The 288,358-nt window shown below is 47.7% G+C and overlaps 1 protein-coding gene across 3 annotated transcripts; it reads left to right on the top strand.

Moving 5' to 3' along the window:
- The first annotated feature begins 151,768 nt into the window (after positions 1–151,768).
- elavl3 (ELAV like neuron-specific RNA binding protein 3) lies at positions 151,769–276,319 on the top strand. 3 transcript variants are annotated; one of them, XM_085971677.1, is made up of 7 exons: positions 151,769–152,095; positions 205,201–205,444; positions 229,646–229,749; positions 243,405–243,558; positions 247,015–247,240; positions 249,973–250,011; positions 274,449–276,319. In XM_085971677.1, exons 1-7 carry the CDS (start codon positions 152,087–152,089, stop codon positions 274,795–274,797), a joined length of 1,125 nt encoding a protein of 374 aa, XP_085827803.1. In that variant the 5' UTR covers positions 151,769–152,086; the 3' UTR covers positions 274,798–276,319. The 3 variants fall into 3 exon arrangements, with proteins under 3 accessions (XP_085827803.1, XP_085827804.1, XP_085827801.1); XM_085971678.1 differs by lacking the exon at positions 151,769–152,095 and adding an exon at positions 201,297–201,873 and having other exon boundaries at positions 274,470–276,319; XM_085971675.1 differs by lacking the exon at positions 151,769–152,095 and adding an exon at positions 201,298–201,873.
- Positions 276,320–288,358: the final 12,039 nt, after the last annotated feature.

The raw sequence follows: 288,358 nt of genomic DNA, 5'->3' as shown, positions 1-288,358 counted from the left end.
CTACTGGCCTCTCCGAGCCATCCGGGAATTTGTGCGACAGCACCGCTCCAATGCCATAGGGTGATGCATCACACGCCAACCAAATTGGTAGTGCTCGGTTGAAATGAGCCAACACCTCTTTCGATGTGATCAATGCTTTGCTCTTCTGGAAAGCTCGTTTACATTCGTCACTCCACTTCCATGGTACCCCCGTTTGCAGTAGGGTGTTCAGTGGGTGTAGTACGGTAGACAAATTCGGCAAGAACTTATGGTAGTAGTTCACCAGCCCGAGGAACGACCTCAGTTGTGACACATTTTCCGGTGCTGGAGCCTTGACTACTGCCTCAATCTTTTCAGGGGACTTATGTAACCCCTCTTCATCAATAACGTGGCCACAATACAAGATCTGCTCCTGGAAAAACTCGCATTTGTGGCGATTAGCTCGGAGCCCATATTCCTTCAATCTAGTGAGCACCTGCTCCAGGTTGGCGAGGTGATCACTGTCATTTTCGCCCGTGACCAGGATGTCGTCCAAATAACACTGGGTCCCTGGAATCCCTTGCAGGACTTGTTCCATTGCCCTTTGCCAAATAACCGGAGCTGATGCTACCCCGAACACCAGCCGGTTGTATTGGTAGAGACCTTTATGAGTGTTGATCGTGAGGTACTGTTTCGAGGCTTCTTCTACCTCCATTTGCAGGTACGCCTGGGCCAGATCAATCTTAGTGAAGCATTTCCCTCCAGATAGCGAGGCGAAAATATCTTCAATCCGCGGAAGCGGATATTGTAGAGTGTGAAGGACTGGGTTCACTGTCACCTTAAAGTCCCCACAGATGCGAACCTTCTTTGGTTCCCCAGGCGTATTACTCAACGACCTCTTCATTACAGGAACGATGGGTGTAGCCCACTCGCTCCAGTCCACTTTGGACAGTACTCCTGAACGTTCCAAACCTTCCAGCTCTGCTTCGACGGCTGGGCGGATCGCATAAGGTACCGGTCTGGCCTTAAAAAACTTTGGGCTTGCATTTTCCTCTATTTTGATTGTCGCTGTTATGCCTTTTAGTGTTCCGAGTCCCTGCTGGAACACTTCTTGTGCGTCAGTTAGCATTTTTGACAGTCGTCCAGGTGTGACGTCGTCACCCTTTTTGGCATCTACAGTCAGTGCTTGTATGGAATGCCAATCTAGCTGTATCTTCCGGATCCATTCACGTCCTAGTAGTGGTGGTCCTCCATCTGGCAATACATATAGGTCCATTTTTGGTGTTTCCTTGCCGTTATATATAACGTTCACCCTTATTTTTCCTTTGGGGTAGACTTTTTGCCCCGTGTACGTCTTCAAGACAATCTTTGTATCTCTCAAGGGTATATGTGAGAATAGCCGCTTGTAGTCCCTTCGGTTTATGACTGTTAGGGCTGATCTTGTGTCCAATTCCATTTTCACTTGGACTCCTGCTATCTTGAGCGTGACCCAGATAGTTTGGTGATCCTCCATTTTGATCACATTATGTAGTTTCAGACAACCCAGCTCCTTGCTTCCGGAGTCTGTATCACTCTTCTGTTCGTCTGAATTACTCTCCGTCACCTTATGTACCTTCTTGTACTTCTCCTGTGGAGATTTCTTGCTGCTGCTTTTCTTTCCCGACCTGCAGACTCTTGCTATGTGTCCTACTTTTCCACACTTTCTGCACACTTTGTCCTTGAACCAGCAATCATTATGGTTGTGTGTTGTTCTGCCGCAGCGATAGCACTTCACTGTTCCATATGACATTTCATTTGTGCCATATTCTTGCGGTCTCCATTGTATCTCTGCAGCGCCCCGTGCGGCTGCTTCGTGTGATACTGCCATGCTGAAAGCCTTGTCCAGCGTAAGATCCTTTTCTGATAGAAGCCGTTTCTGGGTTCCTTCAGTTTGAAGCCCACACACAAACTTGTCCCTTAAAGTATCTGCTAGTCCCGTTCCAAACTGGCAGTGTTTCGATAGCTTGCGCAGTTCCGTTAAATACTCAGCATTACTTTCATCTTTATGCTGGTTCCTTTTGTGAAACTTAAATCTTTCTGCTATCAGCAGCAGTGTGGGGTTTAAGTGGTTCTGTAGGATTGACACTATGTTTTCAAAACCCTTTTCTACTGGCTTCTCTGGGGTTACTAGCTTTCGTAGTAAGCCATACTTTTTGCACCCATTGAATTCAACAATACCAGCGCTTTCTTGTCATCTGGCACTTCATTCGCCTTGCAGTATACTTCTATGTGTTCGAGATATGTCGTCCAATCTTTGACTTCATTGTCGAACGCTGTGATACTGCCACTCTTCTGCATTTTTGGGTGTGGTTAGACTGGCTTAAAATGGTGTCTCCCGCACTTTCCTTTCTTCCCCGCTGCGGCTTAAAATGGCGTCTCCCGCGCTTTCCTTTCTTCCCCGCAGCGGCTTAAAATGGCGTCTCCCGCGCTGCTGCCAACGCCGCTCTCGGCAGTCCTCCTGGCAAATGGCGACGTCCTGTGGGTTTCGTGCGCTGCTCCTGCGCTCCTGCAATGCCGCTCTCTGCGGTCCTCGTGGCAATGGCAGCGCCTCGCGTTTTCCTGCGCACCTCTCTCCCCCGTTGACGCTGCTCGGCCCTTGAACACCGGCTGCGCTCTGCTCTCTCTCGCCTCTCTCCCCCGTTGACGCCGCTCGGTCCTGAACACCGGCTGCGCTCCGCTCTCTCTCGTTGACGCTGCTCGGCCCTTGAACACCGGCTGCGCCCCATGCGCTCTGCCCCCTCTCTCTCCCCCGTTGACGCTGCTTGGCCTTTTTCTGTGCCACTTGGTCGGCTCTAGCCGCCGCTGTCTGGGAAGGGTCTGCGTAGTACCTGTTGCCAGCCCGTTTCGCTGGACCACTGTGGCTGGAAAGCCAAGCCTGGCTCTCGACAGCCTCCCCTGCGATGCCCGTGCTTCTGGACTCGACCTCCTTCCACTGTTCTCCAGGAGCGAATCCCTGGGAGGTGATGCAGAGTTGCAGGTAGGTTCGAATCTTTCTCATCGCCAATGTTAGATCCGGGTATCTTAATGTTGTGTCCTTCAATAATCAGACAAAGACTGCAGGGAACGATCAACAGGTGTTTACTGAATGAGGGTTCAAACTGCAACTGACTGTACAGAGCACTACTCAGTGTTTATATACAGGTGTGGTCACTGCCGGTACTACAGGATACAGGAGCTGTAAAAAGTAGTTCTCCCCCTTAAAGGTACATACATTACAGCTGCGACATTAAATAAATTTAAAATGGAGATAGACAGTTTCCTAGCTGATAAGGGAATTAGGGGTTACGGGGAGCGGGCAGGGAAGTGGACGTGAGTCTAGGTTCGGATCAGCCATGATCCTATTGAATGGCGGAGCAGGCCCGAGGGGCCGTATGGCCTACTCCTGCTCCTACTTCTTATGTTCTTATGTTCTTATGTGGATTCCCCGCTCAGGCCTGAGTTAAAATTACAGTCGGGTCTCAATGGTGTCATCGGACCGCAACGTGCCTATGTAAAGAAGGACCCCTGTTGCCTCCGGGCGCCTGTCCTTGCCGCCTGTTCAGGAGAGCGGGTTCAAACTGCAGATGTTGCCATCATGGCGGCTTTTGGACGGGCAAGAGCCAGGATGATCGTAACTGCCCGCCCGCCAGTCGAGTCGGGTTAAAATTACCCTCAACTTCAACATCTGGTGCAAGACTGTATCCTTCGAAAAATCTGGTGTTTCATTGAGAAAGAAAGAGCTGATCGAAAGGCAGGTGATGCAGGGTGTACCGTGACCGCTATTTGAAATCCTGCAGTTGGAGTTTTTCAGGATCTTTAACAGAAGCAGGTTTACAGGTGCATTTTGCTGCATTCACTACCGCCATTTATTCTTTCTTTTCTTTCTTGTGAAGGTAGAGTTTCACGGTAAACAGAAGCTCCCCCTCAACTAAGTGGCCATTTTGCATGGGTGAGCCGATTCGACCGTGGGGAGCGTCAGTAACAAGCCCAATCCCAACCACACCTCACGCACGGATCCCGGTTGTTAAATAGCGACCGTAAGTCGGAGCCCTGGTTGACTTTTCTCCTCCCTTGGCTAGAGGCACCCAGACAAAAGGTTGTGCCTGAAGTGCAGCAGCAGAGCTGAGTTTGCTGACCCAGGACATGGAGCAACGCGGCGTGAACCCACTTGGCGGAATACACCGCGGCTCTGTCCACTGCTCCACTTTACACCACATCGGTTGGTTTTGGTCGCCTTATCTGAGGAAGGATGTTCTTGCCATGGAGGGAGTGCAGCGAAGATTCACCAGGCTGATACCTGGGATGGCAGGAATGACGTATGAGGAGAGATTGGGTCGATTGGGCTTATATTCACTGGAGTTTAGAAGAATGAGAGGGGATCTCATTGAAACTTATAAAATTCTAACAGGACTGGACAGACTGGATGCAGGAAGGATGTTCCCGATGGCCGGGGAGTCCAGAACCAGGGGTCACAGTCTAAGGATAAGGGGTAGGCCATTTAGGACAGAAATGAGGAGGAATTTCTTCACCCAGAGAGTGGTGAACCTGTGGAATTCTCTACCACAGAGGGCAGTAGAGGCCAATTCATTAAATATATTCAAGAAGGAGTTGGATATATTTCTTAAGGCTAAAGGGATCAAGGGATATGGAGAGAAGGCAGGGACAGGGTACTGAATTTGGAAGATCAGCCATGATCTCATTGAATGGCGGAGCAGGCTCGAGGGGCCGAATGGCCTACTCCTGCTCCTATCTTCAATGTTTCTATGTTTCTATCACACCCACCCTCCCATGAGGTCTCTCAGACAGAGCCTCGATGCTGAAGCACCTTTTTGTACAGCTCTTAAATCTGGCCTGTCCCCTTAAGGCCACTGTTGTAAACAGACAAATCCAGATCACTGTCGCTCCTTATTAACAAATGAGGTCAATCCACAAAATAGTGGCCATGGGATCAGAGAGGGCAGATGGGGGGCCTCGGTTTAGCGTCTCATCCGAAATGCGGCACCTCCGACAGTGCGGCGCTCCCTCGGTACTGCACCGGGGCCGTCAGCCTGGATGATGTGCTCAAGTCTCTGGAGTGGGGCTTGAACCCATGACCTGAACCTTCACCACTTCTCCTGGTGGCCGACCCCACACACATTCATGGTTTTTTTTGTGGGTCTTGCGCACATGGATGAGGGAACCAGGGCTGGCAGCGCTAATGGCGGGACCGGCCTCGTGGACACATCGCCTGGAATCGGGATTACAAGGCTAACATTAAAAGCAATTAAAAGACTGCTTGGATGAGGTACTGGAGAGCTGACCATGGAATGAGTCACCCACTTGTGAGGGAAGAGAAGAAAAGGGAAAAGAAAGTATAAATATTCAGCCTTACTTTGCTGTACAGTTCTCAAGGACTGTTCACGTTAGAGGGAGCTATAAATAATACCTGCATTTATATAATCCCTGATCACATTGAACATCCCAAAGTGCCTGATACAATGAATTACTTTTGGATCATTGCCTTGGCAGCTATTTAGTTTCAGCAAGACGCACAAACAACAATGAGATGAAGGACTAGTTAACCTGCTTCTTTTGGTGGTGTTGGTTAAGGGGCACTAGGAGAACTCCCTACTCTTCTTCAAAGAGCGCCAAGGGATCTACAACGTTCGGAACCACTGGAACAGCCAGACAGGACCTCTCCGCTCAAAGAAGATCGGACGGAGGACACCCTTTGACAGTATTGCGCTCCCTTCATACTGCCCACCAATTCCGGCGTGGGGCTTGAACCGGAGACGAGAGGGCTCCCTAATCACAGGTTCTCAAAGATTTCGTACACTTGATAAAAACCGTTCCATCTCTCACCATTATTCTCTGTGGAATTATTTGCCAGATCAGTGCTCACACAAAGTAGAAAGGTCGGGATACAACACAAGCGCCATATGTCAATTATAGGATCCGTTTACCATAAAGTGGATTAGCACATTATCCTTTCTGGAGCGTAGGTTGAAAAGCAGTGAGACTGGATAAAAATGTCCTTTCTCTCTGTGTAGCGGCTGGAAAATTTTTTTCTAATCGAGCAACTTTGAGTGAGAAGCCTCGGTCCACAGGACACCACTAATGTTGAAAAGAATAGTTCAGAAGACGTTGGGCCGTATTTTCCGATCGGAGGCTTCCCGCGTGCGGAAGCCGCCGATCTGGAAAAAAAATCTACGCCCTTACCTGAGGGCTCCCGGGACACACACGCTTCCGCTCCTGGGCCTCTCCAACTCCAAGTGCGCGGGGCCCACGTATCCCAGGGGCGCAGGCGGTTCGCAAGCGTCCCTGGGATCACATGGGCCATGGGGAGCCAATCAAAGAAGGGAAGACCTGTCAAATATATGAATGGAGATCACCCCAAAAACACTGTAAAACTTTAAATACATTTTTTTAAAAGTCACATTTTTTAAATGACTTGAAATTACAATAAATTATATATTTTAAACAAAAATTAAATGTTTTGAAAAAAATAATTAAAGTTTTTTACGGGGCTAAAAATAAACTTACCTTTTTTTTAAAAAGTATTTTTAAATGATAAATCAGTTTTTAAAAACTTTTTTTCAACTCTTATCCTGGTAAAAGCATGCCTTACCAGGCGTAAGAATTGTAAGGGTTTTCTGCGGGCGGAGGGTCTCCAGAAAGCGGAACTCTCCCCCCGCAGAGGCCCTTCTCCAGGGCAGGTGGAGGATCTGTCAAGAGCTTTCTTGACAGATCGGAAATGCCGGTTTCCAGCGCATGCGCAGTGCGTGCCTGAATCTGGCATTTCCGATGTCCCTACGGGTGGGTACACAGCGCGGACACACCCGTAGGGATCGGAATACCTGGGCCAATATAAATTGTTATTAGGCAATACCAAGGTTGGGTTTAAAAGGCTGTTGTTTGTCGGAACATAGAAACACAGGAACAGGAATAAACCATTCAGCCCCTTGAGTCTGTTCCACCATTAATCTGTACCTGAACTCCATTTACTCGCCTTGGTTCCATATCCTTTAATACCCTTTGCGTTACAAAAATCGATCAGTCTCAGTTTTTGAAATTTTCAATTGACCCCCAACCTCAGCTTTTTGGGGGTTTATTGTTTTCTGAATTTCCACTACCCCTTTGTGTGAAGAAGTGCTTCCTGACCTCACCCCTGAACGGCCTGGCTCTAATTTTAAGGTTCTGCCCCTTATGTCTGGACTCCCCGCCACCCCCGCCCCCCCGCCCAACCCCCCCACCCCCACCACCAGAGGAAATAGTTTCTCTCTCTCTACCCTTTAATCATCTTAAACACCTTAATTAGATCGCCCCTTAATCTTCTGTGCTCAAGGTAATACAAGCTTAGTCTGTGCAACCTGGCCTCATAATTGAACTCTTTTAACCCCGGCATCGCTCTGGTGAATCTGCGCTGCACTCCCTCCGAGGCCAACATATTCCAATGAGGGATGGGAAGACTGAGGATGGTGAAGGGGTTTCACAGTTTTTGAGATGCTGGGAAAGAATGGGTTAGCGGCGGAGGCGGTGTGACGTGTTACGTAATGTCCGTGTAGGACAGGAGTGAAAAAAGACCATCTGACTACCCAGGCCACCCACCTACACCTCTGACTCATCATGAACAGTGGGAGTGGCCAAAGAAATAGGGAAAACCTAGGACCAATTCAGGAAAAACTATGGGAAATTCCTCTCCAACTGCCTGAGGCAACAAGCAAGGCTCCAGGAGCCTGCACTAGGCCTTCACCTTCAGTAATTGCAGCTAACTAGCAACTTACACTCTATAACTGGAAATAATTCATTAAATATATTCAAGAAGGAGTTGGATATATTTCTTAAGGCTAAAGGGATCAAGGGGTATGGGGAGAAGGCAGGGACAGGGTACTGAGTTTGGATGATCAGCCATGATCTCATTGAATGGCGGAGCAGGCTCGAGGGGCCGAATGGCCTACTCCTGCTCCTATCTTCTATGTTTCTATGTCCTCCTCTTTTAGGAACCTGTGTTTGGGGTTTAAGAAGAACGAGAGAGGACAGTTCAGAAGAGCAACGTGGCTTTAAATGCACATCTCTTAAAACAGTTAGGGAATAATTTTCAGGCTGCAATCCTACCACAGGCCTCACATGAGGTCATCTGAAACATTTGTTGTGATTACTCCCGGTATTTATTATTCCGTATTTAATATTCTGACTTACATTGTTAGCTTCTCGACCCTACTTGGTGTATAGTGATTCACCCTCTCATTTTAAAAATATAGTGATTCACGATTTGGAGATCCACAAAGTTACAAGCACATCTTTTTCTCTTTGCATCCTCTCCTGCTATTATTCTCCTCTCTCCTCTCTGTGGCTGTGAAATGTGAAGTAAAGTGGGAAGGAAAATCAAGAGATCTCGGAGAATCCTCTCCAGGGAGCAGAGCGCTCATGGAGGCATGGGGTTGGTGGTGGGCGGGGGAGGGGAGAAGGAGTCATGAATTTAGATTGTTAATACACTGCCTCACAATTTCAACATGCTAAGCTACTGTTGGGTCTGGCGATGGTCAGAAGGAAAAAGAAAAATTGGCCAAATGTAAAACACTTGGTTAGGCCTCAGCTGGCTTATTGTGTTCAATTCTGGGCCCCACACTTTAGGAAGGCCATGGAGAAGGTGCATCTCCCATCCTGACATAGAAACATAGAAGATAGGAGCAGGAGTAGGCCATTCGGCCCCTCGAGTCTGCTCCGCCATTCAATGAGATCATGGCTGATCATCCAAATTCAGTACCCGGTCCCTGCTTTCTCCCCATACCCCTTGATCCCTTTAGCCTTGAGAAATATATCCAACTCCTTCTTGAATATATTTAATGAATTGGCCTCTACTGCCTTCTGTGGTAGAGAATTTCACAGGTTCACCACTCTCTGGGTGAAGAAATTCCCCACTACTGGAATGGTATCAGGGGTGAGGGACCGCAGTTATGTGGAGAGACTGGCGAAACTGGGGTTGTTCTCCTCTGTTTCTCTCTTCACAGATGCTGCCTGACCTGCTGAGTGTCTCCAGCATTTTCTGTTTTTATTTCAGATTTCCAGCATCCGCAGTATTTTCTTTTTGTATAAGTACTTTTTTGGAGTGTAGTCACTGCTGTAATGTTGAAAACACGGCAGCCAATTTGCGCACAGCAAGCTCCCACAAACAGCAATGTGATAGCGACCAGATAATCTGTTTGATTGATGTTTATTGAGGGATAAATATTGCTCAAGACACCGGGGAGAACTCCCCCTGCTCTTCTTCGAATGGTACCTCGGTTCAACGTCTCGTTCAAAAGACAGCACCTCCCTCAGTACTGGCACTGGGAGCGTGTGGTAAACCACTGTTTGTATTCCACTGTGTACATGCCTGGACATGCCTCGGCTGACTCCTCCCACAAGTCCTAGTATAAAGGTGACTGCTCCCCAGCCCTTTGTATTTCTGGACCGGTCGACCACTCGAGGCAGACCTTCATTCTTTTGTTAATAAAAGCCTTTAGTTACTCTCTTAACTCTCAGTCTTTTATGAGTAATTGATAGCGCATCAATTTTATTAACAAAATTTTTATAATGGAGAAGATCCTCACACCAGCATGCCTGGACTTAGATCATCGGGAGGCGGACTCATCCACCAAGTTTACTCACTGGCTTAAGTGTTTCGAAAAATTCCTGACCGCCTCCGCAGCAATCAAATCGGACGAGGACAAACTGGATGTCCTGACCTCCAAAGTGAACCACCGAGTGTACTCGGTCATCCAAGACGCGACCTCGTACGCGGACGCTATCAAGCTCCTCAAGGACCAGTACACGCGCCCAGTGAACGAAGTGTACGCCAGGCACCTTCTGGGGAGTCGTAAACAACAACCTGGGGAATCGACCGTGGAATACCTTCAGGCACTGTCTGTGCTTGGCCGGGCCTGTGGTTGTAAGGATGTAAAGGCCGCCGTGTACACAGAGGAACTTATCCGGGACGCTTTTGTAGCGGGCCACAGATCCAATTACACCCGACAGCGACTGTTGGAGCAGAGTGACCTCGACCTCAACAAGGCCTCTGAACTCGCACTATCATTGGATGCAGCCTACCGGGGCATGGATGCCTACTCCTCTGCACCGTGGACGCCGCGGGGAATGACAGCCTGGGACACGGTAGGACCGCCTCATAGCGCCGTGCCACCCCAGCCACACCCCAGCAACGGCCCAACTACCGCAGCAGTGTCCCAAGGCCAGACAGCAGTGCCCCAAGGCCAGAAATGCTACTTCTGTGGCCAGGCAAAACACCCCAGAGCGCGCTGCCTGGCGAAAAACGCGATCTGCTCGGGCTGCGGGAAGAAGGGACACTACGCTAACGTCTGCAGGGCCAAAGCCACCCCAAACCCCAGCAGCGCCGCGTGTGGGCCATGCGGGCCGCCATCTTGGGCCTCCCCGGCCATGTGCGAACCACCGGTACAGCAGCCATTTTGGACGCCTCCAGCCACATGGGGATCATGGACGCCGCCATCTTGGACGACAGCCGGAACGCAGCAGGCCCCCAACACCGCCTCATCTGATACCCGCAGTGACACACCGACCCCTACGCTGGCATCCGTTACACTGGACCAAGCGAGACTGCACCAGCTGGCCAGTTCCACAATGGACATTAAGGTAAATGGCCACGATACAATCTGCCTTTTTGACTCTGGGAGCACGGAGAGCTTCATCCACCCCGACACGGTGCGGCGTTGCTCTCTCCCAGTCCTGCCTGCGCACCAGCGGATTTCTATGGCCTCCGAGTCCCAGTCGGCGGACATCGGCGGCTACTGCGTAGTGACACTCGTAGTAGACGGGACCGTGTACGATCATTTTAAACTTCTGGTCCTGCCCGACCTCTGCGCTGCCGTCCTGCTGGGGTTAGATTTTCAGTGCCACCTTAAAAGTGTTACGATGGCGTACGGTGGACCCCTACCCCCACTCACAGTCCGCAGCCAGCAGCTCCCAAATTGCCCGCCGCGCACCAGGTGCAACCTCTCCACACTCAGAGTCACCCCCCCCCCCACTGTTTGCTAACCTCACCCCCGACTGTAAGCCCATCGCCACAAAGAGCAGGCGATACAGTGCCGGGGACAGGGTTTTCATTAAAACCGAAGTGGAGCGGCTCCTGAAGGAAGGGATTATTGAGGGCAGCACCAGCCCCTGGCGAGCCCAGGTTGTGGTCGTTAAGACCGGCGAGAAGCAGCGCCTGGTCATCGACTACAGCCAGACAATAAATCGCTACACCCTGCTGGACGCCTACCCACTCCCCCGCATAGCTGATATGGTCAACCAGATCGCGCAGTACCGCGTCTTCTCGACCATTGACCTGAAATCAGCGTACCACCAGCTCCCTATCCGCCCTGAGGACCGCCACTATACTGCCTTTGAGGCAAACGGCCGCCTCTACCACTTCCTTAGGGTTCCCTTTGGCGTCACCAACGGGGTCTCCATCTTCCAAAGGGAGATGGACCGGATGGTAGATCAAAATGCGTTGCAGGCCACTTTCCCATATCTGGACAATGTGACCATCTGCGGCCGTGACTTGCAGGACCATGACACAAACCTCGAAAAATTCCTCCGCACCGCCCAACTCCTGAACCTGACATATAACAAGGAGAAGTGCATATTCCGCACAAACCGCCTCACCATCCTTGGCTGTGTTGTGGAACACGGAGTCATCGGCCCCGACCCCGACCGGATGCGTCCCCTTATGGAACTCCCACTGCCCCACTGCCTCAAGGCCCTGAAGAGGTGCCTAGGGTTTTTCTCCTATTATGCCCAGTGGGTCCCCTACTATGCGGGCAAGGCCCATCCGCTGATCAAGTCCACCTCTTTTCCCTTGACGGCAGAGGCCCGCTTAGCCTTCCACCGTATCAAGGAAGACATTGCCAAAGCCACCATGCACGCAGTGGACGAATCCATCTCCTTCCAGGTGGAAAGCGACGCATCCGACTTTGCCCTGGCCGCTACCCTCAATCAGGCGGGGAGACCCATGGCCTTCTTTTCACGAACCCTCCAAGGCCCGGAGACCAGACACTCCGCTGTTGAGAAGGAGGCCCAGGCGATTGTGGAGGCTGTGCGTCATTGGAGGCACTACCTGGCCGGAAAATGATTTACCCTGCTCACTGACCAACGTTCAGTTGCTTTCATGTTTAACAACAAGCAGAGGGGCAAAATCAAAAATGACAAGATCTTGAGGTGGAGAATCGAACTTTCCACCTACAATTACGAGATCTTGTACCGGCCCGGGAAGCTCAATGAACCCCCGGATGCGCTATCGCGTGGCACCTGCGCCAGCGCGCAGATCGATAGACTGCGGGCCCTCCACAATGACCTCTGCCACCCGGGGGTCACCAGGTTCTTCCACTTCATCAAGGCCCGCAACCTGCCTTACTCTATTGAGGAGGTCAGGACCATGACCAGGAACTGCCAAGTCTGCGCTGAGTGCAAACCGCACTTTTATAGACCAGACAGGGCCCACCTGATAAAAGCCACTCGCCCCTTCGAGCGCCTGAGCGTTGATTTTAAAGGGCCTCTCCCCTCCTCCGACCGCAATGTGTACTTCCTCAATATTATTGATGAGTACTCCCGTTTCCCGTTCGCCATCCCCTGCCCGGACATGACCAGTGCCACAGTCATTAAATGTCTGAACGACCTCTTCACCCTGTTCGGTTTCCCCAGCTATATCCATAGCGACCGGGGCTCATCGTTTATGAGCGACGAACTCCGTCAGTACCTGCTAACTAGGGGTATTGCCACAAGCAGGACCACCAGTTACAACCCCCGGGGGAACGGACAGGTGGAAAGAGAAAATGCGACAGTTTGGAAGGCCGCCCTGCTAGCCTTAAAGTCTAGGGGCCTTCCAACCTCCCGCTGGCAGGATGTGCTCCCCGATGCACTCCACTCTATTCGGTCACTGCTCTGCACTGCCACTAACGCCACCCCTCATGAGAAAATGTTTGTCTTCCCAAGGAAGTCCACATCGGGGACATCGCTACCGCCATGGCTGACGTCCCCAGGGCCGGTCCTACTGAGAAGGCACGTGAGGACCCATAAAACGGACCCCCTGGTCGAGAGGGTCGACCTCCTCCACGCCAACCCCCAGTATGCTTACATTGCATACCCGGACGGGCGGGAGGACACAGTCTCCATAAGAGACCTTGCACCCTCGGGGGCCGCAGTAACCCACTACTCACTACCACCCCCCCCCACGATCCGATATCCAGCCCCAGCAGACAGCAGGCCTGGGCCCCGCGACCCGCTCAACATCTACGAGGACGACACGCCTGTGCCACAGCCCACGCAGGACTCGACGCCGGAAGCGCCACTACCCCTGCCGTTGCCACGCCGATCACAGCGGCAGACAAGACCTCCGGAGAGACTCCAATACACTAACTTTTAATACACTTCACCCCGCCGGACTCAATTTTAAACAAGGGGTGAATGTGGTAAACCACTGTTTGTATTCCACTGTGTACATGCCTGGACATGCCTCGGCTGACTCCTCCCACAAGTCCTAGTATAAAGGTGACTGCTCCCCAGCCCTTTGTATTTCTGGACCGGTCGACCACTCGAGGCAGACCTTCATTCTTTTGTTAATAAAAGCCTTTAGTTACTCTCTTAACTCTCAGTCTTTTATGAGTAATTGATAGCGCATCAGAGTGTCAGCCTACATTTTGTGCTCAAGTCTCTGGAGTGGGACGTGAACCCATGACCTTCTGGCTCAGAGGTGAGAGTGCTACCCACTGAGCCACTAGGGTAACTGTAATATATGTGGGTGGAAGTAATGCAGGACAGGGACACAAGTTGCTAGTTCATGGGCTTGCTTTACTAGGCCAGAGCAAACTGAGCATGCTCATACTAAACCATGTGACAAACCATGTGATCATACATTACACTGCTTTCCCCTTAAAAAAATGCACATATTCCCCTCTCAAATACAACAAAACTAGGGTCCCACCTTTCCCAGCATTACATAACAAAAACTCCTGCTTTTTTTTCATTTAAATCAACTACAAATGAATTACAAATCCAGTTTAATAACAGGTTTGTGGAGTCTTCCTCTTCCTGAACTCCTTACAGAACGTTTTGGTGTTGAACCAATTTTCAGGCTGTTTTGTTCTGGTTCCGAGCTCAGAGATGATCCTGTTTCCATCTCAGATTTGTGTGAACCTGGTACTTCAGTTTCTGAAGTCTGAACGGAGTCAAACTCGTGTATGAGTTCATGATCAAGTGGTTCAAGATCACGTCTTGGTTCATCTCTAGCAGAGATCATTTGCTCTACATGAACACTTCGGATTTTGTCACCAATCTCAACCAAATATCTTTTGGTTCCCCCCAACCTCTACCACGGTTCCTATATCCCACTTGCGTGAACATGACTTGCCAGGGGGACTGAGAACACAAACACACTTGTTTTGTCTGAAACTGCATTCTTTCCGATTGCTGTCATAATAACGTTTCTGACTCAACCGTTTCTGTTCAACTCTTGAAGCCAAATTTGGCTGAACAGGACTCAATCATGTTCTCAATCTCCTCTTCATCAGGAGTTCTGCTGGGGTACCGCCAGTTGTAGTGTGCGGAGTAATTCTGCACTTCAGCAAGAAATTTGCCAAACGTTGCTTCATGCTGAGTCCCAAACAATCCTGCAACACTTGCTTTTTGAGAGAGAGTTTCTTTCACTATTCTGACTGACCTTTTGGCTGCTCCGTTTGAAGCTGGATGATATGGTGGAACGAGAGTGTGTTTGATACCGTTCCATTTCATGAGCTCTTGGAATAGAGCAGAACAGAACAGAGTGCCATTGTCAGAAACAAGCTCTTCAGGTGAGCCATGACATGCAATGGTAGGCCTCAACTCATCTATGGTACGTTCAGTTGTAGTATTTGAACCCATGTGTTTCACTTCAATCCACTTTGAGTGACTATCTACAAGTACCAGGAAATAATCATTTGCTTTCTCACAGAAGTCTACATGTACTCTCTGAAAAGGTCTACTTGGCCATGACCAGGGTTGTAGTGGAGTTTTGGGTGGTTTATTTCTGCAATTTTGGCAACATTTGCTGACAAGTGATTCAAGATCACTGTCCAATTCAGGCCAGTGAACTAAGCTTTGGGGGTAATATACTAGCATGGATTGAAAATTGGTTAACAGACAGAAAACAAAGAGTAGGGATAAACGGGTCTTTTTCAGGATGGTAGGCTGTGACTAGCGGGGTACCACAAGGATCGGTGTTTGGGCCCCAGCTATTCACAATCTATATCAATGATTTGGATGAGGGGACTAAATGTAATATTTCTTGTTGTGTCTGTCAGTAGTAAGACACAAGACTGCAGGAGAACGGTACAACAGGTGTTTACTCAACGTGGCTCACTCTGGAACTGAACTGTACAGATTACTACTCAGTGCTATATACAGGTGTGGTCACTGCCGGTACTACAGTATACATGAGCTGTAAAAAGTAGTTCCCCCCTTAAAGGTATATACATTACAATTCCTCCCCTTTTAGATTAACAGTACCATAACACTCATTTAACAATTAAATATCAAACTAATTACAATTAACACTTTTAACATACAACGTTAGCTGAAAATAGTCCATTTATATATTCAGTCTTTGGGGAGGCTTCCTGATCCTTTCTGGATAGCGCCTTTCCCGAGTGTCTTGCTCTTGGTGCGGAGGCGATTCTGGCACCCTGTTGTCGGTTGGGTCATCAGCTTCCGATGCTACTGTTTCTGGGGTAGATGCGACCTGTACGTCGGGTTCCTCACCAGGTACGTATGGGCGAGGCATGGGGTTGACTTGTTCCTGTGACTCTAGGATCTGGTCAGCATGGCGTCTCACGATGTTCTCCCCAACGTCTACTGTGTACATTAGTGGGCCCTGCCGTGTGCATATCGTTCCTGGCTGCCATTTTTCTGTTCGGTAGTCGCGGGCCAAGACTGGTTGCCTACATTGAAGCTCCTTGTTGGCTTCTCATGGATGTGCTGGAATTGCTTACTCTCAACATCTCTTCGTACGTTTGGTCTGAGCAAATCCAGGCGAGATCTTAACCTTCGGTTAAAGAACATCATGGCCGGGGCCTGGTTGGTGACTGCATGTGTCGCATTCCGGTAGGCAAACAGGAAATTGTCCACCTTATGCTGCAGCGGAATGTTGTCATTGTACATAGCCTTTATTGCCTTCTTAAAGGTTTGTACGAACCTCTCAGCCAATCCATTTGTGGCTGGATGATACGGGCGGATGTGTAATGCCTTACCCCATTCTTCTTCATAAACCTCCGGAACTCTTCGGACACAAACTGTGGTCCGTTATCAGAGCAAATCTGTTCTGGCAAGCCGTTCCTGGCAAAAATGGTCCATAGGACTGCAATAGTTTTCTCCGTGGTGGTGGAGGACATTTTGATCACCTCAGGCCATTTCAAGTGCGCATCCACGGCTATTAAAAACATTGAGTCCATGAATGGACCAGCAAAATCAATATGCACCCGTTGCCATGGAGATGAGGGCCACTCCCATGTGTGTAGAGGGGCATGTGGTGGTGCATTTTGGACTTTCTGGCATCCTGAGCAGCTCTTGGTCAGGTCCTCGATTTGTTTATTGATTCCCGGCCGGCCACCACACATAAGCCCTGGCAAGGCTTTTCATTTTTACCCCTCCCAGATGACCCTCATGAAGCTCATTGAGCACTCTATCCCTTAACTTGGGTGGAATTACCACTCGGGATCCACACATCAAGGTCCCCCGGCATACTGACAGCTGTTCTCTTCTTGTCATCTGACACCTCATTTGCCTTGCAGTATACCTCTATTCGTTCGACATATGTAGTCCAATCTTCGACTTCATTGTCAAATGCGGTGATACTGCCACTCTTCGGCATTTTGGGTGTGGTTTAAAATGGCTTAAAATGGCGTCTCCCGCGCTTTCCTTCCTTCCCCGCTGCTGCCAACGCCGCTCTCGGCGGTCCTCATGGCAATGGCGGCGCCCTGTAGGTTTCGCGCGCTTCTCCTGCGCTGCTGCCAACGCCACTCTCGGCGGCCCTCGTGGCAATGGCGGTGCCTCGCGGGTTTCTGCGCGTCTCTCTCCCTCTCCTCGACGCTGCTCGGCCCCTGAACACCGGCTGCACCCTGTGCGATCTGCCCTCTCTCTCTCTCCCCTGTCGACGCTGCTCGGCCCTTTGCTGTGCCGCTCGGTCGGGCTCTAGCCTGCCGCTGTCTGGGAAGGGTCTGTGCACTACCTGTTGCCAGCCCGTTTCGCTGGACCACCGCGACTGGAAAGCCAAGCCTGGCTCTCAACAGCCTCCCCCGCAATTCTCGAGTCTCTGCTGGATGACTGGGCGGTTGCCCGTGGTCGACGCCCGTGTCTCTGGCCTTGACCTCCAATCTACTGGTCTCCAGGAACGAATCCCTGGGAGGTGATGCAGAGTTGCAGGTAGGATTGAATTTGTCTCGACGCCAATGTTGTGTCCGTCAGTAGTAAGACACAAGACTGCAGGAGAACGGTACAACAGGTGTTTACTCAACGTGGCTCACTCTGGAACTGAACTGTACAGATTACTACTCAGTGCTATATACAGGTGTGGTCACTGCCGGTACTACAGTATACATGAGCTGTAAAAAGTAGTTCCCCCCTTAAAGGTATATACATTACATTTCTAAATTTGCTGATGATACAAAGCTAGGTGGCAGTGTCAGTTGTAAAGAGGATGTGAAAAGGCTTCAAGGGGATCTCGACAGGCTCAGTGAGTAGGCGAGAACATGGTAGATGGAATATAATGTGGATAAATGTGGTAGAAAAAACAGAAAGGCAGAGTATTTCCTAAATGGTGAAAGATTGGGGAATGCAGATGCTCAAAAGTGTCCTTGTACATGAGTCACTGAAAGTGAATGTGCAGGTGCAGCAAGCCATTAGGAAGGCAAATGGTATGCTGGCCTTCATTACAAGAGGATTTGAGTACAGGAGTAAAGAAGCCTTACTCCAATTATATAGGGCCTTCGTGAGACCACACCTGGAGTACTGTGTACAATTTTGGTCTCCTTACCTAAGGAAGGATATACTTGCCATAGAGGGAGTGCAACGAAGGTTCACGAGATTGATTCCTGGGTTTGGCGGGACTGTTGTATGAGAAGAGATTGAGTAACTAGGCCTGTATTCTCTTGAATTCAGAAGAATGAGAGGGGATCTCATGGAAGCATTCAAAATTATTGCAGGGCTTGATAGGGTGGATGCTGGGAGAATGTTTCCCTTGGCTGGGGCGTCTAGAACCAGGGGCCACAGCCTCAGGATAAAGGGTAGGCCATTCAGGACTGAGATGAGAAGAAGTTTCTTCACACAGAGGGTGGTGAATCGTTGGAATTCTCTACCCCAGAGGGCTGTGGAGCCTCAGTCATTGGGTATATTCAAAACAGAAGTCGATAGATTTCTGACTAGTAAGGGCATCAAGGGATATGGTGATAGGGCTGGTGAATGGAGTTGAGGCAAAAGATCAGCCATGATCTCGTTTAATGGCGGAGCAGGCTCAAAGGGCCGAATGGCCTACTCCTGCTCCTAGTTCTTATGATCTTATGTTCTTGTAATTGATTTCATACTGATGATCCCTGGATGGTCAGTATGAAGTTCGGCCAGAATTCTATCTCTCAAAGAAGTAGGTGCCACCACTCCGTTTCCCTGTTTGATACAACCTCGCTCACAAGACAATTCAGTACGACGGTTATGGAATGGTTTCAACTCTGTGCCCAGACACTGATCAGTCCATCCATTCAAGGTGTTTTTATACACTCTTTTTACTACTGAGTCCTTTTGATTCTCATTTGCAATCTCAGTTGCATTCATGGTAAGTCTTTGTCAACTGCACCTAGCGTGAAAATCTCACCTTCACTCCCAACACAAGTCTTCATGTGGCAACCTGGACAAGGCATCTGCGATTGCGTTTTGCTTTGAAGTGCAATATTCAATCATGTAGTCATATTGTGACAACAGCACTGCCCAACGTTGCATTCTTGATGCGGCCATTGCAGGGATGGCAGATTTGGGCCCCAATATTGCTCCTTTTCAATTTGACATTGCAGTATTACAATCTTTGAAGCACTATATCTAACACTTCTAGATTTTCTTCCTCACTGTTTGTTGCAATCAGCTCGAAGGGCCGAATGGCCTACTCCTGCTCCTATTTCTTATGATCTTGTGCAATCAGCACATCATCTTGATTGCATAAGCAATTTGGAATTCCTTGCAAAATCTTATCCATCGTAGCCTGGAAGATTTTGGGGGAGGACTTTACACCATACAGCAGCTTGGTGTATGAGTACAGTCCCTTGTGTGTGTTGACGGCGAGATACTGTTGACTCTCTTTGTCAACATTCAGCTGAGCTTAAGCGTGCGACAGATCAAGCTTGGAGAAAACCTTTGACCCAGAGAGTGCTGCATACAAATCTTGCGATGTAGGTAACGGGTACTGCTCATGATTGATAGTGACTTTGTAGTCACCGCACAAGTGTACAGTTTTGTCTGCTTTGGGCACTACCACGATCGGGGTAGCCCAGTCAGTTTTGTCAGTTTTTACCAGCACTCCATTCTCTCAGTTTCTCTAGCTCTTCCTCCACCTGACTTGCCTTACAATAGACAGGCTTCGCGTTGGACTTGATGCGGATTTGGGCATCATACCCAGTGATGCCCTCATAACTGTCCGAGAACATGTTTTTATACATGTTCAGCATTGTGTCAAGTCGTTTCTTTGAAGCATCTACACTGAAGATGTTTCTCTAGTCTAGTTTTAACTTTCTCAACCAGTCTTTGCCCATGAGGATTGGACTGTTGTAGCTCGCTACAATAATAGGCAGCTTTACTGACTGGCCATTGTGCTGAACTGTACATTCCATTTGTCTACATGTCTCGAGGATTTCTCCGGAGTAGATTTTTAACTCTACGGTACTCTTTGTAAGTGGTATTTGATTAAACTTACTCTCATATGTGTCCTTACTCATGATAGAGCAGTCCGCTGCCGTGTAGATACACATCAATATATTGCTTGTTGATCAAGAGCTTTGTAAGGAAGTCTTTTTCATGACTGCTAGTGTTGCCGCTAGTGGCATAGATACTGTAGATGCCTTGTTCTTCAACATCAGGTGTGTTCACTTCAATATTTTGAATTCCTCCCTTTTGTTGTCGCTGCTTTGCATTGCCACTAGAATGGTTCTTACTTCCTGCTTTCGATCGGGCAGCACGGTGGCATAGTGGTTAGCACTGTTGCCTCACAGCGCCAGAGAACCGGGTTCAAATCCAGCCTCGGGCGACTGTCTGTGTGGAGTTTGCACATTCTCCCCGTGTTTGCGTGGGTTTTCTCCGGGTGCTCCGGTTTCCTCCCACAGTCCAAAGATGTGCGGGTTAGGTTGATTGGCTATGATAAATTGACCCTTAGTGTTAGGGGGATTAAATACGTGGGGTTACAGGGATAGGGTGGGATATGTGTTGGTGTAGGGGTTACGGGGATCGGGTGGGATATGTGTCGGTGCAGGCTCGATGGGCCAAAATGGCCTCTATCTGCACTGTGTGATTTCTGTGATCTAGCTCTGCAAGCTGTTGAAATAGGGCCTTGCGTCTGGCAGTGAAAACACTTCGCATTTCTGTATTGGCAGGACTGTGGTGAGTGATTTCCATTGCAGCGATAACAATTCACTGAACTGCTCTCACCGACATGCTTTTGACTCAGTCTCACAGCTTTCGGTTTGACGGTGGCTTTGTGACTGTAGACCTCAGCTGCACTAGTCACTTGAATTGGACGGAGCTCCCTAGCATTCTTAGACACCATCTCCATAGATGGGGCATGCTATGTCAAACGTTAGGTTCAGAGTGTTCAGTAACTTGGACTGTGTCCGCTCATCCACCAGCCCACACACAAACTTATCTCGCAATGCACGATCCACAAGCGCGCTGAAGTTACAATACAAAGGCAGGTTTTTAAGAGCTACAATGTACTCACTGACGGTTTCACTTTGCTTTTGGTTTCTGGTAGCTTATAGCTATTTCTAATGGCTCTGGGTCGAAATGGTCCTCGAGTTTCTCGGCAATGTCTTCAAATGAGACATCCTTTTGGCGCGAGTAGGTTTGTCACTGCTCCGTAGACATCTGGCCCAATCTCCGTTAGAAAAATTGCTTTTTTTACGTTCAAGAATTACTTTATTTTGAGCTTGAACATTCTCATCTGCACCTTCGGTCTCAATAATGTTATTGGCCTTAAAAAACATCTCCATCCGCTCAATGTAAGAACTGAATGGTTCGCGAGCTCGGTCATACAGGCCGAGGCTTCCGATGAATCCCGTAGGCACGGCCATGATTGTTCCGATCCCCGTTGAACAGTGACTCATCACGCTACCTGTGCACCTGTGAGAATCAATGCTGCTGTACATACACGCGAAGGGGAAGCACAAAAGATTCTGCATCAGCATGAACAGTAAAACATTGCAAAAATTCAGTTTAGGTGTCACAAATACACCTTAAACTTTCCCACTCAAAGGCTGAATGCTGTGTCCATCCATGATCCCTAAAAATAGCTTTGGGATCCCATCCTCGTCACCAAAAATGTAATATATGTGGGTAGAACAAATGAAGGAGAGAGACACGAGTTGCTAGTTCATGGGCTTGCTTTACTAGGCCAGAGCGAACTGAGCATGCTCATATTAAGCCATGCAATAACTCATTACCGTAATGAAGACAAAAACTGGAGACATTTGAGAGGCAGTTAGAGGCTGTGGGGAGTGGAGCGGATTGCAGGTTTCTGTGGAACGATGAGCCCGAGGGGCAAATGGCTTCTCACACATGTACTTCACGTTGTAAGGAAGCTCATCGTCTGGGGAATTTCAGGCACTGAACCCATGTACTACCACTCGGTGATGCAACCTGCTGAGGGAGGCTTTCAGAGAACATGACGATTAGGACTTGGCTTAGAAAAAAATGAAATACTGCCAACTGCCTATAGTGATGTCTGAATTCTCAGAATGCACTGCATGGCGGAGACGGTGAAAAAATGTTAAAACCTGGATTTTTCTGCAACATGCCACTTGAAGTATTTATCAGAAATGTTTCTGTAATTTTTGTAATTGGCAGAAGCACCAGAGGTGACATGAAGAGACTTTTTTTTTAAACGCAGATTCAATAATAACTTTCAAAAGGGAATTGGATGAATACTTGGAGGGAGCAAGTTTGCAGGGCTATGGGGAAAGAGCAGGGGGGAAGTGGGACTAATTGAGTAGTTCTTTCAAAGAGCCGGCACAGGCACGATGGGCCGAATGACCTCCATCTGTGCGGTTTCATTCTATGATTCTATATGAGAAATGGGAATTAATGATCTACATTTTATTTCTCGTTCTGGGTCAATTGACAGGTAATCAGGGAAGTGAGCCTATCAGAAGCTCCTTTTCATCCTCGTGTTCCATGGCCTCGTCCGACAATCCTCCGAGATATCTGCGCTCCTCCAAATCCCTGATTTTAAATCGCTCCACCATTGGTGGCCGTGCCTTCAGCTGCATAGTCCCCAAGCTCTGGAATTCCCTCCCTCCACCTCTCTACCTCTCTCTCCTCCTTTAAGACGCTCCTTAAATCATGCCTCTTTGACCAAGCCTGTCCCGATATCTTCTTCTTTGGCTAGCTGTCAAATTGTGATTGATAACGCTCTTGTGAAGCACCTCGGGAGGTTGTGCTACGTAAAAGACGCTATATAAATGCAGGTTGTTGTTACTTTTCATCTTATAGCAATATGGAGACATCCACAGATGTGCTGAGAAGTCTGATTCAGTGCAAAAAAGCAACTCAGTTAAACCAGATTATAGCAAACTATATAGTGAGGGAAAGAACTGTAGGAACCTCATGAACACCAATGAATTAGAGGCAAGCAAAAGATCTGACAAAAATAATCAGCCACACTTTGCCATTTTGGAGGCCGAGCGTGGGACTGCAAGCTTAAATGACGTATAATAGCAAAATACTGCGGATGCTGAAAATCTGAAATAACAACAGAAAATGTTGGAAATACTCAGCAGGCCAGGCAGCATCCGTGGAGAGAGAAACAGAGTTAACGTTTCAGGTCTGGGACCCTTCATCAGAACTGGAAAAAGCTGGAAATGTAACAGATATTAAGCAGGTGCAGAGACGGGGGTTGGCGGCGGGTGGGGGGGGGGGAGTTAGGAGGGGAGGAAGGAATTGAAAGAACATGCTGTGAAAATGTTGAAAATGGGAATGGCAAAATCATACTGCATGAAAAATGGGGGCAGGGATTATGATCTGAAATTGTTGAACTCGATATTGAGTCCGGAAGGCTGTAAAGTGCCTAATCGAAAGCTGAGGTGCTGTTCCTCGAGCTTACGTTGAGCTTCATTGGAACAATGTAATAGGCCGAGGACAGAGAGATCAGAGTGGGAGTGAAGCGGAGAATTAAAGTGACAGGCGACCGGAAGCTCAGGGTCCCCCTTACGGACTGAACGGAGGTGTTCCGCAAAGCGGTCGCCCGATCTGCGTTTGGTCTCCCCAATGTAGAGGAGACCGCATCGTGAGCAGCGAATACAGCGAAATGACATGCTCAGCTGTACTAAGCTGGACTGATCTGATGGAAGAGTTAGGCCACAGCAGAATTTAATTCCCTCGCTGCCTTAAAAAGGCAGGTAGTCATGGTTTCAGTAAATCTTCGAATGCTGCTTTGGAACCGCTGAGGCTCGGGTCCCAAGTGATAGCAGTTCAGGAAGTTTTAGTGCAGCTCCCAGTGGGGATCAGCTTGCAGTGCAAAAACTCCCATTTAGCTGAACATTGGAGGGCAGTTTCGAACCGTGGGCCTCCGTCCTCTGGGAACGAGATTGAGACATCTCAATCTGATAGAATTAACGGCACTAGCCCTTGCTGTCTCAGCATGGTGTTCAACGTTCTGGGGTGGGGGTTGGCCAAAATTGGCATTTGACTCTTTCCTTGCCATATGAACGGCACCTCATGCCAGCTATCAGTCATCGCAGAATGGAGCTGTAACCTAGACCATCCAGTGAGACGCAAAGGACGGAGGGTGTGGATGGTGCGGGGGGGTGGGGGGAGGCGGATTACAAACTCCCGCTAAAGGCACAAATGTGGATTTAATAGGATTTTATTTTTCTAACCTTTCAAGCAGGCCAACTTGTAAGAGGTGCACCAAAGTCCAGCTGTGCACCCCTGGGCAAGTTTATGATCTGGGTTCGAAGAGTGTACAAAAATCAAGTCAACACTCGTACTTATCAAGATGAAATATGCAACCAAAGTCGGTGAATATGTAGTGGTTAATTAGGAACATGGGAACGGGAGGAGGCCATTCAGCCCCTCGAGCCTGTTCCGCCATTCAATTAGATCATGGCTGATTTGTATCTTAACTCCAGCCACCCGCCTTAAACGGCCAGACAATAACAAGAGATTCCAGCCAGTGATTTTGTACCGAATGTTTAGTAGACAGACTTGGTCGTGGCCGGTCTGGACGTTCAGTAAGTACACTGCATTAAAAAACTGTGCAATAATATGAACAGTGTTCACTACATGACAAGAAAAGCTACACAAGTTAGGGCGTGCGTGTATGTTTCCACTTGTGTACACACCAGGTGAGGAGAAGAAAGAAAGACTTACATTTCTAGAGCGCCTGTTCACGACCACCAGACATCCCAAAGCGATTTACAGCCAATGAAGACATTGAGGCTGTTCAAAAATAAAAAGAATGACTTGCATTTATATAGCGCCTTTCACAACCACCGGACGTCCCAAGAGTGCTTTACACCAATGAAGTACTTTTTGAAGTGGAGTCACTGTTGTAATGTAGGAAACACTGCAGCCAATTTGTGCACAGCAAGCTCCCACAAACAGCAATGTGATAATGACCAGATCATCTGTTTTAGTGATGTTGATTGAGGGATAAATATTGGCCCTGGGGAGAACTCCCCTGCTCTTCTTCGAAATAGTGCCATGGGATCTTTTACATCCAACTGAGAGAGTAGACGGGGCCTCGGTTTAACGTCTCATCCAAAAGACGGCACCTCCGACAGTGCAGCACTCCCTCAGTACTGCACTGGGAGTATCAGTTGGCTATTTCCGAGTCCCTGAGGGAGTGCTTGACCCACAACCTGTCGGACCCAGGAGCGTCTTTGGATGAGCCGTAACCGAGGCCCCGGCTGACACTGCTGTGAGCAGGCGTGATTAGGAGGCTCCTTCACATTAAATAATCTGCCACTACTCTCTCTCTCGCTAGGCGCACACATAAAGGATGGCCAATTAGGGCGAGTGTACCAAAGGGCAGCTGGCACATGTGGAACTGTACCCCAGCATGAGTCAGCCTCTTCAGTGGGGGGGGGGGGGGGGGGGGGGGGGGTGGCGGGGGGCACTAAAGGGAGCAGAGATACATGCACTCACACGTGCAGGATCTGAAGAAGAAACAGAGCGGGGATGTAGAGTGCTAACCAGAGTAGTGCTGCCATTATCAGCTGTTCTGAATTAAAGAGGAGCCCTGGTTAATGTTACCGTAGGGAATCCTCTTCCATTTATTCAAATGGACACACCAGGATTCTAGAAGTTCAAAGCTTCACTTTTTGTTTTCAAACCAAAAATCTTCCACCCTACTGCTGTACTGACAGATATTTATAATAGAAAATGTTATCAATTATTAACAAGATAATTAAATAAAATATTCAGCGCTGGAGCTTATTCAGCAGGACTCCGGCACATTAAGCACCCAAGATGCTGAGCTTACAGCTGAGCCAATCATTAAAAGGAAGTCCCTGGCTCATTTACATTGCATTAGACCCGTCAACACATGCATCAATTGGTCAGCTCATCAACAAAGATTTAATTTATGTCTCAGTGTTTCTTAATTGTAATGTCAGCACTGTTCAGGATCAACGATCACATCAAATATTCGCCAGGGCCTAATCCTCCTGGGGTCCTCAAAAGACCTACGTTGGCCTTTTTTTTTTTGGTTTTGGCTCATTGGCACCACATTCGTCTCTCAGTCAGAAGGTCATGGTCATAGCGGGCGATTTGGCCGGCCCTGGGGAGGCGGGTATGGAGGCGGGACTACCGGGAAAATGGCAGAATTTGGGGGCGGTATATTCAAGAAGGGGTTAGATATATTTCTTAAGGCTAAAGGGATCAAGGGATATGGGGAGAAAGCAGGGACAGGGTACTGAATTTGGATGATCAGCCATGATCTCATTGAATGGCGGAGCAGGCTCGAGGGGCCGAATGGCCAACTCCTGCTCCTATCTTCTATGTTTCTATGTTAACCCGCCTCCAACCCACCTCCATGCCATCTTCCCAGGAGGCGGGTAGCCGACCCATGCCGTGTCCCATCTCCTTAGAGGCAGGAAGGGATTAAAGCCTATTAACTGCCTGTTAACAGGTAGTTAACAGGCAGAAAATAGGATTATCCCCTTTTTGCCCTCACAAGTGCGGGCTTCCTGAAGGCTCCGAAACCTGCCAGCTCAGCAAGGCGAGTACTGGGTCTGCGGGGGTCGGGGGGGGGTGCAAAAGTGTGCTGTGAAGGTAAGTGATGGGTGCAAGAGTGGAGAGGTGAGTATCTGAGGTAAGTGCAAAGTGTTAGTAAAAGTGTACTTACCTTCGTTTCTTCCTGCAGGCTTCAGTCAGTTTGTATGCGGAGAGTCTCGGACCTCCGTGTTGCAGATGATAGACGGCCGTTGCATTCTCAGATGCAACAACCATCTCATTTCTGTAAAAGATAGAAGTTTGATGAGGTCTTGAATGCAAGACCTCATCAAACTACAGAGGATGTCAGTGTTTGACACTTCACAGAGCTGTCAAATGATGACAATTCAGCTGTCAAAAATTTTTGACAGATGAAACGTCGTACATTGATGTTCTCTGCAACTGGCTTTCCCTTAATTGGCCTGCTAAGGTCAATCAAGGGAAAATAGCGTGGGTTGGCCACAAATCGATGGAGGCGGGACTAAAACCGGACAAGTGGGAGACCCGCCTCCAAAAGCTCCCCATTGAAAAAATCACCCCCATAGAGTCATAACAGCACAGAAGGAGACCATTCGGCTCATCGAGTCTGTGGCGGCTCTCTGTAGAGCAATCCAGTCAGTCCCACTCCCCCGCTCTATCCCCGTAGCCTTGCAAGTTTATTTCTTCCCTCAAGTGCCTATCCAGTCTCCCCTTGAAAACACTGAGAGGGAGAAATTCGGTGGGCTGCGCCACCAGTTAGCACCTAAAGAGAGCACTCAGTGGCTTTAGCGCCACTGGCCACACCTCCCGCGATATTTAGCGGGGCGCTAATGGCGGCGTTAGCCTGTAGCGCTGCGCCGCCACTGATGACGTCATCAGTGTGCGCAGCACCCCGCTACCGCCCTGATCGCGATATTTGGCAGCGACCGCCTCTGTAACGTCAGTTGCAAATCGCGCCCAGCTCACGGGGCCTTCCTGTGGCGGCAGTGGCGCAAATTAAGGTGGAGGTGCGGGGCGGCCGTTTTTTTCGGCGGCCGCCTGCCAGCACCTCCGTCCCCGGCTTCCTGTTCTCCCCCCGCGGCATTGCCGGCTGCTTTCCGAGAGCCCGGCACTTCTCCTCGGTGCCGGGCTCTTTTGCCGGCACTCGCGATCGCTCATCGCGCTGGTGCAGGCCCCTCCCCTTAAGAATGGGAGGAAGGCCTGCAGTACCGCAGCGCGCTGTGCCGCAGCGTGTGGCGCTGCAGCACGTTGCGCTGCGATATTCAGTTTCAGCGCCCTAAGAGGGACGCGGAGCGCTTCGAGCCTCGCCCCGTGTCCCTCTTGGGGCGCTCAAGCTGAATTTCCGGCGATCGCTGCTGCTCCGATCGCAGCGTTTGCGGCTCCACCCAATTTCTCCCCCTGAGTGTCTCCGCTTCCACCACTTCCGTCGGCAGTGAATTCCAGGTCATCACCACTTGCTGTGTAAATAAGTTTTCCCTCACATCCCCCCTGTATCTCTTGCCTAAAACCTTAAATCTGTGTCCCCTAGTCCTTGTACCATCAACTAGTGGGAACAGCCTTTCCCCGTCTAGCCTATCCAAACCCGTCATAATCTTGTACACCTCTATCAAATCACCCCTCATCCTCCTTTGCTCTAATGAAAACAAATCCAGCTTCTCCAACCCGTCCTTGCAGATAAGATCCCCCATCCCCGGAACCATTCTGGTAAATCTCCTCTGCACCCTCTCAAGGGCCTTCACATCCTTCCTAAAGTGTGGTGACCAGAACTGGACGCAATACTCCAGTTGTGGCCTAACCAGTGCTTTATAAAGGTTCAGCATAACTTCTCTACTTTTGTACTCAATACCTCTATTTATGAAACCCAAGATCCCATATGCTTTGTTAACCACTCTCTCAATATGTCCTGCCACCTTCAAGGACCTATGCACATTAACTCCCAGGTCCCTCTATCCCTGCACACTCTTTAAAACTGTGCCATTAAGTGTATATTGCCTCTCCCTGTTCCTTCTGCCAAAATGCTTTACCTCACACTTCTCTGTACTAAATTCCATCTGCCACTTGTCTGCCCATTCTGCTAGCCTTTTTATGTCCTGTTGCAGTCGATTAATATCATCATCATTGTTTGCCACACCCCTAAGTTTGGTGTCATCAGCAAATTTAGAGAAATTCTACACTGTATTCCAATATCCAGGTTATTTATATATATCAAAAAAAGCGGTGGCCCCAGCACTGACCCTTGGGGAACACCACTGTCTACCATCCTCCAGTCTGAAAAGCAGCCATTTACCACAACTCTATGTTATCTGTCCTTAAGCCAATTCCTTATCCAAGCTGCCACTGACCCACCTATTCCATGAGCCTCAATTTTGTTAACCAGCCTTCTATGTGGTACTTTGTCAAACGCCTTCCGAAAATCCATGTAGACAACATCCATTGCATTCCCTTCATCAATCCTCTGTTACTTCATCAAAAAATTTAATTAGATTAGTCAAACACGATCTTCCTTTTACAAACCCGTGTTGGCTCTCCTTAATTAGCTTAAACCTCTCCAAATGCCCCTTAATTTTTTTCCTTGATTATTGTTTCTAAAACTTTACCCGCCAGTGATGTTAAACTGACCGGCCTGTAGTTACTAGGATTGTCTTTATACCCTTTCTTGAACAATGGTGACACATTTGCCACTTTCCAATCCCCAGGCACTGCCCCCGCATCTAGGGAAGATTGGAAAATTATGGCAAGCCCTTCCGCTATCTCTTCCCCCAATTCCCTTCGCAACCTGGGATGATAGCCATCTGAACCAGGTGACTTGTCCACTCCAAGCATACCTAGCCTTTCTAGTACATCCTGTCTATCAATTTTTACCCCTTCCATTGCTTCTACCTTTTCCACTTCTACCAATATTTTGTCAGCATCCACCTCCTCCTTAGTAAACACCGATACAACGTACTCATTGAGTATTCTAGCCTTGCCCCGTGCCTCTAAGCATATGTCACCTTCTTTGTCTCTAATAGGCCCCATCCTGCCTTTTACTACCCGCTTACTGTTTATATGCCGGTAGAAGATTTTGGGGTTCCCTTTTATGTTAACCGCCATTCTACTCTCATATTCTCTCGTTGCCAGTCTTATTTAGCTCTTCACTTCCCCTCTCAACTTATTGTATTTGGTCTGGTTCTCCCTTGAAGAATTCACCTGACATTCATCATACACCCTCTTTTTTGTTTCATTATATCTCTATCTCCCTCGTCATCCAAGGAGCCCTTGCTTTGGTTCCCTTAGCCTTCCCTCTTGTTGGAATGTACCTAGCCTGTACTTGGAACATCTCCTCCTTAAAGATCACCCATTGTTCCATTACAGATTTTCCTGTCAGTCTTTGGTTCCATTTTACTCTGGCTAGATCCTTTCGCATACCATTGAAGTTAGCCCTATTCCAGTTTAGAAGTTCCACTCTAGATTGTTCCTTTCTCCTCTCCATTGCTAATCTAAATCTTCTGATATGATGATCACTCGTACCCAAGTGTTCTCCCACAGACACTTGGTCGACCTGGCCCACCTCATTCCCCAGCAACCAGATCCAGCAATGCCTCCTTCCTAGTTGGGCCAAGAACATACTGGTCAAGGAAGTTCGCCTGAGGTCCTGGAGTGGGTTCAAGGCCCACTCCAGGACTTCAGCACACAATCTTAGTCAGTGCAGTGCTGAAGGAGTGCTTATTTGTTCAAGGGGCCCAAGACCTCATTTGCCTGTTCGGGTGGATGTAAAAGATCCCATGACCCCATTCAAAGATGATCAGGGAGTACGCCCAATATCCTGGTTAATAGTTATCCCACAACCAACACCATTAAAATAATTTGACTAGGCAATTATCTCACTGCTGATGTCAGCCAATTTGTGCGCAATGTTCCCCCACAAAACAACAGTGACTCCGCTTCAGAAGTAATTCATTGGCTGTGAAGTGCGGAGGTCAGGGAAGGCGCTATATAAATGTTGAGTCTTTCTTTCTTCTACTTGCTTCAAGTAGATGCAGAAACAGTGACTCACTTCAATGGTTGCCACCTAGTGCCCATCTAAAATTGATTGATAATCGGGGGGCAGCACTGTGTGGTGGGGGCAGGTTGGTAGAGGACCTTTGTCTTATGGATGTTTAGTGTAAGGCCCATGCTCTCGTACGCTTCGGTGAAGGTGTTAACCCCAGCATCGAAGATTTGACCACGCTCGGTCAGCTCCGGTGGACGGGTCACATTGTCCGCATGCCCGATACGAGACTCCCAAAACAAGCGCTCTACTCGGAGCTCCGACACAGCAAGAGAGCCCCAGGTGGGCAGAGGAAACGCTTCAAGGACACCCTCAAAACCTCCTTGAAAAAGTGCAACATCCCCACCGACACCTGGGAATAGCTGGCCCAGGACCGCACAAAGTGGAGGAGAAGCATCCGGGGAGGCGCCGAACACCTCGAGTCTCTTCGCCGGGAGCAAGTGGAAGCCAAGCGCAAGGAGCGCACGTCAACCCAAGCACCTCACCCACCCGCCCCTTCAACCACCGTCTGCCCCACCTGTGACAGAGACTGTAGGTCCCGCATCGGACTCATCTGCCAGCTGAGAACTTATTTCTAATGTGGAAGCAAGTCATCCTCGGTTCCGAGGGACTGCTGAAGAAGAAGAAGAAGATTACTTGCAAGTTCAATAAATTGTAAAATTCTTTTAATGCACTTTCGCACAAGAAATTTAAACGGTTAAATTTCTCCTGACAAGTAGAAATGATTAAATTTCCGTGAATAGTGGAAGCGGTGCTGAACCCCAAATATTGTGGGACAAGCATACTTCTATTGTGTTGTACACACAACAGCTCTTTGAACAGGGCACATTTTGATCAAACTTTGACTGAAGAAAGACAAGCTGAAGGAAAAATATAAAAGCTCAGCATCTATTGATGTGCTCTGAAGTGTCCCATTGGGTTTCTGTCATAGAACCTGTCACCGTCAATAAAGGTCCAATGTAATATTTAGAAGCAGAAGAATCAAGCACTCTCAGGTCATGGTTAGATGCAGAGTACAGATCTCCTGCCACCCAACATGAAGGGGCAGGTGGGTCGGCGAAGTTCCGACCTTGCAGAATCACACTCCAAACTGGGACACTTTCCATTTCACAGCCAAGTGCTGAACTTGTAGCCGTTTTCGTGCAGGTTTACGAGGAACCGGATTGAAACCATCAGCATACCATGTCTGCAATGTGTACCATCTACTTCCCAAACTTCCACCGCCTAGAAGGACAAGGGCATCAGGCACGTGGGAACAACATCACCTCCAAGTTCCCCTCCCAAGTCACACACCACCCTGATGTGGACATGTATCGCCGTTGGGTCAAAGTCCTGGAGCTCCCTCGCTAACAGCACTGTGGGAGCACCTTCACCACACGGGACTGCAGCGGTTCAAGAAGGCGGCTCACCACCACCTGCTCAGGGCAACTCGGGATGGGCAATAAATGTCACTCTTGCCAGCGACGCCCATATCACAAGAGCGAATTAAACAAAAACACATTTAATCCGCACACTCTTCAGTGGAGACATTCATACCACTAGTCCAGGGTGGGTTTGACCTCATCCCAGTATCTAACCCATCCAGTCTCACACAAGAAGCACAAATGTAATTGGCTTCAAATTCTTTAATATGCTGCAGGGACACTGTTGCAACCCTCGAAAGGTCAATCCTATCAGGTCAGTGGCTAGGTAGAATAATAAGGAGGTAGTTGCAAGCCGCTAACTCTATTCAGAAGATCAGAAGTTGTCTGCGACTTCTCTCCCTCCCTTTCTCAAGAGGAGTTTTTTCCTAAATGGTTTTTTTTCCCCTTCTGGCTTTTTCCCATTCCTAGCAGATTGCGGAGGGGAGGGCGAGTATTGATCGTGCATCATGTCATGCATCATCCTTGTGCACCAGTCGCTGAAGGTAAGCATGCAGGTGCAGCAGGCGGTTAAGAAGGTATGTTGGCCTTCGTAGCGAGAGGGTTTGAGTACAGGAGCAAGGATGTCTTGTTGCAGTTGTACAGTGCCTTGGTGAGACCACACCTTGAATATTGTGTGCAGTTTTGGTCGCCTTATCTGAGGAAGGATGTTCTTGCCATGGAGGGAGTGCAGCGAAGATTCACCAGACTGATACCTGGGATGGCAGGAATGACGTATGAGGAGAGATTGGGTCGATTGGGCTTATACTCACTGGAGTTTAGAAGAATGAGAGGGGATCTCATTGAAACTTATAAAATTCTGACAGGACTGGACAGACTAGGTGCAGGAAGGATGTTCCCGATGGCGGGGGAGTCCAGAACCAGGGGTCACAGTCTAAAGATAAGGGGTAAGCCATTTAGGACTGAGATGAGGAGGAATTTCTTCACCCAGAGAGTGGTGAACCTGTGGAATTCTCTACCACAGAAGGCAGTTGAGGCCAACTTATTAAATATATTCAAGAAGGAGTTAGATATATTTCTTAAGGCTAAAGGGATCAAGGGATATGGCGAGAAGGCAGGGACAGGGTACTGAGTTTGGATGATCAGCCATGATCTCATTGAATGGCGGAACAGGCTCGAGGGGCCGAATGGCCTACTCCTGCTCCTATCTTCTATGTTTCTATGTCAGGATGGGAGATGCTTGATGAACATGTAGCCTTCGCCTGTCCTTTCCAGTGTGTTCTTATATTGTTCAAGCTGACCTCACTCAGGAGCAGTGCAGAAGTGCTGAGCTATTTTGTAAAAATTTGTTCACAGGACGTGGGCGTCGCTGGCAAGGCCCACATTTATTGCCCTTGAACAGCTGCAGTTTTTGTAGGCCTATTCAGAGGGGCAGTTAAGAGTCAACCACATTGCTGCGGGTCTGGAGTCACATATAGGCCAGACCGGGTCAAGGCGGTAGATTTCCTTCCCTAAAGGACATGAGTGAACCAGATCGGAAAAATATTTCGTGGTTACCATTACTGATACTAGCTTTTTAATTCCAGATTTATTTAATGAACTAGCAAATTTATCATACCCACCTGCTGTGGTGGGATTTGAACACATGTTTGCAGATCACTAGTCCAGTAACATAACCACTATGTTACCGTACCTCTGAGGGTAACTGCTCCGCTGCCCTCCCCTCCTCCTTCCCCCGCAAGGAAGGGTGGGGGAGAATAAGCTGAAGGAGGGTCACTCGGAGACGGCACTGTCGGCGAGCAGTTCCAAAAAGAGAGATTGGCACAGGGCCACGTAGGGAGGTTTGCTTCCTGCGGCCCTGGTGGGAGACAGAACGCCATGTGAAGAGACACATTTGGGTAAATGAGAAAAGATAAAATAACCTTAAAAAGAGAAAGCAGCAAAAGTGTCACCCAGGAGCTGAACTCTGCGTGTAATTATGGCATTAGTGACCTGGGAGCAGTGTTGCCAACTCTGGTTGGATGTGTTCCTGGAGATTGCGTCACATGACCCCCCCACGGGGGGCCCCCCCCAACTATCCCGCTCCCGCCATTGGTCGCCCGACATGTCCATCAACGCGGCGCCCCGCCTTCCCACAGCCAATTAGAAAGCGGCCAGAATCTTCACTACCTGATTGACAGTCAAGAATCAGCCAATCAGTCAATCAACCTTTCCTCCTCCCCCACCCCATCTCCAATATTTTTATAACTAATAAATGAAAGTTATGTGTGAAGAAATGAAAGAACTGAAGTTTGGTGTCCATACTTAAGAAAGGACATACTTGCGCTCGAGTCAGTACAAAGAAGGTTCACTCGGTTAATCCCGGGGATGAGGGGATGGACATATGAGGAGAGGTTGAGTAGATTGGAACTCTACTCATTGGAGTTCAGAAGAATGAGAGGCGATCTTATTGAAACATATAAGATTGTGAAGGGGTTGGATCGGGTGGATGCGGGGAAGATGTTCCCGATGATGGGTGAAACTAGAACTAGGGGGCATAGTCTTAGAATAAGGGGCTGCTCTTTCAAAACTGAGATGAGGAGGAACTACTTCACTCAGAGGGTGGTAGGTCCATGGAATATGCTGCCCCAAAAAGCTGTAGAAGCTACATCATTACATAAATTTAAAACAGAAATAGACAGTTTCCTAGAAGTAAGGGGAATTAAGGGTTACGGGGAGCGGGCAGGAATTTGGACATGAGTCTAGGTTCGGATCGGTCATGGCCCTGTGGGTAGCGGAGCGGGCCCAGGGGCCGTGTAGCCTGATCCTGCTCCTATTTCGTGTGTCTAATTCTGTTAGATTCAGGAGATGGTTCTGTGATAATGGATTGGCGGTTAGGATCAGATCAGCCATGATCTTATTGAATGGCGGAGCAGGCTCGAGGGGCCAATTGGCCTACTCCTGCTCCTATTTCTTATGTTCTTATGTTCTTATGAAAGTGTTCAAAAGAAAGTGATATTTTTTTTTAAATTTATTACTGGCCCGGTGATTTTTCTCCTGGGTTTTGCTCACAGCAGTTCACAGGAAATTAATGTTGAATTCCCGGACACTCCAGGACAATAATAGAGGGTTGGCAGCTGTAGCCTGGGAGCACTTGATGCAGACACCGGACCACCTCTGAATTGGAACGTGCCTTCTCCCCCCAGCCCCCCGCCCCTCAGCGCTAACCTCTCTGTCACCTTGACGAGCAAGATTTAACCTTTAACCCACAACGTGACCCTCCCCCCCACCCGAGTTGCCTGTGTAACCTTGTAAAAGTGATGGACGACCCTTCAATATATTGACCTTTTCTTATAAAAAACAAAAGGAAAAAAATCAAAAAAAGAGACACAAATTACAGGGAAACAACAGGGCGGGGGGGGGCAGCAGGTGGTGGCCATGATTACATTCTGGTGGGGTCCAGAAAGGATCTACAAGACAGCCTGTCGGAGATGTGTGATTGCTCCTCATTGTAACTGTGTTAAGTACTGTGGCAACAAGAGCAGGTCAGAGGCTAGGTATTCTGCGGCGAGTGTCTCACCTCCTGACTCCCCGAAGCCTTTCCACCAGCTACAAGGCACAAGTAATGAGTGTGATGGAATACTCTACACTTGCCTGGATGAGTGCAGCTCCAACAACACTCAAGAAGCTCGTCACCACCCAGGGCAAAGCAGCCCCCTTAAATATTCACTCCCTCCACCACTGGTGCACCGTGGCTGCAGTGTGCACCATCTACAAGATGCACTGCAGCAACTCGGCAAGGCTTCTTTGGCAGCACCTCCCAAACCCGCGACCTCTTCCACCTAGAAGGACAAGGGCAGCAGGCGCATGGGAACACCATCACCTCCAAGTTCCCCTCCAAGTCACACACCATCCTGACTTAGAAGTATATCGGCCGTTCCTTTATCGTCGCTGGGTCAAAATCCTGGAACTCCCTCCCTAACAGCACTATGGGAGTACCTTCACCACAGGGACTGCAGCGGTTCAAGAAGGTGGCTCACCGCCACCTTCTCGAGGGCAATTAGGGATGGGCAATAAATGCTGGCTTTGCCAGCGACGCCCACATCCCATAAACGAATTTTTAAAAAACCCTGTTGTAGTGGCGTGGCCTTACTTGAAATGAATACAGAGCTCAGCCTGGGCTGGGAAAGCAGTGTTGGACGCCACGAGCTGATCGACCATGGAGTTTCCCATGGTAACGTGGAGGATAACCTGCTGAATGACAAAGGTTGGGGTGGGGTGGGTTCTGCTGTGTAGCGGATAACAAAGAAAAAAAGACAGACCTTGCATTTATACAGCGCCTTTCACAATCTCAGGATGTCCCAAAGCGCTTTGCAGTCAATAAAGTACTTTTTGAAGTGTAGTCACTGCTGTAAACGTGGCTGCCAATTTGCGCACGGCAAGCTCCCACAAACAGCAATGTGACAATAACGAAATAATCTGCTTTTATTTGAATGAATATTGATCAGGACACCAGAACTCCCCTGCTCTTCTTTGAAATAGTGGCCGTGGGATCTTTTACATCCACCCGAGAGAGCAGACGGGGCCTCGGTTTAACATCTCATCTGAAAGACTGCACCTCCGACAGTGCAGCACTCCCTCAGCACTGCGAGTATCCAGCCTAGATTTATTGTGCTCAAATCTCTGTGAGTGGGACTTGAACCCACAACCTTCTGACTCAGAAGGCAAGTGTGCTACAAACTGAGCCACGGCTGGACATTAGAACTAGTGTTTTTTCAGTGACTGTGAATCAAATTTTGGTTTTATTTAATGGTATTCTGGGTTTTTTTTAACCAGTGCTTTCAATCAAATCCTGTGACTGTCCATTATTCAATACAAAATGTAATAAAGTGGCCTTCATTTTATATAGGCCCCTCCTTTATTTATATTACATTTTTATCCCTTACCCGATTAAAGCTGAGAATATAAATGTACAATAATTGGTATTTAGCACTGGGGATGGGACATGGGCTTTAGCTGCACTGGGTGTGGTCTTAGGCTTTGGAGTTAACAGGGAACGTAGGAGAAACAGGAGTGAGGCCATTCAACCCCTCGAGCCTATTCCGCCACTCAGTCAGATTGTGGCTGATCTAATTGGGGATGGCGCTGGGGTTTTACAGAACTGGGGTGGGGTGCCCTGGCGTTTGGGGTTTGCAGTGGGGTTTCTGGTATTTTTTTAAAATTCACTGGATGTGGGTGTCGCCAGTGTTTATTGCCCATCCCTAATTGTCCTTGAGAAGGTGGCGGTGAGCCACCTTCCTGAATACAACTGAGTGGCTTGCTGGGCCGTTAAAAGTCAACCACATTGCTGTGGGTCCCGGAGTCACAGATCGGCCAGACCGGGTAAGGACGGCAGATTTCCTTCCCTAAAAGGGCATTAGTGAACCAGATGGGCTTTTACGACAATCTGGTAGTTTCATGGTCACCATTATTGATACTAGCTTTTTATTCCAGATTTCTTTTAATTAATTGAATTTAAATTCCCCAGCTGCCGTGGTGGGATTTGAATCATTAATCCAGACCTGTGGACTACTAGTCCAATGACATAACCACTATGCTACTGTACCCTCTATGTGGCAGCAGGGAGGGCATCTCTGAGTTTGATATTACTGTGGAGAGCAAATGTGAGATATGGCAGAACTGGTGGTGGGACTTGAGCACAAAAATCTAGGCTGACACTCCAGTGTAGTACGGAGGGAGTGCTGCACTGTCGGAGGTGCCATTTTTCGGATGAGACGTTAAACCGAGGTCCCGTCTGCTCTCTCATTGTGGACGTAAAAGATCCCATTCGAAGAAGAGCAGGGAAGTTGTCTCCGGTGTCCTGACCAATATTTATCCCTCAATCAACATCATTAAAACAGATTATCTGATCATTATCACATTACTGTTTGTGGGAGCTTTCTATGCACAATTGGCAACATTTCAACAGTGACTACACGTCATTGGCTGTAAAGTGCTTTGAGATGTTCAATGGTTGTGAAAGGCGCTATATAAATGCAAATCTTTCTCACATCTATTACTAACTATCAACAAAATAACTAATAACCAGAACCTATCTGCTTTCAAGATTCAATTCTGTTGTTTATATTTCAGAAAATAAAAATTCAAATTACAATGAGGAAAGACTCTGTCTCTCAGCTTAATATGTCTTCTAAAGTTTATAGAATGTTAATAGTTCAAATGCAAACAAAAAAAACTACAACAGATGAATAATCAGTTCAGTACATTCTATCATTTTTCTCTGTCTCTTTATATCAATACAATGTTCTTTCTTTACTTTATTACAGCAATGTGCACACACACTGCAGTTGAGACTTTGAGAACATTCCACAATATAAACAGGGCTGGAACTACAGAACCAGGAATCAAGATAAACAGAATCTATTATAGAAACATAGAAACACAGAAGATAGGAGCAGGAGTAGGCCATTCGGCCCCTCGAGCCTGCTCCGCCATTCAATGCGATCATGGCTGATCATCCAAATTCAGTACCCTGTCCCTGCTTTCTCACCATATCCCTTGATCCCTTTAGCCTTGAGAAATATATCCAACTCCTTCTTGAATATATTTAATGAATTGGCCTCAACTGCCTTCTGTGGTAGAGAATTCCACAGGTTCACCACTCTCTGGGTGAAGAAATTCCTCCTCAGCTCAGTCCAAAATGGCTTACCCCTTATCCTTAGACTGTGACCCCCTGGTTCTGGACTCCCCGACCATCGGGAACATCCTTCCTGCATCTAGTCTGTCCAGTCCTGTCAGAATTTTATAAGTTTCAATGAGTTATATTACTGCAGTTCTGTCTAACAAATGTTCTCTAAGTCTAAAGGTTTTTATATTATAGCCAAATTATTCTTACCTTGCTGAAGCCTTGAAGGTGTAATCCCTCAACTAGAACTTCTGATTTGGAACCAGATTCACCGTTTACTCATAGGAACAAGAGTAGGCCCTTCAGCCCCTCGAGCCTATTGCAGCATTCTATTATCAAACCTTCATAATGGTGAAAAAAATATTCAACTTTTAGCTCGTGAAATTAAATGCAGTCATTTCAGAAGTGACTGGCTGAAGTGCAGTCATCCGCCCTCTTGCTGTTCCTCTCATAGCCCTTTCCTTGTGGCAAACAGACTCTACTTGAGCTCCGTCATTAGCATTTGATACGAGACCTGTTGTCCACCTCCTGGGCTTGAACGTTGCAGCTGGAGCAGGTGTTCCAAGTTAAGTGGGAGAAAGAAGGGGAGCTGAAATTGCCAAGTTTGCAAATCCCATCTCAAAGCTGAAGGTCCCTCTATGCCTGCCATCGCTGACATTACTAAGGCTCAATTTAACATTAGCTGACCAGTAAAATACTTTCACTTTTCCCTCGACCCCCCCCCCCACACCAGTCCCCTCCTTTCGTTCAGTTCTGATTGTCTACTTTCCAAATGGTTTGAGATTTGTGCTGGAGGTGGTCAGAAACTACCTCTTGGCATTTTCATGGTCCACCATGTTGACTTTGAATAGATAAGTGTACGTCAACACATACAGCATTTGTCTCTTGCGCTCTTACACCAAGGGCTAGATTTTGCCAATGGGGAGTTTTTGGAGGCGGGACTCCCACATGTCAGGTTTTAGTCCCGCCTCCATCGACTTCTGGCCAACCCATGCTATTTTCCCTTGATTGACCTTGTTAAGCCCGCCCAGTGGGCTTAGCAGGCCAATTAAGGGGAAGCCGGTTACAGAGAACGTCAGCGTATGACGTTTCATCTGTCAAACACTGACATTCTCTGTTGTTTGATGAGTTCTTGTATCCATAATGGGAAGAGCTCGAGTCCTAAAGAAAGAAAGACTTATATAGCGCCTTTCAAAATCTCAGGACGTCCCAAAGCGCTTTACAGCCAATCAAATACTTTTTGAAGTGCTGTCACTATTGTAATATAGGAAACGCGACAGCCAATTTATGCACAGCAAACTCCCACAAACAGCAATGAAATAAATAGCCAAACCATCTGGCTGCTTTTAGGTGTTGCTTGTGAGGATAAATGTTGGCTAGGCTACCTGGGAAGAACTCCCACTGCTCTTTTTCAAATAGTGCCGTGGGATATTTTACATCCTCCTGATAGGGCCTCTGTTATAATGTCTCATCCGAAAGATGGCACCTCCAACAGTGCAGTATTCCCTCAGTACTGCACTGGAGTGTCAGCCTAGATTTTGTGCTCAAGTCTCTGAAGCGGGACTTGAACCCACAGCCGTCTGAGGCGAGAGAGAGTGACTGCACACTGAGCCATGACTGAACACCATGGCTGTGATCCCCCACACAGAGACTTCCTGAATGTCTTCATAAATTGAGTAACTTTATAACTTTATGTCAGAAATAACTGCAAATATTCCAGGCCTCCTTTAAGGCAAGGACAGACCTTGGACCCAGCTCTAGTCTCACGGATGGAAATCCTTCACCACATTACTGCTTTCTAATATATAACAAAGCTGGAAATTCATGGTAATCCAATGCAGATTGTTCCTTGATAAACATGCAGTAATGGTATTACAATCATCAATCCTTGTACGTGAATGTCTTCAAGCACTAACATGGAGCTCAGCGACAATTGTTTTCCAAACTACCTCCCACTCCCAACACGAAACATGAGCTAAAACCTCCACTCCATCTGCAACCAGAGGGCACAGATTTAAGGTGATTGGCTAAAGAACCAGAGGCGACAGGAGGAAAAACTATTTTATGCAGCGAGTGGTTAGGATTTGGAACGCGCTGCCTGATAGGGCGGTGGATACAGATTCAATAGCAGCCTTCAAAAGGGAATTGGATAAATACTTGAAGGAGAAAAAAATTGCAAGGGTGTGGGGAAAGAGCGGGGGAGTGGGACTAACTGGATTGCTCTTCGAAAGAGCCGGCGCAGACTCGATGAGCCGAATGGCCTCCTTCTGTGCCGTACTATTCTATGATTCTATGAAGTAAAATTGTCCAAGTGCCTTGGGAAAGAAAGAATTTATGTAGTGCCTTTCACATCCTCAGGAGGTCCCAAAGCACCTCATGAATAATTAAATTACTGTACTTTTGAAGTATTGTTTCTGTTGGTATACAGGAATCCCGCCCCAGCCGCGGTTTTGCCATACGCGGATTTCAAGTATACACGGTTCCTCTCTGCGACAACTTTTGCCAACTGCGGCAGTGAATTTTGCGTATACGCGGTTTCTAATTTAGGATTAAGGTAAATAACGTGATTTTATTGCTTTTATATTCTTTTTTATTGTGTTATTTGAACATTTATACTGTATTTGCCAACCCGCGGTTTTACTAACCACGGGGGTTCTCGGGGACGTGTCCCCCCGCGGTTGGGGAGGGATCCCTGCATAAGCAAATACAGCAGCAAATTCAGATGTAAACAAGGTCCCAGGAGGTTCCTACAGGGTCAAACGTGGCAAGTGACCCAGTTAATCTGTTTGGTGGTGTTGGTTGAGGGATAAATGTTGGCCGGGACACTGGGAAAATTCCCCTACACTTCTTTGATTAGTGCCATGGGATTTTCAACATCCACCGGAACAGACAGGATCTCAGTTTAATGTCTCATCGCTGGCAAGGCCAGCATTTATTGCCCATCCCTAGTTGCCCTTGAGAAGGTGGTGGTGAGCCGCCTTCTTCTTGAACGACTGCAGTCCATGTGGTGAAGGTACTTCCACACTGCTGTTAGGGAGTTCCAGGATTTTGACCCAGCGACGATAATGGAACCACAATATATTTCCAAGTCAGGATGGTGTGTGACTTGGAGGGGAACTTGGAGGTGGTGGTGTTCCCATGCGCCTGCTGCCCTTGTCCTTCTAGGTGGAAGAGGTCGCGGCTTTGGGAGGTGCTGCCGAAGAAGCCTTGGCGAGTTGCTGCAGTGCATCTTGTAGATGGTACACACTGCAGCCACGGTAAGCTGGTGGTGGAGGGAGTGATTGTTTAAGGTGGTGGATGGGGTGCCAATCAAGCGGGCTGCTTTGTCCTGGATGGTGTCGAGCTTCTTGAGTGTTGTTGGAGCTGCACTCATCGAGGCAAAGGAGACTATTCCACCACACTCCTGGCTTGTGCCTTGTAGGTCGTGGAGATGCTTTGGGGAGTCAGGAGGTGAGACACTCATCGCAGAATACCCAGCCTCTCATCTGCTCTAGTATGGTGACTCAATGGTGACCCCCAGAATGTTGATGGTGAGAGAAGTTGATGATGGTAATGCAATTGAATGTCAAAGCGAGATGGTTAGACTCCCTTGTTGGAGATAGTGATTGCCTGGCACTTGTGTGACGTGAATGTTCCTTTCTACTTATCCTGGATGTTGTCCAGGCGGTGCTGCATGCGGGCATGGACTGCTTCATTATCTGGGGAATTGTAAATGGAACTGAACACTGTGCAGTCATCAGCAAACATCCCCACTTCTGACCTTATGATGAAGGGAAGGTCATTGACGAAGCAGCTGAAAACAGTTGGGCCTAGGGCACTGCCCTGAGGAACTCCTGCAGCGATGTCCAGGGGCTGAGATGATTGGCCTCCAACGGCCATAACCATCTTGCTTTATGCCAGGTTTAACTCCAGGTACTGGAGAGCGTCCGCCCTGTTCCTCCCCTTGATGTTGGTGTGACTAGGGCTGCTTGGTGCTTCACTCGGTCAAATGCTGCCTTGACGTCAAGGGCAGTCACTCTCACCTCACCTCTAGAATTCAGCTCTTGTGCTTGGACCAAGGCTATAATGAGGTCCTGTTGCCCCTATTCTTATGCATTTATACACAGGATGGTGCCTCAGCAGTGATTAATTACAGCCACTGAGGACTGTACCTGTGTGAAATTGTAAACTGGGCGGACAGACTCTGCATGCGGAGTGAGCGCAGGGTGCGGCTGGGCCATCATAGGAAACAAAAAATATTAATAAATCAAAGCTGAGGACAAAAAAAAAACGTTATTCGTCCTTTCTAAAGCCTAACAGGGGAGGCCAAGGTGTGGGCCGGCCTCCCCTTGTGAATTCCCATGGTTACACAAGCTTCCAGTAATGTGAAAGACCCATAATTCACAGGCGTGTGCGAGCTGTAAAGGTCCTGCTCATGAGAGAGAGATCGTTTATAATGTACTGTCACTGCTGTGAGATCCTATTCATTTTAAAAGGCACTGCTAATCATTTTTCAAAGTCACTCTGCAGTGCAGTGCGCGGAGCACGGCCTTCAGTTATAACTCACCACTCTGAGTTATCGCTTTCAATACCGCCGCAGTAAGTTACCGAGTCAGTGGTCAGTGAAATCACCAGCCATGCCCAGTGAATAAACATAACGACGCATCAGCATGCCACGGCACTTAATCCCTTTTTAATGTATTCAACACTTGAATCGATATACAGGAACTGAAGGCGTCGTAGGTGGGAGGCTTTGAGTCGCCAAGCTGAGGCGTCTCGCTGCGGCAAGACTGCAAATGTGGCAAAAGCCGTCAGGTTGCGTCTGTCAGATGGGCCAGCGGTGATGGCCCAGAGATATTAGCGTGCTCTTCTCCTTCTCGCTTTCTTTCTCCGTTTTTCTGTCTTTTTCTTCCTTCACGCCCTGCCTGGTTGTGGCCTTAACGAAAGCGCTCTATGCTTCAGTTGCACAGAACCTTGGTCAGACCCCCCCCCCCCCCACCATCTGCAGTGACAGCGCTCAGTATTGGGCACCGCGCCTCAGGAAAGATATACTGGCCTTGGAGGGGGTGCAGCGCAGATTCACCAGAATGATACCCGGGACTTAGAGGGTTAAATTATGAGGACAGGTCATAGAGTCATCGGGCTGGATTTTCCTCCAGTAGTCGGGAAGGAGGCGGGACTACAACTTTCGGGTTTTAGTCCCGCCTCCATCGAGATGCGGCCAATCCACGCGATTTTCACTTGATTGACCTTGTTGAGCCCGCCCAGTGGGCTCAGCAGGCCAATTAAGGGCCACCCGGCAACAGGTGACGTCACAGACTGAAATTTTATCTGTCAAGACCTTTTGACAGATGAAATATCAGCGTTTCACAGCTGTTTGAAGCTGTCAAACACTGACAGTCTTACTTCTAACCTGAGTCCTTCTACGCAGACTCAGTTAGAAATCTCGCCGGCACAGAAAGCTGAAGGCTGTCACTTTTGACAGCTTGCGGCCATTCTGCTTTCTGTGCCGGTTAGATGATGGACTCCTGAAACCTAGAGGAAGGAAGACTTAAAAGGTAAGTACAGGTAATTTAAACTTCTTTACACACTTTATACACACCAAACACACTTACCTTTGCACTCATGCACCCATCACTCACCTGAACACCGACATCTCAACCCCTCCAAGTCCTTCAACCCGACGGCCCGCCTGCTCTAACCTGACGTGGTTTGGAGCCGTCGGGAATCCCACAAGACACCCTTCAAAATAGGGATTAGGCTAAAAACTGCCTGTTAACTACCTGTTAACAGGCAGTTAATTGGCACTAATCCCTTCCCGCCTCGGGTCGGTGGGTCCCAGTGCGGGGCGGGTACCCGCCTCCTTTGAAACGTACGTGGAGGCGGGTTTTGGGTGGGATGGTGTCGGGACCACCGAATTCGGGATTTTTGCCCCCCCCGCACGCCTAAAAGCCCGCCTCATGGCACACTGAAAATCGACCCCATAGTCTCAGGGGGAGAAATTCGGTATCGTCCCATTTGGGGCGCAATTATCGGCCGGGCGCAAAGTTTAGCGCCTGGCGCTAATTATCGCCTCTGACTGAAAACTTGGCTTCTATTGCCCCCCCCAGAGGTATTTGGAGTGCTAAATCAGGCGCTGCACACCTCTCTTAAGGCGCTAACGCCGAGGAGCGAGGCGCTACCTCAGAGTGCTGGCGAAGCTCGTGTGATGTCAGTCAGCAATGGAACACAGACACACTGGCGCCAGCCAGTTCTTAAAGGGGAGGGTTGATCTTGCTCTCCATCCACACCCTGCTCATTGCAGCATTGAATCTCGGCCTGGAGAGACCTGTACATCAAATCTGCTGGAAAGAACAATGGAGAGGCCCAGGGAAAGGCCTTAGGGTGCAGCCCCCACAGTCTCTTCTAAATCGATGCAAGGAAGGTCAAATCAGAATGAACCTGCAAAGTGCTGCTCAGTACCCAAAACTCCTTCACACAGCGTTGAATCTCTCCAGAAGTCTCTCTCTCTCTCTCAGAATGCGTGGTGCAAAGATGTCGCCGACAGAAAAAGTCAGGAAGTGGTCGCCTTGAAATAGCGCTCCCCCAGTCCCTTCCTGACCGCAAAACACTCCCCTCAACCTGTCGTTGCTAGTGGCAGGCGGTAAGGCAGGGGGCGCCACCCAATATCCGGTCTGGGGCTGTACCGGGGCGTTGCGCACTCGACTGACGTCACGATCTGCCGGTGCAGGAGATTGTGGCATTAGTGTTTAGCACGCCACAAAATGTCTGGTCAATTTCGCGAGCGGCGCAAACATCGCCGCCCACGGGCGCTAGTTGCTTTGCGACCCATTAGCGCCCTCTTATGATGGGAGGCGCAAAGCAACCGAGTTTTTTCCCCATAGAGCCATAACGGCACAGAAGGAGGCCATTCGGCCCATCGAGTCCGTGCCGGCTCTCTGCAGAGCAATCCAGTCAGTCCCATTCTCCCGCTCTATCCCCGTAGCCCTGCAAGTTTATTTCCCTCAAGTGCCTATCCAGTCTCCCCTTGAAAACATTGAGTGTCTCCGCTTCCAACACTTCCGTCGGCAGCGAGTTCCAGGTCCTCACCACTCGCTGCGTAAAAAAGTTTTTCCTCACGTCCCCCCCGTATCTCTTGCCCAAAATCTTAAATCTGTGTCCCCTAGTCCTTGTACCATCAACAAGTGGGAACAGCCTTTCCCCGTCTAGCCTATCCAAACCCATCATAATCTTGTACACCTCTATCAAATCACCCCTCAACCTCCTTTGCTCTAATGAAAACAAATCCAGCTTCTCCAACCTGTCCTTGTAGCTAAGATCCCCCATCCCCGGAACCATTCTGGTAAATCTCCTCCGCACCCTCTCAAGGGCCTTCACATCCTTCCTAAAGTGCGATGACCAGGTTGCATAAACTTGACGAATTCCCTTGAATTTAGAGGATTGAGGAGTGAGCTGATGGAGGGGTTTAAAAAGGATTCAATAGGGTAGATATAGAGAAACTATTTCTTCTGGTGGGGAAATCCAAAACAAGAGGGGCATCATCTTCAAATTAGAGCCAGGACGTTCAGGAGGGAAATCAGGAAGCACCTTTTCACACAAAGGGTAGTAGAAAGCTGGAACGCTCTCCGCCCCCACCCCAAAAGGCTGTGGGTTCAATGGAGCTTTCAAGACTGAGGTCGATAGATTTTTGTTAGGTAAGGGTATCGAAACATAGAAACATAGAAGATAGGAGCAGGAGTAGGCCATTCGGCCCCTCGAGCCTGCTCCGCCATTTAATGAGATCATGGCTGATCATCCAAATTCAGTACCCTGTCCCTGCTTTCTCCCCATATCCCTTGATCCCTTTAGCCTCAAGAAATATATCCAACTCCTTCTTGAATATATTTAATGAATTGGCCTCAACTGCCTTCTGTGGTAGAGAATTCCACAGGTTCACCACTCTCTGGGTGAAGAAATTCCTCCTCATCTCAGTCCTAAATGGCTTACCCCTTATCCTTAGACTGTGACCCCTGGTTCTGGACTCCCCCACCTTCGGGAACATCCTTCCTGCATCTAGTCTGTCTAGTCCTGTTAGAATTTTATAAGTTCCAATGAGATCCCCTCTCATTCTTCTAAACTCCAGCGAGTATAAGCCCAATCGACCCAATCTCTCCTCATACGTCATTCCTGCTGTAGTGTATGTACCTTTAAGGGGAGAACTACTTTTTACAGCTCCTGTATACTGTAGTACCGGCAGTGACCACACCTGTATATAACCCTGAGTAGGGATCTGTACTGTTAGTTTTAGAGTAACCCTCATCCAGTAAACACCTGTTGATTGTTCCTCTGCAGTCTCTGTCTATTTATTGAAGGACACCATACATCAAGATTCACGGATTTAACATTGGCGACGAGTCGATTCGAACCTACCTGCAACTCTGCAGAAGAAGGCCGATTCCAGGGGCACGGGTGTCGACCATCCGGCGGAGACTCCAGCGAGACGGGCTGGCAGCAGGTACGGCGCAGACCCTTCCCGGACGGCGGCGGCTGGAGCCGACCGACGGCACAGGGCGCAGCCGGGGTTGAAGACCAAGCGGCGTCGATGGAAAAAAAAAAGAGAGAGAGGGTAGAGCGCACGGGGCGCAGCCGGGGTTCAGGACCGAGCGGCGCCAACGAGAGAGGCGCGCAGGAAAATGCACAGAGCGCGGCCGGTGTTCAAGGGCTGAGCAGCATCCGCGGGGGAAGAAAGGAAAGCGCGGGAGACGCCATTTGAGCCGCAGCGGAGAAGAAGGGAGAGCGCGGTAGACGCCATTTTTGAGCCGCAGCGGAGAAGAAGGGAGAGCGCGGGAGACGCCATTTTTGAGCCGCAGCGGAGAAGAAGGGAGAGCGCAGGAGATGCCATTTTGAGCCAGCGGAGAAGAAGGGAGAGCGCGGGAGACGCCATTTTTAGCCAGTCTAACCACACCCAGGGATGCCGAAGAGTGGCAGTGTCACAGCGTTCGACAATGAAGTCGAAGATTGGGCGACATATGTAGAACGCATAGAAGTGTACTGCAAGGCGAATGAAGTGCCAGATGCCAGGAAAGCACTGGTATTGTTGAATTCCAAGGGTGCAAAAATGCATGGCTTACTGCGAAACTTAGTAACCCCAGAGAAGCCAGTGGAAAAGGATTTTGAAAGCATAGTGGCAATCCTGCAGGACCACTTAAACCCCACACCGCTGCTGATAGCAGAAAGATTTAAGTTTCACAAAAGGAACCAGCATAAAGATGAAAGTAATGCTGAGTATTTAACGGAACTGCGCAAGCTATCGAAACACTGCCAGTTTGGAACGGGACTAGCAGATGCTTTAAGGGACAAGTTTGTGTGTGGGCTTCAAAGTGAAGGAACCCAGAAACGGCTTCTATCAGAAAAGGATCTTACGCTGGACAAGGCTTTCAGCATGGCAGTATCACACGAAGCAGCCACATGGGGCGCTGCAGAGATACAATGGAGACCGCAAGAATATGGCACAAATGAAATGTCATATGGAGCAGTGAAGTGTTATCGCTGCGGCAGAACAACACACGACCATAAGGATTGTTGGTTCAAGGACCAAGTGTGCAGACAGTGTGGGAAAGTAGGACACATAGCAAGAGTCTGCAGGTTGGGAAAGAAAACCAGCAGCAAGAAATCTCCACAGGAGAAGTACAAAAAGGTACATAAGGTGACGGAGAGTAGTTCAGATGAACAGAAAAGTGATACAGACTCTGGAAGCAAGGAGCTGGGTTGTCTGAAACTACATAATGTAATCAAAATGGAGGATCACCAAACTATCTGGGTCACGCTCAAGATAGACGGAGTCCAAGTGAAAATGGAATTGGACACAGGATCAGCCCTAACAGTCATAAACTGAAGGGACTACAAGCGGCTATTCTCACATATACCCTTGAGAGATACAGAGATTGTCTTGAAGACGTACACGGGCAAAAAGTCTACCCCAAAGGAAAAATAAGGGTGAACATAATATAAAACGGCAAGGGAACACCAAAAATGGACCTATATGTATTGCCAGATGGAGGACCACCACTACTAGGACGTGAATGGATCCGGAAGATACAGCTAGATTGGCATTCCATACAAGCACTGACTGTAGATGCCAAGAAGGATGACGACGTCACACCTGGACGACTGTCAAAAATGCTAACTGACGCACAAGAAGTGTTCCAGGAGGGACTCGGAACACTAAAAGGCATAACAGCGACGATCAAAATAGAGGAAAATGCAAGCCCAAAGTTTTTTATGGCCAGACCGGTACCTTATGCGATCCGCCCAACCGTCGAAGCAGAGCTGGAAGATTTGGAACATTCAGGAGTACTGTCCAAAGTGGACTGGAGCGAGTGGGCTACACCCATCGTTCCTGTAATGAAGAGGTCGTTGAGTAATACGCCTGGGGAACCAAAGAAGGTTCACATCTGTGGGGACTTTAAGGTGACAGTGAACCCAGTCCTTCACACGGTACAATATCCGCTTCCGCGGATTGAAGATATTTTCGCCTCGCTATCTGGAGGAAAATGCTTCACTGAGCTTGATCTGGCCCAGGCGTACCTGCAAATGGAGGTAGAAGAAGCCTCGAAACAGTACCTCACGATCAACACTCATAAAGGTCTCTACCAATACAACCGGCTGGTGTTCGGGGTAGCATCAGCTCCGGTTATTTGGCAAAGGGCAATGGATCAAGTTCTGCAAGGGATTCCAGGGACCCAGTGTTATTTGGACGACATCCTGGTCACGCGCGAAAATGACAGTGATCACCTTGCCAACCTGGAGCAGGTGCTCACTAGATTGAAGGAATATGGGCTCCGAGCTAATCGCCACAAATGCGAATTTTTCCAGAAGCAGATCTCGTATTGTGGCCACGTTATTGATGAAGAGGGGTTACATAAGTCCCCTGAAAAGATAAAGGCAATAGTCAAGGCTCCACCACCGGAAAATGTGTCACAACTGAGGTCGTTCCTCGGGCTGGTGAACTACTACCTTAAGTTCCTGCCGAATTTGTCTACAGTACTACACCCACTGAACACCCTACTGCAAACGGGGGTACCATGGAAGTGGAATGACGAATGTAAACGAGCTTTCCAGCAGTGCAAAGAATTGATCACATCAAAAGAGGTGTTGGCTCATTTCAACCCAGCACTACCAATTCGGTTGGCGTGTGATGCATCACCCTATGGTATTGGAGCGGTGCTGTCGCACAAATTCCCGGACGGCTCGGAGCGGCCAGTAGCCGTTGCGTCTCGGTCACTAACCTCAGCTGAGCATAACTACGCCCAGATTGACAGGGAGGCCCTCAGCCTAGTGTGGGGAGTGAAAAAGTTCAACCACTATCTGCACGGGCAGAAGTTCACCTTGCTGACCGACCACCAACCACTTGTCTCCATCTTTAATCCAAAGAAGGGCGTTCCGGTGATGACTGCGCAACGGCTACAAAGATGGTCCCTTTTTCTAGGGGCGAACCATTATGAAATAGAATATAAGGGCACGAAACAGCATGGAAACGCTGATGGGCTATCACGCCTGCCACTGCCTACTGCAGAGGAAGAACCAGCAGTGGGCCCTGTCGAAATATTTTATTCGACTATAATTGAACGCTTGCCAGTAACTAACGCGGATATAGAGAAGGAGACCCGAAATGACCCGACACTGTCTCGGGTATATGAGTTGACGGTGAAGGGATGGCCAACACATGGCGACTCACTGTTGCCAGCATTCTCATCCAGAAGAGAACAGCTGTCAGTATGCCAGGAGACCTTGATGTGTGGATCCCGAGTGGTAATTCCACCCAAGTTAACGGAGAGAGTGCTCAATGAGCTTCACGAAGGCCATCTGGGACGGGTGAAAATGAAAAGCCTTGCTAGGGCTTATGTGTGGTGGCCGGGGATCGATCAGCAAATCGAGGACCTGACAAAGAGCTGCTCAGGATGCTAGAAGGTCCAAAATGCACCACCACATGCCCCTCTACACCCATGGGAGTGGCCCTCCTCTCCATGGCAACGGGTGCATATTGATTTTGCTGGTCCATTCATGGACTCAATGTTTTTAATAGCCGTGGATGCGCACTCGAAATGGCCTGAGGTGATCAAAATGTCCTCCACCACCACGGAGAAAACGATTGCAGTCCTACGGACCATATTTGCCAGGAACGGCTTGCCAGAGCAGACTTGCTCTGGTAACGGACCACAGTTTGTGTCCGAAGAGTTTCGGAAATTTATGAAAAGGAATGGGGTAAGGCATTACACATCCGCCCCGTGTCATCCAGCCACAAATGGATTGGCTGAGAGGTTCGTACAAACCTTTAAAAAGGCAGTAAGGGCCATGTGCGATGACGACATTCCACTGCAGCATAAGGTGGACAATTTCCTGTTAGCCTACAGAAATGCGACACATGCAGTCACCAACCAGACCCCGGCCATGATGTTCTTTAACCGAAGGTTGAGATCTCGTCTGGATTTGCTCAGACCAAATGTAAGAAGAGATGTTGAGAATAAGCAATTCCAGCACATCAATGAGAAGCCGACAAGGAGCTTCAATGTAGGGCAACCAGTCTTGGCCCGCGACTACCGAACAGAGAAATGACAACCAGGAACGATATGCACACGGCAGGGGCCACTAATGTACACAGTGGATGTTGGGGAGAACATTGTGAGATGCCATGTTGACCAGATCCTAGAGTCACAGGAACGAGTCAACCCCATGTCTCGCGTACCTGGTAATGAACCCGACATACAGGTAGCATCTACCCCAGAAACAGTAGCATCGGAAGCTGATGAACCAACCGACGACAGGGGGCCAGAATCGCCTCCGCACCAAGAGCAAGACACTCAGGAAAGGCGCTATCCAGAAAGGATCAGGAAGCCGCCCCAAAGACTGAATTTATAAATAGACTATTTTCAGTTAATGTTGCATGTTATAAGTGTTAATTGTTAAATTAATGTTATGGTACTGTTAATCTAAAAGGGGAGGAATTGTAGTGTATGTACCTTTAAGGGGAGAACTACTTTTTACAGCTCCTGTATACTGTAGTACCGGCAGTGACCACACCTGTATATAACCCTGAGTAGGGATCTGTACTGTTAGTTTTAGAGTAACCCTCATCCAGTAAACACCTGTTGATTGTTCCTCTGCAGTCTCTGTCTATTTATTGAAGGACACCAAACATCAAGATTCACGGATTTGACACCTGCCCTCCCAGGTATCAGTCTGGTGAATCTTCGCTGCACTCCCTCCATATCAAGGGATGCGGAACAAAGGCGTAAAATTGAGTTGAGGGGCTGAATGGCCTACTCCTGTTCCGATGGCCTATAGCTTTAATCGTGGACTTTCAATATTGTTATGAATGCTGGAATAGTACTTCCTCCTCAGTCTTACATAGTATTTACAGCTCAGCAACAGGCCATTCGGCCCAACAGGTCTTTGCTGGTGTTTATGCTCCACACGAGCCTCCTCCCACCCCTCCTCATCTCACCCTATCAGCATATTCTTCTATTCCTTTCTCCCTCATGTGCTTATCAAGCTTCCCCTTAAATGCATCTGTGCTATTCACCTCAACCACTCCCTGTGGTAGCGAGTTCCCCATTCTCACCACTCTCTGGGTAAAGGAGTTTCTCCTGAATTCCCTATTGGATTTATTAGTGATTATCTTATATTTATGGTCCCTGGTTCTGGTCTCGCCAGCAAGTGCAAACATCTTCTCTACGTCTAACCTATCGAAACCCCTTTCATAATCATGAAGACCTCCATCAGTTCACCCCTCAGCCTTCTCTTTTCTAGAGAACAGAGCCCCAGTATGTTCAGTCTTTTCATCTTATCTTACTTCATTTTTCTGTGCAAAAACGCAGCAGTAATGCCGGGAATTACCAACACATTACAAACATGCATGAGATCACAGTCGTGAAGAAGGAAATTGCAATCTTCCGCATGAGATTTCCGCTGATAGCAGGAAGGGTTGGTGCATCTGTCAATATATTGCTTCTGAAGTGCGCGCAAGGCACAAAGCATTGTTTGATCACTGTGCAATCAAAATTGATTGGCTGTCCATTCCGCTTCTCCCCCGCACCGCTCTCCTCGACAGCCTCTGTCAGCAGATTCACCACTCAACTGAACCCTGAGCCTTTATTCAGCGCTACGACAAGTTTAACGTCGGTCAGGTCTAAGCATTGACCGTGAGTGTGGCAAATTGCGTACAGAACAATGAGGAGGATGGCCACCGCACAGCCAATCAATCTGGACAATTTGGCATTAAAGTTCACAGGAGCTAAAAAAAAAAGACCAACGTCAGGAACAAGTCACCGCCACGGGCACGATGGGCCAAATGGCCTCTTTCTGTGCTGTACCATTCTATGAAGCTATTACGCAGGATGCTCATCAAGTTACACCACAAACTGTTCATAATCTCTCAACAAACTCTTGGCAAGGCTCTGATCTCTGATAAAGTGTAGGTAAGCATCTCTAATGGAACTCAGAGACTGAGCCTTTGCAAGAGTTTGTCGAAAGAAGCTGGAAAGGTTATGAATAGCCTGTGGTGTAAATTGATGATCCACTGCATCAGTAACAGCCCAGTATAGTAGAAACTGATAAATGGCTGCCAGGCCCAATACATAAACAGAAAACGCCCAGCCGGTCAGTCAGCATGCTGTGTGTTCATACCCTGCTTCCGAACTAAAAGAGAATAGTTCTGATGAATGTTCTTGGAGGGCTTGACAGGATAGATGTCGAGAGGTTGTTTCCCCCTGGCTGGAGAGTCTAGAACTAGGGGGCATAGTCTCAGGATAAGGGGTCGGCCATTTAAGGCCTGAGATGAGGAGAAATTTCTTCACTCAGAGGGTCGACAATCTTTGGAATTCTCTGCCCCAGAGGGCTGTGGATGCTCAGTCGTTGAGTATATTCAAGGCTGAGGTCCATAGATTTTTGGGCACTGGGGCAACCAAGGGACATGGGGATCGGGCAGGAAAGTGGAGTTGAGGTTGAAGATCAGCCATGATCTTATTGAATGATGGAGCAGGCTCAAGGGGCCGAATGGCCGATTCCTGCTCCTATTTCTTATGTTCTTATGAATGGTACGGACCTAGAATGTAGACCATTCATTCTCTCCACAGATGTTGTGGGGGGAAATTTTAACCTAACCTAACCCGCCCATCGGGCCACTGACGGGATCGGGTGCAACGTTGGTTTTAGACCTGACGTGCCTCAATAATTCCGAGACTCAATGTTAGCGAAACAAAACAAGGCTTTTATTAACTTAGAAAGTAACACGTAAGAGAGAGAGGTATCTTCCTTCTGGAGACTGAGGCCAAACTGAGCTAGCTTACAAAAGGGGCCAGGTATGGGCGGAGCCCTACACACAGCACATTCCAGCACATTCCAATAAACAATACAATGAGGACTGGGGGAAGGGAAATGACACTGAAACCGACCACAGTCACAGGCAGTGGTGAATGGAATATTTCATCACAAGACCCCCACCCGATTTTATTTTCCATTGAAGTCAATATCGGGCGGGGTGCAAAAACTGATGTTCCACCCTATCCCGTGGGTTTTTCCGGCCAGCGAGTGAGGCTAAAATGATCCCAATGGGCGTTCCCAGTTTACACTTTTAGTTCCAGGTTTCCAGCTGCTGCAGTACAGGGATCCCTCCCCAACCGCGGGGGGATACGTCCCTGAGAACCCCCGTGGTTAGTAAAACCGGGATGGCAAATACAGTATAAATGTTCAAATAACGTGGATAAATGCGAGTTTATCCACTTTGGTGTCAAAAACAGGGAGGCAGATTATTATCTGAATGGCAATAGATTGGGAGAAGGGGAAGTGCAATGAGACCTGGGTGTCCTTGTGCACCAGTCGCTGAAGGTAAGCATGCAGGTGCAGCAGGCGGTTAAGAAGGCAAATGGTATGTTGGCCTTCGTAGCGAGAAGGTTTGAGTACAGGAACAAGGATGTGTTGCTGCAGTTGTACAGGGCCTTGGTGAGACCACACCTTGAGTATTGTGTGCAGTTTTGGTCGCCTTATCTGAGGAAGGATGTTCTTGCCATGGAGGGAGTTCAGCGAAGATTCACCAGGCTGATACCTGGGATGGCAGGAATGACGTATGAGGAAAGATTGGGTCGATTGGGCTTATACTCGCTGGAGTTTAGAAGAATGAGAGGGGATCTAATTGAAACTTATAAAATTCTGACAGGACTGGACAGACTAGATGCAGGAAGGATGTTCCCAATGGTCGGGGAGTCCAGAACCAGGGGTCACAGTCTAAGGTTAAGGGGTAGGCCATATAGAACAGAGATGAGGAGGAATTTCTTCACCCAGAGAGTGGCGAACCTGTGGAATTCTCTACCACAGAAGGCAGTAGAGGCCAATTCATTAAATATATTCAAGAAGGAGTTGGATATATTTCTTAAGGCTAAAGGGATCAAGGGATATGGGGAGAAGGCAGGGACGGGGTACTGAATTTGGATGATCAGCCATGATCGCATTGAATGGCAGAGCAGGCTCGAGGGGCCGAATGGCCTAATCCTGCTCCTATCTCCAATAAAAAAAAATAAAAGCAATAAAATCATGTTATTTACCTTAATCCTAAATTAGAAACCGCGGAGACACAAAATTCACTGCCGCGGTTGGCAAACGTTGTTGCAGAGAGGGAACCATGTATACTTAAAATCCGCGTATGGCAAAACCGCAGCTGGGGCGGGATTCCTGTATTTTGCAATTCCCCCCTGGCATTCATAGTTAGATCCCTGTGATGTGGAGATGGCCTCTTTGAAGATCATTTTAAACAAAGAGAAACTGAGCACACTAACATCGCTCTAGACAGTAGGAAATCAATCAATGATTTCAACTAGACCAGTTTTTTTTAGCAGTTAACCAATGGTTGCGAATTAAGAGGCTGCATTTTGGGCAGCCAGGAATACAAAACAACAAATAGGAAGTCATTTAGGTCGGAGATCCACACTGAATAAGTTAACGGGGGACTATTTACTGCTGCCAGTCACATGGGCTTGCCCATCCACAACCTAACTTGGTCACAATGTGAGTAACTTAAAAAAAATGTCCTTTTATCGGTGAGAACTTTTTTCCAAACTTTTCCCTCCCTTTCCTGAAGCTTCTGCCTCCTATTGGGATATGATATTGAGGTCATCCAAAACTCTGCTGCCCATATCCTAACTCGCACCAAGTCCCGTTCACCCGTCACCCCTGTGCTCACTGACCTACATTGGCCCCTGGTCCAGCAATGCCTCAATTTTAAAATTCTCATCCTTGTTTTAAAATCCCTCCATGGCCTCACACCACCACCCCCCCCCCTCTCTACATCTGTAACCTCCTCCAGCCCTCTAAGATCTCTACGCTCCTCCAATTCTGGCCTCTTGCCCATCCCCTTATTTTAATCGCTTCACCATTGGCAGCCATGCTTTCAACCGTTTAGACCCTAAGCTCTGGAATTCCCTCCCTAAACCTCTCCGCCTCTCTCTCCTCCTTTAAAGCACTCCTCAAAACCCACCTCCTTGACCAAGCTTCTGTCCTAATATCTCCTTATATGGCTCGGTGTCAAATTGTGTTTGATAAAGCTCCTGCAAAGTGACTTGGGCTGTTTTACTACATTAAAGGCGCAGTATGAATGCAAGTTGATGTTGTTATGGCTCTGGCAACACTCCACTAACTCACCTGGGCAATAGGTATTGCAGGTTGTCCACAGTAGCACCTGACCCTGTCGTCGCCTGCGGTTCATCCAGGGGCGTTCTCCAGCAAGGCTCACCGGAGCCCTCAAGACTGGAAGCCCTGAACCAATTTTTCCCCTTCTCAGCTTGGTGATAATGGCCTTCGCATTTCCGCTCGGTTGCGCTGGGGTTTTTTTTGCGCAATTCGCCCGAAATCGGCGAAACTAGCACAAAAGATGGTGGGAATTTCAAGCGGCAATTAGGTCCCACGCTACTCAAGTTTCCCCGCTAGCTTTTTAAAAATTTGTTTATGGGATGTGGGCATCGCTGGCAAGGCCAGCATTTATTGCCCATCCCTAATTGTCTTTGAGAAGGTGGCGGTGAGCTGGCTTCTTGAACCGCTGCAGTCCGTGTGGTGAAGGTACTCCCACAGTGCTGTTAGGGAGGGAGTTCCAGGATTTTGACCCAGCGACGATGAAGGATCGGCCAATATACTTCTAAGTCAGGATTGTGGGTGACTTGAAGGGGAACTTGGAGGTGGTGATGTTCCCATGCACCTGCTGCCCTTGTCCTTCTAGGTGGAAGAGGTCGCGGGTTTGGGAGGTGCTGCCGAAGAAGCCATGGCGAGTTGCTGCAGTGCATCTTGTAGATGGCACACACTGCAGCCACGGTGCACCGGTGGTGGAGGGAGTGGATGTTTAAGGTGGTGGATGGGGTGCCAATCAAGCAGGCTTTGTCCTGGATGGTGTCGAGCTTCTTCAGTGTTGTTGGAGCTGCACTTATCCAGGCAAGTGAAGAGTATTCCATCACACTCCTGACTTGTGCCTTGTAGATGGTGGAAAGGCTTTGGGGAGTCAGGAGGTGAGACACTCGCCGCAGAATACCTAGCCTCTGACCTGCTCTTGTTGCCACAGTATTTATGTGGCAGGTCCAGTTAAGTTTCTGGTCAATGGTAACCCCCAGGATGTTGATAGCTTAAAAAAAAATCATGCTAGAAGCCAGCCCACAAAACTGACCACGCCCCCGGGTCGATTTCATCACCATTGCGAGTTTACGCCAAATGCGCTCGTTTGCGGGTCTTAGAGGCGGCGCTGAAAATGAAGACCAACTGCAACATACAGCCCCCTTCCTGTTCCCCACCCAACTCAATTGGCCGGGCTAGGGTCACCTAACTAGGCCAAGAGCAGGCACCCTAACCAAGACTTCCCTGACCGGTATACTGAATGATTCAAGAGACAGTGCACCTCCTAATCTACTGAAATGGAAAAGACTAGCAGTGTCTGGGAGAAGGAAGAAAGTTCCCTTCTTGGTCACAGCATTGTCCCTTGTATTTCCGGCCGGAAGTGCCTCTCTATCAGAAAAAAAGCTAGACTTGCATTTATATCACCCAGATCATTGTCCAACTCCCGTTGGCTACTTCAAGAGTGGATGTGTTATGAATGGCTTCCATCTAATAGCAGTTTTTCTCTTCCTTTTTTCTGTGCAGTTTGGCAGCAAAATCTTTTTCTTTAAATGAGAAAGACTTGGATCTGGGGGTCCTGGTGCACGAAACTGAAAAGGTTAGTATGCAGGTGCAGCAAGTGATTAAGAAGGCCAATGGAATGTTGGCTTTCATTGCTAGGGGGATAGAATATAAAAATAGGGAGGTATTGCTTCAGTTGTACAAGGTATTGGTGAGACCGCACCTGGAATACTGCGTACAGTTTTGGTGTCCATACTTAAGAAAAGACATACTTGCTCTCGAATCAGTACAAAGAAGGTTCACTCGGTTAATCCCGGGGATGAGGGGATGGACATATGAGGAGAGGTTGAGTAGATTGGGACTCTACTCATTGGAGTTCAGAAGAATGAGAGGCGATCTTATTGAAACATATAAGATTGTGAAGGGGTTGGATCGGGTGGATGCGGGGAGGATGTTCCCGATGATGGGTGAAACTAGAACTAGGGGGCATAGTCTTAGAATAAGGGGCTGCTCTTTCAAAACTGAGATGAGGAGGAACTACTTCACTCAGAGGGTGGTAGGTCCATGGAATATGCTGCCCCAAAAAGCTGTAGAAGCTACATCATTACATAAATTTAAAACAGAAATAGACAGTTTCCTAGAAGTAAAGGGAATTAAGGGTTACGGGGAGCGGGCAGGAATTTGGACATGAGTCTAGGTTCGGATCGGACATGGCCCTGTGGGTAGCGGAGCGGGCCCAGGGGCCGTGTAGCCTGATCCTGCTCCTATTTCGTGTGTCTAATTCTGTTAGATTCAGGAGATGGTTCTGTGATAGTAGATTGGCGGTTAGGATCAGATCAGCCATGATCTTATTAAATGGCGGAGCAGGCTCGAGGGGCCGATTGGCCTACTCCTGCTCCTATTTCTTATGTTCTTATGTTCTACAGCACCTTTCACGACCTCAGGATGTCCCAAAGCGCTTTACAGTGAATGACATGCTATTGAAGTGTAGTCGCTGTTGTAACGTGGGAAACACAGCAGCCAATTTGCGCACAGCAAGCTCCCACAAACGGCAATGCGATAATGACCAGATAATCTGTTTTTGTTATGTTGATTGAGGGACAAATATTGGCCCCAGGACACCGGGAATAACTCCCGCTGCTCTTCTTCGAAATAGTGCCGTGGGATCTTTAAGGTCCACCTGAGAAAGCAGTCGGGGCCTCGGTTTAACGTCTCATCTGAAAGATGGCACCTCCGGCAGTGCAGCACTCCCTCAGTACTGCACTGGGAGCGTCAGCCTGGATTTTTGTGCTCAAGTCTCTGGAGTGGGTCTTGAACCCACAACCTTCTGACTCAGAGGCCAGAGAGTGCTACCCAATGTGATAATAGCCAGATTATCTGTTTTAGTGATGTTGGTTGAGAGATAAATATCGGCCAGGACACCGGGGATAACTCCCTCCTACTCTTCTTCGAAATAGTGCCATGTGATCTTTTACGTCCACCTGAGAGGGCAGACAGAGCCTCGGTTTAATGTCTCATCCGAAAGAAGGCACCTCCGACAGTGCAGCGCTGCCTCAGCACTGCACTGGGAGCGTCAGCCTCGATTTTGAGGCAAAATTCAAAGAGCCTTGCCTTGGATGCCACAATTGCCAGCATTCGCTGGTTTAAATGTACCATTCTGGAGAGGACCAGCAAATCCTATTACTCGTCTGTCCATAATATCAACCCACCAGCTCCCAGCTGTGCGCATTGCTGCGCCCAGGGGGAATTTAGCCGACCAGAAAAAAAAATATATAGTGCTTCAACAAAGGTCAATATGTTATTGGTTTGCGACACAGGCGAGTATCTCGTGCGGCATCGCAAAGAAAAGGTGCCATCTGTCCCTAAAACCCTCTCGATAGGTTGACGGTGCTGGCGATACCAGTCACTTAAGCTATTCATACCAGCAGCTGAAACACATATAGCCTCACAATCGAACACTCGGGGACATAGGCTTTGTGCATTGCAGTGTGCATGAAAAAAAAAGGTGGGAAGAGAATCAGCCTCGCTGACCTTAACTTAAGGAAATCTCCCTGCTTTGTGTTATTTGTGCAGTCAGCAGCCTCACTTGGTTAAGGGGGGGTACCAGACTGTTCAGAATACGTGAGAAAAAAGGTCACACTGCTAAACTGCAAATCTGACTACAACATTTGAAAAATATTGATACCCCCCCTCCCTCATTCTGCACACTCAACGGTTCAGTCATTTGTCAAAAGAAACCTGCAGCGATTCCTTTCTCCTCCGACCAACCACCCCATCCCTTTTTCCCTGCATCTCTTTGTCTTTCTCGTTCTGTCTCTCGTCTATTTTCTTCCTCCCTCTCTCTCTCTCTCTCTCGCTCGCTCTCTCTGTCTCTCAAACTCCCATCCCTGGGGGATAACTGCAATTCTCTCCCCCCCCCCCACCCCCAGTAGAATGGCGTATGCCACGAAAATGAACAGATGCTCACACGCAAGGGAAGAATTTCCTCTCAGTACATACAAGGTACAATTTGATTTTTGTTATGTTTCTGAAGTTCGATGCATGAATATTTTATGCTTCCTCACCCCCCCCTCCCTAAAAAAAATATAGAAATGGGATATGACTTTTTTTTTTGGACTATATTTTTTTTTTTTTAAATATATATATATAGGGAGAGGTGGGGGAGGGAGGGGGAGGATCGGGTATAGTTGAGGTTTTGCGTGGCTGCACATCAAACCTGCTGACAGTTGCGAGTGCTGATAAATTGGCAACCTGGGATTTGAAGGCTAAAGCAAGGTGCCCTGTGAGTACTGAGCTCATTGCTTTCCAAGGTATGACGTTGGTGCAGTTTGATCGGAGGGAGAAAGCTCTGGTAGGTGAACAGCGACGAGCTTTTTTATTATGTGGGGGTGGGGGTTTAAATTTTTTGCTTGCTTTTCCTTCGGTTAGAAAATTGTGGCTTTTCTCTCGGGCTGGCTCTCTTTTTCTGCTTTTAATACACGTGCGGGTGCAGAATTCTTATAGGATGGAGGCTGTAGTGACAATGGCTTCGAGCTGGCGTCTAGTTCGATGCCCGGAGCAAGGTTCCGATGTCTTGGCTCCTCGGAATGGGTGCGGCATTTTCACATACACACACACACAAAAAAAATCACCTCGCTCTCAGTCAAATGAGGTGCTTTTTTTTAATCTCTCTCGCTCGCTAATATATATATAGATATATATTTGAGCTTTGGCAATGTTTAATAAACTGGGGGCTTTGTCAAAAATGGTACGAGGAGATGTGATTGGTGGTGATCTGGTGGGGGAGGGGAGAGATGTTCACAGTGAGGAGTGATTTGATGCTTCTCAACAGACGCTGGTGAAATCACCACAGCATTTTATCTTGCGCTAATAAATTGTCAGAAATCAGTACTCTTGTGTTGTACCCCATTTCCTTTACGAGTATCTTCGCTTCACCCTTCCCCCGCCCACCCCCCCGCAGCTCCCTTTCCCCGACACCCTCCTTCCGACTCACAACAGGAATACGCCGTCATTTCACCCGGTTGCTTTAGTAAGGATGTTGTCGTCGGGAATTTCTGGCTTGCCAGCAGAAAATTCCCGCTGCAGAAGCGCCTGCCTTACTTGACAGTGCCTGTGCGATCTGCCGCAGTCTTTTTAATAAGCCCCCTTTTTTCTTTCTCGGTATGAATTATTCACACCGCCGAGGTCTTCTTCAAATTCATCCTCGAAGAATGAAAAAAAAAAAATCAAGCAGCGTTGCGGACAAGCTCCCGGTGGTAGAGAGTTGGTTGCCACATTAGATACCGTTACTCCCGGCAACGCTTAACCCCTCTCTCCCCCCTCCCCTCCCCTCCCCCCCCCCTCATACCCACACCCCACCCAAAAAAAGTTATTATTCATCAGGATACTGCAAGATAATATTTCTGTGGCCTTCCCGTTCAAAACGCAGTCATCCTGTTACGGTGATGTCGCGGCACAGCGAGTGAAACACTAGGCCATGTGACTTGGGCTTCAATCCAACCCAGAATGAAAAGTCTCCTTTGGCTGAGAGGGTCCCATATGAAAGGAGGGAGGAGGACAGTAGCGGTATGTTTGTGTGTATGTGCTAAGCCGTTGTAGCAGAGCCTGGTCGCCAATCGTCTTGGATCCCCTTGCCATTGGACCAAGACCTTGCTCTGTCAAGCCCGTGTGGTAGCTGGTGTGAAACGGCCACCCCACGTTAAAAGAATTCACGCACAGGCATCTTCCACCCTTTAAAATGAAGTTCGGGACCTGGAACATCAGGACCCTCATGGACAACCCCAACAGTGACAGACCGGAACGCCGTACTGCTCTGTCACCTGTGAACTCATTTTTAATGTGGAAGCAAGTCATCCTCGGTTCCGAGGGACTGCCTGAGCAAGAAGCAAGCCCATGTGAAATGAGTTTGAACCACCTCCATCGCGTAACTTGCGGGCACGGTAACACGGCAGTGTACAGCCCAGGAGGAGGCCATTTGCTCCATAGTTTCCATGCCAGCCCTTTCCTAGAGCCATCCCCCAAAAAACCAGCCTCGCTCGCTCCCCGTCGTCTCATATCTTCCTCCGATCCCAGGTTCCACACAACTCCGTCTTAGAAAAGGCGAGAGTCGCTGCCTCAGCCGCTCCCTGTGGCACAGCAGGAGCTGACAGCAGGTATTGGCAATGTCAATCAGATAGGCCCAAGGATGGTTGATGTGGAAAATGGGAAAAAGCCACTAGTAAGGAGGGGGGGGGAGGAGGGGGGCGCACTTCTGTGGTTGGCAGTGAGGCACGTTGTTGGGACTGAGTACAGGGGGCTGTGCCCGGCACCTGGCTGTACTGTACCTGACCTGGGAGCGCTCGATGTTGACACTGTGGGCCTGAAATGGAAAGCGATGACAACAATCCCTTTAAAAAAAAAAGTAACATTTGCACCAAGTTGTGAACAGAAGGACGTGCAATTGTAGAGCGCCTTTTCAGCCCCCCGGCAGTTCACAGTCAATGAAGTGCTTTTGTGGTGTGGCGCACTGTGAAGCACAGCAGCTGACCTACGCACAGCAAGATCCCACACACAGCATTGTGATAATGGCCAGATAATCATTTTATTTACGTTGGTTGAAGGATAAAAATTGGCCCCAGGACACCGGGGAGAGCTCCCCTGCTCTTCTTCCAATAGTGCCTGCGGGATCTTTTACATCCACCTGAGAGAGCAGACAGGGCCTCGGTTTAACATCTCAGACAGACGATAGCACCTCCGACAGTGCGGCACTCCCTCAGCACCGCACTGGAGTGTCAGCCTAGAATTTTGTGCTCAAGTCTCTGGAGTGGGGCTTGAGCCCACAACCTTCTGACTCAGAGGTGAGAGAGAGTGCTGCCCTCTGAGCCAAGGCTGGCACCTCAACGGGACAATGTTATGAAGTTTTCATGTCACCAGCCATGCCAGCACTTAATTTAAAAAAAAAGTAATTTACTTAAAAAAAAAACTCGCTAATTTTCCCCCAAAGTTACTCTCTGATATTGGGGTTCACCTCCACTGCCATCAGCAGCCCCATGGTAACCAGTCCAAGTATCCACTCTTGATGCGAAAGCCTAGCCAATGGGTGTTTGCAGGATATTCAACGGCAGAAAGCATCGCGGCCTAGCAATCAGGAGGGGGAGGCTGATTGGATATTCCCTTCCTTACCTCAGGAGCAATGGGCCCAATGACAGTGCTTTGACCACACAGGCCAGGGATTGGAACTCGCCTTGTCCAAGACACTCTTAAGTGGTGCATTTACTCATTGAGCTATCACAGGAGCAGTTAAAATTTTACTTAACCCAACAAAAAATCACTTTGCAATACCTCAGGGTACTTCCTACGCACTGCGGCCCAGTGAGGCCGAGGTGTGACATGGAGGGTTTATTTTTCAAGTTGGCTAGGGAAGGTGCACTGATCTCCAGCAACCACCATAGAAAAAAATAGGAGCAGGAGTCGGCCATTCGGCCCTTCGAGCCTGCTCCGCCATTCAATATGATCATGGCTGATCCTCTATCTCAATACCATATTCCCGCTCTCTCCCCATACCCCTTGATGCCTTTTGTGTCTAGAAATCTATCTATCTCCTTCTTAAATATATCCAGTGACACAGCCTTCTGTGGTAGAGAATTCTACAGGTTCACCACCCTCTGAGTGAAGAAATTTCTCCTCATCTCAGTCCTAAATGTCCTACCCCGTATCCTGAGACTGTGACCCTTTGTTCTAGACCCACCCCAGCCAGGGGAAACATCCTCCCTGCATCTAGTCTGTCTATCACTGTCACAATTTTATACATTTCAATGACATCCCCTCTCATTCTTCTAAACTCCAGTGAATGCAGGCCTAGCCGACCCAATCTCTCCTCATACGACAGTCCTGCCATCCCAGGAATCAGTCTGGTGAACCTTCGCTGCTCTCTCTCTATGGCAAGTATATCCTTTCTTAGGTAAGGAGACCAAAACTGCACACAGTACTCCAGGTGTGGTCTCACCAAGGCCCTGTATAACCAGGCCTATCAGCAGCGGGAAAGGTGGAAAAGATGCAGTCAAAACCAATTATCCCTCTCCTCATACAAATACACATAAGGCTGTAGACACCTACCCAGTGCATCATATTTCATTTCATCTGTAAATATGTACACACAGGCTCACACACACACACTCATATACTCACACATTCACACATACACGTATATACGCTAACTCACTCACACACACACACACTTGCACTCACACAGATACTTACACACACACATATTCACGTACTCACACTTCACATCTGCACATCATCCCCGGTGTCCTGGGGCCAATATTTCTCCCTCAACCAACAGCACTAAAGCAGATTATCTGGTCATTATCACATTGCTGTTTGTGGGAGCTTGCTGTGCGCAAATTGGCTGCCGCATTTCCCACATTCCAACAGTGACCACACTTCAAAAAGTACTTCATTGGCTGTAAAGCGCTTTGGGACGTCCGGTGGCCGTGAAAGGCGCTATAGAAATGCAAGTCTTTGTTTCTTTCCTTCCCTCTTACTCTTTTCAACACTGCCCTGGCCCTTCACCTCATTCTAGCTACATTTTGTTCAATAATCTTGTGTAGAGCACATACTTCCTGTTTACAAGCCTTACTTCCTGTTGTCACAATTTTTGGTCACACATTTCCCATTGTAAATTGTTATTGTCAAGGTTTTCCATTCAATTCTGCTACGTCAACTGTCACAATGCAGTTGCAGCCTCTGGCCATTAGGTGGCTCTGTGGGGTGCGTTTCTGAAGTCCAATCTCCCAATTCTGTCACCATTTTGCATATATCCGTTAAACCGAGGCCCTGTCTGCTCTCTCAGGTGGATGCAAAAGATCCCATGGCACTATTTGGAAGAAGAGCAGGAGGAGTTCTCCCCGGTGTCCTGCGGCCAATATTTATCCCTCAATCAACATCACTAAAACAGATTATCTGGCCATTATCACATTGCTGTTTGTGGGAGCTAGCTGTGCGCAAATTGGCTGCCAACTGCGACTACACTTCAAAAAGTACTTCATTGGCTGTAAAGCGCTTTGGGATGTCCGGGCATGCATGAAAGGGCTATATAAATGCAAGACTGTCTATAATAAAACATATCCATCTTCTGACCATGGGCAATGCTACGGGTAATTTACTATTACCAAGGCTAACTTCAAGGCTCTAAAACTATTGAGATGTTCAGATTTTATAAGCCACTGAAGCTTTCGTCTTATAGCTCATATCAACCGCTCAATAACATTACTGCCTTGGCTTTATTTTATTCGTTCCGGGGTGTGGGCGTCGCTGGCAAGGCCGGCATTTATTGTCCATTCCTAGTTGCCCTTGAGAAGGTGGTGATGAGCCGCCTTCTTGAACCGCTGCAGTCCGTGTGGTGAAGGTACGCCCACAGTGCTGTTAGGGAGGGAGTTCCAGGATTTTGACCCAGCGACGATGAAGGAACGGTGATATATTTCCAAGTCAGGATGGTGTGTGACTTGGAGGGGAACTTGGAGGTGGTGGTGTTCCCATGCGTCTGCTGCCCTTGTCCTTCTAGGTGGTAGGGGTCACGGGTTTGGGAGGTGCTGTCGAAGAAGCCTTGGCGAGTTGCTGCAGTGCATCTTGTAGATGGTACACACTGCAGCCACGGTGCGCCAGTGGTGGAGGGAGTGAATGTTTAAGGTGGTGGATGGGGTGCCGATCAAGCGGACTGTTTTGTGATCATTTCCAATCATCTGTTATACTCCATCTCATGTATAATGAATGTAATTCTTTAATAACCCATTATAGCACATCCTCTGGCAAGCCAAAAAACTTTCAAATCTCAGAACCACTCTCAGTCCTTCCTCATCCTCTTTTATGAGCTAACAGCTATTATGTTCAGAGAGCAATCACAATCAACATTTTTAGACTCCACAGTATTTTTGCTGGTCATTGGGAGGAAAAAAATGATGGCAGCACGCGGTACCACAGAGTAGTAGTAGCACACTGGCACATCCTCTTGACCTCCGAAGGTGATGGTGAACAGCCCTGTTTCAGTCTGCGATAATGGTCAGAACAGGGCTGCCTCCACAGGACAGGAGAACGCCTCAATGAGCACCTCATAGTGATGGTCCAAGAGTGGCCTTGGGCTACCCCAGCATGTGTCATAGAATGGAAGCGCAGAAATTTACGGCACAGAAGGAGGCCATTCGGCCCATCGTGTCTGTGCCGGCCGCAAAAGAGCCATCCAGCCTAATCCCACCTTCCAGCTCTTGGTCCGTAGCCCTGTGGGTTACGGCACTTCAAGTGCATATCCGAGTACTTTTTAAATGCGGTGAGGGTTCCTGCCTCTACCACCCTTTCAGGCAGTGAGTTCCAGACCCCCACCACCCTCTGGGTGAAAAAAGTTCTCCTCAACTCCCCTCTAATCCTTCTACCAATTACTTTCAATCTCTGGCCCCTGGTTATTGACCTCTCTGCTAAGGGAAATAGGTCCATCCTATCCACTCTATCCAGGCCCCTCATAAGTTTATACACCTCAATTAGGTCTCCCCTCAGCCTCCTCTGTTCCAAAGAAAACAACTTTTTATGTCTGTTACCTCATCCTGAAAAGATGAAGGGTGAAGATAAAAATGTTTCCAAATTAACGCCTTCCAAGACATTGCGGGTCGAAGGAAATATTGTTTCATAGCACTAGAGGTATTACGAGCATGTAACACAAGCAGGGTCACCAAGTAAATCAAAGTCTGTTTCTGTTACATGGCATTCTAGGATTTTTAACAATGCTTTGGGGACCGAATTCTATGACTCTACCCATCAGCTGGAGTATTGTGTCCACTTCTGGACACCACACTTTAGAAAGGATGTCAAGGCCGGGGAGAGGGTGCAGAGGAGATTTACTACAATGGTACCAGGGATGTTGAAATTCAGTTATGAGAGACGATGTGCAGGGCCTCACCCCTCCTTATCTCTGTAGCCCTACAACCCTCTGAGATCTCTGCGCTCCTCCAATTCTGGCCTCTTGCGCATCCCCGATTTTCATCGGTCCAGCATTGGTGGGCGTGTCTTCTGTTGTCTAGGCCCTAAGCTCTGGAATTCCCTCCCTAAAGCTCTCCGCTTCTCTACTTCTCTCTCCTCCTTGAAGACACTCCTTAAAACCTACCTCTTTGACCAAACTTTGTCACCTGTCCTAATATCTCCTTAAGTGGCTCGGTGTCAAATCTTGTTTGATAATCGCTCCTGTGAAGCGCCTTGGGACGTTTTACTACGTTAAAGGTGCTATATAAATGCAACTTTTTGTTATTGCTGTTGTAGGGAAACTGGGATTGTTCTCCTTAGAGCAAAGAAAGTTAAGGGGAGACTCAATAGGGGGGGGCTCAAAATTATGAAGGGTTTTGCTAGAGTAGATAGGTAGAAACTGTTTCTACTGGCAGGAGGGTCGGTAACCGAAGGACACAGACACAAAAAAGCCAATGGGGGAGATGAGGAGAAATCTTTTTATTCGGCGAGTTGTTGTGATCTAGACAGACTAGATGCAGGAAGGATGTTCCCGATGGCGGGGGAGTCCAGAACCAGGGGTCACAGTCTAAGGATGAGGGGTAAGCCATTTAGGACTGAGATGAGGAGGAATTTCTTCACCCAGAGAGTGGTGAACCTGTGGAATTCTCTACCACAGAAGGCAGTTGAGGCCAATTCATTAAATATATTCAAGAAGGAGTTAGATATATTTCTTAAGGCTAAAGGGATCAAGGGATATGGGGAGAAAGCAGGGACAGGGTACTGAATTTGGATGATCAGCCATGATCTCATTAAATGGCGGAGCAGGCTCGAGGGGCCGAATGGCCTACTCCTGCTCCTGTCTTCTATGATCTGGAATGCGCTGTCTGAAAGGGCGGTGGAAGCAGATTCAATGGTAACTTTCAAAAAGGGATTGGATAAATACTTTAAAAAGAAACATTTGCATGGCTATGGGGAAAGAGCAGGGGCGGGGAAATAAGTGGCAGCTCTTTCTGTGCTGTATGATTCTATGATTATGCTGTGAAAACCATAGATGACTGTCCTTAATTATATATAAATTCTTTTACATACATATTTAATTTTTAGCCCTTATTATTTTCAAAGCTAGACAGCAAGACAGTGTGTACCAGTAGGAGATAGGTAACTTGGTATTTAACAGTAGTAGGGAGGAGGGTTAGCAGCACTGGGGTGCAGGCTGATGGGCTGAATGGCCTACTCATGCTCCTTTGCTAGCACTTGGAAAGGTGGTCTTGGGGGGAGGTGGTTTGGGTTAAGTATAAAATTAAATAACAATAATGGTTAGCTTTATCTGGTTAATACAAAAAAATTACCTCACATGGCTTTTGGAACTTTCCACTCAGCACATAATTAGTGTTTTATTCACCCACAGCCGCTTGATAAATACATCTATGTAAACAATTGCTTGTTCTTAATTTGTAAATGTAAGTGATTAGGTAGTGTTTCTCTTACTCTGTCTGCCTCTCTCAGCTTGACACACTTTCTGAAGTAAAAAAACCAGCTTTTATTCAAATATTTAGTTGAAAACTTAGCTCAAATTGATCATCTAGTTTATATTCAAATTTCATTTACTTTTTCTTTGAGAATGTATGGAATTCAAAGCATAACCAAGAGCTGCTTTAGGTGTGTAAGCAGTACTCTATGTGTCACACATACACAGCTCTCATTGTTTAAAAGGAAACACTCAATATATACTTTATTTATATAAAGATTCAGGAAATTGCCTTTTAGATTTCCTTTACAAAATTTGGGGGAAAAAAAACAATATTTGAGACTGTGTCAGCTGGGCTGACAAAATGCTGCCAATGCCTCCTGGAAAGCTGTGCCCACTGCATCTGCTCAGATTGCACGATCTGCCTTTAGCTTATTGAGCCAAAAAAAATCAAGTCCCAGGCTTTTGAGAGAGGCTGAGGCCTTCAAGTAAAAACATTCACAAAGGTGCTCAAAGGTCCAAAATACCAACTTTAGGGCTACATTTAGCAAAGTTATTACGATATGTATAATTTTTGATGTCTTTTTTATGTTACAAACTTTATTTTGGACGTTAGTCATTTCAGCCACTGAGAGAAAATGGTGGACGAGCATAGGTGCAAGGAGTGATTTGATTGGTTCACCTTTCTTTTATTGGTAGGCTCTTCCGACTGTTCTTTCAGGACTGGTAGTTTTGCATTGGTAGTTTTCTAGCTGTTCTTCCTCACACTTGATCAGTCCGCTCCCTCACACTTCTGCTCTGACTTGGCATTGTCTTATTCTGAGCCAATCAACAAAGTGCGGCGGTGAAGGCGTGACACTGATTGAAGTTTTCAAGATATTAAGGGGAACAGATAGGGTCGATAGAGAGAAACTATTTCTGCCGGTTGGGGAGTCTAGGACTAGGGGGGCAGCACAGTCTAAAAATTAGAGCCAGACCTTTCAGGAGTGAAATTAGGAAACACTTCTACACACAAAGGGTGGTAGAAGTTTGGGACTTTCTTCCGCAAATGGTGATTGATGCTGGGTCAGTTGTTAATTTTAAATCGGAGAGTGGTAGATTTTTGTTAACCAAAGGTATTAAGGGATATGGGCCAAAGGCGGGTATAGGGAGTTAGGTCACAGATCAGCCATGATCTCATCGAATGGCGGAACAGGCTCGAGGGGCTGAATGGCCTCCTCCTGTTCCTATGACACAAAAAGTGTGACATTACAGGAAGTAAGTGTTCACACACCAGGAAATGCTTTCCGAGGCGAGATTTTAAATTTATAATAGATGTATGTAGCAATTGTATTGAGAGAGAATGAGTGACTATAAAGTAATCCTAGGGTTCAGACGGTGTGAACCCTTCAATTGTGCTACTTTTAATACACTACTGCACAACTGTTATTCTATATGACAACAGAAAGTGCTGGCAACACTCAGCAGCTCAGGCAGCATCGAGGAGAGAGAAACAGAGTCAACATCTCGGGTCGAACCCAAATTGGTTTGCATCACCTCACACTTCTCTGTGTTAAATTCCATCTGCCACTTGTCTGCCCATTCCGCTAGCCTTTCTATGTCCTGTTGCTGTCGACTGGTATCATCCTCATTGTTTGCCACACCCCCAAGTTTGGTGCCATCGGCAAATTTAGAAATTCTACTCTGCGTTCCAATATCCGGGTAATTTATATAAATCAAAAAAAGCAGTGGCCCCAGGTTCGACCCGAAACGTTAACTCTGTTTCTCTCTCCTCGGTGCTGCCTGACCTGCTGAGTGTTTCCAGCACTTTCTGTTGTTATTTCTGATTTCCAGCAGCCGCAGCATTTTGCTACAATATGTTATTTTTCTATATATATATCGATTGATTCCACCTCAGAATCACAGACTTGAAGTATGCACTCAGTTTTGGGACTGGATCCGCTTGGGATTCGAATGTTTGAGCTCCTGACATTCTGCGTTTCCGATGGATAAACTGGAATAAAGGCTTTTAAAAAGTCTTAAATCAATTATTCAATCAGGGCAGATTAAACCCTTTGTGGCTGGAGGTCCCGGTTTACGTTGATGAGTGAGGTAAAGTCCTTGTCAACCAGCAGAGGAGGAATGGTCAGAGTTTTTCTCTAAAGGAAGGGTAATTTTCACCGTAACGGGGCCGCTATTCCATTCATTTCATTTAGCTGATGTTTCATTGCAATCATAGCACAGGGAATTGTTTTTTTTTATTAACCATCTGAAATTCTTCCACCGCTGTCTACCAGGGAGGAAGGAGTATGAGGTCTATGCAGTTGCGCACATGTTTATGACAGCATAGAAACATAGAAGATAGGAGCAGGAGTAGGCCATTCGGCCCCTCGAGCCTGCTCTGCCATTCAATGAGATCATGGCCGATCATCCAAATTCAGTACCCTGTCCCTGCTTTCTCCCCATATCCCTTTACCCCCTTAGCCTTAAGAAATATATCTAACTCCTTCTTGAATATATTTAATGAATTGGCCTCAACTGCCTTCTGTGGTAGAGAATTCCACAGGTTCACCATTCTCTGGGTGAAGAAATTCCTCCTCATCTCTGTCCTAAATGGCTTACCCTTTATCCTTAGACTGTGACCCCTGGTTCTGGACTCCCCCGCCATCGGGAACATCCTTCCTGCATTTAGTCTGTCTAGTCCTGTTAGAATTTTATAAGTTTTAATGAGATCCCCTCTCATTTTTCTAAACTCCAGTGAATATAAGCCCAATCGACCCAATCTCTCCTCATACGTCATTCCTGCCATCCCAGGTATCAGTCTGGTGAATCTTCACTGCACTCCCTCCATGGCAAGAACATCCTTCCTCAGATAAGGCAACCAAAATTGCACACAATACTCAAGGTGTGGTCTCACCAAGGCCCTGTACATCTGCAGCAAGACATCCTTGCTCCTGTACTCGAATCCTTGCTCCTGTACTCGAATCCTCTCGCTATGAAGGCCAACATACCATTTGCCTTCTTAACCGCCTGCTGCACCTGCATGCTTACCTTCAGCAACTGGTGCACAAGGACACCCGGGTGTCGTTGTACTTCCCCTTCTCCCAATCTATTGCCGTTCAGATAATAATCTGTCTGCCTGTTTTTGCCACCAAAGTGGATAACCTCGCATTTATCCACATTATACTGCATCTGCCATGCATCTGCCCAATCATCCAACCTGTCCGAATCATATTGGAGTTTCTCTGCATCCTCCTCACAGCACACGTGTCCACCCAGCTTTGTGTCATCTGCAAACTTGGAGATATTACATCTAGTTCCCTCGTCTAGATCATTAATATATATTGTGAATAGCTGGGGTCCTAGCACCAATCCCTGCCGTACCCCACTAGTCACTGCCTGCCACTCGGAAAAAGACCCGTTTATTCCAACTCTTTGCTTCCTGTGTGCTACGTTAGGGATTGTGGTAGGGAACTCAAGTAGAGGCATTTGGAGAACCTCTCATTCTCAGGCTGGTGATGTGTTTTTTTGTTCAGCGATCCAGATATTCGGAAGCAGCGCCTAGGGCGGTGTCGACAAAGTTGGCGTCTGTGCTTGCGTCCCGGGAAGGCTGGGTGGGATGAGAGGGCAGAGAAGAGGGGGGAAGCAGATTGACTGCTGTGTACAGAGGCTTCTAGCCCCTAATTACATGACATAGAATTTACAGCACAGAAACAGGCCATTCGGCCCATGCCCGTGCTCATGCTCCACACGTGCCTCCTCCCACTCTATTTACTTCATCTCACCCTACCAACATATCCCTCTATTCATTTCTCCCTCGTGTGTTTATCTAGCTTCCCCTTAAAGGCATCTATGCGACTCACCTCAACCACTCCCTGTGGTAGCGAGTTCCACATTCTCACCACTCTCTGGGTAAAGAAGTTTCTCCTGAATTCCTTATTGGATTTATTAGTGACTATCTTGTATTTATGGAGCCTAGTTTTGGACTCCCCTCACAAGTGGAAACGCTTCTCTACCTCTACCCGATCAAACCCCTCAATCTTTTTAAAGACCTCCATCAGAACACCCCTCAGCCTTCGAAAAGAACATTAGAATTAGGAGCAGGAGTCGGCCATTTGGCCCTTCGAGCCTGCTCCGCCATTCAATAAGGTCATGGCTGATCTTCTACCTCATCTCCACTTTCCTGCACTATCCCCATATCTCTCAATTCCGTTAATATTCAAAATTCCGTCGATCTCTGTCTTGAATATACTCAACAACTGAGCCTCCACAGCCCTCTGGGGTAGAGAATTCCAAAGATTCACCACCCTCTTTTCTGGCGTTCCTGCTAGTTGTAGCCTCTCCGTTCTGGTACTATCCTTGTGAATCTTTTTTTTGCATTTTCTCCAGTGCCTCTACAATATTTTTGTAATATGGAGATCCATACCAACAAGAACTTATCCGTGCAAACAAGCATTTATATAGCGCCTTTAATGTAGTAAAATGTCCCAAGGCGCTTCACAGGAGTGTTATCAAACAAAATTTGACACATCAGGAGAAATTAGGGCAGGTGACCAAAAGCTTGGTCAAAGAGGTGGGTTTTAAGGAGCGGCTTAAAGGAGAAAAGGGAGGGGGTGGAGAGATAAAATGGTTTAGGGAGGGAATTCCAGAGCTTAGGGTCTAGGCAGCTGAAAGCACGGCAGCCAATGGTGGAGCGATGAAAATCGAGACAAAATATACCAAGTAAAAGCTGACAATTTCACTTATGTTTAGCATTGTACATCTCATATATATATGTTGCAAAGTCAAGTCCTGGGAGATGTTATGTTGCAAACAAGATAAGTCGACTAGGACATGGCCCAGGAGCTGAGAGCAACACATGCCACTTTTGAGGTCAAGTTGCTGCTAATAATGTTATACTGGTGCCACAGCCATATAAACCTGGCGTATCGCTCCCATAGTAATGGCCGGCTGGTCCCATCCGTGAAGAATGATGCATGTATCAGTGTCATTTTTACATGACTTGTAATGTTATTGGTGCAGCATGATAGATTGACAAGCAGGACAAATCAGGTTCATTAGCGAGCGGGGAGAAATTGTAATACCCAGTGTTTCCCCTCCAAAGACAACTAACAAGTCATTAATCTTTCTTCAGCCCTACACCAGGGCTTATCTGTCGGCATGTACGCTGACTATAAAGTGGAGGAAGCTTCAAAATATCCTGGAGTAATGCTGTTCAATTTTACTCTCCACTTAACTTCCTGCTGTCCCTCCCATAATCACAATAATTTCAAGGAATACACAAACCCTACAATGGCCTTAACCTCGAGCATTTGTTAAAAACAAAACCGCATTCACTTCACGAGGCAAGTCCATCTCTGCCCACCTGTCTATGAAAAGCCTACAGCTTCCCCCTTCACACCACCACAGAATCCAATTCTCTCTTCAATAAGAACTAGGAGCAGGAGGAGGCCATTCGGCCCCTCGAGCCTGCTCCACCATTCAATAAGATCATGGCTGATCTTCTACCTCAACTTCACTTTCCTGCACTATCCCCATCTCCCTTGATTCCCTTAATATCCAAAAATCTATCGGTCGCTGCCTTGAATATACTCAACGACGGAGCCTCCACAGCCCTCTGTGGTAGAGAATTCCAAAGATTCACCACCCTCTGAGTGAAGAAATTTCTCCTCATCTCAGTCTTAAATGATTCCAAGGTTTTTTTTTATTCCACTATCCAACCTGGATTCTATTTGTTGATAAATCTTTGTGTGAGGAACTTTGCGATCTCGGGCCTAAATTTACCCGTCACCCGTTCAAGCCTTGTCCTACTGCCAAGGTTCTCACCTTGAAGAGAAAAATGTTTTTTTTTAAATATTGAAGGGGTCAAGGTCCTGAGTGCAAGACGCCATCAGGATTGGGGAAAAAAAAAAGCACGCAGGATACAAGATGAGGTAAATCAAGCAGAAATGTTCAGCTGATGTCAAGTTTAGTTTTGAAGGGCATAGGGGAGGAGAGAACCTAGGAACAGGAGTCGGCCATTCAGCTCCTCGAGCCTGCTCCAAAATTTAATGGGATCATGGCTGATCTGTTCCTCAACTCCATTCACTCGTCTTTGCTCCATATCTCTTGATACCCTTACCGAATAAAAATCTATCAATCTCAGTCTTGAAAGTTTCAATTGAACTCCAGTATACACAGCCTTTTGGGAGAGAGCGTTCCAAATTTCCACTCTGCTTCCGAAGAAGCACTCCCGGAAGGCCGAGCTCTTATTTTAAGCTTGTGCCCCATTGTTCTGGAATCCCTCACCAGAGGAAATAGCTTCTCTGCATCCACTCTATCGAATCCTTTTATTATTTTAAACACCTCAGTTCGATCAATCTTCTAAACGCAAGGGAATGCAACCCAAGTCTGTGCAACCTGTCGTCGTAATTTAACCCTTGTAGCCCCGGTATCATTCTGGTGAATCTGCGGTGTGCCCTCTCCAAAGCCCGTATGTCCACTTGAAAAAGTGTAACATCCCCATCGACACCTGGGAATCCCTGGCCCAAGACCGCACAAAATGGAGGAGAAGCATCCGGGAAGGCACCGAACACCTCGAGTCTCTTCGCTGGGAGCAAGCGGAAGCCAAGCGCAGGCAGCGCAAGGAGCGCACGTCAACCCAAGCACCCCACCCACCCGCCCCCTTCAACCACCGTCTGCCCCACCTGTGACAGAGACTGTAGGTCCCGCATTGGACTCATCAGTCACCTGAGAACTCATTTTTAATGTGGAAGCAAGTCATCCTCGGTTCCGAGGGACTGCCTAAGAAGAAGAAGATGTCCTTCCTGAGGTGCGGTGCCCAGAACTGTACGCAGTGACTCCAGACGGAGGACAGTGGGGGAAGATAAACAATTGCATGGTTTGAGGATCCTGTGACTAGAATGAGATAAAGTGGGAGACTATCAAAATTTTAATACTGACCTCACAAATGAAGCCATTTTGTCAGCACTTTTTAGACTTCTCAGCACTCAGACACGATGGGCCGAATGGCCTCCTTCTGTGCTGTGAGATTCTGTGATACATTCCCAGTCCCCAGACTCCACTATTCCACGACTAAGTACTTGGACACCAAAGCTGAGCAATGAGGTGTCACATTTTAGTACCCAACCTTGGAAACTGAGCCAAGATAAATGGATCTAATCAGGAGACCAGCCATTGAGATAAGAGTTTTAAATTAGTTCAATAAAAGAACAAATGAGAGAGCAGACTGGGTGGCTCAATGAATTAATACACCATCCTTTCACCTCAGGTATTTTCATGTAAATTCAGCCTAGACTGACAGGCTGAATGTCTCCTCTCTTTGTTGACTATACGGCCTAGAAATCTATCTCGGGCGTCCGCCCGCTATGCACAGCGTCTGATATTCGGTACCAGGCGTTGCGTATAACAGGCAGGCAATCCGATACTGCCTGTTTGTTGCCACCACACAGAACAAATTTCTAGCCTGTAGTGTCTTGTGTTAAAATGAGTTTGGGTAAGTCAACATGGATTTACAAAGGGTAAATCGTGCTTGACTAATCTACTGGAATTTTTTTGAGGATGTAACTGGTAAAATAGATAAGGGAGAACCAGTGGATGTGGTGTATTTGGACTTTCAGAAGGCTTTCGATAAGGTCCCGCATAAGAGATTAGCGTGTAAAGTTAAGGCACATGGGATTGGGGGCACGGTACTGACTTGGATAGAGAACTGGTTGGCAGACAGAAAGCAAAGAGTTGGAATAAATGGGTCTTTTTCCGAGTGGCAGGCAGTGACTAGTGGGGTACCGCAGGGATCGGTCCTTGGACCCGAGCTATTCACAATATATATTAATGATCTAGACAAGGGAACTAGATGTAATATCTCCAAATTTGCAGACGACACAAAGCTGGGTGGGCGTGTGTGCTGTGAGGAGGATGCCGAGAAACTCCAGGATGATTTGGACAGCTTGGATGATTGGGCAGAAGCATGGCAGATGCAATATAACATGGATAAATGTGAGGTTATCCACTTTGGTAGCAAAAACAGGAAGGCAGATTATTATCTGAATGGCAATAGTATGGGAGAAGGGGAAGTGCAACGAGACCTGGGTGTCCTTGTGCACCAGTCGCTGAAGGTAAGCATGCAGGTGCAGCAGGCGGTTAAGAAGGCAAATGGTATGTTGGCCTTCGTAGTGAGAGGGTTTGAGTACAGGAACAAGGATGTCTTGCTGCAGTTGTACAAGGCCTTGGTGAGACCACATCTTGAGTATTGTGTGCAGTTTTGGTCGCGTTATCTGAGGAAGGATGTTCTTGCCATGGAAGGAGTTCAGCGAAGATTCACCAGGCTGATACCTGGGATAGCAGGAATGACGTATGAGGAGAGATTGGATCGATTGGGCTTGTACTCGCTGGAGTTTAGAAGAATGAGAGGGGTTCTCATCGAAACTTATAAAATTCTAACAGGACTAGACAGACTAGATGCTGGAAGGATGTTCCCGATGGTCGGGGAGTCCAGAACCAGGGGTCACAGTCTAAGGATAAGGGGTAGGCCATTTAGGACAGAAATGAGGAGGAATTTCTTCACCCAGAGAGTGGTGAACCTGTGGAATTCTCTACCACAGAAGGCAGTAGAGGCCAATTCATTAAATATATTCAAGAAGGAGTTGGATATATTTCTCATGGCTAAAGGGATCAAGGGGTATGGGGAGAAAGCAGGGACCGGGTACTGAATTTGGATGATCAGCCATGATCGTATTGAATGGCGGAGCAGGCTCGAGGGGCCGAATGGCCTACTCCTGCTCCTATCTTCTATATTTCTATGGGTAGACCCAACTCAAATCCCAGTGAGCATGGGCCCCACTGTGCAATGGAGGCCACTTACTGAACTGTCTCATTACATATTGATAGGGTGAATAAGGAAATTATTGTTTCCACTGGTCACTGGGAGCGTGACTGGAGGGTAGTAATGGAATATAATCACCAGAAGAATGAAAGGAGAGGTTAGAATGTGTTTCATGCAGAGTTGCGAGGATAGGGAATGCCCTACTAGAATCAGTAGTGGCAGCAGAATCCGCAATAGCTTATCAGGAGTGGGTAGATATTTGAAAAAGCAAAGTTTTAAAGGCACAATGGGCCGAATGACCCCCTTCTGTGCTATAAGATTCCAGGATTGAACAAATTATTTTCCAACTGCCCAGATATCAGGTGATAATTTTCTAGGTTTACTTTGGTGCACATTAGAATTCTCTGAAATTTGGGGCTCGATTTTGTCAATGGGGAGCTTTTGGAGGCGGGACTCCCACTTTTTGGGTTGTAGTCCCGCCTCCATTGACTTGTGGCCAACCCACGCTACTTTCCCTTGATTGACCTTGTTGAGCCCACCCGCAGCGGGCTCAGCAGGCCAATTAAGGGACACCTGGTTACTGGTGACATCAGCGATTGACATTTCCTCTGTCAAGAGCTTTTGACAGATGAAAAATCAGCGTTTGATAGCTCTGTGAAGCTGTCACTGACAATCTGTCTTCTAACTTGAGTCCTTCTACCCAGACTCAGTTAGAGAGCTCTCCAGACCAGAAAGCAGAGGCTGCAGCTTTTGACAGTTCAGCAGCCATTCTGCTTTCTGTGCCGGTGAGCTGAGGGACTCCCGAGAACTGAAGGAAGGAAGCCTGTAGGAGAAAGTAAAGGTAAGCAAAACTTATTAAAACACTTTACACTTACCTCACACACTTACCTCTGCACACATGCGCCCATCACTCACCTGCACAACGGACATCTCGACCCCTCCAACCCCTGCAGACCGATGGTCCGCCTCGCTAACTTGGCATGGTTCGGAGCCGTCGGACAGCCCACACTTCAGGACTAAAAATAGGGATTAGGCAAAAAACAGCCTGTTAACTACCTGTTAACAGGCAGTTAATTGGCACTAATCCCCTTCCCGCCTCGGGGAGGCGGCTCCCAGCACAGGTCGGGTACCCGCCTCCTGGGACATTGGCACGGAGGCGGGTTGGGGGCGGGATGGGCTCCTGCCGCCCGATTCTGCAATTTTCCCACCACTCCCGCCTCCAAACCCGCCTCCTCGGAGCTTGGAAAATCGAGCCCTTGAACTTTAAGTTTTTCAGCCGATTTTTTTTTCTAAAAGAAGATCAACATTAAACGGCAGTGCGACATTTTCCATTTGCTGCCCCCAGTAATCCTTGTGGTCCCATATCAGTACTGAACTATGATTTGTCAACTCCAGACCCACATCCACCAGAAATCAGATGAAGACTAGCCAAGCTTACTTCGCTTAAAAGCCTTTCACTCATCAAAGGAAAGAGACTTAGGCTGCTTCTATATCGCACAATCTCCTTACGGTGATACCAGCTTCCAACGTGTGGATCTGGTGCCGATGGTTGGAGCCTAGAAGCAAGATTTGGCCTGATTTGGTAAGGCCACTGCGAAGGCCTGTTCTTACTGGGTCACCCGCATCCGTGCCTTTGTTACCTCAGGGGGGCGATTTTGTCAATGGGGGCGCGTTGGAGGTGGGACTGCTGCTTGTCAGGTTTTAGTCACGCCTCCATCGACTTCTGGCCAACCCACGCTATTTTCCCTTGATTGATCTTGTTAAGCCCGCCCAGCGGGCTCAGCTGGCCAATTAAGAGGAAGCCGGTTACAGAGAATGTCAACGTATGACAATTGTCATCGTTTGACAGCTCTGTGAAGCTGTCAAACACTGACATTCTCTGTTGTTTGATGAGTCCTTGTATTCAAGACTCATCAAACCTCTTTTGTGAGCAGAAATTAGATGGTTGTTGCATTGGAGAATGCAGCAGCCATCTGTCATCTCTGCCGGTGAGATGTGAGACTCTCCGCATCCCCAACTGCTGAAGCCTGCAGGAAGAAACAAAGGTAAGGAAACATTTTCTATCACTTTCCACTCACCTCACATACTCACCTCTCCACACTTGCACCCATCACTCACCTCCACAGTGCACTTTTGCATCCCTCCGACCCCCGCAGACCCACTGCTCGTCTCGGTGACCCTGGCGGGGTTCGCAGCCTTCGGGAAGCCCGCACTTGTGTGGGTAAAATGGGGATAATCCTCTTATCTACCTGTTAACTACCTGTTAACAGGCAGTTAAGTGGCTGTAATCCCCTTCCCGCCTCCAGGAGATGGGACCCGGCGCGGGTCGGGTACCCACCTCCCGGGTAGATGGTACGGAGGCAGGTTGGGGGCGGGGTGGGCACCTGTCCCACCCGTCCCCTAGATTCTGCCATTTTCCCGGCAGTCCTGCCTCCAAACCTGCCTCCCCAGGGCTGGCAAGATCGCGCCCCTAGGCTTGACCGTTCCAATGCTCTCCTGGCCAGCTCCCATTCTTCATAAACTTGAGCTCATCCAAAACTCTGCTGCCCTTATCCTAACTCGTACCATTTGACGTAAGAAAACTATTAGGCACTTGGTCTAAGCGTTAAACAAAGCTTTAATCAACTGTTTTACAACATGGAGGTCTAGTTGTGTCCTTCACTAGTTCCTGTTAAGAATGTCCTGCGCAAGCTGGGCCCATGAACGAGTATTTATACTCTCCCTGGACAGCGCCACCCGCAGGCCGCTCAGTATTATTTCATAAGTCTTTCTTTCATGAATGACTGATTCATGTCACCATTCACACATCACCTGACCAACATCGGCTCCTGATCTAGCAATGCCTCGATTTTAAATTTCTCATCCTTATTTTAAATCTTTCCGTGGCCTCGCCCCCCTTCCTATCTCTGTAACCTCCTCCAGCTCTACAACCCTCCGAGATCTCTGTGCTCTTCCAATTCTGGCCTCTTGCACATCCCCAGTTTTAAATGCTCCACCGTTGGAGGCCATGCCTTCAGCTGCCTGGGACCCTAAGCTCTGGAATTCCCTCCCTAAACCTCTCCGTCTCTCCACCTTTCCACCTTTAAGATGCTCCTTAAAACCTACCTCTTTGACCAAGCTTTTGGTGAGCTGTCCCAATATCTCCTTATAAGAGCATAATAAGAACATAGGAAATAGGAGCAGGAGTCGGCCATTCGGCCCCTCGAGCCTGCTCCGCCATTCAATGAGATCATGGCTGATCTTCTGCCTCAACTCCATTCACCGGCCCTATCGCCATATCCCTTGATGCCTTTACCAGTCAGAAATCTATCGACTTCTGTTTTGAATATACCCAATGACTGAGCCTCCACAGCCCTCTGGGGTAGAGAATTCCAAAGATTCACCACCCTCTGTGTGAAGAAATTTCTTCTCATCTCAGTCCTGAATGGCCTACCCTTTATCCTGAGGCTGTGGCTCCTGGTTCTAGACTCCCCAGTCAAGGGAAACATTCTCCCAGCATCCACCCTATCAAGCCCTGTAATAATTTTGTATGCTTCAATGAGATCCCCTCTCATTCTTCTGAATTCAAGAGAATACAGGCCTAGTTTACTCAATCTCTTCTCATACGACAGTCCCGCCATCCCAGGAATCAATCTCGTGAACCTTCGTTGCACTCCCTCTATGGCAAGTATATCTTTCCTTATGTAAGGAGACCAAAATCCTTGTGTGGCTCGGTGTCAAATTTTGTTTGATAATCGCTCCTGTGAAGCACCTTGGGACGATTTACTATGTTAAAGGCGCTATATAAATGCAAGTTGTTGTTATAGAAACATAGAAACATAGAAGATAGGAGCAGGAGGAGGTGGTCACACCTATGAAGTTAATTAATTCAGATGTAGCCCATGGTCAGGGACAGGATGGTGTGACTATGAGTGAGGCAGGTACGGGGATCCAGGAGGTAGAGCTGGAGGAGCCGCAGCCCTTGCTCTTGTCCAACAGGTTCGAGGTTCTTACTCCCTGTGGGGACAGGAGCAGGGACTGCAGGGAGGATGAGCAACCTGGCCACAGCACCGTGGAACAGGGGGCCATTCAAGAGGGGGGAGTAAATAGAAATGTTGTAGTGGTAGGGGATAGTATTATTAGAGGGATAGACAGAGTTCTCTGCAGCCGAGAGCGAGAGTCCCAAAGGCTGTGTTGCCTACCCGGTGCCAGGGTTAAGGACATCTCCTCTGGGCTGGAAAGAAACTTGCTGTGGGAGGGGGTGGATCCAGTTGTCGTGGTCCATGTTGGTACAAACGACGTAGATAGGACTAGGAAGCCGGTTCTGTTAAAGGAGTATGAGCAGCTAGGGGTCAAATTAAAAAACAGAACCTCAAGGGTAATAATCACCTGAGCCACGAGCGAATTTGGCTAAGACAAATAAAATTAGAGAGTTAAATGCGTGGCTCAAAGACTGGTGTAGAAGAAATGGGTTTTGCTTCCTGGGACACTGGCACTAGTACTGGGGCAGGAGGGAGCTGTTCCGTTGGGACGGGCTTCACTTGGTCAGTGCTGGGACTAGATTCCTGGCGGATCATATAACTAGGGCTGTAGAGAGGGCTTTAAACTAACTAGTGGGGGGGGAGGTTCCTAGAGAGCAAATAATAAAAATGACAACAGAGAATGTCATAGACTTAGGTAGCAGTGGGGAAATTAAAAACCAGAGCGTGTCAGGAAGGGGCAGAAGGTATGGAGTAAAAGGTAAAGTAATAAAAAGGGCAAAAGCAGGAACTAAGTCTCACAAAACATATTTGAAAGTTCTCTATCTGAATGCACGTAGCATTCGTAACAAAATAGACGAGTTAATGGCACAAATAACTACATATCGGTATGATCTTGTGGTCATTACAGAAACATGGCTGCAGGGTGACAATGCCTGGGAATTAAACATACCAGGTTATTTAACGATCAGGAAGGACAGGCAGGAAGGAAGGGGAGGTGGGGTGGCTATGTTAATAAAGGAAGGAATCACTGTAATACAGAGAAATGATATTGGGTCAAAAGATCAGAATAATGAAACAGTTTGGGTGGAGGTAAGGAATAATAAGGGGGAAAAAACATTAGTGTGCGTAGTCTATAGGCCTCCGAACAGTTGCAACTCTGTTGGACGGAGTATCAATCAGGAAATAGTTGAGGCTTGTAATAAGGGAACATCTATAATTATGGGGGATTTTAACTATCATATTAATTGGACAAATCAAATTGGGCAGGGCTGCCTTGAGGATGAGTTCATTGAGTGTATTAGGGATGGGTTTCTTGAGCAGTATGTAACTGAACCGACCAGGGGGCAAGCAACCTTAGATCTGGTCCTGTGTAACGAGACAGGATTAATTAAAAATGTCCTAGTAAAGGATCCCCTTGGAATGAGTGACCATAACATGGTTGAATTCCATATTCAATTAGAGGGTGAGAAGGTTGGATCTCAAACAAGCGTGCTAAGCTTGAATAAAGGAGACTATGAAGGTATGAGAGTGGAATTGAGTAGAGAGGATTGGGATAATAGATTAAAGGGTAAGACGATACATGATCAGTGGTGTACATTTAAGGAGTTATTTTACAACTTCCAAAAAATATATATTCCACTGAGAAGAAAAGGGTGTAAAAGAAAAGACAGCCATCCGTGGCTAAGTAAAGAAATTAAGGATAGTATTCGACTAAAAACAAGGGCATATAAGGTAGCCAAATCTAGTGGGAGGATAGAGGATTGGGAAAACTTTAAAAGACAGCAAAAAATAACAAAAAGATTGATTAAGAAAGGGAAGATAGATTATGAAAGTAAATTAGCAAAAAATATAAAAACAGATAGTAAGAGTTTTTATAGTTATATAAAAAGAAAAAGGGTGGCTAAAGTAAATGTTGGTCCCTTAGAGGATGAGACCGGGAAATTAATGGTGGGAAATATGGAGATGGCAAAAACACTGAATGAATATTTTGTATCAGTCTTTACAGTAGAGGACACTAAGAATATCCCAACACTGGACAAACAGGGGGCTATAGTGGGGGAGGAGCTAAACACGATCAAAATCACTAAGGAAGTGGTACTCGGTAAAATAATGGGACTCAAGGCGGATAAATCACCTGGACCTGATGGCTTACATCCTAGGGTCTTGAGGGAAGTGGTGGTAGGGATTGTGGATGCATTGGTAATAATTTTCCAAAACTCCCTGGACTCAGCAAAGGTCCCGGCAGACTGGAAAACTGCTAATGTAACACCCTTATTTAAAAAGGGCAGTAGACAGAAGGCTGGAAACTATAGACCGGTTAGCCTAACATCTGTGGTAGGTAAAATTTTGGAGTCCACTATTAAGGAGACAGTAACAGGACATTTGGATAATCATAATTTAATAGGACAAAGTCAGCATGGTTTTATGAAGGGGAAGTCATGTTTGACAAATTTGCTGGAGTTCTTTGAGGAAGTAACATATAGGGTGGATAAAGGGGAACCAGTGGACGTAGTGTATTCAGACTTCCAAAAGGCATTTGACAAGGTGCCACACAAAAGATTATTGCTTAAGATAAAAAATCACGGGATTGGGGGTAATATTCTGGCATGGATAGAGGATTGGCTATCTAACAGAAGGCAGAGAGTTGGGATAAATGGTTCATTCTCAGACTGGCAATCAGTAACTAGTGGTGTTCCGCAGGGGTCAGTGCTGGGTCCCCAACTCTTTACAATCTATGTTAACGATTTGGAGGAGGGGACCGAGTGTAACATATCAAAGTTTGCAGATGATACTAAGATGGGAGGGAAAGTAGTGAGTGAGGAGGACATAAAAAACCTGCAAGGGGACATAGACAGGCTAAGTAAGTGGGCAGAGATTTGGCAGATGGAATACAATACTGGAAAGTGTGAGGTTATGCACTTTGGCAGAAAAAATCATAGAGCAAGTTATTATCTTAATGGCAAGAAACTGGAAAGTACTGAAGTACAAAGGGATCTGGGGGTCCTGGTGCACGAAACTCAAAAGGTTAGTATGCAGGTGCAGCAAGTGATTAAGAAGGCCAATGGAATGTTGGCTTTCATTGCTAGGGGGATAGAATATAAAAATAGGGAGGTATTGCTTCAGTTGTACAAGGTATTGGTGAGACCGCACCTGGAATACTGCATACAGTTTTGGTGTCCATACTTAAGAAAAGACATACTTGCTCTCGAGTCAGTACAAAGAAGGTTCACTCGGTTAATCCCGGGGATGAGGGGATGGACATATGAAGAGAGGTTGAGTAGATTGGGACTCTACTCATTGGAGTTCAGAAGAATGAGAGGCGATCTTATTGAAACATATAAGATTGTGAAGGGGTTGGATCGGGTGGATGCGGGGAGGATGTTCCCGATGATGGGTGAAACTAGAACTAGGGGGCATAGTCTTAGAATAAGGGGCTGCTCTTTCAAAACTGAGATGAGGAGGAACTACTTCACTCAGAGGGTGGTAGGTCCATGGAATATGCTGCCCCAAAAAGCTGCAGAAGCTACATCATTACATAAATTTAAAACAGAAATAGACAGTTTCCTAGAAGTAAAGGGAATTAAGGGTTACGGGGAGCGGGCAGGAATTTGGACATGAGTCTAGGTTCGGATCGGACATGGCCCTGTGGGTAGCGGAGCGGGCCCAGGGGCCGTGTAGCCTGATCCTGCTCCTATTTTGTGTGTCTAATTCTGTTAGATTCAGGAGATGGTTCTGTGATAGTAGACTGGCGGTTAGGATCAGATCAGCCATGATCTTATTGAATGGCGGAGCAGGCTCGAGGGGCCGATTGGCCTACTCCTGCTCCTATTTCTTATGTTCTTATGTTCTTATTCGGCCCCTTGAGCCTGCTCCGCCATTCATTGAGATAATGGCTGATCATCCAAACTCACTACAGGAAACTTTCTGGTATCCGGCACGGACGGGACCGACGTGGTGCCGGTTCATTAAAAATTCCGGCTAACCGAACGCTATAGTAAAAGATACGGAGCAACAAACCCTGTTGCTTTACAGCTTCAGAACAATGGGCACAAGTTGCAAGCGTCTCTGTAGCTTAGCAACAGCTGCAGCCACACCCTTGCACAGCAACAAATGGAGTAAAAAAAGTAATAAAAGTTACCTGAACCTACTCCTGAATTTTGCCGGTTAACCGACATTTCCGGTTATTTAGGGGCCGGTTAATCGAAAGTTTCCTGTACCCTGTCCCTGCCTTCTCCCCATATCCCTTGATCCCTTTAGCCTTGTTGTTGTTACCAAGGGCATGATTGAAACAAATCCCAACAAGTTTTTAGACAACTCACAAGCTGGCTCATTATCACGGGTCTGGGGCAATATAAAAGCATCTTTATTTAATCAGCAGGGCCAGATTTTAACCTTGAATCAAAAAGGCACTGTTCTATTGCACTGTGGCTAAAGTTAAGTTTTTATGTATTGTCTAAGCTGGATAGCCAGCCAGGATTGAACAATGGAGGTACGGGGTGAGCCAGATATTCTGGCGTTTTGGTTGATTCTATTTGGAGATCACATTGTAGAGCCTTCCCTCGGTAAGTTAAATAGGTGAGGTGAGAAAGAGTGCAACTAATGGCCCATAACGCTTGTTCATGTATTTACACCTTAGGTAATGGTGGTTTGGTATGGGCACTTCCAAAGTCAAATGGTTTTTGATAGTTATTCATATTTTGACATTTTGAACAAGCGCTTTGTATATTAGGAGCATAGATCCCAATGTCCCTTCTACTTGTTTAGGAGTAACTGATGGTGGGAACAATCCCAGCCCTTTTGGATGACATAGAAACATAGAAACATAGAAGATAGGAGCAGGAGTAGGCCATTCGGCCCCTCGAGCCTGCTCCGCCATTCAATGAGATCATGGCTGATCATCCAAATTCAGTACCCTGTCCCTGCTTTCTCCCCATATCCCTTGATCCCTTTACCCTTAAGAAATATATCCAACTTCTTCTTGAATATATTTAATGAATTGGCCTCTACTGCCTTCTGTGGTAGAGAATTCCACAGGTTCACCACTCTCTGGGTGAAGAAATTCCTCCTCATTTCTGTCCTAAATGGCTTACCCCTTATCCTTAGACTGAGACCCTAGGTTCTGGACTCCCCGACCATCGGGAACATCCTTCCTGCATCTAGTCTGTCTAGTCCTGTCAGAATTTTATAAGTTTCAATGAGATGCCCTCTCATTCTTCTAAACTACAGCGAGTACAAGCCCAATCGACCCAATCTCTCCTCATACGTCATTCCTGCCATCCCAGGTATCAGCCTGGTGAATCTTCGCTGAACTCCTTCCATGGCAAGAACATCCTTCCTCAGATAAGACGACGAAAACTGCACACAATACTCAAGATGTGGTCTCACCAAGGCCCTGTACAGCTGCAGCAAGACATCCTTGTTCCTGTACTCAAACCCTCTCGCTACGAAGGCCAACATACCATTTGCCTTCTTAACCGCCTGCTGCACCTGCATGCTTACCTTCAGCGACTGGTGCACAAGGACACCCAGGTCTCATTGCACTTCCCCTTCTCCCAATCTATTGCCATTCAGATAATAATCTGCCTTCCTGACATCTAGTTGTGGTTTATATTCTCATTCTTGTGTTTAAATCCCCTCATGCATTCACCCCCCTCCCCATCCCTGTAACCTTCTCCAACCCTCCCCAAACTTTCCATTCCTCCGCCTCCTGTCTACCTTCCCTTCCCTTCATCCCACCACTGATGGCCAATTCTTCAGCTGCCCAAATGCTGTGTTCTGGTATTCCCTTCCGAAATGGCTTTGCCTCTCCACCTCCCTCTGCTCTTTTAAAGCCCACCTTTAAACCTAGATCTTTCACCCGGCTTTTGGTCACCCCACCTAATCTCTCCGCAGACCTCTGCAAAGCGCCTTGGGAGGTTTTTTGTAAGTTGAAAGAGCTGTATAAATGCAAATTGCCCTTGTTGTGGGCGGGGGGGGGGGGCGGGCGGTGGTGGGTGGCTTTGTGACAATCTTACAGTCAACCCATTTCACTATCACAATCTGATGCACCACAACCTCCTTTCTTGTCAGAGGAATCGTATCAAATACCGTCCGTAACATATTCTGCATTATGATCTTCTCCGATATACCCGCATTTTGTATTGTGTTAGTGAGGGAGCACAGAGGCAACCAATACAACTCATATTATTTGCAACACTGTAATTAATCTAAAAAAGACCTTCTCTGTAATGCAGTCCTTGCTAAAGCTTTCTCAATTTAGCACACGTTGCTTTCAACTTCCTCATTAACAGAAAAACATAAAACGTCTCACCCCCCACTGCAATATGACCTTCGCTGTAACACTGCTAGATACATCCGAAGCCTCAGGTACACCCCTTGACTGTTTAAAACTCCCTTGTTAATAGAGGCTGGGTTTCTTTACATTCCTGGCTCCCATCTGATACAAGGCAACTTCTTTATTGCGCTCAGCATGTACAGCACCCTGTCTCTGTAGCACACCCATCAACAACATCGAAAACTTACATTTATATAACGCCTTTAACATCGTAAAATGTCCCAAGGCGCATCACAGGAGCGCGTGAAAGGGGCGCTGTAGAGGTGTGGGTCTTTCTTTCTTTGGTGGGGGGCGCGAGGCGTGGGGTGGGCATGGCTCCTGTTATAAATCTCATCATCAAGAAACTACTTATGAAATAACGCTGGATGGCCAGCTGGTGGCGCCGTCCAAGGAGTATAAATACTCGGGCGTGGGCCCCAGCTTTCCAGGGACATTTTGTAAAGACAAGGAACTAGTGAAGTACAACTAGACTTCCATGTTCTGAAACAAGTTGATTAAAGCCTTGCTTTATACTCAAACCAAGTGTGTAGTGAGTTTTATTACATCAGCTCCCACTCCCTACTCCATGAAATCAACCTTATCTAAGGAAGGATATACTTGCCTTGGAGGCGGTGCAACGAAGGTTCGCTAGATTGATTCCTGGGGTGAGAGGGTTGTCCTATGATGAGAGATTGTGTAGAATGGGCCGGTACTCTCTGGAGTTTAGAAGAATGAGAAGTGATCTCATTGAAACATAAAAGATTCTGAAGGGGATTGACAGGGTAAATGCTGAGAGGTTGTTTCCCCTGGCTGGAGAGTCTAGAACTAGGGGTCACAGTCTCAGGATAAGGGGTCGGCCATTTAGGAGTGAGATGAGGAGGAATTTCTTCACTCAGAGGGTGGTGAATCTTTGGAATTCTCTGCCCCAAAGGACTGTGGATGCTGAGTCTTTGAGTATATTCAAGGCTGAGCTAGATTTTTCGACTCATGGGGAATCAAGGAATCAAAGGGTATGGAGATCGGGTGGGAAAGTGGAGTTGAGGTCGATGATCAGCCATGATTTTATTGAATGGCGGAGCAGGCTCAAGGGGCTGTATGGCCGACTCCTGCTCCTATTTCTTATGTTCTTATGTTATCAAGCAAAATTTGACGCTGAGCCACATAAGGAGAAATTAGGGCAGGTGACCAAAGGCTTGGACAAAGAGGTAGGTTTTAAGGAGCATCTTAAAGGAGGAGAGAGAGGTGGAGAGGTTTAGAGAGGGAATCCTAGAGCTTAGGGCCTTGACAGCTGAAGGCATGGCCACCAATGGTGTAGCGTTTAAAATTGGGGATACGCAAGAGGCCAGAATTGGAGGAGTGCGGAGATCTGGGAGGGCTGTAGGGCTGGAGGAATCAAATGCATTTGTATATGACTTATAAATGCAGCATTATGGACTATTTGAAGGGAAATTGAAGCTAAATTCCAGCTATGTGTGGCCTGATTGTTTATGCCCTATTGTGACACCATTTGAGGCGTGTAAGAGAGGTTAGAACACTTAAGTAGATGGAATAAACATAGGTTTTTTTTTACAGGAAATAATGCAAAGGGCTGCACATCGGAAGGGGGAGATATGAAATGTGTGCACAGTGAAGGGATGTCCATTTGTAACAGTAAAAAAAGTACAACAATTTGGTTGTGAATATTGACCCCTCACTAAAAGTGCTCAGTCAATGTGAAGCATTACAAGAACAAGTTGCATTTATATAGCACCTGTAATGTAGAAAATCGTCCCAAAGTGCTACAGGGAGGAGTAATACAAGAATGGATGCTGAGCCAGAGAAGGGGCATCATGTCGGGGCGTGATTTTGGCTGGTCCAATAAGCAGCCCTCGTTGACGTGCTTTAGAAACATAAAAAAATAGGAGCAGGAGTCGGCCATTCGGCCCTTCGAGCCTGCTCCGCCATTCAATATGATCATGGCTGATCCTCTATCTCAATACCATATTCCCGCTCCCTCCCCATACCCCTTGATGCCTTTTGTGTCTAGAAATCTATCTATCTCCTTCTTAAATATATTCAGTGACTTGGCCTCCACAGCCTTCTGTGGTAGAGAATTCCACAGGTTCACCACCCTCTGAGTGAAGAAATTTCTCCTCATCTCAGTCCTAAATGTCCTACCCCGTATCCTGAGACTGTGACCCCTCGTTCTAGACCCCCCAGCCAGGGGAAACATCCTCCCTGCATCCAGTCTGTCTAGCCCTGTCAGAATTTTATACGTTTCAATGAGATCTCCTCTCATTCTTCTAAACTCTAGTGAATACAGGCCTAGTCGACCCAATCTCTCCTCATACGACAGTTCTGCCATCCCAGGAATCAGCCTGGTGAACCTTCGCTGCACTCCCTCTATGGCAAGTATATCTTTTAACGCCCTCTTCTCTCTGGTTCTCGCCACTCCTCCCCTGAAGGTGGCGACTCCCCCATGCTCAGATACAGTTCAATGGGCACCAGCTCGCCCTCCGCTACCTTGTCCTACTGGCTTTTTTGTCATGTTGAAGCCTGCATAGGGAACATCTCGGCTGGGCTATCACGAGGGGACATCACTGCTGAGCTCGGTCCTGTGCTGAGCCGATCGCGCCCACATACAATTTTCCGTCAGGACTCACTAGAAACCCTGGCTGGTACCTCTCGTTCACCCTAATCTAGGGATGCCGAGACCACCTTAAGTGCCCCCCTACTTAGAAGAGCGAAATCAGAACAGCCGAGGAACCAAACCTGGGCCTTTGAGGTCTGTACAGTTTGCTATACATGGGTTTTGAGGTCTGTATACTTTGATATACATGGGTTTTGAGGTCTGTATAGTTTGATATACATGGGTTTTGAGGTCTGTACAGTTTGCTATACATGGGTTTTGAGGTCTGTATACTTTGATATACATGGGTTTTGAGGTCTGTATAGTTTGCTCTACATGGGTTTTGAGGTCTGTACAGTTTGCTCTACATGGGGTTTGAGGTCTGTACAGTTTGCTATACATGGGTTTTGAGGCCTGTACAGTTTGCTCTACATGGGGTTTGAGGTCTGTACAGTTTGCTCTACATGGGTTTTGAGGTCTGTACAGTTTGCTCTACATGGGTTTTGAGGTCTGTACAGTTTGCTCTACATGGGGTTTGAGGTCTGTACAGTTTGCTATACATGGGTTTTGAGGCCTGTACAGTTTGCTCTACATGGGGTTTGAGGTCTGTACAGTTTGCTCTACATGGGGTTTGAGGTCTGTATAGTTTGCTATACATGGGGTTTGAGGTCTGTACAGTTTGCTATACATGGGGTTTTGAGGTCTGTACAGTTTGCTCTACATGGGGTTTGAGGTCTGTATAGATTGCTATACATGGGGTTTGAGGTCTGTACAGTTTGCTCTACATGTGGTTTGAGGTCTGTACAGTTTGCTCTACATGGGTTTTGAGGTCTGTACAGTTTGCTCTACATGTGGTTTGAGGTCTGTACAGTTTGCTCTACATGGGGTCTGAGGTCTGTACAGTTTGCTCTACATGGGGTTTGAGGTCTGTACAGTTTGCTCTACATGTGGTTTGAGGTCTGTATAGTTTGCTCTACATGGGGTTTGAGGTCTGTACAGTTTGCTCTACATGGGGCTTGAGGTCTGTACAGTTTGCTCTACATGGGGTTTGAGGTCTGTATAGTTTGCTCTACATGGGGTTTGAGGTCTGTACAGTTTGCTCTACATGGGGTTTGAGGTCTGTACAGTTTGCTCTACATGGGGTTTGAGGTCTGTACAGTTTGCTCTACATGGGGTTTGAGGTCTGTACAGTTTGCTCTACATGGGGTTTGAGGTCTGTACAGTTTGCTCTACATGGGGTTTGAGGTCTGTACAGTTTGCTCTACATGGGGTTTGAGGTCTGTATAGTTTGCTCTACATGGGGTTTGAGGTCTGTACAGTTTGCTCTACATGGGGTTTGAGGTCTGTACAGTTTGCTCTACATGGGGTTTGAGGTCTGTACAGTTTGCTCTACATGGGGTTTGAGGTCTGTACAGTTTGCTCTACATGGGTTGCCAACTCTGGTGGGCCATATTCCTGGAGGTGTCACCTCATGACCTTTTATCTCCAACCAACATGCCCATCCTCACGGCACTCTGCCTTCCCACACCAATCGGATAGGAAATAGACTCATTACCCGCTTGCATAATTCTTGATTGATACAAAAGGCACAAGTCAGGAGTGTGATGGAATACTCTCCACTTGCCTGGATGAGTGCAGCTCCAACAACACTCAAGAAGCTCAACACCATCCAGGACAACATCGAGCTTCTTGAGTGTTGTTGGATGCTGTTCCTTCATCGTCGCTGGGTCAAAATCCTGGAACTCCCTCCCTAACAGCACTGTGGGAGTACCTTCACCACACGGACTGCAGCAGTTCAAGAAGGCGGCTCACCACCACCTTCTCAAGGACAACTAGGATGGGGCAATAAATGCTGGCCTTGCCAGCGATGCCCACATCCCATGAAGAAATTTTTTTTAAATCACAATTTTTTTTCAATGCCCCTATGATTTTTTCTCCCGGGTGTTGCTCCCTGCAGTGTCCTGGAGATTAATCTTCAGTTCCTGGAGACTCCAGGGCTATTCCTGGAGGGTTGGTGACCCTATATCATACCACACAGTGCCGTCAGATATTGAGTCATCAGAGGAGCCCCACCCTATAGCTTTCTGAAGAGCGATCGGCCAATTCTAGGGGAGAACAGCAGTCCGACCTACGGAACTTGCCTGTGTGAGCACTTGCAGTTCAAAGTGTGATCAGTGACCAAAGCAAAAGACCTATGGGTGACCTCTACATCTCGCTCGAGCTTTGCTTACAGATTATGCTTGTCAGCTGCGCAGTCAGTCCATACGGGCTTCACAGATTGGATACATCTACCAGCTTTTCCTCAGCTCCCTAAAGTCAGAATTAACCGCTTTGAAGCATCAATCCACAGAACAAACAGAGCTTTGAAGCTGAAAAGAAAAATAAAGCATCGCAGCACTTTGCTATCGACAGCTTCTCGCCAGCTCCCCATTTCTGGCGTGGGTTCCGGCACCCCCTTAATCAGATGACTGTTTCAAAAAGGGGAATGTTCATCCAGACACAAAATAGTCACCCCGGTCCGACCCAGCCTGGATAAGGGGCAGAGGCCTAGAAATTCGGTGAGCTGCGCCACCAGTTAGCGCCCAAAGAGGGCACTTAGTGGGTTTAGCGCCACTGGCCACGCCTCCCGGGAAATTTAGCGGGGCGCTAATGGCGGCGTTAGCCGGTAGCGCTGTGCCGCCACCGATGACGTCATCGGTGTGCGCAGCACCCCGCTACTGCCCCGATCGCCAAATTTGGTAGCGCCCCCCGCTGTAACGCCAGTCGCAATTTGCGACCGGTTCAGGGGGGCCTACCTGCGGCGGTAAAGGCACGGAGGTGCAGGGCGGCCATTATTTTTGCTGGCAGCCAAGCACCTCTCCGCGCCGCCGTCCCCGGCCTCCTGAGCCCCCCCCCCCCACCCCCCCGCGTTGTGCCGGCTGTCTCCCAAGAGCCCGGCACTTCTCCTGCTGGGCTCTTTTGCCGGCACTCGCGATTGCCGATCGCGCTGCAGCAGGCCCCTCCCCTTTAAGAAGGGGAGGAAGGCCTGCAGTACCGCAGCTCGCCGTGCTGCAGCGTGTGGCGCTGCGGCACTTTGCGCTGCGATTTTCAGTTGCAGCGCCCCAAGAGGGATGCGGAGCGCCTCGAGTAGCGCTGCGCTTCCGTCTGGGGCACTGAAACTGAACTTCCGCCGGGCGTTCGCGACTCCTTCCGGGGCGGTACTTCCGGCGCCCTGGTGAGATTGGGGCGCCACCGAATTTCTAGGCCATGATGTCTTAATGTCTCTTCACTTCTCTTTTGTTCTCTCCCAGCCCCCATACTGGCCTTTTAATCTATTTCATTTCCTGTGCTTCTTCAGTCTTGACAAAGGGTTTCACCCGAAACGTTGACTCTATTTTCTCTCCACGGATGTTGCCTGGCCTGCTGAGTTTTTCCAGCATTTTCTGTTGTTATTTCGGATAAAGGGCATGTTTCGTTCGTGGTGGGTCTCCCCATTAAGACGCTCCCACAAATGCACAGGTGGTGTGAAGATAGGCACCAGTCACTGCTATACGCACCCGGGGCTTTGAAGAAAGACATTTGATGGGAGGCGATACCATCAGCCTTGCAAAGCAACAGAAAACTAAAGGTTTTTGCATGTGGGCCCAGATTGCAAATGATATCTCCCTCTCTGTTGAGTGACTGACTTTGCTTCATTGTAAATTTCACCCCACACCACTCCACCTCTTCTCCCAGCCCCCTCTCCCCTGACAGTCACCGTATCAGGGACACAGCTCCCCTGAGCACGGTGCACAATACATTTGGCCCATTTATTAGTCTGGGGAGAGGGAAAGGGGCGGGTGGGGGGAAAAGCTGGGCAGGAATCAATTTTGAGATGAAGGAGGAGAGCGGGCAGAAGGAAAAAAAAAATGCCAAATGAGGGCTGCAGCGACGTAGATAACATTGTCAAAGTAAAGACAGGAGTACGGCTGATCTCGATTTTTATTGTGTTATTTGATAAGAAATTTGGGGAGCTTTTTTCCAGAGATGGTTTTTTTTTCTCTTCCTTCGCCTTTCAATTTTTTTTTGTGTGTGTTTTGTTTCATGGTGTAAAGGCTCGGAACATCAGAAACAGGCCATTTGTCACAGCGAGAGTCCCTCAGGCATGCTATCAATTATGCATGAGGCAGCGAAGCGAATGTCGAGAAAGATAAACAGGAGGAGAGCAGAGCTGTGCTACATAGCTGTGTTACCAATGTGACTAGTATTTGTAGTCGAGGGAAGGAAAAAAAAAAATTGTATATATAATTTACCACCGCGCTGATTTCTTCCAAGATTTCAAAAAAGTCGGACTGTTTTTTTTCTTTCAAGTCAGCTCTTGTGTTATTAATATCGCTTGCTTATTCCCCAGCTTTTTTTTAAACAAAACCCAGAAACAAGAAAAAAAACCACATTTGCAGGGCTATTGGGGAAAGGAGCAAGGGGAGTGTGGGACTTAATCGGATAGCTGGACCAAAGAGCTGGCACAGGCATCATGGGCAGAGTGGCCTCCCTTCTATTGCCCAAATCAAGGATGTTCCTTTTTCTGAACGTGGGTCACTCGATTTAATTAAGGCATGGCTGCAACAAATTCGGCCACTGGTGTTGCGTTTCGCTGAACTGATTTTAGGCCCATGAAGGCACTCCAACGGATTCCACCTGCCGAATTGGGGGGGTGGGGGCGGAATTTTAAAGGATGTCCAGGGATGGGTTTTTATCGTCGATAGCAAAATACTGCGGATGCTGGAAATCCGAAATAACAACAGAAAACGCTGGAAAAACTCAGCAGGCCAGGCAACATCCGTGGAGAGAGAAATAGAGTCAACGTTTCGGGTCGATGACCCTTCGTCAGAACTGGAAAAACTCAGCAGGCCAGGCAGCATCGGTGCCTTGCCTCCCCTTGCCTTGACTATCTCTTAATGTCTCTTAATCTCAGAAAATGCTGGAAAAACTCAGCAGGCCAGGCAACATCCGTGGAGAGAAAAGTGTTTGACCTGAAACGTTGACTCTATTTCTCTCTCCACGGATGTTGCCTGGCCTGCTGAGTTTTTCCAGCATTTTCTGTTGTTATTTCGGATTTCCAGCATCTGCAGTATTTTGCTATCGTGTCTCTTAATCTCTCCTGCTTTCTATCCTATCACTGATCTTCCCTTTTGTTCTTTCATCCCCTCCCTCTTTGCCCAGCCCCCAAACTTGCTTTCCATTTCCTGCTTTTTTTTCCAGTTCTGACGAAAGGTCATCGACCTGAAACGTTGACTTTGTTTCTCTCTCCACCGATGTTGCCAGGCCTGCTGAGTTTTTCCCAGCGTTTCCTGTTGTTATTTTGGGGTTTTATCGTCCACCAGTTTCAGAGTTCAACAAAATCTAGCCTTGAATCAGAGCCGAATCGCGACTGGGTCTGTCAAAAGTGTAAAACAATTGCATATACAGGAAACTCTCGATTTACCGGCACCTAAATAACCGGAAATCTCTGTTAACCGGCAAAATTCAGGAGTAGGTTCAGGTAAGTTTTACTTCATATTAGTGGCAGTTCCTGGATCTGTGGCTGTGTAACCGGGGTTTGTGCACTTGTTGCTAAGCAACAGGGACACTTGGTCTGTGGCCGGAGTTCCTGCACATGTTGCTAAGCAACAGGGAAGCCTGGATTTGTTGCTGCGTACGGAGCTCTCGTACCTTTTAACTATACCTCTCTGTAATTCGGACCTTTTGATAAACCGGCACCACGCCGGTCCCGTCGGTGCCGGATAATAAAGAGTTTCCTGTACAGCAGCCCCTGGCTAGTTTACAAGCTCCATCTTGCAGGCTGCTTGACTATACGTTGTCTCTAACTGGGCACCTAACTGCAATGTTGATGCAGCACCTCGTGAACTAAGGCAACATCCCTAATTTACATATTCAACCTGATACGAAACACGGACATCCGTAACAACAACAACAACTTGTGTTTATATAGTGCCTTTAAAGTAGCAAACCATCCCAAGGCGCTTCGTGGGAGCGCAATCAGACAAAATTTAACGCCGAGCCACATTAGGAGATACAGGAATCCCGTCCCAACCGCGATTTTGCCATACGTGGATTTCACGTATACACGGTTTCCTCTCTGCGACAATTTTTGCCAACCACGGCAGTGAATTTTGCATATCCGTGGTTTCTAATTTAGGAATAAGGTAAATAACATGATTTTTATGCTTTTTATATTCTTTTTTATTGTGTTTATACACATTTATACTGAATTTGCCAACCCACGGTTTTACTAACCACGGGGGTTTTCAGGGACGTACCCCTCCGCGGTTGGGGACGGATCCCCGTATTAGGCTTGGTCAGGGGTAAGTTGTAAGGAGCATCTTGAAGGAAGAACGGGAGGTAGAGAAGTAGAGAGGTTTAGGGAGGGAATTCCAGAGATTGGGGCCCAGGCAGCTGAAGGCACGGCCGCCAATGGTGGAGCGATGAAAATCGGGGATGCGCAAGAGGCCAGAATCGGAGGAGCGCCGAGACCGCGGAAGGTTGTAGGGCTGGAGGAGGGTAACAGAGATAGGGAGGGGCGAGGCCATGGAGGGATCTGAACACAAGGATGAGAATTTTAAAATCGAGGTGTTGCCGTTCCAGGAGCCAATGTAGGTCAACGAGCACAAGGACCTCAATGACTGACCACCACAACAAAAGGTGCGCTGTCTGATTCAGTGTAGTGCCTGACTGTATGACTATCCACCCAGTCACCTCCTTGCCTTGTTACAACACAATTGCAGGGGACAAATTGTCGTGTAAGGAGGGTAAGGCTGGGAGACAGAATCGTTATGGTAACAGCTTAGAGCGTTTACCTTAGCAACTGAGTCTTGTTCTGAGAGGACCCTATGTCTCCCTTTAACTACAAAGAAGATCTTTTTCCCTTCTCCTACTCTTCTGCTTCTCCTTCTTAGGCAGTCCCTCGGAACTGAGGATGACTTGCTTCCACACTAACAATGAGTTCTCAGGTGACTTTTGAGTCCAACGCGGGACCGACAGTCTCTGTCACAGGTGGGGCAGACGGTGATTGAAGGGGCAGGTGGGTGGGGTGCTTGGGTTGACGTGCGCTCCTTCTGCTGTTTGCGCTTGGCTTCCGCCCGCTCCCGGCGAAGAGACTCGAGGTGTTCGGCGCCTTCCCGGATGCTTCTCCTCCACCTTGTGCGGTCTTGGGCCAGGGATTCCCAGGTGTTGGTGGGGATGTTACACTTTTTCAAGGAGGCTCTCCTACTGAAGGTGCTAAGTCATACTGAGGTATGGTTCCATAGCACCTACAGCCCATGGAACCTCACCCAAGTGGTCAGTCTTCATGCAGGAGCCCAGAACTGGATAATCATAGCCATCAACAGGACGTGGGTTCAAGCCCTACTTCAGGGTTTGTGCATATAATCTAGCCTGACGCTCCAATGCAGCACTGAGGGAGTGCTGCACTGTCAGAGGTGTTGTCCTTCAGATGAGATATTTAAAGATAAAGGGCAGGATTTTCATTGGGCCGTGGAGTCGGGATTGGAGGCGTGCAGGGGGTTAAAACCCCGAAATCAGGGGTCCCGACCCCACCCCGCACCCAAACCCGCCTCCATGCCAGTTTCAAAGGAGGCGGGTACCCGCCCCGCAGTGGGACCCGCCTACCCGAGGTGGGAAGGGATTAGTGCCAATTAACTGCCTGTTAACAGGTAGTTAACAGGCAGTTTTTAGCCTAATCCCTATTTTTAAGCTTGAACTGTGGGATTCCCGAAGGCTCCAAACCACGCCAAGTTAGAGGAGGCGGGCCGTTGGGTTGAAGGACTTGGAGGGGTCGAGATGTCGGTGTTCAGGTGAGTGATGTGTGCATGAGTGCAAAGGTAAGTGTGTTTGGTGTGTCTAAAGTGATTAAATAAGTTTTACATACCTTTTTTTAACTTTTTAAGCCTTCCTTCCTTTAGGTCTCGGGAGTCCCTCATCTCACCGGCACAGAAAGCAGAATGGCTGCGAACTGTCAAAAGTGACAGCCTTCAGCTTTCTGTGCAGGAGAGATTTCTAACTGAGTCTGTGGAGAAGGACTCAGGTTAGAAGTAAGACTGTCCATGTTTGACAGCTTCAAACAGCTGTGAAACGCTGATATTTCATCTGTCAAAACCTCTTGACAGATGAAATTTAAGTCTGTGTCATCACCTGTTGCTGGGTGGCCCTTAATTGGCCTGCTGAGCCTGCCCAGCGGGCTCAACAAGGTCAATCAAGTTAAAATTGCGTGGATTGGCCGCATCTCGATGAAGGCGGGACTACAACCCCGAAAGTTGTAGTCCCGCCTCCAACCCGACTCCTGAATGAAAATCCTGCCCAAAGTATCTGCCTATTCTGGTGGACCTAAAAACAAACCCTCACACATTGCTGACTTCCATCGAGCAGGGGCAGGTGGCTGGTCCAACCCTCTGACACAGGAGTCTGATAGCAGAGATGCTGCAATGAAGAGTATCTCCTCAACAGAGCTCAGATGATATTACAAATAGGGTGAGAGCGAATTTTCCAATCCCACGAGTGAGGCAGGGAGATTGCTTTCATTGTAATCATTCCAAACCACCTATTAATTTGAGGCAGGAACCGGGATGAATATTTGAAGCAGAGGGAGATGTTGAGCTATGGGAAGAGCACAGAACGGTGGGATGAGTTTTGAGATTGCTCCCTCTCAGAGCTGGCATAGACACGACTTACTAAATGGTCTAATATTTACCTGAACAGCAGTCCAGGTTCACAGTCCACAATGGATTAATTATCTTGGTACACCATTATAGCCTACTGTTGCCAGGACTGGGGAATTTTAGCTATGAGGAAAGATTGGATAGGCTGGGGTTGTTTTCTTTGGAACCGAGGAGGCCGAGGAGAGATTTAATTGAGGCGTATAAAATTATGAGGGGCCTGGATAGAGTGAATAAGAAGGACCTATTTCCCTTATCAGAGAGGTCAATAACCAGGGGGCATAGATTGAAAGTAATTGGTAGAAGGATTAGAGGGGAGCTGAGAAGTACTTTTATCACCCAGAGGGTGGTGGGGGTCTGGAACTCACTGCCTGAAAGGGTGGTAGAGGCAGAAACCCTCATCGTATTTAAAAAGTACTGTACTTGGATATGCGCCTGAAGTGCCGTAACCTGCAGGGCTACGGACCAAGAGCTGGAAAGTGGGATTAGGCTGGATAGCCCACGATGGGCCGAATGGCCTCCTTCTGTGCCGTAAATTTCTATGATTCTAAGATACTGTACATGGTATCAAGAAAAGACCCTCTGTGCTGTAAAGTTATATCGTTCCTCCACATGCACATGTACATCGGAGGAAGGAAAGAGTGGGGAGAAAGGGAGTTAGTAAGAATAGAGGGGGAGTAAGAGTGGGAATAAACGGGGATTAAGAGCAAGAGAGAGGACAGAACGTGAGAGACTGTAGCCAGAAGGGACAGAGAAAGAGTGTGGGAGCACAGAGGGGAAGTGATGGGGAGAGTGGAAGAGGGGGAGAGAGGAGAAAGGGAAAAACAAGGAGAGTATCAGAGAGAGGGTTACATAGAAACATAGAAAAATAGGAGCAGGAGTCGGCCTATCGGCCCTTCGAGCCTGCTCCGCCATTCAATATGATCATGGCTGATCCTCTATCTCAATACCATATTCCCGCTCTCTCCCCATACCCCTTGATGCCTGGTTGGAGCATATGGAAAGGATAGAGGGGAGAGAGGCAAGAAACAGAGAAGGCAGAGGACCAGGGAAATAGAGAGAGAGGCTGGAGTGAGAGAGGGAGGTTAGAGAAGATAGACAGAAAGAGAGGGTGGAGAGGAAAAGGGAGGGTACTGAATGGAACGCGAAAGGGTTAGGGGGGAGAGAGGATAGAGAAAGGTGAGAGAGGGTAAAGGAGAGGGAATGGGAGATGAGAGAAAGAGGGTGGAGAGGGAGAGTGAAGGAGGGGGAGAGAGAGAGGGCAGAGTGAGAGAGAGAGAGGGAGTGAGAGGGTAGGGGTGGGGGAAAGAGGGAAGAGGAGGAGAAAGGGAGAATGGAGGAGGGGGAGAGAGAGAGGGCAGACTGGGAGAGTGTAGTGGAGGAGAAAAGAGAGAGAGAGAGTAGAGGAGGGGGAAAGAAAGAAAGAGAGAGTGGAGGAGAGCGTGTGAGAGGATAGAGGAGGGAGAAAAGAGAGGGTGGAGGAGGGGGAAAGAGGTGGTAGAGGAGGGGGGAGAGAAAGAGAGGGGGAGGAGAGAGCGTGAGAGGGTAGAGGAGGGAGAAAAGAGAGGGTGGAGGAGGGGGAGAGGGCAGAGGAGGGGGGAAGAGAGAGAGAAAGAGAGGATGGAGGAGAGCGTGTGAGAGGGTAGATGAGGGAGAAAAGAGAGGGCAGAGGCGCGGGAAAGAGGTGGTAGAGGAGGGGAAGAGAAAGAGAGAGAGGGTGGAGGAGGGGAAGAGAGAAAGAGAGGGCAGAGGAGTGGGAAAGAGGTGGTAGAGGAGGGGGGGAGAGAGAGAAAGAGAGGGCAGAGGAGGTAAAGGAGGGGAAGAGAACGAGAGAGAGGGGGGAGGAGAGAGCGTGAGAGGGTAGATGAGGGTGAAAGAGAGGGCAGAGGAGTGGGAAAGAGGTGGTAGAGGAGGGGGAGAGAGAGAGAGAAAGAGAGGGCAGAGGAGTGGGAAAGAGGTGGTAGAGGAGGGGGGGAGAGAGAGAGAAAGAGAGGGCAGAGGAGTGGGAAAGAGGTGGTAGAGGAGGGGGGGGGGAGAGAGAAAGAGAGGGCAGAGGAGTGGGAAAGAGGTGGTAGAGGAGGGGGGGAGAGATAGAGAAAGAGAGGGCAGAGGAGGTAAAGGAGGGGAAGAGAACGAGAGAGAGGGGGGAGGAGAGAGCGTGAGAGGGTAGAGAAGGGGAAAGAGACTGTGTAAAGAAGGAGAAAAAGGGTAGGAAGAGAGGGGGAAGAAGAAACTTAGAGAAGAAAAAAGATACAGAAAGAGATAGGGGAAACCAGAATAACGGAGAGAGAGAGAGAGGCGTGTTCTTTTACTGTATAATAACGAGCCGGATGGGTAGTTGCTGTACAGGAGGTGTGACAACCAACTGAGATACCCAGGGCACCCAATCGGGGCTGATGTGTGATGACATTCCCCTGAACACAGCCACTGAGTGCCTGCCAGAGTTGAACCTGCAGCGGTGCGTTATGGAAACCCCAATGCAGTCTTGTGTGTGTGTGTGGCACTGTTTAAACCTCACAGAATCGATCAAAACACCTGTTGTATAAGCCAGCTCCGTCGCTACCTTGTGTATATTATTTATGCAGCAATTATAACAATAATTATATACAATATAAAAAAAACCTAGCAAAATCTTTTTGGATATGATCCATATTCCAAAATAATAATTATCTCGATCAAAACAGGGATTATAAAGAATTTGTGAAGACTGCTTATAGAGTGCGATTTTGTTAAGCGCATAACAAAATTTGTGCCGTTATCTGCAGCTCCCCATACCTGGGCTGGAACAGTTAATAGGAGTCCTCACACTCCGGAGCACAAAGCCTAATTAATTTGGGAGAAAAAATGCTGATTTATGTTTACGACAGGACGGTTTAGGATTGCTTAAAGAGCTTAGAGTGATGTATTTACTCGCTGCCTTGACAAAGCAGCTGAAAGAATAATTAAGAGATTAGCATTTCCAATAGCAAAAAAACAAGGGTGCAAAATGTGCTTAATATATTAAAAGGCACGTTGCCTTTATTAGTCTCCTTAAAGGGGGAGATTCCGCTTTTTCTTTTAACTCCGCCGTTTTATACTGAAAGTAATAAGGGCAGGAATATTTGCGCAATTAAATTAACCCATTTCTACCTCCATCCGGCCGGCTGCCCATGCCCATGAGATGAAAGATTTGCATTGATATAGCACCTTGGATGTCCCAAAGTGCTTTACAACCAATGCAGATAGATACAGAAATATAGGTGGATTCTTACGGAAATGTATTATGCTGTAAAATGATGCCCCAATAAAGGGAATCCTCAGTATACTGAAGAAAGAAATAATTTGCATTCTTCTAGGGCCTTGAGTTTTCAGGACATCCCAAAATGCTTTAATCATCAATCAATCACTTCAGAAATCTTAGTACATGGGAAAATGTGGCTGCCAGTTTGTACAGATCCCACAAAGAACTTGCATTCATATAGCACCTTTCATGTCCTCAGGACATCCCAAAGTGCTTTACAGCCAATGAAGTACTTTTTTTGATGTGTAGTCACTGTTGTAATGTAGGAAACGCAGCAGCCAATCTGCGCACAGCAAGCTCCCACAAACAGCGATGTGTTAATGATCCAGATCATCTGCTTCAGGTGTTGGTTGAAGAATAAATATTGGCCCCAGAACACCGGAGAGAATTCCCCTGCCTTTCTTCGAAATAGTGCTGTGGGATCTTTTACGTCCACCCAAGAGAACAGACTGGGGCCTCGGTTTAACGTCTCATCCGAAAGACAGCACCTCCGACAGTGCGGCACTCCCTCAGCACTGCACTGGGAGAGTCAGCCTAGGTTTTTTGCCCTGGAGTGGGATTTGAACCCACAACCTTCTACCTCAGAAGCGAGAGTGTTACCAACTGCGCCACAGCTTGTTCGACACAGCTCTAATGATGGCACTGCCTTCAGTTGCTGCCTTGGTAAGGAGCAGGCCCAGCGAGCGGTGAGCCTTCCTCGGTTCAGTTGGCTCTGGGTCAACTCTCTTGGTCTGAAGTCGCAGCCCCTTGGCTTCCAATAGATCCACTCTGAGGGACATCACTGACGGTAGCTGACGACATCATGTGTCAGCTGTGGCTCAGTGGATAGCACGCTCGCCTCTGAGTCAGAAGCTTGTGGGTTCAGAGTCCCACTCCAGGGATTTGAGCACAGAAATCTAGGCTGACGCTCCCAGTGCAGTACTGAGGCAGCCAGTGATTGTTGAACTTGTACCCCAGGCCCCAGCGCGAGAGGAAGGGAGGAGAATCGGGGAACCAAAAGACGGGAGTTCATCTTCAATATCATCATGACAAAATCACTGCCAGTTCTTTAAAATTATGAAGGGTAGACATAGTGAAGATGTTTCCACTTGTGGGGGAGGCCAAAACGAGGGGCCTTAAATATAAGATAGGCACTAATAAATCCAATGGGGAATTCAGGAGAAACTTCTTTACCCAGAGTGTCAGTTGTGGTTCAGTGGGTAACCCACTCACCTCTGAGTCAGAAGGTTGTGGCTTCAAATCCCACTCCAGGGACTTGAGCACAAAAATCTAGGTTGATGCTCCCATGGGCGTGCTGAGGTGCTGTCTTTCGGATGAGACGTTAAACCGAGGCCCTGTCTGCTCTCTCAGGTTGACGTAAAAGATCCCATGGCACTATTTCGAAGAAGAGCAGGGGAGTTCTACCCCGGTGTCCTGGCTCAATATTTATCCCTCAATCAACATCACTAAAAACAGATTATCTGGTCATTATCACATTGCTGTTTGTGGGACCTTGCTGTGTGTAAATTGGCGGCTGCATTTCCCCCATTATAACAGTGACTCTACTTCATTGGCTGTAAAGCGCTTTGAGATGTCTGGTGGTTGTGAAAGGTGCTGTAGAAATGCAAGTCGTTCTTTAGCGTCACAGTACAACCTAGCAGGAAACAATAGATCTAACCTGTAAGGGGCTCCCATTGGTGGTAAATATTCACTTTTTCCCCCATTATAAAATGGGGAGTGCATTAAACAAAAAGGTATTCCCCATGGCTTTCCTTCCTCTTTAAGGAGTAGTGTAATCTGGTGAGTGGTCATATAATTCTAACTGTTCTGAAAGTTAATACATGCAGAGCTCCTGGTGTCTCTTAACTGCTCCCTTTTTGCTATGATCCACTTTTGAAATTGCAAGGCTTCTTTTAATTCATTCATGGGATGTGGGTGTCGCTGGCAAGGCCGGCATTTATTGCCCATCCCTAGTTGCCCTTGAGAAGGTGGTGGTGGGCCTCCTTCTTGAGCCGCTGCAGTCCGTGTGGTGAAGGTACTCCCACAGTGCTGTTAGGGAGGGAGTTCCAGGATTGTGACCCAGCGACGATGAAGGAACGGCCGATACATTTCCGAGTCAAGAAGGTGTGTGACTTGGAGGGGAAGTTGGAGGTGGTGGTGCTCCAGTGCGCCTGCTGCCCTTGTCCTTCTAGGTGGAAGAGGTCGTGGGTTTGGGAGGTGCTGCCGAAGAAGCCTTGGCGAGTTGCTGCAGTGCATCCTGTGGATAGCGCACACTGCAGACACGGTGCGCCAGTGGTGGAGGGAACGGATACTACAAGGCTGTGCTAGCCTGGGAGCAGGCATTTATTTTGGCTAACTCCCTAGATGTGATATCTTCAAGTTCCACTCATCAGAAATGGAGTGTGGGCAGCTCTACCCGTTCACGACGTCATATTCGAAGTCCCAGATAAAATGTCGGCACCCACACTCCCTGTAACCAGGAGGATTAAAACGAATGAAGTCCAAAATAAAAGTGCAGCAGATTCACAGCAGGTCTGTCAGCATCCAGAACAAGACAGGTTGATGTGTTGAGTAGAGACGCATTACCAGTTCCGCCTCCAACCAGCAGTGTGTGTATCTTCAGTTAGATTTTCTTAAGCAGCATCAGAATTAAGGGAAAAATGATCTTGAATATTCAAAAAGTTGAGGTTCAACGTTTTTCCAACTGGGTGAGGATGAATTCATTAGGAAGTTGAGGGGTGAAACTAGGCACACGGATGTTGGAGGTGGGGTGCGGGGTGGGGGGGGGGGAATTGTTACTCTGGCTGCTGTGTATTAGTAGCATTGTAACCCTACCATATTTCTTATGATTTCCCAAATAACTGCCGACTTTAAATCAGAATCTAGAGATCACACTGCTAGCCTTTAAATCAAAAGTGAATCAGTCACTTCCAGGTCCATTCGTGGGAACACCACCATCTCCTCATGGGAACACCATCACCTCCTCATGGGAACACCATTGCTTCCTCATGGGAACACCACCATCTCCTCATGGGAACACCATCATCTCCTCATGGGAACACCATCTCCTCCTCATGGGAACACCATCTCCTCATGGGAACACCATCTCCTCCTCATGGGAACACCACCATCTCCTCATGGGAACACCATCTCCTCATGGGAACACCATCACCTCCTCATGGGAACTCCATCTCCTCCTCATGGGAACACCATCACCTCCTCATGGGAAAACCATCTCCCCCTCATGGGAACACCATCACCTCCTCATGGGAACACCATCACCTCCTCATGGGAACACCATCTCCTCATGGGAACACCACCATCTCCTCATGGGAACACCATCTCCTCATGGGAACTCCATCACCTCCTCATGGGAACACCATCACCTCCTCATGGGAACACCATCTCCTCATGGGAACACCACCATCTCCTCATGGGAACACCATCTCCTCATGGGAACTCCATCACCTCCTCATGGGAACACCATCTCCTCATGGGAACTCCATCACCTCCTCATGGCAACTCCATCTCCTCATGGGAACACCACCATCTCCTCATGGGAACACCATCTCCTCATGGGAACTCCATCTCCTCCTCATGGGAACACCATCTCCTCATGGGAACACCACCATCTCCTCATGGGAACACCATCTCCTCATGGGAACTCCATCACCTCCTCATGGGAACTCCATCTCCTCCTCATGGGAACACCATCACCTCCTCATGGGAAAACCATCTCCTCCTCATGGGAACACCATCACCTCCTCATGGGAACACCATCACCTCCTCATGGGAAAACCATCTCCTCCTCATGGGAACACCATCACCTCCTCATGGGAACACCATCTCCTCCTCATGGGAACACCATCACCTCCTCATGGGAAAACCATCTCCTCCTCATGGGAACACCATCACCTCCTCATGGGAACACCATCACCTCCTCATGGGAAAACCATCTCCTCCTCATGGGAACACCATCACCTCCTCATGGGAACACCATCATCTCCTCATGGGAACACCATCACCTCCTCATGGGAACACCATCATCTCCTCATGGGAACACCATCATCTCCTCATGGGAACACCATCACCTCATGGGAAAACCATCACCTCCTCATGGGAACACCATCACCTCATGGGAACATCATCTCCTCCTCATGGGAACACCATCACCTCATGGGAAAACCATCACCTCCTCATGGGAATACCATCTCCTCATGGGAACACCATCACCTCATGGGAAAACCATCACCTCCTCATGAGAACACCATCTCCTCATGGGAACATCATCTCCTCCTCATGGGAACACCATCACCTCATGGGAAAACCATCACCTCCTCATGGGAATACCATCTCCTCATGGGAACACCATCACCTCATGGGAACATCATCTCCTCCTCATGGGAACTCCATCACCTCCTCATGGGAAAACCATCTCCTCCTCATGGGAAAACCATCTCCTCCTCATGGGAACACCATCACCTCCTCATGGGAACTCCATCTCCTCATGGGAACACCATCACCTCCTCATGGGAACTCCATCTCCTCATGGGAACACCATCTCCTCCTCATGGGAACACCATCTCCTCCTCATGGGAACACCATCGCCTCATGGGAACACCATCACCTCATGGGAACATCATCTCCTCCTCATGGGAACTCCATCACCTCCTCATGGGAAAACCATCTCCTCCTCATGGGAACACCATCACCTCCTCATGGGAACACCATCATCTCCTCATGGGAACTCCATCACCTCCTCATGGGAACACCATCACCTCATGGGAACTCCATCTCCTCCTCATGGGAACACCATCACCTCCTCATGGGAACTCCATCACCTCATGGGAACATCATCACCTTCTCATGGGAACACCATCGCCTCCAAGTCACACACCATCGTGACGTGGACATATATCACCGTTACGTCACCGTCACTGGAAGGAACCCTGGAATTCCATACCCAACTCCATTGTGGGAACGCCGTTAACACAAGGACTGCTGCGGTTCAAGATGGGATGGGCAATAAATGCCGGCCTCGACCAGCGTCACCCCCCCCGCCGCCCCCCCCACCATCCCAAGAACAAATTAAAATGATAGCGCAGTGGTGTCCTTGCACATTTAGTCCCTGCACTCCAAAAGTAATTCATTGTGCGAAGTGCTTTGAGACACTGTTGACATGCTAAGGCACAATATAAACAGGAGTATTTTTCTTCCTTTCTCTACTCTGTCCCAACAACCTGCTTCAGCCGCTACCCGCAGAAGAGCTGCCCCTTACTCTATTAATGTGACACGTCTGATATTGCACACCAGCTGTGGCCTCTCTGAGTGAGATTGCAACAAAAACCTCCTTTTTTTCACCCCCCATTCAGTCCAGCAATAATGCGGCCAGTCTAGGTGGATATTTTTAGTTGCTCATGTGCTTCAGTCAGCAGTAGGTAGCCTCTCGAAATCATCACCTGGCGACCGGAGACTGCTAATCATCTCTCCAAAGCAGAGAACAGCTGTTCACAGCGAGCGGGGCGCAAAACCCGTCTTATGAAATGTGGTCCTGCTGTGTCGATGAACCAGCAAGATTGAACTGGACACTGGGTGAGTTCCAGTGTATCGGATACTGCTGAATTTTAGTAAACGCGCGCTCGATTGCCAAAACAATGTTATATTCGGATCAGAATAATGCTGAGTAAAGGGCTTTCAGGAACTGCAGGCTAAAAGAAAAAAAAAAGTCCGATTTGCAAACCTTTGTATCACAGCCTATTTAATCAGAAACACTAAGCATCTGTGATCATTACTTGAGCTGTGTTACTTCCGTCGGTTATCATTCGATGAATTACATCGAATACACAGCGCACAAACAGGCCATTCGGCCCAACTGGCCTATGTCGGTGTTTATGCTCCACACGAGGGTCCTCCCACCCTCTCTTCACCTAACCCTGTCAAAATATCCTTCTATTCCTTTCTCCCTCATGTGTTGATCTAGCTTCCCCTTAAATGCATCTGTGCTATTCACCTCAACCACTCCCCGAGGCAGCGAGTTCCACTTCTCAGCACTCTCCAAAAAGAAAGACTTGCATTTCTATAGCGCCTTTCACAACCACTGGACATCTCAAAGCGCTTTACAGCCAATGAAGTACTTTCTGAAGTGGAGTCACTGTTGTAATGTGGGAAACGCGGCAGCTAATTTGCACACAGCAAGCTCCCACATACAGCAATGTAATAATGACCAGATAATCTGTTTCTTGTGATGTTGATTGAGGGATAAATATTGGCCAGCACACCGGGGATAACTCCCACTGCTCTTCTTCGAAATAGTGCCACAGGATCTTTTACATCCACTTGTGAGAGAAGACAGGGCCTCGATTTAACATCTCATCTGAAAGACGGCACCTCCGACAGTGCGGCACTCCCTCAGCACTGCACTGGAGTGTCAGCCTAGATTTTTGTGCTCAAGTCCCATGGAGTGGGATTTGAACCCACAACCTTCTGACTCAGAGGCAAGTGTGCTACCCACTGAGCTACAGCTGACACTCTGAGTAAAGAAGTTTCTCCTGAATTCCCCATTGGATTTATTAGTGCCTATCTTATATTTAAGGCCCCTCGTTTTGGCCTCCCCCACAAGTGGAAACATCTTCACTATGTCTACCCTTCATAATTTTAAAGAACTGGCAGTGATTTTGTCACGATGATATTGAAGATGAACTCCCCTCTTTTGGTTCCCTGATTCTCCTCCCTTTCGTGACGTACTAACTCGCGCTGGGGCCTGGGGTACAGTTCAACAATCACTGGCAGCCTCTTCATACCCAAGTGACCGTTGTCCATCTGTAAGCCCTGAAAGAGAGTAAATCAAACTATTCAAGTGTAGAGGATTTCCCAGCCCAGCTCAATCAAATCCTTTTGATTAGATTCCAACCTGTAACTCACACCTGGGTATCCGATATTCAACATATAAACCATCCGAACCTCTCGATTAGATTCCAGTCTGGAACACACTCCCAGGTAATCATTGTTCTACATATAAACCATCTGAAGCCCTCAATTAGATTCTCACCTGTAACTCATTCCTGCGTACTCATTATTCCCTATTTAAGGCTGGCAGCTCACATTCCACTCTATGTAAACTTGAGGTCATCCAAAACTCGGCTGTCCGTGTCCTAACTCGCATCAAGTCCCATTCGCCCATCTCCTCAGTGCTCGCTGACCTACCTTGGCAGCACATCGATTTCAAAATTCTCATCCTTGTTTTCAAATCCCTCCATGGCCTCGCCCCTCCCTATCTCTGTAATCTCCACCAGTCCCACAACCCCCCGAGATATCTGCACTCCTCTAATTCTACCCTCTTGAGCATCCCCGATTATAATCGCTCAACCATTGGTGGCCGTGCCTTCTGTTGCCTGGGCCCTAAGCTCTGGAATTCCCTGCCTAAACCTATCTGCCTCGCTACCTCTCTTTCCTCCTTTAAGACACTCCTTAAAATCTACCTCTTTGGCCAAGCTTTTGGTCACCTGCCCTAATTTATCCATATGTGGATCGGTGTCAAATTTTTTGTCTTAAAATACTCCTGTGCAGCGCCTTGGGATGTTTTACTATGTTAAAGGTGCTATATAAATGCAAGTTGTTGTTGTTGTCTTTACCCCTTACTTAGATTCCAGCCTGTGAACCATTTTGTGTGTGGGCGAGGAATGTACTCTATGAGAGTAAAGGAGAAGGTTAGGGCATCTGGAATCTACATCGGCTCAGTTGGTAGTTGGTAGAGTCAGAGGGTTATGGGTTCACAGTCCCACTCCAGGACTTGAGCACATAATCTAAGGCCAACACTCCAGTCCATTGGTGAGGGGGACCACTGCAGTGTCAGAGGTGCCCTTCTTTAGACAAGATGTTAAGCTGTCTGCTCAGGTGTGGACATTAAAGATCCCGTGGCATTATTCAAAAGACGTATAGGGAGCTCTCCGAGTGTTCCTGGCCAACATTCTGCCCCCTCAACCCGACACCACTAAAACAAATGAACTGGTCATTTAACCCCATTGCTGTTTGCGGGACAAAATGGCTGCTGCCTTTGCCTACACAATGGCAGTCGGTCTATTGTAGGCCCAAGCCCTGCTCCACCCATTTGGGGAAGCTCCTGAAAATACTTGGGGGCAGCGTAAATGGGACAGAGATCCAATGTGGGAGATCTCTGCCCCAATATTCCTCTCAGGAAATGAGTATAACCCAGAAGCCATAGATACAGAGAGGAATTGCAGCGAATATGGATGCGGGGCTTTGTTTTTTGGAACTTCTCTTTGTTTGCCGTCCGGTCTGTTTTCTCTCTCTCTCTCTCTCTCTCTCTTCCTCTTCTTGTTTATTGTCCTCTCAGTTTCTCATTCTTCCTCAGATGTCATATTTAAGGGGAAGCTAGATAAGAGAGAGAAAGGAATGGAAGGATATGGTGATAGGGTGAGGTGAAGTAGGGTGGGAGGAGGCTCATGTGGAACATGGACCAGTTGGCCGAATGGTCTGTTTCTGTGCTGTACATTCTATGTAATTTATTTGTTTTAGTCTCCCAGACCCAAGAAAAATCATAGAATAGTACAGCACAGAGGGAGGCCATTTGGCCCATCGAGTCTGTGCCGGCTCTTTCGAACATCAATCCAGTTAGTCCCACTCCCCCGCTCTTTCTCCATACCCCTGCAATGTTTTCTCCTTCAAGTATCTATCCAAATTCCCTTTTGAAGGCTACTATTTGAATCTGTATCCACCCCCCTGTCAGACAGCGCGTTCCAAATCCTAACCACTCGTTGTGTTAAAAAAGTTTTTGCTCGTGTCAAATCGCCGCGCACTCTGCAACGGAATGGCTGCTGAAATCTTCCAAAATGGTGGGGCTGGTGCACCATCCTGCCTATTTCCTCCAAAGATCTTGGAGGCCATGTTCAAGGCCGCTGGATCTCTCAAAGGTTCCATGCCGACATCCGGTGAAGTTGTGCAAATATAGGGACGTAGGAGAGGCTGTGCCACGATTACGACATTTGGTTATCAGCAGTCACGGTAACTTGAAACTGGGGGAGTCCAGAACCAGGGGTCACAGTCTAAGGATAAGGGGTAAGCCATTTAGGACAGAGATGAGGAGGAATTTCTTCACCCAGAGAGTGTGGAATTCTCTACCACAGAAGGCAGTAGAGGCCAATTCATTAAATATATTCAAGAAGGAGTTAGATATATTTCTTAAGGCTAAAGGGACCAAGGGATATGGGGAGAAAGCAGGGACCGGGTACTGAATTTGGATGATCAGCCATGATCTCATTGAATGGCGGAGCAGGCTCGAGGGGCCGAATGGCCTACTCCTGCTCCTATCTTCTATGTTTCTATGTTTCTATACCCGATCGAGAAACCTTGTACAGCGAATAATCTCACTCACTGCAGACAGATGCTACTGCATTACTCTCGGATCTCCATGATGCTTCTCCTCTGGGCTAAACCATTTGTTCTGTTGACGCTATTTGTTTATTTCCCTGAACGTTTTGCATGTGACACTGCATCTAAAGAAACAGATATTCAATTGTTCTCAAGTGTCAATCTGTTAAATCTGCCTCAATCAAACATGGCATGAGAGAGCCATGCTGCCATTTCACATTTAGGAAACCTGATGCAGCCATTTTACAATCAGTTCCCAAACTGTGAGAGTACTATGTTAACTACCATCATATTTTTTTGTTATTCGTTCCTGGGATGTGGGCGTCGCTGGCGAGGCCAGCATTTATTGCCCATCTCTAGTCGCCCTTGAGAAGGTGGTGGTGAGCCGCCTTCTTGAACCGCTGCAGTCCGTGTGGTGAAAGTACTCCCACAGTGCTGTTAGGGAGGGAGTTCCAGGATTTTGACCCAGCGGCCATGAAGGATCGGCGATATACTTCCAAGTCAGGATGGTGTGTGACTTGGAGGGGAACTTGGAGGTGGTGGTGTTCCCATGTGCCTGCTGCCCTTGTCCTTCTAGGTGGAAGAGGTCGCGGGTTTGGGAGGCACTGTCGAAGAAGCCTTGCCGAGTTGCTGCAGTGCATCTTGTAGATGGTACACACTGCAGCCACGGTACGCCGGTGGTGGAGGGAGTGAATGTTTAAGGTGGTGGATGGGGTGTCAATCAAGCGGTCTTTGTCCTGGATGGTGTCGAGCTTCTTGTTGTTGGAGCTGCACTCATCCAGGCAAGTGGAGAGTATTCCATCACACTCCTGACTTGTGCCTTGTAGATGGTGGAAAGGCTTTGGGGAGTCAGGAGGTGAGACACTCGCCGCAGAATACCCAGCCTCGGTCCTGCTCTTGTAGCCACAGTAATTATGTGGCTGGTCCAGTTAAGTTTCTGGTCAATGGTGACCCCCCCAGGATGTTGATGGTGGGGGATTCGGCGATGGTAATGCCATTGAATGTCAAGGGGCGCTGGTTAGACTGTCACTTGTTGGAGATAGTCAATGCCTGGCACTTGTGTGATGCGAATGTTACTTGCCACTTCTCAACCCAAGCCAGAATGTTGTCCAGGTTTTGCTGTATGCGGGCATGGATTCCTTCATTATCTGAGGAGATCTAAGTGTAACTGAACACTGTGCAGTCATCAGCAAACATCCCCACTTCTAACCTTATGATGGAGGGAAGGTAATTGATGAAGCACCTGAAGTTGGTTGGGCCTAGGACACTGCTAAATTACTATATTAAATACTGCCTTATCTAGAGTGCCTTGGTGAGACCACACCTGGAGTATTGTGTACAGTTTTGGTCTCCTTACCTAAGGAAGGATATACTTGCCATAGAGGGAGTGCAACGAAGGTTCACCAGATTGATTCCTGGGATGGGGGGATTGTCCTATGAGGAGACGTTGTGTAGACTAGGCCTATATTCTCTAGAGTTTAGAAGAATGAGAGATAATTTCATTGAAACATACAAAATTCTTACAGGGCTTGACAGGGTAGATGCTGGGAGGATGTTTCCCCTGGCTTGGGCGTCTAGAACCAGGGGTCACAGTCTCAGAATAAGGGGTCGGCCATTTAGGTCTGAGAGGAGGAGAAATTTCTTCACTCAAAGGGTGATGAATCTTTGGAATTCTCTACCCCAGGGGGCTGTGCAGGCTCAGTCGTTGAGTATATTCAAGACAGAGATCGATAGATTTTTAAATACTAAGGGAATCGAGGGATATGGGGATAGAGCAGGAAAGTGGAGATGAGGTAGAAGATCAGCCATGATCTTATTGAATGACGGAGCAGGCTCGAGGGGCCGAATGGCCTCCCCCTGCTCCTATTTCTTATGTATTCAATACTGCCTTATCTTCAGGATATTATACTGAACATCACCTTATCTGCTAGAGTACTACATCAAAAAATACCTGATCTGTTAGAGCAGAATATTAAATGCTGCCTTATTTGCTAGAAAATGTGTTGCAATTGACTATTCAAAGTTCAGGGGAGTTCTCCCAAATGTCCTGGCCAACATTTATCCCACAACCAGTATCACCAATGCAGATTTTCTGGTCATTTATCTCATTTTAATTGTGGGAGCTTGCTGTGCGCAAATTGGCTGTTATGTTTTCTTCCCACATTACAACGGTGACTACACTTCCAAAGTACTTCATTTCTGTGAAGCGCTTTGGGACGTCCCACGGACACGAAAGGTGCTGTATAAATGCAAGATCTTTCTTTCTCCCATCGGTCCTGTAAAACTGCCCCCCCGCCGCCCCCCGCCTCTCAAACAGCGCAGTACACAGCTTCCCTCGTCGCCTTTCTCCAGCACAGAGCGTGTTTGAGACAGTTTGAGCGTGTCCATTCTGTATTGGGGCCCAGCGCTCATTTAATGGAACACTGAGGGACCTCTTCATTATTCAACGAGAAATAAAAGGATTGTTAAATTATACAGCGACATAGGGGAGAAACAAGAGAGCGACTATTTCTATTTCGAACGCAGCCCTGTCACTGGCTTCTCCTCTTGGAGATTTAATCATTTTTGTTGCTGTTGGTCCAGAGGCTTTCAGAGTATTTATACAAAATGTGCCTATTATTAGAGGTACTAATTAGATACGGGCTTTTCTGGCATTGCTGGCGTACCTGGAGCGATCTGTGGTTAAGTAAAATGTGAGTTGGAAGCCTGGGACTGAAAGATGTGCTGAGTATCTGAATAGTCCAAAGGCTACGTACGCTTCATGTTTCAAGGAGCGGGGAGGGGAAAATGCAAGATTTGTTTTCATGTATTTGTTCCTGTGAGGCAGGTGACTCTGGCAAGACCTGCACTTATTGCCCGTCCCGAGTTATCCTGAGATGGTGTGGTGGTGTTGGGCCTTCTTTTTGGAGCCCCTCCCCCCCCACCCCGGCATCCAGCTCTGGCCTCTTGTGCATCCCCACTCCCTTCACCCCCCACCATAGGCGGCAGTGCCTCACCCACTCCCTGTCTCTGTAACCTCCTCCAGCCTCCCCCAGTCCTCCGCGGTGGCTGCGCTCCTCCCAATTCGGGCCTCATGCGCATACCCGGGTTTAATCGCTCCGTCATTTGTGGCCTTGCCTTCAGCTGCCGAGGCCCTAAACTCTGGGATTCCTAAACCTCTCCGCCTCGCTACCTCTGTCTCCCCCTTTAAGACGCTAGTTAGGCCACAGCTGGAATACTGTGTGCAGTTCTGGTCGCCACACTATAGGAAGGATGTGATTGCATTGGAGAGGGTGCAGAGGAGATTCACCAGGATGTTACCTGGCCTGCAGCGCTTCAGCTATGAAGAGAGACTGGACAGGCTGGGGTTGTTTTCCTTAGAGCAGAGAAGGCTGAGGGGGGACCTGATTGAGGTGTACAAAATTATATGGGGCATAGATAGGGTAGATAGAAAGGAACTTTTCCCCTTAGTAGAGGGGTCAATAACCAGGGGGCATAGTTTCAAGGTAAGGGGCAGAAGGTTTAGAGGGGATTTGAGGAAAAACTTTTTCACCCAGAGGGTGGTTGGAATCTGAAACTCACTGCCTGAAAGGGTGGTAGAGGCAGGAACCCTCACAACATTTAAGAAGCAATTAGATGAGCACTTGAAACGCCATAGCATACAAGGCTACGGACCAAGTGCTGGAAAATGGGATTAGAATAGACAGGGCTTGATGGCCGGCGCGGACACGATGGGCCGAAGGGCCTCTTTCTGTGTTGTATCTATGACGCTGCTTAAAACCTACATCTTTGACCAAGCTTTTGGTCACATGTCCTCATGTCTCCTTCTTTTGGCTCAGTGTCAATTTTTGACTGTGCAGCACCTCGGGATGTTGCACTACATTAAAGCCGCTATGTAAAGGCACGTTGCTGTTGTTGTAGCGATCGTGCTCCCACAGCCGGTGCTCGGGTAGGGAATTTCCGGAGATTGAGTCAGTGATGATGAAGGAACGATGACGTGTGTCCAAGTCAGGAATGGCGTGTGACTTGGAGGGGGGGGATCTTGGAGGTGATGGTGCGCCCATGAAGTCGCGGCTCACGGCCTGTGGACAGGACGCACTGCCGTCATTGAGCTATTTTCAGAGTTGACGCTGCTGCTGAGCTTCTCGGCCACCATCCAGCTTTGGAGGAAGGGTTTAGCCTGCGTGCCATCTGTGATTTTTAGACCTATCTACGGCCAGAAAATCAAGGACAGTGCAGTTGAGATTTCCCGATGAGCGACTGGCAGCTGAGGCTCCCCGCCAATGCAAACTCACAAAAATCAGCTCTATATCAGTGTAACAGCACAGCTCACTGAACTAGATGGGCAGGCTATTAGTGGGATAGCAAAATACTGCGGATGCTGGAAATCCAAAATAACAACAGAAGATGCTGAAAAAGCTCAGCAGGCCAGGGCAACATCCGTGGAGAGAGAAACAGAGTTAACGTTTCGGGTCGAAACCCTTCGTCAGGACTGAGAGAAAAGGCAGGAAATGAAACAAAAGGCAGTTTGGGGGCTGGGAAATGGGGGAGGGGATGAAAGAAGAGACATTAAGAGATATTCAAGGCGAGACGAGATGGTAATAGGACAGGTAAAGAAACAGACAATGGCTCTAGATGAAGTGTGAAATGCGCTGACAGAGTGAGAGACAGCTGCCATGTGGGAGAGAGAAAAAGGAAAAGGCACAAACCAAAAGTGTGGATAAAATATATAAAAATGTAATAGGGGCCAAGGTTATGATCTGAAATTGTTGAACTCGATATTGAGTCCGGAAGGCTGTAAAGTGCCTAATCGTAAGATGAGATGCTGTTCCTCGAGTTTACGCTGAGCTTCCGTGGAACAATGCAAGAGGCCGAGGACGGTAAGGTCTGAGTGGGAATGGAGCGGTGAATTGAAATGACAGGTGACTGGAAGCTCGGGGTCACCCTTACGGACTGAACGGAGGTTATTAGTGGGAAAGCCTGGGTTTTGAAGTTCGCCTCTTAGTGCGTGATCATTAATCTGCCTGTATGAAGTTCCTTCTCCCACTACAGTATTTCAACAGAGGCATTGATATGGGCACATGAAGGGGCTCATAAGCTCATGTTTAACGAGGTAAATGTCAGGGTATTGTTTGCTAATTTGTTAGGACAGTTTAAGGCCTGGTCCCTCTTCTTGGTAAGAACCATTCACACTAAGCACTCAGTCGACACATTCCCGGATATAAAAAGAAAAGAAAGAAGGAACATGTGTTTATACGGCGTCTATCGTGGACTTAGGATGCCCCAAAATGCTTTATAGCCAAAGAAGTACTTCTTTGAAGTTGTAATGTAGAAAATGTGGCAGCCAATTTGCGCACAGCAAGCTCCCACAGACCGCAATGTTTCAGTGATGTTGGTTGAGGGATAAATATGGGCCAGGACACCGGAGAGATCTCCGCTGCTCTTCTTCAGAATAGCGCCCGTGGGATCTTTTACATCCACCCGAGAGAGCAGACGGGGCCTCGGTTTAACGTCTCATCCGAAAGACGGCACCTCCGACAGTGCCGGCCTAGATTTTGTGTTCAATTATAAATGATTTAAACGAAAGCGATGGTCAGAGTTCCACTTTGCTGGACTGCGAGCTAGTAAGAATGTGCGACAGGATGGACATTAAGTAAATACCCGAGACAGCTCCGCAGGGACTTGCTGAGTGTTCTCAAAGAACAGGATACATTTCACATGCCGGATGAGAGGGCCAGGAGGAACTGAAAATAACAATCTTGCACAATATTACTTTTCAGTTGATCGTTCAGGATAAGGAAATGCATTAGGATCGAGAAAAAAAATAAAACGAAACAAGGCAATGACCAGATGAAGCATCCTGGCAAAGGCAATTGGAGCACGCCCATTGGCAGCGTTTGGTTGCCATCGTCCATTTGCAAGCGATTAAAGCGATAATTTATCGCGCTACTGCAAGGTGCAACCCAGCCAGTCGCAGTGGGTGCCCAAACTGAATGTGGAACGACGGGCAGCAAATTCAGGCAAGTGAGGCAGAGCCAATCATCTCAGTTTCTGATCCCAGGGATAATGGCTTTCGCCTTGCCCGGATAAGCCTGGTCACCTTGTTGATGCACCTTGGGCTTCCTGTCCACATTAATATTCAATGCCTGCGAGGCTTAATAATTGGCCCTGGGGGCTAAGGAAGAGGAAAAAAATCAACTCCGGTTGATGTACGTTCACATCAGATGAAGACAGGAATGGAATGAATCTACCTCCTTGACCAAGCTTTTGGTCACCTGCTCTAATTTATCCTTAAGCGGCTCGGTGTCAAATTTTTCGTCTTATAATACACCTGTGCAGCGCCTTGGGATGTTTTACTATGTTAAAGGCGCTATAGAGAAACATAGAAGATAGGAGCAGGAGTAGGCCATTCGGCCCCTCGAGCCTGTTCCGCCATTTAGTGAGATCATGGCTGATCATCCAAACTCAGTACCCTGTGACGTAATAAACCTCACTACGCACTTGGCTTGAGTATAAAGCCAGGCTTTAATCAACTTGTTTCAGAACATGGAGGTCTAGTTGTACTTCACTAGTTCCTTGTCTTACAAAATGTCCCTGGACAAGCTGGGCCCATGCCCGAGTATTTATACTCCTTGGACGGCGCCACCAGCTGGACGTCCAGCGTTATTTCATAAGTAGTTTCTTGATGATGAGATTTATAACACCCTGTCCCTGCTTTCTCCCCATATCCCTTGATCCCTTTAGCCTTAATAAATATATCCAACTCCTTCTTGAATATATTTAATGAATTGGCCTCAACTGCCTTGTGTGGTAGAGAATTCCACAGGTTCACCACTCTCTGGGTGAAGAAATTCCTCCTCATCTCTGTCCTAAATGGCTTACCCCTTATCCCTAGACTGTGACCCCTGGTCTGGACTCCCCGGCCATCGGGAACATCCTTCCTGCATCTAGTCTGTCTAGTCCTGTAAGACTTTTATAAGTTTCAATGAGATCCCCTCTCATTCTTCTAAACTCCAGCGAGTATAAGCCTAATCGACCCAATCTCTCCTCATACGTCATTCCTGCCATCCCAGGTATCAGCCTGGTGAATCTTCGCTGCACTCCCTCCATGGCAAGAAATCCTTCCTCAGATAAGACGACCAAAACTGCACACAATACTCAAGGTGTGGTCTCACCAAGGCCCTGTACAATTGCAGCATACATGTTGTTGTTGTTGTTGTTGTTGAATGCTCCCATACAAAGTTCCCTGTAAGTTGCGCTTTGTCCTGCATGGCCTGTTGCTTTTAATGCGCTGTTCCTATAAATAATCTGCACGTGCGCAGTACAGGACTCCCGCCCCAGCCGCGGTTTTGCCAGATGCGGATTTCACGTATAAACAGCTTCCTCTCTGCGACAACTTTTGCCAACCGCGGCAGTGAATTTTACGTATACGCGGTTTCTAATTTAGGATTAAGGTAAATAACATGATTTTATTGCTTTTATATTCTTTTTTATTGTGTTATTTGAACATTTATACTGAATTTGCCAACCCGCGGTTTTACTAACCACGGGGATTTTCAGGGACGTGTCCCCCCGCGGTTGGGGGAGGATTCCTGTATTTACAATGTGAAACCAAGTGAGCGGTGACGTAAGAAAACTACGAGGCACTTGGTCTAAGCGTTAAACAAAGCTTTAATCAACTGTTTTTCAACATGGAGATCTAGTTGTGTCCTTCACTAGTTCCTGTTAAAGAATGTCCTGAGCAAGCTGGGCCCGTGCCCGAGTATTTATACTCTCCCTGGACAGCGCCACCAGCAGGCCGCCCAGTATTACTTCATAAGTCATTTCCACATGAATGGCAAGATTCATGTCAAGCGGCCTGCGCGGGACCCTGCAGGTGACCGTGTGGCCGGGCGCGCACGCGCAGCTTAGCGTTGACCATGGCCCCCATAGTCCAAAAGCCTGCTGATTTTCCACAAGGTTGTGGAAGATTGCCAGTGACTGTGAAATTGCGCTGCAGCAAAAGTCCTTGTGAAGAGGACATGAGGGGAGAAAATTCAGGGACTGGGGGGGGGGGATTCCATTGTGGTGGTGAGATGTCGGGGTGGGGGGGTGTTGAGGGGGCGGGGGGAGCGGGGGAAGGAGGTCCCTCAGTAACTTTGGCAGAAGGTCAGTCGAACCCCATGGGAAATGGCAGAAACAGACAGAATGATCCATTTAGGCAGTTTGTCCAACAAAGTTACAGTGGGAGATCAGGAGAACCCTGGAGGAGATTCCAAATGGTACCAAATCGCCAAAAGGGACACTTTTGTTGAATAAATGCAATTTATACAGGTTGAGCATCCCAAATCCGGAGTTCTGGAATCCGGACCCCGGGACGATTGGTGGCAGGGGTCCGGAATCCGTAAAATGTTCCAGAACCGGACACCCTGAGGGAGGCTTACCAAAAACCGGAACCTGGGCCCAGGCATTTCCGGACTCGGCATGTGTTTCTGAGGTCCGAAGTCCGGAAATATCGCAACCTGGGCTCGGGCGTCTCCGGGCTTCGGGACATCAGAAACACTTTCCGAAGTCCGAGAAAAACCCGAAAACCGGCTCGGCCTCGGTCCCGAGGTTGCCGGATTCGGTGACGTTCTACCTGTACAACCGGAAAAAAAGGGCCTTAGCCATTCCTTTTATGAAGAAGAAAGAAGGGACTAGGGAGAGATAAAAAAGGTCGGGGCAGAGTTTCCACTACGGATGCAATCATGCGATCCGGACGCAACCTGTGCCCAGAATGTCGCCAGCGTGGAAAAGTGTTTTTCTTTTCTCAAGTCTCCGCTCAAACTCTTCTGCGTACCACCGAACCTATAATTAGCGCGAAATAACAACAGAAAACGCTGGAAAAACTCAGCAGGCCAGGCAACATCCGTGGAGAGAGAAACAGAGTTAACGTTTCGGGTCAAAGACCCTTCGTCTTGACAAAGGATTTCGGCCTGAAACGTTAACTCTGTTTCTCTCTCCACGGATGTTGCCTGGCCTGCTGAGTTTTTCCAGCATTTTCTGTTGTTATTTCGGATTTCCAGCATCTGCAGTATTTTGCTATCGTACTATAATCAGCGCGACCAGGCAACGTTTTAGAACGTAGAGTTTTGTAAAAAAAAAGTTTGCTTTAAAATATATTCCTTGATATATTTAAGAGCGGTAACCCAGTGCAGTTTGATCAATCCAGCTGCATATGGGTTTATGGCGAAAAATAAGCATTTTTTAATCAGAGTGTCTGGTCAACCAGTTGTGAGTAACCCGGTTTTAAATAACTGAAAATGACTTTACAAAGCGGTGTAAAGCCATTTGCTGGTTGCCTTGGAGTACAGTAGTCCGTTTCTTAGTAAGTTAAGAAAAAAATAATATCTAAAAAGATTTTTAAAACGTGCCTTATCGATGCCCTAGTGCCCAAAACAATCCAGCTTAATTCTATGAGCCTCCTCGATGGTCCGCCAATGGGCACAATTAGTGGAAACTCGCCGCGGTGATTAATGTGAACTGGGGGAGGGGGGGGGCGCGGCCAGTCTTGTGGGCGGGGCCGGCTTCCAGCACGATGTGTTTTTAAACCAGTGCCAAAAAGATGGCGGAAACTCAATTGGCGCTGGACGCAATTTGCACTGGAAATTCCGCGCTCGTTCGCGCCGCCGGTTTGGCCGCTTTCGTGCGAATTGAGCTGAAAAAAAACACGGGCGCAATCCGAAGCCGATAAAATATAAAGAGAAAGCAAAAAGTACAGAACTGCTTCATCACATCTCTCAGCAATATTTCAAAGAGCTGCACATGCAATAAGATCGTGGAAAAAAAAACAACACGAGTATCCTGTACTTACCCATCGCAGATCCATAGGGAGAAACATTCGGTGGCGCCCCCTTTGAGGCGCTACCTTTGCCGGGGCACTACTTTTAGCGCCCAGAAAGAGTTAGCGCCCCACGCCGTAAATTGAGTGGTAGCGCCCCGCGCAGGAGGCGGGGCTCCTTTGGAAGCACTCCCCCTCCCTCCAGGGGCGCTACAAGTGAATATCGTGGCGCTATGTGCAACAGCGCCACACGGGCTGGCAGGTAGCGCCGCGGTACTGCAGGCCTCCCTCCCCTGATTAAAGGAGGGGGGCCTAGCGCAGCGCGTACCGGGGCCCTGCTGGACCACTGGGGAGCAGGGTGCCGGCAAAAGAGCCCGGCACTCAAGAGGAGGCTGGGCTGAGCGATCGCAGCCAGCACCCCGCAGGAGAGGGGGCAGGTGCTGGCAGGCGGCCCACAAAAAAATGGCCGCCCGGTACCTGCACTTTAATTATCGCCGCCCCGGCCGCAAACACGCCCCCCTGACCCTGTCGGACATAGCGTCCGGAGGTAGGTCAGGGGGCACGAGCCAAGTTTGCGGCCGGGGCGCTGCGCACGGCGATGACGACATCGCCGGAGGCGCAGGGCCAGGGCGCGCTACCGGCTGCCGCCGCCACTAACCTCCCACTGAATTTCACGAGAGGCATTAGCGGCGCCGTGCCGGGCGCAAGTTGTTTTGCGCCCCGTTAGCGCCCCCCCCGGGACGCTAACGGGAGGCGCAAAGCAACCGAATTTTTCCCTCATAGTCTTTAACCAAATGTGTTAGCTCACCTCTCCATATTTCACAAGATAGGGCCTTCTTGGCCTGAACCTTTGACCCATTTGTTCAACTCATTGGAGAACACCAACTCTGCCAGCTGCCCATTACACCATCCACTTGGCTGTTCAATGAGCCCAGTGCACTGGCAACCTGTGCCACCTGTTGGTTACCTGCTGGGTAAAGAAATACTTAAAAGGCACCTGTCCTAAACTTGCTGTTCACTAGCCCGAATCTGTGCCCTCTTGACCTTCAAGTCTTGGCTTATCAAATTTCTCCCCAGGTTTATTGTCTCTATTATTATATTTATATAGCGCCTTTCACAGAATAAAACGGAGTATGATCAACAAAACAAAAGTTGGCACCGAACCAGTTAAGGAGATGTTAGGGCAGGTTGACCAAAGAGGCAGGTTTTAAGGAGTGTCTTAAAGGAGGAGAGAGAGGCGGAGAGGTTGAAGGAAGGAATTCTGGAGCTCAGGGCCTCGGCAGCTGAAGGCACGGCCACCAATGGTGGAGCGATTAAAATCGTGGATGTTCAAAAGGCCAGAATAGGTGGAGCGCAGAGGTCTAGGCGGATAATAGGGCTGGAGGAGGTTACAGGGATAAGGAGGGGGCGAGGCCACGGAGGCCATCTGATAACAAGGATGAGAATTTTTTTTTAACACAGCGCTGTATGACATATGTTGTTATGTGGACAAAAAGGGCAGCCATTTTGCACACAGCAAGTTCCCACAAACAGTAAGGGGAATGAGTGGGCATTTAAGCTGTTTTTGGTGGGGAAGGATGATGGGCAGCACATGGAAGTTCTGGCAGATAATCAGGAAGCTGCGTAATTGGGGTGCAGATAAAAGAGATCCGACTTATAAAATTCTAACAGGACTAGATGCAGGAAGGATGTTCCCGATGGCGGGGGAGTCCAGAACCAGGGGTTACAGTCTATGGATAAGGGGTAAGCCATTTAGGACAGAGATGATGAGGAATTTCTTCACCCAGAGAGTGGTGAACCTGTGGAATTCTCTACCACAGAAGGCAGTTGAGGCCAATTCATTAAATATATTCAAGAAGGAGTTGGATATATTGCTTAAGGCTAAAGGGATCAAGGGATATGGGGAGAAGGCAGGGACAGGGTACTGAATTTGGATGATCAGCCATGATCTCATTGAATGGCGGAGCAGGCTCGAGGGGCCGAATGGCCTACTCCTGCTCCTATCTTCTATGTTTCTATGTTTCTATGTCTGTTGCAGTTTAGGTCATGAACCTACTTTAAAGGCACATACTGGGGGCAGGGAGGGAGAGGTGGCTAAATGTAGCAGTTAGAATAGGAGACATGGATTAACAGTTGATTTGTATGAATTACTGATATGAGGCACAACTGGTGTTCGCTTGCTTATGGACGACAAGACCAGGTCTCAGCTGTCCTGAATGGAAATGCACATCCCTTAGGAAGCCAGAGCCACATAAACGTCATTGAGAGGTTTTCCTTAGCAGTTACTCTACCTCATACGCTAATTGCAGTTGTTGCTGGGCAACCTTCTGATGTTGCAAGCAAGGCTCGGTGTAGCACTATTTTCGACACCAACTCATTATTTCCTAAGGCTTTTTGGAATGTCTTGCCTCTCTCAGACTTCCCTTCCTTTTATAACCTAAACGCCAATTTTTTGTCGACCTTTGGTGTCACCTTGTGTTGTCGGCCTCGGCCCTTTATCGAGCGATCTCGACAAAAAAGAAAACAAGCAAAGAGAAACTGGGAGTTCGATCACCCGAGGCTAGTGGTGTTCAGCAACTCTGCACCGCAACCTCAGAGCAAAGTATAGACCACGCTAGCTGTTATAAAGATAACTTCACTTTAACTTTCTATCAGATGCTCAGTGCAGGTTGCAGAGCGGGTCGTAGGGAAGCAAGGAAACAGGGAGCAAATCAAGCTCTCCAAATTTCCTTCTCTCCCTGTGACATTGAAGTATTTACCTTCGGAGTCGCTGAATATATTCAAGGCGGAAATAGACAAATATTTGAGCTACAGGGGAGTCAAGGGTTATGGGGAGTGGGCGGGCAGGAAAATGGAGTTCAGGCCAAGATCAGATGAGCCATGAACTTATTGAATGGCGGTGCAGGCTCGAGGGGCCGAATGGCCGACTCCTGCTCCTATTTCTTATGCTCTTATGTTCTTCTGGTGTTTAAAATGTTCAAAGCATTTGATAGGCTGGATACAGAGAAACTATTTCCTGTAGTAAGGGAATCAAGTACAAGGGGGACATAATCGTAAAATTAAAGCTAGGCCGTTCAGGAGCCAAATAAGGAAGCGCTTTTTCCACACACAAAGGGTAGTAGAAATATGGAACTCTCTCCCCCAGAGAGCTGTGGATGCTGGAGCTTACAAGACTGGGATCGATACAGTTTGTCGGGGAAGGGTATCAAGGGATATGGAGCAAAGACGGGTAAATGGAGCGGAGGTGCAGATCAGCCATGGTCTAATTGAATGGCCGAGCGGGCCGGAGGGGCTGAATGGCCTCCTCCTGTTCCTATTCCTGTCTATCGGATGAGATGTCAAAACGATGGACCATCTGCCCTCTCGGGTTGACGTAAAAGATCCCACAGCACTATTTCGAAGAAAAGCAAGGGAGTTCTCCCCGGTTTTCCTGGGGCCAATAGTTATCCCTCAATTGACATCACTAAAACAGATTATCGGGTCATTGTCCCGGTTGCTGTTTGTGGGAGCTTGCTGTGCGCAAATTGGCTGCTGCGTTGCGTACATTACAACAGTGACTACACTTCAAAAGAACCTCATTGGGCTGTAAAGCGCTTTGGGACGTCCTGATGTTGTGATAGCGAGTTGTCATCGCGAGAGGATTCGAGTACAGGAGCAAGGATGTCTTGCTGCAGTTGTACTGGGCCTTGGTGAGACCGCACCTTGAGTATTGTGTGCAGTTTTGGTCGCCTTATCTGAGGAAGGATGTTCTTGCCATGGAGGGAGTGCAGCGAAGATTCACCAGACTGATACCTGGGATGGCAGGAATGACGTATGAGGAGAGATTGGGTCGATTGGGCTTATATTCGCTGGAGTTTTGAAGAATGAGAGGGGATCTCATTGAAACTTATAAAATACTAACAGGACTAGACAGACTAGCTGCAGGAAGGATGTTCCCGATGGCCGGGGAGTCCAGAACCAGGGGTCACAGTCTAAAGATAAGGGGTAAGCCATTTAGGACAGAGATGAGGAGGAATTTCTTCACCCAGAGAGTGGTGAACCTGTGGAATTCTCTACCACACAAGGCAGTTGAGGCCAATTCATTAAATATATTCAAGAAGGAGTTAGATATATTTCTTAAGGCTAAAGGGATCAAGGGATATGGGGAGAAAGCAGGGACAGGGTACTGAGTTTGGATGATCAGCCATGATCTCATTGAATGACGGAGCAGGCTCGAGGGGCCGAATGGCCTACTCCTGCTCCTATCTTCTATGTTTCTATGAAAGGCGGGATATATATATTTCTTTCTTTACGAGGTGGATCTATCTGAAAAAGTGCATCGGAACCTAACTCTGAGGCCAGCAGAACATGAATTTTGAAAAAGGAACCACCTCACAAAGGGGTTCCTTAATGGGTTACCGGGTTAATGTGTGTGTACAGCAACTCCCTTGTTCAAAATACATCAATGGAAACAACGTTCTATGACTTTCTTCATGTAATTTGCAGCTGTGTAATGTCGTGTTAATTCTTTAATTGTTAAATTGCTTCCTTTTCGAGGCAAGATGCTCAAATTTGATTACAGATCCTGAAAAAAAAAACACACACACACACACACACACACACTCATTCAGCAAAGGGAGGATCTCATCCTGGGTTTTTTTTTGTCCTGCATCGTACTGGGACCAGATGTGTGTAAATTAGACTAAAAAGACAGCAACCCCTTTTCCTTGACCTACATAGCAGGCTTCGAATCGCGACAGCCGGCAACAGGGAAAGGCTGGCCAATTAGTCCAATCTGGCAGCCAAGTAGAATCTGGGGCACCATGGCAGCACAGACTGGGATCAGAATGTTCGCCTTCCTGCAAAGGAGAATAGTGCAAGGGGGCTGGAGGAGGGACCAGAATCGTCCCTGCTCGCTTACAAGAAGACGGCCAAGTACTCCGCGAAGAATAAGAAGAAATCACGTACATTTCTTGCTAATCCTTTCCCCCCCCCCCGCCCCTTGACTAAACCCTCCCCTTCCCCCCTTCCTTGCCTGGTGAATCTGGGGAACAATACCTTGTCCAAAAAGAGAAAGACTCGCATTTCTATAGCGCCTTTCACGACCTCAAGGCGTCTCAAAGCGCTTTACAGCCAATGAAGTACTGAAATGTAGTCAGCGCAGGGAACGTAGGGAAATGCCGCAGCCAATTTACGCACATAAGAATATAAGAATTAGGAGCAGGAGTCGGCCATTTGGTCCTTCGAGCCTGCTCCGCCATTCAATAACATCATGGCTGATCTTCTACCTCAACTCCACTTCCCTGCACTATCCCCATATCCCTTGATTCCCTTAATATTCAGAAATCTATTGATCTCTGTCTTGAATATACTCAGTGACATGAACCTTGCCATTCATGTGGAAATGTCTTATGAAATGATACTGGGCGGCCTGCTGGTGGCGCTGTCCAGGGAGAGTATAAAGGGAGAGTATAAATACTCGGGCATGGGCCCAGCTTGCTCAGGACATTCTTTAACAGGAACTAGTGAAGGGCATAACTAGATCTCCATGTTGTAAAACAGTTGATTAAAGCTTTGTTTAACGCTTAGACCAAGTGCCTAGTAGTTTTCTTATGTCACTCAGTGCACAGCAAGGTCCCACAAACAGCATTGAGGTAATGACCAGATCATCTGTTTTTTTAGTGAGGGATAAATATTGGCCAGGGCACCGGGAAGAACTCCCCCAGCTCTTCTTTGAAATAGTGCCGCGGGATCTTTTACGTCCAGCCGAGAGGGCAGACGCGCGTAAGTTTTTTTTAAAAGCACGGGTGTTTGGATTAAAAATAAGGTACAGAAATCCTGGCTGACTTTAGCCCCTCAACCAACTACAACAACAACTTGTATTTACATAACGCCTTTAACGTAGTAAAACGTCCCACGGCGCTGCACAGGAGCGTTATCAAAAACAATTTGACACCGAGCCGCGTAAGGAGATATTAGGGCAGGTGATCAAAAGCTTGGTCAAAGAGGTAGGTTTTAAGGAGCGTCTTAAAGGAGGAGAGAGAGGCGGAGAGGCAGAGCAGTTTAGGGAGGGAATTCCAGAGCTCAGGGCCCAGGCAGCTGAAGGCACGGCCGCCAATGGTGGAGCGATTAAAATCGGGGATGCTCAAGAGGGCAGAATTGGAGGAGCGCAGAGATCTCGGGGGTGGGGGGGGGCGGTTGTGGGGCTGGAGGGGATTACAGAGATAGGGAGAGGTGGCACTATTCTACTTTATATGAAAAGTTAACGAGGGAATAACGGAAGCAGTTCTGGGGTTTATAGTGAGGGTGGGGAGCTGGTGGAATTAACATGTGACTCTCCTCCCCGCTCCCAACCAGGGGTTAATCCATCCTGAGGTTTGCACAGTGGATGATTTTTATTTTAGCCTTTTTTTTGCATTTATGAGGCAGTTTCAGGCATATTGTCAATCAATTTCTCTATAAAAAGCCATTCTGGTCATGTTATTTGCTGGAAGGCAGAAATCTAACTATTTACAGCTAGGTTTTCACTGTCTCCAACTGAAACCCTGGCAGCAATAAGCTGCCAATTTATCAACAACCAGCTCTTTCTGAGCTACTGTTTAACTGGAAACTCTGAGCCTAGACTCCTTCTCCGACATAATTACTACCAGTTCAAGGGTCGAAGCACCGTGGGAGATTTTGTACGTTTTATGTGATATATAAATGCAATTGGGTAAATACGTGAAGGGTTAAAATTTGTAGGGCTGTGGGGAACGAGCAGGGGGAATGGGACTAATTGGAGAGCTCATTCAAAGAGCCGGCACAGGCGTGATGGGCCGAATGGCCTCCTTCTGTGCTGTCTGATTCGATGAAGTTTCTTTGGTTGAGGACAACTTTGTGCTGTTCCTCCGCAAATACTGCTAATTTAAAAGGTACTTTTCAAATCATGGGTTCTTTTTTTAAACATGTAAAGGTTTTCGCGGATTTTGTGTCCATCAAGGAGAGATATATTGGCCCTGAATTCGCGGTCGGAGGCTTCCCACGGAGAAATGCCTACGATCCGCAAAATAAAATGTTCGCGAGCCTGGTGGTCCGGGAGGTACGGAGATTCGCGGTCTGGGCCTCTCTGGGTACCCGCGGGTAGAGACCCAGGTATCCCAATGTGCATGCTCTTCGCGCGCGAAAACGCAGAACTTGCGTGGCCCTTACAGGTGCGTACGCACCTCATACGCACCCGTAGGGGCCGTAAATTATGGGCCATTATATATTACAAGGAGAGTAAATAGTACACTTTCCATATCGGATATTCAGCGTCAGTGTGACTGTTTTTTTTTTTATTCGTTCATGGGATGTGGGCGACGCTGGCAAAGCCAGCATTTATTGCCCATCCCTAATTGCCCTTGGGAAGGTGGTGGTGAGCCGCCTTCTTGAACCGCTGCAGTCCGTGTGGTGAAGGTGCTCCCACAGTGCATTAGGGAGGGAGTTCCAGTATTTTGACCCAGCGACGATGAAGGAATGGCGATATATTTCCAAGTCAGGATGGTGTGTGACTTGGAGGGGAACTTGGAGGTGGTGGTGTTCCCATGTGCCTGCTGCCCTTGTCCACCTAGGTGGTAGAGGTTGTGGGTTTGGGAGGTGCTGCCGAAGAAGCCTTGGCGAGTTGCTGCAGTGCATCTTGTAGATGGTACACACTGCAGCCACGGTGCGCCGGTGGTGGAGGGAGTGAATGTTTAAGGTGGTGGATGGGGTGCCAATCAAGCGGGCTGCTTTGTCCTGGATGGTGTCGAGCTTCTTGAGTGTTGTTGGAGCTGCACTCATCCAGGCAATTGGCGCGTATTCCATCACACTCCTGACTTGTGCCTTGTAGATGGTGGAAAAGCTTTGGGGAGTCAGGAGGTGAGACACTCGCCGCAGAATACCCAGCCTCTGACCTGCTCTTGTTGCCATAGTATTTATGTGGCTGGTCCAGTTACATTTCTGGTCAATGGTGACCCCCAGGATATTGATAGTGGGGGGATTCGGCGATGGTAATGCCGCTGAATGTCAAGGGGAGGTGGTTAGACTCTTGCTTGTTGGAGATAGTCATTGCCTGGCACTTGTGTGGCGCGAATATTACTTGCCACTTAACAGCCCGAGCCTGAATGTCGTCCAGGTCTTGCTGCATGCGGGCACGGACTGCTTCATTGGCCCAGTAATTCGGGTCCCAACGCGTGAGTAAACATCGTGTACTCACGCGTGGGCCCGATGAAAGTGCCGGTTTTCAGCATGCACAGCGCATGCGCGGAAAACCGGCATTTCCTTTCCTCTGAACCAAGGGGTTCAGAGGTGGAACGCGTGCGTGCAGGAGTCTGCGCGTGCGTGCTGAAATTCCTTTTTTTTTTTACAGGGTTGCCCGTGCGATAAGGCCTCCAGTTTTTACGCGAGAAAAAAGCAGACATAAGTACTTAGTTTTAAAAGGTAAGTGGTCTATTAATTAAAGTTAGAAATTTTTTTCCACAGGTTTATTATTTTTAAAGACTTTACAGTAAGGCAAGTGTATTTTTAGACCCGATTTGTTAAAAAATTATTTTTTTCAAAAATTTGAATAATCACAGAATCACAGAATCACAGAAACCCCACAGTGCAGATAGAGGCCATTTCGGCCCATCGAGCCTGCACCGACACATATCCCACCCGATCCCCGTAACCCCACGTATTTAATCCCCCTAACACTAAGGGTCAATTTATCATAGCCAATCATCCTAACCCGCACATCTTTGGACAAATAATTGTTTCAATTAGTTTTTTACAGTTATTAATAGTTCATTTAATTAGTGGGATTTTTTTTAACTTTTATTTGAAGTTTAAGTACTGTTTTGGGCACCCAGAGTTTTCATGAGTTTGACAGTTCTTACTATCAAACTCATGAATTAACTTTTGCAACCTCCGATTGGTTGCCCAGTGCTCACGTGATCCCAGCCGGCTCATCGCACTAACTACGCCGCTGGATCACGCAAGCACAGCGCGCCGGGAGCTGAACCGGGCCACTGACAGGAAATCCACGCAGGGCCAGGCTTCAACTGTCGGCGCGCTATGTAAGTGTAGGTCGGGGGCTTGCACCCGCGGGAAGCCCCCGACACGAATTTCTGGGCCATTATCTGAGAAGTTGCACCAAGCACTTCTCAGGTTAGATACATAGCAAAGTTTCATCTACTTTGCCCGATATACCTCAACTCCAAATTTACAAGTGTACCTCCGGCTGCACCAGTGTAACTTTCTTCTGATTCCAACTAAGACGTTGGACTGATACTGCCATTATTCTTGGGAGCCTTTCATCTAACAGTCAAAGGACCAGCCTGCACTTATATTGTTTCTTAGCAAGTTCTCAAGATGTCCCTTGGAACCATAGAAACTCTCATTGTATCCGTACTGCCTCTTTGACAGAGCAATCCAAAACTAATCCCACTGCCCTGCTCTCTCCCTATAGCCTCCTACCTCTGCTCCAAATATTTCTCCACTTTGCCCTTATAAGGTACAAGGGTCCCTCCTCGACCACTCCCTGTGGCAAAGCAGCCCATAGTCCAACAACCCTCAGGGTACGGAAGTTTCTCCTAACCCTTCCTCTTCACACTCTTGGTAACAGTTTTAAATTGAAGGCCCCTCATCACTGACACCACCAACCTGAGAAAATAGATTTTCCTTAATTCACTCTTTAATCGCTTAATGGTAAATGTGAAGGTTGTTCTCCCGGGCTCCGTCTGCCTGTTCTGAAGGACGGGGGGGACCTCTGATAAAGCAGCACTCCCTCAATATTGCACCAAAGTGCCAGCCTGAGCTAACAGAGCAAGCAGACGGAGCCCGGGGTGAAGACTTCCGTCGTTGCCCTGCTGCCATGTTCCTGGGTTGGTTGCTGGATACGTGCTGGAACCTCTTGACAGAAAAGCATGAATTACTAACAGTAAACATACCTTCATGCCTGCTTAGCCAGTCAAACAACAGCCAGGAGTGTCTATTTGTGAAAGGTACACATCTATTACCTGTCAGCGTGTATTTTTAGAGGAGCATGTTGATATGATACAATGAAAACATAACCCTGCTCGAATCTCAAAGGGGCCCATCAGAGACTGGTAAGCTTGGCGTACACTTAGTACCAACCCTGCCAAGTGAAGCGGGAGCATACCGATTTCAATAGGAAGGAACATTAACAACAACTTGTATTTATATAGCGCCTTTAATATCGTAAACCATCCCAAGGCGCTTCACCGGAGCGTAATCAAACAAAATGTGACATTGAGCCACACAAGGAGGTATTCGGACAGATGACCCACAGTTTGATCAAAGGTGTATCTTACAGGAGGAGAGGCAGGTAAGGAGGCAGAGAGGCGTAGAAGTTTGGGGAGGGAATTCCAGAGCTTAGGGCCTAAGCAGCTGAACATAGAAACATAGAAGATAGGAGCAGGAGTAGGCCATTCGGCCCCTCGAGCCTGCTCCGCCATTCAATGAGATCATGGCTGATCATCCAAATTCAGTACCCTGTCCCTGCTTTCTCCCCATATCCCTTGATCCCTTTAGCTTTAAGAAATATATCCAACTCCTTCTTGAATATATTTAATGAATTGGCCTCAACTGCCTTCTGTGGTAGAGAATTCCACAGGTTCACCACTCTCTGGGTGAAGAAATTTCTTCTCATCTCATTCCTAAATGGTTTACCCCTTATCCTTAGACTGTGACCTGGTTCTGGACTCCCCGCCATCGGGAACATCCTTCCTGCATCTAGTCTGTCTAGTCCTGTTAGAATTTTATAAGTTTCAATGAGATCCCCTCTCAATCTGCTAAACTCTAGCGAGTATAAGCCTAATCGACCCAATCTCTCCTCGTACGTCATTCCTGCCATCCCAGGTATCAGTCTGGTGAATCTTTGCTGCACTCCCTCCATGGCAAGAACATCCTTCCTCAGATAAGGCGACCAAAACTGCACACAATACTCAAGGTGTGGTCTCACCAAGGCCCTGTACAACTGCAGCAAGACATCCCTGCTCCTGTACTCGAATCCTCTCACTATGAAGGCCAACATACCATTTGCCTTCTTACGATAGCAAAATACTGCAGATGTTGGAAATCCGAAATAACAACAGAAAATGCTGGAAAAACTCAGCAGGTCAGGCAACATCCGTGGAGAGAAATTTGAGTTGACGTTTCGGGTTTGACCCTTCTTCAAAACTGGAGAGAAAAGGAACTAGATCGAAGGCAGGGCTGCGATCGGACAAAAGAACCAAAAGAAGTAAAAGAGATTAGAAGCTAGACGAGATGGTAATAGGCTGGGATTAGGTGTAAAGTGTACTGGCAGGGCAAAAGATAGCTGCCAGGTGTGAGAGAGAAACAAAAGGAAAGGGGGGGGGAAGGAAAGGAGTGGAAAAATATAAGTAAAAATGAAATAGGGGCCGAGGTTATGATCTGAAATTGTTGAACTCGATATTGAGACCGGAAGGCTGCAGAGTGCCTAATCGGAAGATGAGGTGCTGTTCCTCGAGTTTACGTTGAGCTTCCGTGGAACAGTACAAGAGGCCAAGGACGGTGAGGTCCGAGTGGGAATGGAGCGGTGAATTGAAATGACAGGCGACCGGAAGCTCGGGGTCACCCTTACGGACTGAACGGAGGTGTTCCGCAAAGCGGTCACCCAATCTGCGTTTGGTCTCCCCTTCTTAACTGCCTGCTGCACCTGCATGCATACCTTCAGAGACTGGTGCACAAGGACACCCAGGTCTCGTTGCACTTCCCCTTTTCCCAATCTATTGCCATTCAGATAATAATCTGCCTTCCTGTTTTTGACACCGAAGTGGATAACCTCACATTTATCCACATTATACTGCATCTGCCATGCATCTGCCCAATCACCCAACCTGTCCAAATCATACTGGAGTTTCTCTGCATCCTCCTCACAGCACACTCGCCCACCCAGCTTTGTGTCGTCTGAAAACCTGAATATTACATCTAGTTCCCTCGTCTAAATCATTAATATATATTGTGAATAGCTGGGGTCCTAGCACCGATCCCTGCGGTACCCCACTAGTCACTACCTGCCACTCGGAAAAAGACCCGTTTATTCCAACTCTTTGCTTCCTGTCTGCCAACCAGCACCGGTCGACTGATGCAAATCAGGGATGCGCAAGATGTCCGAATTGGAGGAGCGCAGAGATCTCGGAGGGTTGTAGGGCTGGAGGAGGTTGCAGAGATAGAGAGGGGGGGGGCGAGGCTATGAAGGGATTTGCAAACAAGGATGAGAATTTTTAAATCAAGGCATTGCCGGACCAGGTGGCAATGTAGGTCATTTAGGAACAGGAGGAGGCCATTCAGCCCATCAGGCCTGCTCCGCCATTCAGTTATATCATGGCTGATCTGTACCTCAACTCTATTTTTCCGTCTTTGCTCCATTTCCCTTGATACCCCTACTGAACAAAAATATATCGATCTCAGTCTTGACAGCTCCAATTGTCCCTCAGCATCCACAGCCTTTTTGGGGAGGGATTTCCAGATTTCTACTGCCCTTTGTGTGTAAAAGTGCTTCCTGATTGCCCTCCTGAATGGCCTAGCTCTCATTTTAAGATGATGCCTCCCTCATTCTTGATATACCCACCAGAGAAAATAGGGTCTCCATGTCTACCCTATTGAATCCTTTTACCATTTTAAACACCTCAATCAGATAACCCCTCAATCTTCCATACTCAAGGGAATGCAAGCCAAGTTTATGTAACCAGTCCTCATCATTTTCAGCTGCATTAAGCGCATTGTGCTTTGGGTTTGACATCGTCACCTTTTTAATGTACAGGAAACTCTTTGGTATCCGGCACCGACGGGACCGGCGTGGTGCCGGTTTATCAAAAAGTCCGGATTACGGAGAGGTATAGTTAAAAGGTACGAGAGCTCCGTACACAGCAACAAATCCAGGCTTCCCTGTTGCTTAGCAACATGTGCAGGAACTCCGGCCACAGACCAAGCGTCCCTGTTGCTTAGCAACAGGTGCAGGAACCCCGGTTACACAGCCACAGATCCAGGAACTGCCACTAATATGAAGTAAAACTTACCTGAACCTACTCCTGAATTTTGCCGGTTAACAGAGATTTCCGGTTATTTTAGGTGTACGTGCTTACACCAATTACTGCCAAACAGGTTAGAGCGGTGCATGCACGGGTCTGCCTGTCGGGAGATGGAACCAGGTCCAGAGAGAAGGTAGCGATGGGCAAATCACTTACAAATCCTTTTGACTTGTATGTAGGCGTCATAGCTGAAGCGGCCGAGCAACTTTGGAGTGCCCGAGCTCGTTGTCCTCTTTGGCCATTTGGGTGCACCCCAGGGAAAATTTGGGGCTACAAATTGGGGCAGAAACTCATCTTGGGCAAGGTAAGGTAAATCGGATGCCAGTTATGTGCCGCGCCCGATATTCAGTTCTATTGAAGTCAGTGGAACAGAACATTGGACGGGGCAGCCAATTTGATACCACCCTTTTTTCGTCAATGCCCAAGATGAATTGCTACCCCGTTAGGTTTTAATTAGCATAGATTTCAAGCTGCCGATGCGAATAGCTCTTGGTGTTCTGATTTAGGATTTATTAATGCCAAGGATGACCCTTGTAAAACCCAACCACAACTTGTATTTATATAGCGCCTTTAACATAGTAAAACGTCCCAAGGCACTTCACAGGAGTGATTATCAAACAAAATTTAACACCGAGCCACATAAGAAGATATCAGGGCAAATGACCGAAAGCTTGGTCAAAGAGGTAAGTTTTAAGGAGCGTCTTAAAGGAGGAGAGAGAGGTGGAGAGGCGGAGGTGTTTAGGGAGGGAATTCCAGAGCTTAGGGCCCAGGCGGCTGAAGGCACGGCTGCCAATGGTGGAGCGATTAAAATCGGGGATGCTCAAGAGGCCAGAATTGGTGGAGCGCAGAGATCGCAGGGGATTGTAGGGCTGGAGGAGATTAGAGAGTTAGGGAGGGGTGAGGCCATGGAGTGATTTGAAAACAAGGGTGAAAACAGGCCACAAAACCTAAAACAGGACAAATCAGCAAAGAAGAAATGTAAGTGCAAGTAGAGAGCGAGTTGCCTGGGCTCCAAGGGTTTCGTGTGGACCATCGGTTGCAGTTTGGACATCCCATCGCTGGGGGACTCAGAGGGACAATGATTGTCGCTCACTGTTGATGACTGTGCTCCGTAGTGACAGTACTGGCTAGTATAATCCTCAGGCCTTCTGACAAATGATCTTTATCAGCTCTTCCTGTGACCTAATGAATACATGCGCCAAAGTGGTGGCCTCGCGAGTCATCCAGCTTTGCTCCATGGCCTCTACTGAGTTAGCTCATTTTGGCCATGTTGGTTGGATGGGGGTTATAATTGGGTCCAGTACCCCTAAATTAGGGAGTGGAATAATCATCCAGGGTTCACTGCTGTCCAGTGAGTAAGTGTGTGCAGCCATCAGGAGAGGGCAAGATTTGGGGTTTGGCTATGATATCACTCCCTTCCAACCCCGCCACTTAGGGTCTAGGCTCACACAAGAAGACTTGGCCACTCAGCTGAGGTGCTGAGGGCTGCTGACGCCTTCCGGAGAGAAGGAAACGAAACACATTTTTTTTTTGAAGGGATAAAATATTCTCTTCGTCATTACGCACTGAAATGCTGTTAAGCAAGGTCGCTGAGTTGAAGAGAACGGAGGTATAAAGTAGCCACCAAAAAAAAAGTGAGCCTTGAAATGAGATTGTTTAACATCACTGTGTAAGTGCTCAACATGTTCACATAATGTTACATCGAATGTACAGCACAGAAACAGGCCCAACTTGTCCGTGCCGGTGTTTATGCTCCACACGAGCCTCCTCCCACCCCTCTTCATCTCACCCTCTCAGCATATCCTTCTACTCCTTTCTCCTTTATGTGTTTATCGAGCTTCCCCTTAAATGCATCGATGCTATTCGCCTCCACCACTCCCTGTGGTAGCGAGTTCCCCATTCTCACCACTCTCTGGGTAAAGATGTTTCTCCTGAATTCCCTATTGGATTTATTAATTACTATCTTATATTTATGGTCTCCCCCACAATTGGGAACATCTTCTCTATGCCTACCCTATCAAACATCTTCATAATTTTAAAGATCTCGATCAGGTCACCCCTCAGCCTTCTCCTTTCTAGAGAAAAGAGCCCCAGCCTGTTCAATCTTTCCTGATAGTTATAAACTCTCAGTTCTGGTATCATCCATGTAAATCTTTTTTGCACCTTCTCCAGTGTCTCATAGAAACATAGAAACATAGAAAACTAGGAGCAGGAGTCGGCCATTCGGCCCTTCGAGCCTGCTCCGCCATTCAATATGATCATGGCTGATCCTCCATCTCAATACCATATTCCTGTTCCCTCCCCATATCCCTTGATGCCTTGTGTGTCTAGAAATCTATCTATCTCCTTCTTAAATATATTCAGTGACTTGACCTCCACAGCCTTCTGTGGTAGAGAATTCCACAGGTTCACCACCCTCTGAGTGAGTAAATTTCTCCTCATCTCAGTCCTAAATGTCCTACCCCGTATCCTGAGACTGTGACCCCTCGTTCTAGACCCCCCAGCCAGGGGAAAACATCTTCCCTGCATCCAGTCCATCTATCCCCATCAGAATTTTATACGTTTCATGAGATCCCCTCTCATTCTTCTAAACTCTAGTGAATACAGGCCTAGTCGACCCAATCTCTCCTCATACGACAGTCCTGCCATCCCAGGAATCAGTCTGGTGAACCTTTGCTGCACTCCCTCTATGGCAAGTATATCCTTTCTTAAATAAGGAGACCAAAACTACACACAGTACTCCAGGTGTGGTCTCACCAAGGCCCTGTATAACTGTAGTAAGACATCCTTGCTCCTGTACTCAAATCCTCTTGCAATGAAGGCCAATATACCATTTGCCTTCCTAACTGCTTGCTGCACCTGCATGTTTGCTTTTAGTGACTGGTGGACAAGGACACTCTCTATCCTTTTTGCAATATGGAGACCAGAACTGTGCGCAGTACTCCAAGTGTGGTCTAACCGAGTTTCTATACAAGTTTAACATAATTTCGCTGCATTTGAATTCCACTCCTGAGCCCCAATGCTTTGTTTGCATTTTGACAGACATTAATCCTTTTATTTTAAATGAGACATAACATCCATTATTTAGCAAACAAAATAATTTCACACAAACGTGTTGAGCATTTGTCCCATCATGTCGCACAATGTTGTTTCTAGACTATGGTCATTTAGAAGGTTGGCAGTCACCAAGTTTAGATCATCTGGGGGGAAGGCAATGGATACCTCCCTCGGCTTGCAACCCATGAGACCATTTGGTAAGACAGTTTCCCAGATGATAGTACGGTTTCTCGAGGAAAAGCATCCATCATTGGCTGGAAGCAATTCAATTCAATTCAATTTTATTTGTCATATATGCAGCAAACGTGTGTACTGCACAATGAAATGTTGATTTTTACTAGGAGGGCGAAGAGGTTGTGGCTGGGGTGGCTCGTGTCTTTGATGATTCTCAGGGCCTTCCCCCGGCACCTCTCGGGGTAGATATCCTGCACAGCAGGTAGTTTAATTCCTATAGTATCCCACACTCACACACAATACCACAGATTAAGAGATACAGAATGAAACCCACTCTCACACACTGTACCACAGACTGAGATGCAGAATGAAACCCACTCTCACACACTGTACCACAGACTGAGATGCAGAATGAAACCCACTCTCACACACTGTACCACAGACTGAGATGCAGAATGAAACCCACTCTCACACACTGTACCACAGACTGAGATGCAGAATGAAACCCACTCTCACACACTGTACCACAGACTGAGATGCAGAATGAAACCCACTCTCACACACAGCACCAGAGACTGACAGATACAGAATGAATCAGCATGAAGTAGAGTGACCCAGAGCGTGAAATGAAAAGGAAAAACTGTCTTGTTGTCACCACCAGAGGACCACCCAACTCTGAGAAAGCCACCAGGAGGAGGAGATGGAGCCCGCTCAAGATAAGAAGCGAGGCTTTATACCACGTTACAATTTAGCTGGCCAGTCATGGCAAGGAATTGTTTCCTATTCTGAAAGATGCCCTTATGGGCAAGGAGGACAGACAGCTATTAGTGTGCAATCTATTGGTCCCAGGACATTTAGCAAACCATGACATGTTGGAAAGCAAGCCTGAGCTTGGAGTCACCTCTGTACTGTCCGAAGGAACCGGCCAGCAAGACCTTGCACCTCCAAGGATTAATGGTGCACTGAAGAAAAACCTTCTCGAGGGCAATTGGGGGATGGGCAATAAATGCTGGCCTTGCCAGCGACAGTCACATTCCGGAACGAATAAAAAAACCCACACAGGCCGCGACATGGATGCTGAGATGTTGCCAAATACAGTTCGCTTCCCTCCCCGCCCCCACCCGCCATCCCCCACCTCAAATATCTGAAATGAGCCATGAGGTACTAAAGGTCAATGCTGGCGTGACCTTTTCATCTTTAATCAGGACATGGCTACAGAGAGTGCTGGAACCCAGATACCACTTCAACTCATTTTCGAGGTCCAGCACTGTCTGTTAATTCAGCCCTGCGCCTTCTCATGTCTGGATGTCTGCCTCGTGCAGAAAGGTCAGCTGGGGATCCAACAAAGCATCCGGGAGATGGTGATGTGCCTTTTATGCTGATCTATGAAGTAGAGAGCCGTGTTGACAACTGGAACATTGTGTTTCGACAGTCTGCAGGCAACTAGTCTCCCATAGTTAAATCACCCTCCAAACGACACTTTGTAGGTGCACAGGCTGTTGTCAAAAATTTTGCACTTTAATATCTAGAGGTGTTCCTCCAAATGAAATCATAAAAGGGGCACATCCACCAAGATTATATGAATGGGAAACTGAGGAATAAATTGCAGGGAAAAGGCTTGCTGTACAATCTTCTTGCGTAGGTCCTCAAAATCTAGGCACACCTTGGGACTCCTGCAATTTACTCCCACAAGAGTATTTGGCTGAATGAATTTGGGCAGAGTTTTATGTGTACACGACCACTGCACACCCCGTACCCTGAACTCATTAAGTAGCCCAGGTGTCCAGTACTCTGCCAGATTCACTAAGCAGCAGGCCACTAATAGGTGCGAGAGATTAGCGGAGGGCAACGAGCCCCTTCAACTGTACCTCTCTTTTGGGGAAGCTCGTTGTCTTTGCTGAGCATCCTCTTCGCGGGGCCGTTTGACCTTCACTCAGTCGCTCTCTACAACAGAAAGGCCGAGTTGAGGAGCTCACTACGTAAAAAAGAAAAAAGAAAGACTTGCATTTCTATAGCGCCTTTCACGGCCTCAGGATGTCCCAAAGCGCTTTACAGCCAATGAAGTATTTTTGAAGTGTTGTAATGTGGGAAACATGCCAGCCAATTTGCGCACAGCAAGCTCCCACAGCCAGCAACGTGATAATGACCAGATCATCTGTTTTAGTGATGTTGATTGAGGGACAAATATTGGCCCAGGACACCGGAGAGAACTCCCCTGTCCTTCTTCGAAATAGTGGCCGTGGGATCTTTTACATCCACCCGAGAGGGCAGACGGGGCCTCGGTTTAAAGTCTCATCGAAAAGACGGCACCTCCGACCGTGCAGCACTCCCTCAGTACTGCACTGGGAGCGTCAGCCTAATTTTTTGTGCTCGAGTCCCTGGAGTGGGGACTCTGAACCCACAATCTTCTGACTCAGTGGCGAGGGTGCTGCCCACTGAGCCACAGGCTGACACACGAGGAATCGTAGGTGCAAGCTCAGATCCCAGCACTCTATGGCACTGCTCACCACCGCCCCAGCATGTTGCACCACCAGTCTCTCCAAAGTCTTTTCTTTTTCAATTTCGTCTGGTTTACCATGGAAGGTAAAACATTAGCAGCAAGACCGAGCACCGTCAACAAACAAGTGAAAGCAGAAAATCCAAGCATCAGGTCACCTGTCAGTGTGATACACAGTTGGAGGGTCAGGGATCTGCAGGCCAACAATGTCCTGAAGCTGAACTGGAATGATCACTTTTTTTTTAAGTATGAGAATAGGCCATTCAGTCCATCAAAGCTTATCCTTCTAGCACCCTAACCCTCCCAGGTTAGCATCCAGTTGCTTTTTGAAAACCCCTAGGCATAGAAATTCGTTGATTGTGCGCGCGCTTTACAGGCATAAAATGGGCACCTAAGTGGCCGATGTGCCTCCGGAAAGATGGACCTCAGACTTCTACAACACCTTATCACCGCGCCCTCAGTGCATCTCCAATGCAAGTCTCTAACTGCAATGGGAGGCTTTCATTGAGAGCGAGCAGGAATCCACTATTAACTTGGCCTCCGTCCATCCACCTGCAAGCTACAATTTGCATATTCTAGTCTAACAAATTGCTTGTGAGCGTGGCTCACTGTAGAATTCGTGTTTGTCATGAAGCAACTTTTAGAATGAATGTTTTGCCTATCAAGGTGCTCAGTATTAGTATTGGGAAAGTGCCCAGGGCCAGTTCAAGCACCCAATGACAGCATCAAGCACTCCTAGATCATGTAGAGGACAATTAGATGCAGAGCAGCAGCGTGGCAAGTCTCCATTTCCTACAACAGGCTGAGTAAGGTGGCAAATGTAATGTCCGCTGTTGCCAAGATAGAGTCACGAGGTGTTGGATTGAGACTTGACATAGAAGCCTTTAAAACCAGAAAAGAGGGAATTTCAGTCCATCACTCAGGGTAAATTCAAACCCCAGATCCCAGAGATGAAAGGACTGCGGCCCGGAATTTGCTGAAGTGGGGCATCCTGTGGCGTGCCCCGTTGGTCAGCCTTGTTCCCTCATCCTTCAGCTCGAAAAGAGTTTGTGCCACAAATTGCTGGAATTGTGAGCCGATAGCGTTGCGGCGAGGGCAGCGGAGCGCCTGGGACCTCGGTGAGCGGCGGGACCAACAGTCTATCTCCTTAACCAATGAGATTTAAGGATAAAGAAACAGAGGAACGACGGTGAAGGAAATCGGGTGAATTAGAGACAAATTAGGTACAGAAAGAGAAATAGAGGGCATGAAAGATTGGATTAAGAGAGAGAATAAAGGGACAGAAAGAAAAAAAAACAATTTTTATTTTAAATACCTCTCATTTTCCACCTGCAGAAATGAGACTCCACAATTTAAATTGTTCCCTTTCTGGGCCAGAGAGGTTGAGTGGCATTGCAGGAACATTCTTATCACTAAACATAGAAACAGAAAAATAGGAGCAGGAGTAGGCCATTCGGCCCTTCGAGCCTGCTCCGCCATTCAACACGGTCATGGCTGATCCTCTCTCTCAATACCATATTCCTGCTCTCTCCCCATACCCCTTGATGCCTTTTGTGTCTAGAAATCTATCTCCTTCTTAAATATATTCAGTGACTTGGCCTCCACAGCCTTCTGTTGTAGAGAATTCCACAGGTTCACCACCCTCTGAGTGAAGAAATTTCTCCTCCTCTCAGTCCTAAATGTCCTACCCCGTTTCCTGAGACTGTGACTCCTCGTTCTAGACCCCCCAGCCAGGGGAAACATCCTCCCTGCATCCAGTCTGTCTAGCCCGTTCAGAATTTTATACGTTTCAATGAGATCCCCTCTCATTCTTCTAAACTCTGGTGAATACAGGCCTAAAAGGGTCCTTACGCTGTTAAGCGCCAACCCTAACTCTCCGCGGTTAGTTTAATAGGCCATTAATGAGCAAATCCAACAATTTCTTGAAACTCACAGGGAGGTTGGGGGCGAGCAGCCGTTTTCACGAGTTAACGGCGCTAATCATCCAGCGCCTTGTAGCGATTCGCAACTCACAGGGTATCTCTTCCTCGCCACAAGCTGCTGGCCAATTTACACATTAATAACGGCGAGCGCCATTAAACTCGCCATTGTTGTCCCAGCAAATTCCGTGCCAGGATGTTAACCCACTGCAACACTTGGTCTCCTATATTTTGGACACTTTCAGCCTTTGCCTTCTCCAGTTGAAATCAATGTTCCTGTTGCCGTCGGGTGGCGATGGAGGTAATAGCAATGTCGCGGTGATTTTTGAATACTGGCAGCGCATCGTGAAGTAAAGCCAAGGTCTATAGGTTGTAAAATGCAACAGGAGATGGAAAAAGAGGACAGAAAGGGAGGGAAAACCAGAGATAGGGAATGTCCGAGGGATTGGGAGAGCCAGAGAGAGAGGGAGACAGAGACAGAGACAGAGAGAGAGAGGGAGAGCCAGAGAGAGAGGGAGACAGAGACAGAGAGAGAGAGATGGAGAGCCAGAGAGAGAGGGAGAGAGCCAGAGAGAGAGAGGGAGAGAGCCAGAGAGAGAGAGGGAGAGAGCCAGAGTGAGAGGGGGGGGGGGGGGAGAGAGAGACAGAGAGGGAGAGAGAGAGAGAGAGAGAGGGAGGGAGAGGGAGACAGAGGGGGGAGAGAGAGAATGCCAGAGATGGAAAGTCAGAGAGAGGGGGAGAGAGCCAGAGAGAGAGGGAGAGAGCCAGAGAGAGAGAGGGAGAGAGCCAGAGTGAGAGGGGGGGGCGGGGGGGGGAGAGAGAGGGAGAGCCAGAGAGAGAGGGAGAGAGCCAGAGAGAGGGGGAGAGAGAGAGAAGGGGGGGGGACGAGAGGGAGAGACAGAGGGGGGAGAGAGAGAGGGAGAGAGAGAGGGGACCAGAGAGAGATAGGGAGAGGGAGACAGAGAGGGGGGAAAGAGAGAGAGAGCAGGAGAGAGAGGGTCAGAGAGGGAGAGAACTCTTCACTCTTTACCTGCTGTGTATTTCCAGCATTCTCTGTTTTCATTTCCGATTTGGGGCACTCAATTGTTCTCTTCTGTTATGTGTTCTGGTGAAATATGCAGTGGGAGTGAGAGCAGATGTTAATGCAAATGTGTCCATTAACAAATACGAATCTAACAGATTGGTGCCTTTTTACATTTCAATTTTATTTTCTGTACTGAAATAGTCACTCCAAGAATTCCCTCAGGTGAGACTGTCTATTGTACAAACAATGAGTGCACGGAGATGAGCTACAAGGCTGGATTCCTTCATCCTCAGCTTATTCTCTCTCCACCCCCTTGTTTCTGCCGGGCGGGGTTAGTTGGGGAGTCCCATGACTGTAGCCTTGAAATCATTAGCAGGTACCCATATATAATGTAGACACTGCCTGGCCAATGTTTATTCCATTGTTACAGCCTACTTCACTGACAGTTGTAGGCTCGGTCACATTCTTGATGGGTAATAATGTTTGCAGAGGGGTTTTCATGACCTGTCACACTGGCAAAAAGAAACCTATTGGGATCTACTTCAGGAATCATAGAAATTGCAACACGGAAAGAGGCCATACAGCCCATTACGTCCAAGCCTGGTGCTAGCTGTTCAACTGGAGAGATCCAAATGAGGCGTTAAACCGAGGCGCCGTCTGCCCTCTCAGGCGAATGGGACAGGGAGTGCATGGGACAGGGAGAGAATGGGACAGGGAGAGAATGGGACAGGGAGAGAATGGGACAGGGAGTGCATGGGACAGGGAGAGAATGGGACAGGGAGAGAATGGGACAGGGAGTGCATGGGACAGGGAGAGAATGGGACAGGGAGAGAATGGGACAGGGAGAGAATGGGACAGGGAGTGCATGGGACAGGGAGAGAATGGGACAGGGAGAGAATGGGACAGGGAGAGAATGGGACAGGGAGTGCATGGGACAGGGAGAGAATGGGACAGGGAGAGCCTGGGACAGGGAGAGAGTGGGACAGGGAGAGCATGGGACAGGGAGAGAATGGGACAGGGAGAGAATGGGACAGGGAGAGAATGGGACAGGGAGAGAGTGGGACAGGGAGAGAGTGGGACAGGGAGAGAATGGGACAGGGAGAGAATGGGACAGGGAGAGAATGGGACAGGGAGAGCATGGGACAGGGAGAGAATGGGACAGGAAGAGAATGGGACAGGGAGAGAATGGGACAGAGAGAGAGTGGGACAGGGAGAGAATGGGACAGGGAGAGCCTGGGACAGGGAGTGAATGGGACAGGGAGTGCATGGGACAGGGAGAGAATGGGACAGGGAGAGAATGGGACAGGGAATGGGACAGGGAGAGAATGGGACAGAGAGAGAATGGGACAGGGAGAGAGTGGGACAGGGAGAGAATGGGACAGGGAGAGAATGGGACAGGGAGAGAGTGGGACAGGGAGAGAGTGGGACAGGGAGAGAATGGGACAGGGAGAGAATGGGACAGGGAGAGAATGGGACAGAGAGGGAATGAGATGGAGTGAATGGGATGGAGGGAATGGGATGGAGGGAATGTGACAGAGAGAGAATGGGACAGGGAGGGAATGGGACAGGGAGAGAATGGGACAGGGAGGGAATGGGACAGGGAGAGAATGGGACAGGGAGTGCATGGGACAGGGAGAGAATGGGACAGGAAGGGAATGGGACAGGGAGGGAATGAGATGGAGTGAATAGCAGATTGTGAATAGGAGGAACAAGGATCACATGTTAGGTCTTTTAACTGAATTCTATTTTAGATGTCTCATTTAATAGCTATTCCCAGTATTTTCATAGCTTGTTACTGTTATATTCGTGATTACTTAAGTGACATAATATGTGAGTTGAAACAAACAAAATCAGTTGGCCCAAGGAGATGGAAATTTCCCTGAATTTGGCAGCAGTCCAAGTGACATCATTGCGAGATTACGGGAGGCTAGGTTGCTGTGCAGTTCTGCGAAGTAACTCGGCCTCTCCATAAACCAGTGATCCACCAAGGTAGGTAGATTATATCATAATGCAAGAATGGACACCCTGTGCCATTCACTCCCAGTCCTCCTTACACCCTGCCCTAGCTGCCCTTGAGAAGGTGGCGGCGAGCCGCCTTCTTGAACCGCTGCAGTCCATGTGGTGAAGGTACTCCCACAGTGCTGTTCGGTAGGGAGTTACAGGATTTTGACCCAGTGATGATGAAGGAACGGCTGATATACGTCCAAGTTGGGATGGGGTAAGAACATAAGGGCATAAGAATTAGGAGCAGGAGTCGGCCATTCGGCCCCTCGAGCCTGCTCCGCCATTCAATGAGATCATGGTTGATCTTCGACCTCAACTCCACTTTCCCGCCCGATCCCCATACCCCTTGATTCCCCTAGAGTCCAAAAATCTATCTCAGCCTTGAACATTTTTTTAACTATTCGTTTATGGGATGTGGGCGTCACTGGCAAAGCCTGCATTTATTGCCCATCCCTAATCACCCTTGAGAAGGTGGTGGTGAGCCGCCTTCTTGAACCGCTGCAGTCCGTGTGGTGAAGGTGCTCCCACAGTGCTGTTAGGGAGGGAGTTCCAGGATTTTGATCCAGCGATGATGAAGGATCGACGATATACTTCTAAGTCAGGATGGTGTGTGACTTGGAGGGGAACTTGGAGGTGGTGGTGTTCCCATGCGCCTGCTGCCCTTGTCCTTCTAGGTGGTAGAGGTCACGGGTTTGGGAGGTGCTGCCGAAGAAGCCTCGGCGAGTTGCTGCAGTGCATCTTGTAGATGGTACACACTGCAGCCACGGTACGCCAGTGGTGGAGGGAGTGAATGTTTAAGGTGGTGGATGGGGTGCCAATCAAGCGGGCTGCTTTGTCCTGGATGGTGTCGAGCTTCTTGAGTGTTGTTGGAGCTGCACTCATCCAGGAAAGTGGAGAGTATTCCATCACACTCCTTACCTGTGCCTTGTAGATGGTGGAAAGATTTTGGGGAGTCAGGAGGTGAGACACTCGCCGCAGAATACCTAGCCTCTGACCTGCTCTTGTTGCCACAGTATTTATGTGGCTGGTCCAGTTAAGTTTCTGGTCAATGGTGACACCCAGGATATTGATGGTGGGGGATTCGGCGATGGTAATGCCGTTGAATGTCAAGGGGCGGTGGTTATTCTCTCTCTTGTTGGAGATAGTCATTGCCTGGCATTTCTGTGGTGCGAATGTTACCTGCCACTTATCAGCCCAATATGCTCAACGACTCAGCATCCACAGCCCTCTGGGGCAGAGAATCCAAAAGAGTCACAACCCTCTGAGCGAAGAAATTTCCCCTCATCTCAGTCTTAAATGGCCGACCCCTTATCCTGAGGCTGCCTCCTAGGGTCTGACTTGGAAGGAAAATTGGAGGCGATGGTGTTTCCATGCACCTGCTGCCCTTATCCTTTAAGGTGGTGCAGGTCGTGGGTTTGGTTTCAAAGAAGTCAGCCTGTTACTTGACTAGTCCGTGGGATAGCTCTCCCAACATCAGCACCAGCCCCCAGATGTTCGTGAGGACGACTTTGCCAATTGACTGGGCTGGGTGTGCCTTTGTCGTGTTCTAATTCGCAGCCAAGTGGTCCATCCAGTTTTATTGTTCTTATTCTTTGTAGCAGTTCAACTGAGTGGCTCGCTGGGCTACGTCAAAGGACAGTTAAGAGTCAAGCACGTTGGTGTGGGACTGGAGTCACATATAGGCCAGACTAGGCAAGGACGACGGATTTCCTTCCCTAAAGGACATTAGTGAACCAGTTGGGTTTTTACAACAATCAGACAGCTTCATGGCCACTGTTACTGATACCAACTCCGATTCAATTTTCTATTTGTAAGTGAATTCAAATTCTCAAACTGCTATTGTGGGATTTGAACTGATGTTCTCTGGATTACTAGTCCAGTGGCATTGAGTATTGTGTGCAGTTTTGGTCGCCTTATCTGAGGAAGGGTGTTCTTGCCATGGAGGGAGTGCAGCGAAGATTCACCAGACTGATACCTGGGATGGCAGGAATGACGTATGAGGAAAGATTGGGTTGATTGGGCTTATACTCGCTGGAGTTTAGAAGAATGAGAGGGGATCTCATTGAAACTTATAAAATTCTAACAGGACTAGACAGATTAGATGCAGGAAGGATGTTCCCGATGGTCGGGGAGTCCAGAACCAGGGTCTAAGGGTAAGGGGTAAGCCATTTAGGACTGAGATGAGGAGGAATTTCTTCACCCAGAGAGTGGTGAACCTGTGGAATTCTCTGCCACACAGGGCAGTTGAGGCCAATTAATTAAATATATTCAAGAAGGAGTTGGATATATTTCTTGAGGCTAAAGGGATCAAGGGATATGGGGAGAAAGCAGGGACAGGGTACTGAATTTGGATGATCAGCCATGATCTCATTAAATGGCAGAGCAGGCTCGAGGGGCCGAATGGCCTACTCCTGCTCCTATCTTCTATGTTTCTATAACATGTGGGGTCAGGGGACAAGTGGCAGAATGGATAACAGGCTGGCTACAAAACAGAAAACAGAGAGTAGGGGGTTAAGGGTAGCTACTCAGACTGGCATAAGGTGGGACGTGGTGTTCCACAGGGATCGGTGCTGGGACCACTGGTGTTCACAATTTACATAAACGATTTGGACTTGGAAATCGGAAGTACAATTTCAAAATTTGTGGACGGCACCAAATTGGGGGGGGGGGGTGTAGTTAATAGAGAGGAGGACTGCGACAAAATACAGGAAGACATTAATAAACTTGCTGAATGGGCGTGTAATTGGAAAATGAACTTCAATATAGATACGTGTGAGGTGGTACATTTTGGTAGGAAGAATAAGGAGGCCACACACTCCTTGGAAAATGAGTGTCTAAATGGAGTAGAGGAGCAGACACTCCCAGTGCAGTACTGAGGGGGTGGGGTGCTGCACTGTCGGTGGTGCCGTCTTTCGGATAAACCGAGGCCCCGTCTGCTCTCTCAGGTGGATGTAAAAGATCCCATGGCACTATTTCGAAGAAGAGGAGGGGGCGTTCTCCCCGGTGTCCCGGGCCAACATTTATCTCTCAATCAACATCACTAAAAACAGATGATCTGGTCATTATCACATTGCTGTTTGTGGGAGCTTGCTGTGCGCAAATTGGCTGCCGCGTTTCCCACATTACAACAGTGACTACACTTCAAAAAGTACTTCATTGGCTGTAAAGCGCTTTGGAACGTCCGGTAGTTGTGAATGGCGCTATAGAAATTCTTTTAATGTAAGACTTGACATGTGCATTGAGTAGATTGGGCCTGTACTCACTGGAGTTTAGAAGAATGAGAGGTGGTCTCATTGAAATATATAAGATTCTGAGGGGATTCACAGGCTAGATGCTGAGAGGTTGTTTCCCCTGGCTGGGGAGTCTAGAATTAGGGGGCTTAGTCTCAGGATAAGGGGTCGGCCATTTAAGACCGAGATAAGGAGGAATTTCTTTACTCGGAGGGTTGTGAATCTTTGGAATTCTCTACTCCAGAGGGCTGTGGGTGCTGAATCGTTGAGTATATTCAAGGCTAAGACAGACAGATATTTGGACTAGGGTAATTAAGGGATTTGGAGATTCGGCGGGAAAGTGGAGTTGAGTTCGAAGATCAGCCATGATCTTATTGGATGGCAGAGCAGGCTCGAGGGGCCAAATGGCCGACTCCTGCTCCTAATTCTTATGTCTTAAGTGCATTTAGTCACTAATTGACCTCAGGATGTGTCTGCACTGTAGTCCCATCTCATGGCTTTAAAGAGATACACAAGTTCCACACAGCTCTTAGTAGCAGGATAATACATTATTCCATATGTCATTGTGTAACGATGAGCAATGCCACTTGAGTTTTGCTAGTATTAAGAAAAAGACACACACACACACGGCATGATATCAAGGTAGCAGCCTTGAGTGTTTAAATGATGGTTATCTTGGGGTTGGGAACAGAGAAATCAATCGGAGTTCTCACTCCTGATCATTACCCAATGATTCCTGCTGCACGCGTGATGATGTTGGGTGAAGATATGATTGGGTTTATAGGAACATGGGAACAGGAGGAGGCCATTCAGTTCATCGAGACTGTTCCACCATTCAATGGAATCATGGCTGATCTGTATCCTAACTCCCTCTACTGCCTTGGCTCCATATCAATCAATCACAGAAATCAATCACAGAAACCCCACAGTGCAGATAGAGGCCATTTCGGCCCATCGAGCCTGCACCGACACATCCCACCCTATCCCCGTAACCCCACGTATTTAATCCCCCTAACACTAAGGGTCAATTTATCATAGCCAACCAACCTAACCCGCACATCTTTGGACTGTGGGAGGAAACCGGAGCACCCGGAGGAAACCCACGCAAACACGGGGAGAATGTGCAAACTCCACACAGACAGTCACCCGAGGCCGGATTCGAACCCGGGTCCCTGGCGCTGTGAGGCAACAGTGCTAACCACTATGCCACCGTGTCTAGCCTTGTCTAGCAGGAATCTATCAAGCTCAGATTTAAAATGATTAATTGAGCTAGCGCCCACTGCTTTTTGTGGGACAGAGTTCCACACTTCTACCACCCTTTGCATGAAGAAGTGTTTCCTAACGTCCCTTCGGAATGGCCCGGCTCTGATTTTAAGGTTGTCCTGGACTCCTCCCACCAGAGGAAAAAACGTTTCTCTTTATTTAGCCTATCAATTCCTTTCAAAATCTTAAAAACCTCAATCAAATCATCCCTTTAACCTTCTATATTCCATGGAGTACAAGCCTAGTTTATGTAAAAGCAAAATACTGCGGATGCTGGAAATCTGATATAAAAACAGAAAATGCTGGAAATACTCACCCCGACACCCTGGTCCACTCCTCTACAACCTTCTGACCCAGAGGCGAGGGTGCAACCCACTGAGCCACTGGCTGACACATGTACTGTATTCCAAAATGTTATTTTCAGAAAGAAATCTATCTAATATGCATTTGAAAGAATCAACACTTATAAGGACAGGAACGTAATGCCATGTAATGTACAAAGTATTATTTTGCTACTGTGGTTTTGTCCCATTAGATCACAAAGTCTAAATTGGTGTTAAGTAAACACGGGTCAGGTCAATCAGAGTTCAATTGTTTTTTGGTCAGAGATCTTTACAGGTTGGATGGTTGCCACCAGTTTCAGGTTGCAGCTCGGACCCAACCTGTATTTTAAGATTTTTTTTTTAAGATCTGTAACAAAGCAAGACATGGAGTTTTTTTTTTGAAATATTACACACAGATATTCAGCGTAAGGTTGAACAGTGATGGGTGTTTTTTTAAGGCTGGTTAGGTTCTGTCGCTGAAGGCAATCTCCGCACAAACATCCACTGCCCGTTCACACCACATCATAGCCGCGTGCTGCCCTGCGCATCACTAATGGGCACGACGTCGCCACAAGTTTATCAAGGAACAGCGTGCAAGTCATTGGTAGTGGCTGCCTGGGTGGTGATTATAAGGCCCCCGATCTCATTAAAGGAATTTGATGATGTCAAATCACAGCAGTGAAGTTTTAGAACTGGCCTGAGATCAAATCACAGCCCTAAAAATCACACTGCACGGGATTAGGGTGGCCAACTCTGATTGGATGTATGGCTGGAGGTTTCATCACATGACCTCCGGCCTCCAAACCGCCCTGCCTGGCCAAACAGCCTTTTGTATCCCACCGTCTCCAATATTCTTATCACTGATAAACAAAAAGTGTTCAGAGAAAACGAAACAAAAAAAACCACATTTTTCTTAATGTCCCACCGATTATTCTCCTGGGTTTTGCTTGCAGCCGTGCACGGGAGATCAATCTTTAATTCCTGGAGACTCCCGGACAATCCTGGAGGGGTTGGCAACACTACTTGGGATGGGCGCGTTTGACTTGATGGGGTGGCTTCGTTCAATGGGGTGCGGGAGGGAGCCCATTCCTAACACGGGCAACAGCCGACAGTTCGGACAGCGATCGCGAGCGCGCCGCCCTCGATAGACAGCAGCACCCGTGCACCAACAGGAAGAAAAAAAAGCCCAACTGTTGCGCCGTTATCAGTGAGAGCTTATTGAGCAGCGAGTTGCAGTCAATTACTCTGAGGTCCTGCGGCTGAGGCGTGTTGCAGTGAAGTGATTCTGGGGATCAAGCGGTCCCCGACGGCAAGGCAACTCCCCTTGCGCTTGAGTCGCACGCCGACTCTCCGTTAGCGTATTCCGAGGGCCCAGGCAGCTCGTCCAAGCTCAGAGCAGGCGAAAATTGGAAGCCCTCAAAACTGTGTAAATCTTAACCGCTTGGCGTCCTCCTCGCTGAAGGGGCGCCCCCGCCATCTCCCAAATTATTGACGCATATTTCTGCCTGGGGAGGGTTCCGATCGCGGAAAATAAATCCCGTCACGGCCCTTTTAGGTGCTGGCCGAATAATTGCGACGCCCTGTTTCACAGGGAGGCAAAGTGGGAGGGGGGGGTGTTTATTTGAATAAAACGTGAAAATTTCCTTTCGCGAACATATATTGAAACACACACACACGATGCAGAGCCACACACACACACACACACACACACACACAAAAAGAACTCTAAGCTCACACACTGCAGGTGAAAAAAAAAGCGACTGCATACTCCATAAATCAGCTGGGGTCGGAGGCAGGGGAGGGAGGGTGCCGGGGAGGGGTAGTGAATGCTAAAGGCAGGTGGCGTCACTGCTGCCTCCGTGAGGCGGCAGCCAATCAGGCGCCACGCTTCCCCTCCCCTAACAGATGGGCACATAAAGAGTGCGGGAGCAACTCTGCAGAGCCATTCAGCATAAACCTCGAGGGCAGCGGCAGCAGCAGCAGAACCGGGTGTAGGGACTATCAGCATCCCAGCCTCTTCATTTTTTTTGTTTTGTGTGTGTGTGTGTGTGAGTGTGTGAGTGAGTGTGAGTGTGCGCGCGTGTGTGTGTGTATGCGTCGTGTGCACGCACGCGCCTGTGTGCAATACTTCATGCCCATTGGAAACCTCCTCTTGAAGACAGAAGAGAAATTAAGACCTTAACAACTGTGCTCCTCCTGTACATATATTTTTTTTTTGCCAAGAAGATTCAAAGCTGTATCGGACTTAAAGAAATCGCCTCTCTGCACATTAAGAATGGTCACTGTAGGTATTTGGTTTTTTTTTCTTTCCTCTTCTTGCCTTGGCGCTTTGACCCTCCCTGTTCTTTCCTTCCCTTTCTTGTCTTTTGTTCCTGTGGCACTGCTTCTAAGATGTGTTTAAGAAGGCTTTTGTGTGTGTTTCTTATGTAAAATGGCTCCGCTCTCTCTCTCTCTCTCTCTCTCTCTCCCTCTCCCCTCCTCGGAGACAGCTGGGTGGGTCTCTGCTCTCCAAGGACACGGGACGCGCGGAGGGCAATGAGGCTATGGTGAACCTCCCCCACCCCCCCGCCGCTGCCAACCCCCCTCCCCAATTGGCCCGAGTAGTGCCTCGCAGAGACTCGATGCTGCGCCTCGGTAGCACCTTTGCGACGGAGATACCGCCGGCTTTTTTTTTTTCTGTTGCTGTGTCTTGGTTCGAGTTTGGAAAAGGGGGGGGGCGGGGTGGGGGGGGGAGGGTGGAGAGGGGTTGGTGAGGAGGTCCCAGCCCTGTGTCTGTGAGGAACCCCCCCATCCACCAAGAGACTATTCCATTTCAGCATTAAGCGAGCATTTGCAAATAAAACCCTCAGCTGTCCTGAAGTGAAGGGGATATTGCAGGGGCGGAGGGGGGGAATGATAAAATGAGACAAGAATAAGCAATACGACGGTTTCTAATGCAGCAGCTCGTTCAATCCCATCAGACAATTACAAAAATTAAAAACTGCAGCAATCATTTCAAGGAAAATGGGATTTTGGTTTCTGCGAGAGGTTTTGGAAATAAAGATTGCATTTCCCCCCCCCGACAACACATTGTATAAGAGAGGGCAGCATCCTTTCTGTTGAATTAATGCGATGCCGGGAAACGTTTGAGACTCCGCAAAGGTTTTTTTTTCTCCCCCTCTGCTCCCTCGGTCAGCTTACTGAGCCGGTTAACGCCATTCAATTTAGCAAAAAAAAAATGAGACACGTCAACAAACAAGAGCGACAATAAAAAAATCTCTCGTGATTTCGTAATTCTACGGCGATAATTTGGTCGCTTCCCGCTCCATCCCTCCGTCCCCAACTACAGGAGATTGCTATGGATTCAATTTAACAGCAGGTGGGATAGCATCTAAGATGCAATTGTAATTTTTAAGAAATGAATGACAAAGCAGCCAAGGCACCAGATTGGGGGGTCGCGATCCCGGAATTAAGATTTTCTGTTTAGTGAAGTCAATGATTTTCTGCAGATTTATTTTACACAGACAACCGTTCGTTTTCTCAAACGTCGGATCGGTTTCATTTCTGCCTGCCTCTAAGATCCGACGCATCTCATAACAAAGCCGCAATTTGTTTGCCCAGAAGATCCCGCTTCCTCCAACCCCCCCCCACCACACCCCACCCACCTCTTACCCCTTCCTCCCCTCCCTTCCTCCCATTCCCCCGCACCCCCCCCCCCAGCAACCCCATAGAAACGTGACCGGGGCTGAGGAATTGTCGGAATGCGAAATGAGCAGATCTGACTGTAGCGAGGGTCGGGCAATAAATAATCTAGGTAGTTACGTGAAAAGCCTTTTAATTGATGCAAATTACGTTCGCCTTTGCAAGCCAGGCTGAGACACACACAGAAGGGAACTCTCCAGAGAGTGACTGAATTGCAAATGTCCGCACTGATCCGGCGGGGGGAGGGGGGCACCTCATTGCATGGAGGATGTAAACCCATCCTCAGAGTTGGGTACCCGCGGCGCGCGGCGGGGCGGCCGAGATTTATTTGCCTCCGTGTCAGTTGGCCGGGTGTCGAGGTCAATTGACAGATCAGTCGGTCCTCCCATCGACCCCCACCTCACCTCCACTTTCTCTCAACCCCCACCACCCCACCACCCCACCCGCCGAAAACAAAAAACACCAAGCGAGGGCGGGCTCCCCTTCAACCCACCCTGAGCAGTAGGAGTAGGCCGAGGCCGCGATTACATCTCGCTCCGAGACAAAGGTGGCAGGGCGTGAGAAGGGGAGGGACGGAAGGGGGGGGGAGATTGTAAAATTAGTGTAAGACGCGTGCTGGCTCTTTAAATCACCGTTGCCGAGACGTGAGCTGTCTGTCAGCGGGTTGAGAATGATGGGCTGCACCCATTTAATATTACCATGGCGACCACCAGGGTCACATCTGCCCTGGGGTACCGCCACCTCCCAATGCTGCGATGCCATCGAATATACAAAGAGAACCATATCGAGAGAACGAACCCATATCTCTCCCCTCCCAACGGTGGCTTTTATTTTTCCGCATTTATTTATTTATTGATTTATCCCCAAAAACTATTTCGGGCAGGATTTGCTGGACCAAGTTTGCAACAAAAAAAAACCCCCAGTATTCAATCTTCTCTCCGGCTGGTTCCTTTTCCACGGGGGGTTTCTCTGATACCAGACGGCACGTCGCAGTTTTTTTTTGCCCCCGCACCGCGCATTATTTGAAAAACCATCCCTCGCGCCGGCCGCGGTTTTCGAAAACGTCGCTGGTTGCTTTCTGCTGAGGGGGGAGGGGGGAGGAAACTGGGGGGGTTTTCATTTCTCAACATCAAATTAGCCGGGAATTAATTCAGTTGAATGCTGCCGAACTGTTAATGAGAGGCACTCGGATAATGACCGACTGCTGCACTTTCGCTTTCAAGAGGGTCTGTTCAATTTGCAAGATGCCAGGGCAAATTGTGATGAGACTTGTCCTTTTTTTTTACACATTTTAAGCAACAAAAACCAAAGGATTTGGCCTAAAGGGAAAAATAACGGTTTAAAAGCTCATGGATTAAAAAAAATTGTTTAAAAAAATAATGACCACTTTGCAAAAGCAAAGGTGGGGAGGGAGGAAATAAAATCAGAGACAAATGAAGCTTGCTTTCATCCAAAATTAAGCTTTTGTCTTTTGGAAGCCGTGCAAAAAAAGATTTTCAGCAATTGCACCCTCACTAGTCTCTTCCTCCACCCACCACCCCCCCTCCTCCCCGCCCCACCACATGCAAAAAAAAACAGCCTTTTGTTCCTCTCAGGGTCCCTCCCAGCAAGGACAGTGAGCCAGCGAGAGCAGTGTGAGCTGGGCTGATTTCTCGAGAACCAGCATTGAATATCGAGACAAACGCTTGCGACACAACGAGGCAAAGCCATTCATTCTTGCTCTGCCTTATTCCGCGGTTCTGTTTAGCTTTAGGGGGGCTGGCAGCTTTACAGAGAGAGAGAGAGAGAGAGAGAGAGAGAAAAGAAGCTTTTAATCGGTGATAATACATGCAGCAATCAGCGCACCTGTGATACTGCAGGTATTTATTCAAAAGAGGGTTTCTCGTGACAATAAGCCCAACGCTTACTTGTGACAATTACCTCTTCTAAAGGCTTATTAAATGGAGTAAATAACCAGCCATTAGCGAGCCTGGTTGGATGAGGAGACAAAGATGCAGGAAATGGGATGCGACAGATGGGAGCAAATATATAACAAAAATTCTAAATGAATTCCCTATTTGAATTTATTCCTGCTTAACGTTTATGCGAATGAAATAGCTCAAGGTTTATACATTTTTTAAATTTTGGACGCAGATAAGTAATGTGTACAGTGCATGATCTGCTAAAGGGCACCCGATTATTGGGGACCTCCACTTAAAGGGAATGTTTTCTTCAGTTAATTTTCCACCCCTCACACATGCTGTGCCATTGTGGCCGATGGGAACAATGGAAGGAAGGGCCGTTTTTTTTTCTTCTTCACGTAGTGATGTCCCTGTTAAGATGCTCCTATTAAAATGGAGAGATACTGTTCGTTGAACTTGTAAAGGCACCTCCCACCTTTTCCCCCCCCCCACCACACCCCCACCCCCCCCAAAAAAAAAACTCTCGCATCCCAACAGCTCCCTGGTGTGACCCGACGCGGCCTCCCAGCTCCCTCGACCTCGCCATCGCACGTCCGCGAAAGCGACACAATACGAGCCCTCAGCCCACCGCCGCTTCTGCCCGTCCGCCAGTCCGGCAACGGGCTTTCCAAAAATCCTTAAAAGCGGGATAAACAAAACGCCCGAAGACACCGTCTATATCCGCGCCTCGGGGCGGCAATAGCGGTGTCGGTGCGCTGCCGCAACTTTGGCCCTCGAGTCAGCCTCGGGTCGGCAAAATGAGAAATTCCCTTGCAAAGGCAGCAGAGTGCATGTTAATAATCATTTCCTTCTGGATTCTAAAGCAGGGAGGGCACTGTAATATAATCTGTAATTATTAATCTGCCGTAGCAGTCACAATAGACTATGATTATTAGCACAGCCTACTGTACCTTCAATGTGCGAGCAGGGCGCCTCTTCGTCAGCCCAGACGCTTTAAATCTATTGAAAGGGAGAACCCAGAAAATGTAGAAGATGCTCGGCAGTTCAGATGGCACAGTCACGAGAACACAAACCAGCCCAACTATTCCAGGTTGGACTTTGTTTCGAAATCGCTGCTTGCCCAGGGTGACCGCACCTCCCCGTCTTCCGGGATCACTTCCCGGACGAGGTACTGTGTCTCCGGACAATAAAAAAACAAGGGTCCCCGGTCCACGAACCCCGGTCCCCGAATAGACTAGAGGCGTAGTCGTTGGAAGATATGCACATCATACCATTAGACATAATCACAGTTTCGGGTCAATGCAACTGATAAAAATATTAGGCTGCGGGAAAAAAAAACTTGCGCTGCGCGACGTACACTTTCCGTCCTGGCTACTTTGCTGTGCTCCCACCCTGTGTGTCCCCCCACAGATTTGGTTTAGGAAACATGGTCACCCTATTCTTGCCTTTACTCTCCGGGCTTTGAGAATAAGCTCCGATTACTCATTTCAGATCAAGGCTCCAACCTTGAGGGAGCCCCGGGAATACCTGCCCATTCTGAATTGGCAAAGGGATCCGCCCACGCTCCCCCCCTCCACCCCTCCTCCTACCCTCTCACCAATCAAAAAAAAAATTGGTCACACGGACCCCTTGGATAAAGGACCTCGCCTCCGCCCCCGAGCCTGTTAATGGGAGTAGCCCACATGGCGAGCAAGCTGTCCCCTTTATCCAACTGTTCCTATTGAAGAGGACCGATAACGCATGTTAATCAAGGGTCAAGCACAAGTTCCCCCTGCGAGTGAATTGCCAGGGTGGCCAATAACAGGCGCTTACGATACTGTTGACTGCTTTGTTTTTGTCAGCTCGAAGCTCAAAATGGTGGCTGAAGTCCTGAGGCGTCCATTTACAACCACCCAGGCATCACAAGCCAGGAAATACGGCACAAATATTTTGTTGCTTATTTAATCGAGGGTGGCGAGGCGGGGGAGTGGGGGGGGATAAATGAAAGTACACGTCTTCATCAGACCTAAAACCCGACACATTCACATATTACAAAATGGAGTCCCTATCAATTAAATTAATTTCCTGTTTGCCGAATAAGAATGCTACGCCGTATGTTGTTTTTTTTGGCGGAATATTTTTTGCCACAGTGTAATCTCGCATGTTCGCGCTCGGGGTGATGCTTTAAGAGCGGAGCGTCTCCTCAGAAAGTCGGCCTTTTATTAGCTGGCCGTGACTAACGGGGATTGTTTCAGCTCCCGCGCGCAGGGAGATAAGTGATAATAGAAACCGTCGGTGTCTGGTATTAGGCAACAGCTCCGATCTGGGCACAAGACAAAGTCAAAGCCCAATTGTTAAAGCGCAGAACCTCTGACTCATTGTGTGTATGTCTTATTTCTTTTTTATTCTTCCCCCAGTGGAGATAAAATAAATAAATCTCCACAATGAATGGCCCTTTTCTGATGCTGAAGCACACAAGGTTACGCCTGTTTTGTTTCAGAGAGCGCAGTATTTGCTCATGTTAAAAAGGATTTCTGTGTGTGTGTTTTTTTATCTCGCTCCCCCCCCCCCGCCCCACCCCCGCCGTCCCCTTAGAATGAAGTAGCTACTTAAAATGAGAGGGGTATCCACTAACCTTTCCCTCCCCTGCTTCAGGAATCAATGCAATTGGAAAGCAGCTTTTAAAAAGGTTTTCTCGCACGCTCTTTGAAATATAAAACAAAAGGGCCCCAACCAGGATTTGCTTAAAAAAAATGTCTAAAAATCCCTCTAAAATCCAGTTAAGGTTTTCAGTCGGATTTTGGCACCATTTCCTTCCATTCTAAGCTTATTACATGGTTTACAGTTTATGCGTTTGGATTAGTGTATGTTTACCCTGAATGGAGAACTGGGGTGGGGGGGTCCTGGTCGGATAATTGGACCTGTTGGTTTTTGTCTCCCGGTTGATGGCCAGATCTTATTTCCCCACCCCCCCCCCCCCCCCCCCCCCGCTGTAGGACTGCCTTTTTTTTCCGGTTCGTGCTCAAACGCCCCCCTCGGGAATAAGGAAGGGGGGACGCAAAGGCTGGGTGAGGAAATTGGGTCCCGTGGAAAGCGAAAGCTCGCTGGGTTTTGCTTTGCCAGCCCGTTTCCACGAGGCGCCCTTGACGGGGCTCGCAAGGGCGCTCGGCGGGCCGATAATGGTACGTGAGTACGTGTAGGGAGAAACGAGGGTGGGGGGTGGTGGCGGGGGGCTGGGTGGGGGGGGATAGAAAATAACGCAGTGCTACGCAGATTGCATTCGAATATCAGAACAACAGCCTTAAAGGGACACCCTCCTTAATTAAACAGGCCTCGGCGAAGATGGCGTTGAAATGCATCATTGCGCCACTCGCACAGGCGAGGCGGCGCTTGAGAGGAACGCATTGCTTGCTCTGCTCCTCTCACTCCCCAGTTGTAAAAAAAAGGACAATGCCCCTTTAAAAATGCGCATGTCTTATTGCGGCATCTGCAAATCGGCAAGGCCGAGATGGACGCGACAGGAATTTATTTCTCTCTCTCTCTCTCCGCCTCTCGTCTTTAATTCACAGCATCCATCGTCTCACCTCAGTGCCAGTATAAATCTCCACCACCCCCCCCCCACCCACCGTACAGCGCACACATGGAAATCGCACTCACGACCACCCTCCCCCCCCCCCGCCACACCCGACAAGCTGCGCACACACTGCGGGTCGGTGCGTCGCTGGAGCGCATCGCATTTCCCGTATCACGCCAGTACAACGTCAACACCTCCCCAATGCCGGGACCTCCGTCTGTTGGCGCGCAGTCGCGCCCAAGCGTTTTCCGACTTCAAACGTCCCGGCTTGCGTCGCGCCCTTAATTTTTGATCGGCGCCAGCCAATGCAAGGCGAGTGCATTCAAGATGATGCGTTGCTGGTTTCATCTCACTAATGGGAAAGATCTAATCATTAAATTGTGCGGCTGTGTGCTAATCACACCACTTGCTACACAGACACAGTAGAGCCCTACCAGGCCAGCATCTACTAAAGTCAAAATATTAATGCGTCCAAAACCGATTAAACGGCAACATTATATAAGCCCTTCTTTCATTCACTGGTATGTTCGACCTAGTAGGCAGGGAGCGAAATTCTCCTTTTCCGTAGCTGTTATTACAAATATTTTCAATCAACAAACAATAGGAATGGGTGGAGCGGAAATGTATCGACAGCAATCCCAGGATTTTACAAGGAGCCTTATGCGTCTCCAGGGCAAGAAAGCAGCAACTCTGCTGAATCAAAGGGTGTTCAAGGGTTCCCTTGTTTGTAGGACTCTAGCCACTTCCAAAATGGCTGCCTTGTGTCCCTGGAATCTAAAATGGTGCCGCGAATCATACGCGCCGTTTCAGCAGTGCTGTGGATTGATTAAGTGTTCGGGGAGGTACTTAACAAATTGTTTTTCTTTGCTGCTGAGCAAAAAATGTCAGGGTGATTTGTCTCCACTTTTACTTTCTGATTGCGTTTTCACTTGCGCGCATGCAGATCAACCAGGAGCTTAACAGAGACAAGCAGTATAAGACAGACGTGCCGGATGGTCGTCTGAGCAAGCTGCCAAACTGATTTGCGGTTTAGTGGAGATTTAAAAAAAAGGCAATTCCAGGAATATGTCAGGGTGTTGGAAATCTAGACGGAACCAAGCCCAGCAGAACGAGCTTGGTGTAACGCCACTGCACCACCAATTTTCTAGAGATTGAAAATTCCTTTAAAGGGGAGAATTCCTCAGCTCGTGCATCCCCAACAAACCCCGATTAACATAAGAACATAACATAAGAAATGGGAGCAGGAGTCAGCCATTCGGCCCCTCGAGCCTGCTCCGCCATTCAATAAGATCATGGCTGATCTTCGACTTCAACTCCACTTTCCCGCACTATCCTCGTATCCCTTGATTCCCTTAACATCCAAAAATCTATCGCTCTCTGTCTTGAATATACTCAACGACTGAGCCTCCACAGCCCTCTGGGGTAGAGAATTCCAAAGATTCACCACCCTCTGAGTGAAGAAATTTCTCCTCATCTCAGCCCTAAATGGCCGACCCCTTAATCTGAGACTGTGACCCCTGGTTCTAGACTCCCCAGCCAAGGGAAACATCCTCCCTGCATCTACCCTGTCAAGAATTTTGTATGCATTAGAGAGTCTTTTTCACCTCCTTCTCCCTGGCCTTTCTCCTGTGATCTCCAAATCCAGGCTTGGTCTCACCCAACACAGCTTGCCTTATATTGTCTTCTGTCCTACTCTGTTTGACCTTGTCAATGACCTGTACAATGGGCCTCAACCCATCACCTTGGTTTGCTCAAGGGGGGGAGGAAGCAAAAAGGTTCTGCTTGGCCTATCTCCGCCTTGGGCTTCTTCCATCCTAATTAAATAAAAAGGAGGGGTGATACAGAGGCCAGATCCTGTCGGGATCGGTTGTGTGGTATGGCGGGTTTGTTGATGCTTTCTGTAGTAAGAGCAGTAAGCTTGAGTCAAAGGTCATCACCTCAGTGTGGTACAATCTCCACCGGCGTGCCGTCATGTGTGATGAGCTGTAAAGGGTTAATGCCCAAGCGATTTGATTGGGGAATGGCCCCCACCCAACAGTGTGGGTGGGGGTGAGGCGTTGAAGCAGAGGAGAGTTGAACACAACTAGCTTTCCGGGGACAGGGGATACAAGAGGTGTCATCCTTGGCTGATTGTCGGTGTCGCATGGGTTTGTTTATACAATGTCAGGGCACAAGTGGGTCCGTTCGCACAAGAATTCTAACCTGCCCTGCGTTCAAACAACTGAGGAACTCATCCAACCATAGATGATATCTAATTTATAAAATTAAGGGGAAAAAAATTGTCAAGTAAAATCCCTTCAAGACTGAAAATGCAGCCAACTGAAATCCAATTTTTAAAAAAGATTCACAAACGAATATGGCATGAGGTAGGAATTATGTTTGGACTGATCTATATTTGAGTGTTTTATTCGTGACTTATGGCTTTGTCACTATATGATCACCATACTGGTAATGTCCAAATGAGTATTAATATCTTCCCTTCATCTCCTGCGATTACCCCCAAACAACACTTCCAACGTCACCAGACTCCTGCTTAAAGCTTCTGATTCAGCGGGTTGGTGATTATGTTTTCCCTCTGGTTGTATCAGGGCTATTTATAAGTTGCGGCAAGGCATTAAATGAAAACAATGACAACCTGAAGCTGATGTGCAAGGCGCCTGACTGCAGATGTGACAAAGGCTTGTTTTGCCCAATAGCCAATCGCAGAGGCTAGAGAGTTTGCAACACTGGGCTTGTGTGGGTCAGTTCCAAGTACCGAACGCCCATCCCGAACACTTATTTTTGGACAAGTTCATGTTTTTTTTTTTGTCAATCTGGTGTGCACAGTGCACATGCACTTACTCCAGTTGCAACTCTAGGCAAACCTCCGATCTCTTGCGTGCGGTTGTCGACAACCCACAGCATGGATTGCCATGTTTGTTTTTTTTAGGAAGGATGTACAGGCCTTGGCGAGGGTGCAGAGGAGATTTACTGGTATCATACCAGGGACAAGGGACTTCAGTTATGTGGAGAGACTGGAGAAACTGGGGTTGTTCTCCCGAGAGCAGGCGAGGTTAATGGGTGATTTAGTAGAGGTGTTCAAAATTGCGAGGGAATTTGATAGAGTAGAGAGAGAAACTGTTTCCAGTGGCAGGATGGTCGGTAACCAAAGGGCACAGATTTAAGGTGATTGGCAAAAGAGCCCGAGGAAACATTGTTTTTTACACAGCGAGTTGTTGTGATCTGGAATGCGCTGACTGAAAGGGCGGTGGAAGCAGATTCAATAGTAACTTTCAAGAGGGAATACTTGATATGGAAAAATTTGCAGGGCTGTGGGAAAAGAGATGGGGAGTGGGGAAAATTGGATAGTTCTTTCAGGGAACCGGTACAGGCACGATGGGCCAAATGGCCTCTTTCCGTGCTGTACGAGTCTATGGTTCAATAAGAAGGCGCACCACCTCATTCTCAAGGACAACTAAGGGATGGGCAATAAATGCCGGCCTTGCCAGCGACGCCCACATCCCGAGAATGAATATTTTTTATTCGTTCCTGGGATGTGGGCGTCGCTGGCGAGGCCGGCGTTTATTGCCCGTCCCCTAATTGCCCTCGAGAATTGGAATCAAAATGCAGGTAGCGAGGTCATGAGAAGCGGGAGATTTGCGTTGGAACGATGTGAACAGGTGGTATAGCTGCTCCCTGCAAGAAAGAATATCTCGGCACTCGCACCAGGTTGGTGGCTTAATGCACACTGGCATGCAAGCTGCATGTGGGCAGCCCTTAGCAGAACCCCAGGAGTTGGCATCGAGCTCCACCTCAATGGGAAAAGACCAGGGAATTCTGAACTGGTCGAACAGCCGTATTTGTTCATCTGGAATGCTCACGCACGACCCGGATCGTACATGTAGTTCACTGTGGGATGTAGGGAGGGAAAAGGGAAGAGTATAGAAATCTGGCTGTCCCCTCCCGGTGTACTACAAGTTGAGGGGTTGAATTTAAGAACATGCTAATGAAATTGGGATGGGTTTAATGTCTTAAAACCAGAAATATTTTAGTCCACTCAAAGCTGCACAACTCATTACCTCCTCAATCTTTCCTTCCCTCTGTAAACCCACCCAGGCTTTGGAAACCCGAACCCTGCTTCTTATTTTACCGCCTCCTTTCTTGGGAGTCTTTTTTTACCCCTGGCGATGGGCCTCTCCCCCTCCCTCGCCATCGCAGCCGTCCCCTTAGCCTATGGCTCTCAGCTTAGATCAGGAAGCTAGAGAGTCCCGGTGCCCAGTCTGCGCCGAGTCGGTGGCAGAGTTGTAATTGGCTTCAGCATCCCTCGGCTGGGGAGGTGATGCCCCCAGAGTCGAAGAGCTAGCCAACGCCGATTGGGTTCCCGCACGCAGAATGGGCAACTTGGGTGAGGTGCAGGAGGCACACGGGTGACTGTGGGTCAGTGCCTTAAAGAAAGAAAGACTTGCTGCATTTCTATAGCGCCTTTCATGACCGCAGAACGTTCCCAAAGCGCTTTACAGCCAATGAAGTACTTTTTTTTGAAGCGTAGTCACTGTTGTAATGCGGGAAACGCGGCAGCCAACTTGCGCACAGCAAGCTCCCACAAAGAGCAATGAAATAAATGACCAGATAATCTGATTTGGTGTTGCTGGTTGCGGGATAAATATTGGCCCAGGACCCCTGCTCTTCTTCGCGATTCTTTTTACATCCACCCGAGCGGGCAGACGGGGGGGGGCCTCGGTTTTAACGTCTCATCCGAAAGACGGCACCTCCGACGGTGCGGCGCCCCCCTCAGCACTGGCACTGGGAGTAGTAGTCAGCCTGGATTTTTTTTTTGTGTGTGTGCATCTAATCTCTGGAGGGGGGGACTGCGAACCCACGACCTATCTGGCTCAGAGGCGAGAGAGCGCGGTCCCACCGAGCCAAAGCCGCCAACCTCAGGGAGAAAAAAAAAATTGGAAAGGGGGAGAATAAATTAAGTCAGAACTTGTTCAATTTTATCTCCCACCGCCATTCTCATTCCGCAAATAACACTGGTGTGATCAAATTGTCTGTACAGTTTAATAGTACAGTAGATAAGCTCAACCCCCACAGCTACCCTAGATTAATCCCACAATGTGTCATATTCAAACACGCACAATGTAATCCGGAGGTGAATTAATTGTCTCCGATATATTTTTCGAAGCATGCAGTATCATTCTAACAGAAGCAAAGTTAAAGAAATGTGTGTGTGTGTGTGTGTGTGTGTGTGTAATTGCCTTGGACACAGACTATTTCAGTAACTCTAGACCGTAATCACCGTGAAGAGAATCTTTTGTCTCTGGGGGGCGAATGATACGGGCTTTGTTTTGTCGCTGAACACTCTGTGATATTGGACACAGCAATTGCAGCAAAAAAATTAACATTCTGCTGCTGATTCTGCTGTCAACTCCGAATCTGACAAGGCTCAGTCACTCGCTCTTTGGGGAATTTCGATTAAATGAATACAAGGTGTTATTTGAATGTTACATTGTTTCTGTTTTCCCTTCATAGCTTCGGAATATAATACATATTCGACAGCCCCGCTGCATAATTTGATCGCTTGATACAGCAAGTCATTTCAGGGTAGTCTTGTGTTTCTGAAAATTACGGAGAGAGTGTTTTACTCTGGATTTTTTGTTTCCATTTAGATGTATTTTTCCCTTCAGTTTTCTCTGAAAGGAAGACTTGTGTTTATGCAGCACCTGGTCACCTCTCGCAGAAACAGACGATGAGTTACCTTGAACCGCGGTGACTCTTGTCATGTGGGCTAGCATGGCAGCCATTTTACACAAACAGAAATGAGATCGAGTAGATTGGGGCCTCTACTCTCTGGAGTTTAGAAGAATGAGAGCTGATCTCGTTGAAACCTATAAGATTCTGAGGGGGGATTGACAGGGTAGATGCTGAGAGGTTGTTTCCCCCTGGCTGGAGAGTCTAGAACTAGGGGTCTGTGAATGCTGAATCGTTGAGTGTATGCAAGGCCGAGATCGATAGATTTTTGGACTCTAGGGGAATGAAGGGATATGGAGATCGGGTAGGAAAGTGGTGTTGAGGTCGATGATCAGCCGTGATCTTATTGAATGTCGAAGCAGGCTCGAGGGGCCATATGGCCTACTCCTGCTCCTATTTTTTATGTTCTTACAGTCTCAGGATAAGGGGTCGGCCATTTAAGACTGAGATGAGGAGGAATTTCTTCACTCAGAGGGTTGTGAATCTTTGGAATTCTCTACCTCAGAGGGCTGTGGATGCTGAATCGTTGAGTATATGCAAGGCCGAGATCGATAGATTTTTGGACTCTAGGGGAATGAAGGGATATGGGGGTCAGGCAGGAAAGTGGTGTTGAGGTCGATGATCAGCCGTGATCTTATTGAATGTCGAAGCAGGCTCGAGGGGCCGAATGGCTGACTCCTGGTCCTATTTCTTATGTTTCTTATGTTCTTATAAACGATCGACAGTTTTGAGTGGTGTTGGTTAAGGGAGGAATGTTGACCGGGATCCAACGAGGATTGGATGTCCACATGAACCACTGGAGCTGGCAGGCAGGGCTTTGGTCTCAGACTCGCGCGGTCTGGTGTCGATTCCACGGAGGGAGTGCAGCGAAGACTCACCAGACTGATACCTGGGATAGCAGGAATGACGTATGAGGAGAGATTGGGTCGATTGGGCTTATACTCGCTGGAGTTTAGAAGAATGAGAGGGGATCTCATTGAAACTTATAAAATTCTAACAGGACTAGACAGACAAGATGCAGGAAGGATGTTCCCGATGGCAGGGGAGTCCAGAACCAGGGGTCACAGTCTAAGGATAAGGGGTAAGCCATTTAGGACTGAGATGAGGAGGAATTTCTTCACCCAGAGAGTGGTGAACCTGTGGAATTCTCTACCACAGAAGGCAGTTGAGGCCAATTCATTAAATATATTCAAGAAGGAGTTAGATATATTTCTTAAGGCTAAAGGGATCAAGGGATATGGGGAGAAAGCAGGGACAGGTACTGAATTTGGATGATCAGCCACGATCTCCTTAAATGGCGGAGCAGGCTCGAGGGGTCGAATGGCCTACTCCTGCTCCTACCTTCTATGTTTCTATGTTTCCCCAGGTGCTGGTTGCCTTCTATACTTTGTCCAATTGACCCTTCTTCGAGTGTGGGGCTAGAGAGCGCCAGCAGGATACCCGGGCAGGAGGGGGACATCACGGACTTGATCCTGTCCTTGGGTATCAGCCGCGGCTCAATTGGTAGCTCCCTTTTTTTCAGAGCCAGGACCTTCAAGCCCCACTCCAGTAATTGAGCATATCATGTAGGTTGACACTTCAGTGCAGTACTGAGGGACTGCTGCACTGTCGGGGGTAACATCTTTGGATGAGACGTTAAACCGAGACGCCATGTTCCTGTTCAGGTGGACGTAAAAGAACCCAAGGCGCTGTCTTAAGAAGTGCAGGAGAGTTCTCCCCAGTGCCCTGGTCAACATTTGTCCCTCAACCAACATCACCACGACAGACAGTCTGAAAGAGCGGTGGGAAGCAGATTCAATAATAACTTTCAAAAGGGGAATTGGATATCTGCTTGAAGGGGAATAAATGTGCAGGGCTGTGGGGAAAGAGCAAGGGGGAGTGGGACTAATTGGACAGCTCTTTCAAAGAGCCGGCACAGGCACGATGGGCCGAATGGCCTCCTTCTGTGCTGTTATCATTCTATGATTATCTGGTCATTTATCTCATTGCTATGTGTGGGAGCTTGCTGTGCGCACATTGGCAGCCGCGTCTCCCCAGATGACAACAGCAACTTGTAAAGCAACTCATTGGCTGTGAAGCTCTGTGGACCGCCCCGAGGACATGGACGGCGCTATATAAATGCAAGTTTGTTCACTGGTTCGTTGGTTGTCCTCTGCTCCTGCACGTGCTAGCGCAGGTCATTAGGTGGTAGTCAGGAGCAGCAGTCCTGGTTGGTACTTCACCTTCCTAGCCCAGGAGCACCAAGACCACGTGTAGCTTCCCTACTGCCACCCTGCCATTCTACCAGGACTAGACAGACTAGAAGCAGGAAGGAGGTTCCTGACGGCGGGGGAGTCCAGAACCAGGGGTCACAGTCTAAGGGTAAGGGGTAAGTCATTTAGGACTGAGATGAGGAGGAATTTCTTCACCCAGAGAGTGGTGAACCTGTGGAATTCTCTACCACACAAGGCAGTTGAGGCCAACTTATTAAATATATTCAAGAAGGTGTTAGATATATTAAGAAAGGCTAAAGGGATCAAGGGATGTGGGGAGAAAGCAGGGGCAGGGTACTGAATTTGGATGATCAGCCATGATCTCATTAAATGGCGGAGCAGGCTCGAGGGGCCGAATGGCCTACTCCTGCTCCTATCCTCTATGTTTCTAGTCGAGGCCAGAGTGGGCACACGCTCTTATGTGGCTCAGCACTGTACACAGCAGTGCTCTTACCACCCAAGCCATCGAGGCACCTTATATGCTGAAATGCAAAAGAGTTGCGAGGTATCACTTTGTATTTTTGTTGACACACTAGTCTGGCACTGAGCACTGTTTGCCTTTTGACTCTCTCTCTGTTACATTGCAAGCAGGATGCAGACTCCTGCCTTGTAAAGTGTCAAAGAGATGTAGCACTCAGTGATGCATCCTTATGGACAGTCTTAGGTCCTAGACTTGCTATCCGCAATGCTGTTCTAGGTCGTATTTTGTTCCTTGTTCAGAGATGAGTAGAGGTGGAGATGATTGGACATCCATCAAACATGCTAGTTTCTGAGCTCTTAGAGCACGACAACTCTGAGAAGCAGCCAAGCAGTGTTGAATAATGGCGGTGTGAAAATAGATAGAATTCGAGAGCTTCGCTTGATTGACTTTGAAGATCGAGAGGAAATCATTTCCAGAATTTTCCCTCAGTAAGTTAAATAAATTGGATAAAATCCATGGTGACAGCAAAAGATTGTTTCTTAGGCTGTGATAGGAGCAGGCTAGGGGGATCAAGTGGCTTTTTGTTGTGGTTTATGCTGTGTCCCATTTAATTATTGCAAATGTTTATTTGGTCAGAGCTGTAATTCAGGTAACCTAGGTAACCATGGGTATCTGCTTCCTGTTAAGAATTCTATTGAAATGATGTCATTTCCGGTGCAAAATTCATTCCCTCCGATGCAATTAAATTTATGAAAATGAGTCAACAGAGACCAGGATGCATTGCTTACCCACAATTCTCACCTCTGAGTCAGAGGGTTGTGGGTTCAAGTCCCACTCCAGGGACTTGAGCACAAAAATCCAGGCTGACACTCCCAGTGCAGTACCGAGGGAGTGCTGCACTGTCAGAGGTGCCGTCTTTCAGATGAGACGTTAAGTGGAGGCCCCTTCTGCTCTCTCAGGTGGACATAAAAGATCCCACGGCCACTATTTCGAAGAAGAGCAGCGGGAGTTCTCCCCGGTGTCCTGGGCCAATATTTATCCTTCAATCAACATAACAAAAAAACAGATTATCTGGTCATTATCACATTGCTGTTTGTGGGAGCTTGCTGTGCACAAATTTGGCTGCCGCGTTTCCCACATTACAACAGTGACTGCACTTCAAAAAGTGCTTCATTGGCTGTAATGCGCTTTGGGACGTCCGGTAGTCGTGAACGGCGCTATAGAAATGCAAGTCTTTCTTTAAGTCCTTCTTTTTAGCAGGAGGCAGATCTGAAACGCACGGCCTGAAAGGCTGATGGAAGCATGCAATCGTAACTTAGAAAAGGGAATTGGATAAATACTTGAAGGGGAAACAATTTGCAGGGCTGTGGGGAAAGAGTGAGGGGGGGGAGTGTTGGACTAATTGGAGAGCATCTTTCAAAGAGCCGGCACAGGCATGATGGGCCGAATGGCCTCCTTCTGTGCTGTATGATTCTACGAGGCAACATAGGTTGGCTGTGAGAACAAGGAGTGCTCTGGGGTTTTAAAAAAAAAACATTCAAAGTGATTAAGTAAAAGGACTGAAAGGGGGGCAAACGCAAGATTTCAGCTCAAAGACGACAGGTAGCCGTGGGTGGATTGCAGAAAGCACCAGCCACTCGAGACTGCGTCATCCTCGCAAAGATTATGTTTCCGAGCGCCTACGAAAGGCGCGATCCCTCGGCGCTGGAAGTGTTCAAAAACATCCTAGTCATGAAGATTTATGCCCTCGTTTTCCAATACTGCCCCTATCTGGGCTCCTCATTACGAGCACTAGCTTACTGGCTTGCAAGCCTACAAAATCCCGACAACAGAGCGCCGTTAAAGCAATGGGTCGGGGGGGGCGGGGGGGGGAAACGCAAGAAAAAGGCCACTGCTATCTCAGTGCAGCTCATAAGCATGCTAACTATGAGCTGTTACACGAGAACTGAGCCAATAAAGAGGCTTATTTATTTAAGAGGCAGGATGTCTGACTTAAGCTTCAAATTGGGTCTACTACGGGCTCCTGCCTAAGGATTACTTACAGTAAGAGCACAGGGCAGGAGGTAATCTCCCTATAATACAACCTAAGGTCACCGCATTAGAGATTCTTTTAATATCCCCCCCCCCCTCCCAGCCTTGATTCAGTGGCAGCGCTCAAGAGGCTTGAGCATGGGAATCTAGGCCGTCACTTCAACGCAGGACCGAGGGAGTGCCGCACTGCCGGAGGTGCCATCTTTTGATCGAGGTGCTAAACCGAGGCCCCGGCCTGCCTGCTGAGGCGGGATGGAAAGGATCCTGCGGCCACTATTTGAAGAGGAACAGGGAAGTTCTTCTGGTGCCCCCGGCCAACATTCCTTCCCCGCCCCGCCCTGCCCCATTACCACTGACACAGAGCAACTCGTCGTTCATCCCATGTGTTTTTTTCCCGTGGGATCTTACTGTGCACCAATTGGCAGCCACATTTGCCCATAAAGCAACAGTGACTACTCTTCAAAAGTTATTAATTGCCCGTAAAAGCACTTTGGGATGTCCTGAGGATGTGAAAGGTGCTATATAAATGCAAGTGCTTCTTACTCTATAAATTGCATAGGGTGTGTCCTTCCCTTCTCCTCAATTTCTCTCGTGTCTCCTCCCCATGGGTCGTGTGCCAACAGCAGCTGAGAGGGGCAGGTGGGCGACCTGCTCCCGGTAGAGAAGTCACCTTTTGCCAAGTTCAAAACCAGCCAAGGGAGCAGGATAGGGAGTCGGGTCCATGGTGGGGGGATTGGGTGGGGCGGGTGGGGCAGGAAGATCGAGGGTTCAGTGAAAACTTGACTAAGCACAAGGATACTGTAGCCTAGTGGTCATGTTACTGGACTAGTAATCCAGAGGCCTGTGCGAATGATTACATAGGATTATACAGGATATACGGCACAAAAACAGGCCATTCGGCCCAATCAGTCCATGCGTTTATGCTCCACTCCAGCCCCCTCCCGTCTTTCCTCATCTAAGTCTAGGAAAGACGGGAGGAGGCTCGAGTGGGGCATAAACACCGGCATGAACTGGTTGGGCCGAATGGCCTGTTTCTGCGCTGTATATCCTATGTAATCCTATGTAATCATTCGCCCAGGCCTGTAAATTACTAGTCCAGTAACATAACCACTAGGCTGTGGTTAGTAAAGTTTTCACTGAACTTCACTGATCCGGAGACGCGAGTTCAAATCCCACCACGGCAGCTGAGGAATTTAAATTCAATGAATTAAATAAATCAGGAATAAAAAGTGGTGACCATAAAACTATCGGATTGTCGTAAAAACCCATCTGGTTCACTAATGTCCTTCAAGGAAGGAAATCTACAGTCCTTACCCGGTCTGGCCTATATGTGACCCCAGACCCACAGCAATGCGGTTGAATCTTAACTGTAGTACAAAGGGATCTGGGGGTCCTGGTGCACGAAACTCAAAAAGTTAGTATGCAGGTGCAGCAAGTGATTAAGAAGGCCAATGGAATGTTGGCTTTTATTGCTAGGGGGTTGGAATATAAAAACAGGGAGGTATTGCTGCAGTTGTACAAGGTATTGGTGAGGCCGCACCTGGAATACTGCATACAGTTTTGGTGTCCATACTTAAGAAAAGACATACTTGCTCTCGAGTCAGTACAAAGAAGGTTCACTCGGTTAATCCCGGGGATGAGGGGGTGGTCATATGAGGAGAGGTTGAGTAGATTGGGACTCTACTCATTGGAGTTCAGAAGAATGAGAGGCGATCTTATTGAAACATATAAGATTGTGAAGGGGCTTGATCGGGTGGATGCGGTGAGGATGTTCCCAATGATGGGTGAAACTAGAACTAGGGGGCATAATCTTAAAATAAGGGGCTGCTCATTCAAAACTGAGATGAGGAGAAACTTCTTCACTCAGAGGGTGGTAGGTTTGTGGAATTTGCTGCCCCAGAAAGCTGTGGAAGCTACATCATTAAATAAATTTAAAACAGAAATAGATAGTTTCCTAGAAGTAAAGGGAATAAAGGGTTACGGGGAGCGGGCAGGAAATTGGACATGAGTTTGGGTTCGGAATGGTCATGGCCCTGTGGGTAGTGGAGCGGGCCCAGGGGCCGTGTAGCCGTGTTCTGCTCCTACTGTGTTCTAATTCTGTTAGATTTCAGGAGATGGTTTTATTCCTGTTCCTGGCTGGGGTGGAGATCGCCTTTACAGAAGGTAAGTACTGTAGAAAATATAGGGACAGAGTGATCTCCTGGAAGAATTTCGATCGCCTAGATGGGTCGGAGAGGAATTTCCCAGATTTTTTTCTCCCAAATTGGCCATTGGGTCTTTATCTGGTTTTTCGCCTCTCCCGGGAGATCACATGGGTTCGGGTGGATGCAGAGTGATAGAAGATTTGAGGTTAGGATCAGATCAGCCATGATCTTATTGAATGGTGGAGCAGGCTCGAGGGGCCGATTGGCCTACTCCTGCTCCTATTTCGTATGTTCTTATGTTCTTATGCCCCTCTGAACTGGCCCAGAAAGCCACTCAGTTGTATTCAAGAAGGCGACTCACCACCACCTTCTCGAGGGCAATTCAGGTTGGGCAATAAATGCTGGCCTTGCCAGCGACGCCCACATCCCGTGAATGAATTTTAAAAAATTGACTTTCATTTTGGGAGTGGGTGGGGGGAGACTAAACATTCTGGTTCACATTTTAGAAGTATCTAGACACCCCAATCAAAAACCAGATTGTTCGGTCAAAACCCAATGGCTGGCAACCCCAGTTTCTGTGTGAGCACCAAGTTACTGGGTAGAGTTCAGGAGTTGCCTGGGGAATCGTTCTCCTCACCATCTCTCTTTCCATCCTGAGGAAGAAAGTAGCTACAAACAGGTTTTATTTTGTTTCAGACAAAGCTTCGGAAGTGCAACCTCCGTGGTGAGACCACATCTTGAGTATTGTGTGCAGTTTTGGTCGTCTTATCTGAGGAAGGATGTTCTTGCCATGGAAGGAGTTCAGTGAGGATACACCAGGCTGATACCTGGGATGGCAGGAATGACGTATGAGGAGAGATTGGGTCGATTGGGCTTATACTCGCTGGAGTTTAGAAGAATGAGAGGGGATCTCATTGAAACTTATAAAATTCTGACAGGACTGGACAGGCTAGATGCAGGAAGGATGTTCCCGATGGTCAGGGAGTCCAGAACCAGGGGTCACAGTCTAAGGATAGGAGGAATTTCTTCACCCAGAGAGTGGTGAACCTGTGGAATTCTCTATCACAGAAGGCAGTAGAGGCCAATTCATTCTATATTTCTATGTTTCTCATCTCAAGCCAGTGCTCCGAACTCAGGGACAGGTGCGTTGCCGAGCTTTTCTTTCACCCTCTGCCGCAGTCCGCACACTCAGCTGACGAACCCACTCCCACCAAGGCGGCCCAGCAGCAGCCCCCCCCCACCGAAGGCGCGTTAATCACCCGCGTGGCCCAGTGCAGTCGCCGCCATTTTCACCTCCGCCAAGCAAAGCCTACAAGAAGCTGGCGAAGTGGCTGAAAAAAATTAATCTCTTTGTAGCGCTAACAGAAAGAAAATCGTTCAGATTTCCAACTTAGCCACATCATAGAATAGAACGGTTACAGCACAGAAGGAGGCCATTCGGCCTTTCGAGCCTGTGCCGGCTCCCTGCAAGATCGTCTCAGCCAGTCCCACTACCCACCCCCGCCCTTTCCCCGTAGCCCTGCACATTTCTTTTCCTTCAGGTGCTTATCCGACTCCCTTTTGAAAGCCACGATTGGGCATCAGGCCCTACGTGTCACCTCTGAGTAGGAGGGGGAGGAGAAGGAGACAAAGTATATCTCGAAATGAGCAATTACAATTTTGTTTTAGGAACAGGGTAATTAGCCGGAACGAGCCAGACCCCTTTAAAAGAAAAAATCTCTTTAGATAAGAAAAAGCTCCCTTTTTAAAAAAAAAGCGTAGCTATTTAAAATATTATTTCTATCGGGTGCATCAGTAAAGGCAGTGATTACTGATAAATAAACATAAAGCAAAGGTTGTTTTACACTTTTCCATGGATTGCTCTTTCTGTTGTTGGAATCTCTCCCCTTCTGGGGAGAAGACTGAAAATTCCCTGGTGAAAGTTCCCAGCAGATGACTCGGGGGCCCGTCTTCTGCCAGAGGCTGGCAGTTCTCCCCTCCTCCCACTTTCCTTTCGCTTTCCCCTTCCCCGGGTACTTTCTCTTTATTTCCACGGAGCTTAGGGCTGCAGATGCCTATTCTGATGCATGTAGTACAGATAGGATTAGGCAGAACAGCTGAACGAAATATACGCGATGGCTGGGAGGAGGGGGAGGGAGGTGGCTGCACTGGCGGGGTGGGAGGGGGGGGAAGGAAGAGAAAGAATAAAACGCCAGTGAAAGGTTGCCAAGGCAACTGGCTCAGAGACGCCGGACTTCAGGGGCAGAGATCTCAAAAGGGGACAGGTGGCTGTCATGTGGGATGATTGAACGGTGATGCCCTAATGTATAATCGTGGCTATTGTCCCACCGGGGTATGGTAACAGAGGAGATCCAGTAGCATATGCTTTAGCCGGTGAACACTATAGGATTAAGGCTTAAGGGCATTATATTGGCTATTTGTTAGCGAGGGAAGTCTGGTGTATTGAATATTGACATTGAGCCAATTAAAATCAACTGGAACATTGACAGCTTCTTCTGTATAAACTTTATTGAGCGGCTGGTATGGAAAGTAGGCCTTACATGAGCGATCTTGTAGATAGCAATAGTCTTCCTTCTGGGGAGATCAACGCCACGACATTATGAGTTACCTGTATCCTTCCTTCTCCCACTCCTACACTTCCTTCCGCGCCACACATTCACCTTTTTGGTTTATGTGGAGAAATGATAAAAATTACTCGCATTTCTCGCGGTTTATGAGACTGACCCATGCAAAACTCGATCATCTCAACTGATTTACATAGTACAGGAAACTTTTGATTTACCGGCACCTAAATAACCGGAAATCTCAGTTAACCGGCAAAATTCTGGAGTAGGTTCATACTTCATATTGTACTTGCCTTCCTCCATCTGTTGCTGTGCAAGGGTGTGGCTGCAGCTGTTGCTAAGCTACAGAGACGCTTGGAACTTGTGGCCATTGTTCTGAACCTGTTGCTAAGCAACAGGGTTTGTTGCTTTACACGGAGCTCTCAGCTCTCGTATCTTTCACTATAGCGCTCGGTGATCCGGAATTTTTGATGAACCAGCACCACGTCGGTCCCGTCGGTGCCGGATAAAAAAAGGTTTCCTGTATTTTACAGCACAGAAACAAGCCGTTCGGCCCAACTGGTCCATGCCGGTGTTTATGCTCCACACGAGCCTCCTCCTCGAGGGGGAAATCTAGAACTCGGGGGCACAGTCTCAGGATAAAGGGGTCGCCCTTTTAGAACTGAGATGAGGAGGAATTTCTTCTCTCAGAGGGTCGTAAATCTGTGGAATTCTCTGCCCCAGAGAGCCATGGAGGCTGGGTCATTGAATACATTTAAGGTGGAGTTAGACAGATTTTTGCAAGATAAATTATGGGGAGCAGGCAGGGAAGTGGCTTTGAGCCCAAGATCAGCCATGATCTTATTGAATGTCGGAGCAGGCTCGAGGGGCCAAGTGGCCTATTCCTGCTCCTATTTCTTATCCTCCCACCCCTCTTCATCTCACCCTACCAGCATATCCTTCTATTCCTTTCTCCCTCATGTGTTTCTCTAGCTTCCTCTTAAATGTATCATTTCTTTTGGAGTACTGCGTACAGTTTTGGTCTCCTTATTTAAGGAGGGATATACTTGCATTGGAGGCAGTTCAGAGAAGGTTCGCGAGGTTGATTCCTGAGTTGAAGGGATTGTCTTATGAAGGTTGAGCAGGTTGGGCCTATACTCGTTGGAGTTTAGAAGAATGGGAGGTGATCTTATTGAAACATATAAGATTCTGAAGGGGTTTGACAGGGTAGATGCAGAGAGGTTGTTTCCCCTCGTGAGGGAATCTAGAACTAGGGGGCATAGTTTCAGAATACGGGGGCACCTTTTTAAATCGAAGATGAGGAGGAATTTCTTCTCTCAGAGGGTCGTGAATCTTTGGAATTCTCTTCACCAGAGAGCTGTGGAGGCGGAGTCAGTGAATATATTCAAGGCGGAGATAGACAGATATTTGAGCTACAGGGGAGTCAAGGGCTATGGGGAGTGGGCGGGAAAGTGGAGTTGAGGCCAAGATCAGATCAGCCATGATCTTATTGAATGGCGGAGCAGGCTCGAGGGGCCGAACAGCCTACTCCTGCTCCTATTTGTTATGTTCTATGGAGCCAGTGTAGGGCAAGTTCAGAATTGCCTGTGGAATCTCGCTAGATGCGATTATTCCAACTCCTCTGTAAAACAAGAGGCGTACGTGACCTCTGTGGGATTTGTGTTCTCTTCACGTCCTTTACTCGATCCCAATGAATGATCCAGTCAACACACGACACCTCGGAGAAAAGCTGAGCTAAATACTGACCCCAGCTGTCAGTGGCAGCACTCATGTTCAAGTCAACCTCCCATTTGATTAGTCAAAGGTTAGTAATGATAATCGCATTCTGGATAACTAGCCAAAGGAAGCTTGGACAACAGCAGTAAATAATAGTTACTAGAATCATAAGAGAAACTCATAGAAGTTACAAAATGGAAACAGGCCGTTCGGCCAAACCAGTCCATGGTGGTGTTTACGCTCTGCCAGAGCAGATAGTCTTAATCACACAGGAAACTCTTTATTATCCGGCACCGACGGGACCGGCGTGGTGCCGGTTTATCAAAAAGTCCGGATTACAGAGAGGTATAGTTTAAAAGGTACGAGAGCTCCATACACAGCAACAAATCCAGGCTTCCCTGTTGCTTAGCAACAGGTGCAGGAACTCCGGCCACAGACCAAGCATCCCTGTTGCTTAGCAACAAGTGCACGAACCCCAGTTACACAGCCACAGATCCAGAAACTGCCACTAATATGAAGTAAAGCTTACCTGAATCTACTCCTGAATTTTGCCGGTTAACAGAGATTTCCGGTTATTTAGGTGCCGATTAAAAGAGAGTTCCCCCCCCCCGCCCCCGTTCCTATGTCCCATGTGTGTTTGCATGGTGCCTTATCACAGCTCTCAGCAATGCCCCATGCGCGACGAATCGCTAGATAAAATGCAGTGGCCCGTCCTTATGTTGGCAGACAGGGAGGTCATTTCTGCGCACAGCAAGATCCCACAAACAGCCAACCAGGTGAATGCTCAATTAATCTGATTTTCGGTGGTGTTGGTCGAGGGAGGAAACGCTGGCCAGGACGCCAAGAGAACCTCCCCCCCACCCCAAGCTCGTCCTTGCACGGTGTCATTGCCTCGCTAAGCTGCCCTTAGCTCTGGAATTCCCCTCCCCCACCCCCACAAACCTCTCTCCCTCTCCCGCCACCTTTAAGACGCTCCTGAAAACCGACCTCTTTGACCAAGCTTTTGGGTCATCTGTCCCAATATCTTCTTAAGGGGCTCGGTTTTCAGATTTTGTTTGAGAACGCTCCCGTGAAGCGCCTTGGGAATGGTTTAATTACGTCAAAGGCGCTGTGCAAATGCAAGCTGTTGCTGTTGTAAACCTCTACCTGAAACGGCCCGAGCTGGCAGATAGGAATTCAGTCTAACGTCTCATCGATAGGAGGGCGCCACTAAACAATGCAGCACTCCCTCAACAGGAGCTGAAGTCCCGGAGTGTCCTTGGACTCCAATAAACCACAGATCATCTAATTATGTTGATAATTACTTTAGGTTTTCTATCTCCAGCTACAATACCAGTTTATTTTAATCAGTGTTTTGGGCAAAATAATTACAATTTACAAGTCGTTTGTTTTTATATGGTATTGTTTTATTAATCAAAAGCAAGTTAGTAACAAGAAACAGGGGCACTAAAATGGCCAGCGAAGGAAAATAAATCAGCTTTGGATTCCTAACCCCCCCAACTCGCTATCCTGCTGGGAACTGTGACCAGCGCAAAGGTTGGGTGAGGTCAAAGGTCAGGCTGAGATGATAAGGCCACCATGCTCAGATTGTCTAGGCTGAAGAGCGGGCCTTTGAGTGGAGCATGCCCCCAGTGAGAGTCTCTGCTTTAAGGGGAGAAGGCTGCAGAGGGGGGGGGGTGTGGGGAAAGAATTAGGGTTGGGGGGAACAATAAACAGCAGCCCAACCGCACGAGTGACCAAAATATAAGAGGAACTAGGGTCGCCAACTGTGATTGGACGAAATCCTTGCGGTATTGTCACATGGCCCTCTCGCCGCCAACCACCTCACTCCTGCCGTTGCTCACCTGACATAGCCAGCCTCGCGGCGCCCCGCCTTCCCACGGCCAATGGGAATGTGAACAAACACTCCATCACCTGATTGGATGCTTCCTGCCTGTCAGTCAAAGCAACCTCTCCCCCCACCCCCACCCACCCCCATCTCCAATAATTTTACAATGAATAAATGGAAAGTGCTCAAAGAAAATAGCTTGTGTGTTGAAGCCACAGTCCAGGGTCTGAGCACAGAATGGAGTGCAGTACGGAGGGAGTGCTGCATTGTTAGAGGTACCTTTTCAGTTGAGTGTAAAAAATATTTCATGCCGCTGTTTTAAAACAAGCAGGGAGTGTCGTGAATCTCATCATGACTCATGAAGTAACACTGGGCGGCCAGCTGGTGGCGCCGTCCAGGGAGTATAAATACTCGGGCGTGGGCCCAGCTTGCTCAGGATGTTTCTGTAACCAGGAACTAGTGATGTAACTAGAATCTCATGGTTGTGAAACAGTTGATTAAAGCCTTGTTTTATACTCAAACCAAGTGCTTAGTAGTCTTTTTACATCAGGGAGTTTTCCCTGTGGAGCATAAGTACCAGCATGGACCCCGTTGGGCCGAATGGCCTGTTTCTGTGCTGTAAATTCTGTGTAATTGTATGTCTTGGCCAATGCTTAGTCCTTCAACCAACACCGCCAAAAACAGGAGGAGGGAGCCTCAGTTCGCTTCACTTCGGAGTTAGTTCACCCAGTTTGAACGACACAAGTCTAGCCTCAGTGCAAAGACAAAGGACGAGATTTTCCTGGAGCTGTCAGGCGGGGTTTCAGGCATGTGGGGGGGGAAATCCCGAATTTGGGGTTCCCGACACCATCCTGCCCAAAACCCCGCCCCACGCAAGTTTCGGGGCGGCGGGTACCCGCCCCGCACTGTGACCCGCCGAAACCAGGCGGGAAGGGGATTAGTGCCAATTAACTGCCTGTTAACAGGTAGTTAACAGGCAGTTTTTAGCCTAATCCCTATTTTTAAGCTTGAACTGTGGGAATCCTGACGGCTCCAAACCACGGCAAGTTGGAGGAGTTGGGCCGTCGGGTTGAAGGGGTCGAGATGTCGGTGTTCAGGTGAGTGATGGGTGCATGAGTGCAAAGGTAAGTGTGTTTGGTGTGTCTAAAGTGATTAAAGAAGTTTTACAGACATTTTCTTACCTTTTCAGCCTTCCTTTAGGTCTCGGGAGTCCCTCATCTCACCGGCACAGAAAGCAGAATGGCTGTGAACTGTCAAAAGTGACAGCCTTCAGCTTTCTGTGCAGGAGAGATTTCTAACTGAGTCTGTGGAGAAGGACTCAGGTTGGAAGTAAGACTGTCAGTGTTTGACAGCTTCAAACAGCTGTGAAACGCTGATATTTCATCTGTCAAAAGGTCTTGACAGATAAAATTTCAGTCTGTGACGTCACCTGTTGCCGGGTGGCCCTTAATTGGCCTGCTGAGCCCGCTGGGCGGGCTCAACAAGGTCAATCAAGTTAAAATCGCGTGGGTTGGCCATATCTCGATGGAGGCGGGACTACAACCCCGAAAGTTGTAGTCCCGCCTCCTTCCCAACTTCTGAATGAAAATCACCCCCAAAACCTCTTCATACTGACGCAAGTCTTGTCATGCAAATTCACCAGCAGATTCATTGGCACTGAAATGCAAGTTTGAGCTTAAAGAATTTTTTTTTTTTTTTTTTGCACACATGTCCTTTCTTTCTTTTTGGTAATATTAATTCTCGGGATGTGGGCATCGCTGGCAAGGCTGGCATTTAATGCCCATCCCTAGTTGCCCTGTCAAGGTGGTGGTGGGCCTTCTTCTTGAACCGCTGCAGTCTATTATTCTTTGTGGTGGTTTGGTACAACAGATTGGCTTGCTAGGCCACTTCAGAGGGGAGTTACGTGGTTAACCACGTTGGTTCTTAAAAGGCTGGGGAAGGGCTACATTGCCGCCAGTCCCACTGCTGTTCATGTACCTTGAGTATTGTGTGCAGTTTTGGTCGCCTTTTCTGAGGAAGGATGTTCTTGCCATGGAGGGAGTGCAGCGAAGATTCACCAGACTGATACCTGGGATGGCAGGAATGACGTATGAGGAGAGATTGGGTCGATTAGGCTTATACTCGCTGGAGTTTAGAAGAATGAGAGGGGATCTCATTGAAACTTATAAAATTCTAACAGGACTAGACAGACTAGATGCAGGAAGGATGTTCCCAATGGCAGGGGAGTCCAGAACCAGGGGTCACAGCCTAAGGATAAGGGGTAAGCCATTTAGGACAGAGATGAGGAGGAATTTCTTCACCCAGAGAGTGGTGAACCTGTGGAATTCTCTACCACACAAGGCAGTTGAGGCCAATTCATTAAATATATTCAAGAAGGAGTTAAATATATTTCTTAAGGCTAAAGGGATCAAGGGATATGGGGGGAAGGCAGGGACAGGGTACTGAATTTGGATGATCAGCCATGATCTCATTAAATGGCGGAACAGGCTCGAGGGGCCGAATGGCCTACTCCTGCTCCTATCTTCTATGTTTCTATGTACTCTGATCCAGGAGTGTTTTGTTGGCGCCTAGCCAAACAGATGGTAAAAGGCCTGCTCTTCCTCCTCCCGCACCCCCTCAACCAGATGGTCGCAGGTTCAAATTCCCCAAGAGCTGCCCATCACTCGATTCTGTTTGCCAATGATTGAGACGAACACGTCAGTTTTCAGCTGGTCAGTAATATGAGGAAGGGCAATTGGTCCAGATGGCTGGCGGTCCAAGTCCATCTGACGCCAACTGTTAAGCAGATGTTGGAGTCACCAAGGCTCTGCCTGCCTGTCCCACTGATACCGATTACAAAGAGTAGCAAGATAGTCCAAGTACCCTCCCAATGTTTGTCTTCCCCTAGTATCTTTCTTGCCACAGTTACCTGATCACACCTCCAAGTAAATCCATCACACGGTGAGAGAAAGCTCAAAGTTTAGGGCAGAGACACATCCGATTCTCTTACCTTACTACGGTCCAGTTTCTATCAGTGAAATCTAGAGGGCAAATGAAGCCACTTTTTCTGAAGGAGTGCGACCATTGCTTTATGCGGTGTAGGGGTCGCGGGACTGCAAATGAGCTCACTCCAGGGAATCCAGATTCAGGACAGGGGTGAGAATGCCTGAGGCAAACGCTAACCTCTTACCTTTAAAATACTGCGGATGCTGGAAATCTGAAATAACAACAGAAAATGCGGGAAACACTCAGCAGGTCAGGCAGCATCTGTGGAGAGACAGAGTTAACGTTACAGGACAATGACCCTTCGTTATGGGCCTGAAACGTTAACTCTGTTTTCCTCTCTCCATGGATGCTGCCTGGCCTGCTGAGCATTTCCAGCATTTCCTATTGCTATTTCTTACCTTTAAATGTCTGCGCAGCCAAATGTGATAGCGACTTTTTTTTTAATTCGTTCATGGGATGTGGGCATCGCTGGCAAGGCCAGCATTTATTGCCCATCCCTAAGTGCCCTGGAGAAGGTGGTGGTGAGCCGCGTTCTTGAACCTCAGAGGGCAGTTAAGAGTCGACCACATAGAAACATAGGAGCAGGAGTAGGCCATTCGGCCCCTCGAGCCTGTTCTGCCATTTAATGAGATCATGGACATTGCTGTGGGTCTGGAGTCACATATCGGCCAGACCGGGTAAGGACAGCAGATTTCCTTCCACTGAAGGACATTAGTGAACCAGATGGGTTTTTAAGACAATTTCATGGTCACCATTACTGATACTAGTTTTTTTTTAATTCCAGTATTATTTAATTGAATTTAATTTCCCCGGCTGCCTGTGGTGGGATTTGAGCTCCCGTCTCTGGATCATTAGTCCAGGCCTCTGGATTACTAGTCCAGTGACATTACCACTATGCTACCGTACCCCACTGTGAGTCCTTCGTTGCGATATAGGAACAAAATTTAACATGGCAACACCGGTTTTACCTAAAACGGGCACAGGGTGCTCCGAGGAGTGGGATCCGAAACCGCCGAGAAACGTTCGTGACTCAATGGAGAAGAGAACGAGCAATGCAATGAGAGGAGGGCTCTACAACTGAACTGAATATGTCATAGCAAAGAGAACAGGCTGATTTAGCACTCATTAACCCAATACAACAGTACGATGCACAGGATTCATCTACCAGGCTAAGATATGCGAAAATTGCATACTCGCACAATGAACTGCAAAAAATAAATGCCCTTTCAAATGCCCTTAATAGAGATGTTGAAAATTATGAAGGGCTTTGATAGAGTAAATTTTCCCAATTACTCTTTGCATCATGAAAAATTCTTTGAGGAATACTGTTGGGAATATGGCTCGACACGTTCTGTAAGCGAAACTGCTTCCAGTGGCAGTAGAGTCGTTAACCAGAGGACACAGATTTAAGGTAATTGGCAAAAGAACCAGAGGGGGAGAGGAGTAGAATTTTTATTTTAATGCAGCAAGTTGTTCTAATCTGGAATGCGCTGCCTGAAAGGTCACTGTTTAAAAATAAGGGGTCGCCCATTTAAGACAGAGATGAGGAGACATTTTTTCTCACAGAGGGTCGTGAGTCTTTGGAACTCTCTTCCTCAGAGGGCGGTGGAAGCAGAGCCTTTGAATATTTTTAATAGTAACATTCAAAAGGGAATTGGATAAATACTTGAAGGGGAAAAATTTGCAGGGCTACGGGGAAAGGGCAGGTGAGTGGGACTAATTGGAGAGCTCTCAGCACAGGCACAATGGGCCGAATGGTCTCCTTCTGTACTGTATGATTCTATGAATCTTTGATTCTAAATGCTTAACAGGATGGGTTTTAGAAGCTTCAAACTCAGTTTGGGCAGAAACCAATGCTCTTAGGAATATATATTCCCTGCTCCCCTCATGTGGGCTTTCAAAACATTTCCATTAAGGGGTCAGCCCGTGGCTCAGTGGGGAACATTCTTGCCCCTGAGTCAGAAGGTTGTGGGCTCAAAGTCCCACTCCAGAGACTTCAGCTCAAAATCCAGTGCAGTGCTGAAGGAGTGCTGCACTGTCGGAGGTGCCGTCTTTCAGATGAGACATTAAACCGAGGCCCCGTCTGCCCTCTCAGGTGGATGTAGAAGATCCCATGGCACTATTTCGAAGAAGAGCAGGGGGAGTTCTCCCTGGCGTCCTGGCCAATATTTGTCCCTCAGTCAACATCATAAAAACAGATTATCTGGATCATTATCACATTGCTGTTTGTGGGAGCTTGCTGTGCGCAAGTTGGCTGCCGCATTTCCTACATAACAACAGTGACTACATTTCAAAAGTACTTCATTGGCTGTAAAGCGCTTTGGGATGTCCTGAGGTCGCCAAAGGTGCTATATAAATGCAAGTCTTTCTTTTTTAAATGGTGCAGCATGAGCGGGTTGTCTTATGAGGAAGGGTTGGACAGGCTAGGCTTGTATCCGCTGGAGTTTAGAAGAGTAAGAGGAGACTTGATTGAAACATATAAGATCCTGAGGGGTCTGGACAGGGTGGATGTGGAGAGGATATTTCCTCTTGTGGGAGGATCTAGAACTAGGGGTCACTGTTTAAAAATAAGGGGTCACTCATTTAAGATAGAGATGAGGAGAATTTTTTTGTCACAGAGGGTCGTGAATCTTTGGAACTCTGGCGGTGGAAGCAGAGTCTTTGAATATTTTTAAGCCAGAGGTAGATAGATTCTTGGTAAGCAAGGGGGTGAAAGGTTATTGGGGGTAGGCGGGAATGTGGAGTAATCGGATCAGCCATGATCTTATTGAATGGCGGAGCAGGCTCGAGGGGCCGAGTGGCCGACTCCTGCTCCTAATTCGTATGAACATTGCAGTTGGGAATCTCAAAAGACCGAATGCATCGGAGCATCTTAGTGTAATAGTTATGTCACAGAGGCCTGGCCTAATAATTCACAGAACCAGTTTGAGAATTAACCATCAAAAACCCAACTAGTTTCACCGATGCCCTTTAAAAGGAAGGGAACCTGCCGACCTTACCCAGTCTGGTCTTTGTGTGTCTCCAGTCCCGCATCAACGTGATTGGCTCCTAGCTGCCCTCTAAAGTGACCGAGCAAGACACTCGGTTGTATCAAACCGCTGTCCTGCAGCAACTCAAGAAGAAAAGCCCATCAACCGCCCGGTCAAGGGACGGGCAATAAATGCCGGCCTTGCCGACGACGCCCACATCCCGAGAATAAATTTTTTAAAAACCCAGAAACTTGTTTGACTACAAAGGCTGCATGAGTGGGATGGAAAGTTCAGTAAGCATAAACAATGCAGTTGGGAATCTCAAAAGACCGAATGCATTGGGGAATCTTAGTGTAATGGTTATGTCACAAAGGCCTGGACTAATAATTCACAGAACCAGTTTGAGAATTAAGTCAGATTTTTAAAAAAGTTTGGAAATTTTTTTTAAAAAGGGTATCAGTAAAAGTGACCATAAAAGCAGATAATAAAACTCCTCCATTTGAATTAAAGGAAGCCATTTTGAAACAGAAATAAATGTCAGCAAAGAGCAAGGCCACTCAGCATGACTGAATGAAGGCAGTTTTCTAACTGAGAACTAGTACATTTAATACGCTTGAGCAACATTTTTTTTTTATCTTGCTATTCTTGTGACTATATATTTTTTTTACAATTCCTCTTTGCATCATGGAAAATTCTCTGAGGAGTACCGTTGGGAATATGGCTTGACACGTTCTGTGAGACAAGATGCAGTAGTCACAGGTTGGAACAGCAATTCCTATCTCCGTTGAGAAATCCACATGACTGAAATTAGCTAAAAAAAAAAATAATTTTTATTCTTTTAATTTTGAATATATTGCCAGTCGGTTTTTTTTTAAATAACCAAAAATTACAAATCCAAATTCCTCATCGTTTCTCGCTGGATCTTCAAGTTGGCACTCGGTTTATTTAATTTTTTTAATAGCTTTATTGCTGTCCCCATAAATACATATTGTTTTTTTTTAAGAGACAGGAAAAGGCCAACAGACTTGTCCCTTTTTGATTAAAAAGTTAGAAATGTTGACTTATTTATCTACAAGCTGTCGGCCTTCATCCACATCCTCAGCCTACTTCAGCCAGAAGGCAGATAAGGTCTGGGTTGTGGACTATTTCGAAAATTGCCATCAATGTTGTTCGAAGCCGGGTTGTTAAGATTGGGAATGCTCTACCTGAAAGGGTATTGGAAGCAGGTTCCATCGTAACTTTCAAAACCGGGACATGCGCTTGAATAGAACTAATGTGCAGGGTTATGGGGGGAAAAAGCCGGGGTGTGGGACTAAATTGGACGGCTCTTTCAAAGAGCCGGCACAGGCACGACGGGCCGAATGGCCTCCTTTGTGCTGTAAGATTCTATGATTCATGATGGCAAGGCAAGGGACAAGAACGACTTCACTAACACAAGCCAAAGTGAAGTACCCAATCTAAATGCAACAACCGGTTCAAAACAAATTCATCTCTGGGGTTACGGTTTGAAAAAACAAGTTCAAGATAATTAACGGAGTTGAACACCAGACTCTGTTAATGGCCTTTTTTAATATTCCTTTAACCTTTGACCCTCGGACGCCATTTTGACTCTCTGCTTTAATATGACGAATAGGCCAAAATGACAAAGCTGGAACATTTAAACATAGAAACATAGAAGATAGGAGCAGGAGTAGGCCATTCGGCCCCTCGAGCCTGCTCCGCCATTCAATGCGATCATGGCTGATCATCCAAATTCAGTACCCTGTCCCTGCCTTCTCCCCATATCCCTTGATCCCTTTAGCCTTAAGAAATATATCCAACTCTTTCTTGAATATATTTAATGAATTGGCCTCTACTGCCTTCTGTGGTAGAGAATTCAATTTCTATACTTGCTGCTTGTAGCATGATTTTCGGCCCATGTTCTTCAATTTTACAATCTGAAAGGCAGTGGAAATGAATGTCTCTGAGTGGATCTGAGTAACGAGTCACTTGCTCTAATTATGCATAGAATTAATACGGGATTCCTTCTCCTCTACCTCCCCACCCCAACCCAAAAATTAGAGTGCCCCATTGGCTAGCAGCTCACCGAGTAACATGCCCTACCAAGCAAGTCTAGATGGCCAGCAATCTCTGGCCATCTGGTCCAAAGGGAGGACCTTTTAGTAAGTTATTCATATTGCACCAGCTGCTGTCTTATTTGTGGCAAAGGCCTAAGTATCTCACTGTTCTGAAGGAAAGACATGAATCTAATTAACAATTTATATCGTATTTATAGAACTGTAACCATCATGTTCTTCTGACACTGAGGTAAACTGCAGAAAGAGCCTTGGTTGCCCAAAAAATCCCAGACAGAAATCTTTATGCGTTGCAAAAAAAAAACCAATTAAATGCAAATTTGTTTCTATTCGGGGAAAAGGGCCTCATGACTGAGTTGTGAAGTTATACTTCACTGCTGTGAATATGATATGTACAGAACAAACCCTGACAGCAACAGACCTGAAACTGTCACATCACAGTCTAGTGAAACAACTGTTGCCACTAATTGGGCAATCTCAGTATGAAAGGCCCCCAGGATAAAGAACATGGAGGGGTGGAAGTCATACTGGTGGGCGGGGGGAGTTGCACTCAGAAAGACGGGCCGAGCTTATTACTGGAGCAGTCTAGGGGAGCCCAAATCTTTATTTGACCCATGTCACGGTGCGTTTGATGCTGGCGTTGGAAGCAAAATGGAAATGTTACCCTTCCCCGGCACTCATCAGCTTGGTGAGTGAGCGCAGTTTTATCTTTATTTTTTTTTTAATGTTAATTTATACAGAGTGTCCCGTCTAAGTTTGAGAGCTTAACAATAGGTTGCTGTCAAATCAAAGCTTCCAGATCCAACATAACTAACGGGCAAAATACAAATCAAAGCAAATCAGACCCTGCCATTTCAAACTGCTTAGCTCATTCCTGTGATGAAATGAGAAGGAACTCAACTGGGCCAGCAGTGGAAGCTCTATATCGGGCCTGAGGTTGTCTACGCTTAGGAGGAGGGTGGAGGAGGAACAGCTAGGGTTTCTTCTGGTGATTGCTACCCAAGGGCTTGTGCTAGCATGGTTTTGTGTGTGTGTGTGTGCATGTATATGTACGTGCGTGTGGGCATCTGCGTGCATATGTATATGTACGTCTGTGTATGTATGTCCGTGCATGTGGGCATCTGCGTGCATATGTATATGTACGTATGTGTATGTATGTCCATGCGTGTGCGTTCATGCATATGTTCGTGTGTACACACCTCAGGAGAGGACAGCTTGAGACTCTGCCAAAACACCTCCCAATGGTGAAATAGTCACTCACCCCCTCTGTATAGCTATTTTAAAACTGTACCTTGATTTTAAAATTCTCAACCTTGTCGTCAAATCCCTCCATGGCCGCGCCCCCCCCCCCCCCTCCCTATTTCTGTAATCTCCTCCGGCCCCACAACCCCCGGGATTTCTGTACTCCTCCAATTCTGGCCTCTTGAGCATCCCGCCCCCCCCCCCACCGATTTCAATCACTGCACTGTTGGCGGCCATGCCTTCAGATGGCAAGGCCCTAAGCTCTGAAATTCCCTCCCTAAACCTCTCCGTCTCTCTACCTCTCTCTCTCCCACTTCAAGACTCTCCTTAAAACCTACCTCTTTGACCAAGCACCTGCCCTATTATGTGACTTGGTGACATGTTTTGTTTAAAGCGCATTTGTGAAGCCCCTTTGGATGTTTTACTACGTTAAAGGCACTATATAAATGCAAATAGTTTTTGTTGTTGCTCACGCATGAACAATGGCCACTTGGATGATGTAGCAGAAGGTAACCAATACGTATAAAGCAATAGCCCATGACAGGACTTTCAGGATCGGAATAAACGAGCGTGCTGGGATAGCAGCCATACAGGTTAATGGAGTAAGATGGTTTGGGTTGTCCTTCAGTGGTGTCAATGAAGTTTGGCTTCACTTGAACATGTGGATTAATCAGTCTGTCGCATTGTAGAACTTCATTTTTTTTTGGGGTGATCTAAATCTTGGCTTTGAAGAGTCAAAGCAATTATGAAAGCAGGGAGTTTGGATCAGTGTTGGGCTTCAAAGCCAAAAGGCCTCTCCATAAGGGCAACAAGTCAACCCTGCAAGACCCTCTCGCTATGTAGGTAGGGCTCTTGACATGCCCAGACTCACCCGAGCCCGCATTCAACGCTAAATTGTGTTGACCTTCCTCGTCCGACAGCTAGCCATTTCCAGAATATGCACAACAATGCACTGACAACCCTCCTCCATTACCCTGCGGCAAAACCATACACTGGTGTCCCCAAATACATGTTTGCATTCTAAATCTTATCTGAGGAAGGATGTTCTTGCCATGGAGTGAGTGCAGCGAAGATTCACCAGACTGATACCTGGGATGGCAGGAATGACGTATGAGGAGAGATTGGGTCGATTGGGCTTATACTCGCTGGAGTTAAGAAGAATGAGAGGGGATCTCATTGAAACTTATAAAATTCTAACAGGACTGGACAGACTAGATGCAGGAAGGATGTTCCCGATGGCGGGGGGTGTCCAGAACCAGGGGTCACAGTCTAAGGATAAGGGGTAAGCCATTTAGGACTGAGATGAGGAGGAATTTCTTCACCCAGAGAGTGGTGAACCTGTGGACTTCTCTACCACAAAAGGCAGTTGAGGCCAATTCATTAAATATATTCAAGAAGGAGTTAGATGTATTTCTTAAGGCAAAGGGATCAAGGGATATGGGGAGAAGGCAGGGACAGGGTACTGAATTTGGATGATCAGCCATGATCTCATTGAATGGCGGTGCAGGCTCGAGGGGCCGAATGGCCTACTCCTGCTCCTATCTTCTATGTTTCTAAATGAAAATAATGGAAAAAGAACTGGGATTCACAGCATTTGAATTGCATCCCAAATGAGATGAGGAGAAATTTCTTCACTCAGAGGGTTGTGAATCTTTGGAATTCTCTGCCCCAGAGGGCTGTGGATGCTGAATCGTTGAGTATATTCAAGGCTGAGATCGATAGCTTTTTGGGCACTAAGAGAATCAAGGGATATGGGGATCGGGCAGGAAAGCGGAGTTGAGGTCGAAGATCATTGAATGGCGGAGCAGGCTCGAGGGGCCGTATGGCCTACTCCTGCTCCTATTTCTTATTCACACAAGTTGTTCATCTCTAGACTGCTGCTGTCTCTGCTCCCCTCACTAAGAGGTGCATCTATGCACAACAGTACAAACAGCTCGGGCCATCCTTTCCCGGGTCATCCATGCCTTTGTTACCTCTAGACTTGACTATTCCAACGCACTCCTGGCTGGCCTCCCACATTCTACCCTACGTAAACTTGAGGTCATCCAAAGCTCGGCTGCCCGTGTCCTAACTCGCACCAAGTCCCGTTTGCCCATCGCCCCTGTGCTCGCTGACCTACATTGGCTCCCGGTTAAGCAACGCCTCGATTTCAAAATTCTCGTCTTTGTTTTCAAATCCCTCCATGGCCTCGCCCCTCCCTATCTCTGTAATCTCCTCCAGCCCCACAATCCCCGGGATATCTGCACTCCTCCAATTCTGTCCTCTTGAGCATCCCTGATTATAATTGCTCAACCTTTGGTGGCCGTGCCTGCTGTTGCCTGGGCCCTAAGCTCTGGAATTCCCTGCCTAAACCTCTCTGCCTCGCTACCTCTCTCTCCTCCTTTAAGACGCTCCTTAAAACCCACCTCTTTGACCAAGCTTTTGGTCACCTGCCCTAATTTCTCCTTATGTGGCTCGGTGTCAAATAATTTTTTTTGTTTTTTAACACTCCTGTGCAGCGCCTTGGGACATGTTACTACATTAAAGGCGCTATATAAATACAAGTTGTTGTTGTTGTTCGAACTAGTTATTCGTGTGATTGTGTATGCTATTACTGAGGACGGAGCTGAGGAACAAAGGGGCAAGGACGTAGGGTAGCTCCTTCATAGGACCTTCGTAACTCACTCATGACTTGGTCAGTTGGGTGCATTAGGCATTCTTACCAACGTTTCTTGCCATGTATGCTCTCCTGGACTAGTTGCGATCGCCTAGATGGGTCAGAGAGGAATTTCCCAGATTTCCCCCCCCGCCCCCCCCCCCCCCCCGCAAATTGACTGGGGGGTTTTGTCCTCGTTCAGGAGCGCACAAGGTTTCGGGTGGGGTGGAGAGTGTATATGTTGTGATACACAAGGTATCGCAATGGTGTGGGGCAGGCTGGTTGGACCAGAGGGACTTTACCTGTGCATCATTGTTTGTGTATGTTCATATAACTGAGATGCTAGTGCAGTAATGGTGCGGCGGTCTGACAGGGCTATAATCCAGGAATAATGTTCCTCATGAAAACAGGGTACAATCAGCTGCAAAGTTGGTGGGGTTCTGGTTTCCTGCGTTTGAATTTCAGAATGAATACACGATTATTGGAGCAGAGCCTGTAGGTTTCTGATCTCAGATTGTAGAAGCCAATATGCACCTTGAGGTTATTAATATTTTGAACATAATAAAACGGCTCAGACAAAAAAAAAGAGCATTCAGATTTATTCAGTAGATTGTCGCAAATGTTAATCACCCTTTGAGTAAGTGTTTTTCTCATCTTCCAATTTCTGTTTCCATTTTGCTTTCTGCTACAATAGCAAAATACTGCGGATGCTGGAAATCCGAAATAACAACAGGAAACACTGGAAAAACTCAGCAGGCCAGGCAACATCCGTGGAGAGAGAAACAGAGTCAATGTTTCAGGTCGATGACCCTTCGCCAGTTCTGACGAAAGGTCATCGACCTGAAACGTTAACTCTGTTTCTCTCTCTCCACGGATGCTGCCTGGCCTGCTGAGTTTATCCAGTGTTTTCTGTTGCTTTCAGCTAATTTGATGTAAATGTACACCCCTTTGTACTACTGGCCTGAATTACCTTGAAGTAACCGTCTTTTTTTAATATCACAGAATCACACAGAATCACAGAAACCCCACAGTGCAGATAGAGGCCATTCGGCCCATCGAGCCTGCACCGACACATATCCCACCCGATCCCCGTAACCCCTACACCAACACATATCCCACTCTATCCCCGTAACCCCACGTATTTAATCCCCCTAACACTAAGGGTCAATTTATCATAGCCAATCAACCTAACCCGCACATCTTTGGACTGTGGGAGGAAACCGGAGCACCCAGAGGAAACCCACGCAAACACGGGGAGAATGTGCAAACTCCACACAGACAGTCACCTGAGGCCAGATTTGAACCCGGGTCCCTGGCGCTGTGAGGCAACAGTGCTAACCACTATGCCACCGTGCTCATTTAATAGTTTTATATTCTTCAGTGAAGTCCCCACTTAGCTGTCCCTTTAAGGCTTGCTCTTCTGTCCTTCCTCTCCAATGCACCAATCGCACCATAGAAACAGCACAGCAGGAGGCCATTCGGCCCATCGTGCCTGTGCCGGCTCTTTGGTAGAGCTGTCCAATTAGTCCCATTTCCCCCCCGCTCTTACCCCATAACCCTGCAATTTTTTTTTCCTTTTTAAGTATTTATCCAATTCCCTTTTGAAAGTTAGCTTTAAACCTGCTCACACCACCCAATCAGGCTGCGCATTCCAGATCGTAACAACTCGCTGCATAAAAAAAAATGTCTCGTCTCCCTTCCAGTTCTTTTGCCAATTATCTTAACTCTGTGACCGCTGGTTACCAGCCCTCCTGCCGGCGGAAACAGTTCCTCCCCAGCTACTCCATCAAAACACTTCATGATTTTGAACACCTCTTATTAAATCTCCCATTTAACCTTCTCTGCACTAAGGCGAGCAATCCAGGCTTCTCTAGTCTCTCTACATAACTGAAGTCCCTCATCCCTGGTTTCACCGCCCCATTCCCACTCGGACCTCACCGTCCTCGGCCTCTTGCATTGTTCCACGGAAGCTCACCGTAAACTCGAGGAACAGCACCTCATCTTCCGATTAGGCACTTTACAGCCTTCCGGACTCAATATCGAGTTCAACAATTTCAGATCATAACCTCGGCCCCTATTACATTTTTACATATATTTTTTATCCAGACCTTTGTTTTGGCCTTTCCCCACCACCCCCCCTTCCCTTTTTTTTCCTCTCTCCCACATGGCAACTGTCTCCCATTCTGCCAGCACATTTCACACCTAATCTAGAGCTGTCTTTTGTCTCTACTAGTCCCATCACCATCTCATCTCGTTTTGAATACCTCTTAATGTCTCTTCTCTTTTGTTCTCTCCCAGCATGGCCTCTTAATCTATTTCATTTCCTGTGCTTCTTTAGTCTTGACAAAGGGTTTTCACCCGAAACGTTGACTCTAATTCTCTCTCCACGGATGTTGCCTGGCCTGCTGAGTTTTTCCAGCATTTTCAGTTGTTATTTCGGATTTCCAGCATCTGCAGTATTTTGCTATCGTACCATTCTAGTAAATCTTGTTTGTTCCGCCAGCCAGCAGGGATAGTATGCGCGTCTCAATGTGCCACTCCATGGAGCGGGCAGTACTAGGTTAGCTCCCAGTTTATTGGTTTTGCGGTCACAGCCTGTCTATAAACTACAAGACAACCATCAGAGGTGGGACTCCTCCCCACAGGGCAGAAAAAGATAAAAGGCCAGCATTTATTGCCCATCCCTAATTGCCCTTGAGAAGGTGGCGGTGAGCCGCCTTCTTGAACTGCTGCAGTCCGTGTGGTGAAGGTACTCCCACAGTGCTGTTAGGGAGGGAGTTCCAGGATTTTGACCCAGCGACGATGAAGGAACAGCCGATATATTTCCAAGTCAGGATGGTGTGTGACTTGAAGGGGAACTTGGAGGTGGTGGTGTTCCCATGTGCCTGCTGCCCTTGTCCTTCTAGGTGGTAGAGGTCGTGGGTTCGGGTGGTGCTGCCGAAGAAGCCTTGGCGAGTTGCTGCAGTGCATCTTGTAGATGGTACACACTGCAGCCACGGTGCGCCGGTGGTGGAAGGAGTGAATGTTTACGGTGGTGGACGGGGTGTCAATCAAGCGGGCTGCTTTGTCCTGGGTGGTGTCGAGCTTCTCGAATGTTGTTGGAGCTGCAGTCATCCAGGAAAAGTGAAAGGGAAACAGGCATGAGACTGGAAGTGTACCTACTATTAGCTGAAATTATCACTGGGGTTTTGGGGAACAGACTCCCTGGATTCTGCACATCAAAAATATGACGTCTCTACATTCCACTCTTCACCTGACCCCTCTTCTTACACATGCAATAAAGATGCCCCGATAGAATCCTCTAGCATTAACGTGCTGTAATCATAAAAACGGGGAATTTCCCATTTGCCCAGGTAATGGAGTCTTGCTGTAAATGTATTAACTGAGTTTAGAAGAATGAGAGGGGATCTCATTGAAACGTATAAAATTCTGACAGGGCTAGACAGACTGGATGCAGGGAGGATGTTTCCCCTGGCTGGGGGGTCTAGAACGAGGGGTCACAGTCTCAGGATACGGGTTAGGACATTTAGGACTGAGATGAGGAGAGATTTCTTCACTCAGAGGGTGGTGAACCTATGGAATTCTCTGCACCTGAAGGCTGTGGAGGCCAAGTCACTGAATATATTTAAGAAGGAGATCGATAGATTTCTAGACACAAAAGGCATCAAGGGGTATGGGGAGAGCGCGGGAATATGGTATTGAGATAGAGGATCAGCCATGATCATATTGAATGGCGGAGCAGGCTCGAAAGGCCGAATGGCCGACTCCTGCTCCTATTGTTCTATGTTTCTATGTTCAAACGTACCACAATTAGCAAACGTGTCAATTACTAGCGACTGGGCCAGCCAAGGGCATGTAGATATCCTGTTGCGAGATTCTAGGCTCAAGCTCACAACCCACAAGAACCGCTGGTGCATTAACGCGCTGACTGGCGCTCAGAATTACGTGCACATCTGACATTCACAACTCACCCACATTACGTTATTTAACGACGCAAAGACTTATCTCGGGGCCTGGCTGACTTGATATTTTTTGGGGGACGAATGGGAATGAGTGACGGGTTCGTGACAAGCCAAGGCTACAGCAGCTCCTGAACTCCAGCCAAACTGTCTCAACCCAACACTTAGCCGAGTTTTCATCCTCAAAAAACTCCCCCCCTGACCCCCCGCCGCCACCAGCCTGGAAGGTTTGAAGCCCACCCCTCGATCCTACGCGAATCTGGAAAACATTGTCCTACACTGGTTTACAAGTCCTCCTTCAGTGCTCAGCGAGTTAACAGTCAGAATCCCGTTATCTAGCTCTCACTAAAATTAAATTGACTATTAATGGAAACTGGGGGAGGGTTGGTTGCTGTGTAACAAATATATATACACACACACACACACACCAGAGGCTGGCAATTGTGCCATTCTCAATAAAACAGCTGGGCTAAATTACCTCAGCGTGCTCAGCAAGTCAGTCAGTACATTTATCACAAAATGGTGATGGTGGTGCTTCATTCTCGAGCACACTGACCCTTCCATGGCAGCTTCGGTACGGCTGAGGAAATTAGGCCCCAGGCTGCAGAGATATGTTCAAGCAGCGGCATCTGGGACGTTGAGTTACCTCCCTGAGGTGAAATGATGAAGCCTTGTTGCTGGTGTCTGTTTTTTTTCTCTCTCGCTCTCTGTGTAATGAAGAGGTCTGTCATCAATTGTAGCATTCGGTTAAATACAACAAAAAGAGGAAGAGGAGCCAGCTTGTGTCTCGAGCGCAAAAAAAAAGGCCATTTCAACAAAAAAAACAGGATTTGATGTTATGGGGCTGAGGAGGGTGGGGGAGGAAGAGAGAATCATACCCAAAGAGAATAAGCTGTAAACCTCCCAGGAGCTTCACTAACACCTTTATAGTTTGCACAGATCTAATTCCACAAGGAAAGCCGAGTGACAAAACGAGGAACAATACCATGACGAGAATTTCAAAATCAATCTACTGTTTTAACACTGCTGTTGGCAATTTTATTATTTATTAAAAAAAAACAGATTTATTTCTATAAATAGATTTACGTTGGGGATTTTCAAATGATATTTATTGTGTGCGGCAGGCCACAGTAATGGATGGAACCATTGTTGTTCAGAGCAGAGACTAGCACTGAGCCATTTTTAAAACGAGGGAGGGAGCAAAAACGAAACAGGGAACATCACAGTGATTATGCAAATGAGTTTCGATGTGGTACAATTTATTCTGCGCTTCGGTTTAAAATGTGCCACAGAATTTATCTGCGTGCATGGTGAAAACAATGATACGCACTGACCAAACCGTTGGCTCAGATGCTGGCGCCAGCCATTTCTGCCCCGCCCCCCCGCTTCAGTCAAAAATCGTCAATTTTTTATTCCCCCCTCCCTCCTAAGATTTAAATGCAGTCAGATCCTCCGCATCGCCCATCCCCCCCACCCCCATCCTTGCCAGCACAGACTAATCCCAAATAAGACAAAAACAGCTCTCTATTTTGCCAATACCACTACCGTTGGTGCTTAACTGAAGCGTCGCCTCTTGTTCCAAATCCGCCAACATACACGTTCTTTTACTGCCCCGTCTCCTCACTATATCCATGTCAAGACACAACACCGGCTCCTGCTTCAGCTCATTTTTTTCCCCAGCACCTTTTACGACTGAATTACCTCACGTTCTTTCCCATCTTCTTCAACCTTGGCTCAGTCGGGACTTTTGCTCTTCAGCCGGGTTTCTTGGAGGTGGGGGTGGGTGTGGGGGGGGGGGGGGGGGGGGGTCAGGTCCTGGTTAGACCTGCCGAGGCTTTGCGTTCACGCTTTATGACAGCCCGAAATAAATGTCCAATATCTTTTTTTAAGTCAAGGAACCGAGATGAAGGAGCAATAGTGCAGGGCAACAGCCAGGAGGCAAAGAGTAGGGCAGAAGATGAAGTCCTCTTCTTCTTAGGCAGTCCCTCAGAACCGAGGATGACTTGCTTCCACATTAAAAATGAGTTCGCAGGTGACTGATGAGTCCAGTGCGGGACCTACAGTCTCTGTCACAGGTGGGGCAGACGGTGGTTGAAGGAGCGGGTGGGTGGGGTGCTTGGGTTGACGTGCGCTGCTTGCGTTTGTCTTCCGCTTGCTCCCGGCGAAGAGACTCGAGGTGTTCGGCGCCTTCCCGGATGCTTCTCCTCCACTTTGTGTGGTCTTGTGCCAGGGATTCCCAGGTGTCGATGGGGATATTACACTTTTTCAAGGAGGCTTTGATGGTGTCCTTGAAGCGTTTCCTCTGCCCACCTGGGGCTCTCTTGCCGTGCCGGAGCTCCGAGTAGAGCGCTTGTTTTGGGAGTCTCGTATCGAGAAGATGAAGTAACTCAATAGGTGGTGGTTAGGGGGACGTCAACGATGGGTTTTAAAAGCCTATCGACAGTAGGAGGAATAAAAGACTGAGTGAGGCAAGAGGAATTACAAAAGCAAAATACTGTGGATGCTGGAAATCTGAAATAAAAAACAGAAAATGCTGGAACTACTCAGCAGGTCAGGCAGCATCTGTAGAGAGAGAAACAGAGTTAACGTTTCAGGTCGATGACCCTTCGTCAGAACTGGAAAAAGTTGGAGATGGAACAGGTTCTTAAGCAAGTGTAGGGGCAGGGTAAGGGGGCGGGGAGGAAAGAACAAAAGGGAAGGTCTGTGATAGGATAGAAACATAGAAGATAGGAGCAGGAGTAGGCCATTCGGCCCCTCGAGCCTGCTCCGCCATTCAATGAGATCATGGCTGATCATCCAAATTCAGTACCCTGTCCCTGCTTTCTCCCCATATCCCTTGATCCCCTTAGCCTTAAGAAATATATCTAACTCCTTCTTGAATATATTTAATGAATTGGCCTCAACTGCCTTCTGTGGTAGAGAATTCCACAGGTTCACCACTCTCTGGGTGAAGAAATTCCTCCTCATCTCAGTCCTAAATGGCTTACCCCTTATCCTTAGACTGTGACCCCTGGTTCTGGACTCCCCCGCCATCGGGAACATCCTTCCTGCATCTAGTCTGTCTAGTCCTGTCAGAATTTTATAAGTTTCAATGAGATCCCCTCTCATTCTCCTAAACTCCAGTGAATATAAGCCTAATCGACCCAATCTCTCTTCATACGTCATTCCTGCCATCCCAGGTATCAGGGTGGAAGGCAGGAGAGATTAAGAGATAAAAGGGATGATGGTGCGAGGCAAGAGGAGATGGTAATGGGACAAGTTAAGAAACAAAAGATGACCAAAAGAGGAATTACAATGCTGTCTAGTACTCTATCCGTCTTTCGAATGAGACGTTAAACCGAGGCCCCCTCTGCCCTCTCGAGTGGACGTAAAAGATCCCACGGCCACTATTCGAAGAAGAGCAGGGGGGAGTCCTCCCCGGTGTCCTGGGGCCAACATTTATCCCTCAACCTACATCACAAAAACAGATTATCTATTCATTGTCACGTTGTGGGAGCTTGCTGTGCACGAATTGGCTGCCGCATTTCCCACATTACAACAGTGACTGCGCTTTAGAAAAAGTACTTCATTGGCGGTAAGGCTCTTAGGGATGTCCTGAGGTCATGAAAGGTGCTATAAAAGTTTGTTTTTTCTTTCCCTCACTGTCGGGCAAGCGTTCCATTCTATTTATCTATATTAGGTGGTTGAGAGTGGACAATGCAATAGCAAAATACTGCAGATGCTGGAAATCTGAAATAACAACAGAAAACGCTGGAAATACTCAGCAGGCCAGGCAGCATCTGTGGAGAGAGAAACAGAGTTAACGTTTCAGGTCTGGGACCCTTCATCAGAGAGTGGACAATGGCCTGGTCTGGTCTGTCCTCGTGTTTTCGAAGCATGCTGTGGATCATTCAGTGCTGTAAAGTGAAGGACTCTGCAAACTGCTCTTGATTTACTCAGTCTCCTTTCCTGTTCTTTCAACCTTGGTGGTGCCCTGGACCATTGGCATCGGCTTTTGATGTAGGTTTCTCATTCTTTTTTTTTAAAAGAGCTGCCTCAAAAGATGTTCATATCGCATATCAGATTCGTAATCCGGTTTGACAGGCTGTCCTCTCCTGGACTTGCACACTATTATTTCTAATTTATTGGAAAGGGGAGAAAAAATTCTTATCAGGAACAAAGGAACAGGAGTCGGACATTCGGCCCCCTTGAGCCTGTTCCGCCATTGAATGAGATCATGGCTGATCTGCGGCCCAACTCCATCCACCCGCCTTGCTTCCAGATCCCTCAATATCCGTGGCTGGCAAAATATTTACACATCTTTTAAATTTAAAATAATGAATTGAGCTAGCATCTACTGCTTTTTGTGGGAGAGGGTTCCACACTTCTACCCCCCACCCTCCCACTTTGTATGAAGGAAAAATATATTCCTTAATCATCCCTGAAGCTGAAAGTGGGCCAGAAATAGTTGCCAACTGGACTGTCCAGCTTGATCGGAACTGTTCCAGATTTGATGACACGTCGACTGTCTCCTGGCATCCGAATGAATTGCCCTGGGATAACTTAATGTCCCCGCTTTTAACTGTGCCATTTTTTTTTTAAGGAATTCACTTACAATTTGCTCCTCGCCATCTATTGGAATGTACTTGCATAAAAAAAACGCTTGAAGTTAATCTATGTACTATGTGCACCTCAAGGGTGAACAGTTAAAAGATTATCCTCCCCTCACACTCTCCCCCCCAAACTGAGCACGTACTAATTAAGAATATAAGAACATAAGAAATAGGAGCAGGAATAGGCCACTCGGCCCCTCAAGCCTGCTCTGCCATGCAATAAGACCTTGGGCTCAAAGCCACTTCCCTGCCCGCTCCCCATAACCCTTCACTCCCTTATCTTGCAAAAATCTGTCTATCTCCACCTTAAATGTATTTAATGACCCAGCCTCCACCGCTCTCTGGGGCAGAGAATTCCACAGATTTACGACCCTCTGGGAGAAGAAATTCCTCCTCATCTCAGTTCTAAAAGGGCGACCCTTTATTCTGAAACTATGCCCCCGAGTTCTAGATTTCCCCACGAGGGGAAACATCCTCTCTGCATCTACCCTGTCGAGCCCCCTCGGTATCTTATATGTTTCAATAAGATCACCTCTCATTCTTCTAAATTCCAATGAGTATAGGCCCAGCCTGCTCAACCTTTCTTCATAAAGTCAACCCCCCTCATCTCTGGAATTAACCTAGTGAATCGTCTCTGAACTGCCTCCAATGCAAGTATATCCTTCCTTAAATAAGGAGACCAAAACTGTTTGTGCAGGACCTTCCATTTCCATTATGGCTCTCTCAAACGGAGAAAAGTTGGAATAGAAGGATAAACTCCTAGTGGGAGCTGTTCTCAAAAGGGAATGAGGGTCAGACTACAGCACTGCGGTGCTGATTCCCCACCCCTGCACCCAATGAAGCAGGAAGAGTAGGAGAGGTGGTGAGGTAACTCAACGAGTGATGTTTAGGTGCTGGCGAGGACGGGTCAGCCCACAGCCCTGCGACCTCTGCCGCCAAGCAGGACAAGAGCAGCAATGTCATTGGAACACCACTACCTCCATGTTCTCCACCAAATCACAGACCATTCTGACTTGGACACGGTTCCTCCATTGTCACTGGGTCAAAACCCTGCCCAACATCATGGTGGGAGCATCATCGGCACAAAGATTACAGCAGTGTAAGGAGAAGGTTCCTCACCATCTTCTCAGGACAACTAGGATTGGCCAATAAATGCGGCCCTGTCGGCATCCTGAGAAAAAATATTTTTAAAAACAATTTGCCCCACAGTGAGAAGCCTACATTCCAATGACTTTGAAGGGCTGTCTCCGTTGACATAACAATTGGCAATTTATATTTTTATTCGTCAAACACCATGTCACAGCGGAACAATCGGTGCCTAAAAAAGATTTGCATTTATATTGCACCTTTCACAGCATCAGGACATCCAAAGCACTTTTGAAGTGGAGTCACTGTTGTAATGTGGGAAACACAGCAGCCAATTTGCGCACAGCAAGCTCCCGCAAACAGCAATGTGATAATGACCAGATCATCTGTTTTAGTGAAATAACAACAGAAAATGCTGGAAAAACTCAGCAGGTCAGGCAACATCCGTGGAGAGAAATTTGAGTTGACGTTTCGGGTTTGACCCTTCTTCAAAACTGGAGAGAAAAGGAACTAGATCGAAGGCAGGGCTGCGATCGGACAAAAGAATAAAAGAACCAAAAGAAGTAAAAGAGATTAGAAGCTAGACGAGATGGTAATAGGCTGGGATTAGGTGTAATGTTGGTTGAGGGACAAATATTGGCCCCAGGACACCGGGGAGAACTGTCCGTTGAATGGTGCCGCGGGATCTTTTACGTTTACCTGAGGGGGCAAACGGGGCCTTGATTTAAAGCCTCATCCGATAGTGCAGCGCTCCCTCAGTACTGGCACTGGGAGCGTCAGCCTAGATTTTTGCGCTCAAGTCTCTGGAGCGGGACTTGAACCCGCGAACTTCTGACTCAGAGGCGAGAGAGAGAGAGAGCGCCGCCCACTGAGCCACGGCTGACACCTAAAGACAGCGTCGTCATGACGAAAATGGCTCATGGCCGTCCCAGTTGTACCTCCGTCCCCTGGTAAACACGCTGGCTTCTCAGGAAGCGTTGCTGAGACACTAGAAAACAAAGCAAGGTTGTTGGCGAAGCTGGAATGCTCCATAACCGTCATCTGAACCCCATGATTAGATTACTGCCTTGAAAACACTCTCTGGTATTCTGTCTTTTCTCCACTACTTATACTATTCTGATTTTGCGTGGGAGTATGATTCAGATTGAAGTCTTTAGCTTCTTTGCTTCCGGCGACAGTTGTCCCCATCCTTGCTGCACAACTATGTTCTCACCCAAAGATTAATATTTTGCGGCTGATTTATCAAGAAATAATTTGCAATGAATTTACTGGGAAATTGTGTGTTCAAAATCGAGCATTTACCTTTTCTCTCTTAAATGTCTGTTTGCCCAAAGTCGCTCATGCGGGAGTTTTAGATTGGTTGAGTCTGGGGTCATGGCCCATTGGTCCAGTATTGCTATTGTTTGTAATTGATGATTACACTGACATTTCTCATCAGTCGTTTCAGACTGGACCAATCGGCTTATACCCAAAAGAAATTGCTGTGTGTTACAATTGTTTCCAGAGTCTCCCACACCCAATTAATTGACTATGTAGATTATAATACATATACATTTTACTACTGTCTATAAATTAATAAGCTACACACTGAAGCAAACCAAATTGTTTATAAGCTGATGTCCCATCCCCCTAATTGCAGGCCACAACCCCTACTGTCTCTCCCTATTGGGCTGACTACCATGCCTGGTGCCACCAAATAACTACTGTCTGCTGTTGCTCCCTTTCCACTCCTGGGCCCACTCCACACACGGCCTCCCCGCTGCACCCTACCCCCACCCCCCCCCCCTCAATATACTGCAGACTGTGAGCAATGATGGGCGAAATCCATTGCGTATCGCGCTATTGCTAGTTCAGCTGTTGATCATCCCCTCCCATCCTCTCCCGAAGGCACAGACGTGCTGGGATAAGGTTCCAATGAGTGTTGGTCTCTCTCCAGTTCCTCGGTCAAGTGGCCATTTACTCTGGACACTGAGTGACGTAAGAAAACTACTAGGCACTTGGTCTAAGCGTTAAACAAAGCTTTAATCAACTGTTTTACAACATGGAGGTCTAGTTGTGTCCTTCACTAGTTCCTGTTAAGAATGTCCTGCACAAGCTGGGCCCGTGCCTGAGTATTTATACTCTCCCTGGACAGTGCCACCCGTAGGCCGCTCAGTATTATTTCATAAGTCTTTCTTTCATGAATGACTGATTCATGTCACTGAGCATGGGGGTTGTATCAACTGGCTGGTTACTCATTAGTGGGGTTTGGTTTTTTTTCTTCAAATTATTTGTCTTCCCTTTTCCCTCCTCACATCATACACCTTCCACGACCAAGATGAATGGTGGACCCGCATCCAAGCTTCACCCAAAGGTGCTCCGCTGTACGAGAGGCAGTATGGCGTCTGTACAGTAGAGGGTGCAGTTCCACAGATGCCCCCTTCACTATTTTATGCCCAGGTGACGGGTGTTAATGAGTGACTCTTGCCCAGTGTTGGCAAGCAGGGGCATCACAGCCAGGACAGATTCTGCTCTCGCCCCGACATCTACACACATACACTGTTAGCAGAGTCATTGAATGGCAATCAGGAGCAGGGAACCCTGGCTGATTTTCCAATCCCTATTCCAGGGGCGCTGGGGACAATTGTACCTCCCTTTCCACCGCCTTGGCTGAGATCAAGTAAAGCACAGACCGGGGATGGAACCTGGCACTTTCTTGGTACGTATGGTTCAGCTGCTCACTGGATAAAACTCACTGAGCCATCAGGTTTGATGACGATTAAATGAATGACGAGTTCAGTAATTTAGACATCAGGTAGCTGACCACGTGAAATGGTAACCAAAGAGCATGTCAACATCGTTCGCTACCAAGTGGAGGCCGAACTCTTCCCTCGCAGGGAATCATCATCCCCGGGGCCACTGTCTTGCATAGAATCATAGAATGATGCAGCACAGAAGGAGGCCATTTGGCCCATCATGCCTGTGCCGGCTCTTTGGTAGAGCTGTCCAATTAGTCCCACTCCCCCTGCTCTTTCCCCATAGCCCTGTAAATTTTTCCCCTTCAAGCATTTATCCAATTCCCTTTAGAAAGTTACTATTGAATCTGTTTCCACCGCCCTTTCAGGCAGCGCATTCCAGCTCATCATAACTCGCTGCGTAAAAAAAAATGTTCATGTCGCCTCTGGTTCTTTTGCCAATCACCTTAAACCTGTGTCGTCTGGTTACCGACCCTTCTGCCAATGGGAACAGTCTGTCCTTATTTATGCTGTCGAAACCGTTGATGATTTTGAACACCTCTATGAAATCTCCTCCAACCTTCTCTGCTCTCACGAGAATTCTAGGAACCAGCTATACAGCCAAACTGGCTGAGACCTGATTGGCGACGGCCTTCCTATCCTCTCGCCCGGGGGCAGCACAAGGCAAGGGAAGAGGAGGAAATAATTATTCCTTCAAAATATTTTGTTTGGAGATATCATCTCTCGGCAGAGACAGCCTAATTTGAGCATCACCCCCATATTGTACACACAACCGGGTCCAGTCAGGCAGCCCTCGTGTCAAACGAGGCAGCTAACACTACTGCATTAATACGGCAGCCATTGTGGGGACCTCATAAACCAGGCGGACTGAGATCAGTGCTTTGTGTGGGCCCTGAATCAGCCACGTTTCAATCGGTGGGATGGAGACGCAGCTCAAACCTTAGTAAAAAGGCAAATTTTCCCCCTTCCCCGGAATTTGCAGGAACTTTTCTGACATAATAAAACTCACTACGCACCTGGTTTGAGTATAAAGCAAGGCTTTAATCAACTTGTTTCAGAACATGGAAGTCTAGTTGTATTTCACTAGCTCCTTGTCTTACAAAATGTCCCTGGAAAGCTGGGGCCCACGCCCGAGTATTTATACTCCTTGGACGGCGCCACCAGCTGGCTGTCCAGCGTTATTTCACAAGTAGTGTCTTGATGATGAGATTTATAACAGCTTCCTTCTGCCCATTTATCAATTTCAAACCCTTTGATCTCCCCCCCCCCCAAAAAACACACAGAGAAATCCAGTAGGACCCCCAGATTTTCCAAGATTACAAGGGATGACCAGAGTGACCAAGGCCACCGGTTTGTGGCTTTCACAGAAAACCAGATGGAATCATGGAACACGATCCCTAACACTTTGGCTAAAAGAAGCCCCATGGAATAACAATAGGACTCGACTTATTCAGTCGCCATAAGCCAGTGGCCTTGTCTATGGGGAACAGAAGCCCCTTCGTACCTTACAGTCAAGGTTTATTAGATTGCATCCCCCCAAAACACACTGCTATGAATCCAACATAATAAAAAATGTATTCAATCACAGTAGTCCCATAATCTAGTGGCCCAACAATAATTCACGCCAACTGATTACCCTCCAGTGCCCCGACATCATTTACACTGTTGTACAACAGCAACCCCTCAAAACAATCATTTCCATTATCCTGTCATCTCTTGCAGTTCCCAAACCCCTCAACATCGCCCAAGATTTTCCACTGTGGAGCGTTTCACCCATGCTCAACACTGCACTACACAATAGGGTCAGCTATCCCCTCACCACGGGCGAGCCATTCATCAATCAAACTTTCACTGCCTCTGGGGCCTTTTATGCCAAACTGTGGTAACTCAGTAAGCAAATCGTGCCGCACAGAGTAAGCGTAGATGTTCGCGGGATTTGGCGCAAGATGGCGGCGCTCCATGTGAGGTAGGACAAAGTATTCACTTTCACCCGTGCTAAGGGACATGGGTGAAGGATAACTTCACTAGGCACTGGGTGCTTCATGGTATGGTGAGGCTGCTCTGTAAATTCCACATGTAATATTAAATGCAGCCTCTGTACCTCCATGACTCAACTCCGGTGAAACTGGACCAGTTTATTTTGAGATGCTTGCGCGCCATTCCAGCTCAGCCTCAGTTTTGTCCCTATAAGTTTCTAGGGCCCACACCTTTACTGTCACCAAGGATGAACCAACATCCATTTTCAAAGGTGTCGGATTATATTGCCTCTTTGGCCAGCTGCCAATAAAACAAGGCTGATTATTGAAGCACAACGTGATGTGTCAGCTTGGCTCAGTTGGTAGGACTCTAGCCTCTGGATCGGAAGGGTTAGTACTGGGGGAATGCTGCACTGTCAGAGACGCCCATCCTTCAGACGATGACGAGGCATTAAACCAAAGCCTTATCTCCCTGCTCTGGTGGACATTAAAGGTCCCATGGTACGATTCAAAGAAGAGCAGGACATCCTCCTGGTGCCCTAGCCAAAAATTCCCCTCAACCAACACCAATATAACAAAATAGTAACTGATCATCCATTGCGGATTGAGGCATGTTCCTAGTGCAAAATGGCTGCCAAGTTTGGCTACTAACGACAATTACTGCACACAGAAAGAAATTCATTGCGGTTTCAGATGTTCCAGCATGGCAAGGGAGCTATAAAATACAAGTACCTTTACCCATCCAGTTCTCACAGCTCCCAATTGAGATGCACTGCAGTCTCCAACCAGTCCCCACCACCCTCCCCCGCCCCCGATTGACATAGTTCAGATCAACAAGCAAGCAGATTGGAGGGTTGAGTTGGGACCTTGAAGTCCCTGGTGCAGTGACTCACTCCCTGGCTGTACCGCTGCTGCTTCTTGGACCCCCCCCCCCACACCCCCCCGCCACTTTGTATAAAGCAGATCAATTGATATCAACAGTACATTTTTCAGTGCGCCAGCAGGATCTCAGTAGATTATTTTGAGAGCACGTTCTCCGATATTTTTCTAAACCACATCGAATTTCAGCATTAGGATGTCACGGGCAGGTCACGTCTCCGACCTCTGAACTTTGGTTTCACATGTCAACATGGCAAGGACCCATCAAAAGAGGAGACATGATTTGGGCGAAATTTTTAAATTGGGGCCTGCTTGGATTGCCAATCTTGCTCCAATCTCATTCTCACTAGGAAGCACCTAAAAAAGGAGATCACTTTATGGTTATAATTTGCGCGGGCCTTGCTCAAATTCACGGCCTTTGTCTTTCTACTTTAGCAGATAATCAGCACTATGGAAACTCAGGTGGCAAATGGTCCTACAAGCAACAACACATCCAACGGTCCATCCCTCAACAGCACAAACTGCTCCATACCAATGATGGCCGGGCCCTCCGACGACAGCAAGACTAACCTCATCGTCAACTATCTACCACAGAATATGACACAGGAGGAGTTCAAGAGCCTGTTCGGCAGCATCGGGGAGATTGAATCGTGTAAACTCGTCCGCGATAAGATCACAGGTAAAACAAAGAATGCACAATGTTTTGTACGTAGGGCATGACTTTCTCATTTAAATGTCTCGTGCTTTGTCCTAGAGAGTGTGCATCAATCTTATTCTTTGTCTCAGCCGTGGCTCAGTGGGCAGCACTCTCTCTCGCCTCTGAGTCACGAAGGTTGTGGGTTCAAGTCCCACTCCAGAGACTTGAGCACAAAAAGCTAGGTTGAACTCCAGTGCAATATACTGAGGGAGCGCCGCACTGTCGGAGGTGCCGTCTTTCGGATGAGACATTAAACCAAGGTCCCGTCTGCTCTCTCAGGTGGACGTAAAAGATCCCGTGGCACTGTTTCGTGAAGAGCAGGGGAAGTTATCCCCGGTGTCCTGGGGCCAATATTTATTCCTCAATCAACATAGCAAAAAAAATAGATTATCTGGTCATTACCACATTGCTGTTTGTGGGAGCTTGCTGTGTGCAAATTGGATGCGCGCTTCTTACATTACAACAGTGACTGCACGTCAAAAAGTACTCCATTGGCTGTAAAGCGCTTTGGGACGTCCGGTGGTCGTGAAAGGCGCTATAGAAATGCAAGTCTTTCTTTTTGGCTTCACATGCTCACTGAGACGTGGCCTCATGATATGAATATGGACTTCCCATCCCAAAGGGTCACGGGCTTCTCGTCACGGCTACCATTCAAACTCACCTCCTCACAGATGGAGCACTATGTGGCGATGGAGCACTCCATCTACGAGAAGGGCTGGAGATGGACAGAAAGATTACTAGCGGGATTAGGCCTGGGTTGCAGAAGTGTCTCCTAAATATGAAAAGGGGGGTGGGCACCAAGGGTGGTTGTGGGGTAGTCTGGTGTCCAACAGTCCCAACGGCAAGCAACATTTGCCGACCGAAAGCAGAGTCACATTTTATAGGTTTCCGTGGCATAATGTTCGGCTTCAACTGGAGTATTGTGTCCAATTCTGGGCGCCACACTTTTAGGAAAGAGGTCAAGGGTTTGGTGAGGGTGCAGCAGAGATTTACTAGGCATGAGGAACTTCAGTTATGTGGGACTGTTTTCCTCAGAGCAAAGAAGGTTAAGGGAAGATTTAATTGAGGTGTTCAAAATTATGAAGGTTTTGACAGAGTAAATAAGGAGAGACTGGTTCCAGTGGCAGAAGGGTCGGTAAACAGAGGACACCGATTTAAGGTGATTGGCAAAAGAACTAGAGGGGAGACGAGGAGAATTTTTATTTTATTTTATTTTTACACAGCGAGTTATGATGATCTGGAATGCACTGCCCAAGAGGGTGGTGGGAGCAGATTCAATAGCAACTTTCAAAAGGAAATTGTATATATACACACTGGAAGAGGAAAAATCTGCAGGGCTATGGGGACAGAGCGGGGGGGAGGGGGACAGTGGGACTAATTGGACAGCTCTTCCAAAGAGCCGGCACCGGCACCGGCACGATGGGCCGAATGGCCTCCTTCTGTGCTCTGATACCAGAATGATACCGGGGCTTAAAGGGTTAAATTACGAGGACAGGTTGCATAAACTTGGCTTGTGTTCCCTCGGGTTTAGACGGTTGAGAAATGATGTAACTGAGGTGTTTAAAATGATAAAAGGGATTCGATAGGGTAGAGACAGAGAAACTACTTCCTCTGGTGAGGGATTCCAAAACAATCTTAAAATTCCGGGCCATGCAAGGAGTAAAATCAGAAGCACTTTTTCCACTCAAAGGGAAATCTGGAACTCTCTCCCCCCCCCCCCCCAAAGGGCTGTGGATGCTGGGACAATTAAACTTTTCAAGACGGAGATAAACAAATTAATGTTAGTTAAGGGTAGCAATGGATATGGATCCCAATGTTGGGTAAATGCAGTTGAGGTACAGATCAGCCGTGATCTGACTGAATGGCGGAACAGGCTCGAGGGGCCGAATGGCCTCCTGTTGTTTCCAAGTTCCAGAATGGGAAAGCACTCCCAGCTGCGGCAAAGCTCGGGACAGACGCAAATGCAGCATCACCGCGCGGCCAACCCTGACGGTGCCACCTGACCTGGGAGTGCCGATCTTAGCACTGTTGTCTCTAACCTTTGTCAATTGAAAACTTCACACCAGCATCTAAAATCTGCCAAAAGGGGGTTAAGGTCAGAAATAGGTTTCGCGAACAGAATTATTAGGCAAAAGAGGGCCACAGAGGATTTTGTTAGCGGGATGGTGAGACGTTTAAATGTGACACATTTTTTTTAAATTATGACAATTCATGGCCCCTTTATATTAAAGATAAATAAAATTCGTGATTGCACGCCAAAAAAAAATCGATTTGTCCAGATACACAGTCAGCAGAGCAGGAAACGGAGAGCAAAGGTGGGGTGGGGAGGGGGGGAGAAGCGACATAAATTTAGCAATAACTCAGAAGCCTCCATTCATAGAATGGTCACAGCACAGAAGGAGGCCATTCGGCCCGTCGCGCCCGTGCCAGCTCTCTGCAAGAGCCCTTCAGCCAGTCCCACTCCCCCTTGCCCTTTCCCCGTAGCCCTGCAAATTATTTTTCCTTTGGGTACTTATCCAACTCCCTTTTGAAAGCCACGATTGAATCTGCCTCCACCGCCCTCTCAGGCAGTGCATTCCAGATCCTAACTGCTCGCTGCGTAAAAAAAGTTTTTCCTCGTGTCGCCTTTGGTTCGCTTGCCAATCACCTTAAAGCTGTGTCCTCTGGTCCTCGACCCTTCCACCAATGGGAACAGTTTCTCGCTAGCTACTCCATCTAGAGCCCCAAAACTCCCAGAGTTAACTAAGTTCATCAACATTTTAAGAGTTTCTCACACTAACTATCTCAATTTCATTTCGAGATTTCCAACAATGTCAAGGTGAACTGAAAAGTGCTATTCCTATTGTTTTCTAAAGCAAGTTAATATATTAGCAACATTAACTACTTAAAGGAAACGGTAACCCTGTTTGTATTCTAACTGCAAATAAACTGAAGGGTTTCAAATGTACATATATTAATTCTGCAAAGCCGTGGTCTCTGTAACCACTTAGCTTACATATATTGTTGAAGAGAAGGATGGTGCCATTTTCCTTTCTACCTCCAAAAAGTTGCATGTCACTTCCTGTAGCAGACAGGAAGTCCCGTTGCATCACTTCCCGTGGCAAACAGGAAGTGCTACTGCATTTTTCCAAGATTTGCCTACAAAATAATAGTCAATCAATTATGAATAAAAGACAATTCAAAAAAGAACAGTTTAAGGCTAGCAATGAAAGAAGTGATGCAATTACTTCAACAGAGAGGTGGAGAAGGGCGCATATTCTGATTTTTTTAAAATTCTCATAACATATAATAGTTCTCTGGTCTAGGGCGCAGTTAATAGTTTGTAATTGTACATTACTATATACCCATGCAAGTTATGTGTCAAATAATGAACAGATTCCCAGCATGCAACATTTGTTTTATCCTACATAGGGTCATGTGTCATTACCCGGCAAAAATTACAACTAGTAAAACATCCCAAGGCGCTTCACAGGAGCGTTATGAAACAAAATTTGACGCCGAGCCTCAAAGGGAGAAATTAGGGCAGGTGACCAAAAGCTTGGTCAAAGAGGGAGGTTTTAAGATGCGTCTTAAAGGAGGAGAGGTAGAGAGGCGGAAAGGTTTGGGCAGGGAATTCCAGAGCTTAGGGCCTCGGCAGCTGAAGGCACAGCCGCCGATGGCTGAGCGATTTATAATCAGGGATGCCCAAGAGGTCAAAATTAGGGAACGCAGAGATCTCGGGGGGTTGTGGGGCTGGAGGAGATTACAGAGATAGGGAGGGGCGAGGCCATGGAGGGATTTGAAAACAAGGATGAAAATTTTTAAATCGAGGCGCTGCTTAACCGAGAGCCAATGTAGGTCAGCGAGCACCGGGGATGATGGGCGAACGGGACTTGGAGCAAGTTAGGACACGGGCAGCCGAGTTTTGGATGACCTCAAGTTTACGTAGGGTAAAATGCGGTAGGCCAGCCAAGAGTTCCCAAAATGATTTAATCATGATGGTTACTCTCTATAAGATCACTGCCTGGTTGTTTTATCACTGTTCGTACCTGGATCAGTCCTACAGCCATTTTTTAAATTCACTATAGATTAGGGGATAGCGCGAACTAGTTGTTTGACAGATGAAGTGCTTTCCTCGCTATCACTCAGTCCTTAATACCTGTGGGCCCCAGGTGTACTCGCAGGTATTAAATGGGGTTACCACCATTTGCCAAGTCCAAAACCAGACAGAGGAGTTGAATTACAGCTTGAGTTCTGAGCTATGTTTCCCCGATGATGACAATCCATCGGGAGCCTTAAAGGCCTTGAAACCGCATCATGAAACACAGGAGCAAAGAGGGACCAATTAAAAACCAGGGGCTAGATTTTCAGTATAGACAGTTTTGGGGCGCTAACCTTAGCGCCCGCCCGAAGTTAGCACCCGCCCCAAAGTAGCGCCCCGTTGCCGGAAATTCAGTGGCTTCGCCCTAAGAGGTTGGTGGAGCGCTAAAAGAGGCGTTCCACTACTATCTTTAGGCGCTAAGCCGGCGGTGCAGAGCGCAACACCCGAGCTCGGGCGCAGCGCACGGCAGACACTCTGGTGCCAGTGAGCTCTTAAAGGGGAAGGGTGCATGTGTTTTTTTCAAAGGCAGAGTCTGGGGGGGAAGACAGCAGGAGGAGGATGATGATGATGATGATGATGAGGAGGAGGAGGAGGAGGACAGCGTTCACAACAACACACTGGATCCTTCCACACAACACATGCAGAGTGCCTTTTATAGTGCAGGAGGAGTGCCCTTTAATTTGCGCTCCCCAGGGTGTGTTGCGTTCCATTTTACAAACGCTCTGGACGCCAGCCGCACAATGGGGCGGTCCGACTGAAGTTTGTATTCGGGGCGGCCAAAGGGCGTTGCACGAGGATGTGACGTCATTTTCTGCACGCGCATCCGGGCGGCCGCTAAACTTTGCGTCGGCGCTAACGGGCAACTTAATTTGGGGCGGGGCGCAAACTGCGCTGCGCCCGGGCGCTACACGCATAGCGCCCGAAAATCACTTCTCTTAAGGCGCTTACTGCTGGCGCAAGCGACTGAAAATCTAGCCCCAGGTTTTTAGTCTCTTGTTTCCCTCTCAGAAATTTCTGCTCAGAAACGGGACTGTCTGGTCAAGAATCAGCGACTGGTACTAAATATGACAAGAATAAAGAAAGACTTGCATTTCTATAGCGCCTTTCATGACCACCAGACGTCCCAAAGCACTTTACAGCCAATGAAGTACTTTTGAAGTGGAGTCACTGTTGTAATGTGGGAAACACAGCAGCCAATACGCGCACAGCAAGCTCCCACAAATAGCAATGCGATAATGACCAGATAATCTGTTTTTAGTGATGTTGATTGAGGGATAAATATGGCCCAGGACACCGGGGAGAACTCCCCCTGCTCTTCTTCGAAATAGTGGCCATGGGAACTTTTACATCCACCTGAGAGAGCAGACGGGGTCTTCGGTTTAACGTCTCATCTGAAAGACGGCACCTCCAACAGTGCAGCATTCCCTCGGTACTGCACTGGGAGTGTCAGTCTGGATTTTTGTGCTTAAGTCTCTGGAGTGGAACTTGAACCCACAAACTTCTGACTCAGAGACGAGAGAGAGTGCTGCCCACTGAGCCACAGCTGACATACAACTAACTGTCCATTCACATGGATGATCTGTTGGCACTGTGGACTGGTGTATCACCATGTGTGGAGCGGTAGAACGAGCCATCTCTTGTTCATTCTGTAGGGTGCCAGGCACTTTTCTAAAAGGCAGAAGGAATAACTAGAAGGGATAGTTCCACCTGGACTTCTCTCAATTACCTCCCAGTGCCCAGTTACAGAGCAGTACTAGAAACATAGAAAAATAGGAGCAGGAGTAGGCCATTCGGCCCTTCGAGCCTGCTCCGCCATTCAATATGATCATGGCTGATCCTCTATCTCAATTTCCGCTCTCTCCTCATACCACTTGATGCCTTTTGTGTCTAGAAATCTATCTCCTTCTTAAATATATTCAGTGACTTGGCCTCCACAGCCTTCTGTGGTAGAGAATTCCACAGGTTCACCACCCTCTGAGTGAAGAAATTTCTCCTCATCTCAGTCCTAAATGTCCTACTGGCAGAGGCCTGTGCACAGGTCCCCTCACAGGAACCTTGTAAAGCTAAGACAAAATAAAATCTGAGGCTAATTGCAAAGGCTTGCCTGTAAGGTCGTAGTGATGGGGTGGGGGGGGGATGGCGGGAGACGACCATCTTAGGCTGAAATACTTTGAACTGATATGTTGTTGTATATCAAAAGAGTTTGCAGTGCGAAGGCGTGAAAGAAAGACTTGCATTACTATAAGCGCCTTTCACAACCTCAGGACACCCCAAAGTGCTTTACAGCCAATGAGGTGCTTTTGAAGTGTAGTCACTGTTGTAATGTAGGAAACGCGGCAGCCAATTTGCACACAGCAAGCCCCCACAAACAGCAAAGTGATAATGACCAGATAATCTGTTTTTGTGATGTTGATTGAGGGATAAATATTGGCCAAGACACCGGGGAGAACTCCCCTGCTCTTCTTCGAAATAGTGCCCGCGGGATCTTTCACCTGAGAGAGCAGATGGGGCCTCGGTTTAATGTCTCATCCGAAAGACGGCACCTCCAACAGTGCAGCACTCCTTCAGTGTCAGTTTAGATTTTTGTGCTCAAAAAGAAAAAGAAAGACTTGCATTTCTATAGCACCTTTCATGACCACCGGACGTCTCAAAGCGCTTTACTGCCAATGAAGTACTTTTGAAGTGCAGTCACCATTGTAATGTGGGCAACGCGGCAGCCAATTTGCACACAGCAAGCTCCCACAAACAGCAATGTGATAATGACCAGATAATCTGTTTTTGTTATGTTGTAAGAAGTCACACAACACCAGGTTATAGTCCAACAGTTTTATTTGAAATCACAAGCTTTCAGAGCGCTGCTCCTTCATCAGGTGAAGTGAAGAGATGCATAAAGACACAGATTATATAGTCAGAGAATAATGCCAGATGATTACAGGTAATCTTTCTAACTGCCATTTATCACACCTCGGCAGAGAGATAATCACAGCAATCAAAGGTGTGAATGGTGTCCAAACAGGTCAGTCAGGAAAACATTACATCAAAGAACAATGAGGTGGGGTCACAAGGGGTAAAATGTTACAGATGCTGGGGTCTGTATGAAAAAGAAAAAACAGACAAACATTTTCTTTGCTGGAAATCACAGCAGGTCCGGCCGCATCTGTTTGTCTGTTTTTTGTTTTTCATACAGACCCCAGCATCTGCAACATTTTACCCCTTGTGACCCCACCTCATTGTTCTTTGATGTAATGTTTTCCTGACTGACTTGTTTGGACACCATTCACACCTTTGATTGCTGTGATTATCTCTCTGCCGAGGTGTGATAAATGGCAGTTCGAAAGATTACCTGTAATCATCTGGCATTATTCTCTGACTATATAATCTGTGTCTATAGGCATCTCTCCACTTCACCTGACGAAGGAGCAGCGCTCCGAAAGCTTGTTATTTCAAATAAAACTGTTGGACTATAACCTGGTGTTGTGTGACTTCTTACATTTGTCCACCCCAGTCCAACACCGGCATCTCCACACCTTTGTTATGTTGGTTGAGGGGTAAGTATTGGCCCAGGACAGCGGGGATAACCTCATCTCCACTTTCCTGCACTATCCCCATATCCCTTGATTCCCTTAATATTCAAAAATCTATCGATCTCTGTCTTGAATATACTCAGTGCAGAGCAAGGTCCCACAAACAGCATTGAGGTAACGAGCAGATCATCTGTTTTTTTAGCGGGGGATAAATATTTGAACACGTCTATTAAATCTCCCCCTAACCTTCTCTGCTCGAATGTAACGCGTCACCATAAAAAAGGTGTACTGCATTATTCTGGGTGCATAAGTAGGGCTTAGTTAGGCCACACTTATAGAGTATCATATGTAGTTTTCAGCACTCCCCTATAGAAAGGACAGTAAAGCCAGAGGGAAACCATAGATATGAGGAGATGCTTAAGAATTTGGACTGTTTCTACTGGAGCAGAGAAGGTTACGAGAGGATTTAATAGAGGTTTTAAAAATGATGAAGCATTTTGACAGAGCGAATAGGGAAAGACTATTTCCGTCTGGTTGGGGAGTCAGTAACAAGGTGTCATCAATTTAAAAGGGATCTTCAGGAGAAATGTCTTTTCACAGAGGACTGTTGGAGCGTAGAACGCTTTGCTACATGGAATGGTTGAGGCAAAGATCATTGCATATCTTAAGGGAAAATTGGGTAAACATTTGAAGCAGAGGAAGATAGCAGACTATGGGGAGAGAGCGGAGCAGTGGGATGAGTTTTGGATTGCTCTAGCAAAGAGCTAGCATGTACATTAGCTTTAACCCTCTTTGGTTCCATAGTTACCAATTTCCAAATGGTGACACTAACTACAACTACAAAACATACATAAGACCAACATAAGACATAAAGGGGGGAAAATTGAGTTGCGTCCCCGTTGGGACGCTAACTTCGCCGGGGTGCTACTTTTAGCGCCCCGGAAAAATTAGCACCCCCGCGGCCGAAATTGAGCTGCTGGAAGTGCCCCGCCTCTCTCTTGGGGCGCTGCGAGGGAATATCGCAGCGCTACGTGCCGGGGTATTGCGGGCCTTCCTACCCTTCTTAAAGGGGAGGGGCCTTGCACAGCGCGACCCGGGGCCCAGCTGGGCCACCGGGATCAGAGTGCTGGCAAAAGGGCCCAGCACTCAAGAGAAGTGCCGGGCTCACGGAGAGCAGCCGGCTCTCCGCAGGGGCAGGGGGGGTGGTGCTCAGCAGACCGGGAACCGCAGCAGAGGCAGGTACTGACAGGCGGCCAGCAACAAAAATGGCCGCCAGGCACCTCGCCTTTAAATAGCGCCGCCCCGGTCACAGGTAGGATGAGCATCCGGCGGTAAGTCAAGGGGCGCTGCCGAAGATAACGGCCAGGGCGCGAGCGGGGCGCTGCGCACGGTGGTGATGTCATTGCCGGCGGTGCAGCACCGCGGGGCTCTAACGGTTACCGCCGCCGCTAACCTCCTGCTGAATTTCGCAGGAGGTGCAGGCGCTGGCACTGGCGCCGCGCCCGCGCGCTCGTTGCTTTGCACTCAGTTAGCGCACTCTTAGGGTGCAAACGGGAGGTGCAAAGCAACCGAATTTTTCCCCCAAAATCTGATAGTCACATAATTATTCCAAATCAGACAGGGTTCCACAGCACCACACGGACTGCAGCGGTTTAGAAGGCAGCTCACAACCACCTTCTGACGGGCAACTAGGGATGGGTAATAAATGCCGGCCTTGCCAGCGACGCCCACATCCCCTGAATGAATAAAAAAAAACAGCACATGAGAGGGGAGGACCCAAGAGTGCTGGGTTGGACCAAGATATATCTGGATGCCCTTGGGATCAGAAGGCAAAATCTAACAACTGAGGCCAGAACCACCTGTCGAGTATCTTGGCTAAGTTACGAATAATGAGCATGGGTCATACTTTAGTCCAATATTCCAGGACAGGATGTTTGAGTAGTGTTGATTTCAACTTTCAAGGAACCATTTCTCCACTCACATAGTCGAACTGAAGGCTTACTGTTCAACAAAGCTCAGGATGCACAGCAATATCCTTCCTTTGAGTTTTGCAGTTACCTATCCATAAACATAAAGGTCTTACATCTGGTGCATATCTGTCAAACTTCAGACGCCACAAGTAGATATAAAAAGAGAAAGAAAAACAGCCATTTCTTGTTGGTTGCTTCTGACCTGGAGTTGGAAGCTTCCTCACAATTGCCAATCTGCAACATTTCCATCACAGGGCAGATCAGACACCGTGGTCCCTGAGCAGCAGAATAATACACTGTCCATTACAGAGTCACCCCTGTCATTATAAAGCAATAGATTTGCCGACTTATTATGAGAATTGTTGTGGGGAGATCTGCTAGAACTGTAGCTGTACTGAAAACATAAAGGGGTTAAATTTAATCTTCGGCAGTGACGCTACACGGGCGATATCAAACCGGCCACCTATTATACGCCCACGTGATAGTCAGTGCTATTGAAGTTAATGGAACTGTATATCAGGCGGGCAGGAGAATGGGTGCCCGATTCGATAGCCCCCGTTTTGTACCACCACCAAGATTAATTCTACCTCAAAATCTCTAAATCTAAGTGAGGGTAGAGAGAAATCCTAAGGTTGAACGTTGGTCTGGACTCTTGCGCAACTCAGAATTCTTTTGCTCCACCATTGCCAGCCGTGCCTTCACCTGCCTCGGCCTCAAGCTCTGGAATTTCCCCTCGAACCCTCTCCGCCTCCCTCTCCTTCTTTAAGGCGCTCCTTAAAACCTACCTTTTGACCAAGCTTTTGTTCCCTGGTCCTAATATCTCCTTTGTGTGGCTCGCTCTCAAATTTTATTTGATAATGCTCCTGTGAAGCACCTTGGGACATTTTGCTACATTAAATTCTGCGGCGAGTGACTCACCTCCTGACTCCCCAAAGCCTTTCCACCATCTACAAGGCACAAGTAAGGAGTGTGATGAAATACTCTCCACTTACCTGGAGCTCCAACAACACTCAAGAAGCTCGACACCATCCAGGACAAAACAGCCCGCTTGATTGGCACCCCATCCACCACCTTAAACATCCACTCCCTCTACCACCGACGCACCGTGGCTGCAGTGTGTACCATCTACAAGATGCACTGCAGCAACTCGCCAAGGCTTCTTCGGCAGCACCTCCCAAACCCGCGACCTCTTCCACCTAGAAGGACAAGGGCAGCAGGCACGTGGGAACACCACCACCTCCAAGTTCCCCTCCAAGACACACACGTCATCCTGACTGAGAAGTATATCGCCGATCCTTCATCGTCACTGGGTCAAAATCCTGGAACTCCCTACCTAACAGCACTGTGGGAGTACCTTCACCACATGGGACTGCAGTGGTTCAAGGAGGTGGCTCACCACCACCTTCTCAAGGGCAATTAGGGATGGGCAATAAATGCCGGCCTTGACAGCGACGCCCACATCCCATAAAAATGAATTTTTTAAAAATGCAAGTTATTGTTGCTATTCAGTTGTCTGACGACATTAAGGTTTTGCTTGTGGTGTTGGGTAAAACTCACCCTATAGTCAGTTATCCAGGTTGATGAACTGGACACATCCTTGTCCTCCAATCAAACCTAGTTCAGTGCCCCTGCCTCAAAAACAAGAAGACACCCCCACTAATCAGCGGGAACAATCAATGCGCCTTTCTGCTGCTGTTAATCCTCACTCTACTCTCTCTCATGCCAAGGCTTTTGCAATCATTCACAATCATTCTTACTTGTAATATCAATTCCCTGTCTGTTGTTGACTTTCCCCACCCAGACAACTTCAAGAGCAAATGCACTTTCCTGTCACATTCCTGCCACATCAGTTACAAATGTTTACAGCACTCTCTAAATCGTTTCACCGTGTCATAGTAACAGTGGCTGCAGATAAAAGGGCTGCTTGTGTTGGGGGAATGTTTCTTTGAAGCCGTTTAGCATCCCCTTATGTGGGGGAAGGAGGCTGACAAACCAAAGGTGCATTGTAGCTACTTGCACCTTATCAAGTCTCTCAGAAACGTCTCAGAGCATTTTTGCACACCGTTACTTTGAAGTGCAGCCACTGTCATTATGTAGGCAAAGTACTGTACTCAATGCCTGTTATTAACCGTTAGACTCCCTATTTTTTTTTTACGTTTGTGGGACTGCGGCCGTACTGTTAGCAAAAACCAATTGAAACCTTGATAGAAACTGCGTCCCTGCTGTGTTCAATAAATAGAACAAATTAAAAAGGAATTAATTTATGCATTAAATGCAATATCTCGCCTGTGAGCTATTTACCAGCTGCGCACATAGCGACAGGGGGACTAGGAGCAGTGGAGTGAGTATCTCTGACGGTGTTATGGGATATTATGTCAAGCACAGCAATATATCCCGTTTGAACATTACACAAGTCTTGCAGCGGTTTGCATAGAAAATAATGGAGATCTGGGAGTGGCTATAAGAGAATAATGGAGATCTGGGAGTGGCTTTAACAGAGAATAATGGAGATCTGGGAGTTGCTATAAGAGAATAATGGAGATCTGGGAGTGGCTATAAGAGAATAATGGAGATCTGGGAGTAGCTTTAACAGAGAATAATGGAGATCTGGGAGTTGCTATAAGAGAATAATGGAGATCTGGGAGTGGCTATAAGGGAATAATGCAGATCTGGGAGTGGCTTTAACAGAGAATAATGGAGATCTGGGAGTGGCTTTAACAGAGAATAATGGAGATCTGGGAGTGGCTTTAACAGAGAATAATGGAGATCTGGGAGTGGCTTTAACAGAGAATAATGGAGATCTGGGAGTGGCTATAAGGGAATAATGGAGATCTGGGAGTGGCTATAAGGGAATAATGGAGATCTGGGAGTGGCTATAAGGGAATAATGCAGATCTGGGAGTGGCTTTAACAGAGAATAATGGAGATCTGGGAGTGGCTATAAGGAAATAATGGAGATCTGGGAGTGGCTACAACAAGCGAATAAATGAGTATTGGAGAATTATAACATCAAGAATCATGGATATCTGCGAGTGATTACATGGAGGTTATACCAACAATCCTGATGCCTCAATCACTCCCAGTTACCTGTTGTTTTATGTATAAACTATATAAATACTTCTACTAGATTACACCCTACAATCTATTTTACCGTTTAATAAATTATGCGAACAATATTTCAGGTGAGCATTTCTGCCGAGTGCAAATATGCAGATTATTTGCATATTTCCCTCCCCTTTAAGAAGCAGCTGGAATGACATGTTTTGTGGCCTGAATTTTAAAACTCGAAAATAGTGCTGTTTGTGTAGAGTAGAAATCAAAGCAAGACTATTAAAGGGATATTCTCCCTGTATGTGTTGGGGGGGGGGGTGTGGGGGAGGACTTGGGCAGGTGGAGTCCCTGCCGACTCGAGAAATTAGCCGAACCACAATCTCGATGGGGAAGACCTTGGCTCATTTGGTAGCCTCAGGAGGTCGTGGGTTCGAGCCACACTCCGGAACTTCTGGAGTGTCAGCCTGGACTTCCGTAATCTCGGCTGACACTCCAGGGCAGTGCTGCATGGATCGAAATGCCTGCCCTTGGATACTACATTAAACCGAGCTTCACCTGCCTGCTCCACTCAAACCGGTGGGCATTGAAGATCCCAGAGCACTAGTTGAAGAAGAGCGGGGAGTTTTCCCAATGTCCCAGCCAGCATTCCTCCCTCAACCTTCGACAGCACCTTCCAAACCCGTGGTCTTCACCACCTAGAAGGACAAGGGTAGCAGGTGCATGGGAACACCGCCACCTCCAAGCTCCCCTCCAACAACAACAACAACTTGTATTTATATAGCACCTTTAACATAGTAAAACGTCCCAAGGCACTTCACAGCAGTATTATAAGACAAAAAATTTGACACCGAGCCACATAAGGAGAAATTAGGGCAGGTGACCAAAAGCTTGGCCAAAGTGGTCGGTTTTGAGGAGCGTCTTAAAGGAAGAAAGAGAGGTAGCGAGGCAGAGAGGTTTAGGGAGGGAATTCCAGAGCTTGTGGCCTCGGCAGCTGAAGGCACGGCCACCAATGGTTGAGCGATTATAATCAGGGATGCTCAGGAGGGCAGAATTAGAGGAGTGCAGATATCTTGGGGTTTGTGGGGCTGGAGATGATTACAGAGATAGAGAGGGTAGAGGCCATGGAGGGATTTGAAAACAAGGATGAGAATTTTGAAATCGAGGCGTTGCTTAACCGGGAGCCAATGTAGGTCAGCGAGCACAGGGGTGATGGGCGAATGGGACTTGGTGCGAGTTAGGGCATGGGCAGCCGAGTTTTGGATGACCTCAGGTTTACGTAGGGTAGAATGTGGGAGGCCATCCAGGAGTGTGTTGGAATAGTCAAACACCATCCCAACTTGAACATATTGTACCGTTCCTTCATCATCACTGGGTCAAAATCCTGCAAATCCCTCCCTAACCGTAGGGTGGGAGCTCCTTCACCACACAGACTGCAGCGGAGGTGGTAATGGGACAGGTTAAGGAAAAAGGATGGCTCTGGATGAAGTGTGAATTGCGCAGGCAGAATGAAGGACAGTTGCCACGTGGGAGGGGAGAAAAAAAGTTCCTTAACCTGTCCCATTACCACCTCCTCTCGCCTTGAATATCTCTTAATGTCTCTTAATCTCTCCTGCTTTCTATACTATCACTGACCTTCCCTTTTGTTCTTTCATCCCCGCCCCCTTTTCCCAGCCCCTAAACTTGCTTTAAAACCTGTTCCATTTCCTGCTTTTTTTCCAGTTCTGACGAAAGGTCATCGACCTGAAACATTGACTCTGTTTCTCTCTCCACCGATGCTGCCTGGCCTGCTGAGTATCCCTAGCGTTTTCTGTTGTTATTTAGCTAGTCATTCAGCTTGTTGCGGTTTGTGGTATCTTGCTGTGCCAAAATGGCTGTTGTTTTTTCACTAACAACAGTCCACGCACTGCAAAACAATTCATAGCAAAAAAGCTTCAAGATGTTTCTGAGAGCTGCGATAAGGAATTCACTTGTCGGCAAGTGTGAGCTAGTACATTTGGTAAAGAAATAATTCATTCCAATTATACATCGAATAAGGGAAGGTTGGGTGATGTGGAGGTGCAGGAGGATTTGGGGGTCCGGGCCCACAAGACGTTAGAAGCCGCGTCCCAAAAATGGACAAGGCCATAACAAAAACCAATACAAAAGCAAAATACTGCGGAGGCTGGAAATCTGAAATATAAAGAGGAAACGCTGGAAACACTCAGCGGGTCCGGCAGCATCTGTGGAGAGAGAAACAGAGTCAACATTTCAGGTCGATGACCTTTCATCGTCTGTCGAACCGCCATCGACCTGAAACGTTGGGCTGGATTTTCATGGGGAAGGCGGGTTGGGGGCTCCGAGGCAGGCGGGACCCCGGGAGAACAGGTTTCCTGCAGGCCATAGAAACATAGAAGATAGGAGCAGGAGTCGGCCATTCGGCCCCTCGAGCCTGCTCCGCCATTCAATGCGATCATGGCTGATCATCCAAATTCAGTACCCTGTCCCTGCTTTCTCCCCATATCCCTTGACCCCCTTAGCCTTAAGAAATATATCCAAATCCTTCTTGAATATGTTTAATGAATTGGCCTCAACTGCCTTCTGTGGTAGAGAATTCCATAGGTTCACCACTCTCTGGGTGAAGAAATTCCTCCTCATCTCAGTCCTAAATGGCTTACCCCTTATCCTTAGACTGTGACCCCTGGTTCTGGACTCCCCTGCCATTGGGAACATCCTTCCTGCATCTAGTCTGTCTAGTCCTGTTAGAATTTTATAAGTTTCAATGAGATCCCCTCTCATTCTTCTAAACTCTAGTGAATATAAGCCTAATCGACCCAATCTCTCTTCATACGTCATTCCTGCCATCCCAGGTATCAGTCTGGTGAATCTTCACTGCACTCCCTCCATGGCAAGAACATCCTTCCTCAGATAAGGCGACCAAAACTGCACACAATACTCAAGGTGTGGTCTCACCAAGGCCCTGTACAACTGCAGCAAGACATCCTTGCTCCTGTACTCGAATCCTCTCGTTATGAAGGCCAGCATACCATTTGCCTTCTTAACCGCCTGCTGCACCTGCATGCTTACCTTCCGCGACTGGTACACAAGGACACCCAGGTCTCGTTGCACTTCCCCTTTTCCCAATCTATTGCCGTTCAGATAATAATCTGCCTTCCTGTTTTTATCACCAAAATGGATAACCTCGCATTTATCCACATTATACTGCATCTGCCCAATCACCCAACCTGTCCAAATCATACTGGAGTTTCTCTGTATCCTCCTCACAGCACACACGCCCACCCAGCTTTGTGTTGTCTGCAAACTTGGAGATATTACATCTAGTTCCCTCGTCTAGATCATTAATATATATTGTGAATAACTGGGGTCCTAGCACCGATCCCTGCAGTACCCCACTAGTCACTGCCTTCCACTCGGAAAAAGACCCGTTTATTCCAACTCTTTGCTTCCTGTCTGCCAACCAGTTTTCTATCCAAGTCAGTACCTTACCCCCAATCCCATGTGCTTTAACTTTGCACGCTAGTCTCTTATGCGGGACCTTAGCGAAAGCCTTCTGAAAGTCCAAATACGCCACATCCACTGGTTCTCCCTTATCTATTCTACCAGTTACATCCTCAAAAAAGGCCCTGCCGACTTTAACGACAGGGCCTGATCCGCAGACGAGGCCTGTGTTTCCTGCCCGCAGCCAGCCAGATGGAGAGGCTGGCTGGCTCCGGGCAGGTAGACCTGCGGCGCTAGGCCGCACAGAGGAGGGAGGGAGGGATCGGGTGGGGGCCGGGGTTGGCCTCCAATGGATGGGGAGGCGGGCGGGGGGGGGTAGGAAAAGGAAGATTGGGGCCCGAAGATCGGGGTGGGGGGGCAGTGGGGGGAAAGGGAAGAGCGTGGCCGGTCACCGGAGGAATCGGGTCCGGCCTCAGCATCATCATGTGGGAGGAGGGGGAATCCGGGAAAGCGATCGGAGGCCTTGTGGTGGAGGGGGTCCTCCGATCATGGGGGGTGGGTTAGGCAGGGACCCTGGATCCAAAAGATAGGTGTAAAGGCACTTACATAGAAACATAGAAGATAGGAGCAGGAGTAGGCCATTCGGCCCCTCGAGCCCGCTCCGCCATTCAATGAGATCATGGCTGATCATCCAAACTCAGTACCCTGTCCCTGCTTTCTCCCCATATCCCTTGATCACCTTAGCCTCAAGAAATATATCCAACTCCTTCAGAAATATATCCATCTCCTGGGTGCAGCAGTCCTCGCCTTGCTGTAACTGCCGGGTTTTACGAAGTGTGCGAAACCCGACCAGCAACCGTTAAAATGGAGGTTAAAAAAGAGGCTTCCAGCCTCATTATAATATTTAAATTGACGTCTCGCCTCCTGGCAGCGGGTTGGCAGCCCGCCCCCGTCCTGGCTCATGTCCCAGCCACCATTAAAACCAGGTGGGCGGGGTGGAGGCGGGTTCAGGTCGGGATTCCGATTTTTAACCATTTAACTACCCACCCATTTTTTTTAAGTTAAAATTCCCCCCAGACTGTTCCCTGTGGTTGATGGGTCCAGAATGAGGGGAAGTTGATATAAGATTAAATGTATGAGATTTAGGACAGAGAGCGGGAGAAGCTTTCTTTACACAGAGCTCTGTGAGGTCATGAAATACACATTAGTGACTGAAAGAGAAATACTTTAAAGACCTGCATTTCTATAGCGTCTTTCACAGGAGGTCCCAAAGGCGCTTTGCAGCCAATGAAGTACTTTTTGAAGTGGAGTCGCTGTTGTAATGTGGGAAACGCGGGCAGCCAATTTGCGCACAGCAAGCTCCCACAAACAGCAATGTGATAATGACCCCAGATAAAAATCTGTTTTAGTGATGTTGATTGAGGGCCAGGACAGCTGGGGTTAACTCCCCTGCTCTTCTTCGGAAAAGTGCCCTGGGATCTTTTACGTCCGCCTCGGTTTAACGTCTCATCCGAAAGACGGAGAGACCATGTCAACATTTAAGGATAGAAACATAGAAACATAGAAACATAGGAGCAGGAGTAGGCCATTCGGCCCTTCGAGCCTGCTCCGCCATTCAATATGATCATGGCTGATCCTCTATCTCAATCCCATATTCCCGCTCTCTCCCCATACCCCTTGATGCCTTTTGTGTCTAGAAATCTATCTATCTCCTTAAATATATTCAGTGACTTGGCCTCCACAGCCTTCTGTGGTAGAGAATTCCACGGGTTCACCACCCTCTGAGTGAAGAAATTTCTCCTCATCTCAGTCCTAAATGTCCTACCCCGTATCCTGAGACTGTGACCCCTCGTTCTAGACAACCCCCAGCCAGGGAAAACATCCTCCCTGCATCCAGTCTGTCTAGCCCGGTCAGAATTTTATACGTTTCAATGAGATGATAGAGTGGATTGTTGATTGAAGGAAAGGAGAATAAGTGGAAATGGGAGCAGGGTGGGCATGGGATTAAGACTACTGCGCAGGTGGAAGATAAACACCAACGCAAACTGGTTGGGCTAAATGGCCTGTTTGCCTCTTGTCATTTCTATGTATGTGGTCTGATGTAAGAAAACTCACTAAGCACTTGGTGTGAGTATAAAATAAGGCTTTAATCAACTGTTTCACAACCATGAGATTCTAGTTACATCACTAGTTCCTGGTTACAAAAACGTCCTGGGCAAGCTGGGCCCACGCCCGAGTATTTATACTTTCCTTGGACGGCGCCACCAGCTGGCCGCCCAGTGTTGTCTCATGAGTCATGAATGGTAAGATTCCTGACATGGTCTATAAATGTACATCTTTCTTTTGTTGGCTATTGGGGAAAAGTACAAACTGGAGCAGACTCCATGAAGAGGACCTAGCGCATAATCCGCAAGCCCCTGATCTGAGGTGTCAGCCATGGCTCAATGGATAGAACTCTTGGCTCTGACGCAGCAGGTCGTGAGTTCAAGTTGTAGCTCCAAGAGACTTGGGCGGAGGGGGGAAATTCGATTGATTAGCACCTCCCGTTAGCACCCTGAGAGGGCGCTAACGGGGCGCAAAGCAACTAGCGCCCGGGCGCGGCGATGTTTGCACCGCTCGCGAAATTGACCAGACATTTTGCGGCGGCGCTAAACACTACCGCCATGATCTCCTGCGCCCGCGGGTCGTGAGGTCAGTCGAGCGTGCAATGCCTCGGTAGCGCCCCGGACCGGACATTGAGTCGCGCCCCCTGCCTTAGCACCTGCCGCTAGCAACGACAGGTAGAGGGGAACGTTTTGCAGTCGGGAAGGGACTGGGGGAGCGCTATTTAAAGGCAGCTGCTTCCTGCCTTTTTTTGTCATCAAAATTTTTGGTACACACAGGTTGAGAGGGAGAGAGATGTCTGGAGAGATTTAACGCTGTCCTAAGGAGTTTTGGCCCTCGGCACCACTGTTGAGGTTCCTCAGCGCTGAGCTCTTTCCCTGGGCCTATCCATTAGTGCTTCCAACACAATTGCTTTGGAGGTCTCTCCAGGCTGAGATTCAAGGCTGCAATGAGCAGGGTGTGGCTGGCCAGCAAGATGGCCTCTCCCCTTTAAGAACTGGATGGCGCCAGTCTGTCTGTGTTCCATTGTTAACTGACATTGCCTGAGCTTCGCCAGCGCTCTGAGGTAGCGCCTCGCTCCTCGACGTTAGCGCCTTAAGACTGGTGTGTAGCCTCTGATTTAGCGCTCCAATCACCTCCAGGGGCGATAGAGGCCAAGTTTGCAGTCGGAGGCGATAATTAGCGCTGGGCGCTAAACTTTGCTCCCGGCCGATAACAGCGCCCCAAGCGAGGCGATACTGAATTTCTCCCCCTTGAGCACATCATCTATGCTGATTCTCCAGTTCAGTACTGGGTTGGGGGGGTGCTGCACTGTTGGCGGTGAGGACTTTTCAATGAGACATCAAACCAAGGCCCCTGTTCAGCTGGATGAAAAAATGCAATGATACCTTTTTTTTCGAAGAAGAGCAGGGAATTCTTGTGCTGTCCTGATCAATATTCATCCTTCATCGAACACCGCCAAAGAACAGATTAACCATTCGCTTGTCTCGTTTGTTGTTTGTGGGACCTTGCTGTGCGCAGATTGGCAACTGCAATTTGCCTACGCAACAACAATGACTGCACTTCAAACCTAACTCATTGGCTACGAGGCACTTTAGGAAGTCTTCTGAAAAACGCTATGACATGAATCAGTCATTCATGAAAGAAAGACTTATGAAATAATACTGAGCGGCCTACGGGTGGCGCTGTCCAGGGAGAGTATAAATACTCGGGCACGGGTCCAGCTTGCGCAGGACATTCTTAACAGGAACTAGTGAAGGACACAACTAGATCTCCATGTTGTAAAACAGTTCATTAAAGCTTTGCTTAACGCTTAGGCCAAGTGCCTAGTAGTTTTCTTACGTCATGCTACATAGATGCAATTTCTTTCTTAATATTCATTTGAAGCATAGAAAATAAATAACTCGCAGCCCTCATTAGGGATCCTGTGATAACCTTCTCTTGCCCATTGCTAGGGTATTTGCAGTAATAGTGTGGAGGACGAATTCATGGAATGTATGCAAGATAGTTTTCTAGATCAGTATGTTGAGAAACCAACTAGGGAAGAGGCTATTTTAGATCTAGTATTGTGCAACAAGAAAGGGTTAATTAATAACCTTGTAGTAAAGGGGTCCTTATGGAAGAGTGACCATAAATATGATGGAATTTTATATTGAGTCTGAAAGTGACTTAGTTAAATCCAAAACTAGAGTCTTAAATCTAAACAAAGCAAACTACGTCGGTATGAGGGGCGAGTTGGCTAAGGTAGATTGGGAAACTACATTAAAAGGTTTGATAGTGGACGAGCAATGGCTAGCATTTAAAGAATTAATACATAATTTACAACAAATGTACATTCCTTTAAGGCACAAAAACCCCACAGGAAAAGTGGTCCAACCGTAGCTAACAAGAGAAGTTAAAGATAGTATTAGATCAAAGGAAGAGGGTTATAATGCTGCCAAAAAGAGCAGTTAGCCTGAGGATTGGGAGAATTTTAAAATTCAGCCAAGGAGAACCAAGAAATTGATGAAGAAAGGTAAAATAGAATATGAGAGTAAACTAGCAAGAGACATAAAAACAGACTGTAAAAGCTTCTATAGATATGTAAAAAGGAAATGATTAGCTAAAGTAAATGTGGGTCCCTTACAGGCTGAGACAGGAGAAATTATAATGGGGAATAAGGAAATGGCAGAGAAATTAAACAAATACTTTGTGTCTGTCTTCACGGAAGAAGATGCAAAAAACTTCCCGGAAATAGTGGAGAACCAAGGGTCTAGTGAGAATGAGGAACTGAAAGAAATTAGTATTATTAAAAAAGTAGTCCTGGAGAAATTAATGGGACTGAAAGCCAATAGATTGCCTGGACCTGATGGCCTACATCCTAGGGTACTGAAAGAGGTGGCTATAGAGATAGTGGATGCATTGGTTGTCATTTTCCAAAATTCCATAGATTCTAGAATGGTTCCCGTGGATTGGAAGGAAGCAAATGTAACCCCACTATTAAAGAAAGGAGGGAGAGAGAAAACGGGGAAATACAGACTAGTTAGCCTGATATCAATAGGAGGGAAAATGCTAGAATCTATTATTAAGGATGTGGTAACAGGGAACTTAGAAAATAATAATAGGATTGGGCAGAGTCAACACGGATTTATGAAAGGGAAATCGTGTTTGACAAATCTGTTAGAATTTTTTGAGGTTGTAACTAACAGAATAGATAAGGGGGAACCAGTGGATGTGGTGTATTTGGATTTTCAGAAGGCATTCGATAAGGTGTCACACAAGAGGTTATTAAACAAAATTAGGGCTCATGGGATTGGGGGTAATATACTAGCATGGACTGAGGATTGGTTAACGGACAGAAAACAGAGAGTAGGAATAAACGGGTCGTTTTCGGGATGGCAGGCTGTAACTAGTGGGGTACCGCAAGGATCAGTGCTTGGGCCTCAGCTATTCACAATCTACATCAATGATTTGGATGAGGGGACCAAATGTAATATATCCAAGTTTGCTGATGATACAAAGCTGGGTGGGAATGTAAGTTGTGAGGAGGATGCAAAGAGGCTTCAAGGGAATATAGACAGGCTCAGTGAGTGGGCGAGAACATGGCAAATGGAATATAATGTGGAGAAATGTGAAGTTATCCACTTTGGTAGGAAAAATAGAAAAGCAGAGTATTTTTTAAATGGTGAGAGATTGGGAAATGTTGGTGTTCAGAGAGACCTGGGTGTCCTTGTACACAAATCACTGAAAGTTAACATGCAGGTACAGCAAACAATTAGGAAAACAAATGGTATGTTGGCCTTTATTACAAGAGGATTTGAGTATAAGAGTAAAGACGCCTTACTGTAATTATATAGGGCCCTGGTGAGACCACACCTGGAGTATTGTGTACAGTTTTATTCTCCTTACCTAAGGAAGGATAAACTTTCCATAGAGGGAGTGCAACGAAGGTTCACCAGACTGGTTCCTGGGATGGGGGGATTGTCCTATGAGGAGAGATTGAGTAGACTAGGCCTATATTCTCTAGAGTTTAGAAGAATGAGAGGTGATCTCATTGAAACATACAAAATTCTTACAGGACTTGACAGGGTAGATGCAGGGAGGATGTTTTCCTCCTGGCTGGAGAGTCTAGAACCAGGGGTCACAGTCTCAGAATAAGGGGTCGGCCATTTAGGACTGAGATGAGGAGAAATTTCTTCACTCAGAGGGTGGTGAGTCTTTGGAATTCTCTACCCCAGAGGGCTGTGGAGGCTCAGTCGTTGAGTATATTCAAGACAGAGATCGATAGATTTTTGAATATTAAGGGAATCAAGGGATATGGGGATAGTGCGGGAAAGTGGAGATGAGGCGGAAGATCAGCCATGATCTCATTGAATGGCGGAGCAGGCTCGAAGGGCTGAATGGCCGACTCCTGCTCCTATTTCTTATGTTCTTATGTCCTTCTATGATTTGACGCAGTGCGACACAGTAAATTAACCAAACGTACAGCACGACAGGCTGTCTGAGTCTGAAACTTCACACACACATTCCTAGAGGCAGCGAAAACACCGATTTTCCGATTGGCCGCAAGTCAATTTGCGTTACATGATTGTATCACAGCTCTGTACACTGCACTGCGATTTGTGGGATATCGCCATAGCAACAGTGCCCCCTGTAAAAACCAAGCAAAAACAGCACTGCAAAACCCCCCACCCCCCCCAACAATAATAATTTTTTTTTTAAACGCAACTGCAAGGGGCAGCATCCTGATTATTTTGCAGACCTTTGGTGCGGAACACAACAACACCGATTGTTTTTTTTTGGTGCTTTCTCACTCCGACTGTGAAGTTGATGCTGCAGGACAATGATCAGGATGGCAGGCCATGATAGGGTCGCCAAACTCTGACCTCTGACCCCGCCTCCAACTGCCCCGCCCCCCCCTACACTCTCGCCATTGGTCGCCCGGCATGTCCATCCTCACAGTGCCCCCCAACCTTCCCAAGGCCAATCGGAAAGCGAATAGATTCTTGGTTACTTGATTGGATGATTCTTGACTGTCGGTCAAACGGCCTTCATGCCCACGTCCAATCATTTTTAAAACTAGTAAACAAAAGCGTTCAAATAATTTTTTTTTTTAAACGCCATTATTTTAAACGCCCCCTATGATTTTTCTCCCGGGTTTTGTTGGCACCGGTGCCCAGGGGATTAATCTTTAATTCCTGGAGACTCCAGGGCCAATCCTGGAGGGTTGGTAACCCCAGGCAACGATGAACTCTAAACCCGGGTACCGCTAATTTGCATAAGAGGTTTCCCAAGCAGTGAAAATGGCGATTTGAGTCTGTGGGTCTAAGAACATAGGAAATAGGAGCAGGAGTCGGCCATTCAGCCCCTCGAGCCTGCTCCGCCATTCAATGAGATCATGGCTGATCTTCTGCCTCATCTCCACTTTCCTGCACTATCCCTTGATTCCCTTAATATTCAAAAATCTATCGATCTCAGCCTTGAATATACTCAACGACTGAGCATCCACAGCCCTCTGGGGTAGAGAACTCCAAAGATTCACCGCCCTCTGAGTGAAGAAATGTCTCCTCATCTCAGTCCTAAATGGCCAACCCCTTATTCTGAGACTGTGACTCCTGGTTCTAGACTCCCCTGCCAGGGGGAAAACATCCTCCCTGCATCTACCCTGTCAAGCCCTGTAAGAATTTTATATGTTTCAATGAGATCACCTCTCATTCTTCTAAACTCTAGAGAATATAGGTCTAGTCTACTCAATCTCTCCTCATAGGACAAGCCCCCCATCCCAGGAATCAGTCTAGTGAACCTTCGTTGCACTCCCTCTATGGCAAGTTTATCCTTCCATAGGCAAGGAGGCCGAGCAATACCAATGGTGTCGGATTTCCTCAGCATTGTGTAATGGAGTCAGGAACCTTTCTTTTTATAAAGAGGGATTATGATAATGTCACACATGTTGTACCGAGAGAATCTTTCCCCCCTTCGCTGAGTCTTACATTTCCCGCTGGAACCTGAACTATTTTTTTTTCTTCTCTATCTCCTTGTAGGTCAGAGCTTAGGATACGGTTTCGTAAACTATGTGGATCCAAATGATGCAGACAAAGCCATTAACACCTTAAACGGACTCAAGCTGCAGACTAAAACTATCAAGGTAGGCACAGTGCTTGTCACGATTTTTAATTACACGCTGTATTTGATGCATTTAAGGGGAAGCTAGATAAGCACATGAGGGAGAAAGGAATAGAAGGATATGATGATAGGGTGAGATGAAGAGGGGTGGGAGGAGGCTCGTGTGGAGCATAAACACCGGCATAGACCAGATGGGCCGAATGGCCTGTTTCTGTGCCGTAAATTATGTCATTCTACGTATCTTGTCACGGTTTTTCCATTAGATATAACTCTTCCTCTTCTCCTGTATCATTTTAAAAGTAACTTTGCTAGGACTCGTCTCAACCTGCCTCCTGTTCCTGCTCCTGTTTCTGCTCCTGTTCCTGGGCGGATTTGCCTGCCTGGTAATGCAGCCCCCTTTCCGATCCCCACTTTCCCCTGCTCCCCCCGCCACCCCACACTGCCACTTCACCCCAACCCCCCCTCACGCCAGCCCCCCCACCCCAACGCCGCCTCACCCCAACCCCCCCCACCCCAACCCCCCCTCACCCCAACCCCCCCTCACCCCAACCCCCCTCACCCCAACCCCCCCTCACGCCAACCCCCCCTCACGCCAACCCCCCCACCCCAACGCCCCCTCACCCCAACCCCGCTCACCCCAACCCCCTCACCCCAACCCCCCTCACGCCAACCCCCCCACCCCAACGCCCCCTCACCCCAACCCCCTCACCCCAACCCCCTCACCCCAACCCCCCACATCCCAACCCCCCTCACCCCAACCCCACCTCATCCCAACCCCCCTCACCCCAACCCCACCTCATCCCAACCCCCCTCACCCCAACCCCCCCACCCCAACCCCCCTCACCCCAACCACCGCCACCCCAACCCCCCTCACCCCAACCCCCCTCACCCCAACCCCCCCACCCCAACCCCCCTCACCCCAACCCCCCTCACCCCAACCACCCCCACCCCAACCCCCCCTCACCCCAACCCCCCTCACTCCAACCACCCCCACCCCAACCCCCCCAACCCAACCCCCCTCACCCCAACCCCCCTCACCCCAACCCCCCTCACCCCAACCCCCCTCACCCCAACATCCCCTCACCCCAACCCCCCTCACCCCAACCCCCCTCACCCCAACACCCCCACCCCAACCCCCCCCACCGCAACCCCCCCTACTCCAACCCCCCCACCCCAACCCCCCCCACCCCAACCCCCCCTCACCCCAACCCCCCTCACCCCAACCACCCCCACCCCAACCCCCCCTCACCCCAACCCCCCTCACTCCAACCACCCCCACCCCAACCCCCCTCACCCCAACCACCCTCACCCCAACCCCCCCACCCCAACCCCCCCCACCCCAACCCCCCTCACCCCAACCCCCCTCACCCCAACCACCCCCACCCCATCCCCCCCTCACCCCAACCCCCCTCACTCCAACCACCCCCACCCCAAACCCCCCAACCCAACCCCCCTCACCCCAACCCCCCTCACCCCAACCCCCCTCACCCCAACCTCCCCTCACCCCAACCCCCCTCACCCCAACACCCCCACTCCAACACCCCACCCCAACCCCCCCCACCCCCACCCCCCTCACCCCAACCCCCCCCACTCCAACTCCCCTCACCCCAATCCCCCCTCACCCCAACGCCCCCTCACCCCAACCCCCCTAACCCAACCCCCCTCACCCCAACCCCCTCACTCCAACCTCCCCTCACCCCAACCCCCTCTCACCCCAACCCCCCCTCATCCCAACCCCGCTCACCCCAACCACCCCTCACCCCAACCCCCCTCACCCCAACCACCCCCACCCCAACCCCCCAACCCAACCCCCCTCACCCCAACCCCCCTCACTCCAACCACCCCCCCAACCCAACCCCCCTCACCCCAACCCCCCTCACCCCAACCCCCCTCACCCCAACCCTCCTCACCCCAACCACCCTCACCCCAACCCCCCCCACTCCAACCCCCCTCACCCCAAGGCCCCCTCACCCCAACCCCCCCAACCCAACCCCCCTCACCCCAACCCCCCTCACTTCAACCTCCCCTCACCCCAACCCCCCCTCACCCCAACCCCCCCTCATCCCAACCCCGCTCACCCCAACACCCCCTCACCCCAACCCCCCTCACCCCCACACCAACCCCCCCAACCCAACCCCCCTCACCCCAAACCCCCTCACCCCAACACCCCTCACTCCAACCACCCCACCCCAACCCCCCCAACCCAACCCCCCTCACCCCAACCCTCCTCACCCCAACCACTCTCACCCCAACCCCCCTCACCCCAACCCCCCCCACTCCAACCCTCCCCACCCCAACCCCCCCCACCCCCACCCCCCTCACCCCAACCCCCCCCACTCCAACCCCCCTCACCCCAATCCCCCCTCACCCCAAACCCCCCTCACCCCAACCCCCACATCTCTGCGAACCCCCACCACTCAGATCTCAGGGTAAAATGACAGATGCGACCCCAATGACACCATCGGAGCCCGATCTGCATAATTAAAGAGGAAATATTAAAACTGCAGTCGGCCAGATCGGAGTGGGAAAGGAGTGGACAGTCCTGCTCAATTGTAACCTCCACTACTCCCCTGCCCCACCCTGCCTGGGCTTCACCGTGCCAGGGGGGTTGGGGAAGTGTTAAAATCGGGCCCTGTACAGACATGACACTGATGGCCACATGTCAAATAGCCAGCGTAATCACTCACTGGGGGGCGGGTGGGTCACACATGAAGAATGGACACTTGGACCAGATGAGGAGGGGGTACCAGCACCCATGGAACTGTAACCCAAGCAAGAGTCAACAACTTTCATTTCGAGAAACAAGGAGCATAAATTCTCCACGGAATTACATAAAACATTATGACAACGGATCCCGTGAACAAGTCACACACGCTTCTATTTATAATGCAGTCAGAAGGAGATGGAAGATTCTGGTCCTGTGCTATTTTGGGAGAAGGTTTAAAGCAATGCCACAGATCTTCAGTGAGCTGTCACAGCAACTCTGTACCAACCGCAGGAGCTCCAGATTTTCCTGTGCAATTATTTTTTTGGAGCTCGATATCTTTCCATACAACCTCTCTTCGGGAGGGGGGTGGGGCTGAAGAATTGGCACGACGTATCCCTACGGCTGTAGATAGACTAAAGCATTTGACGGAGATTATACTGTGGAGGATAGACTGGGAGAACATCCGGAAGTACCTCCTCGGCACTATTACAGCGCAGAAACAGGCCATTCGGCCCAACTGGTCCGTGCCGGTGTTTATGCTCCACACGAGCCTCCTCCCACCTTACTTCATCTCACCCTATCAACATAACCCTCTATTCCTTTCTCCCCCATCCAGCTTCCTTCTAAATGCATCTATGCTATACGTCTCAACTACTCCTTGTGGTATCAAGTTCCACATTCATAGAATCATAGAATGGTTACAGCACAGGAGGAGGCCATTCGGCCCGTCGAGCCTGTGCCGGCTCTCTGCAGGAGCACCTCAGCTAGTCCCCCTCCCCCGCCCTTTGCCCGTAGCCCTGCAAATTTTTTTCCTTCAGGTACTTATCCAATTCCCTATTGAAAGCCACGATTGAATCTCCCTCCACCGCCCTTTCAGGCAGTGCATTCCAGATCCTAACCACTCGCTGCGTAAAATGTTTTTCCTCATGTCGCCTTTGGTTCTTCTGCCAATCACCTTGAATCTGTCTCCTCTGGTTCTCGACCCTTCCGCCAATGGGAATGGTTTCCCTCACTCTACTCTGTCCAGACCCCTCCATCATCCCGGTTAAACCCGCAAGCACTGCAGGGTTAAACGCTGGTCGGTGCAATTACAACAGGGCTTACATTTACATTGTGCCTTTTTCACAAACAATTGTCCCGAGGTGCTTTACAGGGATGGATGGGAAGCCAAGAGGTTTGTAGGAGTTTTTGGGGAGGTAGGTTTCTGAGAGGGCTCTTGAAGGGTGAGAGGTGAATAATGAACTTGCATTTATATACCGCCTATCACATCCTCAGGACATCCCAAAGCGTTTTACAGCCAATTAAGTACTTTTGAAGTGTATTCACTGTTGTAATATAAGAAACAGGGCAGCCAAATCTGTGCACAGTAAGGTCCGACAAACAGCAATGAGATAAATGGCCGTTCCAATATACCGGGAGAACTCCCCTGCTCTTCTTCAAATAGTGTTGTGTGATCTTTTACATCCACCTGCAAGGACAGGCAGGGCCTTGGTTTAACATATCATCCATAAGGGAGCACCTCCGACGGTGCAGCACTCCCGCAGTACTGCACTGGGCGTGTCAGCCTAGATTTTTGTGCTCAAGTCTCATGGTGTGGGACTGGAACCCATGACCTTCTGACTCAGAGGCAAGGGTGCTACCCACTGAGCCAGGGTAAAATGAGAGAATTCCAGAGGTCAGGGGGCGCGATAGTGGCAGGCCCCCAAGCCGAGACTGGAACAACAGAGGTGTTTAAGATGATTAAAGGATTTGCTCGGGTAGGTAGACAGAAACTATTTCCACTGGTGGGGGGAAGTCCAGAACAAGGGGATGTAACCTTAAAATTAGAGCCAGGCCGTTCAGGGGTGATGTCAGGAAGCACTTCTTCACACAAAGGGTGGTGGAAATCTGGGGCTCTCTCCCTCAAAAAGCTGTTCAGGCTGGGGGGGGCAATTGAAATTTCAAAACTTGAGATTGATAGATTTTTGTTAGGCAAGGGATACAGAACCAAAGCAGGTAGAGTGGAGTTAAGAAACAGATCAGCCAAGATCTAATTGAATGGCGGAACAGGCTCGAGGGACTGATTGGCCTCCTCCTGTTCCTACGAGAGGAGATGAAGAGTAGGCCCAAGTAGAAATAGGACTGGGGAATAGGACTAGAAAATATTGTACGATAGCAAAATACTGCAGATGCTGGAAATCCGAAATAACAACAGAAAATGCTGGAAAAACTCAGCAGGCCAGGCAACATCCGTGGAGAGAAAATAGTCAACGTTTCGGGTCAAAACCCTTTTTCAAAACTGGAAAGGAAATGAAATAGATCGAAAGGCAGGGCTGGGAGAGAACAAAAGAAGTGAAGAGACATTAAGAGGTGTTCAAAACGAGACGAGATGGTAATAGGACTAGTGGAGACAAAAGACGGCTCTAGATTAGGTGTGAAATGCTCTGGCAGAATGGGAGACAGCTGCCATGTGGGAGAGAGAAAAAAAGGCGGAGGGGAAAGGCCAAAACAAAGGTGCGGATAAAATATAAGCAAAAATGTAATGGGGGGCCGAGGTTATGATCTGAAATTGTTGAACTCGATATTGAGTCCGGAAGACTGTAAAGTGCCTAATCGGAAGATGAGGTGCTGTTCCTCGAGTTTACGTTGAGCTTCCGTGGAACAATGCAAGAGCCCGAGCACAGTGAGGTCTGAGTGGGAATGGGGCGGTGAATTAAAGTGACAGGCGACCGGAAGCTCGGGGTCACCCTTACGGACTGAACGGAGGTGTTCCTCAAAGCAAATATTGTGACGGTTAGATACCAGAAGCCTGACATAAGAAAACTACGAGGCACTTGGTCTGAGTATTAAACGAGGCTTTAATCAACTGTTTTTCAACATGGAGATCTAGTTGTGTCCTTCACTAGTTCCTGTTAAAGAATGTCTTGAGCAAGCTGGGCCCGTGCCCGAGTATTTATACTCTCCCTGGACAGCGCCACCCGCAGGCCGCCTAGTATCATTTCATAGGTCATTTCCACATGAATGACAAGATTCATGTCAAAGCCTTAATCATTAAGTACGCCAGAGTGTAAGACACAAAAATAAGCAGAACAAAAATAGGTTCCAGAGTTTTCCAGAAAGTCTGCTCAGAAAATTGGATTGTCCAAATGAGCATTGGACAGCTGGCAACCCAAAGTGTGCAGCTTTCAAAGGATTAATGTGGTGGGCTTTGAAATGTTTAATGCGATGGTACAGCAGGTGAAGGCTCCATCCATTCACAGATCATAGGGGGAAAAATTGAGTCGCGCTGCTTTTAGCGCCCCGAAAAAATTAGTACCCCCCCCACGGCCGAAATTGAGTGGTAGCGCCCCAAGAGGTCAGCGGGGTGCTACTGGAAGCGCCCCCGCCTCCCTCTTGAGGCGCTGCGAGGGGATATCATGCCGCTACGCGCCGCGGTAATTCAGGCCTTCCTCCCCTTCTTAAAGGGGAGGGGCCTTGCGCAGCACAGCCCGGGCCCCGGGGATCAGGAGTGCCGGCAAAAGAGCCCAGCACTCAAGAGAAGTGCCGGGCTCACGGAGCTGGTTAGCAGGCCGGGGATGGCCAGCAGCAAAAATGGCCGCCCGGCACCTCGCCTTTAATTAACGCTGCCCCGACAGCAGGTAGGCCCCCCCCTGATCCCGTCGGACATAGCGCTAACGGTTAGCGCCACCGCTATCCTCCTGCAGAATTTCACGGGAGGCGTTGGCGGCGCCACGCCCGGACGCTAGTTGCTTTGCGCCCCATTAGCACCCGGGAGGTGCAAAGCAACTGAATTTTTCCCCCAGAGTCATAACAGCACAGAAGGAGGCCATTCGGCCCATCTGTGGAGCAATCCAGTCAGTCCCACTCCCCCGCTCAATCCCCGTAGCCCTGCAAGTTTATTTCCCTCAAGTGCCTATCCAGTCTCCCCTCGAAAACATTGAGTGTCTCCACTTCCACTACTTCCGTCGGCAGCGAGTTCCAGGTCCTCACCACTCGCTGCATAAAAAAGCTTTTCCTCACATCCCCCCTGTATCTCGTGCCCAAAACCTTAAATCTGGGTCCCCTAGTCTTTGTACCATCAACTAGTGGGAACAGCCTTTCCCCGTCTAGTGTGGAACTGTGTCATACAGACAAGGAAGATTCCAAGTTCAATCGCTGGACTGTGTTGCGTTTGAGTTACAATGGGCTTCAGTGCAGGTCAGATAAGAACCAGGGTGTGGAGGGAGAGATAAAATCAGCCAGAGGTCTTACTCCTGATCGCTGTCCGATGACTCCTGGCAGAAAGCAAATGTCTATAATTCAACTCGACTGTGATTCGCCCCACTATCATCCCATGGTCAAATGGACTACCAAGAACAACAACAACTTTCATTTATACGATAGCAAAATACTGCAGATGCTGGAAATCCGAAATAACAACAGAAAATGCTGGAAAAACTCAGCAGGCCAGGCAACATCCGTGGAGAGAAATTAGAGTCGACGTTTCGGGTCGAACCCTTTTTCAAAACTGGAAAGGAAATGAAATAGATCGAAGGCAGGGCTGCGATAGAACAAAAGAAGTAAAGAGACATTAAGAGGTATTCAAAACCAGACGAGATGGTAATAGGACAGTGGAGACAAAAGACGGCTCAGATTAGGTGTGAAGTGTACTGGCAGGATGAGAGACAGCTGCCATGTGGGAGAGAGAAAAAAAAGGGAAGGGGGGGGGAAGGGAAAACCCAAAACAAAGGGGTGGAAAAAAATATAAGTAAAAATGTAATAGGGGCCGAGGTTATGATCTGAAATTGTTGAACTTGATATTGAGTCCGGAAGGCTGTAAAGTGCCTAATCGGAAGATGAGGTGCTGTTCCTCGAGTTTACGTATAAATAAAAATGTAATAGGGGCCGAGGTTATGATATATTTATATATATTTATTTCATTTATACACTGCCTTTAATGTAGTAAAACATCCCAAGGTGTTGCACAAGTATGTTATCAGACAAGCTTTGACACCCAGCCACATAGAAATGTTAGGGCAGGTGGCTGAAAGCTTGGTCAAAGAGGTAGGTTTTAAGGAGCATCTTAAAGGAGGAGGAGAGAGAGGCGGAGAGGCAGAGAGATTTAGGGAGGAAATTCCAGAGCTTAGGACCCAGGCAACAGAAGACACGGCCACCAATTGGAGGGGCAAAGGAAAATCGGGGATGCTCAAGAGGCCAGAATTGGAGGAGCGCAGAGATCTCGGAGGGGTGTGGGGCTGAAGGAGGTTACAGAGATAGGGAGGGGTGAGGACATGGAGGGATTTGCTGGACCTTTTTGGTAGGGAGTTAATGTAGCTCAGCGAGCACAGGGGTGATGGGTGAACGGGACTTGTTTCCTTTGCCCCTCCATTGGCGGCCGTGCCTTCTGTTGCCGCAACCCTAAGCTCTGGAATTCCCTCCCTAAACCTCTCCGCCTCTCTTTCCTCCTTTAAGACGCTCCTTAAAACCTACCTCTTTGACCAAGTTTTTGGTCACCTGCCCTAATTTATCCTTATGTGGCTCGGTGTCAAATTTGTTGTCTTAAAATACTCCTGTGCAGCGCCTTGGGACTTTTACTATGTTAAAGGAGCTATATAAATGCAAGTTGTTGTTGTTGTAGACTCACGCATAAAGAATGGACACTTGGAGAAGTACTGGGGAGCGTGGAGCCCAGTACAGTATAAGCCAGGCTGAGAAGAGGGAAGATGAAGAGAAGCTTTAGATTTATGTACTTTACACTGAGGGTCGTGAATACGTGGAGCAGACGGCTCAGAGGGCTGGATGGAAAGATATCTAGTCCCTTAACCAACATTACCAAAAGAACAGATTATCTGGTCTTTATCACATTGCTGTTTGTGGGAGCTTGCTGTGCGCAAACTGACTGCCCCATTGACTACATTACAACAGTGACTACACTTCAAAAGTACTTTGAGATGTACAGGAAACTCTAGTTTAAACGACACCTAAATATCCGGAATTCTCTATTAACCGGCAAAATCCTCGCTCCGAAAACAACACCTCAATAACCGGCAATGTTGCCGAGTCCGAGTCCGAGTCTCCCGCGGTGGCCGAGTTAGTCAGGTGGGGGTAGTTCTCCAAACTGCCACTACTCGGCTTCTTGGCGCTGTCGGAAGTCTGAACACCTCAATAACAGAAGTCTGACTCTCCCGCGCTGCCGTGAGTACCAAATTACTGTATACTGCACATTTCTTGATTTTTTAAATTTTTGTTTGTTAAAAATAGCCTCGGTAGATAACCCTCTCCGTCATCCGGAATTTTTAATCAACCGGCACCATCCCGGTCCCGTCGGTGCCGGATACCGAAGTGTTTCCTGTACTTAGGTCATGAAAGGTGCGATATAAATGTAAGTCCTTTCTTTCCCATTAAGTAAGCGAGCTCCTTTTCGCAACACTTAGCATTCTGCCACAATTCAGATGGGGTTATTTTCCCCTCTAAGTGACAGGCCTGATTTGGTGAATTAACTGAAACCCGGCACGATCCAGGCCCATTTGGAACAGAAGGGCTTTTCAAACGCACAGCTATTGTTCTCAGAGTGCTGTTAAAGTGTCCTCCATTTCACATATGTTCTTGCCCACGTGTGAGAAAGCAAGCCGCAAATCCCCCCCGATAATGAATGTCCTTAAATGGCTGGTATGTGTTTCAGTCGCCTCAGGCGTGTCAAATCCCATTTCTTTACTCCCCAGCGATGGCGTCATCCCCACAGTGTGTCAGCCTCGCAATTAGCTTCTCCGAGCAGCAGATGGGACCCCCGTCAAATCTGTTCCGGACTCCTGACTGCCACTTAATTACAATCACACGGAAATGAGTAGCCGACCTTACTGTTCTCTGTGGCTTCTTGGCCTGAGAGATATTGTACAGAACACAATGCGCCTTTGCTGTAAGGGTGGAGGAGAAAGGATAGGGGGAGGGGCACAGCTTGTGTTGAGTTTTTAAAAAAGACTTGCATTTCTATGGCGTCTTTCATGACTTCAGGACGTCCCGAAGTGCTTTACAGCCAATGAAATACTTTTTTCCCCCGAGTGCAGTCACTGTTGTAATGTAGAAAACAGCAATGTGATGAATGGCCAGGTAATGTTTTAGGTGTTGGTTGAGGGATAAACATTGGCCGTGGTCTCGTGCGTATCTTCGAAATAGCGCCATCTTTTGCAGCCACCCGAGAGCAGAGATGAGGCCTGAGTTTAAAGTCTCCGCTGATAGACGGCGCCTCCGACAGTGCGGCGCTCCCTCAGTACTGCACTGGGAGGGTCAGCCTGGATTATGTGGCCAAGTCCCTGGAGTGGGGACTGTGAACACACAGCCTTCTGACTCAGAGGCGAGAGAGTGCTACCCACTGAGCCACGGGCTGACACCTTTACAGACTGTCAGACGAAGGGAAGGCCGAGAGAGGTGAAGGGATTCTGCATTTTTTTTTGAGACCCGGGGAAAGGATGAGCGCCGTGGGAGGTCATGTGACAAGTCTTCGCTGTGAGGAGTAAGAGAGAAAGAAGAGCGTGTGAGTCGGTATACTCGGGGCTCGATCGGAACCAGAGAGGCACGTCCAGAGGGCTGATGTCCATTGTATTGGCAAGGCCAAGAAAGATTACAACAGTGCGAGAGATTTGAGAGAAAGTTTGGCTAACAGGAGTCAGGAGCGCAAGAAGAGAGAGAGAGACTAAGAGATTCTTTATTTTGCTCCTATTAGAACAGAAGACAGGGCTGGGCGGGGGAGAAGATCATTTAAGCTTTTGTAAGCCAGGTGGGGCAGTGCACCTGGAGAACAAAACTCGGCAACATAGCTAAGAGGTAAAGAAATATTGAACATCATGTGGAGACTCAGTCGTTGAGTATATTCAAGGTGTGGAGATGCCGGTGTTGGACTGGGGTGGACAAATGTAAGAAGTCACACAACACCAGGTTATAGTCCAACAGTTTTATTTGAAATAACAAGCTTTCGGAGCGCTGCTCCTTCGTCAGGTGAAGTGGAGAGATGCATAAAGACACAGCTTATATAGTCAGAGAATAATGTCAGATGATTACAGGTAATCTTTCTAACTGCCATTTATCACACCTCGGCAGAGAGATAATCACAGCAATCAAAGGTGTGAATGGTGTCCAAACAGGTTAGTCAGGAAAACATTACATCAAAGAACAACGAGGTGGGGTCACAAGGGGTCAAATGTTGCAGATGCTGGGGTCTGTATGAAAAACAAAAAACAGACAAAAAACTTTTTTTTTTGTTGCTGGAAATCACAGCAGGTCCGGCCGCATCTGTGTAGAGAGAACAAGCCAACGACGACTCGAGTCTGGGTGACCCTACGTCAGGTGGGGTTACATGTAGCGTGACATGAACCCAAGTATATTCAAGACAGAGATCGATAGATTTTTGGATACTGAGGGAATCAAGGGATATGAGGATAGGGCGGGAAGGTGGAGTTGAGGTGGATGATCAGCCGTGATCTCATTGAATGGCGGAGCAGGCTCGAGGGGCCGAATGGCCGACTGCTGCTCCGATTTCTTATGTTCTTATCACTTATTTTTACACTCATTCATTTGCCATCGGAGCCGCACAGTGCAATCGCAGACAATAGACGGCCAAAGAAGAGCTATAGAGCAACGTGAATAAAACCACGGCTGGTCCAAAGAGCTTCCTGATTTTTCTTTTCTTCCCCCGAGAGGCAATCAGAGACTAAGAGGAGCGAAACTCGGGCACCACCAGCGTGACCACACACAGCCGATTTTAATTTACAGTAGATTGCAGAATGTAAACTTACAAAAATGGCAGAAGTCTTTCCGGAGCTGACCTTTTACCTTTAATGAGCTCCCTCCCCCCCACACACCAAGAAGAAAAAATTGTTTTCGACATTATTCTGCTTCATCCTCGTTTAATTTTTTTAAAGACTCGGAGGCCAAGTCTTTGACAGAAAAGATGTTCGTGTGTTGGAGGTTGCCATGGAGACACGGTCCCCTTCAGGTTAATTTTATGAAACATTTTTTTTTTGTACCTCATCCCGTGGGGGTGTAGCGTTAATGACTGCCTTAGTTGATAATGTGGGCCTTTTTCTTGACTTGCGTGCGTTGGATTAGACGAGCATCCCTTTAAAAAAAGCCAGTTTGCCTGACAGATGGAAGGGCTGCATTGTTACCATGGCGAAATTAGCTTGGGAATTCTCCTGGGATGCGGAGGGCTTGGATAGTGAATGTGTGCTGGATTATGGGTAGGTCACTGCAGTAAGGCTCCACTACACAATCTGTTCAGTGTAACAGGCAATTAATGGCTTGTTTTAACAGGATCAGTAGCATCAGCTGAAAAAGAGAGTCTAACCTATTTTTTTTTCCACTCTGTAATAACGGAGTGGTAGGCTTTCATTTTGATTTAGCGGAGGCTTTTTAAAATTGAAAGGGTTGTTGGAATACTTGCCCTTAGCAGTTTGCAGTTAGATGTATATTTAATTGGGCTCAATTTTTTTTTTAAAGAAACAGTTATTAATGTAGGTTTCCAATGGAGCTGAGGTATGAACGTAAGATATAGGAGCAGGAGTCGGCCATACGGCCCCTCGAGCCTGCTCCGCCATTCAATTGGATCATGGCTGATCTTCGACCTCAACTCCACTTTCCCACCCGATCCCCATATCCCTTGATTCCCCTAGAGTCCAAAAATCTATCGATCTCAGCCTTGAATATAATCAATGATGATTCAGCATCCACAACTCTATGTGAAGAAATTTCTCATAAGAACATAAGAAATGATACAGATCAGCAATGATCTAATTGAATAGAAACATAGAAGATAGGAGCAGGAGTAGGCCATTCGGCCCCTCGAGCCTGCTCCGCCATTCAATGAGATCATGGCTGATCATCCAAATTCAGTACCCTGTCCCTGCTTTCTCCCCATATCCCTTGATCCCTTTAGTTTTAAGAAATATATCTAATTGGCCTCCACTGCCTTCTGTGGTAGAGAATTCCACAGGTTCACCACTCTCTGGGTGAAGAAATTCCTCCTCATCTCTGTCCTAAATGGCTTACCCCTTATCCTTAGACTGTGACCCCTGGTTCTGGACTCCCCCGCCATCGGGAACATCCCTCCTGTGTCTAGTCCTGTTAGAATTTTATAAGTTTCAATGAGATCCCCTCTCATTCTTCTGAACTCTAGCGAATATAAGTCCAATCGACCCAATCTCTCCTCATACGTCATTCCTGCCATCCCAGGTATCAGTCTGGTGAATCTTCGCTGCACTCCCTCCATGGCAAGAACATCCTTCCTCAGATAAGGCGACCAAAACTGCACACAATACTCAAGGTGTGGTCTCACCAAGGCCCTGTCCAACTGCAGCAATAGAATGGAGGAATAGGCTCGAGGGGGCTGAATGGTCTCCTCCTGTTCCTATGATGCTGCATACAGATGAAAAAGGCTGTTCAGCCCATCCATGTGTAGCCAACTAGATCATCCCCTCAGCACAGCATTCAGCAGTTTCTTAAATAGCATGAGGCTGTTGCCTCCCGCTAACCTATGCAGAACTCAGTTCCAAATGCCGAATATTTTTCGTACGAAGAAGAGCGTCAGTCGTGAATGGTCCCTTCTTCTACCGTCACAGTTCGGCTTGTGGTCCTCACCTGCCCATGTCCTAAAATGGTGGCCCTGCCAAAGTTTAGGAGAGCAGGTTAATAAAATTTAATGTTTAAAAAAAGAGCTAGAACTTAAACAGCAGGACAATTTAGGCTGGTTGATCACCCGTGAGCTTGCAGACTCAGGGATCGGGACCAGTTGTAGTCTCCGGGTGAAGTGGAGTTAGAGGCAGGGATAATTGGACCAGGGTACGCACTGTGTGATAACTCATGTGCCCAAACTCACTTTCTGCCACAGTATCTTAGAGAACGAAGGCACCGTTCTCCACCAGGGAGAGGAGAAAGTTCCATCCTTCCCCCTTCCCACACTGAAAATATTTGTACCAGCTACATTTTGAGTACAGCCGTTTGAACGTATCTCTTATCTCTAGGTTTCCTATGCTCGGCCCAGCTCCGCCTCCATTCGAGATGCCAACCTGTACGTCAGTGGGCTCCCCAAAACCATGAGCCAGAAAGAGATGGAGCAACTCTTCTCACAATACGGCAGAATCATCACCTCACGTATCCTTGTTGACCAAGTTACAGGTAAGACACGGGTCCTACCTCTGCCAGTCAAGGGTCAGTAGACCTTAACTGAGGGCAGCCAGCGTGATAGACGGATGAGCCCAAAGATCAAGCTTGTCTATCCTTAATCCAGAGCCCCCTGCCCCAAACCTACGGCTATTATTGCTATTCAATCAGATATGAAATATGTTTAATCTACCATTCCCGATTCTTTACAGTGCAGTTTAAAGAACTGTTCCTTCCTCAAGTGCATCTAGTTATATCTAGACTAACAATATCATGGTTACCTACTTTATTATCAACTATCGGAGGATCACAAAATAGACTGAGTTGATGAAGGCCGTTTCTCCATCCTTGTTCATATAGTTCTGCCCCATTTCAGCATGGTTAAATTATTCCATGCCTTTTGCCCCCTCCACCCTGAAATCCATTCCAAGGACTGATCACTCTTTATTTGAAGAAAAATAAATTTACTTTACATTGGTTTGAACCAGTACCATCTTGTGGTACTGTCGTGGTACATGCTTACCTCTTCATTATCTTTTAACTTTTCTATACATTTACTACCCTCACCTCTGGATGCAGGTCAGAGGCTGGGTATTCTGCAGCGAGTGTCTCACCTCCTGACTCCCCAAAGCCTTTCCACCATCTACAAGGCACAAGTCAGGAGTGTGATGGAATACTCTCCACTGGCCTGGATGAGTGCAGCTCCAACAACACTCAAGAAGCTCGACACCATCCAGGACAAAGCAGCCCGCTTGATTGGCACCCCATCCACCACCTTAAACATTCACTCCCTCCACCACCAGCGTACCGTGGCTGCAGTGTGTACCATCTACAAGATGCACTGCAGCAACTCGCCAAGGCTTCTTCGGCAGCACCTCCCAAACCCTCAACCTCTTCCACCTAGAAGGACAAGGGCAGCAGGCGCATGGGAACACCACCACCTCCACGTTCCCCTCCAAGTCACACACCATCCTGACTTGGAAGTATATTGGCCGTTCCTTCATCGTCGCTGGGTCAAAATCCTGGAACTCCCTCCCTAACAGCACTGTGGGAGCACCTTCACCACACGGACTGCAGCAGTTCAAGAAGGCGGCTCACCACCACCTTCTCAAAGGCAACTAGGAATGGGCAATAAATGCTGGGCCTTGCCAGCGACGCCCACATCCCAGGAATGAATTTTAAAAAATCCCCTCTCAGTCACCTCCTTCCAAGGTTGAATATCCCAACCTAACCGAAGATGCTCAGCAGCCAAAAATATTGAAACGATTGACTGTTTTGTGCAAAATTGTTATTCCCCTTTCTGCCCTGGAGTATCAGCCAGCTTCCTTCAGCCAATAGAGCAGTATGGTTTGGGGTGTAATTTCTCAATGAATACCAGGCATGAGATGTTCCTGCAGCCAAGGGCAGTGCCAAATGTTGACTCTCACTGATGGACCATTCTACCATAGTGAGACAGACAGGACGTGACCTACCCAAAAAATACTGGAGCCCATGCCCAAGAATATTAAGGGGGCCTCCAGCACACCCCAACTGATCAATTTATAAATTCTGACAATAGATTCATTATTAAAACTATGGGGGGAAATTCAGTTGTTTGCGCCTCCCGTTAGCGCCTTAAGAGGGCGCTAATGAGGCACAAAGCAAGTAGCGCCCGGGCACGGCGATGTTTGCGCCGCTCGCGAAATTAACTAGACATTTTTCGGCGGCGCTAAACACTTCCGCCACGACCTCCTGCGCCGGCAGATCGTGACGTCAGTCGAGTGCGCAACGCCCCGTTAGCACCCCGGACCGGATATTGAGTGGCGCCCCCTGCCTTACCGCCTGCCACTAGCAACGACAGGTTGAGGGGAGCGTTATGCTGTCAGAAAGGGACTGGGGGAGCGCTATTTAAAGGCGACCGCTTCCTGCCATTTTTTGTTGGTGACATTTTTGCACCACGCATTCTGAGAGAGAGAGAGAGAGAGAGAGACTTCTGGAGAGATTCAATGCTGTGTGAAGGAGTTTTGAGTACTGAGCAGCACTTTGCAGGTTTATTTTGATTTGCCCTTCCTTGCTTCACCAGCGCTCTGAGGTAGCGCCTCGCTCCTCGGCCTTTGCACCTTAAGACAGGTGTGAAGCACCTGATTTAGCGCTCTAATCACTTACAGGGGCGATAAAAGCCAAGTTTGCTGTCGGAGGCGATAATTAGCGCCAGGTGCTGAACTTTGCGCACGGCCAATAATGGCACCCCAAATGGGGCGATTCCGAATTTTTCCCCATGATGTCCAAAGATTAATACATTGGTTCAATACTGTTGTTAAATTCCACTGTTCAAATGATGGGGGTTACTGGATCCTTAGGTTTTATATATTGATTGAATAGGATCCATTAGCTTTCAGAGTTGAAAACGTTTGCGGTGGGGCTGGGCACTTATAGGCAACCCTCTTGCCTGTAACCATCTGGTTGAGTGTCAGATACTAACATTGTCTATGCTGCTGCCCCAACACCTTGAACTATTTGTACCTAGTGTCGTAAAGCCATCTTCATGTACTTCCTTCTCTGTGGAAATCTTTCCGGTCACTAAAAGCACGTAGTTCCCTGATTTCTCAGTAGGTAACAGCACTGCCCAGTCTCAAATGCAGGCCAGAAGGGCCGCAGATTTGATCCTCAGTCGTTGGTGAGACAACTGGTCTCAGTTTAGCAGGTGGTAGGGATGCTGTCGATGGTCTTCTGGGCTGGAAGGGGCATCATCAGCCTGGGTTCCCACACCTTAGCTATCCAATGAGTCTTGATAGAAAGTGTTACTGATGAGCAGTGGACTCGGCTCAACTGTGACGTTCCAAATTGTGGAATAGCCAAGTGACAATCACTCCTTCAGTTCAGAAGCATGACTGGGAGGGCTGTCAGTGGCCATAGAACAATACATCAGCAAGAAAGAGACTGCAGGGCGTCCCAAAGTGCTTTACAGCCAATGAAGTACTTTTTGAAGTGTAGTCACTGTTGTAATGTAGGAAACACGGCAGCCAATTTGTGCACAGCAAGCTCCCACAAACAGCAATGTGATAACGACCAGATCATCTGTTTTAGTGATGTTGACTGAGGGATAAATATTGACCAGGACACCAGGGAGAACTCCCCCTGCTCTTCTTCAAAACAGTGCCGTGGGATCTTTTACATCCACCCGAGAGAGCAGACGGGGCCTCGGTTTAATGTCTCAACCGAAAGACAGCACCTCCGACGGTGCAGCACTCCCTCAGCACTCCACTGGTGTGTCAGCCTAGTTTTTGTGCTCAAGTCCCTAGGTGGGACTTGAACCCACAACCTTCTGACTCAGAGGCGAGGGTGCTGCCCACTGAGCCCAGCGAGAGTCAAGAGAGGAGTAAATTGGGATGAAAAATACAATAGACAAGTTCACACTGTAAATTACTGTCAGCGTCTTGAGTCATGCAAAACTGCAGACAGATTATCATCGTTTTGCCTTTTCCCGAATAGGTGTCTCCAGGGGGGTTGGCTTTATCCGATTTGACAAGAGGATAGAGGCAGAGGAAGCAATTAAGGGGTTGAATGGGCAGAAACCCCTAGGAGCAACGGAGCCCATCACAGTGAAGTTCGCAAACAACCCCAGTCAAAAGACTGGCCAGGCACTGCTGTCGCAGCTGTACCAGTCAACAAGCCGACGATACCCTGGACCCCTGCACCACCAGGCACAGAGATTCAGGTAAGCTAAGCAGCACCGGCCACCAATGGGACCTCCTCGTCATTGCTGGGGGTGTCCGAGCTGGCCCAGTGCATTGTGGGACTTCGGTTCCCTCGTCCTGTCAAAGTTGGTATGGCAAACCGAATTCCCGTGATGCATTGTTCCAGGTGCGCCCGGGGCAGCAGGCCAGCTGAGGTTTAACATGTAGACCCATGACTGCTGAATTGTCTTAGTTTAACTAGACGGTACACAGGCTTAGAACCGTGCCTTCAAAACTTGAAGAGCTGACTTTGCATTTTAACAAAAACTTGACTGAAATATCTTGATACGCGTAAATTACTTCTAACAAGTTTGGTTTGTAACCATGTTTAATTGCAATCCGGATATTTTTGAATCTGTTGATGCAAGTCTTCAGCGCCCAGAACACTTAATGACATAGTCCCATTCCTCTGGCAGCCAAGTGGACTCATAATACAAGTAAATCCAAGGTCATGAATTTTGTGCTAATGTGGGTTTTGAAGGAGTAACAGTTTAGGATCACTACTACCTATTGCTACTAGATCAATGACGCCCATTGAACTAACATTTATGCTTTGATAGCTCTACCAGTCGCTCGCATTTCTACTGGCGTCCCTGAGATTACCTTGGACACAAATGAACATATGGGAACAGTAGCGTAGTGGTTATGTTGCTCGACTAGCTAATCCTGACGCCTGGTACTAGTGAGCCCAGGACCTGAGTTCAGAATCCCACCATAGCAGTTGTGCATATTTAAATTCAGTTAATTAAATAAATCCGGTAGACCCATAGAAACTAGTTTGTTGTAAAAACCCATCTGGTTCACTAAGGGAAGGAAATCTGCTGTCCTTACCCGGTCTGGCCTATATGTGACTCCAGACCCACAGCAATATAGTTGACTCTTAACTTCTGTCTGAACTGGTCCAGCAAGTCACTCAGTTGTTCAAGGGCAATTAGGGATGGGCATCACATCACATCCTGTGATCAAATTTTTTTTAAACATTCAGGTACATCACCGCCAGATTCGCTCAACCTGTGCTGTTCAGCCACTTAAAGGCCAGACCAGATTCACAAGGTAGTCATGGCAATCGCGGATGGAGTCATTTCCCACCTGCCCATTGACAGAACCATCACACGGTCCAAAGATTTATGATGGAGACAAGCTTGGTTACAAAAAGATCACCAACGCCAGGATCATTCCAGTAAAAATGAAAGAGCTGGGGAAGAGAATTGTCTTAGACCACTGCAGCCGGCCATATTATCAGTCGAATCATAGAGCACAGAAGGAGGCCATCTTGCCTGTGCCAGCTCCCCTACACAGCAAGGGGAACGGGTGCTTCTGTCAGAATGCACGGCATTTCTCTGAATCAAGTTGCGGACAATTTTCAAACGTAGCATTGTTCTACAAAAGTAGAAATAGATCGATAGCTCGGCAGATATTTTTATAGGTGAACTGCTAACACCTGGTGCCCCCCACCCCCTCCGGCCCCACCCATGCCAAGCGTTCAGTAGAAAGTAAGAAGTGGGGTGGAAAGTATAGAGTTGATAAAATCTGCACCGCCAAGTATAGCACGGGCATAGACAGAGCAGAAGGTGGCCAGGCTTGATTGGCAGTCTCTACCACACCCAGCTGGGCAGTAGTGGAAGTGCCACAAAGGGCTTCAGTAGTCTTAGGCTAGGGAGGAGAATATAGCGATTATGTTACTGGACCAGTAATCCAGAGGCCTGGACTTATAATCCAGTAGAACATGAGTTCAGATCCCACCGTGGCACCTTGAGAATCCAGTCCCACTTCTACGTGGTTGGCTCTTAACTGTCCTCCGAAGTGACCCAGCAAGGCACTCAGTTGTATGAAATGGCTAAAGGAGGCGGCTCGCCACCACGCTCTCAGGGCAACTCAGGGATGGGCAATAAATGCTGGCCTTGCCAACGACGCCCACATCATGGCTCCCACAACTCGAGGTGGGCGATAAATGCCGGCTGTGCCAGCGACACCCACATCCCGAGAATGGGGAAAAAAATAACGTGGAATGGAAGGACAGAAGCCCAGTGGACTGCAATCCTATTTTGAAGGCGACTATCGAATCTGTATCCACCACCCGATCAGGCAGGGCATTCCCAGGAAAATATGTCGGAATCTTACATCTGCGTACATACATTTTATCCGGAGTCAACTATACTGTTAACAGGGGGTTGGACACTGAACTCTTGATCACACAGCAATTGAATGTAAATGTGTGCGCCTGTTACACTCTGATATTGCATCTACTGCAATATTGAACCCAAATTGATCCAGAACTAAACAGTTGGGTTTTTTTTTACTCCGTAGTTGATTTGTGACAAAATAGTTACAAATAGACATTTTGACGGGCAATTGGCAAGAGGTTATTTGTCAATGAACCTTTTTTTTTTAACAAATGCTCCAGTCTAATACAGCGTCAAACCCATATAATCACCATGGGTCATCCTGTACCTCCTTAATTCAGCAGTCATGTTAATCTCATGTTTCTGTCCCGGGCATAATTGGAAAGGGTATGGTAGGGTACGATCGGACGTGTTTCGTTATGTGTTGGTACATATGCTGGCATGCACCTGATGCTGTGTATCTGATATTGGTCTCTCTCTCTCTGCCTCTCTCTCTGTCTCTGTCTCTCTCTCTCTCTCTTTAAATAAATACGCTACTATTTCATAGGTACTAACATCCGCCCTTCCTTCCGTCTCCCTTTCCTTCACAGGCTGGACAATTTACTTAACATGGCCTACGGCGTGAAGAGGTAATTAATGTTCCGAAGCCATGCTGGCAAAGGGCTCGAATTTAACATTCACCCCAGTAATCCAGTTAAATTAACTAGACTGTAAATGATTGTGCCATTGACCTCTAGACGAGTAGCTGGTGCTGTGTAAATGTGAGGCAACCAATACCCTTTTTAACTGTTCTTGTCAGTCATTTTAATTGTCACATGCTAAACTGACCGTAGAATCATAGAATAGTACAGCACAGCAGGAGACCATTCGGCCCATCGAGTCTGTGCCGGCTCTTTCGAAGAGCAATCCAGTTAGTCCCACTCCCCCCGCTCTTTCCCCATATCCCTGCAATTGCTTCTCCTTCAAGTCTTTATCCAATTCCCTTTTGAAGGCGACTATCGAATCTGTATCCACCACCCGATCAGGCAGGGCATTCCCAATCCTATCTGCTCCAGGAAAAGAGTTGCTTTGTATTATAACTCTGTGCCATCTCTGTTGCTGTTCCCCGCCACTACGCTGTCAAATCCGCCCTTCAGTTTTTGAAATTATCTCCAGTGGATGACTCTCGTTAAACCATCACTTCCTGCCCATTCGCACTTTACGCCCAATGTGTTCCATTTCATTGGGATTTTCTTTTCTGTCAAATCAGTCAGGCGCAAGTCTTTCTGTTTCTCCCTAAACCTCCACACAAAAAAAAAACTGCGGCAGCCATCACCGGATTGAAACTTATAAAATTCTAACAGGACTAGACAGACTAGATGCAGGAAGGATGTTCCCGATGGCCGGGGAGTCCAGAACCAGGGATCACAGTCTAAAGATAAGGGGTAAGCCATTTAGGACTGAGATGAGGAGGAATTTCTTCACCCAGAGAGTGGTGAACCTGTGGAATTCTCTACCACAGAAGGCAGTTGAGGCCAATTCATTAAATATATTCAAGAAGGAGTTGGATATATTCCTTAAGGCTAAAGGGATCAAGGGATATGGGGAGAAAGCAGGGACAGGGTACTGAATTTGGATGATCAGCCATGATCTCATTGAATGGCGGAGCAGGCTCGAGGGGCCGAATGGCCCACTCCTGCTCCTATCTTCTATGTTTCTATGTAAAACAGTGACAGTAGCAGTAAAAAGGTTCATTGCCAATGGCAGTGTGACACAGTGCTTACAGACGCCCTGTTTGTACCCAGCATCGTGTTGTGAGAGCCCTGCTCCGGGTGGCCCGGGAACCTCTTTTGCTCCGCCAAGGAACGACGAGAGGGTCTAGGAACGCACAGCCTGGAATTCTAGCTGGGAAGGATGTTCCTTTGGCCGTGCTGGTTTGACCGGATTCCCAGATTTCTGAGGGGGAGTATGGGCACTCTTTTGGGGAATGAGGAGTTGGTGAAGGGGGGGGGGGGCGGAGAAGCGAGTGAGCAAGTGGAGCTACTTGGTGGCAGCCTCAATGGTGGAGGATATATATCTGTGGGTCTGGGCCAATTGGGGGGACAATCAATTTCAGCTACTCTTGCGCACCTCCCAGCGATCGGTTACAAAGCAGCATCGGCAGAGGGGCTCAGAACACTCTGCCCTCCGCACACCCTCTGTAACACTCCCTGGCATGGGGGGCACAGTCCTCGAGAAAGAAAAGGGATCACAAACAAGATGGGGTGGAAATCAATCAGTAACACAATCTGGCACATTTTTGAGTGGCATCACTGTGCCATTTTTTTGTCCCTGAATTGTCAGTGTTTAAAATTACTCCAAGCTCTGATTTGAACCTATCAGGTGGTGTGACTGTGAATCAGTAGGTCAGATTTTAACTCTCCCTCTTTCTGGTGGAAACCAGGCCAGGGGTGGTGGGGGGGGGTAGGCAGTTAAAATTAGGCCACTCGCTTACCCCCTCGATCCCAATTCCTGCCCGCCGTGTCCCTATCTTAACCTCTTTTAAGCGGGCGAGCGGGACACCCACAGGAAGGAAGCAGGGGGGGGTCCTTCTTTGAATAGGCAGATTCTTCCTCATCGGGTTCGTCCTTACTCAGTTGGAGTCTGACGAACCCTTTCCCGTTTCCCTTAGCGCCCAATCGCAAACACGTTATCACATTGATAGTGAGTGGAGTGGCGGCAAACAAAAATGGCACATAAGAACATGAGAAGTAGGAGCAGGAGTAGGCCATACGGCCCCTCAGGCCTGCTCCGCCATTCAATAGGATCATGGCTGATCTGAATCTAGGCTCACGTCCACTTCCCTGCCCTCTCCCCATAACCCCTTAATTCCCTTATCTGCTAGGAAACTGTCTATCTCCGTTTTAAATTTATTTAATGTTGCAGCTTCCACAGCTCTCTGGGGTAGCAAATTCCATAGATTTACTACCCTCTGAGTGAAGAAGTTCCTCCTCATCTCAGTTTTGAAAGGGCAGTCCCTTATTCTAAGATTATGCCCCCTAGTTCTAGTCTCACCCATCAGTGGAAACATCCTCACCGCATCCACCCGATCAAGCCCCCTCACAATCTTATATGTTTCGATAAGATCACCTCTCATTCTTCTGAACTCCAATGAGTAGAGGCCCAACCTACTCAACCTTTCCTCATACGTCAACCCCCTCATCTCCGGAATCAACCGAGTGAACCTTCTCTGAACCGCCTCGAGAGCAAGTATATCTTTTCTTAAATATGGAAACCAAAACTGCACGCAGTATTCCAGGTGTGGCCTCACCAATACCCTGTATAACTGCAGCAAGACTTCCCTGTTTTTATACTCCATCCCCCTTGCAATAAAAGCCAAGATTCCATTGGCCTTCCTGATCACCTGCTGCACCTGCATACTAACCTTTTGTGTTTCGTGCACCAGGACCCCCAGATCCCTTTGTACTGTAGCACTTTGCAGTTTCTCTCCATTTAGATAATAACTTGCTCTTTGATTTTTTCTGCCAAAGTGCATAGCCTCACACTTTCCAATATTTATATTCCATCCGCCAAATCTCTGCCCACTCACTTAGCCTGTCTATGTCCTTGGGTCTTCCCTATCATGATGCCAGCTCTGTCCCTTTAAAAGGCCCTCCCAAAGCCTACCAGCCGCGGTTCAACTCCCCGAACATTTTAGTTGCCCATCAGTGTCGACGTTCTGTGGTAAATTCCCAGTATCTGTGGCAAGTGAATCGTTGTCTAATCAAAACACAAAAATGAAGGAGATTAAAGGACAGAAAAGAGGCCACGAGGCCCCCCAAACCCATGCCAGGGCTAGCTCCTCAATTGCAGCTATCTCCTCACAGTTCCACCGCCCCATGTCCTTTTATCTTCTTCCTTTTCTGACTGCTACCTTCATCCTTCTCGTGAAAATCTATTCATTACTGATTCGCCAGCCGATGGGAAGAGTCGAGAAGTATTTACCCTTAGAATCATATAGCACAGAAGGAGGCCATTCGGCCCATCGTGCCTGTGCCGGCTCTTTGAAAGAGCTCTCCAATTAGTCCCACTCCCCCCCCCCCCACCCCCACCCCTGCTCTTCCCCCATAGCCCTGCAAATTTTTCCTTCAAGTATTTATCCAATTACCTTTAGAAAGTTACTATTGAATCTGCTTCCACCGCCCTTTCAGGCAGCGCGTTCCAGATCACAACAACTCGCTGCGTAAAAATATTCTCCTCATCATCCCCTCTGGTTCTTTTGCCAATTATCTTAAATCTGTGTCCCCTGGTTACCGGCCCACCTGCCAGAGGACACTGTTTCTCCTTATTTACTCGATCAAGACCCCTGATAATATTGACCTCTATTCAATCTCCCCTCAACCTTCTCTGCTCCAAAGAGATCCATTCCAGCTTCCCTGAAGTCCCTCATTACTGGTTCCATAATAATTTAGGTGTTACAATTGCGTACCTGAGATAATGTAGCATTTCGATGTAATAGTAATGAACAAGAATTACTGGATTACTGTTCAATTCTAGCCAGGTGTCTTGTATGTTTTTTTTCGAACTAACTTTCTCTTTCCTAGCACGGAACATGTTTTTATTTCTGTTTCCAACGTCTGGTGTCTCAGTAGCATGCACTTTCGTTTTTCCTTTCGCCTCCCCCCTAGGTTCTCAGTGCCTTGTTTGTACTGCTGACTGCTCTTGACAGCCCCAGCTTTCATTTAAGCAACATTACCCTCGGCATCCGCACAGTTTTATTCGACTAATTTACTCGCTCGCTGTTTCATCACCAGAGTGTTCCCTTAATGCATGTCTATTTTTGGTGGTTGTTGTTGCTGCATTTGTTTTTTTTAAATCTTTATAATAGGGCTAGAAATTCGTCCTGGGCGGTGTCGCAAAGCGGGATGTGTCGGGTCGGCTGCCGGTTATACGTCGCTCCTGATATCCGGTACATTGCAGTCAATCAGGAGCTGTGTATAGCGAGCGGCCAACTCGATACCGCTCGTTATGTGCCATGCCTAAGACTGATTCCTATGCCAATAAATCGTATTTTAATAGCGCAAACATATATGTTAAAATTTGAGTCCCGGGTTAACACTTCATCATTTTAATAAATTAGTTCAGGTTTATCCTGAACATTCTCTTAACTGAATATTTTTTTTCAAGAACATCAATAGAAACAACTTGTGAGTGGTGATGACTTTGTCCAGGGGTGGGGTGGGGGGTCGGCAGGGGTGGGAGGCTGAATTATTTTGAGGTGGTTTTACACTTACATCAGCTTTTGGAAGACTGCTAGGAACATAGGAACAGGAAGAGGCCATTCAGCCCCTCGCGCCTGTTTCCGCCATTCGGTTAGATCATGGCTGATCTGCATCTTAACTCCATCTTACCCGCCTTGGTTCCGTAACCCTTAGTGCTAACAAACTAACCTCTCCTGGGTTTATCCTGGCCTGTGCCTCCTATCTCCTGAAGATGGAGACCAATTCAGAAAGCGGTGACAAGGTTTTCTGCACCTGCACAGGAGGACATTAAGCTCTTCATTTTTGGGCACTGGCCTCTTCCAGCTGTTCTACCACAGAAGCACTAACCAGTATTCTGATATATCCATATATCATTAACAATCTTCCATAGGCATGCACTTCCTATGCACAAGCCTTAATACCTGCTGTCACAAGTTTTGGTCACGCTTTTTTTCTGTCAACATTTCCCATTCAATCTTGCTATGTCAACGCTCACAATGTAATTGCAGGCTCTGGCCACTAGGTCACTCTGTAGAGCAGGTTTCTGAAGTCTCTCTCCATCACCACCTTATACACAAAAAAAAAGACTTTTCTTCATCAACTAACCAGAGGAACTTTACCAGGTTATGGCATAAAATTCTTTAAAATAAAGTTGGGTCACAGAACAGGAAGAACAGATGAGCCTAGCCCAGTGGATCACAAATACTGGAACATAGGAACAGGAGGAGGTCATTCAGCCCCTCGAGCCTGTTCCACCATTCAATTAGAACATGGCTGATCTGTATCTTAACACCATCTACCCGTCTTGGCTCTGTAACAATTAAAAACCCTTGCCTAACAAAAATCTTACAATCTCAGTTGAAATTTTCAACTGACCCCCCAGCCTCAACAGGTTTTTGGGGGAGATAGTTCCAGATTTCCACCACCCTTTGTGTGAAGAAGTGCTTCCTGACATCACCCCTGAACGGCCTGGCTCTAATTTTAAGGTTATGCCCCCTTGTTCTGGACTCCCCCCACCAGAGGAAATAGTTTCTCTCTATCTACCCGAGCAAATCCTTTCATCATCTTAAACAGCTCAAGTAGATGAGCCCCTCAATCTTCTATTTGCAAGGGAGTACAAGCCAAGCCAATTCTGGGTTCATGGTGTTATTTTATATCATGATGTAGGAATTGCCCCTGAAGAAGCAGCAAATTGACTAGGCCGGTCCATAAGGAGCACAAAGAACTGGCAAATTGGGAGATCTATGTACCTTACAGTTAGAAGAATGAGAGGTGATCTCATTGAAAGGTGTAAAATTCTTAAAGGGCTTGACAGGGTAGATGCTGAGAGGATGTTTCCCCTGGCTGAGGAATTATACAGCACAGAAAGAGGCCCTTCGGCTCATCAAGCCCTGTCTATTCTAATCCCATTTTCCAGCACTTGGTCCGTAGCCTTGTATGCTATGGCATTTCAAGTGCTCATCCAAATGCTTCTTGAATGTTGTGAGGGTTCCTGCCTCTACCACCCTTTCAGGCAGTGAGTTCCAGATTCCAACCACCCTCTGGGTGAAAAAGTTTTTCCTCAAATTCCCTCGAAACCTCCTGCCCCTTATCTTGAAACTATGCCCCCTGGTTATTGACCCCTCTACTAAGGGGAAAAGTTCCTTTCTATCTACCCTATCTATGCCCCTCATAATTTTGTACACCTCAATCAGGTCCCCCCTCAGCCTTCTCTGCTCTAAGGAAAACAACCCCAGGAGTCTAGAACTAGGGGGTCACAGTCTCAGAATAAGGGGTCGGCCTTTAGGACTGAGATGAGGAGAAATTTCTTCACTCAGAGGGTGGTGAATCTTTGGAATTCTCTACCCCAGAAGGCTGTGGAGGCTCAGTCGTTGAGTATGTTCAAGGCTGAGATCGACAGATTTTTGGGTATTAAGGGAATCAAGGGTTATGGGGGCTGTGCGGGAAGGTGGAGATGAGGTAGAAGATCAGCCATGATCTTATTGAATGGCAGAGCAGGCTCGAGGGGCCGAATGGCCGACTCCTGCTCCTAATTCTTATGTTCTTCTGATCAAACAAAAAGGGTCTCCCCTGCCATTGGAGTCACTGTTATGTTGCTGCTTGTTTAGTTTACATCACAGGAAGGTGTTGTCCAGGCCCTGGGAGCCAGCTCCTGTATCTCTGCAGCAGACTCAAAGGCCCAGCGAACACGTATTTCTGTTGCCCGGACACGGGAGCCATTTTTAAAAAAAAGGATTGGATGGCAGTTTCCACTCTCCCGCAATCCGAGCTAAACAACCAGCGAAGCAAATGCCCCTTCGGTTTTAGCTTTTAGTGGCAGATTTGCGGGGGGAGTGCGGCTATGAAATGGGAGCACCTTTGAAGGAGTTACTGAGCACAACAACGCCAGGCAACTGAGGTTACGTCACATGGGGTCAACCAGAGGGTCATTGCAACTACTTTCAAATTTTGACTGCGGGTCAGAAGTGAAATGACTGGCTTTCTTTCTCGTTTAACGCAGTAACTTGCATCTGCTGTGGCACTTCGAAGTGTGACAGCCGGAGGCAGCATTGGACACGTGAACCTTGCTGGACGCGTGTCTGCCGTGGCACAACCCATTGCTGGACACCATTTTGTCGTGGGTGCAAAAATCTCTTGAGATTTTAGCCCATCCAGACTGGACGGCCAAATGGTTTCCCCCGACTGCTGGTCTGAAGAGATCTGCCCCACCATGAAGGGAAGTCCCATGGCCAAAGACATAAAGGTTCAGGACCAATGTTCCCTGCAGGCTGCGCTACATTCCGGGCGGCCTGTTTTGTTCAGTGCGCGGTCCCTTTAAATTTCCGCGCATGCGCGGTATTTCTGGAAAAGCCGGTAAGCGGCCGCGCACGCACGCAGCGTAGAGGGACCATTGTTCGCGACGAAGGGCTCACTTTTCAACAAGAGTAAAGCAATGTATAAAACAAATTAAAGGGGTAAAGATTGGGTTGCTTTGCGCCTCCCGTTAGCGCCCCGGGCGCGGCGCTGCTAACGCCTGCTGCGAAATTCGGCGGGAGGTTAGCGGCGGTGGTAGACGGTAGTGCCCCGCGGCGCTGCGCCTCCGGCGATAACGTCATTGCCTTGCGCAGCGCCCCGGCCGCAAACTTAAGTCGCGCCCCCTGACGCCATGTCCGACAGGGTCAGGCTGGTGTTTTTGCAACCACAGCGGTGCTACTTAAAGGGCAAGTGCCGGGCGGCTGTTTGTTTTAGGGTTGCCTGCCAGCACCTGCCCCCTCTCGCCTCCTCCTGCAGGGTGCCGGCCGCGATCGGTCACTCCTCTCGAGTGCCGGGCTCTTTTGCCGGCACCCCGCTCCCCGGTGGTCCAGCAGGGCCCCGATTGGTGCGCGCTGCACTAGGCCCCGCCCCTTTAATCAGGGGAGGGAGGCCTGCAGTACCGCGGTGCTACCTGCCGACGCGGGTGGCGCTGTTGCACGCAGCGCCGCGATACTGAAAGGGAGCGGCCCAGGAGGGAGGGGGAGCGCTTCCAGTAGCGCTGCGCCTCCTGCTTGGGGCGCTACCACTCAATTTACGGTGCGGGGGGCGCGAACTTTTTCGGACCGAATTTTTCCCCCTAAATCTCTAGAATGTCGCTAAAGCTGTCTGGAGAGACAGATCCCCATTTCCAATCAGCTTAAAGGTCTCTGAAAGCTCGGTTAACAAATCTTCGCTGTTGTTGGATGGTGCCATGGATTTTGAGCATTTTTTTCTCATTTTAATGACTAGATATTGAATACAGAAGCTGGATATTGAATACAATGTTGAATCTAACCGTGGTTAGGTCACAGATGGAATGATGTCCGCAGTTTGGGGGAACCATACTATGAAAATATTGGCACAATGAAAAGGGGGCAATTTAGATTCATCAGGGCTGCGAGGATGTATAATTAGAAGGAGAGATTTGAACAACTAGGGCCCTTTTCTCTGGAGCAGTGAGAGGTTCAGGGGGAATGTAATAAAAGCGCACCAAAATTGTGAACGTGTTCGGCCATGAATTTGGTAAGAACAAGTCCGATTTGAACCCAACCTGCCCAGCCCCAGTGTCACTGAGCTCGGGAACGGGAAGGCCGCCCGGGGCTCCTGCTCTTTTGTTGCTACCCAGTGACTCTGGCTGCAAGGTAGGCTGGGCTCCGACGCCCCTGCAGCCGAATAGCCTGCCGACCCTCGCTGTCCAGGCTCACGGAGGACCGTTGGCGGCCATGAAACCTGTACCCCAGGAGAGGGTCAGTGTCCTTCAGGCAAGGAGAGGACGGGTGGCGGATTAAATAAATAAATGAGGACAAGAAGGCGGGTCCTGTTGTATAAAAAAGAGACTTTTTTTAAAAGAAAATAAAGATACATATTGTTATTTAATTCCTTTTTCTCCCTTAATCCATCCAATTAACTCCCCTTTAGTGAACTACAAGGTTCAAATTCTACCCCAGCAGATGAACATACACAGCACATCATTCCTTGTGATGTCACTGCCTTCCATTGTCAGGCAGAATTTGGAAGATAGGATCCGTATCATTTCTCCTTTAATAGGCCTGAGGATGGAAACAGGTTATTACAACTTTTCAATATGATCCTAGAATATATAATGTGGAGATGCCGGTGTTGGACTGGGGTGGACAAATGTAAGAAATCACAAAACACCAGGTTATAGTCCAACAGCTTTATTTGAAATCACAAGCTTTCAGAGCGCTGCTCCTTCGTCAGGTGAAGTGGAGAAATGCATAAAAACACAGCTTATATAGTCAGAGAATAATGTCAGATGTTTACAGGTAATCTTTCTAACTGCCATTTATCACACCTCAGCAGAGAGATAATCACAGCAATCAAAGGTGTAAATGGTGTCCAAACAGGTCAGTCAGGAAAACATTACATCAAAGAGCAATGAGGTGGGGTCACAAGGGGTCAAATGTTGCAGATGCTGGGGTCTGTATGAAAAACAAAAAAACAGACAAAAAACATTTTTTTTGCTGGAAATCACAGCAGGTCTGGCCGCATCTGTGTGGAGAGAACAAGCCAACGATGACTCGAGTCTGGATGACCCTACGTCAGGTGGGGTTACATGTAGCGTGACATGAACCCAAGATCCCGGTTCAGGCCGTCCTGATAGCCAAGTTCCGCACCCATGAGGACGGCCTGAACCGGGATCTTGGGTTCATGTCACGCTACATGTAACCCCACCTGACGTAGGGTCATCCAGACTCGAGTCATCGTTGGCTTGTTCTCTCCACACAGATGCGGCCAGACCTGCTGTGATTTCCAGCAAAAAAAATGTTTTTGGTCTGTTTTTTTGTTTTTCATACAGACCCCAGCATCTGCAACATTTGACCCCCTGTGACCCCACCTCATTGCTCTTTGATGTAATGTTTTCCTGACTGACCTGTTTGGACACCATTTACACCTTTGATTGCTGTGATTATCTCTCTGCCGAGGTGTGATAAATGGCAGTTAGAAAGATTACCTGTAAACATCTGACATTATTCTCTGACTATATAAGCTGTGTTTTTATGCATCTCTCCACTTCACCTGACGAAGGAGCAGCGCTCTGAAAGCTTGTGATTTCAAATAAAGCTGTTGGACTATAACCTGGTGTTGTGTGATTTCTTACATTAGAATATATAGCACAATGCAACAGCCCTAGAATGGTATACACAGGATAATAAATTGGCTGGTGTGCATTACATAGAAACATAGAAGATAGGAGCAGGAGTAGGCCATTCGGCCCCTCGAGCCTGCTCTGCCATTCAATGAGATCATGGCTGATCATCCAAACTCAGTACCCTGTCCCTGCCTTCTCCCCATATCCCTTGATCCCTTTAGCCTTAAGAAATATACCTAACTCCTTCTTGAATATACTTAATGAATTGGCCTCAACTGCCTTCTGTGGTAGAGAATTCCACAGGTTCACCACTCTCTGGTGAAGAAATTCCTCCTCATCTCTGTCCTAAATGGCTTACCCCTTATCCTTAGGCTGTGACCCCTGGTTCTGGACTCCCCCGCCATCGGGAACATCCTTCCTGCATCTAGTCTGTCTAGTCCTGTTAGAATTTTATAAGTTTCAATGAGATCCCCTCTCATTCTTCTAAACTCCAGTGAATATAAGCCTAATCGACCCAATCTCTCCTCATACGTCATTCCTGCCATCCCAGGTATCAGTCTGGTGAATCTTCGCTGCACTCCCTCCATGGCAAGAACATCCTTCCTCAAATAGGGAGACCAAAACTGCACACAATACTCAAGGTGTGGTCTCACCAAGGCCCTGTACAACATGCAGGATAACACACAGGCTGCCGTGTGTTACATACAGCACATTTCCTAACGACAGTGACTGCTCTTCCAAAGTGATTTGTTGGCTGTAAAGGACTTTGGGTCTCCTGAGAACGTGATAAGGTTCTATATCATCCCAAGTTCTTTTATCAACACAACTGTCAGCCGTAGCTCAGTTGAATAACTTGTGGGAGAAGGTCGTGGGTTCAAGTCCCACTCCGGAGACTTGAGCACAAAATCCAGGCTGACGCTCCCAGTGCAGTACTGAGAGAGTGCCGCACTGTCGGAGGTGCCGTCTCTCAGATGAGACGTTAAACCGAGGCCTCGTCTGCCCTCTCAGGTGGACGTAAAAGATCCCACGGCCACTATTTCGTAGAAGAGCAGGGGGGAGTTCTCCCCGGTGTCCTGGGGCCAATATTTATCCCTCAATCAATATCACTAAAAAACAGATTATCTGGTCATTATCACATTGCTGTTTGTGGGAGCTTGCTGTGCTCAAATTGGCTGCTGCGTTTCCCACATTACAACAGTGACTGCACTTCAAAAGTACTTCATTGGCTGTAAAGCGCTTAGGAAAGCCCTGAGGTTATGAAAGGCGCTATATAAATGCAAGTCTTTCATTTTTTTTCTCAATCCATGAACCCTAGCTTTGGGAGAGCGGAAAGATCTAAGTTGTGGACATCAATGTCCTCAGCCATGTTTTTCTTCCTCCATCTGATGACCTAACAATCATCAACAATAATGGAATTATTATAGCGTCATGCGTTTGAAATCAATGGAGCAAAATTATACAACTTAACTGCATATTTTGCATGCTTGTAATGTCCATTTGATTAATTCTATATTTGCATCTTCCAATTATGTTCACTGGGTCTCAGCATCAGGTACTCCCAAATAAGGTTTGGCATGAGTTAAGAGTTAAGGTTAAACACAGAGTAAAGGTCAAACCACCCTGTGACCCAATAATACGCTTTATCTCTCATTTTAAAGAAAAAAAGAAAGGCTTGCATTTATATAGCGCCTTTTACGACCACTGGGCATCCCAAAGCTCTTTACAGCCAATGAAGTACTATTTGGAGTGTAGTCACTGTTGTAATGTGGGAAACACGACAAGCCAATTTGCGCACAGCAAGCTCCCACAAAGAGCAATGTGATCGTCATCGTCGTACGTGTCTTCACACTGTTCCCTTTGGGGAACTGTATGAAGTGGTGGAAGGATTTCTGGCCGCGATTAACGCTCCTTCCGTGACCGTAACCATCTTCGTACCAGCCATTAGGGTGGTTAGTCCTATGGCGGGAGGGTTTTACGGGCTCCCACAACCCATACAAGGGGGGGGGGGGCCACCCACACCCACGGACGCAAGTATCCCGCTGGATGTCAACCCAGAATTTAGAGCCGGAGCTCCGACTCCACTTGCCGGGACTGTCTGGAGCGGGGTTCGAAACCCCTACGCCTTCTGGCCCAGCGGCGGGGATGCTACCGCTATGCCAAAGGCCCACTCCCAGCAATGTGATAATGAGCAGATAATCTGTTTTTTAGTGAGGTTGATGGAGGGATAAATATTGGCCCCAGGACAAACTCCCCTGCTTGTCTTTGCAATAGCACCATGGGATCTTTTACATCCACCTGAGAGGACAGACAGGGCCTCGGTTTAACATCTTCATCTGAAAGACGGCACCTCTGACAGTGCTGCACTTCCCTAGAGTGTCAGTGTAGATTTTTTGTGCTCAAGTCTCTGGGGTTAGACTTTGAACCCACAACCTTCTGACCCTAGAGTTGAGGGTGCGACCAGCTGGGCCACAGCTGACACTCAACTTAGAAGAACAATTCCTACTGGACTAGTCTGACATTTCCATTTTCCATATTTACCATTACTTACGCCATAATTGGACATTCTTGCTAGTAAAGGTGTGGGAAATGGAGACCTTTAGACTTGAGCTAAGGGGGCACTGGTAATCTTGCTGCCTGTGTTATGTAGCCCTGCAGCTCTACTCTTGAATGCTGGTGAATCATCTGTCATCAACTTGGACAGCACCAAGGTTTTGCTTGCGCCTGGCACTCTGCACTGCGAAACAGGTTACCATCCTATTTTCTCCAATCTAAAGCTATGTTCATGGCCAACTAGTTTCCTCTTAAATTGTTTTATCTGTGCTGCTGTCGATGACTCATCCTCTGACTCTTTTTCCATTAACTCAGGAGTTCCCCAAGCTCCTGCTCTCTCTCTCCTGTTCTCTCGTCATATTGATGGCCTCCTCCTCCCTTCACCCAACCCACCCAGTTTTTTTTTCTCTCCTGATGATTCAATCGCCGTTTATCAACTTCCTTCAGATTATAGACACTTAGGCCTCAGAACCTCCAATTCTCTCTCAGTGAAATGGCCAAATCATATCTTGACCCCTCTCCACCCCTTCACTGTGGCAATGAAAATCTTTCTTTCAGTTCCTTAAAGACACAAGGCTATCAAGGCTCGAGTGGAGCATAAAATCCGACATGGACTTGTTGGGCCGAATGGCCTGTTTCTGTGCTGTATATTCTATGACCAGCAACTATTACAATTAGTTATAATGGTTCTACACATGTTCCTTCATCTAACAATATTTTTGGCCTCACTATCTCTGAAAAAAAAACTTGCATTTATATCACGTCTCACTGAAACTCTCAATGCAATTTGCATACAGGAAACTTTCGATTTACCGGCACCTAAATAACCGGAAATCTCGGTTAACCGGCAAAATTCAGGAGTAGGTTCATACTTCATATTACTTGCCTTCCTCCATCTGTTGCTGTGCAAGGGTGTGGCTGCAGCTGTTGCTAAGCTACAGAGACGCTTGTAACTTGTGGCCATTGTTCTGAACCTGTTGCTAAGCAACAGGATTTGTTGCTTTTTACGGAGCTCTCAGCTCTCCGTATCTTTTACTATAGCGCTCGGTGATCCGGAATTTTTGATGAACCGGCACCACGTCGGTCCCGTCGGTGCCGGATAAAAAACAGTTTCCTGTACAATGAATTTGAAAGCTTCAGATACACTGAATCGTCTAGCTTCCAGTGGAACACCCACATCTCCTTATTTGCTAAAGTTGTCTTCACAAAGTTTGGTTTCCTCTTTTGTGCCCTCAACTTCGAACTGCTGCTGGTCTGAGCAATACTTCAATATTTCTTCTGAACACCGAGATCTTCTCCTGTACAGGATACAAGAAAATGCTGGTCATCCCATAGACAATCCTGCTGTTACCTCGAGCCTCCAACACCGCCCTATCTCCATGACAACCCCTCTTGTCTTCTTATCTATATAAATACTACTGCTTTGGTGCAAAGCTCCCCCTGAATCCTCACAAAATAGACGCAGGCGAGGGAAGCCAGTTGCCCTCTCTTAGCTCAGCAATCCAGAATAGAAAATATACTTTCTTCCATCTTGAAACTTGAGCCTTGAATGAGTCAAATGTTGTTGCCTCCACCATCCCATCTGGATGACTATTGCACGTGTTCATCACTCTTTGTGTGACATCTGTCCTTAATTGCCCTTTCACCAGGTTTAACCATATGCCGCCATTCTCTATTGTCCTGGTTTACAGTATCACTGTGTAGGGGTAGAGTAGCATAGTGGTTCTGTTACTAGTCTTGTTAATACAGAGACTTGGACTAATGATCCCAAGAATATGAGTTCAAATACCCATTATAGCTGCTGGAGAATTTAAAGTCAGTTAATTAAATAAATCTGGACTAAAAAGCTCATATCAGTAATGGTAACCATGAAGCTACCAGATTGTTGTAAAAACTCTTTTGGCTCACTACTGTCCTTTAGGAAAGGAAACCTGGCCTATAGGTGACTGCAGCAATGTGGTTGACTCTTAATTGCCCTCTGAAATGGCTTAACAAGCCACTCAGTTGTATAAAGACAGCTCACCACCACCTTCTCAGGGGCAATTAGGGATGGGCAATAAACGCGGGCCTTGTCAGCGATGCCCTGTGAATGAATTTTTTTTTTAAACCATGACTACCTGCCTCAGAGGTGAGAGTGCTACCCCACTGAAATCTTTTCCTTTGAATTCCCCTCTCTCATTGCTTATAAGCTCTTCATATTCTATCCTGCAAATTAACTACGTGTTAAGTGGCTCAGTGGGCAGCACCCTCGCCTCTGAGTCAGAGGGTTGTGGGTTCATAGTCCCACTCCAGAGACTTGAGCACAAATTCCAGGCTAACACTCCCATGTGGTACTGCGGGAGTGCCGCACTGTCAGAGAGGCCGTCTTTTGGATCAGACGTTAAGCCGAGGCCCCGTCTGCTCTCTCAGGTGGACGTAAAAGATCCCATGGCCACTATTTCAAAGAAGAGCAGGGGTGTTCTCACCAGTGTCCTGGCCAATATTTATCACTAAAACAGATTACAGTATCTGGTCATTATCTCAGCGCTGTTTGTGGGAGCTTGCTGTGCGCAAATTGATTGCCTACACTTCTAACGCACTCCATTGGCTGGAAAGCACTTTGGGACGTCCTGAGGTCGTGAAAGGCGCTGTAGAAATGCAAAGTTATTTTTGTTATAGAAACCAACCAATTTGAATTTCTATTGATTTTAATGTAAATGAAATCGGGCGGTTTCTAGAACGCTGTCAATCCACGACGTCAGTTTTACACCTGTACAGCAAGTTGAATATCTTGTTTGTAAAATGGGTGATAGCGGTTCGGCCGCCTGTTTTACATCTCTCCATTGACTTCATATTAAAAAAATACAGATACTCACTGAACTACCATATAGAATACACAGATATTCACTAACCAATCATATAGAATACACTAAACTACCATATAGAATACACAGATATTCACTAACCAATCATATAGAATACACTAAACTACCATATAGAATACACAGATATTCACTAACCAATCATATAGAATACACTAAACTACCATATAGAATATACCGATATTCATTAACCAATCATATAGAATACACTAAACTACCATATAGAATATACCGATATTCATTAACCAATCATATAGAATACACTAAACTACCATATAGAATATACAGATAATCATTAATCAATCATATAGAATACACTAAACTACCATATAGAATATACCGATATTCATTAACCAATCATATAGAATACACTAAACTACCATATAGAATACACAGATATTCACTAACCAAGCATTTCGAATACACTAAACTACCATATAGAATACACAGATATTCATTAACCAATCATATAGAATACACTAAACTACCATATAGAATACACAGATATTCACGAACCAATCATATAGAATACACTAAACTACCATATAGAATATACAGGCATTCACTAACCAAACATATAGAACTAGCTGGGGGGCCCGGCGTTGCCAAGGCTTTTTTGTAAAACGGCAGTTTACGGGGCCGCGCGGTTTATGGCCAGCCGCTGCCGCTCCCCCGCTCTGTGTCTCGGGCCGAGTGGTTGTCAGGCCCGAACCAAGTGACCCCAACTCACCTCCCGCTCCGGTGGGCCGCCGCAGCTGCCCCGCTCGCTGTTGAGTAAAAACAGTGAAAAAAATGGCGGCTACATTTCGGGAGGCTGCAGGATTAGGTCCCGCCCACACACGGAATGAAACGCCCCCCCCGTGATGCACCGATTGGTCAACCATCAGGTCACTGAACTGTAGGATTGGTCAACCATCACGTCACTCAATGCTAATGAGCGGTAGGATTGGTCAACCGCTAATGAACGGATTTTTGAACGTTTTTTGTATACTGTCCGAACAATTTTTGTCTGACCAAAAAGTAAATACGCCTATGAAACTTCCCTAATCATAAGCTTTCTTTTGATATAACATATGGGAAGGTACGCTTTATAACTTTTGAGTGTATAGCGGAGAGACAGACAGACAAACAGACGGACTGATCCTTTTATTATATATATATATATAATAGATATACACTAAACTACCATATAGAATATACAGGCATTCACAAGATGCTATGTAGAGCATACAGGTACCCACTACACAATCATATAGCATATACAGGTGCCTACTAAACCACAATATAGGTATTCACTAAACTACCCGTTCGTTGCTATAAATAAGGACAACTGGAGGTCAAGTCGAAGTTAATTGCTATTGGTAAAGGAAGTTTGAGGATTGGCAGATGGTTGTTAACTTTTGACGGCAAATCAGATGAAACCATTTCTTATTTATTTCTGTTTCAAACATCATTGATTCGTCAGCCCAGCGGCACCGTGTGTTAGTGGCTGATATGATGTGGCATGAAGTGGTAAGGTATAGATTCTGTCTTGCAATTCCTCACACTGGGAACCATCTTTCCCACCTGGATCACTGGGATGGGGGAAGAGGGTGGGTGGAAGTAGGGTTAAGACCAGATTTCAAGAAGCGAAGGGAGGAGAAGTTGGGATATAAATAGAAAATGCTGGAAACACTCAGCGGGTCAGGCAGCGCCTATGGAGAGAGAAACAGAGTTAACGTTTCAGGTCATTTACCCATCGTCAGAACTGGAAAAGGTTAGAGATATACCCAGTTTTAAGCAAGTACAGAGGCAGGGAAAGTTGGGGTGGGGGTGGGGGGGGAGAAAAGGACAAAAGGGAAGGTCTGTGATCGGGTGGAAGGCCGGAGAGAGTGAATGAACAGCAGAACCATTGCCAGCACCTGCTGTCCGACAAGAATGGGGGCAGTGGTTGTGATCTGAAATTGTTGAACTCGACGTTGAGTCCGGAAGGAGGCGAAGTTAGGGATGGGGTGGGGGGGGGGCAGCGGAGATGGGGGAGGAGAGTGAACTAGTGGCTTTCATTGTCTTTGTAGCGCACAGTCAGAGACCAGTGTGCATGGAGCCCCTGCAGTCAGGAGCTATTGCAAGAGATGAGAAAGGGAAAAAGCCTAAATAGAGGGAGACAATAACCTATGGAATAGAAAAGAAGGGAAGCACTGTTCCCTGTATGTAGACCCAGTCCAGGTCTTGCTGCTTTCCTGACAACAGTGCCATAGCATTATAATAGTGACTACTCTATATACTTAACTGGTTGTGAAGCGCTTCAGGACGTCCTGAGATTGTGAAAGGCGCTACATAAATGCAAGTTCTTTCCTCTTTCTTTAAGTGAAGTAGATGAAATGATCTACACTAATGTAGCTGCCAACGTTTGATATTTGGTTCAATAATTTCAGATCATTTTTTTTCATTATGCTACGAGCATAAATGTGTCAATACTGGAGTGAGACAGGAATTAGGCGTGAGGCAAACATACTGAGAATCTTCTGCTACAGCTGGGCATGGTCACAGGTTGCCCTGTGGTATAAAAAACCTTCTGTGGAGGCTGACTGAATGAGCCTCTGGTGGCACGTTGATTTTGGTTGGATGTGACCATCTGAAACCTCAAGTTGCAATGCTGACTCACCTCCAAACTGTGTCCTTGGTGTCATTGCAGCGTTCTTGTAGGACTGACAGTTTCCCCGCAGTTGTTCGGGAAACCTGAGCTGAAACAAACCAACCCAATTGGAGCTATATTGGCTTTCCAACTCCAATTTCCGCTTATCCTTAAAGGGGCAGTGTTGTCGGCCTTAACTTGCAAGACAGTGCACAATGTGCACCAAGCACTTGACTCCTGCCACCTAGAAGGACAAGGGCAGCAGGCGCATGGGAACACCACCACCTCCAGGTTCCCTTCCAAGGCACACACACCGTCCTGACTTGGAAGTATATTGGCCATTCCTTCATCGTCGCTGGGTCAAAATCCTGAAACTCCCTCCCTAACAGCACTGTGGGAGCACCTTCACCGCGCGGACTGCAGCGATTCAAGAAGAAGAAACATAGACATAGAAGATAGGAGCAGGAGTAGGCCATTCGGCCCCTCGAGCCTGTTCCGCCATTCAATGAGATCATGGCTGATCATCCAAATTCAGTACCCTGTCCCTGCTTTCTCCCCATATCCCTTGATCCCTTTAGCCTTAAGAAATATATCCAACTCCTTCTTGAATATATTTAATGAATTGGCCTCAACTGCCTTGTGCGGTAGAGAATTCCACAGGTTCACCACTCTCTGGGTGAAGAAATTCCTCCTCATCTCAGTCCTAAATGGCTTACCCCTTATCCTTAGACTGTGACCCCTGGTTCTGGACTCCCACCAAGGCTCACCACCACCTTCTCAAGAGCAACTAGGGATGCTGCAATAAATGCTGGCCTTGCCAGCGATGCCCATATCCCAAGAATTATTATTTTTAACACGCCAGGCAGTGCTGGTTTGATTATCCCTCTGGTTAAATGTGCTGCATTGTCACAGATGCCACACTTTGGATGAGATATTGAACTGAGGTCCTGTCCGACTATTCCACTCGTTCAGGTGGACGCTAAAGCTCTCATGTCGCTTTCCAGAGGGTGGTTTCCCCAATATCCTGGTCAAAAATCCCTCTCTCAACTAACACCATCAAAACTAGATAACCTAGTCCCTTCACTAATTGCTGTTTGTAATTGGCTGCCATGCTCACCTACCAAACAAGGGTGGCCGCACTTCGAAAGTAACTCATTGGATGTGGAACACGTTGGAACATTCTGAGATGTGATGAGGCATTCTATAAATGCAATATCCTTCCTTCTAAACAGAAATGTATAAATTATATTTGATTATATACAAGTAATGGCACATAACATGGGGCGCATATTGGAATAAATATTCGAGAAAAAGCTAATTTTGCCAATTCAACCATTCGCTTTCTTTTCTTTTTGGACATTTAACAAATTAATCTCGCTCACGATTTGCATTTAGATATGAAACTATACACAACATGTCCGTGGAGTAGTCGCAACACTCTAAGAAAAATTAGTTTCAGTCCCAAAAAGTGCATGGAGATTAAAATTTTAGTGTAATGCAAGCCTTGCCGCGGGGAACTAAATTTCAGTATTGATCCCAGTACGTTCAGTGAGAACGTATAGTGAGTGTCTCCTGGGGCTGGAATTTTGATCGCTCCTCATCTATCATTCAACCAGACATATCCTGGGATCGCTAGGATTTTGAGATTAGAGTCATAGAGTCACAGAGTTATACAGCACAGAAAGAGGCCCTTCGGCCCATCGCGTCCGCGCTGGCCATCAAGCCCTATCTATTCTAATCCCATTTTCCAGCACTTGGTCCGTAGCCTTGTATGCTATGGCATTTCAAGTGCTCATCCAAATGCTTCTTGAATGTTGTGAGGGTTCCTGCCTCTACCACCCTTTCAGGCAGTGAGTTCCAGATTCCAACCACCCTCTGGGTGAAAAAGTTCTTCCTCAAATCCCCTCTAAACCTCCTGCCCCTTACCTTGAAACTATGCCCCCTGGTTATTGACACCTTTACTAAGGGGAAAAGTTTCTTTCTATCTACCCTATCTATGCCCCTCATAATTTTGTACACCTCAATCAGGTCCCCCCTCAGCCTTCTCTGCTCCAAGGAAAACAACCCCAGCCTGTCCAGTCTTTTGTTGCCTCAGTTCTCCATAGCTGTTCCTCATAGAGTTTTCAGCCTAACGTTCCTGGCTGTGGGGGGGGGGGGATTCGGTGGGTGTGTTAGAAGTCTGTCCTTCCCTCCTGGGACCGGGATTTGATTCCAGTCTAGACTGACGGGAATGATTGTCTCTGCTCTGTGCTGGCTCTGAGGATCCACAAGACATCAGTTTTAACAGACTCAATGTGGGCCCAGCACGCAAAACCACTTGTGATCTGCCGATAATGGACACCAAGAGGGAGATCTTACACTTTGGCCTCCCAGAAAGGGAAAAAACCAAAACTTGCATTTATATAGCACCTTTCACATATGCAAGACATCCCAAAGCTGCCACATGGCAGCTGTCTCTTATCTTGCCAGTACACTTCACATCTAATCTGAGCCATCTTTTGTCTCCACTGTCCTATTACCATCTCGTCTGGTTTTGAATACCTCTTCATGTCTCTTTACTTCTTTTGTTCTATCGCAGCCCTGCCTTCGATTTATTTCATTTCCTTTCCAGTTTTGAAAAAGGGTTTCGACCCGAAACGTCGACTATAATTTCTCTCCACGGATGTTGCCTGGCCTGCTGAGTTTTTCCAGCATTTTCTGTTGTTATCCCAAAGAGCTTTACAGCCAACAAAGCACTTTTTTCTGAAGTGTTGTAATGTAGGAAACGTGGCAGCCAATTTGCGCACAGCAAGCTTTCACAAATAGCTCCCACAAACAGCAATGTGATAATGACCAGATAATCTGTTTTAGTGACATTGGTTGAGGGATAAATATTGGCCAGGACACTTCGAAATAGTGCCATGGGATCTTCTACATCCACCTGAGAGAGCAGACGGGGCCTCGGTTTAACCTCGCATCCCTCAGTACCGCACTGGAGTGTCAACCTAGATTCTTGTGCTCACGTCTCTCGCAGTGGGACTATGAACCCACCAATCTTCTGACTTCAGAGGCAAGGGTGCTACCCACTGAGCCACGGCTGACACTCATAAATAAACATAAGTCCCTCACACTTTAAATGGGTACTGCCATCTGAGAGGCCAGTTGAGTGGATAAAATTCGCTTCCTGGAACCCTTAGGAAAAGCCTATACTTTAATAACCAGGTACATAATCATACAATCCCAGAATAGCAGCCCAGACATCACACGTTCAAATCCCACCACGGCAATTTAATTAAATAAATCTGGAATAAAAAGCTAGTATCAGGATCATGAAACTATCAGACTGTCATAAAAAAAAACCATCTGGAGACTTTAGGGAAGGAAATCTACTGTCCTTACCCGGTCTGGCCTATATGTGACTCCAGACCCACAACAATGCGGTTTACTCTTCACTGTCCTCTGAAATGGCCCAGCAAGCCATTCAGTTGTATTGAAGAAGGCAGCTCACCACCTTCTCGAGGGCAATTAGGGATGGGCAATAAATGCTGGCCTTACCAGCGATGCCCACATCCCATGAACGAATAAAAAACAGATTATCTGGTCATTACCACATTGCTGTTTGTGGAAGCTTGCTGTGTGCAAATTGGCTGCCGCGTTTCCCACATTACAACAGTGACTACACTTCGAAAAGCACTTCATTGGCTGTAAAGCGCTTTGGGACGTCCAGAGGTCATGAAAGGCGCTACAGAAATGCAAGTCTTTCTTTCTTTTCTGCCCTGATTTCCTGGCACTGTGGCCATCTGCAGATGATTTGCTCCCAGTCCACTCCCACTCTGAACTAGCCGCTAGAGGGTGCAAGGCCCAAGGTTCCCCTCTGTTATTTGCTCAGTGCTTAGAGTATGGCATAGTCAAGGCCAACCTGCAGCGCAGGTTGAGCTTCCAACAAGGTGTATCATTGTAGTGCTTGATGCTGTCCCCTTGAATCGGAGGGGGTTCGAGTGGAGCATAAACACCGGCATGGACTGGTTGGGCCGAATGGCCTGTTTCTGTGCCGTATATCCGATGTACATGATGCCACCTCACATCAGTTTTCGGACCATAAGTATAAAATAGTCACTATTAAATCCAATAAAGAATTCAGGAGGAACTTCTTTGCCCAGAGAGTGATGAAAATGTGGAACTTGCTACCACGGGGAGTGGTTGAGGCGAATAGTATAGCCGTATTTAAGGGGAAGCTAGATAAGTAGATGAGGGAGAAAGGAATAGAAGGTTATACTGATGGGGTGAGATGAAGTAAGGTGGGAGGAGGCTTGTGTGGAGCATAAACACCAGCAGAGACCAGTTGGGCTGAATGGCCTGTTTCTGTGCTGTAAGTTCTATGTAATTCAATGGGGGGAAAAATTTGGTTGGTTAGCGCCTGAGCACAGCGATTTTAGCGCCACTCGCAAAATTGACCAGTCGTTTTGCGGAGGCGCTAAACACTACCGCCATGATCTCCTGCGCCCGCAGATCGTGATGTCAGTCGAGCGTGCAACGACCCGGTAGCGCCCTGGACCGGATATTGAGTCGCGCCCCCTGCCTTTCCGCCTGCCGGTAGAGGGGAAGGTTTTCAAGTCGGGAAGGGGCTGGGGGAGCGCTATTTAAAGGCGGGCGCTTCCTGCCTTTTCTTGTTGGCAGGTTGAGAGGGAGAGAGGTCTGGAGAGATTTAACGCTGTCCTAAGGAGTTTTGGCCCTCGGCACCACTTTGGAGGTTTCTTAGCACCGAACTCTTTCCCTGAGCCTCTCCATTAGTGCTTCCAACACAATTGCTTTCGAGGAGTCTCCAGGCCGAGATTCAAGGCTGCAATGAGCAGGGTGTGGCTGGCCAACAAGATGGCCCCTCCCCTTGAAGAACTGGACGGCGCCAGTCTGTCTGGTTTCCATGGTAACTGACATCGCCTGAGCTTCGGTAGCGTTCTGAGGTAGCGCCTTGCTCCCTGACGTTTGTGCCTTAAGAGAGGTGTGTAGCGCCTGATTTAGCGCTCAAATCACCTCCAGGGGCAGCAGAAGCGAATTTTGCGGCCGGAGGCGATAGTTAGCGCCGGGCGCTAAAGTTTACACCCGGCCGATATTAGATACTCAATTTTTCCCCCTATTTGTCCAATCATCTAAGCGGTGATCCACTAATTCATCAACAAACTCAAACATGACCTCAACACCAAATTCAACACCAAGGAATGCTGTTTAGTGCCTTTTCCTACAGGAGACCTGCCTTGTCCATGTCAAGTGTAACATTTTCCTACAAGCTTCAGTTCCTGTTGTGCCAGCACTGTAGAGGCAGTTAAGCAGCTGCAATAATAGCAAAGCTTCCTGTAGACACTATAATCAAAGAATTGGAGAGAAATGTCAGCATGTACAAGGGATGTAGACAGAAGAGGGTTGGACAATATTCTTAAGAACATAAGAATTAGGAGGAGTCGGCCATATGGCCCCTCGAGCCTGCTCCACCATTCAATAAAATCATGGCTGATCTTCGACCTCAACTCCACTTTCCCGCCCGACCCCCATATCCCTTGATTCACCTCGAGTCCAAAGATCTATCGATCTCAGCCTTGAATACACTCAACAAATTCAAATAACAGTTGTCTAGAATGGGCAGAGCCATTTTGTGCCACACAGTCGCTGCTGCGGCTGCTCGCTTCTACCACCAGATGGAGCTTCAGAAGCTCGCAGATCCCCCATCGCTGCGACTGCAGCATCGCTGCGACTGCACGCGGAGGGAGATTCACTTCATCCTGACTTTCCACGAGCAATGCCAGGGGAGGTCTACAACATGCGACTGCAGCATCGCTGCGACTGCATGCGGAGGGAGAGTCGCTTCATCCTGACTTCCCGCGAGCAATGCCAGGGGGAGGTCTACAACTTGCGACTGCAGCATCGCTGCGACTGCACGCGGAGGGAGAGTCGCTTCATCCTGACTTCCCGCGAGCAATGCCAGGGGAGGTCTATAACTTGCAACTGCAGCATCGCTGCGACTGCACGTGGAGGGAGAGTCGCTTCATCCTGACTTCCCGCGAGCAATGCCAGGGGGAGGTCTACAGCTTGCGACTGCACGTGGAGGGAGAGTCGCTTCATCCTGACTTCCCATGAGCAATGCCAGGGGAGGTCTATAACTAGATAAACCTTGAAAATGTATCTGCTGAGGCTAGGGTTTTTTTTTTAAATGAAGTGGTTGAAAACCTGATTCACACCCAAGCAGCCCTCTCTCTCTGTCCACCAGGTTCTCTCCGATCACAATAGAAGGGATGACGAGCCTGGCCGGCGTGAACCTCTCGGGCCCCACGGGCACTGGCTGGTGCATCTTCGTGTACAACCTCTCCCCCGAGGCAGATGAGAGCGTCCTCTGGCAGCTGTTCGGGCCCTTCGGGGCCGTCACCAACGTCAAGGTGATCCGCGACTTCAACACCAACAAGTGCAAGGGCTTCGGCTTCGTCACCATGACCAACTACGACGAGGCGGCCATGGCCATCGCCAGCCTCAACGGCTACCGCCTCGGCGACCGGGTCCTGCAGGTGTCCTTCAAGACCAGCAAGACACACAAGTCGTGAAGGAGAGAGAGGAGAAAAAAACAGAAGCACCCCTCCGCAACAAAAAAAAAACCAACAAAAAAAAGTAAAGCAAAATAATCAATATGCCACCAAACACACACAGCAACAGAACAAAACAAAAAACAAAAAATATCCATTAATATACCTGGGCTTACAGAGAAAAAAAAAGACTTTTTTGAGGAGCCAGTGTTAGCATTATATTGATACAGGACATCTTACAATGAATAACGAGGAAGCAATTTCATAAACAACTTTGAATACTTTTTTCATAGCTCTTATTATATGAATATAATACATGTAAAACAATACTACGCAGGGGGTTTTTAACCCAGCCTAATATTAATAATACTTATAACTACCTTCTTTGAAGGTGATTATCTCTTGTAATGATGGGCAGAATAGAAAGCTGGGAAACTTAGAACATTTTCGCTAAGACCTGTTTTCAGAAGTGTCGTGTGGTTGCAATTGATATATATAAAAAAAAATCTTTTAAAGGGGAATATTTATGAATTGCAGCTCATGATTAATTGACCTTTTTTTTTTCTCTTTTTCTTGTTCCTTCCACGGTTTTATTAACTAAGATCAAAAAAAAAATGTGCAATACGGAATAGCGAAAATATTAGTCTGAGCTCTGTCAAACACTAAAGTGCATTACTGTAAATTAATTTTCAACAGTCTTTACTGATTTACTCACAAACCTCTCCGCCAAGTGTTCTGTGCGTGTGTGTGGGTGTGTGAGAGAGAGAGAGAGAGAGAGAGAGAAGCATATCCAGTTGGTAATTTTGCAACTATGCATGGGCGATTATACATCCCTTCCCTCCTCTCCCTTCTTCTTGCAGTGCCTGGCGCAAAAGTCCAATTTCCCAGAAGTTAAAATGGGGCCCCAGCTTGGACTCATGGTCCAGATGAGTTGGGGTGTGTAAACTATTATCCTGTGGTCTGATTGGTAGGGCTAGTATTTTTGTAACTCGATAAACTGTTCCTGCTGCGGCTTATTCTGTCCCCGAGTCGCCGCGCACTGCAGGAAGAAGGAGCGCTGCCGACCCATCTTGAAGAAAATTGCAAAAAAAAAGGCAAAGTGGATTTTTCTGCAGCATGTTTTCAGAACACTTAGGTATTGAGTCTGTGAGTTAAACTATTTCTTCCCTCTCTCCCCCCCCACCCCCAATAGGCTAGAGTTCCCCTTTTTAGTAAGCTTAGTAATCTCATCTTAAAGTGACAGTGCCTCACAGTAATTTCAATCCCGTTTTAAAAAAACTACTCATGGGAGGTGCGTTTGTAGCTTCTGAAAAATTGTTACGTGACCTCCTCCGTGTGGGAAATCTTGAAAAAAAAAACACTAAAACAATGTTTATGGCGTTCACCAAAAACTTGTATGATAACAGAGGGCAGCTGACAGTAGCTGTGTGTCCAGTCATCTGGTCTGTGCCTTCTGGGGCACTTTTGCCAATTGGGTTAGTACCAGGTGTAGTATCTGCGTGTGGGTCTCTTTTATACAGACAATATATTAATGTGGAGGCTGGATCTTTTACTCTCTGCTTTTCTTGCACTCCCTGGGTTTGAACCTGTTCTCTCTGGTTATCTGTTTCAAGCAAAGCATGTAGATTTACCGGCGCAACTCCCCCTAGACAGGATGGAAGGATCCCAGAGCATTCATTCTTAAAGCAATGTGTTGGACATGTCACAGGCATCTTCATAAACAGAGCTACTGGACAACAACCATCCTGTCAAACTGTTGCAAACAGGTTACTGAGTTTTCAGGAGGACAGATAATGTAAAAATGTTCTTTGATACCCCTATATTTATAAAAGTAAAGCATGCGACTCTTTCATATTAAAAAAAATTTAGCTGTTTACATGGCGGGAGCTCATGAAGTATAATAAGGAGAGAATATGCTTGACAAATGCCTTAGTGGGAAACCTTTGCACTTCTCAAATTCCCCTCGCCCTCGCCCTCCCCCGTTGTTTTCTCGTGTGCCTCTCGCTGGGGAGGACTGTTCAGTCCCTATTCGGTGATAATGCCGTCTCGCCTAAGTCTCGCCTAAGCGCCAGCGCCTTCACCTCGGAGCGCCAGGTCCCGTCCACCGTTCGCCTCCGCGGTCTCCACCTTCCTTTCCTGTGGCGGCCAATTCCCGAGGGTCTTTCCCCCCCGCCCCCCTAAAGCTCCGCCGACTTGGGATCATCCCGAGGAGGGGAAACCGCTTTACAGTCAGCGTCCGTTTAGAATTCCCATCGCTATCTTGTCATTGTCGATGTATAATTACCAAAAATATAAAATAAAATTCAGTGGCAATATTGACCGTGAGAAACTGCAGAGGTCAGCCTCCATTCTGCAATGGAAGGCCTGTGGGACGAGGTTAGGTCCCTGTCTTATTGTTGGACAGCCAGGAGCATGGCAAACACTGTCCCTGTAGTCTCCTTCCTCCTTGCGCCCCAATTTTAAGACGTGTAACTCATTGTGCCCACCCCAGAAGGAGTTAAGGCTGAGTGATCCCTACTGGGATTCAAACCCAAGATCTTAAGACCCTTAGTCAATTGTTTCAACCAACAGACCTACCCAACATATTATGCTGAACATTATACTGCATTACACACAGTGACATTTTCATATTTGATTTGAAACTTATAAAATTCTAACAGGACTAGACAGACTAGATGCAGGAAGGATGTTCCCGATGGCGGGGGAGTCCAGAACCAGGGGTCACAGTCTAAGGATAAGGGGTAAGCCATTTAGGACTGAGATGAGGAGGAATTTTTTCACCCAGAGAGTGGTGAACCTGTGGAATTCTCTACCACAGAAGGCAGTGGAGGCCAATTCATTAAATATATTCAAGAAGGAGTTAGATATATTTCTTAAGGCTAAAGGGATCAAGGGATATGGGGAGAAGGCAGGGACAGGGTACTGAGTTTGGATGATCAGCCATGATCTCATTGAATGGCGGAGCAGGCTCGAGGGGCCGAATGGCCTACTCCTGCTCCTATCTTCTATGTTTCTATATTTACAATAAAAGTCATAGTGAGTCGACAATAGGGGAAGAATTCCTCTGTCCATTGCCTGTAAGAGCATCATAGACATTTCCCCCGAAGGCAACATCAGTAGAGCAAAGGCAAAATACTGCGGATGCTGGAAATCTGAAATAACAACAGAAAAAGCTGGAAAAACTCAGCAGGCCAGGCAACATCCGTGGAGAGAGAAACAAAGTCAACGTTTCAGGTCGAAACCCTTCGAAAACGTTGACTGTTTCTCTCTCCACGGATGTTGCCTGGCCTGCTGAGTTTTTCCAGCTTTTTCTGTTGTTATTTCAGTAGAGCGATGCATCAGTTTCGCTTACCCTTTCAAGTAAAAATTCACGTCACGTTATTTGAATGGCCCCCGTGCACGGTCCAAATAGATGACACGGTCAGGAGGTGTGGGGCAAGACTCGTGGTCCCGATATCGCTGGCAGACTGAGTTTTACAGAGCGCGATTTAGGACTCAGTCCCACCTTGTGCCAAAACAATCAAATGCCAGGCCAGTTAAAACGAAAAACGGCAAGGTGCTCCCACCCACTCTGTTCAGTATTGCTGATTAACACAAGTGAATATAAAAGTTAGTGCTCGCATACACACCACATGCACGCGCGCACACACACACACATACACACGGAGTGGGAAATACACCTACAACAATCTGTGTCTTACTGTATTCCAGCCCAAACTAACAGTTCCCATTGAAGAGACAGAATACTGTGGTAGACAATGCTGGCAATCACAGAATCACAGACAGAAACCCCACAGTGCAGATAGAGGCCGTTTCGGCCCATCGAGCCTGCACTGCCACATATCCCACCCGATCCCTGTAACCCCACGTATTTAATCCCCCTAACACTAAGGGTCAATTTATCATAGCCAATCAACCTAACCCGCACATCTTTGGACTGTGGGAGGAAACCGGAGCACCCGGAGAAAACCCACGCAAACACGGGGAGAATGTGCAATGTGCAATGGAACAAGCCCTCTCGCCACTCACTCACACCCACACCACACGTCAGTTAAGGGTAGCAATAGTGAGACTGGTACTAGTAACACACACTCACTGGCGCAGTATAATCCACATCTTATCTTTCATGTATACACACACACATATATATGTACATACACACATACGTGCACACAGACACATGTATACACCCCCAGCTGGTCGTAGACTAACGTAGGTACAATATCCTGATAAAGGCTCATGCTAATATCCCTAGGGAAAGGAGTGCACAGATTCCCACCACATCATGTAGTAAATCGTATTGGCACAGTATGTTGGCTCTTGCCTCCAGACACTGGGTTACCCAGTGAGAAACGCGAGTTGCTCATTTCATCACCAGCCCGTCACAGTAAAACATTCCGGGGGAAAAATTCAGTTGGTTTGTGCCTCCCGTTAGCGCCTTAAGAGGGCGCTAATTGGGGCGCAAAGCAACTAGCGCCCGGGCGCGGCGATGTTTGCACCGCTCACAAAATTAACTAGACATTTTGCGGTGGCGCTAAACACTACCGCCACGATCTCCTGCGCCGGCAGATCGTGACGTCAGTCAAGTGTGTAACGCCCCGGTAGCGCCCCGGACCGGATATTGAGTGGCGCCCCCTGCCTTACCGCCTGCCGCTAGCAACGACAGGTTGAGGGGAGCGTTTTGCAGTCAGAAAGGGACTGGGGGAGCGCTATTTAAAGGCGACCGCTTCCTGCCTTTTTTTGTTGGTGACATTTTTGCACCACGCATTCTGAGAGAGAGAGAGAGAGATTTCTGGAGAGATTCAACGCTGTGTGAAGGAGTTTTGAGTACTGAGCAGCACTTTGCAGGTTGGTTTTGATTTGCCCTTCCTTATATCGATTTAGAAGAGACTATGGGGGCTGCACTCTGAACTCTTTCCCTGGGTCTCTCCATTGTTCTTTCCAGCAGATTTGTTATACAGGTCTCTCCAGGCCGAGATTCAAGGCTGCAATGAGCAGGGTGTGGATGGAGAGCAAAATCAACCGCCCCCTTTAAGAACTGGCCGGCGCCAGTGTGTCTGTGTTCCATTGCTGACTGGCATCACACGAGCTTCGCCAGCGCTCTGAGGTAGCGCCTCGCTCCTCGGCCTTTGCGCCTTAAGACAGGTGTGAAGAGCCTGATTTAGCGCTCCAATCACCTCCAGGGGCGATAAAAACCCAGTTTGCAGTCGGAGGCGATAATTAGCGCCAGGCGCTAAACTTTGCGCATGGCCTATAATCGCGCCCCAAACGGGGCGATACTGAATTTTTCCCCCTCCATGTTTTGTCGCTTCCTACAGAAAGCCCCTGGTTCTCCTTAAAAGTCTAAGCTCTTTTCAGGAGAATACCTTTAACTACCCTTTTTCCAGCATCAGATGTTGCTTCTCCTTAAACCCCGCATACTTTCTGACCATGTGGCATTTTCTATTTGGCATGCGAGCGGCGAGAAAGTTCCCAGCGTTTTTTGCGAGGTTCTCAGCCCTGGTTGGGAACAGGAGATGCTGGAAATGTGGAGCAGGGCAGTCAGCAGGTGAAGGAGAAACATTGAGGCGGGGGGGGGCAGCGCAGAGGAGGAAGGCTTTCAACTTTGACTTTTCGTCAGAACCTCTTTTTCTGCTGCTGTCTGACCTGCTGTACTCTTCCAACATTTTCTGCTTTTTATTTCAGGTTTCTGCCATTCACTGGGGGAAGAGGGGGGCGGTTACATCAATGTAGTGGTTTTATGACTATTTTGGCGACATGGCTGAGGGCAATTTGCTGCTATGTTTCCCTGCTTCTGACAATTTAAAATAATTAACCAAATTATGTTAGCAATCGAGTGTTGGCCTTAAACCAGTGGGTGATTAGGGCAGTGAAGTACACTTATTGGCTCATTAGGGAAATAAACATGAATATCACCTCCCGAGTTAATCCAATTTTAGACAAGGAACTACTGGTTGCGATACGAGCTTTCAAATACTTAATGCACTTACATGGCATCCCGTTGCCCACTATTTTAACAGAGGCGTTAACCCATTTAAAATATGTGTTAACTCCCCTGCAGGTAAGGGAATCAAACATGGAGGCATTTGGCATTCATGAACAGTGATTTCTAGGCTTGAGTATTTTTGAGACTTCCTGTTGGTCACTTCTATTTCACGTTGTCGCTATTTAGAATCATAGATTGAAACAGCGCAGAAGGAGGCCATTCGGCCCATCGTGCCTGTGCCGGCTCTTTGGGCGAGCTCTCCAATTAGTCACACAGCCCTGCAAATTTTCCCCTTCAAGTATTTATCCAATTCCCTTTTGAAAGTTACTATTGAATCTGCTTCCACCGCCCTTTCAGGCAGCGCATTCCAGATCATAATCACTCGCTGTGTGTCAAAAGAAAAGTTCTCCTCATCGCCCCCCTCTGGTTCTTTTGCCAATTATATTCAATCTGTGTCCTTTGGTTACTGACCCTCCTGCCAGTGGAAACAGTTTCTCCTAATTTACTCCTTATTTAATCATGTTTTTGTGGCATTGGCAATACCAAGAGGTGAAGACTAAAGTATAATGGCAACGCCAACCTTCTATTACTTTTAATAGGTTAACAGTAACGCCTGCTGTGCAGTCCTCCCACCACTGGCGTGCGCTGTAGCATGCCCTGTCCAGGTCTGTCCACCACCTCGTCCTGTTACACCTTTGCTGCCTGGTTGGTAATCTGGCGGAGCGGATCGCTCCCCCCTGCCCCGCCCCCCCCCCCCCATTGCCTGATTTCCGTTCCATTGAAATCAACAGGATGAAAATTGGGCGGGTTCTACAACGGGTTGGCAATCTGCTCCGCCAGGGTAGCGCCTAGCAGCAAATTTGAAAATGACCCTCGCCGTTCCCTCTAACCGTGAGCAATGCCACAGGAGATTCACCGATATCAGAAAAGTAGAATATGAATTTCCACACCCCCCCCCTTAGTTTTACCTTGGTACATAATTACTCATGTATTTCTTGGCCGCCACTGATCAGCATAATAGTCCCTGCACCTTCACTGCATGACATGAATTGAGACAGTTCAAGGATGTGATAAGGCGTCAGATGTCAGTCAGGTGCAAGGAGACCACAGCTCGCAGCATAAAAGACGAGAGTTATCAGAATTTCTAGTAAATAGTCGAAGGTCACCCAGGCACAAAGGCTCGAACACGCCCAGTAGCGATTTCATTGCAAAGAGAGGTCAATCTTCAAAAAGACATATTGGAATCATCCATGTCATTGACACAGAATTTAAAGTGACAGTCCCACGACTGCTTCGTGCCACAGTATTGATTATATCGCATAACCTCCACTTTCCCCTTTTTTTTGGTGGATGGATTGTTACGGTTGCAATGCGTTTAAAATAGAGCAACCTACAGGGATTGAATTCAGTTACGCCCGCTCCTCTTCCCTTCTCCTAGCACGCTGGAGATAGTCCAAGATATCCATTTTTGTATGTGTGAGAGGGCAGGGGAATAGAAATGGGTGCAGAAATGTGTGACAATCGGCAGCTTTGTTGCTAATTCGGGAATGTTTTGTATATTGGGCAGGATGTCTGCAGGAAAGGCTGCTGTCTGGGAATGGGAATATTTGGTTGAATACATCTTGTGTGGAGATGTACCTTGCACGTGTATATAAATTTCCTGTAATAGATATCTTAGTTTCTCTGTCGATGTATTAATTCATCGTGGGGATTCAGGGTTTTTATTTTTAAGTCCTAGATTGAGGTGCAGTGAATATATCCTGCCCCCCACCCCAATGGAAATTTTTCATGCTGTAGTTTCTAAAGGTGTCTTGAAACAGGAGCCTCTCCAACTCCAATTACAGGAAACTCTTTTTTATCCGGCACCGCCGGGACCGGCGTGGTGCCGGTTTATCAAAAAGTCCGGATTACAGAGAGGTATAGTAAAAGGTACACGGCCACAGGTCCAGGCGTCCCTGTTGCAAAGCAACAGGTGCAGGAACCCCGGCCACAGACCAAGCATCCCTGTTGCATAGCAACAGGTGCAGGAACCCCGGTTACACGGCCACAGATTCAGCAAGGGCCACTAATATGAAGTAAAACTTACCTGAACCTACTCCTGCGTTTTGCCGGTTAACAGAGATTTCCGGTTATTGAGGTGCCGGTAAATCGAGAGTTTCCTGTACGTTGACAACCAAAGTGACTTAGACAAGGCTCACTCCATCAATACAACTCTGGACTCTGTTTACATCAGCATTGACCTTGGACATCAGGATCTGCCCGGGGCTGAGGTGGCCTCATCCCAAGTGTCAGAGGTCAAGGGTAGATGTTGATGCCACTCCAGGGCTGTTTTGAGACCTCTACGAGTGTCACTCTTGTGTCAAATTCAGGGTCAAGTGCAGAGGCTTTGTTCCAGTTTCAAGGGTCTACACTACAAAGTTCTCCTTGGAGTTGAATCCATATCGGATTCCCCAGCAACGAATTTTGCAGTTTATGTGAAGCTTCAGTATTGCTGGTAGTATTGGTTTGGGATAGTACGTAGGGCAGACGCTACCCATCATTACTGTTATACAGTAGGCCTTCACTATAACACTCTCTGATATATCTTCACCTCCAATAGTACACAGATTGTTTGTGGCTCCCTCTAACAGGGAAACCAAATAAATTACTCTCTCTATAACACACTAATACACCACAACCTCACGCATAGTACCTTGTTCATGGCTCCATCAGTAAACTGTATCAAACACTCTGTACAGTACATCTGTTACTGATATACCATAACCACCAATAGCTCGCGTACAGTTTATGTCTCCATTATTAATAGACACCATCTAAAGCACCCCATTTATAAAGGGTTTGTCGCTATAATACTCCATGATACACTGCGCTCTATGACATGCATTGTTTATGGCTCCCTAATTGATAGAGAAGCCATAAAAGTCTACACCCCTCACTATAACACGCTAGTTGTTTTATGACTGTATGAGTCTATCCAAGAGACTATACAGGTACTTTAATAAACCAGTCAGGAGTGTACAATAGGTAACTTACATGGTTTATTTTACTGCCACGGCATTGAGTTGGGACGGTTATCAAAATGATCAGGGCAACAGAAGAGCAAGAAAATAATTGGCAAGTCAAACTTTATGGCAATTTATGGGACTGAGATGTTACGGCTATTTACAGGGGGAAAAAATAACCTGAAAAGCCTTGTTAGTTTATCGCTATGAAGAAAACCAAGGTCATCAAAGACTGAAAGGGAAGTATATTCAACAGAATTGCTCCACAATCACTCAACAGTACAATAAGTACGCTTACTGGGGGTCTATCAGTTGCCTCGTTGCTGGGTTAAACTGCTGGCCAGAGGGTGCCTGGGAGCAATCACTTTGTGCAGGACTCCCCTTGATCTGACACCATGGATCAAGAGGGCTTTGTGTAGCTCACTGTTACTGGTCATGATGCCACATAAGGGAGAAGGCTGCACAAATTGCCACCAAACTACCTCCAGACGGCAAAATATCAAATTCAGACAAGCCAGTGATAGCACAGAAGGTTTTTGCTTTTAACGTTTATTTATTCTTGGGGCAACTCAGCTCAATGGACTTCCCCTTTAAGTTGAAAACCTCATTGGTTTTCAAAGCAATTGAAAATTGACTTGTTGACACCCCCCTGCCCCCGCCCCATCTAAATGTAATTGGGAGTTGGTTTGAAAAGTGAACATATTGACTTCCCCCCCCCTCCCACTTTACAATGGTTCCTTAGTGCCATCTAGCATTTGGCATTAAAACACCTCTCAAACATGCATTTCACCTTTTTAAAAAAAAAAACACAAAATCCAGAATGCAGAGTGAGTCGCATCGTTCGAGAAGCAAGTGTGTTCTGGATTGTTACCAGGGTCGGAAACGTCATTGCATCGCAGGTAGAGTTAACTCATGACCATCGACTATTCTTATTTAAGTATGCCTTGCATACATCTGCCAAAGACAGTTATAGAGAGGGTCTACTGTATTCGTAACAACATAAATGTCTCTAACAATCCTTTGAATGTGGAAGGACAGACAAAAGAGAAATGAAAGGTATTAATGTATAGGGTTTTTTTTTTAAAGAAAAAGATTCATAAGTAATCCCTTTTATGATGATCTAAAAATCCTGAAGACCTGTTGAAAGAACATGATGCAGACTTCTAACCATTTGTCTCCCCCCTTCCAAGCTCTTCCTATTTATTGTGATAGATAGATTATTGTAAAAAGTCCTTATTTCCAAGCTGGGGATGGGAGGGTTCTAACAAACAACATTGGCAAAACATTTGATGATTTTTCATATTATAATAAATCTTGCCAAAGAGATGATCTCTTTGATGTGAATGGGTTTAAAAAAATCTATTTTTATAAAAAAAAAGACCTCATTGAAAATTTTTACAGAACCTTGATCGAAAAAAAAAGAGAATATTTTGACAGGCTACGTTCTTTTAGTGGGAGGGGGAGGACAGTTTTGTCATGTGTGCTCTAGGCTGATAACTTTTTAAGACTTAAAAAAAAAAAATGGGAGCATAAAACACATTGTTTTCGAGCAAGAATTGTCGATACTAAGTTTGTACTCAGTGATGCAGAGAGCATGTCGTTTGGTGGGGATCACTCTCTCAACAGTACAGGTTCCACACACTGACATCATAACAGCTGACAAGGTTTGGTTGAGGCCTTCCTATTTAGTTGCCGTGACAGATCGACATTCTTAAAGAGAAGATTGCCAACAAACCAAAAAAAAAAACGAGTGACTTTTTCAACCGGTTGGCTTTGCTGGTCTTGGAAACCAGTTTGCTTTCAACAAGATGGGGGCAAACGGGCAAGTTCCAAGGTCCTTCCTTCATTTTGTTCCTTCTAGAGGTATATAAGGTTTTCTTCTTCCATCGCAGCATTCACTGAGCTTCAAAGTCATTCATTGTATATGAAGGGCTTGAGTTGTTTCTGAGACCGCACCCCCATAGGATGCTACTTAAATGCACATTTTCTTATCCAACTTGGATATCTGTCCCCCAATTCGCAAGACATTATATGGTAATATATATAATGAAAAATTCAGTCAAATGCAGGGTTTTTTTTCCTCCCCAAAATTTATAGTTCATTTGCACAGTGGTAGAGAAGCATTAGACTCTATTAGCATGTGCTTTAAATCCTGTCCCCTTTAGTTTGTGCATTCGTGTACAGATCTGTCCAATATGTGGATAACTAACCAGTGTTGGTTGGCACCAACACAGTCCCAATTGGTATAGAGCAGCACCAGTCCATCGCTGGTCCTAAAGGGTTTCCTTGAAGTTGAGCAAAGGCTAAATGGACAGGCTAGCTTAGCTGGGAAGGACCGGGTCTTACTGATGCAACCGGGGCCTAGTCTCAATTATTGCAGCTTGGCCTCCTCAGACCGCTGGCACACTTTCAAAAATGGTGTAGGAAGACCAGACAATATATCTGCCGTCTTTGCTGGCTTTTAGACTTCCAGCAATCTACCGATGGGGGAGAAAAAAGTGAACAAATTGGGATCTCTGGGGCCGATTAGGGTAGCAAGGGGAAACGGGGTCCAATTACCCTACCTGCATACAAAGGACAAAATGAAAGGAAACCGCGATGAAGTCAAGTTTTTTTTAAATTTTTGACACTATTCTCTTTAATCAAAATAGTTTGATCATTCGTCTGAGGGCCTCCATATATTTATTTATCTTTACCACCTCTTTAAGATAAGTTGTTCTTCCTACGTTGGGGGCGGTAGGTGCTAGTTGACTCTTTGTGTGTTCCTAAGGAAATGTTTTCGGAAAGCCACTGATGCAAGCCCTACCTATCCTTTTCAAAGCTGAGCAAAGCACTAAAGGCTCTGTTACCTTTGAAATAAAAAGCTTTTTTGATTTTTTCAATTTGGCTTTGCTTTGACCCATGTTGACTTTGTGTGTGTGGGGGAGGGGCTTTTTTTTTTTTTAATTTCCCCACCCCTCCTCCCAAGACTTGACTATTGCCAAACTTGCCAGTTAGTTTGCATTCTCACTATTTTTTTAATAAAAAAACAACCAATTTCTTTCTTAACGTCAGATGTTTCTTTGTGTCCGGAACTCTATGTGTAAGACATGGGTCTCATTTTGTTAGAATAGTTTTTAAGATTAAAAAAAAGGGGAAAAAAAAGATTTTCTATTGTTTTAAACCGTGTTAAGTGTATTGTACGAATCTGTGGTAGCATACATTGCAAGAAAAAAAAACACTTAAAAAAAAAAGCATCATGACCTAGGTCATATTTTGGCAAATTATAGCTTCTTGTAGCTTAACTTATTCAGAGGTTGAATATATATTATCGCATTGTAAAAGTCGTTCTGTGTATATTTATGTTTTCTTTATATTTGCAAGTTTTAAACAAAAAAAACGACTTTAATTTTTACCAATAAGTGGTTTAGCTTAATTTATTCTAAAGGGAACAAACTTAAAGTTTGAGGATGGCTCTCCTTAGTCAAGTACACTGATAAAAGTGTATGTCGTGATTCATACGAAACAAAAAATATTGAGTATTAGGAAGTTACTTTGTGCGATAGTTGTTATAACTTTGCTATTACTTTCGTCTTGTTAAACATTTTCAGTCTTATCCTAATAGTAGTGTCGATGGAATTTAACATGTTATTGCTTGGTACCTCTTTGGTTTTATTTTTCCTCTATGCCAATCCTCTAATGGCGCAATGAGTGAGTGGTGACGAACAAAAGGAAATTTTAAAAAAAAATAAAGTCTCGGAGATATTCGTGGACGTTTTGTGGACAAGGGAAGTCCAATTGACTGGATTATCAATGACAAGTGGGGGAGGGGGGGAGGGAGGGGAGTTCAGGGTTCAGAAAAAAAAGTGAACAAAATGGAGCCCTGGACTTGGTGGCTTGTGTGTACAAAGCATTATCGGGGAGGCACAGATCTTTTTTCTCTTTGGTGTGTTTAGTTGGGGGAGGGGTAAAAGTTCCTACGATCCTTTAACTTAATATTTATTTCGATGGTAAATTATGGCTGATTTCATGTTGGAACAAACTTGCTAGTTTAGAGTATTTATTACTGGGAATACAAATGTGGAAGCTGTAAACATTTTTCATTGAACTGTTTGATTATTTGTACTTTTCATGCCAGACAATAAACTTCAGAATCTTATTGCAGAGCTTCCCGCTGTTGTGTTGTTGTTTTTGACCCTCTCGGCAGAATTGACATCGCTCCCAGATCGTTAGTGAACTTTTTCCCCACAGACTAGGAGAAGGCGCTGTTGGAAAAATATTCTCCCTCTCCCATTTTCTGTCATCTTTTCAGCCTCCTCTGTTACAACGGTGACTAACATAGAAACATAGAAGATAGGAGCAGGAGTAGGCCATTCGGCCCCTCGAGGCTGCTCCGCCATTCAATGCGATCATGGCTGATCATCCAAATTCAGTACCCTGTCCCTGCCTTCTCCCCATACCCCTTGATCCCTTTAGCCTTAAGAAATATATCCAACTCCTTCTTGAATATATTTAATGAACTGACCTCCACTGCCTTCTGTGGTAGAGAGTTCGAAAGTACTGCATTGGCTGTAAAGCGCTTTGGGACGTCCTGAGGTCGTGAAAGGCGCTTGAG

The sequence above is a fragment of the Somniosus microcephalus genome, chromosome 31 (genome assembly GCF_052327205.1).
Source record: "Somniosus microcephalus isolate GS21.2 chromosome 31, FLI_Smic_1.0, whole genome shotgun sequence".
Lineage (NCBI taxonomy): Eukaryota > Metazoa > Chordata > Chondrichthyes > Squaliformes > Somniosidae > Somniosus > Somniosus microcephalus.
This window is presented reverse-complemented; position numbering and strand designations above follow the sequence as displayed.

Excerpts from the sequence above, each read along its gene's own strand:
- elavl3 (XM_085971675.1), top strand. The coding sequence starts at position 201,853 with ATGGAACCTGGCACTTTCTTG. Across the intron at positions 205,445-229,645 it reads CGTCCGCGATAAGATCACAG|GTCAGAGCTTAGGATACGGT; the intron begins GTAAAACAAAGA and ends ATCTCCTTGTAG. Across the intron at positions 229,750-243,404 it reads TGCAGACTAAAACTATCAAG|GTTTCCTATGCTCGGCCCAG; the intron begins GTAGGCACAGTG and ends TCTTATCTCTAG.